The sequence below is a fragment of the Zosterops lateralis genome, assembly GCF_965231275.1.
Source record: "Zosterops lateralis genome assembly, chromosome: Z".
Taxonomy (NCBI): Eukaryota; Metazoa; Chordata; class Aves; order Passeriformes; family Zosteropidae; genus Zosterops; species Zosterops lateralis.
The window spans coordinates 69,388,336-69,676,693 of NC_139800.1; the positions used below are offsets into that span (position 1 = coordinate 69,388,336).

Here is a 288,358-nt window from a genome sequence, read left to right on the forward strand (position 1 = left end):
TTGTTTATTTCTGGAATATACTGAGCTGTTGACCAGTACTTTTCTCATATTCATGTTCTTGCCAAATAAACAATGACTATTTTAAAGATATCTGTGGTAAACACTTAGAGTCAAGTTTATAGGAGTCCTGAATATCCACCCCAGCAGGAATCAACAAGACCTGCAGGCACTTGGCCTCTCCAACAAGCAGTTCTATAAACTTCAGTAATTTTCTAATAATAATACTCTGACAATTTAAATAGGTCATGATTTCTGCCTACATTGTAAGTGACCTTATATTATTGTGTGTTATTTTCTGTTGTGGGATGATATATGTGTTTTCCGATAAGCTGAATTTGCTGCAGTTAATATAAAGAATATAAATGCATAGAGTATGTTTATATATGTATTTTGATATATACACAAAATAATGAAAAAGGACCATAAACATTAGCAACCCTGCTGGAGTATAAATATGCCTCATGAAAAGCTTAATAATCATTTACCCAAAGCTTTGTTTATTATCAGGAAATATAGGAAACTGAAATAAATTAAACGTAGATCCTGACCAAAGCTAAACTAGTAGTATTCAGAATACAGTGCTTAGCCCTGTAGGTATGAGTTCTGAATAGCGACTTGAGATATGCTACTGTTAGTCAGTATAACCTGTTTGACAGATCTCTCACAATTGTGAAATGTTGTTCTGTATAGAAAAACAGCAGTAAAAACAAATGAACAAATATATTCATGACTGAAGGATCAGAGATATTAAAATGCAATGTGAGTTTCTCCTTGCAGTGGAGATCAGTGGGTATCAGCTACTTGTGCAGACAACAAGGAACAGCATTGAAGCCAAGCCTCTGATGGAGGAACGAGATGTTAAATCCATTGCTTAATATTTCTTCTGTATTTTACCAAAAGAGAAAATATTTCCGTTATGAAGACCATAATTACACACTTCCTAGCCCTGACATTTACCTACCACTCAGGTACTATGAAAGTTACATACTGCAGTCTTCATGAAGCCTTCCATTCCTCTCTGCAGAAATTTTATTCCATCCTCCTTTTTCTGTTTATTGTTATGACTGAAGGATACATACAAGACCATATGTTTGCATGAAATCTATCTTATTAATTGCTTGAATAGCTGTAGGCAGAGTCGATTAGCACAAGCTGAACAGATAGGAGTTAAATCCAAGGATGAAGGGATTATGTTCTGAGGAAATCAATATTTCATATGGATATATCCTTGGGCTTTGTAGCTATTATTTTGGGAATCCATATAAAATAGATCCTTCACAACGTATTCACATTTAACTCTCAAATACTTCATGAAAACATTCCACTCAGGAGTCTGGACAGGTTGTAATTGTCTTTCCCAGGCAGGCTACTGTCATGCATTACACCCAGATAGAGAGTGATCTTTGCCAAATCCTTCTCTGCTGCCAGCTCTTCTGAGATCCAAATGATTGAGTCAGAAGCAATAAAAAGCTGTTGCAAATATCTGTGGGCTCCTCACTCTTCAAGTCTCACGTGGATTTATCCCAGTCATGTCAACTGTTTTTGAAGGGTTGTAAGTATGTACCTGTATCAACAGGAAAAGACAAATTATGTAAATCCAAAGGAAACATACGTTTTGACTATTTCTCCTTTTCATTATTTTTTATCAATTTTTAATGTATATAACAGAAAGAACACAGGAAACAGAAATAACTGAGCACAGAAAGGTACATGAACACAGATCGGTTTATTAACAGATCAATGGAGAGAATCTTAGTGTACAGGATTTTTTGCAGCTGACCTGCAGAAAGATTTTTCCACCAAGCTTCTAAATTCCAAAGTTTTTGTATTTAACTTTAAAAGAACTTAAAAAATTCATTGGCATTTCAGTTGTTTTGATTCCAAAGTGAAATTGAAAAGAAGGCCTTAGATTTCTATTTTTCAGTTTGAGAGTCCAGTATTTCATTTATAAAATATATAAATGTTATTAAAAACATGTAAGCAAAATTATCCAAGGTTAATATTTAATGCGAGCAAGACTATTTTTGTCTGGGCTGTGAAATGTAAATAAAGATCAGCCCTCTAACTGGATGCTACAGGAAGTGATTTATATCTAGAGTACACAGTACTCAATGAATATCACACTCAGCTTTCTGTTTAAAACCTGAGAATATGCCCTTAAGATTATATTTCAACTCTTCATCTTATTAGTTGGAGTTTGATTTAAATCAGATGGGAAAACCTCTGTTCTTAGAATCCTAATGGAAGAAGGCAGCCCCTTTCTAAACATTTACAGGCATTAAAGAGTGCCTGTTAAAAACCTTTGTGTTGGTTTAATGCCTTACCCCAAATCATAGTAAATGTTCAAGATTTTTTGATACAAACACATAAAATTATGTGATATGATTTTAAGCAGTTCCTAGCTTTCCACCTAAAGCCAATGCATGTCTGAACTTAGCTATTTAGATGGCATTTATTACTATTTATCTTGCTGTAGTTCTGCCTGCAGCCCATACTCACAGGTCTCACTTGTCCAGCAGTGATGTGAACCAGGGACCTATGTGCTTTGTGCCAATCTCAAACCCGGGTTCACCAAATATCTCCAGAAGGCCTCTGGTTTTCCTTTTCTTTCCTCTCCCTCATTTTAAAACACTTTCTTCTGTTTTGAGAAATCCTCTCCCATTCCCAAATGGTGAATCCCCTGCTAGAGCTCAAAGTTGGGACTCAGCTTGCTCTGTTGTCCTCCACTAAATACTCATTCACATGTCATGACCTCTGTATGATTCCTCCTGTTGGGCATTACCCACTTCTGCCCTCCTCCCCTTCCCAACAGCCCCTTGTGTTGTTCACACGTGTGTTCTACACGTGCTTGAATTATAAACTTGGTTCCATCCCAAAAGCACCATTTTCCCCTACACATCCCTCCTCACTGTTGCCATTGTTTTGGTTCCTGCCTGAGTGAGGACTCCCCGGTCCCAGGAAAACACACTTCCTTCCCTCTGGCAGATTTCCTGCTTCCTCTTTTACACTTCATTTTCCTACCTGGATGAAATCAAAACCCATGGTGGTGCCAGCTTTCCATTACAGTATCAACACTCCCCTGCCCCACAGTGGAACAACTGGAATGGAGCCCGTGGGCTGATCAGGCACAGTGCAACACCCGTTCTGTTTTCTGATTCCTGCTGAAATCTGCAGGCTCATCCAGTCTCCTGCCTGTGGCCCCCTCACAAACAGCCAGAATATGTCAGACTGACTGTGCTCTAGGTCCTCAGCCTTTGACCACAAACCAGAATGTGGCAGCTGATATTTCATGCATCAGCAGATAGAAGCAGGACTAATTCAAAGGTTGTCACTGAATGATAATAAGGTGCTTTCTTTTTATGACAGGGGCCTGATAGCCTTTTTCCTGGTTATCAGAAACAACCACATCCTGATCAAAATCACCCAACTTTCAGTCTTAATGCTAAGGTATTTATTATTCAGGAAAGATGCAATTATTAGTTATTGAGCAAGAAATGCAAGTTATAATTATACAGAGAAGTCTAGCTTTGGAGACATAATTAGCCAGATATAATGGTGATATTTAGATTGGAATAGAGGCTAATTTGAAGCAGCCAAATTAGCAATGGTCTTGTAGATGATTGGTTGTCAAAGAGAGAGTAAGTTGAATATACCATTTTATGCAATGTACCCATAAAGGCACTATAACCCAGTGAATAGATAATTACACAACAGTCAAATAACAATTTATCAGGGAAGCAATCTAAAAACTCAGTGTGATACTGGAGAGTGGCATGTATTATAAGAATAAATAATTTCTTTTGGCAATTTTTATTTTAATTCTTACCATACAAGGATTTTAATTCTTACCATACAAGGATTTTAATTCTGTTTGTGCACATAAATTCTGTTTATCTAAAAAAAGAAATAAAAAGAGACATGCTACAATTGAGATGAGAAGTCATTATTGTTTTTAAAAAAATTATAACATCGCATTTCTCATATACAGGCTAAAATAATTTAGGTACCACTACAGAAACAACTTTTCTTCACATCTTATCAGTCAAAATAAAATTTTTCTACCTGTATGTTTCTCAGATGCTCTTTCTTTCTAGACTGAACAGGTGAAAGAGAAGGTTGTGTATTCACCTCTGATAGTGAAAGGTCACAATAGTTGAGTTCCTACTGCTCAGACAGGCCATGGCATTTGGCTCCCCTTCCATCCCTCCATCGTTTTAAGAAAAGAGAAACATTTCTATCAGGAACTGTTAAGCCTTCACCACACCATATTCAGTTCCCAGGAAAAACATTTCAGGTCATGTCTAACAACTCCTTCACATTTCATTGCTCCAAAGTCATGACTGTATTTTAGATATTCTAAATCAATGTGATTTTAAACTGTCTCATCTTAACTGAAGCAATGTTTAAAGAAGAGAGAGGAATAACTACTTTCTGTCTTGAGATTCCTGCTGGGGTAACACAGGCAGAAACCACTACCATAACAAATAATCAACTTCATCTGCCTTGGACTGGATCTCAAAGCAGCTACAAATGCCAGGGATATGCTCAGCTGTGCACACACACACAGAAAACATGCACCAAAAACAACATCAGCATGGTTTCATGCTGTGCAACACCTCCAGAGGGTGTGTTTAGACTCTGAAAATGAAGATAGAAAGCATGAAACTAGAATGTGTGAACTCATTTCCTGAGAGAGCCTGAAAACTGCTACTCTGTAAAAATATATTTCAGCTTCTGGTCTCAAACATAGTCAAGAAAACCCCCAAGCAATGACAGAAATGCTGATCTTTTACTGTCCTTGTTTATTCCATTCTAAAAAATGCTCCTTGGAACTCTTGCTGTTGAAAATACAGGCCAGCCACAGAAAACACGTAGTTGGTTATTAAAAATTAATACATATCATTAATATATATCACAGAATCACTAGTTGTTTCAGGTTTCTCCTCTTACTAATCAACCCACAGTACTTAGCATATGCTTCATACACAGTGCATATTAAATAATTAATCTACCTTAAAGACTCATTTCCAGTTAGCATCCGTTTAAAATCATGATGACTATTTTGATGAGGCAAATTGCAACCTGCGTCAATTTATTTCATTCTCTTTAGGTGATGAAAGGAAACAATTATACTCATCGCTATTACATTGTTTTTAGCTGGCCTTGTAATCTTGTTTTCCTAAGTCACAAGCTCTTGTACCACTCCACTACATGCTGTTCTTTAATATTTGCCACAACATGGTACCAGGTAGTTATTATACAGTACTCTTTTTTATTACCACTTAGAAGCCATAAAAATGTATCAGGAGTATGCATTTTCAGTCATTCTTAAACTAAGCTAAACATACCTGAGCTCTATAATTTTTCTTCACAAGATAACAGTTCAACACTTCAACAGTTTTTTCCTTTAGGATTCTGCTGGGTTTAACCCAGCAGGCAGCTGAACACCAAAGAGCCCCTCACTCATTCCCAAATCTCCACAGGGATGAGGGAGAGGATTAGGGGGAAAAAAGTAAAATTCATGGATTGAGTAACAGACTGTTTAACAGAACAGAAATAGGACAGAAAATAATAACAATAACAAAACCAGAATTAGAATACACAAAAAAAGAAATGGAAAATGCAATTGCTCGCTGCTCATCAATAGCCAATGTCCAGCTTGTTCCTGACCAGTGGCTTCCCAGGCAGCTTTCCCCCAGTTTGTTTACTGACCATGCCACCACAGGGTGTAGAATATCCCCTGGGTGGGTTGAGAGCAGCTGTCCAGGCCATGTACCTTCCCAGCTTCCTGTGTCCCTCAAGCCTCTCACTGGTGGGGCAGCACAAGAAGCAGAAAAGGCCTTGATGCTATGCCAGACCTGCTCAGCGGTAACAGAAACATCCCTGTGTTATCAACATTACCCTCATATTAAATTCAAACACAACACTGTACCAGCTGCTTGGAAGAAAATTAGCCCTGTCCCCACCAAAACCAGGCCAAATTCTAGTTATTCCTTATTTGTCTATATATGACATTTGGATGCATGTTACATCCAATCAAGAAAACAGTTTTGTCTCAGGATTATACCACACTGTTTTCACAAAACTTGATTCCATTGAGAAATAACAATACTTTTCTGTTAATAGTCATACAGTCAGATATATGATTTGGAGATACAGCTCCTTTTCTTTTGAAGCACAGATCCTGTGAGTCATACAACACACAGAGCTGACATGGGCTGTTAATAAAGCTAAATATTACTACAGGAGACATTTCTGACTGAAGGTTTTGGGTTTTTTTTAACAAATTTCCACTCTTCCATTTTATTCAAGTACAGATGTGGAATGGTATACTTACCGTACTTTACGCATTGCTTTCTTAAAATCCACAATTAAAAATTCCTACTACTAAAAAACCAGCAGGAGTTTACTTAAATAAAATAAATCTCACTTTCTACAGGAAAGGACAGTTCTTATAAACGTCTCTAAATCCTAGCATTAAACCAGTAAAATTTCAAAGTCCTTATCCCCACACCCCTCAACTGGTATAATTTATTTCAAGTTAATTTCACTATTGTACACCTCCTGTCTGTAGTTATTCAGCATTTCATCTTCAATAAATAAAATAAAGTAAAATAAAGTAAAATAAAGTAAAATAAAGTAAAATAAAATAAAATAAAATAAAATAAAATAAAATAATAAAATACCCTATTTTATGGTTCAAGAATTAAGAATAATCTTTCCTTATTAGTACCAATATTTAAAGAAAGAATGCCAGAATGCCATCAAGGTGGAAGGTGAGATGCACCTGGAAAAACCTAGAACCAGTGTGAGTTGAGAATGGATCCTGTGATCCATGACCTAATTGTGCCCCTCCATAACGTGAAGGAAGCCCACAAGAAAGATGGAACGGGACTATTTCTAGGAGCATGTAGTGTCAGAATGAAGGGGAATGGGGAGGGAAACTGAGAGTGTGAGTTACATCAAGAAAAAAAATTCTTTACCGTGAGGGTGGTGAGGTTGCCCAGAGAAGCTGTGGATACCACACCCCTGGCAGTGCTCAAGGCCAGGCTGGATGGAGCTCTGAGCAGTGAAAGGTGTCCCTGCCCATGGCAGTGGGTTGGAACTAGATGATCCTTAAGCTCCCTTCCAACACACACCATTGCATGGCTCTATGTTTCTATGATTCTAAATACTATTACTATCATCTCTAAAGGTCACACTGTCTAAAAGCCTGCAATGAAAGAGATGCTGTAGAAAGATGTCCAAAGAAATAAACTCTTTTAACAAAAACAGAAGTTATAACTTAAGTGAAAAAGAACAAGAAGTAAAAGAGCAGCAAAGACAGGGATTGTGCTGGCAGGTGACAAGAGAAGTGAATTGACTCTGCCCAGTTTTGCACCTGGGCAAATGTGTGTGTGATCCCACTCACACCCAGAGCAATAGCCTTGCAGTATTAAGTGGTTGTCTTAGGAGGACGTGCTATTTCAAGCCCTGAGCTGCAATAGTGCAATTAGGTTGTCCTCACACTTGCTGTAGATACTGTGGCAATCTCTCCACCATGCTTCTATTTCACAACTCTTCTGCAAAGGTTTATGGTTTCTGCAAGGCTATTCAGGTGACAAGGTCATAGGTACAAAAAACTGTAGCCTTGCAGTATGCCTCCTAAAATCATTCCTTGTTATTGCTAGAAATACAAACAGTCCCATTCATGCTCAGATCACATTTTTGGGGAGCTATTAAAGAAAACTTAAGATTACCTCTCTTCCTTGAAAGCTTCCTTTTTGTTGTGCTGGCAATTAATCTAAATTCAATTTTAAAAATTGCTCATCTACTTCTCACTGATTCAGGATACATAAGGAAACATCAGTTAAAAGTAGCAGACCTTTTTGTGTGCCTTACTTAACAAGCCTAACAAAAGCTGTTAAGTATCTTGACACAGAAAAAGGAGTTTTCACAACAAGATGTATTTTAGCCTGTATTATTGCAGGGAGTGATGGTAGCATCTAAAAGAGAGGCAAGTTTCTTACCATCAACAGAGGGAAATTATCCAACAATATTCCAATTAGCAAAAATCATGTCTGCATCACATTACAGTTTTTGTAGTTATCTCCAGGCATTATTTGATCTTAATATCAAATTACAAAATCATTGATGCAACTAGAATTTTCTAGTTTGTGAATTCAAAAACTAGGAAAGGAAATGTCATCATAACTCTATGTCTTCTCATGAACTCTATCATACAAAAAGGCCAAGGTGCCTTTTATACACATTTCAATTCTGTTTGGTGCTATGACGCCAGCTTATTATTATTATTATTATTTACAGGATTACCAGTGCTATATAATTAAATATAGCATTGAGAATCAGATTCAGTCGTGAAGTGTTTGAAATTCAGACTCTGATCCTGTAAGACAACCTGTGCTTGCAAACCCTGCCACGCTTCAGGAACTTGTTACTGAGAATTTATCATTCCATTTTTGTAAGATATCACTTTCAGCAATGCCTTCATGGTGACCAGAGACAGGACCCAAGGGAATGGTCTGAAGTTATATCAGGGGAGGTTTAGGTTGAATATTAGAAAAAGGTTCTTCACCTAGAAGGTGGTTGGGCATTGGAACTGTAGTAGTCACAGCACCAGCCTGACAGAGCTCAAGAAGTGTTTGGACAAGGCTCTCAGGCCCGTGGTGTGACTCTTGGGGGGTCCTGTGCAGGCCCAGGAGCTGGACTCCATGATCCTGGTGGGTGCCTTTCAACTCAGCATATTCTCTGATACATTAAAAACTGTTTAGAAAATTCAGAATGATCTTGTAAATAGCTTTGAGAATGGCTAAAGGAAATTACCACTTTTTTCTAGACTGCTAAAATAATGGTTTTTTTGCGTTCTAACAAGCATCAACTACCATGCCTAAAAGCAATAGAAGTTATACCTCCAGTAGTGGATCTTCTTTTCAGCTGAAGTCAATTACCATTTACAGACATGAATTCCCAAAATCCCTTTATTTGCATCCATGTTTTGTATTCAGACTTGCTGGTTTCCATAAGAGCAGGTAATATGCATATCTACAATAAAAGATTATTCACATTCAGAAGTAATGGCTAAATTCACACACATTTTAAGAGCTGGTACCCAGTTTCAAACAGCTTTGTTTTTCCATAGGATATGGGGAAAATGACTGAAAGGAAAGCAGTTATTTTTCAAATTATTTAAAGAAGTCACAGTGACAATTTTCATATAAGTAATACAAAATGCAATACCTTCTGAAACCAAGTAGCTTTTGTTGCTAAGGCTGCACTGAAAATAGTAGGCTTTTTCAACTTTCCTCCAAAATAATTTTCATCAAAATAACACCGAAAAAGAGATGATTTGGAAATAAAGTAGCATCAAATGTGCTCATTTCTATCCATTTCAAAGTAAAAAATATATAGTTGTTTGGCTTTTTTAAAAAAAGGCTTTAGAAAGCATATTTTTGTGAAAAGGATTGGAAATAGATGTTTCATTTTTAAGTAAAATATACTTGCAAATGTGTTTAAAACTAATAATAAGATGTCAAATGGTAGAAAAAAAATTAAAACAAACTTAGTCAATTGCCTGTAGTCCTCTCTTCTTTTTGCTATGAATAGGCAAAACACTGTATTCCTGCCATACCTGCTAATGTAAAAAAAAAAAAAAAATCCATGAAACATTTATGTTTTTATTGTAGTTTGACACTGGCTAAAAGTCAGGCACAAACAAACAAACGAACATTCATTCATTCTTCTCTGATACTGAGAAGAGTAAGGGAAAAGAAAAATTGAAGGGCTTATGAGTTAAGGATTAGGAGAAAATACTAAAGGCAAGACAAGCTCAAACCTAAAAGGTATAAAGAAAAAATTTATTAACAAAATTAAAAGTGGCTAATGAGAACTAAAATAAACCTTTAGAACACCTTTTTTTCCCCTCCAGCCCCTCCCTCCTGTCTACTGACAGTGCAAGGAGGCAGGGCATGGGAGTTCTGGTCAGTTTTTCACTGGAAATCTTTCTTCAGTTTGCTTAGGGAGAGGAATTTCTTCTGCTATGCTGTGGGGTTCTTCCTATGGGAGACCATCCTCTGTGAACTTCTCCAACAGGAGTAGGAATCCTGCCTGACCTCCTGGAATGTGAGTCCCTCCCGTAGGCAAAACAGTCTTCTCAAACTACATGGTGTGGGTCATTTTAGTTCATGGGCTGTAGTATTTAAAGGATAAGCTCCTTTAGTTTAGAAGCAATGGCTCTCTATCTCTGGGTGTAAGGGTCTACCTCTCTCTCTGAGTTTCCCACTAGGATACAGCTTTTCAGCATCCACGCGCTCCAGCATGAACATCTTTTCTCACGGGCTGAGAGTGGACCTCTGCATCCCACCTGTGCTCTTCATGAATTACAGGGAAACAGTTTGTTGGATGATAGTCCTCACCGTGGCTTGTAGAAGAATCTCAGCTCCAGCACCCAGAGCACTTCTGCCCCTCCCTCCTTCCACCAGCCTTGGTGCTGCCATTGTTCCCTCATGTGTCTTCACCTTTTCCTTTTCTCTGACTCAGGAGAGAACTGGTGTCCGTAGGTTTGTTTGTTCTCAAGTCCATCAACTGAAATGTTCCTGTAGGTTTAGCAGCACTGAAAGGTTGATCCTGTCCAGGCTCTGGACCAGGGAATGGCTCACATGCCCCTCCCTGTTGGCCATGTGGTCCCTGCCAGCTGCCGCAGTGACGGCTCCATTCAGGGTGTTATATGTGTGTATTATAAAATTGGCTTTTCGCAAGATGTGTGCTATATGATTAATAACATAGTAAAGATATAAAGGTATAAGTTTATTTCTGCTATTGGTAAGACTAGATATAAAGGGAGTAGTTGATGTAGCAGCTGCTTAAACTGTCTGTTTGGTTGGGATAACATCCAGTGAACATGTAAAGAAGACTCTGCTACTGATAACACCAACTATCAGCATCTACCACCCGCAGCAAGCACGGACCAAGGCCCAAGCTGGACGCGATAAGAAGGACACAGCCACGAAACACGCATGCTCTAAAAAGGCGGATCCAAGGAGGGATCATGCAGGGCAGTTCCTGGAATATGGAAACTAGTTTATGGAATTTCATATATCGATATAACGAGAAGGGTATTTAACAAGTGTCTCTGAGAAAGCAAGGTGTGGACTTGGCTGAATGCCAAGTCACCCGGCCGGCCGTTTTTGGTTTTTTCTTATCTCCTAATTGTCTTAATTATTTTATTAAACATATTCCTTAAAATTTACTAAAAAGTGAACCTCGTTTTTCACAATTTGGGGGCTCTTGCCGGGATATACCTCGACCCTGAAACCCCATGAAAAGCAGAGCGAGGGAGGCGCCCCGCCTGGTTTTTGGCGGCCCAAAACTTTGTTTTTCCTGGTGAGAATTGGGGATTGCAGGTAAACATCCAAAGAGACAAGCAAGGAGAAAGAAAAAAGCAAGTAAGGAAAAGGGAAAAGGCTCCCTAAAACTGCAGTATTTTTGCTCCATAAAAACCTCGTGCACGAAGAACCTGAGGAAGAAAATGGTTGTGAGTAATTCTCAGGGGAGCGGGTTAAAAGGGGGGTCTGCGTGGTGTGTGAATGGGACACTGGCTGGATACACCAGACTGGTGAAGTGAGTGTGGTGTGGCTTCTCATGCTGTTCGTTATCTCGCAAGGGAAATGGCTAGCACAGAGGTGAAGCAAAAGATAAAAAGTGTGAATGCGACCCCCGAGTGATTGGGACGGGATCCCAGAGGAAAGAGGGGTTGTAAAAAACCCCGGGTGGCTGGGACGGTCCCAGGGAGGGGTTGGACCCTCAGGAAGGGAGCCGATAGTTTTCCTATACAACCCACTGGGAAAACGGGATACTGGGGGGGGGAGAAACGTTTGAACCCCCTGGTCTGGGACGGGGTCCCAGGAAAAGGGTTTGGACCCCTTAAAAGAAGAGAGCAAAGGACACCTAGACTTGCTGCTGAATTAAAAGGGTTACGTAAGACCCAAGAGCATTTAGGGTTTGGCCAAATATAGGTATTTTGGGGTTTTTGCCAGATTGAGGATAGAAACACAAAAAAGCCTTGCAGGTGTAAGGTCCAAGACACCTGGGCTTTGGAAAAGGCTGCCAGGTTGAGGAATACTAAAGGCTTGAAAAGTGTGATAATCTAAGAACATCTGGGGGTTAGTCAAATACCTATGAGTAAAAACTAACAATTTTTTTTAAAAAGGGTACCAATCTTTTTGTGTTGTCTTTGTGTAAGTGGAAGTAAGTGCAGCTGAAGAGGTGTGCTTGTTGTGGAGTTTATTTGTGTTAAGGAAGTGAATTGTTGAAACGGTTAAAATGTCTGAATGGAAAAGGGGGAACTGCAAGGGAATTAATGAAGAATTCAGGTTCAAGAGGGCTGTCTAAAAAGAGGATTGGTGCAGTTTTGCAGATTAATGGGGAAATTCATTTTGAAGAGTTTTTATTGTTGTTGTTATTGTTGTTCTTGAGTGAATGTATGTGTAATATAGACTGCTGAAGTAAAATAGGAGTTTTTGTTTTGAAAGATGGTCTATGCAGCACATGGTGCTGTGCTGCTGAGCTGATGAGTTTTCTGTGCCTCGGGGGAAAAAAGGAGGGGGTGATGTTCGGGCTGTTGGATGGCAGAGAGGAGACCAGGCAGTGACTGGATGGAATCCTGAAGGTGGGACAGAAGCTTGGAGAGTCTTATGTTAGAGGTCTTGAAAGGTTTTTTGAGAATTTTGGAAATTCTTAGAGGTCTTAGAAGTTGTTTTTGTTTGGTTTGGTTTTTGGCTTTTTTTTTGGGAGTGCATTGAAATTGCCTAAAGAGATAGCTATAAGACATCAAATGCTGGGGGGTGACCTCAGAAATAGGAAGGAATAGTTTTAATGGAACAGGAGATTGGAGTCAAAAGAGTTGTGAGAGTTCTGGTGTTTGATAAGAAGGAATTAGAAGAAGAAGGAATTATGGATGAAATTAGATCTTTTGTTATTGGGGATTTTTTTTAAACAAAATTTATGCTCAAATGCCATGAGTAAAATGTATGTTGGGAGTCCAGATGCAACCCAGATTGGAACCTGAAAGTAACACCCTTTGAGATAATGTTTAAATTATGAAATAAAGAGAAATTAATGTTAAGAGGGTATAGCTTTACAATTGCAAAAATGGGAGAGGAAGTTCTTTAACCCCATAGTGGGAAGATGCTTTTTCAGGTATTGCAGGCAACTGAAGCTGCGGTATGGCTGAAAAACTAAAGCTGCAAGTTTTGAATCAACGTCAGCAAAATCAAGAGACCGGTGTGAGAACCCAAGAATGAACTGTAGCATCTAAACCAGGTGATACAAAGTTGAATTTTAAACAGAGCTGAGTGGTCATGAACTGGAAAAGACTCAAGTAAATTTGGAAGTTATGGACAAAGGACTTTCTCTGTTTTACTTCTCTGCATAACACCTAAAAATCAGTCCGGTCTGTCAAATGCTACCTCTGTTTCTTCACAGCTACAAAGGAAATGGACTTTCAAGTAATTCTAATGTGGGGAGTTGAAATTGAAATATGTAATATTGGTTTTTTTTTGAAAGTGTTTGTGTCACTCCACTGTATAATATTGCAGGTACATGAAAATCACAAGAAGAAGACGGGCTCCATATCCCTAACATTTTGGCTAATTTATTTTAGGTTTTATATCTTACAGAACAAACAATATGTTTTTGCTTCTTTTATTTTTTCTATTTTTGTGTGTGTTTAAGGTACTTCTTTCATACTAACTTAAAGGCATTTTATTACTTATTAATCTGTTTTGTTTAAAGAAGGAGGGCAGAGAAGAGCGCCTATGTGAAATACCAAGAGGATATGTTAGTGCTCACAAAATATAGGGTGAACTACTACCCGACAGAGTGGGAACTAAGGAAAGAGTTTTCAACTAAACTGGTACTGTGTCAAAGTTAATACAGGAGCTGTGATTCCTTTGTGTACACACACAACATTTGTAACCAATACAGGACATTCTTCAGTTACGCTGGCAGCGTTGTCCCCACAAAAAGGTACAGATAATTACTGATAGAAATCTAGTTCTGTCAAGTTTATTCTCAAGAGCAAATTTTTCTTCTACTATTTAGAAGTCATGAGAAGGGATATAAAGATTTGTTCTTCAAATGGGTGGATTAAAAATAATTTAAGGTACTAATTATATAACTTTATAAGGTGGAAAAACTTTGTCATTCGCCTCTTAGACAGAGGTTGAGATGTAGATATTGGTTGAGAAGTTTTTTTTGTTGTTGTTGTTTCTTTGTTTTTTTTCTTTTTCTATGGGCAGTTCTTTGTGTGTCTTTGTTAAGAAACTTTTGAAGGTGTTTTGGTTTTCTTTTTTTATATAAGAAGATGTCAGATTTTCTTGTGGAATATAAGGAGAGATAGTATGAATGACAAGATACTTGCTGCTTGGAAATATTATTGTGGTATATGCAAAATTTTTCTAGTAGTTTCATTTATTTCCCTGCTTGATAAGTTACTATGAATTTTGCAGAAACTGTTTTGGAAGGTTTTTTTCTTAGTTTTCCAGCTGGCTGCAGATAAGACCTAGCTCACAAAACTGGTGGTGTTGATTGTCAAAGGGGGTTCTTATCGAAGTTTCTAAGGAGTATCTAATCTTTCAAATCAATGCATGTCAAATTGAGTGAGTGTGTTTGCCTTAGATAGAAATAAATCCTATAGTGTATGTATCTTTCTGAGTTCTCCTAAATAGTGAAGGAAAATCTTCTAGAATAGCAAGAATTCATTGTCTTCCTGCCCTAAGAATAGGCTGAGCAGAGGATTGGCCCAACAGAAACCTTCAATATGATAAAACTCGAACATCAGAAGGGGTAAAAGAAGTTTCTGTTGTTTTTTGTTGGTTTTTTCCTCTTCTTTCTTCTTTTCACTCTGTAGTTTAAGTTATTTTTTGTTGAGTAAATTTTTTTCTCTCTTTCAATTTCTTTTTAACCTGTCCCTCAATCCTAGTTACAGTTAAAAAGGTGGAAGCTTTCAAAAATTAAATGGTATCAGAAGTGACATGGAATAGTTGAACTAAAGATGCAGTTTTACTCGGAGTGCAGCTATGGCCAGCATAATTAATTGTCAGTTCTAAAAAGGCTTTGCAGCTGGCCTTTGGATTAAAAGACTTTACTGCCTTTTAGTGATGCATGTGTACATATATCCCAGTAAATGGGGATTACCAGTGCCTGTTGAGTGGGAAATACCTGAGGAACAGTGGAGAGAATTACGGTTTAAAAAAAAAAAAAAAAAGGTCAAAGGCAATTTGTCTGAAAACTAACAAACAAACAAACAAAAAGAATTAACAAGGAAATAGAGGGCAAGACTGGGTTGGCCGCTGTACTTGCCACCAAGAAGATCATATACTCCTGCTGTGGGTAGCAACCCCATAGGCATGGAGGGTGGAGGTATAAGCCATACCAGACCTCTGTTATTCCTTTTTCTGTCACTTCACTCATTCTTTGTCTTTTGCCTTATAGGATATTGGCAAAATCATGCTACAGATACTATTGAAAGTTCTATATGAAAAGACACTGAGGTTCCTTTCTTATTGCACATACCCGTATCGACAGTCACTGTTATAACCCATCCAAATTAGATAGTTGTATCCATAATTGGGAAAATATTAAATTGTGGAAAACTTAAGGACCAGTGGTGACTGGTTGGAAAGTAAGTGTCTATAAGAGGAAATAATGGAAGCTAGAAAACAAGGAATATGGCTCAAAGCCAAATGAATTATAAAAAAGAAGAGGTGGGGTTTGTTATATGTGTGTATTATAAAATTGGCTTTTCGCAAGATGTGTGCTATATGATTAATAACATAGTAAAGATATAAAGGTATAAGTTTATTTCTGCTATTGGTAAGACTAGATATAAAGGGAGTAGTTGATGTAGCAGCTGCTTAAACTGTCTGTTTGGTTGGGATAACATCCAGTGAACATGTAAAGAAGACTCTGCTACTGATAACACCAACTATCAGCATCTACCACCCGCAGCAAGCACGGACCAAGGCCCAAGCTGGACGCGATAAGAAGGACACAGCCACGAAACACGCATGCTCTAAAAAGGCGGATCCAAGGAGGGATCATGCAGGGCAGTTCCTGGAATATGGAAACTAGTTTATGGAATTTCATATATCGATATAACGAGAAGGGTATTTAACAAGTGTCTCTGAGAAAGCAAGGTGTGGACTTGGCTGAATGCCAAGTCACCCGGCCGGCCGTTTTTGGTTTTTTCTTATCTCCTAATTGTCTTAATTATTTTATTAAACATATTCCTTAAAATTTACTAAAAAGTGAACCTCGTTTTTCACAAGGGCATCTCCTCACATGGGGCACCAAAAAGGAGCTGCTGCTGCTGCCTCTGCCCTCCTGCCCTCAGCAGAGCAGGCTAAAAGCTGCCAGGCAGGCAAAGTCTGGGGTGGCTGCTCGCGGTGCCGATATGGGCCCAGCCACAGCCTCCCCACCACTCACAAGGAGGACTGTGCACAACTTTTTTTCTTTCCTAAATGGGTCATCGCAGAGCCATGACCAACCTCTCTAAGTGGGCCAGCAGCATGTCCATCTTCAGAGCTATCATGGATTGCTTCTGCCAGACATAGTAGAAGCTTTGAGCATCTTCTCACAGAAGCCATCCCTGTGGCTTCCCCTGCCCCCCACAAAAAACTAGGCTACTAGGGTTAGCTGTGTTAAACCAACAGTTCTATTCTCTTTTTGCAAATACTGTTCTATCTTTGCTTTGGATTCCTATGAATTCAAACTGAACTACAATAAGATGCAAAATGACAGTGCTCAATATTTCCCAACTAATTTTATTTTGCTTAAAGCCTTTGTGCTGTCAGCAGCAGCAAAATTTATTGCCAGAGAAAACCTTGGAAAAGTCAAATGTGCTCCTCTAAAATTCAACACATCTTGCAGATATTAATGAGGTCCTTTCTGTGAAAGCCTCTCTCTTTCTATTAGTTAAAGTAGGAGTCAAACACCCATCATGTTTTGCTGTAAAAAATGTGTGGAAATGAAATGCCACTTCCCATCCCTTTTTTAGGCAAGAAGAGAATAAAAAAAAAGGAAAGAAGTAAAAAAGCCCCTTCACAAAGAGAGTTCTGATAATAGGCAGTCACAAATAATGCTTGTTACCCTAGCAACTGCCATATCCCATGGGATTCAGTCTGCCCCTAGGCTCCACAGCATACTGTGGAAATTTACTAGGTTTTGGTCTTGAGAAATAGTTTATGTTCACAGAATACAGACACATGCGTACTCCAGAGGGTTAATACCCAAGCAATGAATGTATTTATGTTTCTGAGTAATGCTTTGTGTACTTTCTAATTTTACTACTTAGTTCTGAAACCCTATTTGAGAATTGATTGCATAATTTTTTAACACTGAGTTTGAGATGAAATTAGCTTTCTGATGCAGAGAAAAACAGCACTAATTGGGACCACTGGAGTAAGGGGACAAAAAGAATTCAAAATAAACTATGTGGATAATATGGGCAGGGTTATTGCAAAGCACAGGTATATGAGCATGCCACTTGTTCCAGAAGAATTTATCTATTTTGTATCATTCCAGCAAGATAAAGCAGCTCATGGATGGTGGTGTGCTGCAACTAGTAACACAAAGTGAGCAGTGGGAACATAATGGAAGGGGGAGTGAATTAAAATCTTAATTAATGAGACATACTAAGACAAAATAAATAGCAAAACTGACAATTTTCATAATTTTAGCAACACAGAACACCACAACTTCTGGGTTCTATCATTTCTTTTTTTTTTTTTTTTTTTTTTTTTTTTTTTTTTTTTTTTTTTTTTTTTTTTTAAGAAGATGTATGTTAACAAAAAAACACCTTTTTGAATCATAATAGTCAACATATCAGATGTTGGCTTTCATCTATAGTTATCCAGTCCAAATTTAGATTAGTACAGAATAGCCTAGGAAACTATTTCACAAAAGAAATGTTCATTAAAATATAGCTGCTTCTCAACAATAGGGAAATGTGAGCCTGGAAGTAATTATTACATGAGAATTGGTCAGAAATTCGTCTTTAATTATGCTGTGACAGTAGTTTTCACATAATAGGGAGTTTTTTGAGCATGAGTGATACAGAAGCCTGCTTCTACTCTTTTAATATTGCAGACTGCACTGCCATGTAGCAAACTCTTGACTATGTCCTGCTTTTCTACATAAACACAAGCACAGCAACTCAAAGAAAAGTTTTTAAGTAAACCAGACCACATGCAGCCCTGTTTAGCCTATGGCTGCAGCCTGGGACTTGAAGATTGGAACCTTTTAATGCAGGCCAATGCTTTGTTCAAGAAGTCTAAACTCTCTGCACTGCTGTCTAGGGAAGCTCTGTGAATTTTAGATTTTTCTATTACAAAAAGCAAACTCCTCTTTTAAATAAAAGAGTTTTCAATTGGAAATTCAAATCATGTCTATTTTAATATGCCCAGTGATAGTGAAGTGATATAAGAAGGCATAAGGGCATAATGGCTAAAGGTGCAGTTCAGTTGAACATGCAACTCCAACCAGAAATTATGGCTCTCTTATAATTCTGTGGACATATTGGATGTTACATTAAGATCAGGCTGAACACGATAATGGCCTTCCCAGTCTAAACTCTTTCAGCCTCAGGAAGGATGGAAGGAAGGAAAGATGGAAGAAAGGAAAAGAATATAGAAATTCGATCTCCAGTAAGAGAGTTTCACCAATCCAAGGTTCAGGATTCCAATACTAAATACTTTTCAACCCACAAACATCTCTTAAAAGGCAATAAAGAACATTGCAAACCATTATGAATTATAGACCAACTTTCAGCAGAGGTGGGTGTTTGAATAAAGATTTCATTCACTGTATGTAATAATAATTATTAACTGCTCTCTCAAGAATATTTCCTGCATCTTCATCCATTACCAGAGTTCAAGGCAATAACTGCAAATAGCACCTTAGGATGCTGGAAATAATTTGAACTGTTAAGTCTGGCACAAGACAAAAGACTCAGTGTAGATACTTTTATTTGCCATGTTCCATCATATTCTCCAAAGAAGATTATACCTGACATTAATAATACAATACCAAATTATGAGAAAAACTAATTTTTAGATTTAAAAAAATTTAAATTTAAAAACCAGACATCCATGAGAGTAACAACTTCAGAATCAGGTTTGCTTTTGATAGTGGGCATTTAATCCTTCAGCCAGTTTATAGCATACTGGTAATCTTAGCTGGGTGAATAAAGACAGATTTAGTCTTCCAAGCAGAGAAAATATTCAGTCTAAAATGGAGCTTTAATCAGAATGATTACTTGTTGTGTAGAAATTTCCCCAGCAAGCATCATTGCTGACCCGCCCTCTGCAAGAAATTTAAACTTCTGCCAGTTCATCGGTCAGGATTACTACCTTTTCACACCACATGAGGATTAAATGGACTTCCCAGATTGAAGATAAAAGAAAATTTTTCACTTGTGTGAGTAGAATACTGCAGATACCTATCATTATGGCTTTGTTTTTCTGCGCTGTCTTTAAAAGATACCTTGGATGATTCCAATTACTGAACAAAGCCACTGTCATGTCTCCTCCAATTAGCACATATACTTTTGCTTTTTTTTTCTGACAGTATTTATATAAATTAGTATTAAGCATTAACTGCTGTCATAAGGTTTCTGCCTTCCTCCTTCAGCTCAAATAATACAAAAAACAGTATCCCTAAAATTATTTCTCCTGACATAAGCATGTCTTACTGATAATATTTTTCAAACAGACAAAACAAGATTCTTTTTCCCCCTGGAAAATTGGCCACCTGAGGCAATCTTTTCATTCCAAAAATGTCTTACCTTCTGGCTGAAGTTCTAAATTAACCAACCAGAACTCCACGGGAGATAGGAATGCAGGCAGCTGACTGGAGGTTTTACAGCAAAATATGTTACAGCTTTATTTTTCTGAAGTCCAGATCCTCTAATATTAGAACCAATGGCAATCTTCCCGTTAACTGAAAGCCTAAATCATGGAAGTAGGGAAAATTCCAACATTTACATGCAGTTAAAAATATACTGCTTTTTGAGGCCAGATAGAAAAGTTACCAATTACTGCAGTAGTAATTTCAATATTGATTAAAACCTTGGATGATTGCAGTTAATCATATAAAGCATGTATTATATGACAAGAGTATGTAAGAATAAGATTTTTTTTCTCCCCACATTTCTTAGAACCTAGATCTAAGACAGAAGAAGTTACTTCAAATGCATCACTGTCTGACTGAAAATGGAAGGCAGATAAAAACATCAGGTGCAGATCACCTGCACCTCAAATTCAGTGTTTAATTTTGGGCCTCTCACAAGAAGAAAGACATTGAGGTGCTGGAGTGAGCCCAGAGAAGTGAATGGAGCTGATGAGGAGCAGCTGAGGGAACTCGGAGGCTCAGTCTGGAGAAAAAGAGGCTCAGGGAGGACTTTGCTGCTCCCTACAGTGACCAGAGAGGAAGGTGTAGCCAGGGAGGGTCAGGCTCTTCTAAAGGACAAGCAACAGGACAATACAAAACAGCCTCAAGTTGCACCAGGGGAGGTTTAGTTTGGATATTAGGGGAAATTTCTTCACATTAAGGGTGCCAAGCACTGGAACAAGCTACCCAGGTCCCTGGTGGTGTAACCATCCCTGGAGTCACTTAAAAACCTGTAGACGTGGCACTCAGGGACATGGTTTAGTGTGGACTTGGCAGTGGGTTAATGGTTGGACACAATGATCTTGAAGGTATTTTCCAACCCAAATGACTCAAGGAGAGGCTAAATAATTCTAGGAGAGACTACTCCAGCCTTCTAAAAGTCTCTCTGAAATGTTAAAACTAGTATCAGTGAAGCATTTCATCATCTCTGAAACATGGCTGTGTCTCACAAAATGTACAGATTGAAGAAATCTTACAAATCATTGTATCCCACCTCTGATGCTGGGAGTGGTGAATGATTCTGGTTTTTTTTCCAAGGTCTGCAGTTCTACTTCAAAGTTATTAAATCAACAGGATGGCCACTATTTACAGGCAAGTTTATCATCCATTTTTTTCCTGTGAAACTGAGACCCCCATCTCAGTTTCAAAAAATTGAAGCTCTTACTTCTATTTTGTTTCCAAATATCTCTTTATCAAGACTAATTATGAAAAAAAAATCAGCTAAATATCGAAAGGCTCATTAAAAAAATAAATTCTCTAGAAAGCATTATTATAGATGGATAGGTAAAAATCTTGCATACAGTCAGTTGCTTGGAGCTGTAACTATTCTGGATACCCTCCAATTTTTCTTCAATAAAAATTGGAAGATGTTCACCACAATTGACATTAAAAGCTTGAAATCACTGAGACAGGGCAGAAAAAAATTAATTTGCATTTAATACATTCTTTCTTCTGGCCTCATCCATTTAGCTTAAAAGGTTGGTGTTCCACCACTTGATATTCCAGTGCACAATGACATTCCCTCTCCCCTTCTGCTTTTATCCATTTGCTGTTCACATCATGAAGCTCTATGCTGCAACACTGCTGGCCTGATATAGATTTCTAAAGGCATACCAGTACCTCATGCTTTTTTTTAACATTTTTGACTTTCTGAAAAATCAGCTGATGTAAAGCACTATAGGGAATCGTGGGTTGTTCAATTTTCCCACAGGGTTCAGGCTGTCAATGCTGTTCTCAATGTTCTTGCATATTTTAGCACTTCTGTCTCATCACATAAAGAACAGCTCATGAGGAGCTTCAGCAGGCGAGAGTCTAGCAAAATGTGAAAATGAAATGCAACAATATTCCTACAAGATATCAGCTGGTATTTGCACCATAATATATAATAAAGCTTGAAAGTTTCTTAATATTTTAAAACTTAAATTAATAATAAAGGAACTTAACAGACAGAAGTTTTCTTTTTCAGACTACAAAACTGCACCACCTACCTATTCATGCTGTGTAGGGTTCCTCAGTAGCATAAAATGCCACAGAACTTGAATTCAGGCCATACTCAAATTGAATAAAGGGTTGGGGTTTTTTTTAATTCCTTCAGCACCCTCATCTGAATTTCATCTAAGCTTATGAGCATGAAAGTGCTACACAGCCTCAAGCTCCTGCCTCCTACCTTCACTGCAGCCCAGACTGATCACAGCATTTTGCTAAAACATCCCATCAGCCTCCTTAGATGGGAGGACAGAAAACACACTCTGGACAGAAGTGTGTTTCCAGACAGAAACACACCCCATTGCTTCCTAGAGATATGGGGCCAGCACACCACCTTCTCCCACATCTTTGCTTTTTCTGACACTGGAACCACACTCCTGCTATTTTTGTAGCACTGCTCTTCTGAGGTTTCCCATTTATTTCTCCAGCCTCTCCCCAATATATTGTGGTGAATTCTTTCTGTCCTTCCACTCTCCACAGAAATTAAAGCACTGTGCAAGGCTCACCTTCTCTTAAAAAGAGACTGCCCCTCTTTTTACTCTTGATAGGTGAGATACCAGGCATATGCAAGGTGAGAGAACTTGTCTGCTAAAAATGGATGGAATGTGGTCAGTTAATTTCCTTACCTTCTCTTCTGTTTTCAACACGAGACAATTGATTCTGGGTTCTTCCCCCAAAAATGACAGTCCTCTTTCCCTGCTTCTTTTCATGTAGACTCCGTAGGTGTGCATCAATGTAATTCTCTACCACCAAACTAGGTAAGAGTGAGTTAAGACTGGGTATTGACATATTACAGTAATGTTCCCTTGCTCCTTTCAAGAAAGAAAGGAAGCTTTCCATATCCTGTAGACCTGATGGTAGTTTGATCTTCCCTGAGTTCTTTTGTGGTGGAATAAAGAGGGGAAAAAAAATTACCCTAGCAAAATCACTGGGGGAAAAAAATAACATAATCTGTCAGAAGGTTTTCAAGGACTTGGAAAGCTGGCATTACTTTCTGACTAAAGCAATGTACTGCGAGACACAAGAAAAAAACCCCAAAACATCAGTAATTCAAACACTATTATGTTCTTCCAAGAATCTGTCTATCTGGCATGTTTGTGCCACTCTTACAGTGTAATCAGCCATCATGGAAACTGATGTTCCAACTAAGAGATTACAGCAAACTAAGAGATTCATGCAAAAAGTCATCCTCAGAATCATCAATAATCCTGCACCTGCCAGCTCTGACAACATTCAAAGGTATGTGCATTTTATTGTTGGTTGCCAAGTTTGACATTGTCTTTAAAGCTATTAGCACTGTAATAAATCTACATTTTTCAGTTTTAATCTAGATTTTTCCTGCAACAGCTTAACAACTTAATACTTCTGTACTGTAACTCCACTATAAAATTAGTCTTATTCAAAGCATTTTTTTCTAGTTCTTGCTGCCTATTCTCACTAAGGATGATCTCTTCCAAACATGTCGTTTCAGAACAGATCCTTTCATACCTAAATGCTTAAGGTGAAACTTAGTAACTGGCTTCAACCAGACCCCAACTTTCAAGTTGTTTTTAAATGTTCCCTGGTCTAAAGCTGTATTTTTTCCTCCTTTTCTTCTACACAGCAAATGAATCCACAACAACGGCAGTTTATAATACCCTTTTTATTTTTCAGCCAGAAATACAATTTAATTTAGTATTTCAATAAACAGTGGTGTTTATTCCTTAAACAAACTCCCTATCTCTTTGGCATCTGACTGTATTCTGTTTTGCAAACTAAAGGCTATATAGGAAGACTTTACTTTCAAGATCGTTGTTCAACACATTAAATTTACACCAGTGCAGTTAACTTTGAAAAATACACTTTTTTTTTTTTTTTGTTATTTTCTAATAAACCTTAAAAAAAATAACCAAAGCACAAAACACTCACTAGTGGGGTGCCTTCATTTTAACTGTGGAGTGACAGAGTAAGAACTCTCCATTTTCCAGAGCACATGCACTAACTTGTGCTTTCTAGTAATTCTAAGTGTAAACGAACAAACAAAAAAATCTTAACTCTGTCACAAACAACTGATCAAGTAATTTATGTTTCAATGCAATATGAAATTATTTTTAACTTCTGCAGAGGTCATCAGGCAAAACCAAGTTATGCACTGCTTCAGTAAAAGACTGCACCTAAAATAGAAGACAGTACAAAAACTATTTTTCATTTTTAAACTAAAGTTACCAAAACATTCTAAATACATCTAGGAATAGAACTGTCAAAACTACATTTGATGTCATGTTTTGATAAAAATTTATTAAGTAACAAAAGTAACCTAGTGCATTATTCTGCTGAAAAATTCAAGATCATCTCTTCAACACTGACAGGAAATATTTCACTTGCACTCTTAGAAAGAAAAAAATCTGCCCTCCAGAGCAGTGCTTCAGTTCAGTGCTTCAAGTCAATGAAATTTCCAAAGCTATGCTGAAACTGACACCTTCTGCTACTACAGATGAAATGAAAATCACAAACTAAAATCAAAAACATTACCAACATACTACTACAGACATTCCAGTTTCTGTCTCAAGACAACGTAAAACCAAAATCTACTGACCAACCAACCAAAAAAAGACCAACAAAAAGAAAACAAAAAACACCCCAAAAAACTGCCTGAAAGATTTGCTTAAAATAACTGAAATATTTATTCTGAACATGTTTTATAGAATAAAAAGGACAAAGCAATTACCTCCATGCAGAAACTAAAAAAAAATAATTTAATCGGATTCAAGTAGCAAAGGTTTCTTTTATGAACAAACTTCACCCAGTACACCAGTACAAGTGCAATCCCAAAATGTATGAATTGGATTGTTTAAATAGCAAGTGATTCATCCAGTCAAGCTCACTTTCCTGTCTATGTGGTAATAAAAACTTGTACATCTTACTACAGTAACAAAAAGTAACCCCAAAAAAATCTCCTTGAGTACTTATCCGAGAGTTTCTAACATAAAGCCAAAACTAGCAACAACCAAGCAAACATCACCAACTCTTCAGTGTTGAGTTACTGTAAATACTAGATGTAGCAGTACAGAAAAAAAAAATCCCCCAAAATCAAAAACTTTTTTTTTTTTTGTTAAAACATGTCCAAAGAAATATCCATCAGCTGCAGTCAAATCTGCATCAGAAGCTGCTTGATCAGGAAAAGATTTCTCTCTCCAAATATTTGTAGAACATTGCAGTGCCAAGACTGTATTCAAATAAATTACTTTCTGGTAACACTGAGATGATAAAACCACCTACAATGTGGACAGTCATGTACACAGTACAACAGTGGACTTTTGCAGCAACAGAGAAAAGATCAGAAACCATTTCTAAATTTGAGATGATAGCTCATGTGCTATTCCTCGCAAACACACGATCCCCTCTAAGAGTAAGGTGTTGGAGCTGGTATTGTAGCACTTCTGTGTCAGCAGGTTCCTTAATGCTCATTTTGTCTAAATTGAGGTAGTCCAGGGATTTTGAATGAGCCCTTTTACCTTTCAAAAGGCAGAGAGGCAGGGGACCATGAAGTGCCTTGTAAGGTTCATATGGTAAAGCTTTATTGTATTTATCCCCTGAGCTGGGCATCCGTCTCCTCCTCCTTCCATTTACTGCTGGGATCTCATACGGCTGGTAGTACCTACTTCTGGTTTTGTACAAACGTGAGGAACGTGGAAGTCCTGAATCAAGATGTTTGGAGCCCGAATTAAGACCAGATTCTCCTTTATTCTCTTCACTCCCCGTACACTTATGGGCTAATTTTAGCAGCTCCTCTCCAGTTGTGAAACCAACCAGGTAGTTAGAATCCATGTGAAGGATCTGATACCCTGCAACTGTCCGCCGCAGTGGGGAGCAGGGGGTGCTGGAACAGCGTGGCTTTTCTGCTTCCATCCTGGCTGCAGAACTCACCTCTGCAAGAGGCACAGGGAGCGTGGACAGGGCAGCTCTGGACTCTCCATTCACATCAACTTCCATTTTAAACACAGAACTCTGATCCTAAAAATAAAACAGAGCTTGATCAGAAAATGTAACGCAAGGTGCTGAGAGATCACAGAAATGGAAATTTTTTTATCATCCAGAAGTCATAACCAGCACTTCCCTATTCAGCCTGACCTTCACCCTCTGCAGTGTCACGTAACAGAAATATCACCAACATCTGTCTTTCAAAATTATCTTGGATGGGTTTTCTAATGAAAGATATGTGGTGGTTTAGCAGAGATGTGAGGTTTTTCTCTAAGGAAGTTATAGCAGATGTTGACAGCTTGGTTGTCCAATTAAAGAGTTAGTTCTGTCTCTGGAAATCCCGGGTTAAAATCAGAGGATTCCAGGTGTCTGGCCCCTCTCCTTATGTCCAGCAACAGGTAACAACCGGCCCCAGCAGCTGCTCTGAGCAGTGGCCAGGCTGGCCTCCCTCTCCTGGTAGGGGGGATGTGGGCTCAGGGCATCCTCCCCTCCCCTGACACGGGGTAGCAGCCCGAGGCCTGGCCGGGCTCCATCGGCTCTCGCCAGGGAAGGGGAGGCTGCAGCCAAACATCAGCTCATTTTAAAGTGGCTGAGCCGAGAGGGAGCCGGTGCCCGGGCCCCTGATAAAAGTTGTGGGCCTGATTATCACGAAGGGGGGTGGGCAGGGTTCTCCTCCTCTGGTGATCCCCGGGCAGAGAAGAAAGGAAAAAGCCTGGGTCTGAGATCCCAGCTGGAGAAGCTGCTGCCTTGCAGAAATCACATAACCACCGCAGGCCTGGGCAGATTTAACTATTTTCTGGCAAAATGAAGCTTCCAAGGCTTAACCTTTCCCTGAGAGAGACAAGAAAAGGACACAGTGAACTTACAGAAGACAGAGAAGCATGAAGTCAGTGGAGAAAAAGGACTGATTGGAAGAAGGGACTGAGGAAGTGGACATTTTTAGCTGGACTTCTCCGGTGTAAATCATGGAGAAATTTATTATTTCTTATAAAATCATAATGCTGTTTGGGGGGAATGCTGGTTCTAGTCAAAACTTGTGGACTGATATAATTGAGATCAAATTGAGAATCTGGAATAGAGAAAGCCCCCACTCCTGGGGTAAAAGGAGGTCTCAGTCTTTGAGACGAAGATGATTTTAGAGAAAAAGTGATTCAACACCCTTGGCTCCTGGGCTAAAGGGAGGTCTCTATTTCTTTTGAGATAGAGACAATTTTAAAGATAAAAGAAGAGAATCATTGTTTTATACTAGAAGCAGCATTCTTAAATGGTACCCCAAATATGTTGAAAGGCCATGGGTAGCCAGGGGAAAGGCTGCTAATGGGTGGGACTGCACAATCTGCAAAATTCTGGGCAGTTGCAGATTTGTGACATTGAGAGCCACCAGACCTTTTTTTTTCTTGTGGCAAAGGTCTCCCTGGGACTCTAGAGAGACTCCTCTCCCAGAGTGAGGAAAGATTATGTTTAAATGGTGAAACTGACTGAAAATCACAGGTTGCCTCTTTAAGTTGTGTGTGAAAAACAAACAGTTTGTGTGGGAGGATAAGTGTTTTGAAAGTTGCATTTTTTCCTCTTCTTCTTTTAGTGTGTATGTTAATAAAATCTATCTGTTTACCTTAAGTTGGGCCTGTTTTGCCTTTTCCTCCCAATAACATCTCCCAGAGGGAAAAGAGAGTAGATACTCAAACCACTGTACTAAATTTGGCAAACGGAAACAGAATTTGGCAAACGTGAAACCACTACAAGGTATTATAAAGATACTGATAATTCTAAACAGATAAAAATGTACTTGAATACTATCATACACAAAAATGGAGCATCTCTCTGGGTAATTTTTGCAGTGTTTTGGTGCATTTATTCCTTGTATCCCCTCGCCTCTTGGAGCATCTACATCCATTAGCAGATCCATAGCACCACCCCCCATCTTTACTGTGTAATCTGTCTAGTGACAATATTCTTATTAAACAAAGCTTTCAAAAACATGCTTAAAAGATAGCACCTCATTCAGATATGACCGTGGACCAGACCTGATCTTCCAGATGTGCACACACCCTGCTTTAAATTCAAAGAATGGTACCCTAGCTGTTCCATACCTGTCTGATTAGGACATCTGCAATCCTCACCCACTCTCCAAGAAAATTCACCTATCATTTTATTCACAATTAATCAAACACACACTCTTTAATCTAATAGGACTCTAAAATATTTCTAACAAAGTATACTGCATTTAATGAATGTAGCATTCTTACAAGCATCTTAAGAATAAGCAATACTTATTTTGTTTTTTCCTATTTCTCTTGAAAAAAGACAGTTTACCCCTCCCTCACAACTATTCCAATATTTGGTGCTTTTACAGACACAAGTGCTCACTGCAAGCTATTGCTACCTCTAACATGGGAAGAAACGGTGACCAGCACATCAAGTATACACCAGTAGATGCCAGAACACCGGAAAGCCTTGTTTTCATTTCTATTTTCAGCATCATCTGAACCATTTCAGTGACACAGTTACTTCACAAAACAGAAAGGGCACATTTGTTTCCAAACCCATGCTTTCTTCATTGTCAGACTCATTTTTGCTCTGAACTGTAGCTAGTGGCTCTGTAGTCAATATACTTCACCAAAAAATTCAGCATAGCTCTGTCACATTTAAAGGCAACAAGACTCGAAGGAAAGTCAGCATCTAAGTGTTAAGCAGAAACAATTCTGAAATTCAATATATGTGACCATAAAGTACATTCAAAATATCAGTAAGATTTTACAAATAGGACAAAATTAAAACATGCTTCGAAGAGTTTGCAAACTTTTGAAGCTACTACTTGCTGCCATTTTGACGCTTAGAACATCACAGGCCAAGTAGCAATGATGCAACTAACAAATAAATACTTTACTCCATCTTCTGTAATTAGATACCCCCCAAAATCCCATTAAGACCAATCCAAATTAATTTGTCTTAAAATAAGAGAGGGAGCTGCGTCCAAGTATGACTTGCAAAAGAAAATACTAGCCTTATGCACAATATAAGACCACTTTGTTTCTGTTAAGGGACTGGGAAGGAGCAGTTCAAATAGTGCTCTGCCAGAGACTGGGAATCTGTTTTGAGATCTCGGGGCCTTGGAAACTATGGTAGAGGGTGGGTCAGGTTCCCCTGGTGAGGTGTGCCCTGCCCCAGCCCCACAGCGTCCACAGTCCTGGCCCAATGGAGGCAGGTGTGGCCTAACCCAGCCCCAGAGTGCCCCAGCAACCAAAAATCCCAGCTGGGAGGCAGGGTCTCTAAGAAGGAAGGCTGACCACAAGGCAAGCATGTTGTTCTTTAACCCTACCTTCACCTTGGAGATTTACAGGCCTGGAACCCAGGACTCAATAGCTGTGTCTGTTTTTCTACACCTTTCCTATCTTTCTCCCTTTCTTCTTCTAACTCTCTTTTCACAGAAAACAACATCAAACGGGTTTAAAGGTTTTCTATGTTCACTAGACTACGTCTGTGCTGTTTCAGGTTGTATTAAATCATTTGACAAAGCTTCTCATCTTCTATAGCTCACTAGCAAACTTTTCTGTGATTTTTTACCTCTTGAAGATATCTGGTTGGTATTTCTCCTTTGTGCCTACCCAGACCAAAAGAATTTTGGTTTAACCCTGGATTTAAGTGACTGAGGTGTGACCTCTTCTTCCCTGCTTAGTCCCCAGTCAACCTGCTGCTCCCTACGCTAATAAACTAGGAGTAAACAAAATGCCCACAGTTCTGCTAAAGAAGATTTTATTTGCCATTAACAGACTTGTATTATGGAGAGACTATTCCTAATATTCCTTTAGTTTTATTTTTAAATGGTCTCCTTTCATTCTCCAAGTCATGGTGTACTTAAGATTCTTCATCACCAGTTTTGTGTACCGTAACTATTTGTACCGCAAATACACTTCATCCAGTGAGATTTTAAACATTCTGGGGTTGGACTACATGGTCGGGGGTTGAACTAAATGATTTCTAGAAATCCATTCCAACCCTAACAATTCTGTGAATCAAACAATACAGGTAAAACAGCTGAAAGAACTGAAATACTGAAGCAAACCGGACACCAAAATTTTTCACTGCAGAAAGTTCACACAACTCAATAATGCTTCCCATTATATTTAATTGAAGTCAGTATGTATTTATAGAGTCAACTGCCACAGTTTTAGAATAGCAGAAGCAATTGTTTCCTACTTTAACACCATATCAAGCAGTGAAACAGTAAATTTGATGAGGCTTCAGCTGCTGAGACAAAGGTATCAATGACAATTTCTTAAGTTGAAATTATACACCACCAGGAACCACGATTACTGGAGGCACAGCACACAGAAATTCTGCATTACAACTTTCAGCTACCCTGTGATTTTAGGCAAGAAACCTAAGCGTCTGTTTTTGCTCTTAATTCCCAAGTTTTACCCTGCAGTTTGGAAATCTCTCCTGGAACCTTCTAGAAAGACTCAATTTGTTCTGTCAAAAGAAACTGAAATGATGCTATAAAATGTATAAATAAAATGGACGTACTTCAAGGTTGGAAATTAATACTATTAATTAATCAATAATATCAATATTAATTAATTATATAAATTAATCATATTCGTCACCTAGTCACATATACAAGGCAAAGCCAACAAAAAACACCCACCAAAAACAAATGAACAAACAAATGCCCAGAACAAACCAATCTTTTGCCACAGCAGTACATCCCCTAAAGAAGGGGGAAGAGGTGTCTTCATGCACTTTTGGAGTTTAAAATCTGAAAGTAACACAAAGGCTCTTCTCAGAACACAACTTTTAAAATTAATTTATTTCTGTTTGCGACATGGGTGTGTGCTCTGGTAACCAAGGGAAATCAACTTGGAAAACTAACCATGCAGAAGGGAAGGAGTCAGCAGCTCACTGCACAGTAACTACCCTCACTGTAAACCAGTACAAAGGAAAATCAGAGCAGAAAGTCTTATGGCCTTCAAGTCAGCCTGGTCCAGCCTAGTCCTTTAGGTTCTGAAACTGCAGAACTCCCATTCTGTGCTGCAGTGTGAAGAACAGTACTAAAACCAAGAAATCTGTCAGACATTTGAAAGTAACAGCAGCATCAGTGGCTGGTGCCACAAATCCCAAAAACTCAAGGGAACAGAACTGCTAGCTGGTGACAGGAATGACTGGCCAGCTTCATAACCAAAGGAACTAAACTCAGCATGTATGTGCTCAGCTCTTCTTTCCCAAGACTTTTAATGCTAGTTATTCAAGCTGCTCAAAATTACTTGTATTCTTATCTGGGAAGAAAAACCCAGAAAAGACAAAGACATTAATATTTTGAAGATGCCTATGAAAGAAAATAGAAAATAATTTGGGAATCACAATGAGTTTAGGTACCATCACCTATAAATAGATATTTTAAACTTTTTGACAGTATTTTTAGGACATTTCTAAATATGATAAAACATTTGATAACTTCTGTTATGTTCACTGCTGTTTACAAGTATAAGCTCACCGGTAGTTCCCAGCATCAGTTGTAACACTGGAAAAAACAGTACTTCAGTTTAAAAAGATTACTTCTTCAGGTCACAGCTGGCTTGCTTCTTGCCTCTCAAACAGAATGACAATAGTGATGCCAATTCAAGGCAATTTATAATTAAAGATTATTACTGAATCTAAGGAAGGAGACTAAGAACAAGACAGCATATCCTTTGCTGCTGGTCCACATATTAAAACTTATGGAAAATAACTGAAAATAGGGAAGGAATTACCAAGGGAATTCATTTGACCAGTACCTACCAGAATGGCCTCCAGAATTCAATGAGATTTTACAGTATTTTATTCATTCTCTTTGTATATTTAAAGTAGGCTCTGTATATAAAGTAACCAGATCAATACTGAGAAAATCGTCTAAAACACAGAGCAGAGAAACAATGAAGATAAATACTAGATTAACTACTAAAAATCACTGTGAGAATGCATTCATATTCTCGAGCTTTTCTTTCAGTGTAAAACCATCAGAATTTCCACATTTTGCAAAGCCTTTATAGGCTTTCTGGTTACTGAATCTTTCAAAGTTGTCAGATACTATTCATATCCTTCCCATAACAGGGGGCAAATGAAAAGCAGACATGCATGACACACTAGGGCCTTATATCACAATATAGGCACTGTAAATAATTTATTCTTGAAGTGTCTTCTTGCCATGTGCTTCACTGCACTTAAAATCTTGCGGGTTTTTTCCCCACAAGTTAATAAAGTGTTATTTCTTCTGTTAGATGTATTACTTACAGTCTTTCTGAGGAAAGAAATGTGACTTACAAAATGCAAACTTTAATTACACACTATTTAATGGCAAAGAAAAATGAAGAGGGGTTTTCCTTGATACTCTTACACTTTGTCTGCATTATTTTGGAACCACTCTAAGTTACTCTTAACAAAATAACTGGTTCTCTGTAATTTGGCATTTCTATTGTTACTTATCTCCTCAGCTAGAATCTGAATTGATTTGACAACATGCCTTTTTTTTCCTTTCAGACAAGCATTAAGTTTCTGTCCATTCAGTAAATGTTTTCTCTGTAAGAATTGATTCTTCCTCCTAGATGCCAAGGCTGTAGGCAGTACTATTAGATAAGAATCACCAAGACATGTCACATTGGTCAAATGATAGTAGTTTCAATAGGAAAAGGCAGAATAGAGATGACAGTGGTGACACCAACTGTAAAAGAGTCAGACATACTGAACAGAGATATCAAGCCAGTTTTGACACTTTGTCTTCTCTGTGCTGTCATTACTTGATATACACAATGCACTTAAAAGACAAAATGTTTGTCTGTTAAACATCAGGCGTAAGTGAAATCGCCTACATGTGTGAAGCCAGGACACTTTTAATTATTTCAACTGTCTCTTTGTGAAGGGTAAAAAATTAGGTGTACATCATTCTCCTTGCAGTCTGAAGGGAAAAAAAAAAGTTTGCTACTCCTTACAAGAAATTCCATACTCCTCCAAACTAAAGAGAATGGGGGCAGTATAAAACTGTTTCACCACATAAGACAACATTCAGATGGAGAAACAACTAAATGTAGCATAGATTTACTTCCTCAAAAATACATGCAAGAAAATGAAATTATGCGTAAGACAGATGCCATAATCCCATAGGCCTTAAGAAAACATGAATTGATATTCCTGAATTAATAAAGTCAGTACAGTAATTTCAGAATGCAATGTAAAGCAACAGCCTACAAAACAACTACCAAAGTGTGTGTGCATATTGGAGGGAGGGTTCTTGTCAACAGGTAAAATATTAAGCCATTCAGCCAATAAATACCACACAGCTTACACAAAACTAGGATTTACAAAATGTTCTTTTTGAAAAGATTATTACATCAATTCCTACCATTATGCACCTACTCTAAGTAGCAGTAACCAATTTTTTTTCAATTCTTGTTATTAACACAGTTTAATACAATAAACTATTATATCCAGAAAACTACCTTTTAAAATTGAAGAGTCATTAGTGCATTACTGAGAAACTACACCTAGCAACTCAAGTGACTAGTGCAGACCAGATCAGCACGACAGAGCACACGATTTACAAAGAAGAGACAGATGGAATGTCAGGAGTCTGACCAGACTGATGAATTTTGTATGAGCAGACTTAGCAGGCAGGAGTGAAAGGAAACGGGGGTAAAGAAAGCCATCTAACACCTCCCTGCCAAGCGATACCAGATGGAAGTGTTTAACAGACAACAACTTCTCTGAAATATTTAGTCTTCCACATGGACAATTGTGACTCCCCTGCTGGACTTGAATCACAGATAGACACGTCCCCTTCACACGGTCAGTAAAATGATGCTCCTGACCAGCAAAAAGGTGGTTGTTAACTGTGCTGATTCATCAAAAAATGAAACTGTGAGATACACGCAAAGAAGCTGATGCAAACTGTAACACAAATAACTTTTACTCTTCATTGGATTAGTAAGTAAAATCACATTTCCCTTATCATTTCATTTTTACTTCTCTGTATTTTTGATCTTCCATCTTTTTATCAACTAAAATCTAAGTTTCATTTTAGAAGTCCTTTGTATTTTCAGGTTAGCCCACTTGGGAAGATACCAAACAACCTGACTTGTCAACAAAAAGCTAAACTGCCTTTTAAAAATATGTGCCAGAAACAAACAAACGAAGGAGTGCTTAAAGTATTCCAGTTTTCACCAAATACTGATTTCTTTTCTTTAAAACCCAAAGTTCTTATGGGACTACGGCTCTCCACTGTTTTTGTGTTAGAGAAGAAATTCAGGTTGGGTAGTATTCTATACTCACAAGTCAGTGCAGTTCTGGTGACATTATTTTGAAATTATCAGCCTAAATCATACAATATTCAGCCTTTGACTAAGAACAGCTATTCAAAGAAAGAAACTTTAAAAACAGACCTACTTACAGATATTATGAAAAATATGTTTAATCAATGTAATTTAGTTTTTTCAGGGTTTTTTTTTAACAGAAGCACTTTAAGCACTTTCTCAAGCTCACTAGAGTAATGCACATAAAGGCTTTAAAGTTTTGTTGTTTGCCTGCTTCTCAAACGCTCCTTTCCTTACTTAAATGCTGCTTAAAAACCAGTATAATTCAAGTATGGAGTAACAACTAATAAAAGCCCAGCGGTTCCTGCAGTGACAGTAAATTTCTATTAAACTTACAACCAGTGTGAACAGAAATCTTCCTCCCGGAACACTGAGTTCTGACTCACCTGACTGTGACATACCTTACCATATTTCCATATGGTTACACACGCCCAGTGGCCAAGCCAGCAGCACAGGGCTGATCAAAGAAGAGACTGCACAGAAAGCCACACTATCATGTCACTACTCTTATGTAAGAGCCTAATTTCAGTGATTGCACTGCCACTGCCTCATTTCCCTCTGCTTCAAAGCCACTGTGAGAACCAGTCTCCTCTATCTTCATCATCCTAACAAATATGCTCTTCCTCAAGGGGGTTAAAAACCAAAACCGAAGCAAGCACGCCCGGTTAGCTGGAAAATGGTTCAAAATACACCAGCAGCAGGAGGGTGGTGGGAGGAGCAGCTTTCTGTCATCTATTCACTCCTGCGTGCAGCTATGCAAGCACACACGTGTGACACCCTGGCCCACTCTGGAGAACTTTGTAATAGATTTCTTTGTAATGGAGAATGTATTTAAGCTAGGCAAAATCCCTATATAAAACAGCATATAAATAATACATACAGAGAATTAGGATCTGACTGAGATTGTTCTCCCGCATTCTACAGACCACTAAAAACAGCACTGCAGCTGCTCAAAGACACTCTCCCAGTAATGTGCAGAGACAGAACTGAAAAAGCACGCCTGCTAATGAACCAAAGCCCCTCACCAAGTTTCATACTCTAAAGTAACACTTAATGCACCTTTGAGTGCACAAGGGCAGCCAGCGAGCTTCACAGGCCACAAACATCAAGACAAAACCTTGAGTCTGTCTACTCTTCAGTAAGGAAAATTTATTACAAAGCAACACGAAGTCAGCCACAGAAGGCCGTGCACTAGTGCACACTGTTAGTGTCAGAATCAACAGTAAGGTCATACTCAAATTTATCACTTGCCGGAGAGTATGGGGCTGCCAGTGGCTTTAAACCGCACCGGAGCAGAGGGTTATGCACACACACTAAACACTATAGACACTAACACTAGCACAGCTGCCAACAGGCGGGCTCTGGCCTCTCCCACCACTGACACCAGGGCTGCTCCCGAGCGGCCCCAGCGCGGCTGCAGGCCCCGCACGGCCCCCGGGCACTGCCGCCGGCCCCTGCTCCCCGCCCGGGCTGCGGGAGGCCCCCGCCTCGCCCCCTCCCCGCGGGCCCGGCCCCGCCGCTCCCGGGGCCTGCAGAGCGCGGGGCCGCCGCTCGCACCGCCACAACCAACCGGGCCCGGCCCCGCCGCCCGCGGGCCCCTCCGGGAGCGGGCAGAGGCTCCGGGAGCGGGCAGGGCCCCGCCGGGAGCGGGCACAGGCTGAGCCGCCGGGAGCGGGCACAGGCCCCGCCGCCCTGGAGAGGCCGCTGCGCCCCGGCCCGGCTCTGCCCCGCCGCGGACACTCCGCGCTCCGCCGCCCGCCCCGCACGGCCCCTCCCCGGGCCCAGGCAGGGCGGGCAGGGCCGGGCCCGGGGCCGGTTCCCCGCTCCTACCTGCGGCCCGGCGCAGCGGGGCCCCGCGGCAGCGGCTGCCGGGCCCGGGGAGGGCGGAGCGCGGCGGCGGCTCCTCCGTGCGGGGTTCCCGGGGCGCTCCCGGCCCCGCCTCCTCCGGGCCCGGCCCCGCTGCCCGCCCTGCCCGAGCCCGGCCGGTGAACGGCCCTGCCCCGTGCGGCCTCCGCCCTGCGCCGCCCTGAGAGCGGGGCAGGGCCCTTCTCCGGGGGCCTTGCTCATGGCGGGAATACCGCCCGTTGCTGTAGCGTTTCCACGCAGCCTGCAGAGTTTGATCGGTGACTGGATAACAAACCTGTAGTAATGGTTAGATCGTTTCCCTGTTGCATTTTTCTTCTCAAGCAAAGATGCCATTACTGCAGCAAACCTTGCGAACAATTGCTTAACTTGGCTTTTGCAAGTAAAAGGGAAGGGGGAGAAAGCGTGTGAGGCCATAATCCTGTTTTTTCCCCTTTTTAATAATAGTTACGAACTCTACCACACGGATCTCAAACCTGTAGGGGTGAATTTAAGTTATGGTTTTGTGAAAAACGAGGTTTACTTTTTGGTAATTTTTAAGGAATATGTTTAATAAAATAATTAAGATAATTAGGAGATTAAAAAAAAAGTTAAGTATGGTTGGTTGGGTGATTTGGCATTTAGTTAAGTCCACACTTTGCTATCTTAGAGACAATTTTTAAATACTTTTTTTATCGCAATAGTTTATAAATTCTATAAACTAGTTTTCATATTTTAGGAATTGTTTTGCATTGGTTTTTTGGGGGTTTGCTTTTTTAGAGTATATGTGGTTTGTGGTTGTGTCTTTATTACCACTTTTAGGTTGGGCTTTGGTTTGTGTTTTTTGTAGGTGGTAGATTTGATAGTTGGTGTATTAGTAGCAGAGTTTTCTTTATATGTTCACTGGATGTTATCTCAACTAAACAGACAGTTTAAGCATACTTACATCAACTATTTCTATTATATCTAATCTTCTTTTACTAATAGCAGAAATAAACTTATATCTTATATCTTTCCTATGTTATTAATTATATAGCACACATTTTGCGAAAAGCCAATTTTATAATACACACTTATAACAGTTTTGTTTCTGAAACTGAGTCTTTAAAGACTCGTTCTTAAACACACAGCTGAAGTTTATTACTCTGACTGGGAAGGCATGGTTCTCCCTTTAGTCCCAATGGTCCTGCCAAAAAAAGCTGCAGGTGCTGTGGTCCTGGATTGCACTGAAGGGTGCCAGCATTCCATATACATCCAGAGTAACCACTGTGCGCCCAAATGCTCTTGGAGTTTGTGTTTCTTGGAAAGTCTCAGCTAGAACGAACAACAGAGAAATAAACCCCAAGGTTTTTTATAAGGAATTTGAATTACAGGCTCTGCAAGTCCTTAAGGGTCATAAGGCTTGCAAGATCACAGAAGTGCTCTTAGAGCTAAATTAGTAAATTCAGCACTGAACATGAGGAATGTATCTGGTCAAGCAGCAGTCTAAGAACAGGAACCTAGAGTGTAATTAATTGTGATGCTCCATGTTGCTTACGATACACAAACTCCTTTGGTTCATGGTGGCACGTGCAACACTGCCCTGAACAGGAAATCCCACCTTCCTTTGTTGTTCCCAGGTACAAATGAGGCTGTAAGATCTTCCGAGTTAGTGTGTCACAACTTTCTCCCAACAAACTTCCTTCCAACAGCTTCCTGCTGTCGCTGTCAACTTGAGTTTTCAGTCAGACTCTGAAATAGAGTTCCAAGAAGGAGAGGGCAGGCAGCAGTAGTGATTGACTTTTGGACAAGAGGTGTTTGGGGGTCATTATAATGTGTTCTGACTACATAACTGTTTAAAAGAAAACATGTTTTCCAGATAAGTTGTCCTGTCCTATCATGTGTTCGCCTCCTCTCTTCAGATATTTTGTATTAGCTGTAAAATTTATTAACATTTATCACACTGATAGAATTAACATGGAGCAAAACTTTTAAATTCCTAGGCACTAAAACAAAAAGCAGATCCCGAAGTTTTCTCCTAAAGCTAGTATTTAAATTCCAAACCAAATATTTGAAAATGAACCTATGGTTTCCTAAATCCCCATAATTTTCAAAATGTTGCATTTTCAATGCAATCATGCTGTTACGATTTTCCCAAAATAAACTACTGCATTTCATTGCTTTTTTGCAATGTTTACCAAGGTGTCCAAGATTTTACATGGAAAATGAAGATGCTTTGTCTTCCCACGTAAGATCAGATTAACACTTTTCAGTCCTACTGCAACAGAGAGAAAGAGACCATTACAAGCCATTTTCTCTGCATCATCCTGGCCAGAACATGAAATACCAACTTAAGAGTTTCTACGCTCATCAGTACCTTCCCACATCAAAGACAGTCAATTAGAATGACAATACAAGACAATTTGTAAGTAAACACAATATTAAAGGTAAAATACATAGAAAATGGCTCAATTTTTTATTATTCTCTTCAAGCTCTTCCTGATTCATTATCTTTAGAGTGCTTTTATCAAAACCTTATTTTTCTTGCTGTTCCTGTTTCCAGGAATGTACCATGTTTATACATTCCATGTTCGTACATTGGAAACTGCTGTGCTGTTTGGGGCACTAGTGAAGTTATTAAATTAAACAACTGAAAACTGAGGAATTTATAGAATAGCGACTCATTGTGTTTCTTTGGCTCTCGGTGCATTCTTTGGATTTAAATCCAAAGCCTAATGGGACAAATATTTTTATTAAATACTCACTTTCCTTTCCCTTTTGAAGGATTGTCACCATTATTTTGAAAAATTGATTTTTGCTGGAAATCCAGAACCACATTCAGGATAAAAAACAAGATACTAATTTGAGAGAGGGCAGGGAAGAGAAAAGCAGTTCTGAGGAGGGTATGGCTGATGTGGCAGAATAATGTTATCTTGGGGAGTGGGGGGAAAAAAGGAGTATTTTTATATTAAAAGATAAAGAAATATTACATATTGCCATATAACTTGCAACTTTTGCCATCCGAATTCAAAAGTTTTCTACTTTCTTAAAGGATTATTTGGCTAAGTTAAAAAATTAGCAGACCAGTGAAAATAGTGAAAATTTACTTAAAACTGAAACAAAATTTCTTAAGCACATCATTTATTAAAATACCATCTTAATTTTTTTAATATAACATTTAAAAAAACCCCAACTTAATAAGTGTGAAAAGTATTCCCTGATTTACTTATTGGGCCAAATTGACTTTTTTTGCCTAATTAAGCTGATTTCAGCTGGTATAACAGCTATTTAGGCAAGGCTGAATTTTGTCCAATGGACACAAACACAGGAAAGAATATGAAAAAGTGGTGGGTTTAGAGCTTCGTGCATTTTGTAGATTTTCAGTACCAGCTCTGATTCAGAGCATCTGAAAGCAATAAACAGAACCATTCAATGTGAAAAGACACACTCTGTCCTACACCTTGAGATCTGAAAGTTACTAGGAAAGGGAAGTGACATTTTGGACCAACCTAACAAAATCTGAATTTAATGTGCACATATATAGGAAGAGGCAACAGAAATACTTTCCAGTGTTGCTGTAAGTCTGTTAATTGAATGTAAGTAAGTTTATCAAAATCAAACTGTTACATTGTTAAGAGGCAAGAGAAGTGATGAAGACAGTGCTATGAGTGGACCTGGTTGCTTACAGGCTTCAGCTGTCAAGCCCAAGCTGGATTAAATGACATGGTTTGGCCCCACAGATGATCTTGATTTGAGCAAGACATTGGACCACAGTCCTCCTGGAGCCATTTCCATCCTGAGTTACTGTGTATTCCTATGATCCTTGTTTAACCTTACTGCTTTTGGATTGAATGCATAGCCTATGCTGAAGTTAAAATGTATGACAATTAATAAGAATAGAGTAGAGTAGACTAGACTAGAACAGTTGGAAGGCACCTACAATGATCATCTAGTTTAACTGCCTGACCACTTGAGGGCTAACCTAAATTAAAGGCCATTATGAAGGACATTATCCAGATGCCTGTTTTTAAGGCACCAATACGCTCAGGGTATCAACCACCTCTTAAAAAAGCCTGTGGCGGGTTTGACCACCCTCTCAGAAAAACAAAGCTTTCTAATGTGCAGTCAAAACTTCCCCTGATGCAGTTTTGAACCATTCCAACACTGCTGCTGAATCGGGGAGAAGAGCTCAGCACCTCCCTCCCCACTTCCCCTCCTGTGGGAGCTCAACACAGCAGCGATATTGCCCCTCAGCTTCTTTCTCTCCAAACCTCACCACTCCTTGCAAGACAGACCTTCCAGCCCTTCTGCCTGCTTGGTTGTCTTCTTCTGGATGTATTCAGGTGTCTTAGCATTGTTCTTAATTTTTCTGGCCCAGAACTGGACACAGTTCTAGTCCATGTTTACTTACTCCTAACTAATATTGAAGCTAGAAAAGGCAGGAACCTTCAGGTTTTTGCTTTTTCCATTCCATTCTGTTTCAAATACAATGAATGTCATTTCAGTCTTTTGAATTCTCTTGGTTGGATTTTCTCCTTTGTTTTCATTTCTACTTTTCAGTATTTGTAACTCTACGTGTTCTGTGTGAGTTCTCTTTAAAATGTCTATAGATTTAGTTTAAATTCATAAATAGTTCAAAATACTTTCCAGGGCAGCCTTTAAAAATAATTTATCAAGTTTTACATATAACATTTTAAGTCTAAATATATTACCAGTCATCAACTGAAAGGAAATTGAAAAAGCTATGAGAAGTCTGAAGACAAGTAAGACAGGAAGTCTGAACAGACTTACACTCAGATTTTAAAAGATTCCCATGGGTTTAGTACTTGTATACAACAAGTAATAATCTTATTAAATAAAGCACCAGTTATTCCTTCTACTGGAGGGATGAAATAGGAGATTTAGTAAGACAGGCGCGCCCAGACCAAACAAGCTTTGTTGGAAGCAAAGGTACTGCCATAATATTAGAAATAATTCTGGATCTGTTGCAAAATGCATGTCACCAAATTACCTCGTTTTCCCTTGTCAGTGACTTACCTCTTTGACTGAACAGGATGGAGATCTGTAAATTCTAATTTTCAGAACTCTGGATTAGAAGTCTGTTTCTATATACTACATTCATACATTGTGTGGCACAGTAACAACTTTTTAATCCAGTCTGGTTTTTTTTTTTTGTTTTGTTTTTTTTTTTTTTTTTTTTTTTTTTTTTCCTTTTCTTTTTTTTTTTTTTTTAGCAAGTCCACTTTAGGACTGGTTTTGTATCAATGCAGAATTTAAGCTTCCTGCATGGTCTTCTCTACCACTAGCTCCTACCTTTTATGATATGGATGTTCTCTGTATTTAGTGCATTCTCCTCCTCCTAGGCCCACATTTGATGCCACTCACACACTCACACATTCTCTTTTTTATAGATAAAATATTAGGCCTATTTTTTAACTTGACACCTGTTTTTCACAGTAATACACTCTGGACTGCTTTGGTGTTAAGTCAGTTTCTGTATTTTGGAGCACAAGATGGTTGTTTTTAAAGCTAAGTGAGGAAATTAAAAAATTTAAAAATACTCATTTTAAAATACTCAATTATTCAAATACTCATTTAAAACTACTCAATAGCATTTAAAATAATCAATGAAATTTGTCCTCATCACAAAAGCAAGCAAAATGAAAACCATTATTTTGAAAGAAAAAGAAAAGAAATATGAACTACTACTAGAAAATACACTTCTTTTCTTACACTGCTTCTTGCAGAATTGACTTTTTGGAAAAGTTTTTGCTATTTTTTTCTTTAGCAGGTTACTTATGAGACTGTCAAAAATACAGTTGTTGTAAACTGATTAAGAAAAAATGCAGGAAAAATAAATATTAGGCTTCTGTCTTAGATGACACAAAGTAGTCTTAAATCCCTACATTCTGCCACTTGTCTATTGCACTGAAATCACTTTTAAAAATCTTTGTTACATCTCTTCTGCCATGATCCTATGAACTGTTTTGGATACTGTTGTTCAATGTATGATCATTTAAAAATATATATTATTATATAATAATAGGTATAATTACTTATTGTATGCATATCTTCCCCAGCCTTGTTTATATGGATTTCTACAAAAGTAAACTTTGGAAGCCCATCTGCTTTCCCTTAACAGCTTCTGTGTGCTTGGATAATTACATAACTGAAATTTATTTACTCTAATAAAAAAAAACATAAAACAGGATTTAATGATTTTAGGAGTTTTCACATACATTTTTATGGTTTGGTCTGTTTTGTAATGACTCTTCATTTTTGAAGAAATTCTAAGCTAACTAATTACTTGAACAACATTGCAAGGTGATAATATTTTGGGAGTCATAGTCATATTTTGACTACTGATTTTCTGTAACCATGTTCTTTGACCTCCGTCAAATCTGGTTGGAATAAGATGTATAATTCAAAAAGTTTAATGTAAGAAAGAGTGTAAGAGTGCTATTACATAAAGAAACTGAATTAAAAATAGGATCAAATCTGCCCACATGGTGTCCTATTGTCAGTCTCGATAGCAAGTAGGTGAGCACTCACAATTGTCCTGTATTTGATGTTACCATTCTGGAACATGACAAAGCATGCAGAATGTGTGACTGCCACTTAACTTTTTGAAGGGTGATTTCAGTAAAAAATGAGACTGTCATTTATTTCTTTTATGCCACATCCTTACCACAAAGAGTAACTTTGGACTATTTGTAAATTAATGGCTGTACATGTAAATTGTTTTCCACTGAAATTATTTTGTCATCTACTCACTACACTTCACAGTGCTTTTGAAAGAAAACACAATAGAGAAAAGTTGCCAGTGACCTTAGTTTTATTTAGGAGCACATAAAAAAAGTTATGCCACAGCTTTGGTTGACTGGAATGATACGTATACTTAAATTTTTAGGGCTCTTTTTTAAATGGTAAACAAGTGTACATTCAGTTGTATGCAAGACCAACATTGTCAGTAACACAATTACACTACAGAAAATGAAATGCTTGAAGTATATAGCTGTGAAACCCTTCATATTTTTGGTATTTAACCAGCATTGTTAGAAATAGTCTGCTGAAGCCATTTCATATATGGTAAACACTGAAAAAAGACCCTGTGACAAACTGAATTTAACTATAGTTGCACTGGCTCTGGAGACAAGTAAGAGCCCTACTTAAACATTTTACTCATAAGCTATGTCTTCTGCAGCTTAAATGTGAAAGGAATTACCTAACTTGTAGTTATGAAGTCAATTCTTACTACTCAGCCACTTGAACTTAATGTGGTCTGTATTTTCATACATTTGGTATACTCATAAACCAGTAATTTTTCATGCCACAGAAAAAAATTACAACAATTGCTTAGACTGGATAATTATTCTAAATAACACCATAACTCCATCTTCCACCAATTCAGAAATGCTTTTTACATCTCTTATAATTTTTTTTCCTTTTTTTGTGTTTGTTTTGTATTTTTTTTTCTGTTTTTTTAATGTTTTGTTGTTTGTTTGGGGGAGGGGTTGTTTTGTTGTTTTTTGGGGTATTTTTTGTTGGTTTGTGTGGGATTTTGGTTGGGTTTTTTTTGGAGGGGAGGTGGGGAGGGGAGGGGGGGCGGCATGTTGAGAGCTGCTGTCAACTACCTGGATTGGAAGGAGGGAGGTATGAAGATCCCCATGCCAGGACGAATCCTGAGTATTTTGGAACAGTATGCACTGAGTTCTGGTAGTCCACAGTCTCTCTCTATGGTGAAAGGATGATAATAAAGCATAAATGGAATATTTACAATTTTTAGGATAAACCTAGTAGCAGACCAGCTGTAACTATTTCTCGTTCTACAAAACCTGCTTTTTAATATCACCTTTTTCTAGAATCATATGGCAAGGAAAAATAAAACTGTCTTTTTTAGTAAGCAAAAGAAGGCTTTGATAAAAACATATAAAAGACAGTTTTATCTGCTGGATGATATACAGGTACCTGTAAACAAACGTGTACTGAACAATAAAAGAGAAGGTAGGTTTAAATGTTACAGGTCTGATGTAAACACAGAAAAAAAAAAAAGAGTAGTCAAAAGTGCTGATACATGAACTCACTCCATCATGCCTAATTATTGCAGCATATATGATATAAAATAATTAAAATGCAGAAAATATCTGCTTATCTCCAAACCAGGGAAAAAGAGATCTCTTTGGAAATGTAGTTAAATTAAAAAAAGTCAAGATGCGTGTTACGTTTCAGCACAAAGAAATTCACAGGGAGATTGTAAACTCCTGAAAATAGAAGTTTGTGATGACAACAGATAACACTTTCATTACAGTGACATCAACAGAGCCACTGTAACACATACCATATTCTTTTTGTACAGGTTTACAGTAGATATTTGAAGACACAGAAAAGGTTCATGTGCAGCTTTTCCATTAAAAGATGTGCGGTTCATCAAACTGGTAAGTATATTTCCTGAAATGTTTTAGAAAATGAGAAAAGACACTTGACCTAAATACTGTGCACACTAGTTAAACACATATAAAGATTCTTAAGTGCACTATGAATTGCAGATGCAGACATGAATGGCTTTTGACAGCTCAGTAATTTGCTTGAATGCACACTAAAGAACTGTTTAAGACGTTGATTCCAGTTTTGTCTCAGACAGAGTTTCACCACTAAGTTCTGCATCTTGTGAGGCCTCTTCAAGAGATGGTTCAATATTAGATACATTGTCAGGACATCCAGGGGTAGCTATATAGATAGAGAGAAAAGAAGCATTAGGTTTTACACTTAATATCCATGCTAAAAAGCATCAAAGGCAAGAAAAATTCTTGTAATCTAGCACAGAAACAAATAAACAAAACTATCTAATGAAATCAGAAATCCAAGTAAAATTTGGTCTCTAAACAGCATAACCATTCAAAAACAGACTGCAGCTGGCCAACAGTTCAGGATGAATATACTAATGATTGAATGCATCATCATGTTATTGGCAGCTTTAGTCAGAAGAGAGTCAAAGAGCTTTACATTAGGAGTTCAGAAAACATCTTAAAAATTCAGCCATTTAAATAAATCAATAAATTTACTTTGTCTTGGAGATAGCTGTGATACTTCAAAGCACAAGCTCATGAACTTCAGGCCGTGGAAAATGAAACAATTCAGAGGATAAGAGAAAGTAACTATTAACACAGTTTTATGGTTAAAGCTATTTGTGCAACAGCTGCCCTATGAAGTCATGTAATATATAAGGAAGAATTATACTGCTAGAAATAATCAATAATTCTGCCTCTGACAGAATTTACTTACATAAGGTTAGTTTCTCTACTGCTAGCCTTTCAGGCAAAGTTTCAAGTGGAGTTGGTTGAATTTTTGCAGGGGTAAATGTATTTAAAGGAATTTTTTTTCCTGAAAGGGGCATCATGTGAGTTGGAGAAGCTGAAATGGTGGGAAAAAAAAAGGAATCATTAATAATAAAATATTTTCACCTAAATCAGGTATCAAAAATTGTAGCCACATGACAGTGTATCCATCCAGCAAAATAAGATACCACATTTATACAACCAGCTGCTCAGCTACCAATTTTTGACTCTAGTGTTAAAACTTCACAACATGAAAGACAAGTCTTAAAATCTCTTTTTTTTTACTACAGAAAGAAACAAAGTAAGTTCATGCTGTTCAGGCAGAGCTTCAGTAACAGGTGCCTTGCCAGAAGACTGGTGAAAGCATTAGTGCTATTTCTCACAGGTATGAAGATGGCACCTGAACAGGCTTTAAGTCCAAAATGTCTATGAAAAATGCACAAAATGACTAGACAACCTCCAAATAGTATAGGAAAGCAGGAGAACTAAACATCCATGACTTTAATTGTATCAGGTCTATTTTCCAACCACTCCTTGGTACAAAGGTGACAACCATACACTAGGAGTAGGACATGTTTTGTTTTTCAGTATTTCTTCATCTTGTATACTCTCCATTCTGAACTGATTTTGAAGACACACAAACTTCCTAACAAGTATAAAAAGACATTCTGAGTAGCTGAGAATTTTTATATACTTGTAAGCCTCTCTGAGCTCTTTTTCAGTAACATCAATTTTCTTAAATTGCTTATATTCCTTCTCAAGTATAGGAGGCCTACCCTGTCAAATAAACTGCTGATCAAAATCTAAACTGTATTAAAAAAAAAGGCGGGGGGGGGACAGGGACGGACAGGGAAGGAAAAATCCTGTAGCAGAAAAAAGGGAGAAGTCCAAACAGGTAGAATACTGTTGTATCAGTACTTGCAAGTACAAGTTTCCTGATCAAAGCATGAGTCTTTAGACATTTCCTTAGGAAGAATTATTTTCAAACACCTGAAATGTTATTTATAAGTATCCTAGTATGTGGTAAATCTGACCTAATTGAAACCATTTCCAAAGACACAGCAGTAGAATCACAATGGGAAATCATTTCCCCAGACACATGTACATGGATAGAATTCAGCTGTATTTCCTTTCAAGATCACCTAAATTTTAAACATGCAGCACAAACTGCTAAAAAGCTAAGTAACTGCAAAGCACTCTGCAGGTGAAATCTCAAGTAATACTGAAAGAAATGGGAAATAATGAATGTATTTTCATGTAAATGCAACACTAGTCTCCTAAGGTTACTGCCAGTACAGCAGTACAGTATAAATCTAAGAGCACTGCATGTTCCCTGAAAAGCATGACCTGTAATTCAGCTGAGTGTAGACAGTACAGAGAAGTCAATGTAGTAATAAAGGAAATAAACTAACAATGATTTCATTAAATCCTTAATTTACTACCTCAGCCAACTTTACTTCAATGAATTTTAAGTGTCCATGTCCACAAAAGGATAGTGCAAAATGTAAAATTATAGTTTATGTAGGTTTTCATTTTCTTCAAAAGCAGTATCCTTAATTTACTTGTTAGCTGCAAAACACTGCAAAGATTAACTAGACAATAGTTAAGAATTTTAAATTAATATAATTACAAACTATAACCAGTACATGTCTCCTGTAGATTTTCCCTTGATGGAGCAGCAACAGAAGCAAGAAATTCATCCACCTGCTTCAGAGACAAGGAATTGTGTAGAGTTTCCAAAGGGCAAATAGAAGGCACCATGGAATACAGTTCAAAACCTAAAAGAAAAAAATAATAAAAAAAGAGATTTCCAAGCATAAGACAGGATTTAAGCTACTGCATTAATGCATGATAAAAAGTGCTTAGTTTACATTAGCATGTGCAGGCATAAGTCTCTTGAAATCATGGAAATTAGATATTGCAGGAGCTGGAGATGAGCCATTTTCCAGCTACGATACTGAGTAGCATACCATGGGATACAACTCCCACGTACACATGAAATACATGTGTACACATGAATTATTCAGACATGAGAACTGTCCTCTACTCTCAAATCGGTTCATGAAAGATAATTTACCTTTAAAACAAATTTAACAGATTAAAAAAAAAAAAAAAAAAAAAAAAAAAATCAAGGTATTATTTCTCCTACTCATTCTGGTATCTGGCACAAGGCTAAATAGGTAACTCCTTCATGCAAGAGAGTAGGATAGCTATTTTGTTAGCAGACATGAGCTAAAAATACTGTATCTTCCAAGAAATAAATTTGCAGAATTCATGTTCTATCATCTTCAGTATTCTGTAAAAACAAACTGTTAACTGCAGTTAATATCAAAGGAAAACCACTGTTAGCATTTTTATACCTTGAGACAGATATACACCTACCTTTATGCATTTAAAAACAGTATTGAAGAACTAGAAGTTTCATATATTAGAACAGGTAAGTAAAGCAATCAAAAAATCTAAATAATTTATTGTACTTTGCTTTTCTATGTTAGTATTAATCATACACTACCCATGCATATCCATATTACTAACAGACTAAAAAGCATTTAAACATCTTGGCTAAAAAAACTTTGCAGTCCTCTAAAGTGATTCAAGTTTGGTAACTCAATAAACAGCTTTTCATCCAGTTGCATTTCAGAAGAGGAAAATATGTCCATTAGTGTTTTCAACATACAGCTGTAACATTACAATTTTGCAATTCAATACTGTAAATTTCTTCTAAGACAATTAAATGAAGAAGCAATAGTGAATGAAATAATGTTTAGAATTTCAGTTCAAGGTACATTTATTAGAGATAGCATTATGACTATGAACTGTTCTTTCCCGTAAAATAATAAGCAACAATGTTCCTGTGATATACAGTGTTGCCCATTCACTCCCCATCAGTACTTTCCATAAAGAAGAAATTCAACATGACTTCAACCCCCAAATGTCTGTACTTATATTTAGATCCACCTTGGCCATAATCAAATTTCAGGGACCATTGTTACAAATATTCAACCAACTAAGGTGTATTTATGTCAGCTTCACTTAAATTATAAACAAAATGTTGCACTTGATAAAAACTTGACTTTTGTGTACAAAAGAATCACCACCATACTATTAATTTCTGTTTTCCTCTAAAGTCAGTAGCTAACCTTCAGTGTAAGCACTAAAATGCTTGCCATACATATTAATATCCTAAATAACTACATGCATGCATGTAAAGCGCAAACCCTTTCGTTGCCTTAAAGTAAAACGTAAGATTTTCTTTACCCTGAGAGAAAAGGCACTATCACTTGAATGATTTTTTCTAATTTTGCAATTAATGAAGTGGGACAATGTCAGGTTAACTTTTTAGTAACTATTATTGTTAAGGTGCATGTTATAGAGAACCAGAAAGGAATTCCAAAATGCACGCCTGCCCTTTAAAAGAAAAAAGAGAAGAAATAAAATTTTCTTGTTTTAGGAATTTCCCTTCCAAATTTTTTTGTTGAATTTTGACAATTCTTCTGTCAGCTAGTCATATCCCAGCAGGTTGTAGTATTGTTGTCTCTAAGGGATATGGCTTAAAGCATGATTTGGAAATTTATGTGTAGTGTTTTATTTGAATGTTTTTTGATAAATATTTTATGATGTTATAAGAAAGAAATCTGAAATTTTATGATGAAGAAGCCCGACAGTATCCCTTTAAGAAGACAATTTCCTATACACTAAGAGCCTTTGATTTTTGGCTGTATTTATTCTTAAAGCATCAAAAGGCGACAATGAAAGGGTTAACGCAGCATCTCAAAAAGCCATCCTGCTGTCTTAAGATTCGAAAGCTGTAGAGACATACCACTGGAGCCTAGAAATTCCACAGAGGAAATGGACCAGCACCTAAAGAGGTGTGGGTGTTCTGCAGAGGCCCAGAAAATAAGGTATAGCACTTTCAGTAGATACTTGTTTCACCATGTTCCTTGAACTAAAGATGGGGGGGTAGTCTGAAATGAGTTAAGAGGGTGTGATAACAACATAAAAGTAAGGAAAAAACAGAGTGAAAGGGACAAGGATAATTAAAATGATAGTCCAGAGGACAGACGAAACAACATCAATATGGCGTTATGTTAGTAGAGAACCCCTGGAAACCTGCAATATACTTGGGGTTCTTAGGAGCTCATACTGCATGCATTAATCTTGTCAAAGATGTGTGGTAAAACTGCTGCATTAAATGAATCAGAAAAATCAATATGATCAATAAAAGTTATTTAGATCCTTTTTTAAAGAATAGAGTCACAAAAAGTGACTAAATGGAACAGAAAGTAATCCTATTATTAGTCACAGATTCTCAAATGCAGTTCTTACTTTCTGACTTTGTATGTATGTTTTGGGACTATCGTTTGGGTTGAGTTGCAACATAAAAAATGGACTCCTGACTTTTCTACTTGAAATATGACATTAGATTTGGCCTTTTAGATCAAACACGGTCTTAATGGTATGAATTTGGCCTTTCTATAGTTTTCCTACAAGACACGCTGCAGTGCAATGAAGTCATTATGGATTTAAAATTAATGTAGCAAAATACTACTCTGCTTCTAAGCAAAGCTAAACAAAAACTCAAGTCTTTTTTTAAAAACTTTCTTTCTAAGCAAAAATATTTTGAATCTAACATGAAAATACTGATGATTGCAATTTCAATATCACTATTACTGAACTCAGCCAGCAATCATGCACATTTTCAAACTGCAGTTAAGAAATCTGGAAAAGTCTAGTGGATCCCGAAGACTGAGTCTACTTTTCATGAACAGGATATATCTGGGGCCTATCCAATCATGTAGAAAAGGAGGCACAAAGTATTTTGCTGAGGAAGAAAAAGACATACCTCTGTCCTGTGTGCTAAATGAGAATTTTTGCAAACTGAAGACAATTAACTCTCACTCTTGAAACTCAAGAGGTCAATGCTGCTCAAGAAGTCACAGCTCTCTTGCTGTGATTTTTAGTGCAATATTTAAGTAATTTGCACATCTGATGAACAGAGAAGTATGATAAGGTAAAATAAATCTTTGTCCCATAAAAAATATAGCAATTTAGTAGGAATAGAACCAAAGCTTTTGCTTTAGTTATTGTAATTTAGCATCACTTCAAGAAGATAGTCATAAACTCCAGCTGTAAATTCAGTGATTTATTTTAGAATGTGCAGGCTCAGAAAATCAGCTCAGCAGGAGAAAGACAAAGAAGAAGCAACAGCTATCAAGAAGTGTGTGTCTAGTAAGATCAGATTTCATTGTCTGTATCCTGTACCATACAGTCTGATCACACAAGAACTTCTGGAGAATAATTTATTAGAGAGATCATGATTAACAGTAGCACTTAATTTTTTTTTCCGTGAATTTTTCAAAGTAATGAATTTTGATGTTGTATTTATACTAATGAATGGTAAAGAAAGTATTTAGGATATCTAATGATTACAAATATATTTGGAATTGTGCTTGAAGTTAGGAACGACAGACGGCTGGATGATACTGTACACCCCGTATTTGAAATAAAAATAAAAGGGATGAAGCAAGGAACCTTTTGTTTTCGATTTTGTTTTTAAAATAAAAGCAAAACGTACCATTGGTTGGGTGTCGAGCAAATGAGATAGAAAACCTTTTAACAGCAGAACCGCGTGTGGTGTCTGAGAAAGAGAAAAACAGGTACCTGAAATTTGTAACAGCTACCAAAAGAGGGAGATTTTAAAATAGAAAAAGAAGAAGAAAGGAAAAAAGAAAAGATGAGAAGGTATTAGAAGTGAGTGGCATGCAGAAGGGACCAAGGAAAAGGGCTAAAATCTAAATAGATGTTAAAAAGAAGAGAAGTTGGATTGTTGGTAACTAGAAGACGTGTAATGAAGTGTATGAAAACAAGCAGAATGAGCTGGTGATTCTGGCATACAAGGTTATTCAGGTTAGACTCAAACACTGGGAAGTGAAGTGGGGGGAAAAACGGCATGAATACTGTTTCACCTCAGAGTTATAAAGGTGTGCTTTGGTATCTTTACATTCTGAAATCTAGTGAGTTTCTTCTCTGTGCCAGATTATCCAAAACTGAGAATCTCCTGCTCCTTTGTAATCCAAACCCCACCAAAAAAAAAGGTCAGGAATCCTAAAATTTTCACCATCAGTATTTAACTTATTACTTTATAATTTCATTCCTTGTATATGCTCCAAATAATTTATTTAAATTCAAGATCAATTAGTAGTGATAAAAACCAGAGTTTAAAATTATTAAAGAATTTAAAACCAAAACTTTCAGTTTACTTAAAAAAGGCACTTGCTGGAATCTCCTGGCGCACATTACAAGTCTGCGATCTGGTGTTCAATTCAAAACAAACAAGAATTAACTATACTATTAAGTTAAACATAAGCAAGCTATGGGCAATAAGGAAGCAATAGAAACTCATAAAATTAATACTAAGGCCAAAGATTCTAGGATTCCATTAAAATCTTTAGAAGTTCAATGTGGCACATGGGTTGTGCGTGCATGTGCGAGAGTGTGCACATACCATCTATGAAGCCAGAAGAAGTCAGCTTTTTACGATGCGTACGAGCATAATCCTGTAGGTTAGGTGCACTTGAAGAACCCCCGAGCACTGAGGTGCTAAACAGGCCCGCACAGTGAGACCCTGATGGGAGTTAGAGAAAATACATACAACAACCAGGTGTTCGTCCATTCACATTGGGGATGCATGCAGCATGCAAGCACATGGCTCTTACCACACAAAAGGCAGCTTTTGGCAGTGCCTTGGACAGGTTCACAATATGCTTGTAATGTCAGAGTGGGACTTGTAGGCTGAAACTATCATAATTTATTGTGCTTCTACTCATGAAACAGCACACTCTGCTATATGTGCAAAGAGAGGACTGGCTTTAACAAAGTGAGTTCTTGTCCTGTTTTCACTTTTGGTAAAAAAAAGTTACCAGTTAGCATCAATGTAAACATAAACAAAACAACAAAACAAAATGAAGATGATGATGATAATGATTGATGATGATGATGTGAAAGTTGTGTCTTTGAAAACCTGAATTCCTGAAACAAATATAAACTGGAAAAATACTGCTCATTGCTTTCATCTAAATCAACCTCTGAGATGACAGGCTACTATGAAGTACTCAGGCAGTTCCACAGACTTAGTATGTGGAAATGCTTCTAACCCCAACAACATCTTAAACAAATTGGAAACCCTCTATTCGGATTTCAGCTACCATTACTGACAACGTTACAAACTGAAAATACCTGAAAGTTTCCTCAAGTTTAACTTGACTTCTTTCCTGAGAAGACTTTTGCACAGCTCCATGAAAATGACAGTACTTTGTTACAACTCATGCATTCCTGCCACTAGAATGGGAGTTTAAATAGATCACTGAAAGCCACAGACAAAAATATAAAAATAACTTTTGTAATCAACCATTAATGAAATTTACATACAACAATGAACAAAATGGGAAAAAAGTTGCGATTTTTTCCTTTACATTTTACTACTAGTTGAAAGGAGAAGTGATTTTTCACTCAGAACTTATCTTTTACATTTTAGATAAGTAGCAGCAGATTTTTTTAAAAACCAGCAATACTTCCTTTCATTACTTTTAACAGTCCAGTAAGGGAAAACATTACTAGCACATGTGACCAATCACAGCCAAAATAAATTGGTGCCTGGTCTGTGGCAAAAGCCTTTCACACCAAATGTAATACCTTAATCTACATTGAAATACATCAACTTCCACAAGCCATATTGTGACACACAAAAGAATATTCATTTAACTTTAGCAAGCACATAATAAAAACCAGGACTTCAGTAAACAAAAGCACCTGATGTATGCATTTTACTATGGGGGAAAATATAATGGGAAGAAAAGTATCACAGAAATATTAGACATACAAAAAACACGTATCTTTGCAAATAAAAGAAAAGCTATTTCTAAGTTATGCATATAGGTGATGCATTTTTTATACTGAATAATTCCCATGAAACAACACACAGAAAAAAAAGCAATATTGATTTACAGTAGTGCACAACTTCATTTTTTTGCAAGTGAGACATATATATGCCTATTTTAGTAAAGCAATAGAAAATCATCACTTGAATTCAGAGAATTTGAAAGAAGCCTTTGAATTATAGCAAGATTCATTCTAATGCTGAAAAGAAGAAATTCATTTTAGGAGAGGAGTATGTGCAAACCCCCTGATACTACCAAGAAACTTTATGTTTGTTCCCCTTCCCCCTCCCCTCAGAAAAACATCTTCACTTTTATCAGTTGCCCACAGTAGGAAACAGAAATTTTCAAGAAAAGTGTTTTAACTGTTTCCAGAGCAGGCCATTTTAATCCAAAATATTACTGCAAAATCCAAAAGCTCAGTCAGAAACTACATTATCTTAAAAATCTGCTTTATGTTAAAAACAATCCTGTGTACCTGTTGTGAGCAGTACAAAGTCAGTAGTACAAAGAGTCTCAAACAATTTGTTCTTTTCAGTTATTTAACTTACTTAAAAATTTTGCTGCAAAAAAATTGTCCAGTCCAAAGGCAGACATTTAGCATATGTTATTGATAACAAGTACTATTGGGTCCTGTTAACAAAAAAAGCTATTCAAAGAATATACAACTATAGAGAACAGCAGGCAGATGAAAAGCTGAAAACATCAAACGAAATTTCAACAGTAGGCACATACCTAGACCACTCTGCTTTTGTTCCAGAATAGTTCTTGGTGTTCGTAAGTTACTATTGCTTTCTGATAGGACCTGGATGTAAGAAACAGAAAAATAAGGGAAAGTAGAACAGCAGCATGAAACATCCATTTAACTTGATAGAGCAGCCTGTTTCAGACAGACAGGTGTTAATAAGCTGTATGATAAGTGTTAGTAAAAATATGTAAAGGAAACATGAGAGATCATGCAATATCCCCTTGTGAAGGGAGTCCATTTCACATATGAGTTCCTTGCAATGAAGTGGTGCAAAGCAAGCATTCAGAATGAGAAAGTACACAGACCAAGACTGATATGAGAACAAACATTTGAGACATTTTATTTCATTTTACCAAATGCACTTTCCTAAACTGCGCCTGTATTGAAAAAAGGAGAGGAGGGAAGGAAAGACAGACAAGCTATTGAGGACACCATACGATCACTGACCATGCACAGGCTCAATCAGTTTAATTTTCAGATGCTCACAGCCTTTGCTGATATAAACTTTTCCAATGTAAATCATTTTAGAATTTTCTACAATAAATTATGAAAATTTTCAAAGAAAAAGGATATGGTTACAGAACACCATCCATTGTCCTACATGTAAACAATATCTTGACGTTCTGCATAGCTTCAGATCTTCACTGGTACTTCCAAAACATTTACTGTTTTTTTTTTCCCCGCTTTCCCCTCAGCCCCCATTACAAGGAACAATCTTCAAAATATTGTACAAGTCAATGGATGATGTACTGTGTTGGGAGTTTCAGATACCTCCGTATATAGATGGCAAGAATTATTAGTGCTAGAGTTTTTTCCCTGCAATAGTTAATACCAGGCCACTGAAAATATGATATATGCAAAACAAGTTTTGAATAGCAACATGAAGTACCAAATAAATTATTTTAAATTGTATTGGTTGCAATTATTTTTTTTTAAATTTACCTACCACCAAATTAAGCAATGCTGGTTTTAAAGTCTTAAAGGACAACTAAACCAAAGCATAATTCTCTTTCATTAGGCAGTACACTAAGTCTTTTTTACTGGTAACATTTGCAATTCCTATAAAGAAACCAAATGTTTATGAAAGCGTGTAACACATTCAGTGGAAAAACATGCACTTGCTCTTTTTCCCCCAAACATTCTTGGCAAGTAATTTTAAGAAGTGGAAGATATTGCTTGAAACATAATCCATTACAAGGGATTAGATGTCCTTAAAGACAGTTGTTGCTTGGAATGCATAAAATGTTTAATGAAGTAAAGTTTAAAAACCTGTTGCCATGAGCCAAAAATACTGGATGTGAAAGCCAGTGATTTAGGGGAGACAGGGGAAGAAGTGATTTGTTCCCCTGATCTGCGTCTTCGACGCCCAGTACCCACACCACTGGTGTAATGCAGCCAGGTACCAATACACTCTGGGCTAGACACACTCAGGGGGCTCTCTTCCTGGAAGTGAGAAAGGGGGCAAAAAACAGCAAAGCATGCAAAGTTAGATTCAACAGAGCCAAATGAACAGAAAAGAAAAAAACCCAATCTGCTTGCACCCTTTTACATACTACTTTAAAACTATTAAACAGTGAAGAGAGAAGAGTAATAATGCAATATTAGAAAGTTATCAGTTTCATTTTTATCTCTTCATCCAGCTATATCTTTTACTACAACACTTCAATCAAATTTCTAGTAGACTAATATTAGATATGAGAGAAAACATTTGTTATCAATAATTGATTCCTAATTTTAAGATTTTTTCACATGTTGGAAACATAACTTTTGTTACCCTTGACATACTGTTTAATAATTTTTCCCCTCCTAAGTACATTTAAACTTTCCTATTTATTATTTAATAGTTTTCATTTCTAGTCTATAAGCTCATCTGAAAGCTTCTTTTTAAAATTTAAAATTGCCTTTGAGACTTTACAGCTGACTCACTGGTGGTAGCACAAAGTGATTGGTAATAGTTTTCTAAACTTAAAAATGTCCTAAAAATTATCTTATGCTGGACACCTTATCAGGACTTCAAGGGAGGATAGTGTCAGGCTAAGCAGCTCCCCACCATGTCTACATCATTATGTATCATTAGCAATTAACAGAGTTTCCTTCCCAGTGTCAATGAGCTTTACATTGTTGTTTTACTACTACAACTCAGCCTTTTTTCTTTTCATGACTCAGTCACAGTTGCATTCCTTCTGTAAATACTGCTGACTAGAACTCAGATTAAAACTTCCACATAATCTCACACCTGACAGTGTCCTTTCAAATTAATGAGTGTAGGTGAAAACAGAATTGCCTTACAGGAGGGGGAAAAAATAAAAAGAAAAAAAAAGAAAAAAAAAAAGAAGGAAAAAAGAAAAAAAAAAGAAAAAAAAAAGAAAAAAAAAAAAAAAAAAAAAGTTCAAGGCAGTTGCAGTTTAAGTTGCAGTGACTTTTTAAAATTGCTCCAAAATAGCATTTAGTTTAAATATTCCAAACACTAGTTTTGCAGATTTCAGTAGGCCAGATGAAACTTTTTATTTTACTTTTAAGAAAAAAATTTTATAGTGTATGCTTTCTCAAAATTGGCTATTTCCTTCCAGCAAATAAGCAAGCTCTGAGTGCTGAAAGTCATTACATTTTAACGTATATTATCTGCACAGTCAAAATTTGTGCTTCTGATATCTTGTGAAAGTTAACTTCCATATAATTTATGAAAATGGTTGAAAGTCTGACGTAACAGACTATTAAACTGTGCATAAGTGAACTCATAGCTAGGAGGGGAGTTTGCATGATCATTGCAAAAACAGCTTTTAAAAATCAAAAATATTGATGTTGTGAGCATTTGTTTATGAAAAAACTTGGAAATAGAAAATGTAAGACATTAACATTTATTATGTCTGTTAATTTATGGAAGTCATGTGAAGTTACACAGATATCCTTACAGAAGGGAATCATGCATCTTTTTCTCTCCATAGTGCCAATAACCAAGTGATTTCCAAATCTGTAATACTTTTACTGCATACAGACAACTCATTCCCAACACAAACATGAAAGAAAAAGCTTTTGGTGTGAATATTCATTTCTGATGGTTTTAAGCAACTGAAAATGAGGCAATAAGAAGCTGTTAGTCTGCTTCTAGCATTAATATCACAGAAGTGCCACTCTGCACCATTTGAATTCCCACTCAGCCATCCCAATGGTATCAGTGACACAAGTGTGCATCTCCCCACCTCTGTGACATTAAGCTGTGTCTGTGAAGCACACCTAGATGTCATGGCTTTCAAGGCAGCAAACTAGATTGTTCAAGCTGTTACCTACAGAATTTGTGAAACATAAACCCCAGCAACTTAAAAAAAAGCTTCCACTTCATCTTTCTTACCTTCAAAAGCTTGACAAGTGGAGTCACTTTCACTCCACGTGAAAGCAAATACAGCAGAAGACATCTCACCTCCAGCACCTCTCCTACCACCCTAATCCCTCTGTTCCCTTTCAGCACAATCACCCTGAAAGTTTGTTCAATTCCCAGCAGTAGCTGTCTTGTAAGGATGAATAGAAAAGCAATGTATGTTAGTCTGTAGATGTAAGTTTAGACTGAAAGTCTTCATTTTCAAATACCAACTTTTCTAAAATGGCTTAAAAAAAAAAGAAGTGAGTCATATCACAGAATAGTCATTATCAAAAAAAAATATATTCCTTCAGAGAAATTATTTGCCATGGAGGATTTCCCACTGAGTAAGGGCAAACCTTCTGTGAGATGTATCATGCTGCTTCTGTGTAATCAAAAGCAGAATTAAAATGGATTTTGTTTTCTTAAAAGCAAGCAAAAGTTAATATCTTTGACAGAAATTATCTGGAACACAAATACTTACTTCAACAGAACCAATCTTCCTGGATCTTGGAAGGGGTGACTTTCTGTGTATGTGAATTGGGTCTGATACCATTGGCTTGAACATCACTACTGATCGATCCGTTTCATCTCTTTTAGGAGCGTGTGCCTCCTCATCACTATCATTTCTATGGGAGGTTTTCTTTGAGCCTTCATTCTGTAGAAAATACATAATTCATTTTCAATTTGTCTGCAGACCTTCAAACATGTAGACAGAAGTGGATCTTAAATAATTATTCTGCATAAAGACAGAACAAGCTGATTTTAAAAACACAAGATGTGAATCACATATCACTGGAAAAACTGCTCTAGACTTTAATAATTTACACAATAAACTGTTTCTTCTTTCTTCTTTTATTTAGAAGAAATCCAGTCAAGCTTTGCTCACTTCTTTCTCAAAAAGCAGTCTAACTCCACAGATCTGGCCATGTATATTGGAAAATATCAATTCTTCCTCAATAATCCGTATTCATAAACATGCCAAACTACTTTCTTAAATATGTCTTCCAGTTCCCAGAATATTATTAATGTGACACCTGTGATGTTGACATCATTTTCCTTAGAGTATTTTGTATTTTTAGTAAAAATTCTGGCAAAGCCTTAGAACATCCAAATTATCTGTGTCTTTCACCTCAGTGCCCATTCAAAGTGGAAAATCTTGGGACTAATCTTTTACTGCATGTTTTTCTACCAAAAAAAAAAACAACAACAAAAAACCACACTTGTATTTCTTACATAACAATTTTACAGTGTTTATTTTAGGTAAATCCATATCCAAAACCCCTAGGCTTTACTTTATAGAAAGGCATAATTATTACCTCTCTGGAGGCAGGTCTGTATCCATAGCCAGAGGGTAAATTTTTATCTTCCTCACAGCCTTTAGCTCCTGGACTGAAATGCAGCTCTACATGAAAACGTTCTTCTGAGGAAAGTTCCTGAAGTAAAATAATTAAATAGGTTTATACTTTAATATATAGCTCAGCACTACTCATTTTCTGAAAATATTTATCCATTTTAAATACCTTGTTTGGATCCTCATAAAGCATGATAACAATCTGTGTCATGTAATTGAGTTCATTGACCACATTTAAGTAATCCATCGCTCGTTTCCATTGTTCATCTTTTGATTCCTTATAGAGAAAAAAAATTAACAAGTAAAACTCAGCTATTTTCTTTAAAAAGACTGATGATTTCATTTTTCCCCCATTGACATGGATTTTCATAGCAGAAGTGCAAAGCTCATCATAGATAAGGAAAATGCAGAGGTACAATGAAAAAGCCAATTATGGACTTACATAAGTGACTTAAAATGGTTCATCAATTTACTGAAAAGTGAAGAGCAGAATTTTTCATATGTTTTCATATTTCAGGGCATCTTTAATGTTTGTTTGCCAATGATGATACATAGGCAGAGCGCTGTTTTTAATTCTCCTGATGAGAACTGCTAATTTTGCAATAAATTCATTTCAGCTAGTATATTGTGAAAAATGTTTTTAGATATCACACTAACAGAGATATCAGTCAAAAAGAGTAAACAAAACTTTCTAATATATAGAGGAGGTACAACCATCACATCCCATACTACTTAAATGAACCTTTTTCATGCTGTAGGAAAAAAAAAAACATTTAGTAATCCACCTCAAAGAAAAATTCAAAGTTTATCAGACTTAAACTTTGAGTGTACCTGTTGTAGCATGTCACAGAGGTTTATAAATTCTTTTGCCATCACTGAGTTCAGCCATCCATTACCAGAAGCAAGTATGTCAATACAACAATTTGAAAAGTTGTATATAAGTCAAGCTGTATCTTACAAGCAGATAGGTTTTGGGTGCTGCATATATCTTCTCCAAGAGCTCAGTTTAAGTTACTTCTGAATCTGGAGACCTCGTCTTTTTCAGTGTCAAAGACTATTAGATGGACAATAATGCACTACCTTTGTAGTATTCTATAACAGTATAGAAAGGTAAGAAAATTCACTACACAGGAGGAACTCTATGAGCAGTCTTGAAATTAGATAGGGACATCTTGACAATATGTCAATGGTTAAAAACAGTAAGCTAGTGCAAAACTAAATTCAAGAGAAGCCTGAATCGTAACTTCAGAATAAAAACTGGAAGAATTATTAGTGACAACAGAACACCAAAAAAAAAAAAAAAAAAAAAAAAAAAAAAAAAAAAAAAAAAAAAAAAAAAAAAAAAAAAAAATCTGGCCTTTCCACATCTATTTGTGATTCTAACATACACAGCCAATAGAACACAGTATTACTTTGATGGAAATCAGCATGCCAGTTAATGTGCAATATGTTTCTGCATAAGTAATAGAAAATCAAACTTTTGAAAAAATGTGATAAATTTCAAAGACTCTTAAAGTTTCAATTGATACAGTCAGAGGAAGATTCAGGTTCCTCTCCAAGTATCAGGGCTTCAACCGAGAAACTTACATCACATAAGGCACCGTAACGAAGGGTGGATAACAGGGAGTGGACGTGACTCTCGCTGGTGAAATACAGCCGGGTACGAACATGGCGTTCCGGGGACATAACACCCCTAGAGTAGCTTAAAAAAGAAGAAAAATGTTATTAGACCATGATAAGATGTATACTTATTTTTAAAATTGCTGTTAATAAATAAATAAATTATACTTTCTAGTTTCTCTGAGCTAAAAAGATACTTCAAATATGAAAGCTATAGAATAGTTCTAATTTTTATGGGAATTAATGTAAACATGTAACAAAGTAACTGGCTTACAGCGGGTGAAGCTTATTTACAGTGTCATCATCTTGAGTTCTCTGCAGGTCAGAACGAATTTTTCTGACCAGAGGAGTGCAGTAACCTTTGGCAATCTCCAATTTCTCTGCTTTTGAAATACCATATTCCTGTGCAAAAACAAATTGACTTTTAAAACTCAGTTAAAGATGACAATGTCTTCTAATTCAAAGCTTCTACATTAAAGCAAATTAGTAATCTTATTAGTTTGCTCTGGCTACAAACCATTTTGTTTAACATTTTTACTACATATGATTACTGATGTAGCTTCAACTAATTTGCAGTTTACCTTTTTGTTGTTTGATTTGATACAGAGAAAAAGTTTTTCCTTCAGTAGTTAAAGCAAAGAGGTGGATTTACCATCTGGTACCATAAAGCTCTTTTTCTTAACCAAAATATCTAGTTATTCCTCTTTTTTGTCACCATCTCCATCTCCTATCCTGCCCCCACAATGTTGTTTGTTTGGGTTTTTTTCCTTTCTTTTAACAGTCACTAAAGAGACATATGTGGTATGTCCGTATCACCTCAGAGAAGATCTTCTATATATGTCAAATAATAACAGAAAAGTTTACGTACAACTAGGAAATTACTAGTGATGTTAAATGTTGCAATATCATGAATATTTAGAAGTATGTTCTTCCAGAAGCTTCATACTCTGTGCTGCACATAGCATGAAAGTGCTCTCACAGTTAGAATGAATCTTCTTGTTACCCTAGAGAGCAACACAAGCATTCTTCCTTTGCATTATGTAGGTTGCAAGTTTTGTTTTTCTTTCTCCAGTATTTTTCCTTCCCTCATTTTTACCCGCTCTTCTCTAACTTTCAAAATTTCAGCTTAAGAGACCCACAAAACACAATGCATTCTAAGCATCACTACTATTGTTGTCCTCCATGTCAAGGAGTTTGAGAGATGAGGTGAGAAAGAACTTCCTTCACATGCTGCACACAATATGGGTAAATACCTCTGTTACAACACTGCTCTGTAACTGCAGGGACGCTTGGGGAATGCATTAGTCTGTTCTGTCCTGTTATCACAAATCAATTTCATGTCCTGCGACCTACAAGATCTTAGAGCTAACCCAGATCTGACAGCCTGCAGAGCATGTAAGTTTAACTTGTCCACTTCTGGCCTGAAATTCTGTGTTAACATACTGAAAAAGCAGAAAGGTCTTTTTAAATTAAAATGGTTTAAAATTAGTTAAATTACATAGATTAGGATTAACAGTGTCATTTACAAAGAGCACAAAAATGAAATTTCTATAAGCAGGAGAAATGAAATTAAAAGCTACTTCTTAAAACAGTGTAATTCACAAAGGCAACAGTTAAATCTATGATGAATGGTGAGATGAACCATTTTATTTTAATACACTGCTGTAAAGGAAGAAGGCAACTTTACACCTTAAATTTCTAGAAGAATTCACCCTGAACACAGCTTAATCAATTATGAATCAAATTTTCCTTAAAATATCCCAGTCAGCTTGCTACTGAAAAATAAGAGATAATGTTAAAAGGATTCTATTATTGCAAAATGCCAGAGCTTCAGAAGAAAATACAAAGTGGACATTTTCACAGAAATTTTAAAAAGCATTTATTCTACACATTCTTCTATTTAGTAACTGAAAATGCTTACCTGAGGAATCACAATGTCAGCTAAAGCCTTTGAAAGCCTATATAATTCCATTGTGTTTTCTAATTTTAAGGATCCATTGTGTTGTACATCATATTTTATACAGTCATAAATATCAGGAATTTTGCTAATATCGTATCTTCCATTTTTTGTTTTGAAGTCTTTTTCCAACTTGGCCCACCTGCGCAACATCAGTTCTAGAGTTTCACTGTGGTACAGCTGAATATCTGGATAGACAAGTATTAAGTAATTAAAGCCATCCAAGTAACAAAAGGACATTTTAATTACATAGTAGTAACACTTGAATTATAGAGGGATCAAAACAAGTTAACTACATTACTATTACAAAGAAGGGACAGCTGGACATAATAATTTTAATGCTGAAAGCATCACAGTTACATAGCTCCACTATGATAGTAAAACACACTGCTGCATAAATGCACCACTGGCCCTTAAATATAAGATGTACCCATATAACTCAGCCCTTATATCATCAACTTTTCCTATTAGTTTTGTGGAATGTTGAGTTCCAAATAACTAAACCAAGAATTTCTGCAATTATTGGAATTTCTGAACACCACAGAGCCCTTACCTGCAACACAAGCACACGTTCCTCATGCTTTTTACTTCAAAACTATGCATATGAAATCAGATTGTAAAAACACTTAGTCCATTATTGATTGACTAATGTTCTGCTAAAAGTGAGTTTAGTGAAGAAAAGTTATGTTACAATTCTCTTTCATATATGTTAACTAGAGAAACTAAATACAACTACAAAAACGTTTCAGTACCTGCAGACTTTGGGTCTTCCATCCTCTGCCTGATCTGAGAAGTCAAACTCTGGATCAAGTAATAGACCTTGTCACATGTCTTTACAGGATTTTTAATAACCTGCATTGATTTTATCAGAGAGATGCTTCCAGATGGAGTGAGCTGCAATTTGAGATTAACACAAAATTAACTGTACAGACTAGATATAAAAGACCTAGTGAGATAAGATGGAACATGTCAAAGATACTAAGTACTGGAGAAAAAGCACTCAAGCAGGTTGCTATGAATATTTTTAATAATTTATCATTATCCATTACCTTTGAGGCATTAAGAAAATACATCAAAACATAGTACCATTTACTAGAGATTCAAAGGTAATACGAAATTCATAGAGCAACTAACTCTATACAGGAAATCTGAGTAACTAGAAGAATTCATAAAACCATTTCTTTTTATTCCAAGACAGGAGAATTGGGAAGATGTTTAAAACTTTGTATATACTTAGCAACCTTCCATACCTTCCATACCTTTCAAGTAACTTCTGTATTCAAAAGCTTACAAAAGTAAATTCTGTTAGAATTTACTGTCATTAGGCTACACGCTGCACAAAATATTTTTTTGCTCTATAGGAACCAGATTTGCAATAGTAACTGGTACCTTAGTTTGCCTGTTCATGTCCTACATCTTTGTTTCTACAGAAGTGCAGGACGCAAACACAAAAAAAAAAGCCTTTAAATGCACATATATCAACAACATATGAGACGTTCTTCAGAACTGAATTAATTATAGAAATGGTAAAAGGTACAAACTATAACCATCAAGGTGAGTGTCACTAAACAATAGAGTAAATGGATGTGTGAGGCTTAGCCTCATTTTTTTCAGTAAAGTCTGAAGAATCCAAAGTGACCAATGATATGATACAGTAACTTATACACAAAACACACACTTATTTGCACCTTCCTCAGTTTCCTGAAATGGATAGACTAATTTATACATGGAAAGCTTCAGTTCTTATCTCCCTATTATGATGTAAATCAAGAAATTGATTATTTATACATAATAGGGAGTGAGGCACAGGAATAAACCCCATGTAATTCTCCCACCTAATCACAACTAAATTAAAAACCCTCTACCAATAAATGAATCCCCCAAAAGTTTTTATTGCTTTATAATCCCGAAGGTTAGTAACTTTCAGTGACCAAAGAGTTCAGTCCATTAGTTCCAGCCACATTTCAAACTTGATTGTATCTATATAACAAACAGCAATAAATGCTTGCATTTTCAAATTACTGTTGAATCCATTGCTAGGGGTGGTTTGCATGATACTTTATACATTTAAATGAATCCACACAGAGTATACATGTGCAGGGTATATTATTCTTAGTTAATTTGCTCTCAACACTTTTTTCAAAAATCATAGTTAAAAACCTCATTTGAGTTCTTGCATTTAGTTGTTATACGAGACAGAGCAGGAGCAATTGAAAGAGAAAGAAGTTTCTTAACTACAACAAACAATACATTTAAAACCAGGAACAATACTGTGTTCTGCACTAAGTCAACATAAGCTATATTACTATGTGCTAATTTAGCATGTTAGCGAGATATTTCATTTCACTGAAAGTATTCTACTGGTTATCAGGATCGTAGTATTCTAAGTCAACAAAAAAAGAGCTTGCAGCTGATTAATGATTGAAACAACTGCAGTAGGTAGGAAAACATTTTGTTACAGCACACATTTTCAAAATAAGAATTACAAAAAATGCAAACAATATAATGTCATTTCTTGCATAATTAAAATATTTTTAATGGAACAGTGAAAAGGTTTACAATCAAGATCCCTGTCTACTCCCACTTCAAAGTTAGTGGCTTTGTGACTACCCAAATCGCAGGACAAAATATCTACAGCCACAATTATTACAGTCACCTTTGCAGTTCATACTATCTGCGAGCACCCAAGTAATTTTGTAAAACAGATACATAAAATCACTGCTCAGTACTTTTGCACAGGAATTTTCATAGTTATTTATTTCATGGGAAATTAATCATATGCTAACCTTATCATAGTCATCAGTAGTAAATTCTCTGTCTCTCTGGAGAATTTCATGGAGCCTTGCTTTAACACGATGTTGGCAGCTGCTTAAAGAATCACTGTCACTGTCCAACAGACCATTCATATTAGCACTTTTTACCATCTGGACAAGAATAGGAGTCAGCTCTCCCTCTAAGGCCAGTAGTCCCTGAAGCAAACAATACAATTATTTAGGCAAATAGATGAAGATTAAAAAATGAACACCTTAAAAAAATGCCCAAACCACTTATTTAAAATTCAAGATGGTATAACTTGGTTATGAGCTAGATAAACAGGGGCACAATGTATGTACTCACAGAAATGGCTCCCTAAGCACTGCTAGTGTGCAGGATTGTTGCAGATGGTGCAACAGTGATGGTGACATGTCACAGAAAATGTTCCCCAACACCAGCTGTTCAGGTCTTGGATCATAGGGAGTGCAGGTGCCCTCTCCCTGAGGCTGGAAGCAACAGCTGCCTGACTTGTAGGTGACATGCTTTGCTCAAGCACTTCTGTTACCAGAGAGGAACTATGGGAAGAGTTTGCAAACCAAATAGCACCTAGCAAGATAAACAGCAGGTAGGGCCTTATGGAGACTCTACAGAGGCAAAAGCCCAAGCCATACAAGTCACAGGACAATGAAAGGCCTTGAACAAGAGGTGAGTGAAGAATGCTAAAATGAAGAAAAGTGGAAACCTTTATGACTTTTATGGCAATGAAAGGGCTCTGGGATAAAGAAGGAAATGATGTGATGTCTCTTCAAGCTGCTGACCAAGGAAAAGCAGGCCAGATGGCTGAAATATTTCTGTAAAAACACATGCAGCATAGAAACAAATAGGACAAACAGGAAGTCTGAAGACTTGTAGAGCTTTAAGTTAATTCGAATTACAGAGATAGGATAGAATAATTCACACGAATGGACTTTTGCTGTCACTAGATACAGGAACTTTTGGAAGACAGGTAGACAGCACAGTATCATGGTAAGCCTCTACTACAGACCACCCAAATTAAAAGGGGAAATGGATGACACCTTCTTAACGTAAGTGGAGACAGCAACCTAACTGCAGACCTTGTTTCCATGGGTGCTTTTGGCCCTGGATACCTCCATGGCAATATTGCAGGGGACAACGAACCAAGATTTCTGGAAAACACCTAGGACAATTCTCTGGCAGAGATTACTGATGAGCTATTGAGCACAGGCATAGCCCTGGACCCATTACCCACAAGTGTCAGAAAAGTAAAAGTAGTTGGCAGCCTTGGTAATTGAAATCTGATGTTATAACAGATCCACGGAGAAGTGAACAAGACAAATACTTGCATTACAGCCCAGGACTTGAAGGGAGCAGACTTTAGCTTGTTCACTGAAGCTCATGGGGAAGAGCCTTGCAGGACAAAAGTGCCTCAGACATGGCTATTGAATTAAAAACTGTCTTCATCTGCTCAAAGAACTTGAAGTATTTGGCACATCATTTGGATACTTTTTTACAGTGAAATACTCTTTGAAAATACCTTTTTCTAATGAACTGTAAATCTCTCCCAGACTTCAAAAGAAAAAACAAACCTGAGAATATCAGAATTTTAGAACTGAAAATACCATTTCATATTGTACCTTTGCAAAAGCTGCTGCAGTCATCTGAACTCGTCCCTCATCAGAGGCGTAGATTTTGAGATCATGTCGGTAAGTGCTATGTAATCTAAGTAAACCACATCCAGGAAATCCAGCATAATCTCCTACCAAACAAACATTTTGCTCAAACTCTCATCTTGCACTTGATTATCTTCAAAAATGATTTATGACATTCAATTGATTTTTTTGGAAATTATTATAGTTTTCTTTTTACCTTGTCCGCCTGGATACATACACCTGAAAGCTCTTCCAAGCTCCTCTGCTTGAACCCTGCCTGCAGGGGTCAACTCTCCTCCCCATTTTAGAACCAGGAGCAGGGACGGCTCATTTCTTCTATTATCTAATTGTACACAGGGAGAGCAGCTTAGTAGTGAGGTATATTGTTATTTTTTTTTCCAAATGAACAAAAAATATTTGGTTTATGAAAAGCTTTGTCAAAGGATCTGTTAAACATTATGAATCTTTAATAGCATTCTAACATTAAGGAAATACATTTATACATTTTTCAAAACGAAACACTCCCTCTTCTTAATATCAAGACATGTTATACCAGTAGTCTATGACTTTTTATATACACATAATATTAAGTGATTAGGTAGAAAAGTAATACAGTACCTTCCTCTTCACTGGAAGTCTTAGGGCAGCCGTGAGGAAGATATGTTAACTGAACTTTGCGATTTATGCCTGAAAAATGCCCATACCTTAAGAGGGAACAGGGAAAAATGAGAGGGAAAGAGAGAGAGAAACATTTTAAATATTTTCCTCCAAAACTGCTAAAATCCAGTAAAAGGATATAATAAATCTGTGTTGGTCAATGATTTGAGCATTTGACTAACATTTATTGAAGCAGTCTTTAGAATAAACATTAACTCAAAAAGCACAGAATTAGCAGAAATAACAACTATGCTATAATGAAATATCTTAAAATACAATCTAATTCTACTTTTTACAACACTGAACATAAAACTGGAACTCACCACCCCCCCTCAACAAAACAAGCAATATTAGGTATAGCACAAATAATTTATCTATTCAGATCCAAAACTACAGTGGCTATCAGTACCCAGAAACTGGTTTCACAGTGTAGATGGCTGGTTTTATAGCTCATTAAGTTCTCAAGCAAAACTCAGCATTTAAAACAATTATTATAAATTTCAATAATAATTGTCTGTTCCCTGATATTTTTTTAAATTAAAAATTCTTATTACCATTTCACAGTCCAAGATCCCAAATCTTTAACAAACCTCGAAGCCTTATTTTCTTTTCTGTTGTTTTCTTTGTTTAGTTGAGTTTTTAAAGTTTTTTTTTTAATTACTAAATATTTCAGGCTTAGTATACAAAGAGTTATTTATCTTCAATCCTCAAAGCTTGCTGTAAGTAGACAAGTAAGCACAGTGAAAGTTCCTACTGGCTCTATCAGACGTCACTATGTCACACTGCAAGAAGCAGACCCTGCTTACAAGTATTTTCATTTTAAAAACATGCAAGGAGACAAAATTTGACATCGATGAAAGTAACCTTCTCTTGTTGAATGTATACTAGACAACACTATACTTCTATATAGAAGGCACTAGATACAGCAATAAGTTAAATTAAAAAGTCAAGAAGAAAAAAAAAACAGTGATGGCCCATTTCACACATGCCGTTCCTTCTCTTCAAAAACTTGAATGAGCTTGAATTGTTATATTATTATGTTATATGATAAATATAAATGTTATATTGATAACACTGTAATCCACACAGTTACTAGTGAAACAAGTCAAAACAGCAGATATAACTTCATTGCTATGAAGCCTGAAAATTAGACACTTACATTTCTAACACAGTCTTTAGCTGTTCAAGTTTTGCTTTACTTTCCTCAATTTCAGAATCATTGTTTTGTCCAAGTTCTACAAGGAGTTGCCTTGCTATATCAAGAACTTCCTAAAGGAGGGAAACATAGGATTTAATTAAATAAATAGATTTCTACTTACAAAATATTATAGTAAAAAAATAAAGAAAAACTTGCCTGCAGCTGTTTTGGTTTTTTCAGTTTCAGTTTTCCAGATTTATATCCATCACATTTTTCAAAGAGATCAAAAAATCTTTAAGATAAAGAAAAGCAATCTTAAAATTCTATTAATAAATTAAATTACTACTTCTTGAACAGGAGGCTTTTAAAGTGATCTAAAATTAGTATCTTAACAATATTTGAAAGTTAGCTTAAAACTGGAAGTACAGAGGTCAAACCAAGTTTTATTTCAATCCCATCTCCCTAGAAAGTCTTCAATGCATTAGGGGAATAAGAGCACTGAAAATGTTCTCTCACTGACTTGCTAAGTATTAAAAATAAGAGAGGATATTCTATATATTTGAATGATATACTATTTGAATATGCAGCTATATAAATTCTTAATCTTCAAGAGTGATCCTGAACAGAAGTAGGGACCAAAAATACCAAGTGAGCAGTCTTGCTTCTTCAAGTATGTTCTGAATGCAAGAATCTAGTCTCAAAATAAATAATTCCCTTTTACTGAAACTGCACCAAGTTCCAGGTCAATTATATAAGTCATCTTATGAATGCCAATATAAAGATGGTATTTATCAGAAATTCAGAGTCATTAAACTTTGACAAAAATAACTCTACCAAAAGTAATATGACATTGTATACAAGAATAATTATGATAAAAGCAGAAGTCATGGTCTAACAGAGAACCAGAAATATTCTCTGCTGCATTATTTTTAGTAAAGACATTTATAGACACAAATGCCTTTTCCATAAAATCGAACAGGACTGTTTACAAGGCACAGCACATGTTGAAGGAAATCTGCACAAGAAAGTTGACAGACCTGTTAGAGAGGGACATACTTGTAATTATTTGCAGTATCTAAAACTGTTAGATTTAGAGGAAAACAAAACAAAAAGCAACTTGTGATTGTGCAATTCCTGGTCAACTCACTGCCTGCTTAGCCCCAAAAATCCTATACTCTAAAATATGGAAAATAATTTTTATCAAGATTCTTTTTACCTCTGATGTTTTACTTCCATTTTCATTTTCTGCTTAGGTGTTCGATCCCCATGGCGTATTACAGCTATAACACATCTAAGCTCCATCCTGAAATGTCAAGAGTTGTATTTCACAAGTCTGTACACAAGGGTCTTTTATTTAATATTAAACCAACCACAATCAAGACAATTGACATAGTTGTAGTCATCTGACGTAACTACAGAAGTGATGGAAGCATATGCAAGAATATAAGGTTAACTGAAAATGATGTAAGGTATAAAATATAAATACTGATTTTAAGACTTAGGTAACTATAGGATATCTATTTTAAGTAGTTTTTAAAACAATGATTTTGAGGATCATTAAATGAGAGAGCATGTTTATTAGAAGTGCATATTAAGTTGGTGCTGGAACAATGATTAGCAGTGGAAGCTATGCATAAAAGACACTACACTAGAAAATCTGCTGTTCTATACTCAGCTTGACTAAGGGTGAGAAACTCTGACTGCTGGTATAGCAATTGTGATTCCTTCCTTGTTTTCAGCACACAAAACAAGCATTCATAGGCCAATGTGGGCACACCTTTTAAAGAGAAAAAAAGATTCACACAAAAGTTACATTGGGAGTTTGCACAATTCAGGTGTAGCTACTATTTTCTTACATTGTTCCAGAGGTGGTTGGCACAATAGGAATGTCTTCAGCTTCCAACGGAATTGACCACGGTATTTGAAACTGAGGAGCAAGTTCTCTCATTATGATATTTCTAAAAAGGGAGTGAAAAATAAAAAACCAAATCAAATAAGTTTAAAGTATAGCTTATACAGCACATGCAAACTCCAAACCAAGCAGATTATATGTATATGTGTTTTTATTAATGTAGTTTTAGAGTACTAGCAGCCATGAATGTATACATATATATTTTTCTTTTAATTGCATAATAAAGACCACTTAATAATTTAGAACTATTATAATTGCTACAAGAACATTGGACTACTGGCCCTGCATTTGTGACAAACCCCAGCTTTTCAACTCCAGTTCCAAAAGAATTCCTTGGATAGGAATTAATCTTGTTCATTTATATATGCAGACAATTGGCTTCACTGCCTAACTAGAAGTGCCTAATAATTACCAAGCTATTCTCATCAAAGAGTTAACTGCTATCTTTAATCAGTAGTTTCTTAGAAGTTTTTGTGATAAAATTGGAAAAATAGGTACAGTCTCCCATTGTAACTATAAAATACCAATGCAGTCTCTACATCCAGAAGGATGGTACATCTAACGTTCTGTTTCACAAATACTTCATCAAAATACACTGAACTTCAGATTAATATTTACGTAAGAAACTGTAACAGACAGGGAAAAAAATTCCATCGGCAGAATAAGCCAAAATATAATTGCTATAGATCTTGAAAGAACTTGCAAAATCCTACACACAATAAGATTCCACACAATTAGACCATGCAAAAAGTCATGCTGTATCTCATTAGTGCAATCTAACTGTAAAGCCAGTCACAATGGACTTTGCCTACTTTGAGGACAACATTTTCTTGGCACAGAGCTCTATACCCAATTCTGTATGATCCCTCATTTTACCTTTTTTTGCCTCCAGTGGCAGAGACAAGATGGTGCGATAGAAGACAACTTCATTCTATTTCAGTTTGGTTTTACAAGTATGAAATCCACAAATTTACAATTATACACCGGCTTCAGATCAAGGACAATGTACCGCAATTTGGACACATTAAACAGCAGCAATCACAACCACCAGTGGTGCTCTGCTACTTGAAAAGATCTCAGCTACCTTTAAGAACTTAACCTTGCTTTCAAAATACTTATTCATGACCTTAAAGCACTTTTAAACACTCAGATGTTTGGGAGGATTTTAGGAATAAGGAATTGAATTTAGTTAGTATTTATTTATTGACTTAAGATTCTCTTTAATGATTTTTAATTGTTTATGTTAATGACTTAATGTGATACTTAATTTTAAATAAATAATTAATAATTAATAGTAATAAGTAAATAATAGTAATAAGAAATTTGACAGTACACAAACTACAGTAATATGGAAGGAAGTTAATAAGGAAATCTGAAATAAATCAGAAAACTCTTACCCCAGTATTTTAGCACAATCATCATAGTATTTCATGGAGTTTTTCACAAAACTGAAGCCATTCACATCACAGACATAGGACTGTCCATTAGCACGTAGCAAATCAAAGCCACAAACCGTTTGCTGTTTTAAAGAATAAAAGTTCAAGTGATTCAGGATTGCTTATTCTAAACAAACTTAATATTTTAACAGGGTATTCATTTAAGACATGACAAAAACATGACACACTTTATTCTTAGTATCTTATGCCAGCTTCATGTTAGGTTCACCTATATCATGCAAACATCTTCCTGTTCCTAACTTTCTATTCCAAACATGATTTTATGCTTCCTGCATATCTCCAGCAGTATTAGTACTGAAGGTCAAGCTCACATGAGCACAAACTTCAAGACTTACAGCAACCATGGGCCTACGAGTCCCCCTTTCTGACAGTGGTCTCCCACTACGTATAGTTTTTAATGATGCAAGAAATTATAAAAAAACCCCTGAAAACAGTTTTTGTCAAAATTTGACAAAGATAGTTTTGACATTAACATACTATTGACATCATTAGTAGAGGATACTAGAAGCTATTTCATAAGATTATTTTTTAGGATCTCAAAGCCCACTTTGTTGATAGAGTGAAAGACAGGCTCCAGAATACTTGTCATCACAGTCATACACAGGTAGAGGAGATAGACTGAAAGCCTTCTTATAAAACAGGTGAAAGGAGGATAAGAAACTGAATGAAGTTTTGAACAAAAGAATCCTTATAACTATACAGCAATCTTAAATTATACAAAATTGGAAACTATCAAATTAATATAAATTATTCAAGTAAGTACTTAATCATGTCAGTACCAAATTAACAATTAATCTGCACCTGATGTGAATACAAGGTAACAGAAGTTAAAAAAACTTTATTGAAACTGTGTTTGGCTGACTTAGAAACTATTATCAAAATGTGTGGAAATATTATACACAAAATAGATACTCTGTGGGCTAGCAAAGCACAGTAGCAACATGTAAATTCAGGGAACTAATGCAACACAAACAACTTATCCAGAACTGTTCAATACATTAAAAGAAGAATCCTTCTTGATTAAAAAATAGGTAGATATGGAAGTTTAACTTTTAACCTTCCTAGGAGTTCTGCTGCAATTACCACTGCTGACTCATGCACTAAAGCCCTACAGAAGTTTCATGTAACAAACAATTAATTAACACTAAATGTTTGATCAGATAGGAAAGCAGTCAGGTTACCTTAAAGGCAAGGCATACTTTCCAAGCAATTAACTTCTCTCTGGCATTCAGGATGACGGGATATCTCACTTCTTTTCCTTCACTGTCTCGTTCTACTTTGCCATCCAGAGCTGGAGACTTCCGGGCCTCAGCATGAGCATAGTCTGGACCTACTGTGTATACCTGCGTTGAAAAAAAGGAGCTCTTGATCCAGTGTATTTAAATTATGTTGGATAAATTTGCAAAATGTATGCATATAGCTCAAACGTGACAACAATAACAAAAGATACTAGCTGCTTTCGTCATTGAAAAGGTCACACTGAAATATCTTCCTCAGTGGCATTCTCTGCCTTCAGAGAACACACATTATTTACTGATAGCCTAGGATAAAACAAGAAAAAGAGTCATTACTAAAACTCAATAAATAAAAATTAGTTTCTCAGTTATGATGGTACAGAGATGTAAATGTTTTCTTCTCCAAAATCTGCAGAACCTGGAGAACAGATCTAGTATGCAATCAACAAAAGAAGGTTAATTTGAGAATTATTTCAGTTTACTTATGGAAATGTGGCTGACTAAGTGATTATCTTAATTTAAAAAGCATGTTTACCTTTTACACAGGACTAAACAAGGCAAGGATCATCCCAGCTTTAAGATGCTGAAGCAGGAGCTTGAGAGAACAATCGTGTTATCTATCTACTGCAGTTTTGATGCTCACTGAAGGGTTTGGGGCATATGCTAGAAGAGATCTGTTAAGCAGCCCTCAAAAATGGCTAGAGTTTAATTAAAAAACAAACTCCAAGCATTGACCAAAAAAGTATTCAGCTGAAGCAGATAAGAATTCATTCAAGAGGATAAGTTTAGGCAAATCACCTAATATAAAGCTGATAGTCTTGTTGAAAAATCCATTATTTATTTTGGGTATTAAAAGCCCACTGCTGCTTGATGACTACACTACAACTAGTTAAAATAGTCTCTACACCTCGAGCTATTTGCATCTCTTCTTGTTGCAAGAAACTTTACAGAAAGTAAAGCTCTTACAGTGAAGCTCTTACACAAACATCTGTAAACGCGAATTAACCTATTGCAAAGTGTTGCACAGAATAAACTTCGGAAGAGTACAACAGGGCATTTTTCTGTAAACATTATAAGAGTATTCCCCTCATGCACCACCGAGTGATACCAAGAAGCTGACTGCAATTATAAAGGCGCTTTTGGGATTAGACCTCACACTCTCTACACCTGCACTTTTTTGTCTACACATGGTGATCTCTTACATATCTTGTAAAACACTGGTTTTACATGTTTTGAAATGGACTTAAAATAGCCAAAATTAACACAAAGGGAAAGGAAGTAATCTTCACCTATGGCTGGCTACTTTGTTATTGCTCTGTTTTAGCATTCTCTTTTGGTACCTAATCTTTAGCTCTCTTAAAAACTTAAATGAAGAAGAGTGAAAATTATTACAGATAAGGTCCACAAAGGTTATTCTCTTTGACTCCATAAAACTTTAGCAAGTAACTTTTGTTTATTAATTAGCATACTAAGATCTACTTCATTTAGATTTCTTTGTAACCTTTAACTTTCAGATAAAATACCTAGGCAGCATCTGTTAGCATGGGAAAGAAGATGCTGTTCTGGCACTAATACAGTACAAAAAAGAAGGACAATATGTTGGGTAGCAATCCCGCAGCACCTGATTCTAACAATCAGCTGCTCTACATTATGAGTACTACGTTTAGCTAGAATCAGAATTGCATTCTTATGAACTGTATTAAAACTCAGTTAAAATTAATCCTTGACCAAGATATATCAACTTTAAAACTGACAAGCTCTTTGAGCACTTGATTGTTCTAAAGATAAGTAAGAATCTGCAGTTGTCATACCTTCACATCAGTTCCATCTGTAGGCATGAATTCCTCATAAATATAGGAGCCTGTTTTCCTCACACTGCTTTCAGGAGAATAAACACTGCTTCTGCTGCCAATCTGAAAGACATATTTTTCCATTAAAAATCTCATAGGCTACTGCTTGAGAAACTTAAAAACTACCTAAAATAACACAGCTGTACTGAAAAAACACTTCCTGTTCCAAATGCAGGCAACTTTTGATCATTGCCAAAAGATTTTTGTAAGATTCTAGAAGTACACTCATGGTGTGTGCTAAGAATCTGCAATAGCTAACCATCTACACCAAGAAACACAGGCCTTCATTTTATCTTCATGTTCTCCCGAAATTTCTCTGATCTGCCACTATTCCTAAGCAAGCAGGACATGACAGAATTACTCAGCAACCATGTTAGACACCTAAAGCTTTTTGATGGCTTTAGCACCACAACCTCACCTTTCGAAAGAGCCTCTGGCTTCCACCCCCAGCAGATGTTGGATAATAAATGTAAACATTGTGGTCCTCGGCACTAACTGGCTTTTCTACAAAGGGCTTCTGGAAAATTTCTCCATTCACTTCCACATGATCTTCTCCTTCAATCAAGTTGCATTCTGAAGAATAGTGCATGCAATTATTAAGACATATGCATTAATTTGCAGGTTGAAATAATAATATTCTATTACATCTTAGTTTCTCTGATTTGTTACTGACTGCACAACAACTGACGATCATATCCATATGTGTATGTCTGCAGTACCACGTCTATATAATGTTATTTGAATACTGTATTCTGGAATTTCTGGTGATTCCCTCAGTGTCAGATAGAAAATTGTCTCCTGCAGGTGTATAAGCTGCATAAGCTGATACATTTTGGAAGTGTTTTGAAGAGAGGTAAGTGCTATTTGTCCTTTTTTTTCAGTGCCTTTCTCTGAAATATCAGGGAGCTGGCAGGTGAACAGTACACACAGTATGGTATCAGATGCCACAGCACCTGCCATAGGGTTAGAACTGTCTCATACTGTGTGATAGATGCACCCTGCATATAAGATTAGGTCCTCTGGCATCAGCAATCAGGGATCTGGTATTCAATACTGGTTAACTTCAAGCAGCAGCTTTTATTTTATTTTTGAAGCATGAAAGTGTCCTTTTTTTCCCAAAATCACATTTGAATGCAAAATTCCCTTGACCTGTCATTGCAATCTCTTACTGTTGCTTAAAGTCTTTGTTTTAGTAGAAAATTTCAGTTTGTTTCCAGGTACACAAAAAACTAATTCAAATTTATATTCATAGTATAGCATCTGCAGATTTATCTAGAACAGATTTCAAATATATGGCTCCTTATACTCAGAAAGGGAAGTATTCAGGAGTGTGACTTATTCCTGTCAATATTACTTTCCTAAGGAAACCTACTAATAATTGTGGTTGATACAATATCTTGAATGGTGCTCTCTTTGGTGACGTATTAGAAGCTCAGATTGAGTAAGGAGGCCCTTGTATTCTAGTTATTCTATGATGTCTGTAAGTTGTATGGTGTCAGAATCATACTTTTCAGTTGCATACTTGTACTGCCTTTGGCTGGAGGAAGCTAATTTTCTTCAAAGAAGCTGGTGAGGAGCTGTGTTTTGAACTTGTAATAAAAAAAGTCTTGATGTTTTTGTTAATGCTGAACAGTGTGTACACAGCTCCAACCTCTTTTCTCTTTCACACACTGCCCCCCACAGCCAGTAGGGGTCAATCCACAACAACACTTTAAATGCTGACAAAGAAATCAAACAGCAAAAATGAATTGTCTAGGCAGCAAAATTTAGCTTTCCACTATGTCCATACTGTTCTCCACTGGAAACAAAGAAATGCTAATTGTTGATAATTTTTCTCTGTTCTTTTTACCTTGGGGATTGTTTGGATCACGGTTCAGAACTGCATAGCGAGGAAGTAAAATGCCTTCAGCTTTAAGAATACCATAGACTTCTCTCCTAGAAGAGAAGAATGAATATTGTACAATGAGCCAGCAAATCCTGCTAATATTTGCATTTCACAATTCATGAGTAAAGGAGGACAAAAATAAATACAATTATTTTTTCAAATCACAAAGGGCAAGGTTACATATATAATACTCTCTTTACCAATATAATGCTTTAAAGGTCACTGACACAGCTGTATCTTTACAGTGATCTCTTCAACATCAATAAAAATGCACTTTGCAATGCCAGTCCTTTCCTCTCTGGCAGTGCAATAAATATTTGCACAAAAGAATTGTCTTGTTAAAGGAAATTTGTAACCAGTTATTTTAAGTTTATACAGAACAGTAATTGAAGGCACCCAAAAGTGCAAGTCTGCTCACTGTTCAGAAGGCATCAGTGTTTATATATTTTGCTCACTATTATTTTATTAATGTTTGCCATGCATGACCTCAGGTCCAGAAGAAAATTCGCTTTCAATAACCACATGACCTTTGAGTACCACTAACTTCTGTTAAGTAACATCTTTACAGAAAAAAAATACTGTAAGTCACATGAATTCTACAATTATCTGAGCTTGTACAGCAGCTATACATACCTATTCTATATGCATTTTAAGAGTTTAAACTTTTTTATTTGCTAAGCTTTAGAAAAATGTATCACCAAATTTCTAACCTGGTAAATCTTTAAATATATCAATGTAAAAACAGCAAAAGAAAAAAGGATCTGAAGACATATCACAGAAAATTATGCATACATTAATAAAGTGCAACATTCACTGTAATTTTATTTAAACTACTGTACAATCATGGAATCACAGGATGGTTTGAATTAAAAGAGATGTTAAAAATCATCTAGTTCCAAACCCTCCACCATGGGCAGGGCCAATAAACAGGAAGTGTTGCTATGCATTAACAACAAATTTTCACAGTCTCTGACAAAAATGGTTTGCTTTAAAAGGTGATTAGTGTTATTTACCTGTCTTGTATGTGATACTGCATATTCAAGTCATTGATTATGAACGGATTCCTGAGTTTTGCATATGCTACTGCTTTGTCCAGTGGAAACCCTAAAATGTTTATTAAGAAAAAAATTTAAAATTACAAAACACGTTACCACTAAATAGTTCGGAACCTTTGCATTAGAACATTGTCTTCAAATGTATTTACCAGTGGGACAGCTATTCTTCTGTTGTGTCAGACAGGACTTTCTCAAGCAAAATAAACAGCATCATTTAAAAAACCTGCACTTTAGAAGTCAGTTGTATTATACTAAAGAAGACAAAAGAATTACTTCCTAGGAAAATCCAATAAAACTGCAAGACAGAAAACCTAAAAGGACTCTCAAAGAGCTTAAATAATTTAGATGTCACAAGTATTTATAGCATTATTACAAGATTTACCTTTAGAGTGAAAAGAAATGAGACAGTCACATAAAGGCCAATTTTCTACTGGCTCGTTCAAAATAACATCCTCTTCAAATATCACCACAGTTATGTACTTAAACATGGAGAGGCGTTCAAGAATTTCTTTCATTGGTTTGGACTTTGATTTCTTCGCCATCGAACAAATCCCAACTGCGATTTGTCTTTCAGGTGGCTGGAAAGGAGGCAAGAGAAAGGGAAAAGTAATTATTATGTGTTCTAAAAACACAACAGGGTTTTATCAGCACAATCCTAGAGCAAGTATTTTCTCTTAAAATTTGCATCCTACCTTTAATTTAGTTTTTAATCAGGTAAATTGCTAGCAGATAAGAAAATGCAGTGTAACAGTGTATCACACTGCATCCTCAAAAAAATGCCTCAAGAGTGAAACTTATAGAGTAATATAGTAATAGAGAGTTACATAGTAATAGTATATATATATATATATATATATAGTAGTATAGAGTTTAACAGCTCTATATTACTTCTTGTGAGTACTGTTGTGACAATCCCTGGACCCAGACAGACCAGGGTGTCACTACAGGATTTAGGGGGCAAAAGTCCCTTTGATGGCGAAATAAACGAGAGACAGGCACAATTTGGTGACCCAAAAAAGAATGGACTTTGATAAGGGGCAAAATAAGAAACAGCAAGGCAATATTAGTAAGGTTTCACTAGAAAGGGCCCAGGCTTTCCCACATATTGTAACCAGGAACAAACAGAGATGATCAAAACCTGTCAGGAGTGTCAAATCTGAACAATATCGTACTTATGGCTTACTCTGAAATTAACTAGCAATTGATTTTTCAATTTTGTCATTTTTTTATGTCTAATTAACAGACACAAGGTCTCTCATCACCTAATATTACAAGTGAATTATGAAAAAGAAAACTAGAAAACAAGAAACTACGTTTCTAGATTTCTGAACTATTCAGTGCATAAACATTTTAACTTCTTTTTGCATGTTCTATATTTACTTTCACGTTAAACTTTCAAGGTTTTTTTTCTGTCAGTGGCATTTCTAAAGGCAACAGCCAACCTGTTCTGCTCTGTAAAGGAAACAAACAAAAAACCCACAGAGCAATCCTTTAATTCAACTTACTGCTCTTCCCTTGCCAAAATAGACTCACTGAACTGAGCTACCTGAGCTGCTAATTTTGCACTGCTACTCTGCATTTCCAAGTTACTTTTAATCACAGGAAGTGCTTTAGCAACGCTGTTTTGCATTTAAACTTTTTAGACATATTTACAATTAGTAAAAATTTACTCTATTCCATAAAGTGCAATGTTGTGAAAAGAACAAACAACGAAGAATTAAAAAAATTACGTGATGACTCATGCATAATAAGATTAAGAGTTTGTCTTAAGCAAGCTAAAAATCAGTGAACACAGTGCTTAAACACAATTCATAACACTTCATAAAGATAATAAACTAAGGTATAATTTAAGATTAACTTTTGTTAATTTAATGAAAGTATGCACTTTGGATTTACCAAGACAAGGAAGGACAAAAAAACCCCAAAACAAAACAACAAAAAGAAGAGTTAACTCTGAAGCAGTTGACAGCACACAAAAGAAAAATTCCCAATAACTTTTTTGCTTCCAACTACCCAAATAAAAAAAACAGAGCCTTATGCCATCATCAAGTTTATTCCCAGAATCCAGATCAAGTCTTCAAATCATGCACATCAACCTCAGTTGCCCTGAAACTCTTTAAAATCAAGCACATCTACTTCACAGTTCAAGGTATACTTAATTTTCTGGCATCCTACTTTTCCAAACATTACTGACAGATCATTATCTGAATATGAACAATTTCTCAATTTAGAACACCATTTCATTACTAGACTTATATTGATCTAAAGCTATTTATAAAAAATAATTAAGAACTGAAAAATATTTTGAAAATTTGGAAATCAAAAATAATGCTCAAGAACAAGGAATAGTAAACAAGTGTCTCTAAAATACTTACAGAGTCATACTCTTCCTCCTCTTCTTCCCCATGGTCATAGAAGTGTTCATAATCTGTAGATCTGGCTGAATCCAATAATCCTTCTCCATCTTCTCCACCCACAAAGAATCTGGGAGGATCATTCTCTGTGGCATTAACAGACATGGCTACAAGACCTATAGAAATCTATGTAAAAATTGCAGGCACGCTGGCAGCTGAGATCCTGGGCATGTTTCCTACTGACTTGGGAACACCAAAGTCCCCTGCTCTTTGATGTTGCTTGTGCAGTGTTGCCACTGTGATTGTGTTGTTTACCAGGCACTGTTTAACTCGTTATCATCTGCTCATTACTGGCTGGAGTTGCTGCTCCAAGAAATCCACAATGTGCTGTGGCTTCCCTGAGATGGTACGACTTTTTAACCTACAAAAATAGACAAAAAATAAAAGACACACTTAATAAGGGGAGATAAAATAAACTCTTCTCATTTAGAAAAAATGTTTGGACAATTATGTATCCCTGAGCAAAGCATCAGAAATAAAACAGTGAGCAACACACACAACCTGCACTTTTAGAGGTATGTTTAGAACATGGGCAATAGTTTCAGAACTGTTATTGAACTACTGATGCATAAATTTTAGAAACAGACAATACAATTCACAGAAGTAAAAGCTGGCAAATGCATTTTTTTCCTAACTTAAATATGTACTCTCCTAAGTGGAGAGTATATATTTTACATGAAAAATACAACAAAAATATTCTCCAATATTTACAATATTTAACTCACTATCCATGCCATTGACTGTTTTTTCCACAGAAGTTTTGTGATCAAATGGCAATGGCAAAGAGACAGTAGTGCTAATGAAAAACATAAAGCCACCATTAGGACTATTAAAAAGTCAGGTGAATCTTTTCTATGAAAACAGAACGTATGCGACAGCTTCCAACGAAGTGTTGCGTTATTTTCACAGAGAAAAATTAAAAATTACAGAGGTGGACACTATCACTGCCTTCTGACAAAAGGACTTCTAACCACCAATGTAGCAAAGAAGTGAACACATATTGTACCCTTTTTACCTGTCATGTGAAAATAAAATATTGGCAAAATAACTTGCACACAGAAAGAGACCCACAGATCAGGCATCTGTTGTATATGGCTTTATAAGAGTAATTATAATGCATCACTACTACTTATAAAATTAACAAGCAGTTACTTGTTTAGAAGCTCATCTGATACGATGGGTTAGGTTGTTTATTTGTAGGTCATTACGCAAGTGCCGCTCAACAGTGATGTCTCAGCAAAACTGAATTTGTTTTTAAGTATCAGTCAAAATGACTTTGTCCTATGGTTGTCCTATGAACTAAGTGAAGCAATAGTAAATTCCCAGCGGTGGTCAACCATTCAGCTTCCTGTGAAGGGGGAGGGTAAGCAAAGCAAAAGTTGCCCAGGAAGAGTCTGTCCTAAATCAGAGGCTAGGTGTGTGTCAACAATACTGTTTTGGTTTTGGAGACAAATTTCAGGAGAAAAAGCCCTAGAATGAGTGCTTCCTCTAAAGAGAAAAAGCCCTTCAAAAACTCCCTTTTCTGCTGCCAATGAGAGAAACTGATACCAGTGGGTGAAACTGAAAAAAACAAACAAAACTAAAAACTTGCTTATTAAAAAGAACAAAAACCAAAACCAAAACAAACAAATAAACAAAAGCAGGGAGGTGCATGTAAGGCACAGAAAAGGACTGAATAAATGCTAGATAGGAACTCCCAGAAATCTACCCTCCACATACCCAGATACCCACTGTTACAGATGGGTAATGTGATGGTTGGCTCTCACAATTAAGGGATGAGTATCATGTGTGTGTTAAGAGGAGTTTCATTGATGTATAGTTAAGTTATTGTGGTATGTTTTCCCCACAGCCCTCTTTCCCTGCGCTGTTATATTGTTGTCACTGGATGGCCTTGGTAGTCCTGCATTTGGGGGAGGGCAGGTTTGCTACTAGGAGGCGTGGCCTGGTAACACCTGACCGCCAATCAGGTTAGAAGAAAGTGATCTCCGCCAATGAACAACAAAGAAGGAGTTGACTGACAGGACCTCAGGAGGGGCCAGGGGTATAAAAGGCAGAGCATCCATTTTGTAGATGAGCGTGTGGCAGAGGGTCACAAACCTCCCAGCCTCCTAATTTTTCCTTATTCAGTCTTTTGTTGCATTTTGTTAAGGTTTAATAAACCTTTAAAATTTAAAAAGTGGCATCATTTCTCACACCCACCAGCAGAACAAAAAAAAAAAAAAATCAGAAAAATGCCAGGGGAAAAAAAATACACCAGCTGACTGCATGGCTTGAAAAACAAAATGGCAGCTGGTCCCTTTTGTCCCTGGGAAGGGGAAGAGGAGATCACACAGCAGCCCAGAGCAGAGCAGATGGGAAAGCTGTTGAATTCCTGGTGTGGGCCTCCTCCTCGTAGCAGCCAAAGTTGGTGGATTTTAATGTCCTTTCTCATCTTGGTTCAGCTCCTCTGAGGTCTCGGGTTCAGGGCAGTCCTGCTGGCTCCCCAGACAGGCCGAAAAGGAAAATAAGCCAAGTTGGAAGCAGCTCAAGGGAACATAAAAACCAAAAAGCCACTGAGAAAATTCCCAGTACAGCCTCTAGGCTAGAGGAGGGGAAGGGAAGTTCCGGGAAGGAGAAGGGAAGAAAAAAAAAACAAACAAAAAAAACAACCCTTCTTGCTTCAAGCTAGCAAAAAACGCAATCCAACAAAAGGAACAATGCAATGTCCTCGGTCCACGCTGTCTGGAGCACCCAGAGAGAGAAAGATTGAACAGAGCCCACACCTGGTGTTCCCAGGCTCTGGCCCCACCACCTGGTTCATCTTACAGATACTGCAGACATTTCTGGGCATAAAGCAGTTGATTAGAAAATAAAGTATCATCATAAGATCACCCCAAGACAAATAGAGAAACTTCAGACCCAGAAGCTGAAACTGAACTCTGAGCATAACGATCCTGGGCTCACAGAAGAGGATTAAAAAGATTTATTTCTTAAAACTATTTGCTATGTATCTATTGTCCTTCAATTCTGCTAACAAAAAATTACTTTCCCTTAGAATGTGAAACTGTAGCTGTTTGCCTTTCAAGCAATAAGAACAAGATGAAATTTCAAACAATTAATTCATCTGACAGTCACAAGAGTTAGAAATTGAGTGTTCAGGTAAATTGATCCTGTTTATGACATGGTAATGAAAAAGAGCTTTTCAAATTCTATTTCTAGCAATCTTCAGAAAGGCAGAGGTTATTGCCAACGTGTACTGGCAACTAACACAGAATTTTATAAAACCAAAAAATATCTATAATAAACCCAAAAAATGAAGGTCCTCTTATATCACCTTCCATCCCACTACCCAAAATCTGTACATTGGTAAGCAGTTTCTTAACAACTTTCTAAAACTTAAGATTTTCTCATAAAGAAGGAAGAACAATGACTTGAAACAAATAAGTTGAAGGTCTTAAAACAAGATTTTTAGGCCTTCTTTCCCCTACCTATTCCTGTAGTACACTGTGAGAGCAGCAGAAGTTATACAGTTTGTGTACAATTGGTGACTGGTTATTTCATGGGGATATCTGGCACTAACCAAGTCTCTCTAGCCCAAAAGGATTATTTATCAAAGCAAGTAAAACCCACGGAAACAGACTGAAGGGAAAGAGCAATATCTTTGTCTACAAATGGCACAAAGATGTAACCTGACACACTTCTCCAACAGACCTCTCTGAAAGCCCATTGTTCTGCTAGCTTCCTCATTCAAGAATCTGAAGACTGTTGGTGCTAAGAGTGGCAGTGCAGCAGGGCTTCATGTGCAGAAAATAGACTTGGAACAGCCACATGGTTTCCTTGGCATTAACAGGTTATTTTTTCCAAGATTAACACTGTTCACCCATTTGAAGGCAAATTAATAACTAGATTGCCACTCCATGCTGCTGTCACTAGGCCCCACAGTTTTCATACCCTTTGTAAAAGTAACACCGAAGGTTATGGATCAGAAAAAGATGTGGACGTTTTTCAGGCTTACAAACTAGTGCATAAACTCACTGAATTGCATATAAACTGGCATTCTGACTGCTGATGGTTGCCAGTTTATCTCCCTGACAGCAGATACTGTATGCTACTGTAATTACCAAAATTTATATCAGCATATATTTAATAAATTATTTATTTTTTAGAATTAATGCTTTCAGAGGTGGGAATTAAAATTCTTTCCTCTCCAAATGCTACAATAAAAATTGAGATATCCCTTCTTTCTTGTGGAAAGTGAAATAAACCAAGAAAACGAACAAGCAAAGAGAAATACTAAGTGACTGTAACTACAGTGAACGACATACACGAGTCTCTCAAACACCATCTACAGTTATCTGACATCAAAAATGCAGTAAGACCACACCTGAATAAACACATGGTTCTCTAGTTGTATGGCAAGGAGAAATACTAAATGGCAGAGCAAGAAGATGGAGATGTCTTCCTGCTTCAGAAATACTGTTAGTGCTGATGGAAGAAGCTTTCAGTTCATGGTGCCCTACGCGGAATTCTCTCTTGCTGCCCCTTGAGTGTGTGAGATTCTACCCAGCACCATTTTTCTGTATTAAGAAGTAAACAGCAGCAGCACCAGCAATATAAGGGGCAGAGATATGTCATGTTAGATCTTCTTGCATTCGGTGTGTGAGCATAAGCCTCATTAGACAGTGAATGTTAGACAATTATGAACTCAGTCATGAACGACTGCACTGTAAACAAGACAAAACCCAAAGCTTTGTGTTGGAACATACACTGACCTATTTCCAAAGAGATAGATAGCATCAATAACATCCAGACAACCATTGCCCTCTCTGCTATGACCTCTCCAGGTAAAACTATGTTCTTTTAAACCTCACCTGTTACACAAGGCTTCTCTTTCACAGTTTACAGGTTAAAGAAACTTCACTTTTTTTAAGAAATGTACTGGTGTTCTAAAAAAGACTTTCAACCAAAAATGTGGCTGTGGGGAACCAGGCCTCTGAGGGTGCTGCAGAGGGGGTAGTGCGTCCGGCACTTCCCTGGAGGACGTCGGCTCCCTGAGGGGGTTGGCCAGTCCCCGTTACCCCAGTTGAATACTTTGAATACTTCCTGGTATGTTAACCGTCTTGTTTATGATTGGATGTTGCTTTGTACCCCAGTTCTGTCCCCTGATTGGCCCGTTTTGAATCCCTTCCCTGATTGGTTGGTTTCAGGTCTTTCTCTGATTGGTCCAAGTTTCAATCCCCTAATTTGTTTATTAATGTACCCTCTGATTGGTTCCTTTTCTCAACCGTTAATCTCATTGGCTGTTTATGAAACCCCGCCCCTTTGGTAACTATAAAACCCTGCTGACTGAGTGCCCCGGGGTCTTCAAGTCACCGGCGGAGATGGAATAAAGAAGCTTCTTGGAGATCATCTTTGGCTCCCGAGTGATTCCTCTGCGTTGCCTGAGATCACCTCCACCAGGGAGAGCCACTTCGGCCTAAAAGCCCGGTTAGAGCTGACGGGCTTTTCCCTCACAATAGCGCAGAAATCACTGCACCGGGGTGCCTGCGCCACCTGGACTGAGGCTGCCTCTTTAGAGCCAACTCGCTAGGGAAGGTCGCTGCCCCCAGAAGAGCTCACCGGTGGCCTCGGCAGGTGGCAACATGTGGCCGGTCTGCAACATGACATATCTTGGCCAAAAGCACAAAAAACCCCCAAAAATAAAATCCCCAAAAGGGTAAAACAATATTCTATATATATAAAATCAGAGATTTTGATAGCCTGTGCTCTGCATTCCAAGTTTTGTGTTTATTCTAGTGGTGCTCTACAGATTATTCTTCTAAGAGAACATCTCTCGGTTTTCACAAGAATATTTTAAAGGAATTCCAAAGCATATTCTGAAAGAAGGAGCCAAAACCTAGTCCTCACTGTGTTAACAGATATGTTCACAGTTTCCCTGTCCCCATTCCAAATGTTTCAGCAGCTCAGGAATCCAGCCCCAGTGTTTCTCATATTTACTTAGACCATATTAAAGATTACTAGTCCAGTAACTGTCGGCAACAAATCAGCTCAACACAGCAGCAGTGGTCGGAGCAGTCATGAAAAGGACCTCAAGGTTTTAGCACTCATATTTTCAATACTAATAAGAACCTACACAACTCCAGTACAAACAGAACCATTTCACCGGATTTTCTTCTGTGTCTCCACAGCCATCAGAAGAACAAATATACACTTTCTATACTGCACACTAATAGAAACGAATGGAACAAAACTATAGTAGAAGTACTTCTTTTCTATTATCTCAAGAAAAAAATGACAACACATCATGTATTAAACAGTTAAAAAACATTTTAAAATTACAATCCACTTAGGAAAACAACTTTTTAAAATGCCATTATATCAAAACAGTGACATTTACATTGTGGAATTTATCAAACAAATAATAAAGAATGACAAATAGAGCTCATCTGTTACATGAGTCTGCATATATACACATAATATATATATATATACACAGACCACTGCCCTGTGCTCTACCTCCATATTGCTCCTTTTCAAATTTCACTTTTTACCACTGTAGGCATATTCCAACTGCATCCCTTATCAGCTTTCATCAATTTAAATTACATCATTCAAACAGAAACAGTGTTAGTAGCAATTTTTCAGATAAGTCTCGAGTTAACAAAAGGTTTTCAATATCTTCCTGCTAGAAACACTAAAATATTTTCATAAACAGTACATTTAACAGTGAAAATTTAACAGTTTGCCTGAGTCCTGTTGAGGCATTTTACTGGTTTTAAAATTCCAATTCTGCAATATGGTTTATGGTCTGAGAAACCACTGAAGACAGACAGTTTGTTGGGTTGCTGGTGATGCAAGAAGGAAATTGTGAGGAGGAAAAAAGGTGAAAGTAGAAAACAGACAGGAAGAAGACAGGACCAGTGGAGTCTAATAGCTGAGAGCACCAAGCGCTGCAATCCCAACTGCTCTCCATGCATGCATAATCTCTCTGGAGATGATTCAAAAAAAGTTGATAATACTTCAAACTTAAATGTGAGACTTTAGAACGACTAACAAGAATCCCTACTCAACAATGGCATTTTTCAGGTCTGACAAATAACCAGGAAGAGGGAAGAGATAGGATAGTCAAAAGGCAGAAGCTGCTGAAAACAATGATGTCAATAAACTGCACATGACTTGTTTATTTCTGTACCTTACACAGCAAGTTACATATTCTCTCCAATTTAAAACTGTACAGAATTTAAACACAAAATTTCTCCTGTGTCATGTAATCAATAGTTTAAAAATTAACATTTACATTTAGATGTTGTTCTGTTCCACCACACATCCTGTGAGGTGCTAAGCAGTAGCTGTCAGTACATTACTGAGATCAACTAAATCTAAAAAAAATGTATTGAGCAGATCTGTCCCACTATCTCTTAATCACAAAGAATGTTATAGTTACTGCCTGATAATACTTTTACGCAATAACAAAACCTCAAACCCAAACAACCTAAACAAACAAACCAACCCAACCCCAACAAAGAAAAACCACAAAGAAACAAATGAAACAATAATCAGAGAAAATTCAAGGGCATATAAGGGTTTCAAATTAGTACTGGTATTTATAAGGTCCAAGTAGAGTACACGAAGATGAGAAAAACCTTTGGCTGTTTTCATCAAGCACAACCTTCAGCAGCCTTACGAAGTTTATCACCACCTTCAGTGATGATAAAGAAAAGATGAAAAGTAGCCTTTATTTGTTGCCTTTAGCCAGACACTGATACTGCCTACTAGCCAAACACAGCTCTCAGACTGCCACATGAAAATACATAATCAGTGCAAATGACAACTGTGAACATGTTGAGTTATTTCTGTCTGTGGGAACACTGCAGATATTTTTTACAATGTTCCAGAAGCATTGCTATGTAGCAGTTTAGGCATTAATCCACCAGAAAAACTACAGCAATCCCATTCCAAAAGAGACTGTCCACATTCCAGTTTCACTGTACTGCAACCTGAAAAAACCTTATTAAGAATAAAAGGAGTCTTCCTTGCTAGATAAGTGGGTTTACCTGGTAAGGTTCTGGCAGTGAGAGGGCTGCTGGGGTGTTTCTGTGAGAGACACCAGAAGCTGTCCCCACGTCAGACAGAGCCAGCTCTGCTCAGCTCCAAGATGGACCTGCTGCTGCCCAAAGCTGAGCCCCTCAGTGATATTGGTGATGCCTCTGCTATAAGGTATTTAGGAAAGGGTAAAGAACACTGGACAGCACCCAAGAGGGGTGAGAACAGCTGAGAGAAACAACTCTGCAGGGCCCAAAGTCATTCAGAAAGGCCATTCAGGAACTGCTCCAGGCACTCAGAGATTCCCGGATAGCCCACTGTAAAGCAGGCTGGGCCCCTGTAGGCCCACAGAGGTCCACAGTGGAGCAGAGATCCCCCTGCAGCCCACAGGGAGCCCATGATGGACGAGGTGGATGTACCCTGGAGGAAGATGTGGCCCACAGAGAGTCTGTGCTGGAGCACCTTGCAGGAGCTGTGGCCCATAGAGCAGACACATGGACAGGAATGCCGTTCCAGGAAGGAGGCCTCTTTTACTTAGGGGATCATATTCAGTGCTCAAGTGTTCTTTATGGAGAAATTAATTAAATATTAGAAAAGTTACATATAAAAAATATGTAATTGTATAGTAAAGCATCATAGAATGGTTTTGGTTCAAAGGGACCCCATCTTTGGTTCAAAGATGACCTGAAGTCAAACCCCTACAATGGGCAGAGAACATTCCACTAGACCAAATTGCTCTGAGCTTGATCCAACCTGGCCTTGAAGATATCCAGGGATGGGGCATCCACCTCTCTGAATAACCTGTGCCAGTGCTTCACCACCCACTGAGTATAGCTTTTCTGCATAATATTTAATTTAAATCTCTCCTTCCTTAACCTAAAAGTCATTCCCCCATCACTACAGGCCTTTGTAAATAGTCCCTCTCCAGCTTTCTTGTAGTCAGTCTCCCTTTAGTTACTGGCAGGTGCTCATCATAGAAGGCCACCAAATTTGTCAGATTTGCCTTACTGAAGGCACACATCCAACATCACCTTATTTTCCAAGTGTCCCAGGAGGATCTGCTCCATGATTCTGCCTAGTAAGCCCTGGTGGCCAATGAATGTGTCTTCTGGGGAAAAAAAAAACCTACTGCATTGTTACTCACACTCCAGCAGTAATGTACACATGCAGGTGCTTTTGCCCACACACTTTTCAGCTGGCTGGTTAGGACACACTTCTGGCTATCAGAAAACAGGGAGCTGAAACCTCTGACACAGGAGACAACACAGATAGTATTTGTGCTGTTCCATTAAACTGTTCTAACCAGTAGACTACCATAACCCAACTTCACTTTCTCCATCCACCACTAAGTGGGTTTTTGTCAGGGTTTTCTGTTTCTTTGTTTTGTTGTTGTTTCTCTGTGGGCTGTTGTGGTTTGGTTTTTTTAAGGTGGCCTCTGTATTGCTTTTTACAGGAGAGGGCTTGCTGATCAGTATTCCAAGCAGAAGACAGGCCCTTAGTCTGCCAAATCTTAGCAATGAGACACTTCCAAGAACGCACCCTCCAAGCATCAGGAATCTAGAAATACCCGCCTTACTGGCATTTCCTACTGGAAACAACTCTGCTAGCATTTCTCAAACTTCCGTAGAGCTAGGCTAGCTAACAAGCTTCAGTTGCCTAAATCTTTTCTGGGGACCTTATTATTTTCCAAGAATAATGGACTTTTGTACCAAAGTAATGTTTGTACCAAAAGTAATATTCAGTCTGATCCTCTGCTTTGCAGCAAGGAAATACATGCCTTCTGCATTGCTGAAGAACAAGATTTCTAGTCTTAAAGCACAACTGTTCCAGTTTTCAAACAGTAATTACTTGGCTGATTTCCTCATGTCTGCCCTCTCTCCCAGCAATTATATAGTTGGTTAGGCAAAGTATTTCCAGCAATTTTGACTTACCAAACGTAAAGTGAAACAACTTTTCAACGGGTCTTTTCCTGACCAAGTTCTTTCCTTGCAGAACTTACTTTTCCCTAACAGTTCACCAGCAGAAGAGTGACTTTTCAGCACATGTAAAACTCTTGAGTTTTATCTCCAAATACTGCAGTGTCACAGGGATATTTTAACTCTCCAGCTGAAACCACAAAATAGACCATTACTATCCTTTGACAGGAGTGTTAAAACAGCCTTAGAAGTCTAGAAAAACCCATCTGGTAAATATCATTCTCTTACCTTCCAGGCAGAAAGGCAGTGTTATTTTAAACTGGCAAGCTACACAAACTGACATCTGGCATGTGTTTTAAGTGTCTCCTGCACAGCCAAAGATTAAATAACCTTCACATTCATTAAACTCCAAGTTCCTTTCTACATCAAACTGTCAAACACATCCCATAAAGTCATTTGCATTTGAGACAAGTTTGAAAGTTTCAGGAAGGCTGGCTTCCAAAATTTTAAATATCACACTCACAGATGTCAAAACAGCTTCTTCAGATTCTCACAAAGAACTTTAATTCAACTTTGTAAAGATGAGAGGTTTTGTAAAAATAATCTGTACCCAAGTTTGTTTGGCTCAGCCTCTGGAGCCCTGATCTGTTCTAATCACAACTGCCAGAAAGGTGACATTTTCTTCCATAGAAAGAATGAGAAAACCAAGACAACCCAATCAGTATAAAAATTCAAACAGATCACATATTGAACCATAAGAAGCATATTACATCACCATATATCACAAAAAGTTTTACAGAGCAATGAATAGTTTTGTTACTGATTGAATTAAACCTTGTTCACCAAAGCAAAGATGATTCAATAAGAATTTTGATACTCCAAGAAAAAAAAAACAAACAAGCTTGTTACTCATAGAGTACAAAGATGATACAGAAGGGATGAAGAAAAGATGGAAAGATACGGGCTATACAGAGAAACAGTGCTTAAAAACACCTATACAATTCACAAACACTGTTACAAACACCTGTGAAGGGTACACCAGGAGTAAAGTAGTTTGTACGAGAAACAAAACTACTTCCTTCCTTGTGGTTGTGCTACTGATATCCCCCAATCTTCCTGCTTATGACTAACTACAGGGAAACAACCGAAGTGCCAAACCCCCAGCATTTTCAAAGCTAACCAATACCCTATAAAGTTCCTACGCTCTGGAAAACACCAGGAAAACAAAGATAAATGTTACACAGGACATGCAGTTTTTACATCTCTCTCATCTCTGCTCCTGATGACATGTAGTTAATTCTCAGCTTTGAGGCTGCTGCTTTCCCCCCATTTTGATTACAGACAACAATCTCCCTTGCTTCAGCTTATTTTATACTAAATTTGTCATCAGTTTTTTGGATGTTAACAGAGGTTAACAATGTTAAATGCAGAACTGCAAGAGATGCTCTGTCACTTCCCTCCGCATCCCCGCCGAGGCACAGGCCACCTTTCACCCCGCGCTCATCCCGAACGCTTCCCTGACACTGACACACTGACACGCTGACACACTGACACTGACAGCCCCGCACACACACCCGGCTGCGGCACCGCCAAGCCCCGTCCAGGAGCAGAACGACCCGGGGACAAAGCGCGGGCGGGCGGGCGGCGCACACGGGCCCGGCGTGCCCAGGAACGGGCTGGGGAGGCGCGGGGCTCTGCCCGCCGCCACACCGCCGCTCACGGCGGCTCCCGGTGCCCACCTGTGCCCCGGCCCCGCCAGGAACGGGAGGGAGGGGATGAGGGGAAGGAGGGAAGGGCAGTGAAGAAAGGAAAGAGCGGCCGCCTCACCTGCCCGCGCGGCCCCTCGGTCCCCCCGGGAGGCGGCGCCGCCGCTGCCCCGCCCCGCCCCCTCCCCTCCCGCCCTCCCGCCACTTCCGGGGGCGCCACAAAAGTCTCAGGGCGCCGCCGGGGCCGTCGCCGCGGTTGGTCTGGCCGGGAAATTGTACCCCCCGCGACGGGCCTTGCCGGTACCTCTGCCGGAGCAGGTGCGTGCCCGGCCGTGCCCGCCGGGCCGAGAGAGCGGCGAGGGGCGAAGGCGAGAAACAAAAAGGTCGCGTTGGTGTCGCTTCCTGCATGCGCGGGGTGTGAGGCCCGGGGGACGGTCGCTCGGGACCGCCGCTCCCGGCACGCCTCGCGCGGGCGCGGTGCACGCTGGGGTGTGTAGTGCCGCGGGCGGGGGCGCCTTCCCGAGGGGAATCGCTGCCGGGGATTGTGGATGGCGCCTGGCGCTGCTGCGGGCGGCAAAACGCGGCTTCGCCTGCCTCCCACTCGGCCCCATAGGCACCTGCCCCAGCCCTCTGTCACTCTTACAAAACCAGAGAGTCTGTCACTCTGACTCAGGCTTTTTTGGAAGCACCTGGGTTGGGAAAGCGGCGTTTTGGAGTTGTGTGCTGGAGACGGCCTGTGAGGGAGCTGGGGGGAGACTTCTTACATTGACACGCAGGACAAGGGGTAATGGATTCAAAGAAAGCGAGCAAGTTTAGATCAGATGTTAAGGAAAAAAAATCTTTACTGAGGCCGTGGTGAGGCACTGGAACACGTTGCCCAGAAAAACTGTCTGTCCCATCCCTGGAAGGGCTCAGGGGGGTCTGGGGCTCTGAGGAACCTGCTCCAGTGGAAGGTGTCCCCAACCGTGGCAGCACTTTGGAAGTGGATAATCTTTAAAGCCTGTCCCAAACCATTCTGTGAATGTGATTCCAGGGCTCCACGGCCAATTCCTGTTTCTTGCAGAGCAGCAGTCAGAGGTGGGGGAATTGGTAGAAAGCTGGACTAAAGGCATAGTTCTGCAGTTAGGATTGTGTTTGCCTGTAGGAGAAAATGGGCATTAAAGGATGAAATAGCTGAGTGGTAGCAGGTGTGGCTGTTCTGGCTGAGCCACTAAAGCCAAAAGACCTCTGGTTATGTGGAAGTTTCATTCTCTTTGCTAAAGGACTTTCTAGTGTATACTGTTCAAGCTTCAAAGGTACTAAAAAAATGGACAGCTGATTTTATGTCTTTGATTTTTAGACTACCAGATGCATTATGAGTATTGAGAGACAAAGCATATTAATTATCTGAATAAATAAGAAAACTAGAACATTTTATAAATTTTTCTTTTCAGGGTTGCATTTTTTAGGAGTAGGCCAAACAAAGTGAATTAGGCAGCGGGGGGAAAGTTTAGTAGGGGCACTAGAAACTAAATATTCAGTAAGGAAGCTCATATAAGGCAGCAATCCAGCAGATTTAAGCACTAAACAGTTTGCTGGATCAGGATCCTATTAAATTAATGTATGTGGTTACTACGTTCTTTCTTCATTGGCTTACCTAAGCTCTTCAAAACACTTATAACAGAAGCTGCCATTGCAGGAGTGTGGATGGCATGTCTGCTTAGCTGAAGTCTATGCTGTGCTCCTGCTTAGAAGTATCTTGTTGCTGTACAACTTCATTTTATTAAAATGGGCAGTTTGGGGCTCCATGGAGAATATTCACTGTTTCAGGCAAATTTCAAAAGTACTGGAAGAATAAAGATTGTTCTGTAAGGTCTTCCCATGTGTGAAAGTCTGTGTCAAGCCAAAAGAGTCCATCATCCCTGTGGCTAAGTGACAGGTCACACAGGGCTAGTTTTGACTTCAGGTAACTTAAATGCAGGATTGGCCTTGAGAAAACCCCTGAGTAAAAACTGAATGTGTGCCCTTGGCAGATGGGATATTTTAATTGCATTTCACCAAAGCAACAAACAATGCTCTTTTACTGTGAGGAATACTAGTTAATTGACTTATTTTAAACAACAGAAACATGAATTTACTTTATGGTAGCCTCACCTTTTTTCTGCTGTTAGTTATCCAATTTACCAGCTTGGTGGGTTGGTTTAGCATGTGCTGTCAGATGTAAATTTACAAGAAACTGCTGTGTCAGAACAGTCCTGTGTTCTGGCTCCTCTCCCTCCCTGTTCTGTAACACCCTCTTTCTTCACAGGTGAGATCGTGGTGTTGGGAAGTACATCTCTGCTAGTTCTCTCAGGTATGAAGATTTTACTTTAAAACACTAATGCTGGATGTCAGGAGACTTGGCTTGTTTCGAAAACCAGCTCTAGGTTTTGTATAAAATGAAATATTCAGTGTGGCAAAATTCTTGTCACATTTTGAATGGGAAGTTCCTGGCATGCATTTGCCATTGCTAACAGCAGTGCTTACTTAGCTCAGGGTGCAGATTCCAAAAATAACGTATAGCATTTTATTTTCTGGGAGGAAAGGATGAAATGAAAGCAGGCATAATCACTCTTAAGAGGTCTTTATCTCCTTCCCACCACCAGCATAGTAAAGGTAGGTGAGAATTTATAAATTGAAAAATAGACATCTTGTCTTTCCCATTTTGTTTTCAAATAGCGTCACCACATAATGAGATGAGGTGCATTCCAGAGTTACTGGATACTGTCCCTTTCCCATAATTATAAGTCACTTGGCACATGTGGCAGACAAACTAATTACTCTTTTTAGCAGGCTATGTATTGTCACAGTGTGGCAGGATAAGGAAGAAATATACTTAATGCTGTGGATTTCACTATGAAATTATGACATGGCAGACCCCAAGCTTGATCCTGCATACATTGATGAGAGCAGAACAAAACTGCTGTTTTTTCTATGCTGCTGGAACAGATTTGGAAAAAAAAACCCCCACTAAAATAATGTAGAGACTGCATCGATAATCCTGCCTGCGAATATTTCAATTTTTCATTATTGCATAATTATTTTGATGCTATTCTTGCTGGACCCAAATGTTCTTTATCAGTGGCCGTTTTACTAATGACATTATTACTTATTGGTGTTATTAGGAAAGTCAGCCTGTGTCAAGAAATAAATTGTTACCTTGCATGCAGAGTCTGGTTTGGAATTTCAAAATCCAATTGTCTGATTAATTAGTGAGGAAAAAAATTCCATTGGTTTCTCTCTGGGAAGTTGTTTTTTTTCCTATTTGCGTATGTAGTTTTTTTCTCAGCTAAGGTAGATCTTTGGATGATCTCCAGCACAACTGAATTTGAGAGATACCCAAGAATGAGAAGAACGATTTCTTTCTGTCTGATCCCATTTCCTTTCCCTGTCCAATGAGTGTAGTAGAAGTCTCCATTGTGTGGGAATTTTAAAATATTATTTGACAAAACCAGCTCTGCTTAGAACAAAATTAGTATTTCAAGCATTATTCCTTGTTGCTAAAGTTGAAGATGGATGTGTATAGTAGACAGTGTTACCTCTTCTTAGAGGCTACATAACCAGAATGAAGAATCCCTCTGAGGCTACAAAGAAGTCAGTAAAAACTTGAAGATGTGCTGCTTTCTCTGACAATCTATCTAATAAAATCTGTGCATTTTGTTCAGATTGGCAATGGTTCGTAGTGGAAAAAGTGGTGGGCTCCACCTGAAGCAGATTGCATACTACAAGCGAACAGGGGAATATCATCCCACAACGTTATCAAGTGAAAGAAGTGGAATCAGGAGAGCTGCCAAAAAATTTGTTTTCAAGGGTAAAATTTTTCTCTCAAATTATGCTAAAAATAGATATTAAGGTGAAGATTTGCTAATACGAAAAAGAAAAATTGAGATCTCACTCTACAGCATTCTGTGATTTTAATAAATATTCTCGATAAGACAAATGCTCTGCAAATCCCTGGTTAATATATAACAGGATGTTTGTAGAAATGCAAGCTCAATGTGCTTTAGTCCATTCCAGGACAAGTTTATTTATCTATATAAACGCCAAACCTTGTTTTATATGCTGTAGAAATATGTAGTCACTGCAATTCGTAATTGAAAGGATTACAGAAAAGGAAATAGATCTGCAGCTAGAGACGAGGAATGCTCCATCCAGTCTGGGGGATGGCTGGGCAGAAGTGCAAGGACAACTTTGCCATCCGTCACCTGGGAGCCTCCAGGCCCTTCCCGATTTTATTGCAGCCCTGGGAGATATATGAGCCTTCACGAGCCTTTGCAGTCTGCTGTGCTGTCACAATCCCATCAAAACAGCCAGTGTTGTGTGGTCCCTGCCCTTCTCAGGCAGGGAGAGGTTAAATCTATGGCTATCAGTGTCAGGTTGCTGGCAGGCGCCCAACAGCTTCACAAATAACAGTTTCAACACTCCTACTGCCCCTTGCCAACCCCAGTGTTAGTTTGTGTTTCAGTCACACTTCCTGTGGGAATGCTGTTTGCATTCTGACTTGTCCTTGTAACTCCTTGTGTCCAGATAATAAACATGGCTGAACTAATGGCTCTTCGAAGGACATAATTGAAATGTTTGTAAACAAAAAGCTGTGTTTACACCAAAGTGAACTTACTGTAATAAATTCTATTCTGAGTCATGCTCAGTAGTTTAGTAAACTAAACAGAAGACAAAGCACTTGCTTATAATTTGCTGGTACTTCTTTCAGAAAACAAGTTGTTCTATGTTGGAAAAGACAGAAAACAAATGCGCCTGGTAATTGTTTCAGATGAAGAGAAGAAAAAGGTCCTCGAGAAATGCCACAAAAATGCTGCTGGCACTCATCATGGTATATCAAGGACACTGACTTTAGTGGAGTCTAATTACTACTGGACCTCTGTAACAAATGATGTCAAGCAGTGGGTATGGCCTCATAGCTACAGGATACTTTGTGTAGTCTGTTACAAACATTAGGTAATCCTATGAACTTTGGTACAGCAAGTACCCGGGCTGTTCATGAGGAGCAAATGTGAGTGTGCAATTATGCTGCAACTGCTCATCTTGGCAATGCATGGTGTTTGTTTTTACTCTTTTACTACTTTTACACCCTTTTACTACTGGCTTGCACACCACTGTGGTGTGGTGGGGAGCAGTAATCTCTTTTGGTAGGCAGGGCACATCTCGTCCCTGGGGAGATTCCTTGTGCAAGCACTTTCACATGTCTTTGTCAGGCTGCATGTGCCATCACAAGGATGTGTGACCAGAGTAGCTGCCAGCAGATAAGGATATGAAAATGCTGTTTCTGCTTTACAATTAGGTGTGTCCAGGAAATAATTACACACATCAAAGCTTGGGAAAGTTCCTTCTTCACCCATAGATACAGGAGCAGGATTTGATTTGATCTTTCAGGAAACTGTGTGTAAATGGCCTTCAAGGCCAAATTACTGCTGCTATCAGCTTGCTGCATCACCTGGCTACTTCGAGTTCATGTGCAACTTCTACATGAACTGAAAATGAGTCTTTTCTTTCAATTTAGATGGGACAAAGGTGCTCTGTCCTGTAAATTGTTATGCATGGAAAATTATGTATACTTCCCAGTGTTTTTCAGCCACAGCATACATAAATGAGCCAAAAGGGGAATAATTAGGACTTCCTTTCACTCCTAGTTGCTTCCTACTCCCTTTAGTATTTACAGATAGTAATGGATTTTAAAATTTGTACTGTGGAATTGAAAGAGCACAGTGCTTTCAGAATGGAGAGATTTCAGCTATGAGTTCTTTTACATGTCTCTCTCCTGGCCTTCAGTATTGTTCAGTTTTATTTTGGTTTTATGCTGTTTCTGAAAAAATAAGGGTAAAAAATTGTAAGAAAGGTGATAAATTTGTCTTGCATTGCCTGGTCTGACCTGATTTACAGAGGAATAGTGAAGATCTATGATTCTGGTGGTTGTCATCACCTCACAGTCACTATTCATTGGTAACATCTTCCCTGCTGTCTTCTCCAGGTGTATGCTTGCCAGCATTGCCAGGCAGCAAAGAGCACAGCCACCAGAGTGCCCCAAACACACCCCATCAAAGCAGAGGACCCATGGACAGCAGTCACTATAGACCTAATGGGACCTTTCAGTGTTACCAGCAGAAGTCACAAATACATCATAATTATGACAGATTTGTTTACAAGATGGACTGTTATCTTACCACTGCAGGACACTTCAGCAGCTGAAATTGCTAAGGCAATCATAAATGTGTTTTTCTTATATGGGCCACCTCAAAAGATGCCTATAGATCAAGGGAAGGAGCTTGTGTATCAGGTAAGTATTTACATGGCTGGTTAATCTCTTTTTTGTTGTTGTTTTTTCCCTCAAAATACGTTTTCCCTTATATTAGATATGAATTTTAGATTACTTTTTGAATTAAAGAAAAAAAATACTGAAGTCTTTCTCAAAACCAAAAAAGTTTGCACATACAAAGAATATCAAGTCAATTATTTGCAATTGTAACGCTATGCAGTGTTTCCCAGGGCTTTATTCTTTGTAAAAAGAACAAAGTAAAATTATTTCCTGGCAGTCATAGTTCATGTTTTGTCGCTCACTTGAACTGGCATAGATTTGCACACTGCAGTCTGCTGTGTATCATTCACCCATATTGCCCAGTATATCAATACCTAAGGGTATTTTTGACACTGGCTTATAGTGATTATGAAGGATTCTCACACTTTGTTCCTCTCAGAGATGATGAAGTCATCAGACTGTGATCTGGAGGTAATGACAGATTGAGTTAAGTCACAAAAATGTGGTTAGGATCCATCAGTGACTGGCTCCTCAGCCCTACTTACTGCTTTAGCTCTCATTCACAGTCCTGGTGTGTTTGTGCCAGTATGTATGCAAGATTTTTCCCAGTCACCATCATATCAACAAAAGGGGTGGAAAACTGAGGTTTTTTACTTGAAATGGGATACAGAACAGAGGAAATGTTCACTAACTGTGTTCTTCTTCTTTTGAAGATAAATGAAGAACTGTTTGCACTGTTTGGAATGAAACAAATTGTATTGTCTTATCCTCAGACAGATGATGTAAATGAAAGAATGTCCAAGACAATCAAAACTTTCCTTAACAAGTATTGCATAGACCATCCAAATGACTGGGATGAACATTTGTCTGCTATAGCCTATGCTTTCAATTTGACAAATTCGGTATGTGAAGGTTCTTCTTCTTTTGATGAAGTCCTCCAAAATGTCTGGAAGGCTTTGTGCTAAGTTTGTTTGCTTTTGGTCCCCGTATAAATAGGAGCCAGATCAAAACACCCCGTATTTCCAAATGTTCAACCGTAACCCACGTGTTGTTGAGCCCATGAATATATGTGTGGAAGGAGAATATAGTAATTTTGCCAAAATATTTGAAGCAACTAAAAAACTCAGTCAAGCACTGGAAGAAGAGAAAACCTCAGATTGTAAGGTAAATGTTATGTGTTTGAAGTTTTCTAGTAAGAAGACTGAAGATAAAGATGAAAAAGTCTGAGGCATAAAGAATAACTAACCTTTTAAAATAATGTAAGGGTTTGAGTGGTGGTTTTTAGTTTGCTTTTCTTCCCCTGTGATCCTTTTATTTCAGTGTAACACATCTCATGTGTATTTGAAGGGAGTAACCTTAAAAGAGCCCTATTGTCAGAAGTTTACTACATCTGACTTATTGGGTGGAATAGAGAAGTTGAAAACTGTTGCCTATGGACTAGTGATTTATGAGGATAAAAGCAATTTCTTCATCGCTTGTCAGTCCCACATAATTACGAACTACACACATCCAAAACCACTCAATGTCATGCTTAGGCACTGTTAACCAATGCTACAAAATTGCATGATTACTTTTGGGGGGAAAAAAAAAAGTAATTTACATGTATCTTTCTGTAGACAGATAAAAGAACTTCAGATGAACAAAAAATCAGTACCAAAATCACAGTCAAAAGGAAGCCAAAACAGTTAAATACCCTTCAACTTAAAGTTGGTCATGAAGTCCTCAGGCAAAGAAAAAACTGGTGGAAAGATGGTCGTTTCCAGTCGGAATGGATTGGTCCTTGTATCATAGATTACATCACAGAAAATGGCTGTGCAATATTAAGAGATTCCACAGGATCCAGGCTTAAACGACCCATCAAGATGTCTCACCTCAAGCCATATATAAGAGGGTCCAGTGAAAAAGGTGTCTATAATTTTTTTTTAAGTTTGTATTTTTATATATGTAAAAAAAAGTTGGTTTTTTTGTTTGTTTGTTTTTTAACATCTCTGTTGTGGTGTTAGGTTACTAGAATGAAAGAGTATCATTCACTCACCCGTGGGAGTTCTGTTAGCACACACAATAATGTAATAGCTGTACCTTTCAGTAAGGAGAATACTGAGTGTGAGTGACGTCAAACTATGCAGAGCAGGGAACAGAGCTCATGAATAATGTTCAAAGTCTTTTTAAAAATAGCCTTTATTGAAGTTGCTCCTAATCACTGGCTTGGCTCTGTTCGTGCTGGCTGATGAAAGTATAAGAACATACTGGAAGTGTAAGCAGTGTTCAAGGAGCATTTTCTGTCTGTGTTTATGATTTGGTGTAGGTGGGATTCACATTAATTTTGCTTGTGCAATGGAAGCTTTTTCTTTTTTACAACATTGGAGGTCTTCTAAAGCCTTAAAGTAGGAAGACTACATCAAAGAAGTGATTTTGGAACAGTTTATTCTAAATTGTCCTATAAAGGAAGTCAGTGTTTCTCTTACCAGAGCAAATAAAATTGTCATGCTCTGTGGTAGGATGGCTAGAAATTTCCAAAGATTCGGATAACCAAGTTCTGCTCTTGGTCTTATATATTCAGCATGCCTTTTCTCAAATCAAACAGTGGCAGCTGTTTCTTTTCTGCTCATGCTATCTTTGAGTCACCAGAGGCACTTTTAAAAAATTAAATACTTGGTGTACAGAAGACTTCTGTCACAAAACAAGCTGCTTTTTACTTTGGAGTTCTTGAAGAGCAGAAAAATTCCCACATTATTGGCACATGTGGTCAAGCTTTGGTTCTTATATAAACTACATTGAGATGGTAATTTCTTCTATCACCTCTTAAAGCTGAAACTAATTCTGGAATTTTATGGAACAAGCTGAAATATTTATGTCAGTCGTCAGTTAGATTTTGTAACTCAGATACTGATTTCACGTCATGTCATGAAGCCTTTTTTGGATGATCACTCTGTGCCTTACTCATTAAATTGCTGCTGTGTGAGGAGGAATCATATTAAGCATGTTGATAAAGAGCAGCTATTACAATAACTTTTGGTAAATTGTGTCACTATAAAAAGCTGAAAGTAGTGGTCCTTATAATATTAGAGCCTAATATGTTTACCAGTGAATACTGCAGAAGCATTGCATAAACATAGAATTCCCTTTTTCAGGAAGTGACCGTCTTGGTCTTGGCTGGGATAGATTTTTGGGGTTTGGTTGGGTTTGTTTGTTTGTTACTTACCTACTTTACTTACTTTTTAAACTTTCTATGATTTAAGAAAGATTGTTGTGTGTCGCATTAAGATTTCCCAGTGAGAGCATGAAGAAGCCACATTTATCTGTGTGCATGCACAATAAGTAAGTTAGCACCTCACTAACATTTTAAGTATGGCTTCAGGGATCTGAACTAATGGCTCCTTTCCTGTTACAGACAATCATTACATTCTACGAAGTGCAGTAGTTTATGACCATGACTATATTGGCTTATCTGAAAGATCTAATAATTCAAGCCAGCCAGACTCTGTTGCTGAAGAGGAAATAAATGCCTACAAAAGAGATGTCATGTCTGCTGTACAGAATCCACCTGCAGGCTGCAAAGACCAAGAATCAGCAGATGGTAAACATGGGTCTGAGCTGAGAGAAGATCATTGCATTGAACCAAACACTGCAAAGCCAGAACAATGGCCTTCACCTTGTTGGACCCTTCAGACAAAGACAGAGGATACCTAAGCATAGTCTTCTATCACATTTCATTGCCAAGCAGTTTGGAACTACTGTGGCAAACTGAAAAAAAAAATGTAATAGCTCCAACTTCCTTAGCCTAATCTACCTTATTCCTTTATTAATCTAAGAGTGCTTCAGGTATCTAATTTGTCTGGGTATTAAGAAAAAGCACTAGTAAAGCACATATTCCGATCATGCATCTAAATTTCAGATTTTGTTGGTAGAATGGCAACATGGCTATGCCTTACTGTTATCCTCTCAGGACACCATAATTACATTTCACTGTAATGATCTTTTCCATTTAACCCTTGGATGACTCATTCCTGATGTGCTCTGTGAGAGGAATTAAACCTAAGCAAGTTGGTGTAAATTTTCCCTCCACTACAGAGGAGCTCACATCTTCCTTTTCCTGTTATATAATAGTTTTCTATTTTTTTCTGGGACGCTGAAACCTCTGAGTTTTACAGCTTCTAATTTCTAGTCTAATCCATTTAAGATCTCACAAAATAATAAAACTGCCAAAATCAAATACATGTGGTGTTCTATGCATGAAACAATGAGGGCTTCAGCTGTTCCCTGCTCATCAAAAGTCTGCTAGTGTAGGCAGTTCTAACGGTTCAGGCATGTGAAAAAATCTTAAGACTATTTAATATTCATTTGTGCTTTTTCCACAAACATCTGGCTGTCCATTTCAGTTACCTCTTCACTGAGCCTGTGCACGTTGGGAGATTTTCCATGGACAGTGGGCTATGAAAGGTGAAGCACTGGTATTAACTTATTGTCTGATTTCCTTGAGTCAGTTGTTACTGGTCTGAACTTCTTGCTGAGAAGACTCTCAAAGTCAGCAGCACAGGAATTTTTTCATGTGGAAAACAGGTGGGGTTTGGGGGTTGTTTTGGTGTTTTTTTGTTTGTTTCGTTGTTGTTCTTGGGAGTTTGGTTTTGGTTTGGTTTTGGGGGGGTTGTTTGTTTGGGGGGTTTTTTGTTTTGTTTTGGTTTTTTTTGGGGGGGGGTGGTTTGTAGGAGATTGATATGAAGATGAAGAAAACTAGCAGAAAACTGAATTGAGCAATTCAGCAACTTCTGGATGATGCTGTGGAAGATTTGCTTATCTTGCTCTCTGAATTTTGTGTTCCCTCTCATTTCTGCTCCTGAAGGTCATGTGACTTATAACACGGGTGGAGGAAATTACTATCCATTAGGAGTTTTCAATTAATTTTAGGCAATTTGATGTGGTGGTCAAGGGTGATTAGGTGCCTACCTCCTCCAGAAATTCTCAAAGACAGTACAGTCTGTCTTTGATATCATGATGTATCTATGTGAGAATGACAGAATCCTATCTTAAACTTCAGATGAAAAATAATTAATACTCAAACTATTTTGTGTCATCTAAAAATGCAGTCCTACAGATACAGGGTTTTTTTTCCATTAAGACTTTAGAAAGAGTCTTTCTGATACATTGTGTGTGTGTGTGTGTACATGTGGAATAAATATTTATTTTTATATATCATGTTTTTGAAGAAAATATTAGTGTCAGGGATAAAACTGGAGAGTAAGGCATTGTTTGTAAGAGTAATTTCTACCTTTGTAGCTGCATAAGAGAACCAGCCTCTCTTATTTTTTTTCTTACTCCAAGTAATTAGTTCCTGAATTGTGCACAATGCAGCAGAGCTGTTTTCTGGGGCAGCTCTGGGGTAACACAAGTGCTGTGGAGTTTTTAGCGCTACACTGAAGAGAAAGAAAATGCTGCAGTGAGAGAGTAATGGGGAAAATACAGAAACATTTAACATACTCTGCACATTTAGCATATTGCTGATCGTCCAGGCTTCTGGCAATTTTGATTTACTGTATTAACAAGCAGGCATTAGTGACTTGTCTGTGTACTGAAACGTGGCCTTCTCTGCAGGGGGGAGGTTCATGGAAATAAAATACAGGGTTTTCAAACTACTGACATGAAGAACGTTACTGGAAACTGGAAAAAAATAACCACTGTTTGGCCAAAACTGACACAAGAAGGCAAGTTTTAGCAGTGTGTTCAAGAGATGGGTACTATACTCTTCTGCATCTATTAGAGGACCTGTTGACCTCCTGTTTATATCTTGGCAACAAAACTATGTAGAAATTTTGAATGAAAAGCAGTACACAAAAAGCTTTAATTTGAAGGGGAAGGCTTTTCCAGATAGAAGTAACCAGACAGTAAACTGAATTTTAAAACATTTGATTCTGGAGCCGGTACTCTGGAGAGATGCATTCCCTGGTCAGTTCTTTCATCTTGTGTGTAGGTGAGGGGAGCTGCAGCAACCTTGCTGCACTGGCAGCAAAGCAAGTGTGCCAATAAAGAATAACTCTTGTAGGAAATACAGCACCTCTGCCAGGCAGTGCTGCCTTACAGATTGCTAGTGCAGTGATGAGCAGATCACTTGAACACAACTTTCTATAATTCTGTATTTCCATGTGCAACTCATTACTCACATGGGTGAGTCCTTTTGTGGGTGCTTGAGAAGCATCTCAAAACTCATCAGCAGAGCTGGAGCATTCAAAGCTGTAGCTGCTGGCAAGAATTGGTGCCCTGAATATGTAAAGTGATATCTGAGTAAGTGGGTTAAAAGGGAATAAATCAGATTTCCCAAATTCAGTACCATAAATTAGTTGATTGTTTTTGCAATTGATGCCTTTAAATTCCTTATGCCTCACTTCCCCCTTCTGTACAGAGTGAGTTACACCATATCAGATTGCAGACAAACTGCAAAAAATACTCATTACTCTTCACAAAGCTGGCAGACACAGTGATAAAAGCCCCAATAGAAAAGCCCTTAGGAAAATGAGTTCTGTTTCGTGCAGCGTTCCAGCGACACGCAGTAAACAATACCTGTGCTTCCCCTCCAGATTGATTCTGAGCCTTTACCTAGTCAGAAACATCATCCATCACTCCCACGGATTAAAGGCCAAGGAGAAGGGAAGCAGAGCACGGAGTTGCGGTGTCCCACGGGCACACAATTCCCGTGTTCGTCTCCAGCGGGAGGCGCTCGGGGTTTGTGCTGAGCGCCGGGGGCAGCCCGGACCGCGGGGCTGGAAAACTGCTGCCGCCCTCTCTTCCGAGCTTTCCTGTCCCAAACTGTGCTGGCAGCAGAATTTCCGGTAATTTTTCACATCAAACCGTCGATAATTACGGCAGGGTGAATAGATTTCCAGAGCAACATGACCCGCATTGTGTGCAGGCTGCCTGGCGGAGCCGTCGTGTGAACCAGAGGACAGAAACACCCCAGTTGTGCATTAGGTGGGTTTGTAACGCAGCCGCCGACTGTGGTAAACCTTCAGTGCAGCTTTGCACCTTCCAAAGAGCTGGGCACCTTTAGCCTCTTGTGGCAGTTGCCTAATCTCCATTCTAAAAAAAGCTTTCAATGCTAATTAAAAAGAGTAGAAGATACAGGTTTCTCAAATGTCTCAGAAGAATAAATGTAGTCTGTAATTAATAACTTCCCTAGTTTGCTTAACGGTTACCACTGACTGTTTTCGAGGGAGAAAAATTACTCCACTGCATCTTTAAACCAGGACTTTGGCACAGTGCCCTAGAAGAATACAGCCCAAACATCATCTGTGTATTTTCTAAAAGCTGTACAGTGATATCAGGCAGAGCTTCACTCACAAGATGTCATGCTTCACATGAAACTCATTAATAAGAAACATGAGAGGAATGGAGATAAAGAAAGAAACAATAAAATAATGTGCCTTCATGACCTGTAGTATTTAGAAAAAACCTAGTGCAGCTTCCAGATGGACTGCCATCCCCTATCTCTCCAAAATATGTCTAACAATGCCAGCTGGATGTTCTTTCAGGTTTTTTAGCCACCATATCCAGAAACAGCAAGAAGTTTGCAGGTTTTGCTTGGATAAGTAGCTATCACTGTAGATTCTAAACCCCCCTCCACACTGTCAGCTCCCCTCTTTTCTTCTGCCAGCAATGCTTAGCTATGCAGACTAATCTAATTTTTTCATCATTATTGGAGAAGAGCCTAAAGAGCACTTACAGTGTAAATATTAGTAATAATTTTTGATAATTCACATAAAAATATTTTCACATTTAAGAATTAAAAATCTCCAAAAGGTAAAAGCAAATCAGGGTGCTAAAGCTGTAGGGTTCACTAGCAGCTGTTTTACATAGAAAATACAGTGGCTTAATTTCAACTCTTAATTTTAATTTACTTGAATATTTGGTTCTGTTTTAGAGGTTTTTTACTAGTACAATACATGAATCCACACAAACTGTGAACTATACAATGACAAGGTCCTTAAAATTTTAAAGTATGTCCTAATATGCAATTAAGTAATTAAATAATAAAGTTGCTTTTGAATTGCTTAGCAGTGTTGTTCCCCATCTTTTCATCTTCCTCCCCAACTTTTACTGCTAGTAAATATGAAGTCTTTCAAACAAATTTCCACATGTGTATTTGAATGGCAACCTAAAGATCACCAAGCCCCTTCTCTGTAGCATGACACATGCTTAATCCTAATACATTGTGGTGTGACAGCCATTACTGACCTAAAGACTCTGATAAAACTTAAATAAATCTAGTTTTGGCAAGGAAGAAGCTTTTGCAATTTACCACAACGATCTATAAATCCTCATTAACTCTACAGTGCACTGCTTGATTAGAAAACTACTTAATCAAGATGCTTCCCAAGGAATCAATTTACACCTAATGATACTTGGTGGCAAGGACAGCTGCTTAATTGGGATTGTAATTTCAGTTAATTGGGACACCTTCAGGTGACGTGGGTGGCAACCTCTATGTTACAGGTCAGTGCATCCTCCTTGTGGCACCTTGCAGTTGCCTCAGTCTGCTTTCACTGCAGGTTCACAAAAAGGGGCCAAAAATTACCCAACACCTCTTGCTAGGGGATCACTGCCACCTTCCCATAACTGTAAGACTTCCCACGGGTCAGACTATAAGGTGCTTATCTGCTTGGTCAGCCTAATTTTCATGAAAATATTCAGCCCCTACAATAGCCAAGATTATTCCTTCTTAAAAAGGCTTAAGAAAAGATTAATCAACAACACATGGAAGGTAGTACCATGTCTTTTAAATCTTAAAATGTGCAATTACATGTTTTTCATTAAAGCATAGTCTCATCTGGAACAACTGCTGAAAACTTAACTTAAACATGTTCTCCAGAGTTTGGACTGAATAACCAGAATTCAACATCTAATACAATAAATAATATTAGCACACAGAACCTGTTAGATGGAAGATGGTCTGCTGCCTTATTAAAATGAGAATGGTGATTCAGAAAACTTGTATTTTCCTTTTTAAATGAATTTTCCTATGGCAGTATGAAGTCTCTGGTACACTATTTTCATAAGATGCTTTAACAGGAGATAAAGAACATTCAGTGCCTTCAAGCAGGTTCAGATGTCCTAATTTTGCCATTGCACCTGCACAAAATTAGAGCATGAAACGTGAGGTGCTGAAATTTGGTTGCTGTTGGAAAGGAGTTGGTTGTCTGTCCATGCAGTTACTAAAAATGACAGAATGGCTTGGGTTGAAACTGACGTAAAGATCACCTAATCCAACTCCTCTGCCATGGGCATGGACACATTCCACTGGACTAGGTTGCTCAGAGCCCCATCCAGCCTGGCCTTGAACACTTCCAGGGATGAGGCATCTACAGCTTCTCTGGGCAACCTGTGCCAGGGGCTCACCCTGCTCAGAATGAAGAATTTCTATCTAATATCCAAAAAACATTGCCCCCTTGTCTTATCACTACAGTCTTTGGTAAAAAGTTTCTGTGTTTATTGTAAACCCACTTTAAGTACCCAAAGGCCAAAAAGAGATCTTTGGGGAGCCTTTTCTTACCCAGACTGAAAATGTCTAACTCCAAGAGAGGCACTTCAGCCCTCTGGTCATCCTTGTGGTCCCGTGGGGACCCACTCCAACAGGTCCACATCCTTATTTTGGGACCTCAGAGCCTGATGTAGCACTGCAGGTGGGGTCTCACCAGAGCAGAGTGGAATCTGCTTCCTCATCCTGCTTCTCTTTAGGCAGCCTAGGATTATTGTAGAGACCAATGTCTGAATTCCAGCGAGCTGAGATGATGATTAAAGCTCAATTAATCTATTTTAGCCTGTACTTGCAATTAAACTGTTTGGCTGATTCCCTCTCAACAAACCATTATCTGGAATTGGAGATACAGCTGAAATAAAGGAAAGGACAAAGAGGGAAGCTGCACATTACTTCCACTGAGCTCTGCTAACGGAAGCAGAGAACACCCAACATCAACTTGGACATAAGGTGAGCTCACCCAATGTTAGAAAAATATACCCTTAATGACTGCTTTTGAGAAAATCCTGAGAAGTTTTAGTACTGATGGCGTATACACCACCTACGACAGCAGTCTCACCACAGCCTTAACTGCTGTCACTGGAAACTTCTGTACACCAGTGACTTAGCATGTTTGCAGACAGCTTCAGAAGATTCTTCCCAACTAACTGATTTCTTTTTACTCATATATACAAGGATCAAGGCCACAGCCAAAAATAATACTGCCTTGATTTTAAAAGTGAGAAAGAAACACACTATTTGCCTTGTAACATTAGGAAAACAAAAATTTGCAGGAGAGGAAGCAACCTAAAAGTATGCACTAAATACATTTCACATGAAACTGTGCCTGTACTCCAACATATCAGATGACTATCCTGGACATTTTGCTATATGTGAGAAAAGAAACCAGCTTGTAATGCATTTTAAGTTTGGGGGTTTGGTTTGGTTTTGGTTTTTTCTCCCCAGAAAAAGGAGATTTATAAAATCATGCTAGGGGAAGAAGCCTTACCGTTTTCTCCACTATCACTACCCTTATTCCCCACAAACCTTGCAAAAGCACCACAAGGAGCTTAAAGCCTATTTTCCAACCTCACTGCCAGCAGCAGCCTATTACAACACCTGCAATGACGATAATGAAAACTGTTTCATAAAACCCTGTGGCAATTACAGCTGTGTACACTCTGCTCATAATAGCAGTTTTAAAAGGACATTAATTATGCTCTGATCCTCAAACTGGACTGATTAGTCATTATGATGTTACACAATGATTCACACTCCAGATGACTCATACAGAGAGGGTAATTATGCAGCAGGACTTCCGTAAGTCTGCTGTTAAATGAGAGAGCTCATTACAGGACCAAGGATTCCTGTTGAATGAATGAATGAAAAAGGAATTGTGGAGAAAAAAAGAAAATCAGTACTTCCAATCAGGTAGTATTAGGATGCCTACCCTGACTAATTTGCATATTTAATTTGAGACACAGGTTTCCTCTTAGCTGTGACCACGATTTTTATTAAGGAAATACCTTGCAGTTTTACTGTACAAGTAAAATCCTTCTTTAGATGTTTAAGGTTGACTTTGTACATGTATGCAGATTATTAGTCTTAAAAAAGAAAAGAAAACCAAACAACCTTGTGACATACCAAAATATTTTTTGTATCAGCTTCCATACAAAATAGCATTTTTTTTCTTTGCTGGTAAAACAAATTAGAATTTTCACTGTATTAAGTGTCTCCTGTAGCTTTTACAAAAGCTGTATACAAGAAAATGCAAGCAAAAATTCCAAAGTACACTCCGACAGCCAATGCTCTGCGAATACTTTATTACACAAATTACATTCAGCTTCTGAAAATAGTGTTCTAACAGTGATACCATCTAAAAATAAGACATTCCAGAAACACATCAAGTTAGGAAGAAGAAAAAAATTAAATAGAGACTTTTTTTCTTTCCTTCAATGCAATATCATGTTAGTGATTTAAAAAAATAGAAGAAGACTTAGCAGCTTCATTTTCTTGTGGCACTGTATATTCTCTGTACTGCAACAGGTTAAGGACATTGAAGAGGAAAGGCACAAAACAGAAATTGGCAACTGAATAATTACAGAAAAAATATTTTGATGAAGCAGATAGTAAGACTTATTTACAAGATCCCCATATTTGATGATAAAATACTACTGCTTTAAATCAGTCCTGCAATTAGAAGACTTTGCTTTATTAAGATGTTCACATAAAAACCAACGGCACTGATATGGAATTTCCATACACTCCTCCATTTAAAAAAACATAACTAAAACCAAACAAAAAACTAAAGGAACCAGTGTACAGCCCCACACAGACTAGAACAGTTTTACAATTAAATACACAAGATCTTAAACGTGCTTAAGGGAAAAGGAATCTGACATTCTGAACCGTATAATGGAGAACTCAAAGATTGGTTTCAGGATGACGAAGGTGCTGGTGGCAGTGGAGATGCTGAACACTCTTCCTCGGAATCGGTGCCATCATCTTCATCTTTTTCTTGGTCACTTCCTTCAGTGCTCAGCCGGTCAAACCCTTTCCGGCTGTAGCCTTTGTGACTTGCAAAGAAGTTCCCAAGGTTAATTCCACCACCACCTTTCCCTATGGGAAATGAAAGAATTTTCACAAGGTTTGCTTTAACTGTAAGGAGGGAATAAAAATCTATCTAGTAATTAAACAGTATAGTGGTGATTATTTTAAGTGTGCTTCCAGAAACTGTTTTTAAAGATTCAGCACATCAGCCACAAAAGCTAGGTGTATATATTAGGAAAGAAGAAGGAAGTTCATCTTTGAAGTAGAAGTTTCAGACTATGCTGTTTTAGCATCCATTATTTCATTAACTCTACACAGGTTACTGATGTTCCTACCCATTTGCCCTTAGTTTCAAAGTGGTTCATTTCATTCACCAGATTCACAATAACTCATTATAGCTGCTGCTCTCCCACTGGTAGTGACTCATCCTCTTTAGTGGGCAGATAATGACAGATGAAAGTTGTTGTAAAAGACATTTTCAAAAACCCCTGATCTTTGCCCCCAATCCTTCCTCTGAGAAAGTTCCATTAAATCTGTTATTCAACATGAATACAGAAAAAAAAAAAAGCCTCCAGTTACTGTGTTTAAAAACATCTTCAGTGACTACTTACCTCTAAGTCTGCCTAAAATTCTGCCTGAACTAGAATCAAGTTTGTGTTCCCCATCAGCTGAAAAATAAAGTAAATTTCAAAAATAAGCTAAACCCCCAATGTTCTGTGATCAAATAAGTACCTGTATTTTCTGATAAAAATCACAGACATTCAACAAACCAATCAGCAGCTCTAAGAAGCCATTTATGGCAGTATTGCAATCGACTAGAATGTTAGCATATTTGATATGCTATCTAGCACATTTGGTATGCTAACACTTTTGAATACAAAGAGTCACAAAGCTGTATGCTGAAATCTTCACATAAAATACATCCAATTCCATTGCACAGCCATATTAGATTGCTGAATGGCCAACTCTGCCACAGTAGGTCTTGACCAGTGGCAGAACTGTGTTGTCTACTTCATGTACAATTTTTTTCTCTGGATGAAAGTATCTTGATAAAACAATTTCGTGATACAAAATAACATGTCTAGTGATCAAACACAACTGCCAGTTTATGAAAAATAATGTTATTATACAATACAAATTGAGAACCATTAACATAACTTTTAAGTACCAATTAAAGCTTTCAGAGCTATGGATTAAGGTGAATTACAGAAGCATGTCTGACTCACAGAATTGACCAGGTAGGAGAGAACAATAATACATCTCTTGAAATGGTATCTGCTTTCATTTTGCTTGTATCTCTGTAATACCCATGAAGTCTTTAGTTCTTAGCAATTTAAAGATCCCATACTAAAAAAATCAAGTCATTTCTGAGATACCAGTTTTTGTTGGACACCAGTTAAAGGTTTTGATACATGTTCTGAAGAGGTGCTGGCTTGCTATGCACTATTAAAGGCTAAGGGGGCTGCAGGTGCTGTGTCCCTGCAGAGCTTAAGCTGGCATGCAGCACCACTGCAACTGCTCAGGAGGGCAAAGACACAGGGAGCTGCTCTCTTCATACCCTCATCCCACAGTGGTCAGTGATATTTGGAACTGGAATAATAAAGGCCTGCTCTCTAGAACAGTTACTCACAGTTATCTTCATAGACAGTTGTCTTCCTCCACCGAATAAATACTAAAATTGCTAGCAGGACAACAACAGGGATAATAAGAAGAGTTGTAATAAGAACAAAGGAAACTCCAGTACTGCTGGCCTGTTGGACCAAGTGTTGTTTATCCATATTCTTCAGAAGGTCTGTCGATTCTGGCTTGTTTTTCAATTTGGCTTCAGCAATTGTTTCTGATTCTTTAAAAAGAAAACAATTTCCATATGTAATCCATACCCATTAAGCAACACAGAACAAGGTGTTACAGGAAACGACAAGCTAGGATACCTTAAGTGCTTTGTAATAAGGAAACGTAGGACAAACACTTATGGAGACATTTTTGGCTTTTGCTGATGTTATCCCAAATAAAAGGAAGAGAAAGTCTGAATGATATAACTCACTAGCAAAGATTCCCTCCCCTTTTCTCAAATGAAGAAAGGAGATGTGTCAAACAGTTTTGTCCTAAAAAGTATCTACTATTTAAAACATAGGAAATACCCCAGTGACCCATTTTTCAGATAACTTTGTGGTGCGATATCAATTAGATATCTCCTTTTGATAAAAATGCTTCCACAAGAAATACAGAAATCCAGTATCTATCATATTATCATGAACAGAAAGGAAAACTTCAAAGGTCTTTCTAATAAAACTGTGACAAAGGGTTGAATTTTCATAACTATCACATTTCATGAAGGAATTTTGGTTCTACAAATCTGGAGAGATTTTGAAAAGTGCATCTAGTTATTCCTGACTAATTTGTTAATTCTATACCTACAAGGAGAAAAACTATTTCAGGGAAAAACTTTTATGATGCATGCTTTGTGATAACTTTTAATAAGAAAAACTATCTAGCCATATATTTTGAAGTCAGACTGAAGAGCGCGTCTTAACAAGTAGCCACATCACAAACACTCTCAGTCAACTCGGTTTTGATTCTGTATCAAAATTAAAATGATGTTCTACTCTGAAGGACTAGCAAATGATTCCGTGTACACTCAACACTAATTCAATGATAACAATATCATTGTTATTACAAGAACAATGATAACAATGACACAATGATAACATGCTGTCTGTTCAAGAAGTAGTTACTGCTAAGGAAAACTTTCCTCCATCATCTTTCCCACCTCTGGGCAAAGCTACAGCTCTCCATAAGTTTACCTCCATGTCACAGCAGTACAAGCTGTGTGACATGTTGTAACAGTCTGTCACCAGGAGGCTGTGAGAGTGCAGCTACTCCTCCATTTATTAAGCATTTATTATGTGTCCATATGTGTCCATTTATTATGGACACAAAGTCCATTGGCTCTTTTCTTCTAGGGGAGTTAAAAGATACTAATTTCAGGTTACCTACTCTAACCAGTTTTAGCCATTGTTACTAAAAACCTTTTTCTTACCCTGGTGTTACTATTGATTTTTTCTCTATGGCATTAGAAGTGTGAGCTAAAGAAAGCCAAAATGCATTTACATATCCCTAGATATACTGCACGCTGTAATGTCAACACTTCCCTTTTCAGTGCTTGAGGCAGGCTGATGAACCAATGGAGGTAAAATAAAAGGAAAACAGTGATGGCAGAAAGCATTTAATTGTTTCATAATGTTAGCCTTCCTTATTCTACTTTATTCTGTAAGCTTTCAATTGGCAATTGGGATTTTTTTGACTTTTCTCTGTATGCATATACATGGCTGAAGCAAACTACATAAGCTCTGAATTTAAGTAAAGAAAACCAGTTAAGAACATCTGAACATTTTAAATGCCTTTATAAATAGTACCATAATCTGGTACTGTTTTTCTGAAAGGGAAATGAGCTACATAATAGAATATAAATATAATAGAATATAATAGAATATAAATAGTTAAAATTACTTTTCATCTACTTTAATTGGTATTTTACCCCTTTCAATCTCCTCTCTGTGTACTATCTCCTTATATTGTTCCTACATGCTTTCATTTCCTTTTTCCTTTTTTTTTTTTTAATGCAGATCAATTAAATAAAAGGCCTAGTAAATCTATGGGAAGAAATGTAAATAGAAAAAAATGGTATTTCTTGCCATATGGTGTGACTGACAAGGCTGTGTACTGAAAGGCCACACAAGAATATAAACCAGTTGCTGTTTCAAATAAACCCTTTTTTCGGTGGTGGAGGGTTGTGGAGTGGGGGAGGATGCCGGGGAGTAACTGTTGTTGTATTTCAGAGCTATTTCTGCATCTAAGGGAGCTGCCACAGATACCAATCTGGACCATACCAGATGGTAGAATGGAATTAATGTACTCGTTAAATTTTTATTCTGTGACAGAAGCACTTGTCATCACTGGAAATGAAATGTTTAGGTTGGCTGTGAAATAGCAGCTACCAGGTAACAATGTTACAGGCTTCTTTCTGGGGCTCCCTATAGGAACTCACAAAAAACAATGCAGTCAAACTAGTCAGCATTTTTCCCTTCAGCTTAGCAGAAGCAGCCCTACTCTATGTGAACACACTGATCCCTTCATTTTCATTATGAATCAGACTAACCTTTTGTCTCCTGTACCTCAATACCAGCCTTTTTAACTGACCGATGTTCCATTTCTGTAAAACAAAATCATTCTTCAGGACAACTGATATTTCAGAAAGGCACTCAGTGACATTTTCCTGCTTGCTTTCTCAAATGTACAGCACAATCCTACAGTAAACATTCCCATCAACACCTGAATTTCACCATGGAGAGTCAATTTAAACTATTCAGTAGCTCACAAGGCCATAGAAAAAAAAGAAAGAGCACAGTTCATGAAAGTTGCTTGCAAAAATCAGCTTTTACGAGACAAAGATTTTATGAGTATGCCTAAAGGTTCATAGATTCCCACAAAAATAAAACCGTTTATTATAATCAAAATCATAGTGAATTAAAAGCTAGTTGGATCAGGGTTTCTTAGCTACTGCTCTTCCATACTTCTGCAAAAACTAGAAAGAAAATTTTATACAAGGACTTCCCTCATCTAACCTGTAAAAATTCTCTTACTTTTTTGTTCTCACGTTTCTTTGAACAAAAGCTGAGAATTGTTCATGTTCAATTTACTAGATGCAGATAAAAATATATCCAATCAGAATTACAATTTATCTACTCCAGTCTCCTGTTATTAAGAGCAGCGGATACCAAATGCCCCAAAGGAAAATCCATAAACAAAACAAATAAGGAATAACTAGTTTAGTAATTTATAGCAGAGGACTCTTACTGAATGACTAACATTCTGAAGCCTGAGATTTTATGTCTGTCATACATTTTTTTATCCCATATAATGGAGCAGTGGATTACATTTTTATTCCTGTAGAGCATGTAACCTCTCTCTGAATCCTATTAAATTGATGTCTGACTAATCAGGTTCCTCTCCCTGAAGTGAGGCTGCTTGCCTTGGGGGTAACTAGATTAAACCTGGCAAGTGTTTCCTCTGTATGGAAATACAACTTCAAATTATACTAGATTAATTTTCTAGTGATAAATGCTCCCAATGAAACGAATATAATTTTTAAGTTGACCTGTGTTTTTATTTCATACCTTGGGAGTTTTATGCATGATAACCTCATAGGAAGCAGTTGAGTTCTCAGCAAATGATACACTGAAATGACCAAAATACTAAAGTAACACTTTTGTTTAAGCAGGTATTGACAACGGATGTGTAAGGCAAATGCATGTTGATTCCTTCTGTGACAAAGTCATGTGCCCAGGACTCTTCTTTGACAGAGCACACAGCAATGCTGAACAGTCTTTTAATGAGAACTGAGCAGCAGCACACACTGCTGCAGGTGAAGCTTGTAGTGCACTTAAATCACTTTTTATGCCACCAGGCTCTTGGCCAGGGGTATCAGATAAGTGATACTGACCTGAAGGTACAAAATATGAAGTTAGGACATTAAGAACAAAAAGAACATACTTTCGGCAGATGCAAACTTCCACACTGCTTTGGCATGAACGTCTCCAACAAATACTGTTCTGTCTTCTGAAGCAACAATATCATGTGGCATCTCAAAGCTCTATGAAGATAAAAGCAGTCATAGATTACCCTTGATTGTCTATGCTTTCATGAGGCCTTCTTAAGCCCTAACTTGAGCCTGGTCATGTTCAATCCTGCTTTAGACTGGAAAACGCAGCAGGTGCTGGTGTGAAACCCCAGTGTGTGAAAGGAGAGAAATTCCATTTCTATTGAATGTTTGCCTTCTCCAGGGATAACAACATAGAGATTATTCAATTTATTAATGCTAAAAAAATTATATTAACATTATTTCTATTAATATTATTACATTCCATTTTATCAGCTGAAATATATATTTTCAAAAGTAAAGTATCTTAGTTTGAAGCCCATACATTCAGTTTTTGTTAAAGTTCATATGCAAAACAGCTATCTGCTATACTCAGAAAAAATAACTCTCAATATAATTTAAAGTTGGACTGCAAATAAAGAGTGTATGTGGTACCAAGAAGTGGGAATATTAAGGTTCATTTTTTAGTCTAACACAATATATAGAAACTGTTAAAAAAACCCCACAATTTTTATGTACAATACTGCATGAACAACACTTTGCCTTAATTTATGCACTAGAATTCTGTAAAGAGGGATATAGCCATACAGTTGCATATTATTTCTGATTAGAAATAAGCTTTTTTTTTTTTACAAATTACTAGCATCTAAATATATGAGTATTTCAATTCCTTCTTTATCCTCTTAAATTAACTTTTAAGAACTGTACTGGCAGTAATAAAGTAGGCTTATCCTGGCTAAAGATATTATCTGTCAGAATCATCTAGAAGTTAGGATAATTTTCAAATGTGTACCACATGTAGAAGCTAAGACCCAAAATTCTAGTGTTTTTATTTAGTTCTATAAAGAATTCCTTTTGAACACCTTGCATTATAAAACATCTTATTTCCTGTAATAGTCTTATGGAAGTTGGAAAAGTAGAACATTACCAATGTTCTCATATATGTAATCATATGCAACAGGCACTCTGCGCAGTACTCTACCTTTCTAAGTGGAATGAAAGTATCAATTATTTCTCCAGTAGAGAAGTTCATCACAAATCCTTGCACTGATTCTGCCTCTCCAGGATAAGGCATTCCATTAACTGCAAAGAGGAGACCACCTGCAACAAAATTAGATTTGCCTTAAGAACCCACACACAGCAAAATGCAGTGAAGATGGAACTGTAGTAGTTTAGATGAAAAAAGGCTGCCTGAGAGACAGAGACAGAAAGATAACAAGAAACTAAACTACAAGTGGACAGTTAAGTGAGGTGTAACTGCTGAACTTTGTGTAACTTTGTCATTTAAGAGATGCACACTTAATTCAAATGAGAAGAACCAGCAAGGCAGTATTTTACATAAAGTTCAATTGTAAAAGGAATGTGAAAGGTATTAAAAAAATAATCTGAAGAATGCTTTGCTACAGATGGTTGACCTGAGAGCAGAAAGTTCTTTCAAGGCATAAAAAGCAGAAAGTCAGCTGGGAAGTAAGTGGGACCACAAAAGGAAAAGATGTGAAAAGGAAACTCAGGGATTAGAGGCCTAGAGGCCTATGGCAAAGAAATGGGTTTTGTCAATTTTTTCTGCTTAATATGTTGGGAAGTTTCTAACACTAGATTTTTTTTCCTAGCAAAGAGATCAGAAGAGACATTTCAGCTGGAAGCACAAGGTGTAAGACAAGTTGGAAGTGAGTAATTTATGAGGTTTAGATGGCATTCACTCAAATTCAGAAGGAAACCAAATGTGAAATCACGAACTTCAGGTCAAATTAAGTAACCCAGCGCTGCAAATGGCCACTTCTCCATAAGACCAGCAGAATGCTGAAGTAGTGCCCACTTAGAAGGGCTCAAAAGGAAGCTTGTGAACACACATTACCAGTTCTGACATCCATCTCCAGTAAGATGGTATTATCCAGAATGAAGAATAAGACATGGGTAAATGTGGCCTGTCAGAACAAGGTGGTATGGCTTCTCTAAGGGTTGTGCCTCAGCTTTGGACAGGGAGAAAAAGCACACAGGTAAGCACATTCTATAGACATACCTGCACTTTCAGAAAATTCTTGACAAGGTAGTGCATAAAAGGTTATTGAACATGAGTTATCAAAGCACTGAATGAAAGATCCACTAATGAACAAGAAGCAAAGAGCAAAGCTTACAGGCAGAGCTCATAATTCTTCAGGACAGAGAAGTCTGAATAGTGTGATCTTGAAGTAGAGTGAGAAATTTTATTCAGTAGTTTTCATCAATGACTGAAAAAGGGGCGAACAATGACATCTAGCAGGCTGAGGAAGATAACTGAGTTCTGTGGAGAAGTCAAAGGCTTGATGATACTAAGGTAGTCCAGAAAGACTTTTTATAAGAATAAGTTGTTAAACAGATGACAGAAGAGAATCTGCAAAGACAAATGTAAAGTGATGTTTCCTCTAAAAAATAATCTAGATCATGCTTATGTGATGTTTGAACTTGGAACTGGCAGCCACAGCCCAGGAGAGACATCTCCAAGCCATCCCTAAAAGATTCCTGAAATCTCCACCTCCATGTACAGTGTCAGACAAAATTTTAGTAAAATGTCTGGCATCATGAGGAGGAGAATTAGGAATGGAGGGGACAGTTCCACACTATGTAAAAACTTAGCATGCACACATATTGACTACTGAGTGCTCTTTTACTCTCTGCATCTCAAAAAGGTTCCAATGAAGCTAAAGATGCTGGAAGAGAAAGGTAAATACAATACTCAAGGGGCTGAAGCTTATGGGGAGAGACTAAGGTGGCTGGGTTCTTTGGTTTGAAGAGGATAAGGCAAGATGAAGGGGCATCAGATTGGGGGAGTGTGGAACTGTTATTCTACTCCCAAAATTTTGAGATTGAGAAGCACTCAATGAAACTAGATCCCTTTTTATATTTAAAAATAAATAAATAAAGTGGATAATGAACTTCTGGAGCCTCCAATGGTGGAAGGCCAGACAATACAAGTCAGTTCAAAATGGGATTAGAATTTATGGGCAATATGTCTGTAGAAAGATACTATGAAGAAGACACCAGAGGTTACCCTCTAAAACTTCTGAATAAAGGGTTTGTGGATGCCTGGTGAATAGGAAAGGAATGACTAAAAAATGCATCTAGGCTTAAACACGCTCTCAGAATGCCTCTTTCCACTGTCAGAGACAGATAGCACATATCTCATCAAGCACAGCATTTTTTTGCATTCTTGGCAGATGCAAAAGAGAGAAATATGATATTAATCTGGTATTAAGGAGTCAGGAGCCCGGCATGCCAAAATTCCTCATCTAGTTCTTAACATTTATCTTCAGTATCAGTATTAAAAATCTAATCCTATAACTTAATACAGTAATTGTTATCCAGACTGTGATATTAAGAACCATAGTGTTTTCTGTTAGTTTTCAGTTCTTTTGCTTCATGAAACCAAAAACCCTTCCTGATAATTTGGTCTTAATTTTGCTCTCTTCAATGGAGTTCAAAATGAATACTTAGAAATTTTATTATTAATAGTAATTCATTATTAACTGATTAACTGTGCAGTCATCAGGAAGTAGCAACTTGTTGACATAACATTTAGGGAGCAGTCATTTCTTAAAGCAGAGATTAGATGCAAGCTTCCCTCATCCGCAAGTAGGAAAACAAGTAGTTCTCAAATTTTCCACTGCATCAGGATGACTCTAGAAGATAATTAATATTTGTCCTAAGATAACACAATAGCCCTTCAGGAAATAACACTGACATCCTGGCACAAGGCAACTGCTTGAAATATGAAGAACAAGAAAAAAGATTACCTGGAACATATGAAACAGCAAACAACTCTCTTCCAAACGCCTTGTGTTTGATTTCTCTTGTGAACTCCCCAGTCTCCAACCTGAAGCACTGAATTCGACCATTTTCTCTGTCTGCAACACACAGCTGACTCAAGTCAGGGATCAGGGCTAAGCTGTGAGGGATACGAAACTGTCCAGGCCTGGGTTTGCCCAGAGAAGTCTCTGCAATAAAAAAACCACAAGTTTGTGTAAAGTACACACTGAAACTATCAGTTTTACTTAGAAACAGCAGTATGCCACATAATGCAATGTAACCATGGGAAATGACTAAGGTCAAGCTTGCTTTCTCCTAGCATTTAGGTAGATAACTCACAGTAGTCTATTGAGTTTTCTTTACTAATCCCAAATTTAGAATTCGCAATTTCCTGAGAATATTCAGCATAGTTTAATGGGATACATAAATCTGAGTCAGGTGGAAATATAATTAGTCACAAAACTTAAAATAGATGAAATCATGGCATAAATCTGGCAAAAAATGATTCCTTTCTTATGTGTTTAAAAAAAATTGGCTTTATGAAAGTCAGAATATTCTCTTGACAAAATAGGACACGCCAATAATTATTCTGAAAGCAAGATAACAAACCCCTATTTTTTATTTTTGGTAAATATATAACCACTACAACTAGCTGTAGAAAAAGCTGAGAGAAAATCTGGATGCAAGGACAAGGCTGAAATTCATGTAGGGCCTGGAAGGTATTTCAGTTATAGAAATTAATTTAAAAAAATTAATAGTAACACCAGCATGATGAGTTCATGGCAACAGCAGTATGGGTAAAGTACCAAGAGTCCTGACTGTACCTTCTCCCCACTGCATCACATACTGTCCATTTGGAGAGAACTGAATAATCCGACTGTTGCAGTAGCCATCAGAGACATAAATGCTGCCAGTGACTGGGTCCACGGCCACATCAGTTGGTTGACAGAAATGATTTTTGTCACTGCCTGGTTGCAAAGCCACTCCTAAGATCAGTAACGGCTCTTTGTCATTGGCTCCTAGTTTGAAAACCTTTTTTTCAGTCAAACGGAAAAGAAAAGAGGTTTCAGTAAAGAAGGGAGAAGCCTAAGACCTAGATGGCCTAGACAAACTCTTGTCACTGTGTATTAAATAAATCTATACACCAAACATAATATATTGACCATAATATCTATTATTAGTTTCACAATAGTGCTGATTCTAGGAAACTTTTGCTTAAAATACAAATTTCCTGTCATTACAAAGCAAACAATTTAGTTTCACTTTTTAGACTTAAGTGTATTGATAAGCAAAAGACATAGCATAAAATTACAGAGGGATCTTGAAAGGTTGGAGAGAGGGGCTCCATGAGAGTGTTGTGAAGTTCAACAAGGCCACATGCAAGGTCTTGCACCTGGGTTGGGGCAATCTTAAAGCACAAATACAGGCTGGGAGGTGAAAGGATTGAGAGCAGCCCTGAGGAGAAGGTGTTAGTTGATGATAAGTCAACGTGAGCTGGTAATATGTGCTCACAGCCAGAGGTTCAGCCATGTCCTGGGCTGCATCCAAAGCCCCGTGGGCAGCAGGGGAGGGAGGGGATTCTGCCCCTCTGCCCCGCTCTGGTGAGACCCCACCTGCAGAGCTGCCTCCAGCCCTGGGCTCCCAGCACTGCAGGGACATGGAGCTGTTGGGGAGAGGCCAGAGGAGGGACACAAAGGTGATGAGAGGGATGGAGCCTCTCTCCTATGGGGGAAGGCTGAGAGAATTGGCTTCTGGGTGACCTGATTGTGGCCTTCCAGTACCTTAAGGGAGCCCACAAGGAGGATGGAAATGGACTTTTTTGTGCATGTAGTGACAGAATAAGTGGGAATGGCATCAAACTGACAGTAGATTTAAATTAGATATTAGGAGGAAATTCTTTACCACAAGGTTGGTGATGCCACTGGTGAAGTTGCCCAGAGAAGTTATGCCTGCCCCACCTTTGAAAGTGTTCCAGGCCACATTGGATGGAGTTCTGAGCAAACTGGCCTAGTGGAAGGTGTCCCTGCTCATGGCAGGGCAGTCGGAACAAAAAAATCTTCAAAGCCCCTTCCAACTCAGACCACAATTTTATGGTCTGAGTCTATGATTCTATCATTTCTCCATGCTGTGCCCTTGTAGCAAATTATTCAAAACAATTATATTCCATGAAGTGCACAGGAGTCAATTTCTGTAGGCATATTCCTAATGTTATTCTTAACGGGCCCAGATAAGCAATATATGTCAAATCTCTAGGAAAATAAAATTATTTTTTTAGCAAAATATTAAGTTCTTGATACTAAAGCTTCAGAAACATACCTGGTGAAGAGCTACATCAGTGACCCAGTAGTTGCCATTTTTATCTATACTCAGACCATGTGGTAAATAGAATCTGCAAGCACAAATGTAGAAGAACAAAATTAAAAACATTTTTCTGGAAGAATGATATAGATGTGAAGATTTCATTTTTTATCTACAGATCAAAACCAAGTGCTGTACATACTAACTTATGTGTAGCATTTAATGAAAAATACAGCTTTACAGCTTAGAATATTCTTGACAAGAGCATTTTAGTTTTGAGAATTCAGTTATCTCTGATATCTCACTCAGGCTACCTTAGCATCTATAAGGACAATGAACCATATTCATGAGCTCTGCACTTCTGTTAATCTGGCTGGTAGATGTAATTGCATGAAATTGAAAGCAGAGGTGATAGAGATGGCAAATTAATTTTATTTTTGTTGATTTTGTATTTATTTATTCTTTTTACTTGAAGATACTTTGAGGCTACAATTACACAATTGTATATAAATGCACAAATGTAATATAAAACACATGAAAATGGGTTTAGGGACTCTTTGGCATAAAATATTTGGATATGTTAGTTCAATTAATAAGAGCAAAAAAACCCCAACTTACAGACTTTTGCCTGTGGAATGAAGCACGTTTGCATTACTTGGATTCAGGACAAGAATTGTGTTCTGTTCAATTGGTCCAAGTCCTCTTTGCTGATAGACAAATTTGCTGTCAAAAGAACTGTACAAAAAGAATTTAACAGAAAGTCAGAATTAGAAGGTTCTACTAATGAACAATATAAACATAACTTAAAGCCAAGTTTTGTATTTAATTCCAGTGTGGGATTACTGGGTTCTTTTTTCTTTATATACAAACCTTGTTATATCACTGCATTATTGTAGGAGTTAATAGTATTGTATGTCTGCATTTTCTACTGAGCTTATGCCTTCCAAACTAAAGGAGCACCAAATCAACCTAGCAAGAATTAAAGACAGTCCTAAAGCAAGTAAGTAAAAACCCCTTTTCAATTTTTTAAAAAATTATTTCATTGCCAACCATTGGCAGCCCAGAAATGAGAAATTCAACAATGCAGCCTAAGAAAAAAATATAGGTAATCACCATGGCATACCTGCCAGTAAGACCAGGTGTACATTTTACCATCTAAGGCAGTCTAAGTACATGTTTGTGTATCGTCTTCTTTTTCTTTTTTCATATGCAGTTCAATATTTTGCTAGAGCTTACTACTATAAGATTCAGTCCTTATGGTTCTTATCCTTTTCACAGTGTGCTTATACCAGACTATATGATATTATGCGTTCCTCCTAATCCCACAAAATAGCACTAAATTTTCAGGGTACGTGGAATATATTCACAAAGAACATTTGAACATGTCACTATTTCATACAGTAAGAATCAGGACAAATTTTCCAGACGACATTTATTAGACATGAAATTATCATATGCTTCCAAAAAATAAAAATATAGTTGTCTGTATCCTTACAGAGAAGTTAGTTATTATTCTAACCTGTTAAAATATATGTTCAGCTTTTAGTGAAGGTAAACAGGGTGTAAAATATTTTGAACAACATTTCAGGCTAAATGTTAGAGCACGGTGTTTGATGTGAATGAAAAATGCATGAATACAAGACCCACTCCCTGCTCCCACTTTGTATTTTCAAATCCATTTGTTAATCCCAAGAGAAATCCAGCCATGATTGATGCTACTTGGTAAACAAGAATATACTTTGTAGTCACAGAGAAGGCTATGAATAAAGCTATTAAAACTATATATTGTACAGTTCTAACAGTCTCACATCTCCATAACATTAAATATTTATATGTCTAGAATTTTTAATGTGGAAAAGCAATATTGGCTTCATATATAACGAGAAAAATCAATACAGAATGTGTTTAAGTTTCTGCACAGACTATGATTTAAAAATAATATTTAGATACTGCCACTGCATATAGTAACTATCTGTAACTATTTAATTTCTGGTACAAATAATGTCTAATGGAAAATAATCCTTTTGACTATGAGTGTTTAAGGTAAGGTGATAGCTACAAAAACTCTCTCCAGAGTTCTGCCATCATGTAGAGAGGGACAATGTATAAATGATAGTGACACATGAAGGCCTACACTGGTGTTGTACCTTCTTGTCTGAACATGATTCAGCATGTTATATTCTTTATAATTTATGACATTAATCTGCAACAACAAGTTCTCTTCATCTTAGTTTTATTTTAAAAGGAGTCTAACACTCGTAAGGGCTTGCTCTAGCTATGGATGACCACGACGGCAGCATCAACAATGGACTAACCGAACTAATCTTATTTTTAATCGACATAGATAATTGCAGAAAATCTTCACAAATAATCACAGAAAATAATCTTAGTGATGGTAGACGTTGTACAAAACAAGCCCCACAGAAAACATGATTGTATCTCTGCAGAACTGACTATCTAGACTACTTAAAATAATTGTTGGCTTTCCTTGTTATGATTTTGGTTCTTAGTAACGGTGCTGTCTAGACGCCCAAGTATTTCCTGCTATTCCCAACTCTTCTGGGAACTAAGTGCTTTCAGTGTAAATAAGAGATTGTATGGTATGCAGAGAAATTCTAGTGAACTTGAGTTTATGGCAGTGATCTTCCATTAATCTTCTCCCTACCAAACTCATTTTCTAGAAGGATGACTAGAATGCTACAAAATCACAATCACTCTTTTTTTCTCAGTGTTTGAGATTAATTTCCAGGCAATGTTCCTTTATTTTAATTGGTAAATAAGAACACAAACACTGCTGACTACTTCTAGCTTAAAAGTAGCAAGACCAAAACCACACAAAGAGAACAACTAAACACGGTAGTCATATTGCTCTAAAACATGGTTTTGTGATAGGTTCTGCACTTTGATACTGAAGGACAAGTAAAATCCACTGCATATCTATGACTTCTAATTTCAACCTCCAATGTAATTTCACAGTTATGTTTCCACTTCTCATCTGGCCACTTCACACTAATGCAAACAATTTCTTGCTAAATCTAATATCCTTCTTGCGGTCTATAAAGTAAATTAAGATAAACCACCTGATCTCATAACCTCTGAATGCAGAACCTTGAGGTCTATTCTTGATCAATATCCATCACCATTGTGGTACTGTGCTCAGCCTGCCTACCTTGATAAGAATGCAGTAACAAGAATGTAACTGACATTCTCTAGTAAGTTCTTTATAAATTGGATAAATTGCATACATTTTTCAACACAAAATGCAAAATAATTTCCAGCTGGTTCACTGCTTAGCTACCTGAATAGTTTTAGTTTTTTTTCATTCTACACAACACATGCTGCTTATAGCAAAGACTGTTCTGAAACTGAAGAGACAATGCTGTAGAAGAGCCTTACTTATTTAAGAGGATTATTTTTTAAAATCATATACTGAAGGAATGCTACAGCCACTGCAAAGCTGCTACTGTATTACAGGGCTTGTCACTCCATAGCTTTTGTGCTCTAAAGTAGACTGAAGTTACCCTTATGTAACAGCATAGATCATTCAACCAGCTATTTTTAGCTGAATGAGGATATAGCTTTTGTTAATAATGCCTATGTTAATAATGCATTGGAAATATTTGTGCATAGCCTCACAGCACAAATTATTTTTGTTTAATTTGCTTCTATACTAAGCTGGTGAAGCATTGAAACAGAATAAATTCTAGGCTTTCAGGCTATTGATTTATCATGTTTACAATTTGGTAAGGAATATTATATCTGATTAACTGTGTATTTGCAGGTAATGATAAAAGTTAACTTAAAAGTTTGATAACTTCTTATGCCTCCCCCATACAACTGTTATGACAAATCCCTTTCAAATACCACTTTTTTTCTTGAAAAATGAGAACACCCATTACTTCTTCCTTTTTCATCTCAATACACAAAAGGGACCTCAGACTTAATGCCCATGTATGTACCCAAAGATAAAAAGAGAAGGCTGACTGGATGAGCACATTTCTGTGTGCCTCTTCTCCATGCCACAAGATGTGGAACAATAGTTTAACAACCGGTACGTTTTTTCAAAATACATTTTAAAATCACCATACTTTACATAAAAGGTCCACAGAGTTCTAGTTCAGCTGACCTAAGGGTCCATACCAATACTAGGTTTCTTTTACAGTGATTAACTCTGCTCCACAAGAAGAATAAAAAAAATAAGATTTCGGAACAAAACCCCTTAGGAACTAGGACTTGATTATTAGTTATTTTTATAGAAGGCCACTTGTAGTGTTACCATGCACTGGTGGTATGTACATGTTTTAGGGAATGTTAATTTCTTTTGTTTTGTTTAAAATCTGGCTTTTCCAATACTGCTGGATCTCAAACTCAAATTTTGTGTTCTGAATTGTTTGTATACTTTAATAGCCAGACACTCAAAAATACCTATTTCAGAAGGACCAGCCTATTTTCAAATATTTTTACAATTCTTTATTCAACAACACAAAGAACAGCACTTATGTTCCTGAGTAGGAGGATAAAAAAACAGCTTTTACAGAATACTTGAAGTCTGAGTAATATAAGTTGTACAATGCATCCTTTCAAATTTTATAGTCTATATTTATATATACTTGAGCTGGAGATATCACTGACGCATGAGAATACTGTATAAGAAATAAATTATTGCCTTATCTGCTGCATTGTTATTTAGCTTAAAACCTAAATAACTTAATTTCTTTCATAAAACACTATTCTGAGCATAATTTCCTATCATAATGTTCAGAATACTGTCCTATTTTTCAGACACTATGTTATTTTAAAATGAATTAGCAGGATTTGAAAACAGCCCTACCCATTAGTCCTATAGCTATATATATGGAGAAGAGATAAAGAGTGTATTTAAAAAGGTACCACACAACAGGTTACAAGCTTGTACTACTTCCTCCCAGTATTCTGTTAGAATTTCAAAAGTATCCATATAAACACATACACAATTTTATAAATCAAGGACATAATAACCCTGTAAAAATAAAGATAGTACTCTTTATTGGAATTTTCTGTTCTTAAAATAATATACCTTTGACTATATCACTTTACAAACACTAGAAGGACTACCATTCTAAAATTCAGATTTTTTGGTTTGAGTGATGCTAAATGTAAAAAATGTTATCAAATGAGTAGAACAAAGGTTGTTTTGAGAGAATACCTTGTAACAATCCCATTTTGTTCAGTGTAAAACACAAAAAAGAATAAAGATACACTGGACATAGCTTTGCATGTCTTAAACCCAAGTACTAATTGTAGTATACCATATTAAAACATTATTCATCCAGGGCTTATTATTCCTGCTAAGAGACACAGAGAGGTAGGGAAAATTAATCTCAGTGAATTGGTCATGGTCATACATGGTCATACAGTTTAAGGACCTATTGTGCTATATTCTTTTCCTCTGGAGATACATTCTTACTATCTAAAGACCTAATAACTCATCATATCTTGAATTGTCAACCACCATTTCTATTCTGAGTCTCTGAAAGGTACTTTCAGCCAAAGAACTGAATTTTTAAACGGAAAAGGAACTCCAATCTGTCCTTCTTTGAGAAGGTATATAAACAGCATACAGGAATTCAACCTTCTAACTCACCATTCAGCAAGGGTTTCTACTTACTTTTCATCCCAAACGTGATCACCTCTGTGGAAGACAACTAGGTTATTTTCAGGGTCCAGAGCCAACCCAGAAACTTGGCCTAGTTTGAGGTCTAACCCAGGCCACTCCACAGCCTCTTCTATGTGAAAATCTGACCAAATAAATAAATAAATAAAATAAAACAGATAATCATGCAGCATGTTTATAGAAAAAAAATCCAGATATGGTTAACTGGCCATTTGGTACAGACTATGGGAATTACACGGACATTTTCTTACATGCAGTATTACCATTCAATGCATTGCAATTTAATTCCAAGCATAGTTTTAACATACTAAAGCATGCACAAGCACTGGCAACCTGCAATGCATAGACAACAGAAATGTCAAAACTGCTTTTGATTCCATTCTTTTCTCCATTTTATAAGGATATGTGTATACAGACTAGAAGTTTTAGAAGCTCTGTAAATACTTTCTAGACTGAAAGATTACAAAAATACATAATTCAAATCAGCAGGAAAATTTAAATATTAACTATCAGAGTTTTATTTAAAAATGCATAATTAATACCATGAATCACTAAATGAAATATGTGGAAGGTGAATTGTGGTGTTTTTTTCCATTAAAGCTTTTAACACTAAGAAGACTTCCTGTACTTGTCTTAAACTGTAAAATTCAACTAAGGGAAAGAAATTTAGTTTTAGAGATTAACATTTAAAAGATAAAAATATAGTTTCTTCAATCTCTCTTATGTAAAAACAGACTGACGAGGATAAAAGGCACAAACTGTTCAATATTCAAAAAGTTGCAGAGAGTTGACTGCAGTGATTAATTTCTCACAGATCACCTGCTTAAATACTATTTAGAAGAGGTTGCTCTTGTGTGGCTCTGGCAGTATATTAAGAGACAAATGAAACAAAAATTATCAAAATCATCAAATTACCAAAAAAAAAAAATTGAAATAGCAAAAGCGATCTCACCAATTCTGATAAAATAAAAACAAAAACTATAAAATTCATTCTACATGTTAGGAAATCCACCACTGCTTCCCTTCACAAATTGATTTGTTGAGCATAATTCAGGTATTTCTAAAATGCATAATTAGCATGTAGGCACACACAGCCATACTGATGGTGAATAAGAAGCCATTTCTTTGAAGTTACGTGAAACTGGAGCCACTCCACTAAGAGTGTGTTTGAAAGCAACTATGCTTTCTTTGCAACTTTCAGTTCACCCAAAGTTTTTGAGTTCTGTGATCCTAAACACCAATCACTGGGGTACCATCCAGGCAGGTGAAACAGATATCCAAATTCACAAAGTGCCAGGGCATCCTGCTTTGAAAGAAGGCAGATCACACAGACCTTAGAACACGGCACCCAAGGAGTCTGAGAGGGTTCACCTTCACCTGGAAGTGATTTCTCAATGAAAGGCAAAACTAATGGGAAGCAATGTATAAAATCTTTACGCCATCTCTGTGACCTTCCCCTCACATTTCACTTGGAAGAGATGTACTCCGAGGAGTAAGAACACAAATGCAGTGGAGGGAAAATCACTCTCTACAACTTATCCAAGAGAAATATGAAACCAGTGCTGAAAACCTGCTGCAGATTAGATGATATTTTCCCTGTTTGGACTGTGATACCACCACTAGAGTACGTGACCTAAAAGAAACCTAAAAGCTATCAGCGACTGCAGTGCAGGATAGTAATCAGAAACTTCTAAAACAAGAAATCCTACTCTGTAGAAATATTTAGGTGAACAAAAGCTGCAAGCTAAAGGAAAAGCTGTTCAAAAAATTATACATATTCATACTTCTGTTGAATTGATCACAGCAGGTGCAGTGCCAGATATAGTCACAGATGTTTGGATTTTGGAAGGAATAAAAGAATGGAAATTGAGTGTCTGCTTCCTCACTTGCTCATCCCATATCACTTTATGTAAAATTCCAGAAAGCTTGTTTATGTTTCATGTTACAGAGGCCTCTGAGCCTTTTTTAAAAAAGCTAGAAAAAATAAAAGGCTAAACATAGGAACATTAAATTTTGGCCTGTATTTAGTCTCTCAGAAGACACATACTATGAAACAGAAAATGTTTCTACTTAAAGGAATAAACGACTTCTGATAAATCAAAACCATAAAATGAATGTACAGTGAAATACAATCTAATCACAAGACCCCCAGCCTCAATACAATCTTTAGATTTAATCCCATTTTTCCAAAATTGGTTAACTAGTATTCTATTTTCTTTTTCCTTTGCAAGTCCATTCTAAAAGTCCTTTATACAAGTTTATCTCAAAGCAAATAGCTTTTTACAAAAACTCATGAAATTTAGACTTCCTTTATCTAAGATTTTTACTATTTCCCTACAAGAATAAGTGGTCCATGGAACAGTTTCATATGAGACTAATGAAAATTACTTTCCCCATTTAAGTAATTTATAATTACTTAGAAAAAACAGTATCACTGGTTTTGTTATAAATGAATGTTATAAATGAATCTCTAAACTAGGTACCAGATCTTCTACCTTTCAACTTGGAGTGGTTCCTTCCATTAAAAAAAAAAGAAAAAAAGAAATTACCTAGATTTAGAACATGCAATTAAGTCTCTAAACAAGTGAAAGATGAAAGCCTTATTTATTGACACAGTTGCAATTTACTGTCCAGAATTTCCTGGAAGGTCATTCTGCCTTTTAACTTTGCTAACTTTTATGTCATGTTGCATTTACTCCCTGCCATCAGAACACTCATTTAAATCCTGACAAATTAAATTAAGCACTGCACAAAAGAGTTTCGAAACTTGGAAAATTATACTCTGACTTATTTAAAGAGTATAATTGTACTAGCTGCAGTGGTATTAAATAATCTGACAGATTAGTGACCAGTCTAGGCTAACAGGCTAACAACAGTGCAGGAAGAGCAGCAGTATAAAGTTTGAACGTTTATAACAACTTCACTTACTGTATTAGCTACTTGATGTTTCAGGCCAATTACATGTTAAAATTTGGAGTATTTGCAAGACTAAAAATATTAAGCCATTTTAATACTGATTCTTTAACAGTTAAATGAATTTAACTAAAAAGCAGAGTCTTGGCTAAAGAAAATTGAGAATTTTTTCAATTCAATACAGTAAAAGTTTTCACAAAGGGGATAACTTTTTTATTAAATCAAGACAACTCTACTTCTTCTCCTGAGGAGGAAAATCCTCTTACGGAAGATTTTGTTTTAAATATGTAAACACTTCCCTAAAAAGAAACAAAATATATACTTAAAGATTATATTTAATGCTACAAAAGTTCTCTAGCTGAGAGATAGTATTGACAGCTTCTGCAGGTCAGGAATTCTGTAGTCAAAGGCATTACAAACATTAAAAAAAACCCCACCAAAATGCTAATTAAGAAAATGTCAGTTTTCTTTTTTCCTATACCTCAATATTGCAGCAATTGAAAGTTCATTTATTAATTAGTCTTCCCCCAACAAATTCTCACCAAATGAATACATGGCTACTGACATATCCAAGCAATACTTTCTGCAGTTAGAATTCATGCTATAAGCTACTTCACACTAAACCATTTATTCAGCTCACTGACATTCCCTCCTCTGGACCAGTGAAAATAGCAATTTTTTTCTTTGCACCACATGTTATTTGTCTAAACTGAACAAACTGCTTTGCAGAAATGCTATCCATGTTACTTTTCTGAACATATAATTCCAGTCAGACTTATGGAATTATTTACGATTTACACATATGTCAGGCACATAGTAACATTCCACCTGTTTTTCTGCCCCTGTTTTTCTGCCCCTATGCCAATAATTTGACAGGCTCTTATTTAACTGGATCACACAATGTAACATTGGAAAGTCCTCATCTTTGGTTTTCTTTTAAATACAAACCCAAGATTTTGGTGAGCTTGAACACCAAAACAGAACCTCGTATAAGCAGAGACAATACATGTTACCATGTATTGTCAACATCATGAACAGAAATAATAACAGGTTGATGGATGATAAATATATGTGTACAAAGTACTTGGAAACATCTATCTGGGTGGTTGCAACATAAAATCTGGCATATGTGGCTACAGCTTATGGATACAGATGGCTTTCATGCATACATATCAGCTTCTTTTATGAGATACTCATCACATGCTGCATTATCTGGCTTTCCACATTAGCAAGTAAGGCTAAGGACAATCAATATCACAGAGACCAAAATGCCAGTAAAACAAACACAGTAATTCCATGGTTTCTGCTGTCATAGAAACCTGAAGGGAATAAATTCTATTTCTAGCACAATAAAACAGCCTGTACAAGAATATTTGGAAAGTCGAGCCCAATCTGAAATCAATACGCAGAAAAATTTCCTTATGAAGATTTTTTTTTTTAGGATTACCTACCACTCTTTCTGAATGAGTGAAAAATATCTGACAAAATTACAGAAATAAATTTTATGAAACTGTGTATCTGACATATCAAGGCAAACTCATAAAATGTATTGATTATTCCAGCGAGCATTTTACAGTAGTTACTTGTATTAAATTCTTCACTTCCTGTGATTACTATACCCTGTGTGTACCTTGTTTTAGCGTAACTGATATAAAATCATAATGTAAAAGTCTTAAGAGTGGAAAATAATACCGTACTATTCAGAAAGTACTGTTTTTGTGCCATCAGCATGCATTCTTTCTCCACACATGGAGGGGGAAAGAACCCCAGTGAAATACCTCTAAATTAGAAGGAGAACATTTCAATAATTAGGAAGAACATCACGTAAAATACTTCCAAGCCTCCCCTGAAATTCCCTTCAGATTTTGCTAATGTGGATCACAGCTCTTACATTGCATTTCATTGTATAAAATTAACCCCAACCCACCTCCTTTATGTTCTTTTTCCCAGCTTCCCTCACCATGCTTAAACTGCTGTAAAGAGAAATGTCTGTTCTCTGGTGGTCTCGAGGTAGACTCTAGTCTGTGAAATTTCTGAATTCTGTCTTTGACAAGAATAGTATTGTCCCTTTCACCGTGATTTGCGATCTCTCTGGCAAGATCCTTCTTTTGTACTACATTAGCAATCTCTGCTACAAGATCTGATTCTGCTTTTTCTGTAGGGTTATGCTTATGCACATGCACATCTTCCCTTTCTCCTAGCAGCTTAGAAAGGAGCGAATAGAAATCACCTGTACAGAAAAGAGAAAAGATAAGAGTAAAGGAGAAAATAAACCAATTATAACAGATCGGGTAGTTTTAAAAGGCTTCAGCAAGGTAAAATGTAACAAAGTTATTCAAACAGTTATTGACAAAAGTAGCGAAGAGGAACTGTTTCAGCCTCAGGAAGGGAAGGAGCCAGGTTTCTAGTATGAAAAGATACAGTTAAATCGTTACTGCCTTTAAATTACATGTAGATACCCACTTTTACCTGACACTCTGGCATCAAGAAATCATCACCTCTGGAGAGATGTTATTGGGAACAAGGAACAAGAGAAAAAGAGAAAGGGAAAATGAAAGCAAAAGGGAAAGGAAAAAATGTGCACATTTCAGTACAAGAATATTTATGATGGAATTATCTGGATTTGCCAGTCTACTGCAGAGTTTATCATATTTTCATAAAACAAAGAGGGAAAAATTCTATAGTTTTATCAAATTTTTCACTTACAAAGACAGTAATGGTCGAATACATAATAATAGTCTAATAATACATGATACTTTTAAAAACATAATTTTTTGAAGTTTGTCACTGTATAAGAAGTTTAAGCTGTAAGAAAACCAAATTTCCCATTTGCAAACAGATTCCGTAGCTCCCACTGTAGAAAAAAGACATGATCCATTAAATTTGCTTTCATTTATTCAGTCTGGGTTCTACTCCTTCTTTTACTCCAAACAGTAACACTCCTCAGTCATGACATCATCTGGCAGTAAAGGAAAAACTATATTCTCAATGTGCTTGCTAGCAATGCAGTTATCACTGTGACTTTCTTAGGTATTCAAGTACATTCATTCAACATTTCAGTACATTCCAGAACAATAGCTCAAAGCTAAAAAAATAAGAAAACAGAATTTATTAACCAAGTATCTTGACTGCCTGAAACTATTGTCAGTTCTATCAAATACCACTACATCATTTGAATGGGAAGAGACATTCAATGTGCTTTAAGAGTTACTGCAACTAGATATCCTTTTATTTCAAACACAAATCACTTGTAATTAAAAAGTTGTATTATTTTATGACAGGCTATATGGGACATTTTTTACAAAAGTGAAACCACCAATAATGAAGCTTCCACACAAACCAAAGAAATAAACAAGGAAACAAGCAGCACTCCACCCCTGCCACAAACAAAAAATCAAAACCTAAAAAAACCCATTCAGAACCTGAAATCACCACTTGCAGCCCGGGACAGAGGAAATTAATTCTTTTGAAAATGATCCTTAGAGGATCTGTCATGTTATTAAACAGTCCCTGTTCAATGATTTTGAGTAGGATTGTCTTCCTTGCCCTTGGAAATGAAATGTCCCAGATGACACACTCTGTCAGAAAATAATTACTGAAGTAACAGGGCCAATTTCACTGAAATTAACAAAGCAAATTAGAGAAGAGACAAAATCATTAAGTTATACAACAAATAGGAATTATTTGCTTCAAATGCAATTCTTAAAGCTAAAGCACTCCATTATTTTAATACTGCAATTTAATGAATCCAAGTACTGATTCAAAACAAATCCAAATATTTTAAAAGTGTATCACAGGAATTTTGGATACAAACTATATCCATACTGAGAAAGGTTTTCAATTATTAAAGCAACCATCAACTGATGCTGAAGCAGAAACACAGAAATTTCCTTTACTAAGGAAATATTTGGTATAAAAATACTTTACACTGGTGTTTTTCTTCCCCAACATTTAAAAAATTATATGAATGTTATACAAAACAAATGTTTCGGTTTTATCTGTCGCTGTAGACATATAGATGACCTACATGCAAGCATTTCCAATGAGAGGTCTAAGTGGTAAAAGCACTGCTCTCCCTAATGTAGCCGTGAGAAGTCTGCCTAAACAAACAAGCCTGATGCTATTTTAAACTGCAGGCCTTTTTAAAGCAAGTTTAATGATCCTTGCACAGTTCACTCTTTCCTAGTTCTATATCAATTGTCTAATCAACTGACGTGTAATTATTGGCTGCAAAAGGACAACAACATAGTACAGTTTTTACAAAGGTTTCAGAACTCTAACAGCTCATATGCCCATTCTGCTTGAGTGAAGAAGTTTGACAGTTTCATGCTCCAGCCAAAAGCACTGCGTTCCATTTCTGGTGTGCAAGTGCTGTCACAGAATAATTAACCCAGCTTCTAAATGAGATATTGCCTATTGATTTAATAAATTATAATAATAATAATAAAGACAAAGAAGTTTTTTTGTTTACCTGTCTGATATTAGCTTCTTCAAAAGAAACTGTTAAAAGATGGGGCTCAATAGAGGACAAGAAGAAAAGAAAGCAGAATTCCACTTAAAACCACAAAATGTCCAGGGAATAATTCTTAGGACAGGATGCCTTCATAGAAAACTCCAGTGATCTTTACAGAAGCTATTAATCTAGGATTCAAGTCTAAGTCAAATCTGTTTCTGTTTCCTCCTAGAGCTGAGCCAATGGCCCCAAGATATATGAGGAACTTTCAAACACTGGTGCAGGGCAGTTTGAGTGGATATATAAGTGGATATAGATGAGGTATTTTCCAAGCTGAGCTTGTCCTGTTAGAGCTTTCATTACAGAGGGGTTTTGTAACCACAGCAGTTAAAAATATTTAGGAACTGTCTGAATGTATGGAAAAGGGTGTACATGAGACAACAGAAGTGGTCAGAAGTGGAGCTGCCCTGAAACTGTGATCCTTTCCTTAAGTGAATGTGTTTGAATATGGAATCTCCATGCACAAAGTTCAAAAAACATCCATGAGTTCTACATATGTGACCAGTATCTCCATACTTCTGGCACAAACACTAGGCTGAAGCCTCCTATCAACGTCCTGGCGTTTTGACAGAACTCAGGGTATTTACAAGGAACAAAAGACATGGAGGTGAAGAATTTAAGTTTCCTGATAACCCAACGTCTGCAACCCTATCCTAAATTCCATACATTGAGTGTGCATCTAGCTTTTTTTTTCAGCTTTGCTTGTGATATCCAGGTGGATTCCAATAATTTGTAAGCAGTGTAATTTAAGAAATAGTTCATAATTTGCTAGAGATAAATAGCAAAGACCAGACTTATGTTGATTCTGAGTAAAAGCTGCTCTGTGCAAAGCAATATCCAGCAATCAACAAAGCATGATCTTGTGTTGCTGCTTTGCAGTGGTTTTGTACCAGCTGGAACAGCTGAATGTGTTCTTTGCCTGAAGATACTCAGTAGGAAAGGAACATTGCTTGGTCTTGTTTGTGATGAGACAGCCTGGCCTTTAGAATGCCTGAGTATGACTAGACAAAGACATGGATGAATCAACAATTTGATCTTAGTGAAGAAACTGAAATGTAGCAGTGCTGTATAGTATCTGGAAAGCTGCCTGATTAGGTCACTTGCAGAGAGATACTTGTATTTCTTATGTGCAAGCTATCAGCACAATTTCCTCTATGGAAAAGATTACTGGCTACAAACACTTGCATTTTATTCTTTCTGGAAGAAGTGATAGCTGTCAAGAACAACATCTCAAAAATGAAACAATGCATAAATATATTCCAGTAATTTTAAACTTCCTGTGGTGGTTCCACACAATCGGAACTCTTTTACAGAACAACGTTTTGGTATACCTTCATACAAACAAAATCAACATTGACAATTTCATTGCAAAACATGACTTGACCTTTATCTGATTTAACAAAAGGTCAGATTAAGGTAGATAAAGCAGTTTAAATATGTAATGTTCTCTGTCATGTGGTTTAGTTGTAAGACCAACTCCCTGCTCCTCACAGGGAGTTGGTCTTAATGATCCTTATGGGTTTCTTCTAACTCTAGATATTCTATGATTCTATTTCTAACACCAGTCTTCTTTTTCCAGCAGCAGTCCCCCAATTTGTAGTGAGCAATCACTGTCTATTATCCTTCAGCAGCACACCATGGTGCTATCAGAAGCACCAATTTTCAGTTTAGATGTAGAAGTATCAGCCATGGTACTGCAGGATCAAGCTAATTTGACTGATCCAAAGCTCAGCCACGGCAAGCCTGTCCAGAATGTGTACCTGTTAAGATACATAGGTGAAATGTCTTTCTACTACATTTTAGAAAGAAAAGATAAGGCATCCTGGTGGTGTCTGAGAATTTTCACATCCAGAATCTATATTTTTGTCATATCTGTCCAGCTTCAGGCTCCTCAGTCTGTCACTGGCATTTTAGACTTCATGTTCTTCCTTCCAAGCTTGTGTCTTGGTCCTATCATAACAGGACTAAGAAACAAGTTTTCACAGTTGACTTTGAGCTCCCCAATTATGTCTGAATAAAATGGGGTGTATTCTGAGACTGCATGTTTCTGTCTTAGCGTGACATACTTCTGTTAAGTAGGTTCAGCTGAAAGAAGTGTTCAGGGGTTCTGCCCCCTTCCTAAGTACTGAAATCATGGACAAATTATATGGGTCCAACTGTGACTTACTTATGACATACGTAAGATAACATTGATGGGAGAATAGAATGGGAGAAAGCTATGGAATGACAATATGTAAGTGAACAAAATCTAATGCCTGTTTCAAGTGATATTTAACAGCATTTGACATAATAGGCAAAAAAATCTTTCAAAATGTCTTCTAGTCAGCTGTTATGTTTCATGCAAGTCACGATTTAATCTTTTGCTTTGATGAAAGCATTGGAATGATTCCTAAGAACCGAAAAGTATTAAGTAAGGCTGTTTTCTTTTTGAAGGGATTTGAAGGGCTGGAAGGCATAGATATGAAGAAATGAAAAGAATTAAGCTGCTCTAGAGCTTCTTGGCCACCCTCACTGCCCTACAGTGATGTGCACTTACAGCATAGGCAAACTGACATATTTGAAGAACACCAGGAATTGCATCTGCTCTCAAGGCATCTCTAAGCAGCTTACAGAGCTAAAAAAAGGATGGAAGAAAAGGTAAAAAATGTAAAAATAATTAAAAAAATTCTCTTTTTAATTCTGTCTGCATGTCCCTAAGAAGGGCTTTTACTACTACCACAATGTAAATGCACTTTGGTTTTCAATCACCCTTTATTTTTCTGTCAAAATATTTTAATGTAGAAATGCTTTGAAAGCCCAAGCATATTTTTTTAAAGATCAGTAGGTTATAGAGTTTGTAAATGGGAAAGTGTGAAAGCTAAGTGAAAGTATCAAGGAAGATGAAGAATGTTCACTGAACATTACATTTTACAGACGTGTGTTCCTTGTCAACAAATCAAAACCAGATACTAAAACCCAAGGCACTTGGAACTACCCAGCTGCCCTGTTCTTTTCTTTCCTTCCTGACCAGTAAAAATCTCCTGACAAGAACCAATCATTTTGTTACAATAAGGTATATTTATTAGCTACTTCTAGATGACTAGCAGTAAAGACAATGGTTTTACTACACAGTACTTCACTGTGCTCATTTGGATATACTACAGACATTTGAATTCCAGCATAGGGTGCACCAGTTCCACCTCAAATTTCTATTTCATGAAGTATATATTTTGAAATACATTTAGTCCCACAAAATTGCATAACTGAGAATATGTTTATTACAGGAGTTCTACTATCTTCAACTTAAGTTTTTAAGCATCATCATGCTTTATTTAAAAAAAAGAGACAGGAAAATTATAAAAAAGTAAAACATTTTGCCAATAATAATAATAATAATAATAATAATAATAATAATAATTTTGGTTTGTTTTAGAATTGTGATATAACTTTATTTCTCCGAACTCCCCCTGTACTAATACAATGTACTACATTTTCAATTTCTTCAGACACACTAATGGTATTACAAGCAGTTTTTGTAGTTGTTCATTGATAAGCAGACTTTTACGAAACTCAGGAAATGTCCCTCTGTAATTTTAAAAGCCAGATAGCATAAATCAAGGGTCAGACAGTGAAGACCAAAACATGCAATTTAAAATTTCTTTCCATACTTGTTATACTTTTTTTCCTGCTTAGATATGCAACTTGTACCAACTGCCTTTTTTTTTTTTTTTTTTGCTTAGATCTGATGGTCTTTTTTTACTGCACTGAAGATGCTTTTGTAAAGATTATGAATAACCTTATCCTAACCAAATCAAAGGCTCATCTTTTATTTACAACTTTGAGCAGGATCATGCAGTGTTGAGAGAGCAAGCGAACCCTCTGCTATTCTGAATCTCCCTAATTATAATTTCCTAGCAGCATATATCACTCTTATTATCTTAGTAGCAATTTCTTCCAAGGTTTAATTCATTCACTTTTATCTTACTTTTCTACTCTCTTTAAGAGATCTCATACAATCTGAGCCCTAAACATGTTGTCAAAGCCTGAAAACATCTGAAGGTTTTCTTATACACGTGGCCTTAATCTAAAAATGTCTCAAACACTTCATTCTATGCATACCACATCAATACTGGAACACAAATTTGTCTTCTGTTTCAAGCCTCTCCTAAGGATTTTTAATCACCTACCAAATCAAACTCCTCTCTTTTCCTACAGTCACATACAAACTAGCAAGGGTAGATTATAAAAAAATTTATTTAAAAAGAAATGTAACCCATGCGGGCATAAAAACACATCATCTTATTGGTTGATCCTGCTCCCGTGGCTTTGCCATATAACATTATCACAAAAACACACTATTGAAAAACTAAAGACCTGCCTGCGTGTTGATTCTCCTTTTCTCTTCCTTTCAACACCTGTCCCACAAGATATTGCAGACCTCCCTTCATATTTTACTCATCTCTTTTTTTTTCCCCTTAAAGAAACAAAAGAGATATGGGCAGAAAGCAGAGGAGCTGTATCATCTCCTTCTTTCACTTAAACCAATTAAGAAATTTCTATCCCAGATGCAAAAAGATGTAATTCAATGTATTTTTATTGGAACAAGCTTTTCTTCAAAATGCAGAACTTTACAGAACAAGGCACACATTTCAGCTTCCTACCTCACAGATTCAGCTACAACCTAACAAAGTATTTCCAGCTAACAAATACCATGTGCAAAATACTTATCTCTGTGTGTGCATGTGTGTGTTTGTGCAGTCATATGCAAGTATACTATACAACTGAAAATAATTACAAGATGGAGTACACATCCAACAGGTAATAAATAGATTTGTGTGTAACCTTTATTCAGACTCCATTTTGTACAGATCATGACATTAAATTTTTTTACAAAGAAACTGTCTCCTACAGTCAATGGGCCATCACAATATATGTATATTTAAACTCATTCAAAGATTCCCTTTCCAAGAATTCCTGAACAAATATTTTAAATGAACAGAAAGACTTCTCCTAACTATTTTATTCCATCATCTCTGTTTATGAAACATATGCTTGCATTAAAGTACTTCAGCCTGTACTGTGAAATTAAGGTCCATAATTACTATTATTTTGCTAGACAAACAGAATGGTCATTTATTTTGCATATCCACCTAGAAACACCCCAGAGTGTGAATTTACAGGGTACTTTGTATCATATTCCACACCTTACATTCAAGCCACATTTCCAGTCAGTTTCAGCAGCATCTGTGTATATGCAGACTTAGCTTCAGTTCTTTGCTTTGTATATTCTCAGAGAATGGGAAAACAGACCTCAACATCAGACTACCTAGAACCACTCTGCAACTCTTGCAGGAGTCTAGGGAAAAACACACTATAATCAGAGAGCATCAAATTGACTTAGACTACAGAGCCATATTATTTTCTTTCTGTTGTGTACTATTTCTCTTACTATACACATTTTAATCTCTAAAACAACAAGGCAGAACTGCAATTAGGTGTTTTCTGTGCAACCACTCTCACCACTAGGTCAGCAATTGTAATGACTACAAATGTGAAGCTCAGCTTTACAGATGCTAACATCTGAATGCTCCTCTGAAACTGCAATATTACTTTAAACATGGGAGGTTTAATGGGATTTCAGTTAACACATTCACAGCTGTGAAAAAGAGACCTCACATGAATCTGTCTGGAACATTGCAAAAGAAAAATCTTATGTTCCTTTATACTGAACTTTCCCATTTGAACTCCAGTAATAATTTCATCTTACAGCGACAAAGACACAATCAGGGATAAGGGAAAAAATCCCACTGTATTCATAGTACTCAACACCAGTGCTGAGAGCAACTGCAACTTTGACTCACTTCAGATTCCATCATTAGAAGCAAAATATATGTTACTTTTATGGTACTAACTCCTAAATTCCCTAAGGCAGACAGAAATAAAAATGTAGTTTTGTAAGTGTCATGGCAAACATAATACTAGAAGTACAATGAAAATCTCAACTCATTTCTCTCCCAAGTATGTGTATGTGACATACATATGTGTGCACATATGCCGTACTAAAACAAAACCCAAAATCCAATTTTTTGTTTATATGCTGCTAGTGAATTTTCAGCTCAAGCCAACATTGAATTCTGCTTTAAACCATTTAAATGTAATTATATTTAATTATGTTTTAATATATGAAATATATATAATAATACAATCAAATAATTGTATTAATTTTAGTAATAAAAATTTTACCCCTTCTGCTTCAGTTTGTGATTATACTTAATATACAGAAAATGAGATATCAAATCATGAGCCAGTCAAAACACTAGATACTGGACATCTGATTAACTATCACCTATCTTACGCTTTCCTTGTTTTTAAGAAACTACTCCTCTTGCTGTTTATATGCACAAGTTTCTAAAGCTTTCAGGTACACCATCCAAAAACTTTCTCAGTGGTAAAGGCTGCTTTACTGCTTGAATGCCAAACAAGCTGCACTATGCTACAGTGTACTACACCACAGGAAACTGACAAACAAGCAGAATGAGACACATTTAAGTATTTTTTCAACAGGTAAAGACATATGGCAGAGATCATGAATGGTAATAAATGAATGGGTTTTGCTCTACTGTATCTATTGATTACAATTTAATTAAACTTCTATTGATGAACAAAAAATAAACACACATATTATTTGTTTTACTAGGGACTTGATGCTTAAGCAGGAACAGGAAACTTTCTAATACGCCAAACATGTAAATCAATTGCAGTTCTTACAATAATTCACTTCCTTTGAACAGTTTATCTTCACTGCTGTTTCAGAAACTATATAACGAAGTCGGTTTCATTAAGATAAGTTCAGTTAAATTTTAACACAGCAGGGACTTGGCTTTGTCTTCATGCAGACTGCTGGTTCAGTTTGCAATTGTTACTGCTTATTTCTACATATTTGCATTGTTCATTAATGTGCCTCCGATGAGTGAAGATGATGAAAATGTAATGTAATTTAATGTAAAAGCAGTAACAACTCCTGGATGTACCAATATAATAAACATATTGAGTGTGACAGGAGGTATCTCTATGCCCAGCCAAACATGATATACACATTATTTGTAGGCAGATACTTTCATATGGCAGAATTTCTTGTTTCCCCCTTTTGAGGCAAATCCTTAGAGTACTGACATAAAAACTGTCTCTATGACCATATCTCTAACCTCCAGATTAGTAAGTACCTCTGATGCCTTTTCTCTGGTACTAGAATTATAAGCCAAACACCATTAAGGGGTAAAAGAGTTATCACTTATCACAGTATCTAATAAGGATCTTTAGGAGCAACAATCTGTCAAGGTGGAATATGCCAAAATGCATGCACACAATATATTGCATGTATAATTTTACAGACTTTGTAGATTAGTATATTTGAAAAAGATTACTAAATGAGAAGTTTAAATGAATGGCATGGCATTTCTTTATTTTAAAGTATTCCTCCCTAGATGAGGCTTGAGTTTAGTTTAAAAAGTTTATTCTAGAGAGGGCTTTGGTTTCTCAAGATAGTGTAAGGCTTTTTGGACCCCAGCTGTGAGGTTTTTAGGATGTTTGGGGGTTTTGCCTAGCAGAATATCAGGACTATGCCAAGATATCAGGCCTAATGAATTATAAGTATGTATGCTAATAATACTGAGAAGACACAAAGGTATAAAAAAAGAAAAGGCAAAAAATCATCATGACATCACCTCCATTGCAGTACAATAATTTAACTATTTCAGTGTTTATTGAAGTAATGGTGAAATAACAGTGTTTATTTTTGTTGCCTAAAACTAAGGAGTGGAAAACAAGCTGCTAAAACATAATAAATCACAGAGAAAGAAACCTATGCAAGACAAAACACACAGATATTGGAAAATTGTTGATGTGCTTTCTTCAGAGCAAATCAAAGGCTGAATTTACTGAGCAACAGCTCAGCAGCAACAGAACTAATCAAAGACTGAGTTCTGGTGTCTCTGTGCTTTATAGATAAGGTTATCATACGACTATGTCATGCCAGACCACAAAGGGAAAGAGTTATGTCTTTTACCTCTGTGAAAGGATATACTTGCATAATGACCTCAACGCCAGTGGATGTATGTATCTGTAGGTCCACTGCCTCCTCCCTCCAAACTGCAGAACTTTCCTGTCATTAAGGTCTTTTTCAAATTTGGTTCCTACTGGATAACTCACTGAAGTTACTTGAGGAGATGGATGAATTGGCAACACCATTGCTCAAAGCTGATTTGTCCCACAAAACTGGACTACAGTTTCTATGTAATTTTGCAGACCGTTTTCAGCTCCTGGTTTCCCCACTGTATCTGGGGAGCACGTGCAGAACCAAAACGTAATTTCTAAGCCAGCCACTCAACTTTCCCTCTTTGGAGACAAAAATAAAACCAAACCTGAACTGGCTTTTCCTGTTGTTTTGCTTACTCAGACATAATTCAACTGAAGTTACAGCTGTATCAATATAAAACTGAAAACAGGCTCCTGTAAATGATGGGAGAATTTATCTTAATCTAACAATTAAGAGCATGAAATTAAATTCACAGCAACTACTGTGTTTTGGTATTTCACATCATGAACCCAAGTAATTTCAAATGAACAAAACAATTCTGTGTGTTTCCATAGAAACAAGTTAGATGAGGATGTATATTAAATAGTGCTCTCAGCAAACCAGACTGCATTGCAGAAACGTCTTCAAAATGCATGTTTCAAAGACAAATGAAAAAGATTTTAACAGCAGGACCTTTTTCAACACTTTTTTCCAACACTAATGATTTCAATAAAACATACATATAACAAGAACCTTGATCAAATGCTAATGCACTTATGGGTAACATAAGGGTAAAGCAGATTGTCATCATGAATTTTGATGTAAATTTGTAAACATACATCTCATTTTGCTCTGAAACAGCATTAAAAATTTGAATTGTTTTTCTTTCTTAAAAAATACATCTTGAATTGACTAAGATAAATATCAGATATGCCAGTGTAAATATTGTTTCCAATAGTTCAAAGTTCTTTCATTCAAGACAGTTTCACACTCTAGAAGCTAGTTTTATGTAATTAAAACTTAATTATTTGAGTAGAAAATCTAACCCCTTTGCGAGATGTTATCAAAAATTCTAAACACTGTGCAATCTTTGCTCTTTTTAATGGCAAAAGGAAATTTGCTTTAATTTAGTCCTTCAATCTCAACATTGTTCAGTGGAAACTATGTGAGTCTGTGGCTGACGAGGTCTTCCTCTTAGTAAAAAGAAAAATCCTGATATTAAGGCAATTTTTATCTAAGAGTATATGACTCACAAGAACTTTGAAACAGAGTCCAAGATATTTCTGAAACATAAATAATACTCTGAGTATTTCTAAAATCTTTATAGCAGCCATAGATTTTTTCCTTCAGCTCAGTACTACACACATTTTTGTGTGAGTTGTAATGCATATATGCACATATACACAAATATAGTGAAAAATAATACAGTATTAAACAGCTGCACTCAACCTCAACTCAATATTTGCAGGTAAAGCAAATATTGAAGCATAAGACCATTACTCCCTAATACACACATAGATACACACAATACATATAAATTGAGAAATCAATGAAGAGTCAATAGAAAATAGTTATATATAGAATATATGCCCATACAGATAAATCACAACCTTTATTAGCAAATTAGACGAAGAACAGGGAAACATTATGAGATTAAAATGCACTAATAAATTTTACCTACAAGGCTAGAGATCAATGGTAAACGAATTATTTTTATTATTTCTTATATTCAACCCTATTAGCTTTACAGAACATTGCAAATTGCATCAATTAAAGATAAACAGATAAAAAACTTCGTAACTCACTAAAAATCAGGATATAATTTATCAGTATTTTACATTCATGAGTCCTTTACTTGACATAGAAGTAAACAAGTACATACCCTGATCCAAAATCTCTGCCTCTTCTTTTTTTGCCTGCTGAAGCAAATAACTAGCATCACTATCCTTGGTTTCTGAAAAATAGATTTAGGATATGATGTCAGTTAGCCTTTGCATGTGGATGGAATTGAGTATCTCCCTACAGTGGAAAAATGCCCTTTGGAAATGAACATTTGGCGTTTTTATATATAAACAGTAGTTGAACAAGGCAGCACTAAAACAACAGGAAAGAAAATAAAGTTTGTATTAGAAGACTGAAGTAGAAATAAACATAGAAATAAAAAGTGTACATAGAAATAAGCAAGTGCATACCCTGATCCAAAATCTCTTCCTCTTCTTTTTTGGCCTGCTGCAGCAAAGAACTTGTATCACTATCCTTGGTTTCTGAAAAATGGGTTTAGGGCACGATGTTAACCACTGCATGTGAAGGGAATTAACTCCCTACTGAGGAAAAAATGCCCTTCTAAAATGAATACTCGGTATTTTTATCATAGTAGTCATACCACACCATGGAACAGTAAAAAACTGAAATAAAAAACTACAGCTTGTATTTGCTACACAAGTCAGATTACCTCTGGATAATGGGTAATCTGCAATTTATATGCCTACAGCCGTTCAATGTAAAAATTTGATTCCTACCATAGCATAGCAGTGGGATCTAGAAAACTAGGGCAATGTTATGATTCAATTTTGTAGGAAATAGAAAAAAAGGTAAACATTAAGAAACTGTTAATATAAAGTTTGGCACAGAAAAAGAAGCCAGTATTTAGGGCACGCAGGTCACACAGCTGTAAAAATATGCTGGAAATTGGAAGACAACATAAGAAAGAAACAGACAAAATACTATAGCAGACATTACCACCAAAACCAACACAGAATCCTATGATGCTTTATTAATCAGAAATTTGAATTTTATGCAGAACTGCATTACCTCTTTATGAAAGTTTTGCATACCAACACAACACAGAGAAATACATCAGTGACCATAAGATGGTACGTATAAAATGGATTACAATTGCTCTTCACCTTCATGATGTCCATGCATCATCTTCAGCACATCAGACTTGACTGGAATAGGAATATTTGCCTCCTGTGGAATATTTCTGAACATTTCAGGGTTTGCGTTCTGTGTGCAGGTCATATATGAGACAGCATGCTTGGCTTCCATATAGTACATAATGTAAAAGTTGCACATTTCATCATTGGCAGTACCCCTACACAGCACAGAAAAGATGTGGCACTTAGGAAATAATGAGCTGAATAGCTGTTATTTAATTCATCCAACTTGTTTAACAGGATACTAAAACATTGCAATCAAATACTTAGATGTCCCACACTAAAACATGCAATATCTGCATTGCAGTGAATATCAGAAATTTATTTTGGTTTATACTGGAGAAAAGCATTGTGCACAAAAAATCCCCACATATCTCAGAAATTCCTAGGAATTTGCTTTAGATTTTACAGAAAACTGAAGCACCTGTTTAAACTGCTCTTCCTTCTCAAATCTTCAGCATACACCACACAGTTCCCACTGTGTTATCACTTGTGCACACGTTCTGATTAAATATGATAGAGCTGTATCATTCATTACATTACTATTCACTCACTTCTCTATAAATCTTGGATGAACGCAATTTGAAATTGTTGCAAACAACATACATGTTTCATTTCAGAGGCCATTTTTTATGACAAATCTTCCCCCTTTCCTCATCAAGTGCATTCATTTATTATCCAATCACACTGGTTCTACTACTACTAAACTTATTTTTTGTTACATATTAAGATACCATAAGTATCGCTTAAAAAGAAGAGAGCACTGTCATATTAAGAATAATTTGTTTGTAAGCTTCTGTAACAAAAACATGAGTGCCAGGGGAATAATACAACATTAGCAAAATTTGATAAATTTTGTGCATGTACTTGAAACAGAAGTGGCTCTTCTCTACTGCTACATAATCCTCTCTTCAACAGAAAAAACAGCTGGCACATATAAGTTTTTTTTTTCTGAAAAATATTAGTTTGTGAAGCAGAGTGTGTATGGCCTCTTTACAGCTGTGGTCTGTTTCTTCCTCTGCCATACAGGTTAGTATCTTTTGTTTAGAGCTACAATCCTGACAAGGTATAAGCCAGGACTTTTTAACAGAAGTTCATAAAATATAGGGGTTTACACCAAGATTTTTTTATTAGCTTTCACAATTAAAGAGTGAGTCCACACTCTTTAAAAAAATACAGATGTGGTGTATTAGCTGTTTGCAAAAGACATCAATGCTGACTTTTCCAGCAGCATTCTGCAGTATTCATTTATTCACCATAGCAACAATAATACCACAAGCCAGAAAGGAGAAAGGGAAACATGGGAGAAGAGACTGTTTCAAAAGAGCAATTGGTTATTTTTCCAGGCACTGGAAGTTTTGCACCCCTTGGAGACTACAAAATGAGACTCTGACTGGGCAAGCTCTGCCTAAGCTTTTAGAAAGTATTAACTTCACTGCTGGACCTCCAATACCCATCACTATAATTGCTTCCTCTTTAAAACTCCAGTAGAAAACGGGATGTGGAAATTACACAAACTGTGGTTCACCTGACATGCTACTGTGTCTAAGCATTCAAGGTGGTTTAATTTCAGGTGGGAGTTAGTACTGTCACTCACTGCCCTCACTCCTGCCCTTCCCAGAGTGGGACAAAGCAAAACTTGTGATAAAATATAATATTACTAAATAGTAATAAAAAATTAATAGTAATACTGAAAATAATAATAATACTAATAAACAATATGGCATGATTCATACAACATTCATACATTATAGTGCAAATAAATAAAAAAACTAGAAAATTTATAATAATAATTATAACAACCATTACTTTAATGGAAAGGACAGAGTGACAGTTTCCTCACTGAAAGAGTACTAGTACATTGAAAGAAAATACCATAATTTTCCTAAGACTGTTTCTTAAACTGTAAGGATAACTCAATGAACAGGAACTACTTTGGGGAAAGTTACAGAAACATGACAGAAACTTTGAACTTGTGAAAAAAAGGTCAGCAATTAAATTAAGGTTTTATGCTTTTAGTGTCATGATATTTGTAAAAACCTCTTCTCAACTCATTTTTTTCTAACTGTTACATAACATTTTCTTAACTGCCCACTGGAGGGTGATAAATCCATTTAACCCTCCACAGAGATGTAATCTTAGGGTGCATAAAAATCTCTTTCCTTGGAATGCTGCAGCACACACTCCCAGAATGGAGAGATTTCCACAGGTTATCTTTGTTTCTTTACATATGCCTTCAATTACAGTTCAAAGAACCACAGCCAGCTAAGAGAGTATTAATATTCTATATATATTTATAGCTGTAGTAGTTCACTTGATTTTACAGGGCTGTGTCTGTCACCTGCAGCTGAGTAGCATCAGTGACAAACAGTTCAGATTTTCCTATTTTTTATTATTAGTAATTTTTGTTTTAATTGTTTTTCATAGAAGCCTGTATATTTTTATACTGAAAAAAGGTTATTGCAGTATTAGTCCAGATTGTTTAAAGCTAGATTTTGTAATAGGTCAAAATATCAGAATTTTATAAGCTTCTATAAATTTTGTTTCTGAAATAGTGTAGAGAATTGTAAAGCTTTATTATTTCACTATAAACAGTTAATTACATCACTTGATTAAAAAATCAGGTACTTTGTAGAATTGATATTCTGAATCCTTCTCTAAGAACAGATCAGCCCAACATCTGAGTAAGTTGTTTGGCAGCATTGCTTCACTTCAGAAGTGTTCTGAACACTCCAGCAAAGTGAATATTCACGTAAGTAATGTAAATGAACATTGTGTGAAGTTATATCTCAAGAAGACCAGACAGCATAACAAAACATTTTGGCAGAAATCGTTACCGTGGAAGAAGACATGAAACAAAAACATTTCTACATATAACCAATACCCTGGAAAAAACACATTCTGCAATGGAGCAAATAGATAAAATTTACCCTATATGTGTCTCTGTAGTTCTGCCTTCCCCACTGAACACACATCTGGCTGTTAGCATATCATCATAGCTAATTTCGACCGGATATTTCACGGGGTAGAATGCCTGAAAGAGAGGATGATTCACCACAATCAGTGAAAGAGCTTCATATCCTCTGTGTCAATAGACACTGATGAGAAGGACTACATATGAGAAGGTGCTACATATCTGAAATGACTTTTGCATCATAATCTAATCATGGTAATACTTGACAATATTCACTTCCAGGAGCACAACAGCACATAACCAGTGGAAACTCCACAATGCAAATCTGTGGACATGTGATTTACAATTCAGCTTCTCAGTTTGAAACAAAGATAAGTAAAATTTACATTCAGAACTAAAAGGAACCCAACCAACCTGTGGTAGCTGTGGACTCTGTCTACCAATCAATGTCCATTGACCATTTCTCACTCTGTAACCACTCACTACTTTACCTATAAGATATCAATATACATAAGAAGTAAGATATACTTTAAGTATGTTGTAGGGTCAACATTTTTCTGTTAAGTATTTGATACTCCTATGTTACTCTTACCTAGTCTGTGTGTGTGAACTCTGTAGGCAAAAAGGTGCATTGGAGACCTTTTGTAATGGCAGGCAATGTCTGCATTAACCACTGTGAAAATATGACAGCAATAAACAATGACAAACAGATCATTTATCAAACAGAGAATAGTTGAATTTCTGTATTTCATTCAGCATGGTTTACAAAAAGCATAACTACACTGGACAACAGATGAATTCAAATGATAATAGACAATATCTGCAGTGTCCATTTCAAAACATCTGCAAAGAAAAACTAATAAAATATAGTGCAAGTTACTTTAAAACTACTTAATCTGCTGACATACATTTAAAATCTTTCTGGCTGAAAGCCAGAAGAACTTCCAGTGTACACTACTGCTATTTAACAAAATGAAGTAATAATTTTACTTACAGACTATGTTGAGGATTGTTTAAAATAAACATAGCTATGGTAAATAATCTACTCAGGAGAAAATGAAAATAAACTGATGTAATTCTAAACTGATACAATTTACATTGAAGTCTTGATTATAAAGGCCCTAATTTAGGGTTAGACAAGAGACTTTATCAGAAAAGTGCTGTACAATGTTTACAGGGTAGTACTTGAGTTAGATGCAGTAATGGTACCTAAGGAAGAGCCTACACATAAATCCTGACACCTTTCTGAGAGATATCACCACATCTCCTTTTAACAAATTTCATGCTGCAGTTAAGAGCTGTAACATGAGAAAGCAGTTATCAACAACTACAGAACTGTTTGTTTGCCCTTTTCCCTCACTCTTCCAGTTGAAAAATTACATTCTACACTGATCAAATATTCTTGGGGGTAGTGGGGGATTAATTTGGTATGTTTTCAGATTGGAGAGAAAAGTATTTTTAATTTCAATTCAAATTTAAAAATGTTTCAATTGCTGAATTCACTAACGAATTGGAGTCAGCTGAGCATTTCACCACCTCATTGTATTTAGGCAATGGGACAAATGGTGCCCTTGGTTATCTCCTTAAAAATTTTGTTACAGCAGAGTACAGTCAGTGTCCAACTTCCTTAAAACAGAACATCCTATGCTAGCCAATGTAAGGATCTGAGGAGTTTCCAAGCTGAGTTTCAGGTAAAATCCAGGATTCTGAATAAATACAGTTTGGAAACTTTCTATTATGATTTTTTTTCAGCATTTTGACCTTTCAACCAACTAGGAACACAGGAATAAAATCCTTAAATAGCAGCTCCTTACTAGTAGAAATTCGTTTTTTAAAACTGAAGTCTCAGTAGAATCACAATGGCAAATGAAGATAAAGAAGAGCCCAAAAGAATTTATGGCTTTTTAGAGGGGAAAGAAGGAATTAGAAAAGAGGTAGGGCATTTTTTGTGAAATATTAGATGAAAATAAAGAAATACTCATTATTATTTGTACACATTGTTTTTAAACAGCGCTGATTGCCTTCACTGACGTAGTCATAGGGAAATAGGATACAATTTTAAACATAACTTTTTTTTCCCTCATTTGTTCAATCAATCAAATAATTAATTTGTCCATCTACATATCAATAAGCCTCTGTAAAATTTTCTTCCACATGAAGCAACGATAATATATCAGATGCTGAGATCATATAATCACCTTGTAAAACGATGACTCACCTTTCTTGCCTGGTGGTATGACTGTGTTCACAGACATCATAAGATACATTCCCGCAATCAAGGGCTGCCTGCAACGGAAAGCCCAAGCTCTTTGTAAAATACAACTGCAACTGACTTGATAGGCAACACATTTGACACTACTACTTTCTAAACACTGGATTACATCTGAAACAGGTCTCCTGAAAAATAAGGTGTTTCACAGCAGTTCCCTGCTCCCTCTCCTTTTTTGCTACCATTTCTAAAGCATTTTCTGCAAAATACGTGAAATAGGACAAAGTTATCATCTGCATAATTGCTGTTCTCATCCCAGATTTCTAAATATGAAGCTCTTAAACTGGATTAACTCAGTACTCATAGCACAGCTGTGTCAAGCTTCTTAGCGGAAATGAATTTTTTTGCCAACAGATGGCACGACTTTGAAATTCTTAATGTTGTGAAGTATGTATTATTTTTATTTCACATGTTTTCAAAGGATCCCACAATTTCTATTGCAATGGAAAAAAAAATAGGTAAGCATTTTCAGAAATACTCACTTTTGATGTGTCAGATGTAAAGTCACACCAGAGCAGTCCTTGTGTTTATCTGTACAAATTGTGAAACAGTTTCATCATCAGCAACTGAACCCCTGCAAATTACTACATATTAAGAAGATTTTTCTGCTGTGTAAAAAATACCAGAAGATAGAAATAGTTTTAATCTTACTGCGTGCAGTCAAACTGTTATACTGTGGAAATACTACTGAAATTTGCACAAACCTGATCATCTCAGTACTGCATTTGTAGAAATCCTAATACAGAGAAAAACTTTGGTGGATGAAAATTACTGTACTAGAAAAATGTAGATCTTTATGAACTACCATCTGGGAAATTAAACAGTATCATGTTTACACTAGCAGAAAAAGTAGGTTTTTTTTCAAACAAATTTATATTTTGATCACAGTTAGAAAAATGACAGATTTATGAAAAGCAATATTTTAGTCATTAACAATGCAGCTCTTCTAGAAATTCTTGTAATAAAAGTCAGCAGGCGAACTTGATACACCAACACAGACAGCAATTCTGCTTAAAATTGGATACCCTAGAAGGTGAGTAAAAACAGCTAATTCATTTGTCAGTATACTGTATCATCATTAGCTGATATGTTTGACATTTTAATTTAAAGACCCAGTTGTCTTGACAGTTACTCAATTACAGTTGGCCATCCGGGAGTTCACCTTTGTTCCTTTTAAAGCAAGTTTCTTTTTCCTATGTTTATACAATAATAGCTGTAGTTAGAAGATGGATCTTACTCTGAAGTAAGTAAAGAGAACATTCTGAAAAAGTATCATCCAACAGTAAACATTTTAGGTAAGAAAGAGATCAGAGTAGCTATGGTAACAAGTGGGAACTTCTGAGAGTTTTTCCTCCCATAAATAGCCAGATTCCAAACAGAAAAAGTTGTGCATTTGAACAGAAAAAGGGATAATGGCAAAACTGGGACAACACATGGAAACTTGACAGATTATCAGTTCAGTTTTTCACGCATTAGATATCTCAGTCACCCCACATGTCACTATGAACAGATAATAATCAGCTTGCTTTTCACAATCATTAATAATAGAATCTACTAGAATTTGTTTTCATTATGTTCACAAAGTAGATCTGTAAATTAATGTATGTGTTATTCAAGTGAAATAGCTCCTAACACAATTTTACTGGGTTCTCATAATCATGGTATCTACAAATTCCTAGTTACTCCAGCTCCGTATATCCCAACACTTTTGGATTTAAAAATCTGAATCACTATACCACAGTCACACTTTTACAAATAGCAACAAAAAAGCAAAGTCTTCATTGTACACAGAAAAGAAAAACAAGAACAGTAGCTCTTTCATCAAGACAACCTACAAGAATCAAGACTACCAAATCAAGAACCTAAAAGTGCCAAAAAGACTAACCTATTAGGACAAAAGAAGGGGACTGGTAAGAAAACATTCAAGAGAAAGAGAAAATTTTTCAATGGTTTTAGAAAGTGACTCTTTTTCAACGGTTTTAGAAAAAGTTCAACATATGCATAAAATGTTCATACTTTTCCCTGCAGGCAGCTTCACTTACAATCTTAATACCTCAGAGTTTGCTACAAAGGTCTTTGTAAAGTCTCTTCTGCCTGACTCTCCTCATTTCAAACTAATTTTTTCTTATATAAATAATACAGATGATGCTCCAGCACTCAGGTTTCTTAAGTTTAATATTGTTAGAACTCTGCACTACATGAATTTCAATGGAAATTGGAAAATGCTTGCTTCCTTTCAGAAGCATTATTACTTAAGGAAATAAAATTTAAAATTTTAAAATGCAATCACTTACTTTGTGTCTCTCAGTTTTGGCATTTTAGTTGAAAACATCACCATTCTATCTTTTGAAAACTGCTGCAAAATTATCCCCAAATCATCAAACTAATTTCATATTTGAAAAATTTAGCCATTACTATGTCATAGTGGCTCTTAAAAGTAGCACCATAGGAGGAGGGGAAAAAACTCGAATATATTTCAGTTCAACAATATTAGAGTATTTTGACACAATTCGAATTTTAAGAGCATGGAAAAAATTTTAATCAGCATTTTTATCTAAATAGAGCAAATTCAAAGTGAACTGAAGATAGTTGGAAAGTTGCTACTAATTATTACAATTGCCACTACATAAGGCAACCATCTAAATCAGTACCAGGAGAAGCACAAACAAACTTCGGGCACAACTATCTGACCTGTGTCACAACAATGGATGGATATATTAGTATAAACCTTACAGGAATTCCTACAGTGCTTTGTATTTGTTTGTAGTTATGTAGTTATATTTAGCCATAACTGACTAAATATTTTTCTAACAACTACAGAGGGATGCTGGAACTGATGTTTCCCTGCTTCTCCTTCCTTCAGTTCATCTCCTTGAAACACTCAAAGCTCTGAACACTTCACCAAAGAACCCTGAGAAGTTGTGCTCTGCCTTTTGTGTTCTGTGCAAATATAACACAATCATATTAAATATTCCCTGCTTGTATTTACTCCTATCAAGCAAAGCCAATGGTGCATGTTAAACTGGCTTCAGATTTTAAGAATACAATTTCTAAAAATTGTGTATGACAACACTGCAACAGTCATTCCAAGTTTAACAGCCAACAAATGTTTAAAGTAGTTAAAAAGAGTTACCCATGCTACTCCTGTTTAAAATGTTTTCTAGGAGAAATATCTCAAATACTAGAAATACTCCACAGCTTTTCAAAGGAAATGCTCACATCTGATGTGAAGGCAAATTATCCTAAAGACAAACACTCTCCTGTAAGCTGATTTTGCTAAGACTTCTGAAACAGGCTTTCTGCTAATCTGTCTATCCAGATCTACAATCCCGAACTCTTCAATTACATGCATGATAATCTGCCACAGACATTGAGACTTTTAGGACTTTCTAGATGCTTAAAATAGTATTGGCTTTTCACTCATTAAAACAAACACTCTTCAAAACCTACTTTCTTTGGACTCTGAGTATGGGGATTATGAATTACTGAGCACTCTGCTGAAACTGTTCAGCTTCTTCATTGCTCTGTTTCCAGTATTTCATGGGAACAGAATAGCACTCATTCATGGTGGCTAAGATACTTATAAACTGTAACAGAGTGGCACTTTTTATGGAGCTCCAAACCCCTTGTTATATCAAATTCAGCCCTTGATTTGTACCAGAATCTCTACATATGGTCTCAGAATTGGCTTTGCTTTGTTAAAGGTAAGAAATGACCTCATAGATGAACACAACCTCCGAGCAAGGCAATTCCAAAGCTAACGCCCAAGGGGAAGTAGCTTTGTACAAATTATATTTAAAGAGCAAAGATATGGAACAAAGAAATGAACTTGAAGTCCTAGTAAAGAATGAGACAAGTAATATTGCTTTCAATATTGGTATCTAATATTTGATACATAAAACTACCTTAATTTTTTTCTGTATTTAGTCAAGGTGCTTGCACTTGTCGCTCTGCTCACTCACCCACAATCAATTCAGTGGAACTCTTTTTTAGAAGTCTAATATGAAATCTGGAATGAAACTGTACCTTTATTCAATTTGTGAAAAACAAAATGCAAACACAGACTCCCCAGTGACATTTTCACAACTTACTCTCCAAACAGAAAGGAGGCAATTGTTAATCCTGGTTCAACATAAAACCTCAACAGATGAAGACCTCATAAAGGTCACAGATGACTGATTTGCTAAAAGGATATAAAAACATATCATAGCCATGAATCTCTGTGAATATGCAAAGCTAACTTTATTCAAGACACTAGCATATTCAAGAGATGTCAAAGAGAAAGACACTGAATCTAATGTTCAGAATAATGTTCAGAGTAATGTTCAAATGACAATACAACTCACATTCTTATGAGGAAACAGATATTTTAGAGACATCTACTAGCTTGGTGGCCAAAACTAAGCAAACCAAAAAAGCAAACCCAAAGGCAACACTAAAAACCCTACACCCCACTAAGAAAAGCAGGTACATTTGTGTTATTATATGCAACGTGGGCAACATAATTCTTTCAGAGAGTGATAGCAGAGAGAAATAAATCTCCTCTCAGTGAAAAAGCGGAGGTAAAATGAAGAAACTGAGAATGCAATATTGTTCATTGTGCAAGAAAAGAGAGAGAAAAAGAAAGGGAATGAGAAAAAAGCCAAAGCTGAACAAAGATGAAAGATTTCCCTGTAAATTTGCTCCAAACATATTGACAAAGAATTATAAATTGCTTCAAACAATTCAACAGTTGTACACATACAAATGGCAGGATGTGAAAACGTTCCATTACAGAATAGCTAAAATACCTTATTATTGACAACTTCTAAACATTTTGATTCTTGGGATAACAGTTATATTCTTACATGTGCTGGAAAGGACAAGGATAATAATATGGCAGATTAGAAACAACATTAGCATTTGTTATACAAAGGGAAGGAAAAAAAAATGCTAGAAAAATTAAAAAAATATCAGACTTTTAAAAATTCAGATTCAAAGGTGCTTCCATAGAAGAATAAAACAAGATCAGGATGACAACTGCACTGCATATCCCTACAGCCCAAGCTCAAAGCTGACTGGGTCCCTTTACACATCTAAAGATGGCTAAATTTACTTTAATTTGAATCTGAACTTGAAACACTTAGAACTATAAAAAAGAGCAAATTTCTGTCAATTTTTTATTTGTTTACTTATATCCACTATCAGGCATAACTCCAAAATATTTTTTGTTTTTATGATACAAAAAGTAAAGAAAATGAAACAGAGAAATCAGTATTTTTCTAATATGGCTCTTTACACATTTTTTTGTAGAATGTATTTTTGGTTCTCCATCCTAAATTTTAATCTGTTTACTTTAGACAAGGTACAGTAAGTTTTATTTTGTTATTTGATAGTGAAGCACATATCTAAATATGAATTCTTAGCTCAGGATTACAGGTAAGAAGAGATGGAAAGCAGAATTAATTTAATAGCTGGTTAATGAAATGAAAAGTACTCTTTTTAGAAAAGTTGAACATGAGAGTTGATGATTTCAACTACAGCATTTTTTCACCCCAAAACTGATAGGAAATAAAGTTAGATGCTAATACATAAATAACTATTACATCAAGTCAAATATTTTATATTTGCAATTACTTGTAAGGCAGAATAGTAAACTCTGAACAATGTTTTGGAATTCTTAATGTACTACTGAAAGCATAACAAGTTAACTGAGCACATTTCATCACTTATCCTCTGTTCTAAATTGCAACAACTACATGTGCTTACATACAAACTTTAGTGACTATTCTTATGCTTTGACTCTATTCTTATTCTCATGTCTGTGGTTATCAACAAACATCTCATTACAAGAAAAATCCCTTTAGATTATTCCTGAAATCTAAAAATACTAGTGAAACTAGTTGAATATTATGTATTGAATATCTTTGAACCCTACTATGAAGGTTCAGGACATTTTATTAGATTAAAATTAAATTTTTCTCTACTGGAATTTTCACATTAGGCAACATTAAAAACATTTCTTCTCACAAACAGCAGAAATAGTAGATTATTTTTTATTTGAAAAATAAGATCACAGACTACCAAGCAAAAAGCACTGAAAACTGGAGGCACTCTGTCATACTCTGTAACAGCTGAAACAGTACATGACACTGGTATCATCTTCCACATCATAATCTTATCAGTCAACAACACTTCTTAAACTTCCATATTTTGTGGGCTTACCTTTGTGGCATTTGTAAGTCCTGCATAAATATCTTAGGCAAAAAATAAGGAAGTCTACTGCAGTGGGTCTATTTGGGGTATAAAATGATGTTTTAATTTCAGGTGACTATTTCTTTCACTGCAGTTACTCTAAGTGTGCAAGTGGGTTTTTTGAGTAGAAGCTTTGACTAACAAGTCATGTTGCTAACAAAAATTTCCAAAGACATTCTCAACTAACATGCAGTGAAGGTTACTGATGTAATTTTTTTTAGTAACTACATACTCATATATTATTCTTAGGAGTGAAAATTAACAGTGGGAACTCTCAATGTCCCCAAGCAATAAAGAAGAGCAGGCTGTCGATGAATATACTCTCTTCAGAGATTTGCAACTTTAATTATTCAGGATTTTAGCAGGCAAAGAATCACATGGGTTCACATGGCTCCATGTGAACTCTCTCATGAAAATCAATTCTTTCAACTTCAGCTGTCCACATTTATATATAGGCTCCACTCAAACAGTGCTAGCACATTCAGTTTATTTCCTCCTCCTCCTCCTCTACCAATATTGCCATTAAGCCATACTATATCTTCATGTCATGGTAGAAACCATACCTTCTGCTTCAGACAGTGCTCCTTATTCTAGCTAAGTATTGCCCAAACCTTGCCAGAGATGCACAGAAGAGAGGCTGCATGGCACTGGGAAGCTGCACCTCCCTGGTAATATCTCCATTCAGAACCAAGTAAAGTCTGTGGATCATTTACCATGATATAACAGAATGATAGAGAGGCCACAGATATAGCTTGAACCACTGTTGTAATGCATATTCCTCTCTTAATTTTTTGTTCTTTTTCAGCTTTCTCTTCTTTCAAGTCCCACATTTGCATTATCACTAGCCCATGAGGTTCTTCACATTCTTGTTTAAATCCTACAGCAGTAATGCATCACATATGAGTTCCATGGGAAATGACAACCCACAGGATTTTTGCTCTTGATGACCGCAGAGGCTGAAACCCAAAAACTACACAGGATTTGATTTACAAAGTAACTGAAAGAATATATGCACCTCAAAGGTGTCTGAACAAGGCATTTCAGGTTTAAAGAACAAAGTGCAACATGAAATATAAATAAATAAATAAATAAATAAATAAATAAAATAATCTCCGAAAATCATTGATCACCTATATGTCAATGTGCATTAATGAAATTCAAATTTCCCAAATCCCAGCTCATAACATATGGTCTGGATGAGCAGCGAGGTGGACTGAACACTGGCTGAATGGTTCTCTAGTCAGAGGATGGCAATTAGTGGTATAGCCCAGGAATCAATACTGGCTCCAGTGCTGTTCAACATCTTCCTTAATGACCTGGATGATGGGCAGGGGCACCCTCAACAATTGTAGAGGATACCAAACTGGGAGGAGTGAGAGATGCACCAGATGGATGGGCTGCCATCCACAGAGACCTGGACAGGCTGGAGAGAGGGGCTGACAGGAACCTCATGAAGAACAAGGGGAAGTGCCAAGTCCTGCACATTGGGAGGTACAGCCCCAGGCACCAAAAGGCTGGGAAGCAGCAAAGGACCTGGGGCTTCTCTGGCTGAGCATGACCCAGCTGTGTGACCTTGCTGCAGAGAAGGCAGATGGTGCTCTCTGCTGCACCTGCCAAAGCAGGGCCAGAAGATCAGTAAAGGAGAGCCTTTCCTTCTGCTCAGCACTGGTGAGGCCACATCTGGAGTTCTGTGTCCAGGGCTGGGCCTCCTTAGTGTGAGAATGGCATGGAGAGTGTCCTGCAAAGGGCCACGAAGGTGATGAAGGGATGGAGCATCTCTCCTGTGAGGAAAGGCTGAGAGAGCTGGCACTGTTTGGCCTGAAGAAGAGGTGGATCTGGGGGGAGGGTGCAAAGGAGAGGGAGCCAGGCCCTTCTCAGGGCTCAGTGACAGGACCAGAGGTGACAGGCACTGCCAGAGTCTGTCCTGACAGGCACACACTGAAATGCAGAAGGCTTCCACTGAACATAGGGAAACTTTTTCACTCTGTGGGTGGTTAAGCACTGGCAGAGATTGCCCTGGGGTGTTTCTACCCCTGAATATACCTAGGCATGGGCCTGGAGGACAGGCGACAGGTGGCCCTGCTTGAGCAGGGAGGGCACGGGCCAGATGCCTTCCAAAGGTTTGGTTCAACCTCAAAAAAACCCAAGCCAAACAAACAAAAAAGGACTCTGTCCATGAGTTACATTTTTTCCAAACACAAATACTGCGACTGATTGGCCAGTGAATATAATCTGTAAGACAACAGGTTAAGAATTGTTTGTTTCAACTTCATTAAAGAAAACACTGAATTATATATGGAAATCCCAAGTTTCTCCCTGAAAGTAAAATTATTAATCTGCTTGATTACTTTAAGTCATTTGCTCCACATTTTTTGAAGAAAAAAATGGTGTTCACCTTTCAAATATTTATAGAGATAAATCAAGTTTATCAATTCAAATTAACACACAAATTGTATTACAAATATGCCCACTGATCTTCGCAAATGGCACTAACAGAAAAATTATTTTCTACAGGTAAATATTTTTGATGCTGTAGCTGATACAACTTACAGAGCAAATTTCCAAAATGCATACCTCTAAATGCACCAATATCTCCATAGTGCACCTGGAGAACAAAGTATCTGCTACCCGTTTCTCCTCCAACTCTGAATCCAACACCTAAGAGAAGGAAAACGTATTTTTTTCAGAAACAATAAAATATAAGATGACTCACCATCGCTGACAATATAAAAAAATACAAATCACTTAACTGGCTAAGAGTGAAGGGGTAAAAAATTTCAGACATCACTGAAGCAAACTTCGTCCTAAAACCCATGAAAACCACCATCTCATGATCCCAAACAGAGTAAGAAGATAGGACCATAACTTAATTATTAAAGAATAGGTATTTGCTTTATGCAGAAAAGTCTCTCAATCAAAGAACATTAATACAGATTCTATAAAAAATCCAAAATAAAAATGAACTTTTGTAATTCATGTAAAATTTGGTGGAACTTTCATTTCTCATACAACCTCTTCATGATACAAAACTAATTAACACTAACTTACTAAGAAAATATTGAAAATGACAAGAAAAAAAGGCCTGCAGTAAAATATTTTTAGATTTAAACTGTTTTCCAGACATACCACTCCAAGTAGCTTAAAATGTTTTTATTTAATTCAGCAGAGTTGTCTATTATACAAGAAAATAGGTATACAAGCACATTGCTCAACTGCATCAAAGCATTAAAAATGAAAAACACATTGAACTGTCAATGTATACCTTAAAAAGGAAAAATTCAATGTTTCAGTTGATCTTGTTCATGCTTTCCCAAACAAACAAAAATATTTTAATGTAGTAATGGTAAGATACATAAATGGTAATCTTCTAGTAACATATAGTAGGAAATGCAAGAATAATGCTACATAAAAATAAACAGTATATTATGATAATTATCTCTCCCTCTGGTTCTCTTACTCCTACAGAAACCCAAAATGGTATACCAACAGAATGACAAAAACCCACAAGTATATTAGGTAGCATAACACATTTCATAATGGGGTTGATATTTATACTGTTTCTATCAATTAGGCATAATAAAAATATTATAGGATGTTCCCAGATATACCAGGTTCTTACTTCCACATCCTCCTTTTTCCCCTGCCCCTGCACACAAGAACTCCATATTAAAGGGCCAATACCTTTGGGCAGTCTGGTGGGTGGAGCATTTCTTGCCCAAGCATACAAAATGTTAGATTTATCTTTGCATGTTCCTTCATCACAGTCCCTAAAAATATGAGGAAAGAAACGGAATGTTATTTTCAAAATTTTGAAATCAGAAAACAGCAAGGTGAGTCACATGCAAACCCATGAATTTTAAGATCTTTGAAGATGATTTTTTGAATGCATGCTGATTAAACACAGTTCTTTTAATGCAGATTGCTTTCATTGATATTGGTGTATGTTCTACCTTCTTTTATTTCCCTCCCTTTGCGTTAAGGCAGTTGCGCTGGTTCTGCAGTGACTGGTATTTAGTGAGGAAGGATGAAGCCACCCACAGAAATTATTTTTATAAGAGAAGCTGCTAACAGCTTCCTCTGTGCCTGACAAAACCAATCAGTGACTAGTTTTGAATACTGGCACCTTGCTAAACCACTAGGAAGCTGAACACACCTCGGTGAACACACATGTTAAAAAACTAACAAACCCTGGGAAAGCCTCTTCTCCTTCCAGCCTGGGAACAGGTGGCCGGGCTGGGTGAGCCCTGCCCGGGGAGCCCCAGGAGCCCCATCCAGGCTGGACCCAGCCCCAGGGGCTGTTAACACCTTGTCACTGGGCTGGTTCCCTCCCCAGCACAGTCAGGCCAGGCCATGTCTGGAGTTAAACACAGTTTAAGAGCCCGGCCATGGGGCCAGAGCGGCTGTGGCTGTTCCGGCCGGGCCCCCGAGATCCGGGCACAGCACAGCCCGAGTCTGTCACCGGGGCTGCTTCACCATCATGACCTCTTGCAGGACCCAGGCAAGATACTGACTCTTTCATTGCACAAATGAAACCTGCAAAACATTGATCCTCTCTCAAGTGAGAGAAAAGGAGAGAGAGAAGACACATAGAGAAAAAATACAGACAAACCGTGGAGAAGAAACAGAATGAAGACACATAGAGAAACAACGTAAAGAGACAGACACCAAGGTCAGGGAAGAAGGAGTCAAGCTCCAGAAGGGAGGAGAATGAGCAGATGCCTTAGTCTTAGGCTGAAATTCTTATGCAAGACCAGGTAATGGACTGTGACACACTAGACTATCCCTTTAATTCATGGAAACAGTATGGGGAGATGGAGTGGTCAAATTGCAGACATGAGCAAAGGCATTTGTGCTGAAGCAATTAAGTGTTGAAGTAGCTGTGATTGCATGAGAAGCTTGAACAGAGAGAGAGAGATGAGAGGTGATGAACACCCTTTGACCCAGGGAAAGAAGACCATTGTTCTCAGAGATGAAGATAATATGAACATCATCTCAGAGATAGATGAAGAGAACCTTTGCTATTGAACAGCTCATCCTTAAAATAGTACCCCGTGAGTTTGACATGGCCCATGAACACAGCTGTGGGAAGGCTGCATGAAAGGGGAGTGACTTCACAAATGAAGATTTCTGGGTGGCTGCTGTTACTGAAATTGAAGCCATAAGAGAACTGTTTTTTGTGGAGAAGTCTCCATGACATAGCAAAAGAGACTCCTCTCTGTAAAAGAACTCATAAAAGACTACCTTAGAGGTAGTAAACTGACCCAAGTTCCAGGTTTTGTCTCTGTATGTTGTCAGTAGGAAAGAAAAGAAGGTTGTGGAGGGAGGAAAAGTGCTCTGAAGGTTTTATTCTGATTCTTTTTTTCTTTCAGTTTCATTTAAATATTTTCTTCTTTGTACCCTTAAATGTTTGAGCCTGCTTTGCTCTTCTCCTAATCCTACCTTGCAGCAGAAAAGGAGTAAATAATTCTAGTGGGTGCATTGGTGTTTAGCCAATATGAAAACCCACCAGATTAATTAGTGCATTGTCCGGGAAACAAAAAATTAGCAAACCAAAACCACTACACTAAATTGGCGTTTCTGCCTGGTTTCGAACCTGAAACTGCCACAGCAGTGTTAGACAGTTCTGTCTACCTGTCAACCTATTAATCAGTGATGGAAAAAATGAAGGAATGTTTCATGGTAATGAACTGTATGAAAATTTCTAGCATTATTAACTCAAGGGATAGAAAATGACAGTGGCTGCTGCATTTACACAGAGGAACAGGACTCACGTACAAAGCAGAAAAAAACCCCACAAAACATAAAATTGGTTATTTAAAATTCATTGTCAAAAAAGCGACAGGAATCTGTATATGAACTCATGCTCTTCCCTGTACTTAATGTGAACTGATTGCTTTAAGTTAATTTTTATTCCACTGCATGATTTCGTGTTTTTCAAAACAGAATAATCACACACAAACACACATGCACTAAAGAAATGATCACCAAAAAATCCGAAACAAATCAAAAAAATGCAAAACAAAAACCCAAGGGGGGAAAAAAAAAGAAAAAAGAAGGCTTTGTCAAGTTAACAGGCCACAAACGGGTCACAAACATTTAAAATAACAGAGAGTTTGAGTTGTCCCTAGCCTCTGCAACTAGCACCTTGCAGGTGATACTGAGGGTGAAGAATGGAAGACTCCCAAAGACTAGTAAATTAGAGATACCTTAAATCTGCAGGAACTGGGAAACCTGAGGCAGAGACACTACCAGATCTGTAAATGCCAGACACAGTCATACAGACAGCACAATGTACCTGGACCACATCCAAGAAAGCACTGACTGCTATATGTGGGTGTAGACTTCATGTATATACATGGATAGAGATGGATAATCAAACAAGGGACCCTAAGGAGCTTTCTGAATACCCACCTAGAATACACTCCTCCCTCTTGACCTGAATTAGGGAAAAGGTTTATTTACAGGACGTTTTTATACCTTCTTCTAATGGCAAAGCATCCATGGCCCTGAGCAGAGTGTAGAAGTCATTCCACAGGTGCAGTATACACAGGTATGACTTTTAGAAAGCCTCACCCTGAAACTATTCAGACTACATCAACAGACTCAAGCCAGATGTGATGAAGGTTGACACCCATGCCAATGTTTCATCCTAAACTAAAATGGTACAGCCCTTCTCTGTTTATCACTGCTTGTAAAACAATACTGGGAAAGCATTTGTATATGTAAGGCATGGTTTCAGTCACCTGAAATTGTGGGGAAAATAGAGTGCCACACGGTATGAAGAAGGGTATAAACACACAAAAGACCAGGACATCTAGCAGACGCAGGCTCAATCATGTTTCTGTTGAGAACGGCTCAGGGATATGTGAAAATAATGATGATGCTTTCCAGGTATCTCTCAGAGGCAACCAGTTCTTCTGGTATGTGTATCAAAACCACCTCAGCAGGACATTATGCATTTCTTTGATCCCAGTGAGCTTTATTGCAGCCTAGGTATTGTATTTAATTCTGACTGAAAGCTCTGCCATAATCATGAGAGTATCAAGAGAAAAAGGAACATGCCACTTCATTTTTAGTAGTTATACTCACAACATGCATTTCTAGACCTTTGTAACTAACAGTTTGGTCACTTTCACCTTCAAACACACCACATCCCAAAGGACAATCAAAACTTATAAGTGAAATGTTTTGTTGGATGCAGCTGCAGCTGAAAATTATGCAGCTTCCCACTGCTACTATACAAAAGACTCAAGAGACTTCAGGGATCTAACCTGGTATTGAGCTGTGCAATTTGGAAATGTGTCCAAGAGATTGTTTAGGAGGAATGCCGGAAGGAACTACAAGCACAGTCACAGCTTTATCATCACACTTTGGTCCCAACAGTCTTTAATTTATACCACATTTCTAAGAACATATTAATTAGGAAAAAACTCTGTGCAGGCTGCTTCAAACATTCTTCCTGAGAGGCTACCAGAATGGAGGGGGAAGACTGCAGGGGACAAAGATGAAACACAGACACTGGTCTTCCATTTTGTTTAAAAAATGGTGAACCTTCTCATTTCACCATCAATGATAATCTTCAAACTTTATTAAGTTTTCAGAAAAAAAAACAAACCTAGAGGAGATTGCAAAGAAGAGGTAATAAGATAAACAGATTGAAAAGCAAGGAGCTGGTAAAACAATATAAATTTAACCAACAAAAAAAAATCACTGAAATTCATTGCTTCTTTACATACAAAAAATGAGATTCAAAAGTGAATGAGCGCTGCATATTATACAGTATTGGTCTAAGAATTGATTTTGAATCAAAATTGGGGATTGAGTAGGGTAGGGAAGAGCTTACTGACTGTTTCCTGGATCTTTGCAGTTTTTTGCAAATTCTCCTGGTCTTCCCAAAGGCATTCTCCCCAGTCTTGGGTAAGCTCAAGAGCTGTTTTTATTAATGGCACTGGGGTTTTGACTGATTACCTAGATTGAAAGTAAAATATTTCACTATGTCAGCAAGACTTGTATTTTGCTATCCGTTCAGCACATTTGTATTGGTTATGGTAACAAATAACTTATTTTATTTCTTTCTCTGTTACAATGCACTCCTCAACACTAACCAAGACTTTAAAAAAAAGGGTAATTGAGGTAACTGAGTAAGACAAATAATTTTTAACTCTTGAATGTAGCATAACATTCTGGGGCAGTGATAATGGTAAGAAACTACACCTAAAAATACAACATTTTCTACTGTCCCCACTCTTCCTCATGCATTGAAATAAAAGTCCTTCCCTGAACTAGTCATGACATTTTTGCTACCTCTACTGAACTATTGGTGTCAAAGGTGTCCAAACCCATTCTTTCCTGGCCAACAGAAACAACTAGTCTGGCAGAGGAATTACCAGGTGGTCATCTATGACCTGCACTTATACATTTGTTTGCATTAGATAACTATTTAAAGTTGCCCTTCCTGATCTCAAAATAAAGGCTATGCCTATGAATTAGCTCATTCATGACAGTTTATTTCAGCCTTAGGTTTGACACAGCAGAAAACCTGTCTTGCCAGGAGACTCACAAGGTTTGAATAATTCAACATTTTCTTTTAAAGCATTCAAGTACATTCCTGATTATCTACAGACAATCTAAACTTTTATCAATCAGTTCAGGCATGTTACTCCAATTTCGACACAGTTTGTCAGCTCAGGCAAAACTTGTCATTGTGGCTGAACTGTTCTCAGATTAATTATATTCAAGGAATAGATGCAGCTACACCATCTTTTTAATGCACTGAGCAACACCTGAGGCAATGAGCCCTGGGAAACTTTTTTTTTCCCTCCTGTGGAAAGGCCTGTGTATTTCAAGCAGGGAAAACAACCTCTCGTATTTGTTCAGATAAAGATTCTACCACTTTACAGTGAATGTTGAAACGAAGGCAGGTTCCACACAACTTGACAGCCTTTCAGAAGGCGAAAGACATTTGCAAGAACAGTGTCAAATCACCACAAAAGGCAGTAGGCCAGATGGGCATCACAGATTTTGGCTTAGTGCTGCTATGGCCAACGGGCAGCTAATCCCAATAGAGTCATCTGGGATGCTTCTCATTCCTCCCCACTCAAAACTGGTCTGAATGAAACTTCATACCACATGAAAACTAATCTTGACCTTGCATTCTGAATGTTCCTAACAGCCCAATTTTTTCCATAATACAAGTAATCCACATCATGATGGTAAAAATCCCTTGACTTGAAAAACCATATGTAACTAATATTGCCAGAACTTTGAAAAAGAAACTGGAAGAAAAATAATCTATGTGGCATGCCTTATATTGAACCAAAGCTGGCTCTGTAAAAATGTTGAGCATGTAAAAAGTAAGGGAAGGATGCCTGCTAAACAAGTCTTACAGCACTCTGCTCAAACAGCTGTTCTTTCTCTACTAGATGGAAGAGCAAGAGAAGCCATCATTTGCTTATAAAGGTGTTGATAACACACCAGTGTTTGGGAAACATCTTAGCACAGGCCACAGCCAGGCCAGCTGACCCAAACTGATCAGAGAAATGTTTGACACCATACTATATATACTCAATAATAAAAGGCAGAGAAAGAGAAGAAGGGGGATGGAGACACATACACTCACATACACATTTGTTATTTATGACATTTGTCTTCCAGAGCAACCATTACTTGTGCTGAAATCCTACTTTCTGGAAAGTGGCTTGGTGATGAAAAGTAGAGGATAGTATATTTTGTTTTCCTCCACTTCTGCACAACATTTGCTTTTGCTTTATTAAACTGCCTTTATTTTGACTCATGAGAATTTTTTTTCCATCCTGAGGAGTGGATGGATAGAGCAGCTTGGTGGGAATCTGGTGTTCAGCCAAGCTCAATCCACCACAACTAAGTATCATGTTGCTTGACAGGTAGGTGTTAAGTACAGCAACCAAGAATAATGCAACATTAGCTGCCACACTGAACTGGCTGTCATTGGTGAGTCTTCTGCTGGGAGAGTGAAGGTACAGCCAGGGAGTTCAAACTACCTGAACTCTAGACTCAAACAGGGATTTCAGTCTGATTCAGGATTGAAGAATTTTGCTTTTTGGCTTTGGATCCATCTCTTCTACAATCTCAGATCATCAGTTATATGTGACTAAGGAATTGTCTCATAACTTCACCTCAACACAAGCTCCTGATCAATCTGTAATGACATAATTCTATCATGCACAAATTATTCCAGGCTCTAATAAAACTACTTCCAGAAATATGCAAACAACACAAGCTCCAAGTACAATCTGCTCAGTTTTAAATAGCACGCTCACCTGTTTTTAAAAGGTCAGAACGGAAAAGTTTTATGTTGGTGTACTGTTCACATTAAAGTATTCAAGTATACCCTATCATATGAGATACAATAAAAAAGAACACAGGAAAGCTGTCTGCTAGGAAAATAAATTCATTGAAATTCTATGCTTTCAGTTTTACTTTGGTCTAAACTTCTTAAGCATCTGCTTTTCTTGCACAACTGTCCAAGATTACAGTATTTTCAATATTGGAACAATTGGTTGTTAGGTAAATGGGAGATAAGACTCTTGAGGAAATTTTGATTGTGTATGTTTAAAATATTAATCAAATCATCTCCCTAAAACAGGCATTCAAAATGTTTTGGGGTATTTTTTTTCTGAAAATATACTATACTATACTATACTGTTAATTCTAAATTCCAGGTCTAGATACCTTTTTGGTAAATACTTAAAGATAAAATATGCTTACGTAACTCTGTCAGAGTTGTCATATATTAAAATGGTCCTACAGTTCAGAATAGTTCATATAACCTTTGCAGAATCAGCAAAAATACCTCATCTGCTCTCTCAGGAAAACCTATAGAAAATTTGCAAAATTACTGGACAGGCAATTAATTTCCACCCATCTTCACATTCTTTTCACTTTGCCTCCACACACCTATTTTACTGTCATTGGGTGTTCCCTCTGCTCTCACCGCTTAGGCATTTTGAAGGGCAAGTCAACTACCAAATCACTCAAACTTTGTCAGCTTATCCTTTGCTCAGTTTCATTCTGAACAGCTGCTATATGACTTCATACAGAGAAAAGCATCCAACTATAGCTTTAAGATTAGATTTCTTGGTATTCGTGACACTCTCTTTACCACAGCTTCCTCTTCCTTGAAGACAGTCAATTAGTTCTGAAGAATACGGAGGAGTTAGTTAAAAAAAAAAGAACAAAGCACTTGAAGTGTGGAAAGAACAGATTTTTATACATTTCTTCTTAATTTTAAATTTTCCTACTTTTCCAAGAGATTTTGACACTGGAAGAGGTTTAAGCAATTAACACTGAAAAAGAGTTGGTTAATAACAAAGCAAAATACGGCTCTTACCAGTAACTTTCAGCAGAGGAAGGTTCATTACATCCAAAGAGTAACATGTGATGGACTGTGTCCATGCTGGCATGAGGCTTAAAGTCAACTGAAAAAAAAAAAAGTCAAAACAAGTAAGCTATCCATAATGTCACTATAAGTTACTTAACCAAGGCCTATCTTGTACCATCTTTCCCTGTAATACTACATCCCCACCTCTTTATTTGCCTTCTGCATTCCACTTACACACTTTCCTTAAATTTCCATTCAACAGCCTTCCCTCTAAGCTAAAACACTCTATCTCGTTGATTTATTAAGAAAAAGAAACTCTAAGTTCCCAATCAAAACCATTGTATTTCCCACAAAAGTTAAATATGATACTTAGTCAATATAGCCCAAACCACGAAGTTTTACTTGTCACCAGTCTAATTGCAAACTACTTTTGAATCTCCATTTGTGATTTGTACTTATTTTGTACTTTATAAAAAATACAGTCAGTAAGTTACAAGTAAGAACAAGTAAATCTTATGCATTAGTAATATCTTCTTCCAGTATTCTACCTGGCTTATATTTTCCCTGCATCTTTCTTGGGACAACAATTCCAAGAAGGGATTATGATTGAGTCTTACTAATATGTCAAATCCGTTGGAATGAAAATCAAGTTTTTTTAATGTCAACATGATCCCATTGCCCAAATATTTTTCATTATTAGAAACTTAGATGTGAACGTTCATCTCACAAATGTCTGTTCTTTAAACTATGCCACAGATAAAACAATGGTTTGGTTTCTCAAGTACTTATCATCCTGTTCAGCAGAGTAAAAATTTCACCAACATCGTGGGAGTAATATTGACCATGAATGTACAATGATGGCATTTCTAAAAGCAAACTACATTCTTTTATTACTACTGAAAAAAATATGCCAGTTGCAGGGAATGCAATGGTTTTTAACTTTGTACTACAGCAGAAATTCTGAAGACAAGATTGCTCCTGCCCTTACATGTACACAGACAGTGAGGAGTCTCCAACTAACTGTCTTTTAGCTATTAACATGGGGAGAGATGGTGAAGCTGCAAACCAGTGAAACACTATTCTGCTCCTGAGGTTTATGGCATTACCTGCACTCAGAAATCAGTATTTTAACACAGAGGTGTAGCAGGGTTCCTGAAATGAATGACGATGTGGGTTATTGTCCCAGTTTCATGGGGGAAAAAAATCAAATAGCTTCTAACCCAATTTCTGGAGCTGAGTTCTGTTGTGGAAAGTAAGGAAAACCAGCCAAAAGTTAATGCATGCAAGGGGTTGGACTGTAAGGAAATGAGCTGAGGGCTTGGTCTGCAAAGTAAGAGATGTACCCATACACCCTGAGAAGGTACTTTAAGTGACATATATGAATTCATATACACAAGTTCTCAGCATGAAAGAAGTTTAGAGACCACCCAACATCTTTATTTTTCTACAACCAAATTCAACTTGTTGTATAGATAAAAAACTAATTTGTGTTATGGAGACAATTTTTGTTTTGATGTTTTTATCAGTAATGATTAGTCATGAAATTATGGTTTATGCTTGCATGGCAGAGGCAACCTGTCACTCTATGCAATTCCTACCTTGGTTTTCAGAAGTTTTGGGTGTTTTAAGATGCTGTTATCAAGTTAGAGATAAAATTTCTGAAGGAGTTTATAAGCAATTCATACATGTGCAGTTTCATTAACCTTATTGTCAAAATTAATACCTGCAAAAAATGTGCTGTAAGTACCACTTATAAAGACAGACATAAAGGTAAAATTAAATGTTAGGCCTGCTAGCTGCTAAAGCCACCACCTGTCCTGCTGCTTAATACTGTCTCTCTGTTTCTTTTTATTTTCTCTACCACTCTCCCATTGCATATTTATTCTCATGAGTGTTTCAGGAAATCTTTTATTTGTTCCACTTAGTGCCTATTACAATGATATCCTAGAGCACAGACAGGACCTTTAAGTACTATTATAAACTTATTACAAGTACCTTACTAAATGCTATCCTTACTAAGAGAAAATAATACACCAGAGCTAACAAGGCAAAATCAGATTTCTGGTATACACTATTTTAGCTGATATACCTCATCATTGTTAAGGAAGCACTGAAAAACCTCACAGTCAGTCTACGTACAAGTGGTTACAGTATGGTTCCTATACAGCTATTTTCGTAGCAGCACACCCAGGTATATAACTTTCCAAAGATAAAGTTAAAAGAAACAAACAAAAAAATCCAACTAAAAACACCTGTGTTGCAAAAGCCATGAAGATGAATGTGGGATTCAAACCAAATGCAGTATCTGTCACAGAATGAGAAAGTGGCCAAGGTTTGAAGGGACCTTATGCATCATCTTGTTTTAACCCCCCTGCCATGGCAAACACTTTCCATTATGTCAGGTTTCTAAGAGCTCCATCGAACACTTCCAGGGATGAGGCAACCACAGCTTCTCTGGGAAACCTGTCCCAGGGCCTCACCACCCTCACAGTCTTCTAACAGCTAATCTGAACCTCCTGTCTTTACTTTCCTCCTCATCTTGTCACTCCACGCCCTTGTAAAAAGTCTTTCCCCATCTTTCTTGTGGGCTGAAGGCCACACTAAGGTCACCTAGAAGTCTTCTCTTCTCTGGAACAACCTCAATTGTCTCAGCCTTTCCCCATGGCAGAGGTGCTCCATCTTTCTGATGATCTTTGTGCCCCTGCTCTGGACTTGCTGCAACACTCCAGCACTCCCTGTGCTGGGAACTGTCACTACCAAAGGCTTAAGAAATATCAAACAGCAGTCGTATTTTCCTAGTTGACAGCCTCCACATTTACAGTAATGAACAGAAGATTACTCAATAGTTAATTTTTTTAATGCATGGAGAAGTGATACAAATGATTAGTAAATACCAACAGCAATTTTTGCATACATACTAAATTGAAGTCTGACCTAATTTCTTCATCAAGTACTACCTAGAACTACAAACTCAAAGAGAAACAGGAATGAACAGAACATGACATCAGTTTAACCTTAACAGTGTATATGTGGGCTATGTATTTAAAAAACTGACTTCTAATAAGTTAATCTTCACAAACAACAATTCAATTAAATAAAGTTGATAGATTTTTGTTTTTTAATATTACTGTCCTCTCTATCAAAGAATTAACTTTAGAGAAATTTATCAAGAATTCAGTGTCTGGAGTTGGGCAAATTAGGGAGACATTAGAGGCCTCCAATACAGTGAAGATGCAATTGCTTGCCATAGGAAAGCTTATATATGCCATAACAGAGTAACAAACCTAGAGCTTCTCAGAGTCCTTTATGGATGAAAAGTAATAAACCATCTAATTACTTCAATCTGTGTTGCTGAATGTAGAAGGCTCAATTTCATGTCTACAGCACAATCTGACAGATAGGGACTTATCATAAGTCAGTAAGAAAAAGACATTTATTTACTGGTCATTATTTATGTTGATTTACATGTAAATCAACGTAAGCAGGTGAAGATGACAGTCAGGTTTTTAGGGGGAATGGCCTGCTGTCAGACTCATTTTTTGTGAGTGCAGAGTACCCTTTAGCTATCTCTACAGCTTAGTAATGAAAAACTGATTTTTACCAATGCCTGCACCATAAAAGACTCACCCAAGTGAGTTCTCATGTGGCTACTCATTCACAAACATTAATCAAACAGTATGAAGAAGAAGAAAACTGCAGCAATATGTTTTAAAAAATAACTGGAGTGATACTTTCTTGAAAAATTACATATTAATCTCACTCACTAATAACATTTTACATATCAATTTCACAATAATTTCACTTCACAGGAGCAAAAGGTATGTCCCTAACATAAACCTAAATGTACACCAACCCACCTCACAAAAAAAAACCCTCTCAAATCAAATTTGTCAGTATTTACAGCCCTTTTGGACAGAGAAACAAGTGGTTCAAACAGAAATCTCAGCCTTGCCAGGCTGACCCTCCACTAGAGAACATAATAGAGAAAACAGCATCAGCAAAAATATACAAATGCATGGCTGGGAAAGATCTGTAGGGCAAAACCCACTCTAATTCTCCCTCTAGCTGGCAAAATTTCATTAAGTTAGTGTGATCAGTTCCTTCCTCTGATAATGCCTGAGAACTGACTTTGAATAAGTTTGTGAATTCTGGTTCAGTATCCCTCCAGTTCTGAAGTACAAAGTTATACTCGCTGTCCCTCTGCAAGCATGAATGTTTACTGGTTTTCTTTAGGGAAACAGCAAAGTTGAAGTCTCAATTCAAAGTCCTTGAATACAAATTTAATAAAAATACTGAAAAAATGTTACAAAAATTTTTCTACCTTTTAACAAATATAGTACTGTCCACATACAACATTAAAATAGAAGCTCTCTCTTCCAAGGCTCTTATATTTCACCAATATGCAGCAAAAATATCTTGCTACAAGTTCCATAATAGAGCCTTTTCCTCCACAACGTCTTGGAGGAAGGAAGAAACAAGGGTAAAAATAGGAAAGCAAAGTTAAAAAAAGGAATGAATTAGCAAGTCTTGGTGAAACTGTAAAAACACTTGGTCATAAAGATGTCCTTTTAAATCATAAAAGGAAACAAAGCACAAGGCATTTACTTAGCAAATAAATTGAATGGAAGGCAGAATATGTAGCTTTAGCATCAAACTGTCTCAGGAATCCAGTTTATTGTTTGAAATGTGTATTCACACATCCTCATGTTGAAGCTCTTCGGAACATACACATATATCTCAGTACATCATTAAACAGCAACCCAGTGACAGTTCATATGCTAGTTTTCAGTTGTTTTTGTCACAAAGCAAAACAGTATGTTTTAAGGAAAGTTAATTACACCATTTATTGGCAATGCAATGAAGGCAGATTCCACTTACACCATAAAAGTATAGACTCTGTCCTTTCAAAAGAATAAACATGCTTCGTGTGCCAATCTTCTGTGCTTGTTTAAGCAACACAAGATACATGTAGGCAAGTTAATAGCTTTGCAACACTTAACAGTAGTCAAAGTAGTTAAGGAAAACTTCACTGAGCAGCCAACTTCTTAGGTGATGAAGCCTATTGTAAAAACCTCTTTCCTGAAAAGATTTAATTTTCTATTGTGATATTTTATAAGGTAGGTCATTCTACATTCTTACTACTCTCTATAGCTGGGTATGATTGAGTCTGCTCTTTCTAATGATTAGTCTACTCTTTCTAATGATCTAATGATCAACTTCCATTGTTTATGAAGACTCCAATCTGAGTCTTTTCCATGAGGAACACTTTCCAGTGATTTTACTGAAGCAAAATGGAATGATCACATGCGTCAGACTGACCATATGCCTATTCATTTTGTGTGGAAGCAACAAAAGAAGAATAATTTTCTTCTACTTTTAAAGCATACAAAAATAGGAGTTTGTAAAGAATGCGATCACAGGAACACTTTATGTTCACACAACAAGCTGGGTGTTTTTACAGATTGTCCATTGAGTTCCTCTTGCTCTTCAAAGCTCTATGTGACAACCAGAATGGTTTCTCTGTCTAGAGACCTTATTCTGCATTGTAATGACAGGTACTCAGAACAGTAATCACTGGAAAGATGACTAAATCATGTAAAAATCACATGAAGAATATATAAATTTTTAGGTCTGCAGAAAAAAATAAAATGGGCTGCATTGCATGACTTGCACTGAGACTTTGCTCAGCTTTTAAGCTAATTCTTTCAGTAGGTCCTTTTAAACATACACACCATCAAAAGAAATATATGTTCTTTAACACAAACAGCAGATCTAGATGTGCAGCAACCTAATAAAGAATTAAACTATGGAATTTTTCAACTCAGTAAAACATTAAATAAAAGCTGCTTAAGGAGGAAGTCAGTAGTATTTCCTTTCTGTGAATCAACAAAAGCAGAAGAGTCTACTGCACACACAGTACAGCAAGCATACTTTCTTTGAGAGTGAACACTCACTCCCTTCCTTATATGTTCATTTTTCCTTCTGGGGTCAGAGTCACAACCAAAACGTGAGGTCAGATTCTCACCTCTTTAAAAAACAGATATATGGAGAAAGCACTGAAAAAAATTAATCATTCTTCATAGTTGCCGTAATATAAAATGAAAATCAAAACACAATATTCTATCTTCTAAGGGATTTCCACAAGAAAGTCCACATAGAAAAACAATCTCATAATACATAACATCAAAAACTACATGGGATTCTCACTATACTTTTATTAAGTGCAGGTATCCTAAAATGCAACAAAACTGTAAAGGAAGAAAAATATTGTTTCCTTTTATAGAGTTTCTAGCATGTTCTGAAAGCAAAACTATTTTCAGCCAAACCAATAAGCCTTCTCTCTTCTTCTATCTGAACAACTGTATGTTCATGTGGCAATGCACAATAAAATTTTAACTACAGCAAAGATTTTCTGAACAGATGGTGTTCTGCTGCTGATCAATACAATGACAGCATTTGTAACGCATTATAGTATTTCCTTCTACTTGTCTGCCATCTTATTCATACCACCCCACTAAAAAAAAAAAAAAAAAAAAAAAAAAAAAAAAAAAAAAAAGAGGGAGAGGGTTCAGTTTCCTCCCCAAGTAAAATCTTTCAGCAGCCAACACTGACTCTAAGTGCAAAGGATTTACAGGCTGTACCAGAAGGTAAATAAACAGTCTGCTCAGCAGTGCAGAATTAAGTATCCGGCCAGAGACAGAAAGCCAATACTTTACAAATGGACTGTTCGGTGCCGACTGCCAGAGGCATCTGCATGCAGCTCCTTAACTGCTATTACTCATGCATCTCCTCAGATACAGTTTTACCTTGACTCTAAGTAGCTCCCTCTAGTTTGTTTCCACATTAGACGTGACAAATGCATTTTGGAAACTCTGACATCCAAAGATTAAGTTAATATGAGTCAAAGAGGAAAAAGAAAATGTTGAGGCTCTTCAAAACAGCTTGCTTAAGTTCTTTCAGTAAACCAGTACTCACCTACATAGGCTTCATCATTCACTGGCAGGGGTACTGACATGCAGAGGTAGGTATCAGACTATCAAAAGAAAAAAGAAAAGGAATTACCTTTAAATTGGGAAAATTGAGAACTTAAAGAATAGAAACAAAGCATCAAAATTCCCTACACTTTCTGAAGATGAATGTGGGAATACTGAACAAATGAATACATACAATAGGACCATATAGATAAAGCATCACATACTTTACTGAGATACTTGTGCAAATACAATGTATGTTATCCAGTTTACTACTATAAGAAATAAATTCAATGCCAACATTTATTTAAATGTAACAGACATCAGGTTGTAAGGTTACCAAAGTGGCTATTAGGTTGGTAGGTACACTACTAACAATATATTTCAGACCTATTTTTTCTTAATTTTTTTTCCCAAACATCTAAGGCTGTTTAAAATAGGAAATGTATCACCTACTGGAATTTCACTACACCCATGAACTCAGAATCTGACAGGCCTTCACTTTCATTAGGACATCTAAACACAAGATAAAATTCCTGCTATGAATAACTTCAAACTTAATTTAAAAAAATACTCTGTGGATAGGCGTAAAAAATTTATGCAACTGAGAAGGAAGGTACAATGATGATAACAATATGTGACTACACAGAGTAGTGATTAGCACAGATAAGAAACCATTTCTGGTGTTTTTGCTTGAAAATGGGAAGGATGAACAGAGGTTAACTGATGCGATTGACGTGAAAGCCTTTGTCTACTGTTATTACATGCATTCACGCAGCTAACATACTAAAGCCTTCTAGAAATAGAAAAGGAAATATTCTGTTTTCTCTTTAACCTGGGTTCAGAAGATTTTTTTTTTTTTAAACAACCTAATTTGGGACCTTATATTCAGACTTTGAAAGCCAACAGCAGCAATGCTTCACACTGCAGTAGAAATTAAACAGTTTCCAATGAATGTTCAATGTGTAGTACCTGTGCCAAAAGACTGCAGAACTCAGATATCAGGCAGTAAGTCATGTAAGGGGTTGGTTGACATTCATGCACTCATGGACCAACTGCAGTTATGAACAAAGACAAATTTGGCCCTCCCACCCCTTCAACATGCCCAGTAACTCAGTTAAAAAATGCAGGGGTTTTGGCAACCTTTTCCCCAGCCTTGACAATACAACATACAAAGAGAAGGGTTTTTTAATAGGAATCTGAACTGACCTCTTTGTATGTGTTTCCTAGCTGTTCAACTGATGACTCCTCAGGTAAAATCAATAACACATAACTGTAAATGTGTGAACTGAGAGTACTTTTCACTCTTTCTGATGGAGAAGTTTAATATTTTGCTGCAAAGAAGTTCTAGGAGAAACTGTATTTCTGTTTTGCACCTCTTGCTTTAAATTACATGTTCCAGAGGGGTTTTCCCCAGTAACTTGAAAACCTCATTTTTCCTTCACTCCTTTAAAAAGTGCTATCTGCAACAATGAGTCATCAACTACTGCAGCACAATATACTGCTCTTTTCAAGCATCTGCAGCCCTTTAAAAGAGATGTAGACTTCTTAATGATACATGTAATTCCCTGCAATGGCTTACTGCAAAAAGAAAAATAATAAAAAAATCATTCTTTATCTTGCTTAATGAAATTAAATGTGAAAATGACAGTGGAATCTCAATACTTTTATCTTAAAAATGCTAATGCTATGTTTACAAATCTTCAGTGTCTTCACTTTAACTGACTTGGGTCAGTAGAATATAACACATTTTGTACCTTAAAGAATATAAAATTATGACTTGTTTATAGTAACTTTTATGGTGTATTTTGAGAGTTAAAAATACCGGGTGAGAAGTACTTCTATTTTTAAAGTGCTTTTTGATTATTTTCTCTCAGCTTGCCAAAGTTGCAGCAACGTACAGTTTAATGTAAGTAGATTCACTGATGCATCACCCAAGATCTGGTGTAAACTGCAACTCCATGTCTTATTAGCACAGCTAGAAATATTTCACATTATAAAACTTCAACAATTCAGTTTATGAAAACAACATTTTACAAATAAAATTAATTCAATGAAAAGACCTTTTTCTCTCATTTGAGGCTACTTTTTTGTTGCCTACTTTTTGTTCATTTTATTTGAGTGATATTGTAGAGAAGGCTTTGTTTTCCCAGCTTATTGAAAGAAGTGGCAAAACCAGCAGTTCTCTCACCTGCTTAGGTGTCACTGCAGGCATGCGAATGTCCAGTGCAAAATCTGACAGACCAAAGGAAATCACCGGCTGGTCGCTTCCAAGGCATTCACTGGAAAGAGATCTGCTAGTATCTTTGTATCTTGAAAAGAAGGAAGAAAGATTTTTTTTTTTTTTAAGTATTGATTTTTGTTACGTCTTTCTTAAAAGAAGGGTCTTTACAGAACTAATAAAGAAGTTAGACAATGCTGAGTAGTTACAGCAGTGATCTGAAAATTTCACTCCATCACGAGCTGAGGAGAACATCTTAAGCTATACAGCACTTACTAAAGTAGTTCCTGATCTGAGCAATCAGATGACTAGTTTGGAAAATGTTAGCTGAAAATGTAACCTATTATCTCATCCTAATAATTCTCTGAGGCACATGGATGTACAGATAGAGAATTAGTTCACTACAATATGTCAAGCACTATTAATTCAGAACAGTTTGGAGTTTTTTTGAGACTATGATTTATAATTCTATACAGACTAAATTTAAATTACATGCAAAGGGGCAACTTTTAATTCAAATGCTATGGTATTTATAGCAACTTCTACACTACTTCAAGTAGCAAAGAAAAACAGTAAACTTGGCAACATAAAATGAATATCAAATTCTGTATTGAATGTAACATATAAACTAATTGTAAGAAAAATACAGATCACTATAAAGAACTGAATGGCAAGATGTGAGAAACATTGATGCAACACTGATACAAGTTTTGACTATGTATATTCATGTATACAGAAGTGACATGGTACCCAACCTCAATAACAGTAAAATCCTTTATTCAGGAGCTAAGAGGCTACTTCTCTTGTCTGCACTACATTGAAGTTTACCTATGCAATTTCGAACTCAAACAGCCCCTAATTTCTAAGGACTGCTCAGCTTAGTTGATGTTTTCTTGTTAAAACATAATCTTATCCTGCAAGCTAACTCCAGTATCTGAAACATATTTACTCCCTGTGTAGCCTCAAATACAGCTGTAGTGTTAACTAAAAGAGTTGCATTAATTGCCATTTTATCCTTCTATCTATGTATCACCTTTAATGAGCAACCCCATGGATAAAACATGAGTTTCTGTCTTCAGTATGACAACAGTTCCATTTCAAAAGTGGAGAAAGAAAATTCAGAGCAATAATCAAAACTGAACAAATACCATAAGACATTTTTATCTAGGCTTTTTCATACATTTGTAATATTGTGACTGCATGCATTAAACACATAATATTTTCCTGCATAACCCACCTCTTGAAGACTGAAAGTGGGCTTCTGAAACCCAAACAGATGTTTTGAAACAGAAGAAGCAGTATTAGCAGGTTGTTAATGAAGCCAGCCATGTCCACCCTGCTATTTTTGGCCTGATTAAGCAAGCAGAAAAAGGGCAGTGCAGTTCTATCAGCTGTGATCCTGACAATCAGGTGGCAGCAGCAGCAGTATCATTTCACTACTTCATTATTATGTGCTCTGCGGGCATCCTCCAGCTTCTGACAGACCATCTGTCTTGGAAGGCAATGCACTGTAAATCAGGAAGGTGGATGATATTGTGTTGTCTTTTTTATTAGCTATAAAAAGCTGTTGAAGAATCTTCCCTTGCAGATAGATGACACTGTACTTCTGTCCACTTAAGGAGCTGAAAAGGACTAGCACACTCCTGATGCTTTCTGCCCAGGTTGTGCAGTTAAATCTGCATGTTACTTATAAATCCACAGCGCTGGAGACTTCGAATGGCATCACAGAAACCAGCATCAGTCATCCTTCAGAACCTGTAAAAATAGAAGGAGCTTAAGGATGACTAACACATTAGAGCATTAGTTCTCAGCAAATCCCTGTTGAGGCATTTTAATACATTACTAAGTTATTTCATGAGCTTTAACCCAACCCAGTAAGGATTGCATTGGTTATGTTGATTCCTCCTTTCCCCTCCCTTCCCTGTATACAGGATCAGAAACAGACACATTTCATTTTGATATACAAAATGTATTCTCAAACATATTTTATATGATGGGAAAAAATATAAAACCCCCCTCAATATATAAAATGCGAAGTATGGAATATTTCACATAATTTCACATATGCAAACACCAGTATAATGTGTTCTACAAGCAAAAAAACCCCCAAAAAACCAAAAAACCAAACCAAACCAAACCAAACAAAAAAAAAAAAAAAAAAAAACCAAAAAAAAAAACCAAAAAAAAAAACAAAAAAAAAACAAAAAAAAAAAAAAAAAAAAAAAAAAAAAAAACCAAACAAAAAAAAAAAAAAACCAACACACCACTTGATATAGTAAGAATTAAGGTTCATAAATTTTATTACCTATCACCAAATGTTTCTGCACATACTGCAGACTTGGAGAATATTTTACTTTTAATTCAACCTGTAATAAACCATTATGTCATTAGTAAGTACCTGCTTCTTACATACTTTAGCTAATTTTTATATCCATTTCAGGAAAGAGATACCTAAAAATTATTTTTGGAAATACAGTAACCAGAACTGTTGACATCAGACTTCTTTATATTAGTTGAGTAGTTTTCTATCCTTTCATACACTGAGGGTATGTCAGCATAAACCATTAGTCTCCTCCCTGTTTAACTTCAACTGTTCTTACTTCCCCATTTTAGTTGACAAGATATTTAATTCCAAAATTTTAGTATTCTTTAATAATTATGGTAGAAATTTATATAATGTCATACTGAATATACATATTAGTATTCTTTTATTTTTTTGAGAATTCTAGTTTTGGCAGAAGGAAAGTTTCCAGTCACAATCAAAATCTTTTAACTGCACTATGTAGTAATTCTTCTAAATTATTATTATTCTTCTAAATTATTATAAATAGAATATACTAAATGGTCTATTCTAGATTAGTATAAATACTAATAAAAAACCCCACAACACCCAAATTAAAATATCTTCCAGCCCCTGGGAGACATAGTCAAAACACTTTTATATGGATGAAATAGAAAATAAGGATTCTGACATGAAACCAATGAAAATCCATGTATTTAAAAAAAAAATCACTCCCATTTCAGGGCACGTACCAAAAAGGCTTCTTATAAATCAAAAATGCTTAAGCATAAACTAAGAAGCCATACTGGCTAAATAGTCACTGCTGTTAAACAGCTACACTAGATTTGCATTGGACTATTTGCAAGATTTAAAAATCTGATTATGTTAATCAACATTAAACTTGCAAACTGTATTCACTGAAGGATGGCAAAAAAGATTTAGTCACAAACAACTCAAAATAAACACATATTAGCTTTCAGCTTCCAAAAAATATGCAAAGGCTGTCCAAAACCATTAATGCAAGCAATGATGCAATCTTAATTCCTTTTTTAATGTAAACTTTCATGTCTCCACTTCTTTCTTAGAAGAAGTAACCTAAATCATTTTCACTGGTGAACTATACAAATCTGCAACACATATAAAGGGCTGTGCTGTGATGAAGACCAAAAATCATTTAAAAACAAATAAACAAAAAAGACAAGGGTCATATAAGTTAACAACAATAACATAAGGCTTCACTACTATCACTATTTAAGGAATAATTACACAAGAGTAACTGTTCAGTGTCTTTGTAAACTACCTGACCAGAAGTTCTACTACCTTTCTTTAGTTGTATTACCCAAGAAATTATTTTTTTTCCCATACCAGAGTGGAAATGCACTTGACAAGCAAGAAGTCTGAAAAACAGGGACAGGAAGAATATAATGAGTTGTAACATACACAGAACTACAATATTCTAATTTTTTTTTTTTTTTTTTTTAATATGAAAAGGTATTTTCCAATACTAGAAATAGGAAAAAATGCTTAGTTTATGCCGGCTTCACTAAGTCTGAGATCTGTTACATCAAACCTGTTACAAACATCTACCTGGTATACAATTTAATAAAGGAGATTTATTTAATATAAAAGAAATAAAGGAACTAAGAAACCAGACTAATAGTCTGATAAATAGTGAGATAAATACACATCTCTATATTCGCCTTAAAAATACTTTTAAATGCTTTTTTTTTATCCCCAAATGCTTTTTAAGGTTTATCAACTAGATGAATATGAAGTGTAAAGTTTAATGTATGTAATACTTCACATTAGATCCCTGCACAATGAAATTTTACATTTGGAAGGAAAGGAGAGGAAGATCTTTAAGAAGGTAGCGCTATCCTGAAGTCACTCCAATGTAATTTTAGGTATGATGCAATACAGAAATTATGAGATGAGGGAAAAAAGTGACGATGAGAGATAGAGTAATAAGATTACATAATTAAGGTTCATTATGTGGACATCTAGATACCACTGTTATGCTTTCAATTTGGAGTAAGAGATCCCAAGGGAACAAAAGTAATAAAGTAAAAAGACATAATTAATGATGAAGACTACAGTGAAAGTAGAGAAAGGGAGCTGAAAATTAGATTGGGCAATGCAAGCATGTTATTTTATCCCACATGCTCCACCCAAACAAAGTAAAAAACAAGGGAAAAAAAAGCCCAACAGCTTAAAGCAACTAGCACAAAGATGGAATGGGGGTTGGAGAGGAGAGGCAAGGGAGGAGATACAAGCAAGAAGCTGGAATTCAAAATAGAATGCTAGAATTCTATAGAATAGAATAGAATAGAATTCTAATAGAATTCTTTCAAAAGAATTGCAAATAATTTCCAAAAATCAGCTACATAAAAATAAAGTTCTGTATTAACCACAAGCTTATAAAGCACATTGTAGTATTTTCTTATTTTCTGTTTAGTCACTATAACATTTTATACACAGTACCAAGAGAACAAGTCAGAAGCAGAAACCACACCCTCAAACACCACTACCTTCAAAGTGAAGAGAAATTAGAAGATAATCAAAATTCATAGAGATTGATATCCAAGTCTATCATACAGAGTAATTTCTCATACATGAATGTCTGGTTTGTTTCTTATGCACTGAAGTAACAGAAATGAGCAAGGATTCCTTGCATTCTGTCTTCAGCTAGAGCCAAGTTCACATTTTGTCTCAGGCAAAATTTTAAGGTTTGACAACAACTGGGTATATAAACAATAGCCAGTTCAACAAATGAACTGCAGCTAGGCATGAAAGTTGGAATACTTTGCTTCTAGTAACACAGGATAATTGATATGTTGCTTAGGGATTAATTAATGCACTTAATACATTCACACGTTCACAGGATTCACAGGAAAACACATTTGGCAAGAAGCCATCAAATTAGTCACCTCTTGATCCTCAACATCAATAAAAATATCTCACAAAACATATCTAGGGGTTGGGAAGAGATGTATAATGCAGATGACACTGGACTGGGACAAGCATTGTGCTGCTACCCAGAAGGACCTTGGCATTCAGGAGAAATGTCCTTATCTTGACCCATGAATCTCTCATTGTGTTTTCTCTCCCCTGTCCAGCAGAGAAAGGGAGTGACAGTGGTTTGGGATGGGCACCTGGTGTTTAGCCAAGGTTAACCCACCAGAAGGACTAATGGTACCTCTGGCTGCATGAGCCAAAGTATGGCCAGGATATCACAGAGGGATTCTTCCCCTCAATGCTGGTGAAGCCACACATGGAGTGCTCTGTCCTGTGCTGGGCTCCCCAGTGTGAGAGAGACATGGACATACTGAAGAGAGTCCAAGCCAAGTACCATGAAGATGCTGAAGACACTGGAGCATCTCTCATATGAGAACAGGCTGAGAGAGCAGAGACTGTTCAACCCCAAGAAGATCTCTGAAGGAGATCTCATCAAGGTATAGAAATACATGAAGGAAGAGTGCAAAGAGGACAAAGCCAGGTGCAAACTTATTCAACATCTTCCTTGGTAATCCAGGCCAGGGGATCAAGTGTCCCCTAAGCCAGTTCACAGATTAGACCAAGCTGGGTGGGAGTGTTGATCTGGAGGGCAGGAACATCTGGACAGGCTGTATCAATGGGCTGAGGCCAGTTGTATGAGGTTCAACAAGGCCAACTGCTGGGTCTTGCCCTTGGGTCACAACAATCTTCTGTAGCACAAGACTGCCCCATGGAAAATAACTTCCAATCACCCATTGTAATTGCTGGCTGCCTTATATTTTCTTCTTCTTGCTCTGCGTTTGTTCAGGAAGATGATGCTCTCCCCCCTGCCCACCTCAGCAGTGTATCAATTTTCTATCAGATCAAGTGGTCAGTGTGCCAAGCAGGCAACTGCGGGCCCTCTATCACAACATAAAAGGCGTGAGCATATAGCTCGGGCTGTAAAGGATCCCCCTGCTTGGTCAGCAACCCACACTGAATTTGTTGTGGTATTAAACATATTTTTTTTTTAGAATAAAAATGGTAACTTTTCAAATATGGCTGGCCTCTTGGTTTAATATGTATTTTTATTGATTAATTTTAATTTATATTATTTAATTTATATTGCAAATTCCTATCTTCCACTACCAACAAAAACCTCAGATATTCAGAAAAGAATAATAAAAAAAAGAAAAATATGATCGCTCCTAATATTGTGTTTATGAATCTTTTCCAAAATTTGTTCTGCTGAGAATAAGTATGATGCCTATTTTTAAAAGAAATATTTTATAAAGAAACCTAGTGCCTAGTCCATTACAGAAAGAACAATACTAATACATTAAATAAAGGACTGTGATTTGAATTTTCTTGTATGCATTACAGCAGTTAAACTGGATTCATTCGAACAGGATTTACTCTTTGAATGCCCCCCCAAATATGCTGAAATTAGAGTACAATGTGTATTTATTTCCCATTTAACTAGAAGAATAAAATGGTAATTAATACTCTCCTTAAAAGGATTGTTTATAAGGGCAACACAACAACAAAAAAGGTCAATACCTGAATCTAACCTTATTTTGAGAGATTCTGATGACCCATTAAGCATTTTAGTGGTTTCCTACTGGAAAGTAAGTTCTACTTACTATCTTAAGATAGACTATCTGTACCAAGAAAAATAATTAAGCAAAATATTTCAAATGCTCTGTCAATTCCGTAAGTACGGTAAATTTTAGCCACTAGACAGGTTTTTTGTTGTTGTTTTCTAAAATTAATTGAACTTTTTTACAGCAAAGAAATGGAGGATGAAGAACTGTCATTTATACTCTTCCCTTTTGGAGACCAGTATGTTCACAACACCACCTGCAGTCTCCTAACTGCTATAATGAGAGAAAATCATAAACCCTATGGCCATAAGCAAACCCTATTCATTAAACAATAAAGAAAGAATTCAATTTTATTTAGTAGGCAACTCATACAGCAATAGTAGTTATGGAAATCACAAACAGAAGGATGCAAGGAAACAGATTATTACACATGTTTATGCAAAGGAAAAACAAGGACATTGTTTCTAGGGGGACTGGGCAAAAATTTATAGAATATATAGAAACTAAAACCAGCCTCAGTTATCTTGTGAGCCACAGGACATGCATGAGAAAGCACAGAAAAACCAAGGGAGGCAAAAAAACCACAAGTCAAGGTGTCAGAATTGCTGTCACGAACCTCTGCACACAGCTGTCACCCTCAACATCTCCCAGATTGGGACAGAAGGGACTAACTTAAAAGTTTAAGCAAATCTGATTTTGTCAGATAAACTTCTAGAATAGTTTATTTTTTAACACTGTGAGAACTCAGTGGAAACAGAAGAAAACGTGTAAGGAAAAAAAGATGCAGAAAAGATTTAACTTCTACTTCACAATGTGATCTTATTGAGTAGCCTTTTCTTAAGACTTGGTTATTTGCCAACAAGTAAAGCTGTCCTAGGACTGCCTTCTCATTTTCCTCTCATTCCTGAAGTAAATACAACAAATGCCGCTCCTCAACACAATGCACACCCAGATGTGAGACAAAGAAATACCTGAAAAAGAAGGAATTTTAATATTGCACAATCTAAAGACACTTGCCAGTGTGTTTCAGACCAAAATAAAGTTCTTGGAAATTCTGGAAACTTACATCAATTTCTGAATTCTAAGCTAAGATGATGATATACAGTTCAAGACAAGATTTTTTGCTCATTTTCTCCATCACCATACTGTAAACTATTTGGTATAAACTTGTTTAAAAACAAGGAATTGTACTTTGTTTGAACAGAAATATGTAAGCAAACCACCAAAAGTAACTCTTTCCTGATCATATCAATACAATTGTGCTTGCATTAGTAAAACAGAAGACTTCAAGGAGAAATTCACTTATACAGCCTGAAACTGCTTGAAACACTCACGATCAGGAGTTGCAGATATGTTTCAGAAATATGAAGACCAAGACAGCATGTGTTGGTTCTCCCACTCTGCATTTTAATAGCATTTGAAAAGCACTTTATTCACAATAAATCACCTTCTAATGCTTCTGCTTTGACCAGGTATCAAAACAGGCAAACTTCTCTTGTCAAGAAAGATCAACACTTTTTATAGAAAGACAACATCTTAGCAAACTGCTAATTTCATATAATGAAAAAATGAACAAGCTGGATGATACTAATTACTTGCTTAAAAAGGGAAAAGACCTAAGATGCCTCTGCTTTCATTTAATATCCAGATCACTATCAGTAGCACAATGTAATAAGAATAAAAGTTCACTGAAATGCCCTTTGTTTTTCCTTTGTTAAGCAAAAATAGAAAATATCAAAGGGAGAATGTTTTATAGAGTTAGGATTAGCCTCCAAGGATGAAGCAGATGAGAGATCATTTCAAATACTTAAGTTCAATTATGCATTACATATGAACTATGAATTAAATTCATGTTCCTTTGCTAAGAAGGACATTGAATTGAGGTGGGCTCAGCTGCAGGGCTCTGTCAGAGACACCAGAAGCTGTCCCCACGTCAGACAGAGCCAGCTCTGCTCAGCTCCAAGATGGACCTGCTGCTGCCCAAAGCTGAGCCCCTCAGTGATATTGGTGATGCCTCTGCTGTAAGGTATTTAGGAAAGGGTAAAGAACACTGGACAGCACCCAAGAGGGGTGAGAACAGCTGAGAGAAACAACTCTGCAGAGCCCAAAGTCATGGAGGAAGGAGGAGAAGGAGGTGCTCCAGGTGCCAGAAATCCACCAGCAGTCCACAGAGCACACAGGCAGATGTACCCTGAGGGAAGCTGCAGTTCCCAAAAAGTCCAGCTGGAGAAGGGTCCTGGCAGGAGCCGCAGCCATGGGAGATCTACACTAGGGCAGCCTGTCCCCAAAGAACCAAACCTATGAAGAGAACCCACGTCGGAACACCTCATGGAGGACTGCCTCTCACAGCAGAGACCCCACTCTGGAGCAGGAAGAAAGCATCATGTACTGACTGCAACTCCCATTCCCCACTTCCCTGCACAGCTCAGGAAATGAGAAGAATTGAGAGTGAAGTTGAGGCTGAGGGAAGCTGGTTGTAAATGTGTTATTTCCCAGTATCCGACTCTGTTTAATTGGTAATAAGTCAAAAAATAGAATATCCTGAGCTGGATAGGGGCCCACAAAGATCACTGAGCCCAACTCCCTGCACAGTACAGCCCCAAGAGTCACACCACAGATCTGAGAGCTTTGTCCAAAGGTTTGTTGAACTTCCCACTGCAGGGGCAGGCTACATTTTTTTGTTGGATTACTGAGTTGGAGCAGTTGTCAAAGGCAGTAGATGAAGTGGAACAAAAAGAAAGAAACACGACGTGTAGGACAGCAGCAGGGGCAGGAACACTGCTAATGCTAGTAAGGCTCTAGCTCTCCATGGACATGCAATTGTAATGAATCTTTATGCCCGTTTTTCTGCAAATGTTGATTCTTGGTTCAGTACAATATTCTTATGAGAATGCTGGAGTGATTATTTCCACAGTTTCTATTTGTTGAGTAGGATCTGGTATGATCTGTCAATCCAAATACTATGCATCACAACACCCCACAATTCCAGATACATCCCCTGCAAAAACCTGCCTCAATAAGCCTTCTATAGACAAGAAACGTATGGCTACTAGAACTAAAAATAAGAAAAACTAAGAACTTCTTTCTAACCCCTTTAATTGTATGCCTCTTTCAAGTAATTCCAGGTAAAAGTCTGGAACATCTTCCTATATATCCAGTCTAGGTCATGTAGTTAAACTGAGATTTATTGCTTTGTAGCTTCACAGAAGTTACAAGCAATTTAAATTAATGAAAATAAGTCAGAGAGCAAACAGAAGTTTGCTAGAGTTCATTACAAAAGTAATGTTGTAGTCTTTCCTTTCTCCACAGAAAGCACAGATGGCACAGATAGCAACACCATCTCTTAATTAAGGAAAAAGATAATGAGGAGAGTGGAAGATGAAAACCAAGTCAATGAATCCAATTCCATCTAGTATTTATTAATCATTGAACAACTTAAGATCCATGCTAAAAGCAGATAAATGAATCCTCAACTATTACAGGCCTTTTTATGACACTTTTTACGAGTTAAATGCATTGTTTTCAAAACCAGTATCCACAGGAGTAAAAGAAAGAATTCTGTAAACATCAAAATAATGCTAAAAATCTAGCACCTCTAGAGATACAGGTTTGCAGTACCACAAAATACAAAAACGCTAATACTAAGGTGACTAAACACAATAAAACAGAACCATATTTCAGCAGAACAAGTCTTAATATCACGTGGAATTTTAATACAACACAATTGCCTGAGATTATACTAGCACTACATTTTTCTATAAAGTGCATAAATACAGACAGAGTACAGTAATAGCATATATTAGGACACAAATGGATAATCAAGAAGCCCAAGTTTCTTGGCTAGAAGGCACCATTACACATGGGAAAACAAGAGTTTACAGGAGAAAATGGAAGAAAAACTAAGGACACCAGAAAGGAAGAATAAGGGAAAGAAACCAGAAATTATAAGCAGTGCAAGAAAGAAGTGCTGAGAACATACAAAATGTATGTTGTACAAAATGTCCAATGCCATGGCAGAAGTCAGGAAAAGGCACTCCACACTGGAGTAGGTGAATATGCCCTAAAGGAAGCTTCAACCTATGGAAACCCCACACCAGAGCCAGCTCTTGGCAGGTGCTGTGGCCTGTAGACAGGCAGTCATTGTGACAAATGCATGTGTTCCCCTAGCCAAACAGTACAGGTTCCAGAGCAGTTAAGGATCTGAGCCACTAATGGGGCCAAGAACTCCAGTTTTATCTGTTTTCTGAAAACCCACAAAGGAGCAGAGCGACCCAGTGAGGATCCATGCTCATGAGCTTGGAACACTGATCATGCGATTAAAAAATGAATAGCAAGTGGCTTTTCCAAGCATCATTTGTCAAGGAACAAAGGAAGTTATGGGCACAAAGAGTCTCATGCACACTTTTCCCATTGTATGCAATTTGAATATGAGTAAACCACATTATTCCATATATATGACAGCCTAAGTGAGCCTTCTTTGAGCCCTCCCTGCCAGGCAGCATGGCAGTGATCTCCCCCAGGTGGCCTCTCAAGGTTTCTCCTTGAAGTAGAGACCATTTTACCAAAGACAGGTTTTTTTAAAGGGATTGATATCACATATAGCCTTGGTAAAATGGTAACTTTGATTTGTGCCTGATAATTTTGAATCATTGTTCAAATGGTTGGGCCACACTGTGAACTTCAGCACCAAACTGTACTTTACAGCTTTACAACATCTCACTAATAATGTTTTTTGCTAAAACTCTTTGACAGTGGTTCATTAAACAATCTAAATCACCAGTTCATGCACCCTTTAGGAGGAGTGGCCCCGCGAGGGGCTCACACCAGAGAAGTCTCATCTGGAAACACTGTAGCTAAGGAAAGGACTCACATTCTATCAAATCTTGAAGGATTACATCCCATATCCCACAGGAGGGATCTCACATGGGGGCAGAGACAAGGGCAGGAGTCCATCGAAATGTTAGATCCTTAGGCCTGGCACAAAGGGATGAAGGTTGGAGACTTAATAGAAATATCTTTACATTGTTGTAATCCAAGATTTGCATTTTATGCTACAGGAATTCCTATAGAAGGACCTACCTCAACCAGTGGCACACAAGGGTCACACAAAGCAGTGCAAGTGCAGCTGTGACCTGACCTGAGCTGGCTTTTGCACCCAGTAACTCCCCACAACACACCACGTCTCCATCCTCCTCAGTGACAACCAGAACAGATGGAGCTCCAAGTCATGGACTGAATTAATTCAGTGAACATTTGTGGGCATTTCACAAGGGTGGTCCATACACGAAGGATCTGTGCATATGTCAAAAGACAGGAAGTGGTGTCTAGGTGGTGAGGATAATAAGGATGTATGGGTAACATGGGACCTGAGCATATGAACACTATGGAATTGGGGATGAGGTGTGGGTTTGTGGGTATAACTTGTACTGATTTTGGCTTGGACAGAGTGTATTTTATATGGACATATGCTCAGGATTTGTTAGCAAATCAGCATTGAAAACAAACAGATGTTTTTGCTGTTGCTGAGCAGTGGTTACACAGAGCCAAGGTCCTCCCTGCTTCTAATACCACCGTACCAGTGAGAAGGCTGGGAGGGGACACAGCCAGGACAGCCGACCCTAACTGGCCAAAGAGATATCCCATACCACATATAGCAGGACTGTAGGGACATTTGGAGTGGTGGCATTTGTCTTCAGTGTAGAAACCACTACATGTGAAGGAGCCCTGTTTTCTGCAGGTGATGAACACCTGCTGATGGCAAAGAGGATATGAATTCCTTATTTTGCTCTGCTTGTGCATGCAGCTTTTGCTGTCTCTGTTTTCATCTCAATCCCATGAGCTTTCTCATTTTCTTGTGACTGTCATGCCCAGCCCACTGCGGGCCAGGGAGAAGATCTGTGTGGTGCTGACATGCCCACCAGCCTTAAATCACAACTAGTTTTGTTTATTTGCTATCTCTATGACACAAAACAAGCCAAAAAAGAACCATGAAAGGCAAAACAAATAACCAACATTAGTGTCTAAACTACTGTGAACATGTTTCCTGCTCTCTACAACCTCCACCTCAGCCTCCTGCTAAGATTTCCTTGCAGAAATATATTTTACTCTGGTTCTTGGAGTATGAAGGAGGATTCTCAAGCTTGTTCATTTCCAGAGTAAAGTGAATCGAGTGTTCTTCCCTGGAAAATGCTGTTCAGCTAGTAGAACTGAAAAGATGACACATGAAAAATAGGATACCCATCCCAACATCTGAATTTTAGACCCCACCCCCAAATATATTGTTTTACTGTGAAAAATATAATACTTGTAGAAGAAAGGTTTATGAAATTGGAACTATGCCAGGTTGGGCAAGACAGCTTATTCCTTCTGGACACCAGAAATTAAAAAACTTTTAAATCATTTTTTATAGAAATACTTATTTTCAATGCATAAGTGATTCAAATTATGTTTAACCCCCTTTTCATAAACTGAAGGGGTAGAAAAAATTTTAAATCTAAGACTTTCCATTAATTCTACTATATGTTCTACAGTAGAATTCTATGCTATTCTACTCATGCAACATCAGGGTTTGACTTATGAGGAAGAACATCTTCACTTCACATTTCTTTTACTTCTTTTAATTGTTCAGTAAAAAGTACTGAGAGACAGGAAAATGTATGAAAATCTACAGTACCTTCTACCCTCTCAGCAGAAGAGAAACTACTAAAATGATAAAACTATTTATGCAATTAGTTTTCACATGTGAGAGCAATGGCAAGCAAATTTTTTAAAGCTTACTGATATACTGGTTAGCTTTATTAATTCTGAATATCTTGTGTGGCAGTAAAAAAAAAAAAAAAAAGTCAACAGCCATGAGTCATACATATTTTCTATCTCCCAGGGCATATTCAGTAATTTCAAAAATTTCAAGTTATCTTATTTTTAGATTGCCTTAGCTAAAGGAAATACATTACTGTCAGCATTACTCACAGCACAGTTTATAAGCAGATCTAGCCTTGAATGAAGTGAAATCAGATACTTTTGAACACAAAAGGAGGAAAGAGAGGCTACTACTGAAGAAAATCTTTCTTGCTTCAAGAGGAGGTCCTCACAAGTGCCAAAACTTAAAGATATATTTTGCCTTTTTAAAGATCTGACACCTATTAGAAAACCTGTGGAAGATTTCTGCAAGAAAGTACTCCAAACTCTAAACTTGGTACTGGTTTCCTTATAGCAAAACTAAAGAAAAAATTTTATTATTAATCTGTTGATAGACACACATTCATTCACTTAAATTATAAACCATAAAAATTTATTAATTATTTCAAATCAATGCATAAATGTTAAGAAATAAGATCCTGTTCGGTGACAGACAACTGCACACCTGAAGAACTGCAGCAAGTGGGAAGAATAAAACCACATCACACACAGAGGACTGCAATTCTCTTTCAACAGTGTTAAACATTAACTAGATTTCACATACTTATAATTCAGTTTTTATATATATACACACACCCAAGTTTAGTCTACCAATAAAAGCAATGAAACAAGAAGAAAGTTTCAAGGAAGTTTTTAGAAGTTCTGATGTAGACAAAAGTTCCTTAAAACTGGGTAAAACCAGATTTCATGTCAGCTTTTTGGTTTTGGTGTTTATAATATAATTTAAAGCTACATAAAAAAAATCATCTGTTCTCATTCTTAGCAGACCAGTACACTTCACCCACACCTTTTCAGACAGGTATCTCCTACATTTTAGTTGGGATATATATACACCCACCCACACACTTATATATACATACACACATATTCACCCACTCACCCACCCATTTATTTGCCATTTTTGCAATTATTAGTGTCCAGTAAGGCTCTTTTTAGGTTTTAAATAGAACAGTGCACAGAATGAGTTAAAATCATAATATAGGAAACAATGTCTTTGCTTGATACTGATTTATTACTGTTTTTCACAAAACTCTGACAGATGTGGGTATAAGATTAACCATCATACTGCCCTTCCTATAGCACTCTACAAAATCCTCAAGCTTTATGTTTTCTGACTCCTGCATAAAGGCCATGATTTCAGGTTGAAGAAGAATCTTTAGCTAAGTACAAGTTAAGTCTTATTTGTTGAAATTAATTCAACTGAAAAGCATTTCTGCAAAACACCATTTGAACAGAACCTAAGAAGTCTGGTTTAATGATTTCTGAGCCTGTTTATTAGAAAGCAAAAAAATTTAAGCTCTGCATTTTATTGCAGAGGTTGCCTTGCTGGGATCTACAGACGCCTGGCAAGAGAAACTGGAACATGCTAGAACCTAATCTGGATGTTTTAGCTTTTAAGTATAACCACTGCTCACTGAAAATTAAAATGAAATTTAAGATGTACCCAAAACCTCCAACAGGAAACAGAAAAAAAAATAAATTACTTTTCCTAACCTTAGTACCTGTGAATCCTACTCATGTCTGGACTCTTGAATTCCACTATAGGGCATGAAATGGAAGATAATTCAAAAGCTATAATGAAACCTCTTCAATATTGTTGTGGTTTAATGGCAGCTAAAAAGGATGTGGTTCTTTGACTCAGTGTTTGTCTCATTGCTTACGCCCACTCTTACAGACTCTATACTGGTGTTAGCGAGTTACTCCCCACCCCCGGCTCATACAACAGGTAAATATGCAGATATTTAAATGCCAAGTTTGATAATTTTTTTTAAATTTGGAAGATAAAAAATTAGGTAATTATTTCAGGTATTTTGCCTCTTGCTTCAGAATGCAATCTCTTTCCTGTGCTATTCCATCTGTCAGGTGACTATTTTGATTAGCTGAAAAGGCACCAAATAAAAAGGCTTAGTGACTTTGGTTTTCCTTGGTGACTTGTCTGTTGTTAAGCATCTTGTGCACGCCAGCATGGCAGTATATTTCCCTAGGAAGTGTTTGTGAAGTAACACTTTCTATGAAAGAACAAAGTGAGCTAGGAAGTTACTTGGAAATTGTATTGGGATCAATCCACTATTGGAGGAGGAGACAGAGCAGTTTCACAGACAACAGCAACAAACTGAATATCACTGAAAGAAACCTTTCACAGATCATTTTAACTACAGGCCAGCTCAAAAACCCTACCACTTTTCCCCTAACATTATTCTGTTTAGAGATTACATGTTACAGAACAAAGCTAAAAGCAATCTAAACAAAGCAGCCTACAGGCTGAAGTGAATTTTTGTGATGCACCTTCATTTGTCTATTCCACCTTCCCCCAGAACAGCCCACTCTTCTAACTGGACATACATGACTCTCCTTTATCACTAAGGGAACACAGAATACAAGTAGCAAAAAGAGAAACCTATACTTACACGACCTTTTACCAATTTTTCTGCCAGTTTGCGTAACAATATTCTACTACTTATTTAACAATAACAATACAAACAGACAAACCACAAACTGGCATCCCCACAGAGAAAGAAAAAGAGGTGTTTTCTTCAAAGATTGGCCTTTGCTGGAACAGGACAAAGGGAAACCCTGAGAACACCTGGCACAATGCCCAACCAGCAGGGTGCAGCAGGCAGTGGGCCAGGGCAAATGCAGGAGCATCTGCAGAGGACTGAAACAGCCCTGAGAAGCAACCACAGGGACCAGGGCAGGCAAACAGGGACCAGGCTTGTTCAGCCTTGAGAAAAGGATGTTTGTGGGAGTTCTCATCACGGGGGGCTACAAAGAAGGAGACACCCCTTTCACAAGGAATCACAAGGAAAAGACAAGGGGTAATGGGTATAAATTACTCCTGGGAAGATTCCATTGAACAGCAAAGGAACATCTGTCATAGGGAGAACAATCAGCTCTTGAAAAAGTCACCCCTGGGATGTGGTGGATTTCCCAGTGTTGGACTCTTTTAAGATCCATCTGGACAAGCTGCTGGTGATCGTGACCATGCTTTTGCCACGAAGGCTGGATCAGATGATCCTTAAGGTCCCCTTCCATCTTGATATTCTCTGATTCTTGGGAGAACAGCAAAAACCAAACAACCAACCAAACAACTCCTCCCCCCCAACCTTGAGTCCCAGATTTTAAAAACTGTATATTGTACCCTATGTCACATTATTTTGCTACTCCAAAAAATCTGCAAATAGTAACAAAAAGGTTGTTGGTACTTGGCCAGTAGATTAATTCCTAGCCAAAACAGGTACAAAACAAGCACTTATTCTACAGAAGAAGCAATGAGATCCACCATGTTTCTAGGCTTGTCAAAAAAGGACATGAACAAATCTTATCAAGATTAAGGTCAACTGCATGCCTTTTAAAACAATCAAAGTAAAACCATTATCACAAACTATGAAAGTTATAGATATCATAGTTACTGCAACCCCATGGACTCATCCCTTTGACATACAAAAAAAAGATACTATGCATGACACAAATATTTCTTACTCATAGATAAAATGAAGTTCTAAAGCAAGATTCTCATTTATCTGAGAAAGGAAGTGTGTAAAATCAAGAGTCAGCTATTCAAACTAAATAGCATGTGGAAGGAAATCCAAGCCCTCTGCAAAATATCAGCAAGACAAGTTTCAGAAAGGGTCACAATTCTTTTATGCCAGATTCTCCAAAGCAATCATCATACTGAATAATGAATACTGTTAAAAATAGAGCCTGTTTGAAGAGATGGGATTTGTTCACATGAGTGCAAGTCTAGTCTCATGAACTCGGTTGCAACATTCATTAAAAGACTCATCCATGCTCATACGAATTGGAAATCTGGATATGAGCCAAACTACATAACCAGCAAATCATAAGCGCACAGGTATGTTTGCAAGAAAATGTGGCAATGACTTTTATTTGTAGTATAACATACACTCTTTTGTTTATTTTTATTTTAACAATCAAGTTCCCATAAAGAAAATCTATTTTGACATTAATTTAATTACAAGCTAAGAAAACTACTTTGCTATCAAAAATTTGTACAAAGTTGTCATTCTTAATTAAGAATATATTTCAACATTTCTCCTTAATGCAGTAGCATGAAACATCTACAAACCAGAGATGAGACTGTCCTTCCAAAATCAGATTTGTGAAGAAACTAATTTACATGTTCATATCTTGTCTAGTTCAACTACAAACCTTTCACATTAGTGAACTTTATAAATCTGTAAAAACCCTGACGTTTTAGACTAGTAAAAAGAAATATTTTAAATTAACACTCTAATGCTTATTAAGGGTATACCAATGATTTGTTTGATAATGTAAGAACAGTTGATTTAAAGATTTCTTATGTATTACAGTGCATATTAGAAGTTTTTCCAAATGTAATACCCACTCACCTACTTGCATGCAATAACTTGTTCAAGTAGCATTTTAACTCCTCCTAGATCACATCATCAGTTTCTTTAGCAAGAAGACCCAAATTCCCAATTCCTCACTCAAAAAGACTGATTTTTCTGACATAAGGTGAAAACTACCAGGAGGTAAGGGGTGTGGGTTGAGGAGAGAAAATACAGAAGTCATACTATATAGAAATAGCAGACAATACATTGAATACGACTTTTGGATGGAATACTTTGGACACAGCTTTTTTATTTGTCTAGTACTGTGCAAATTATAAATACGTTATTTTATTTTCCTAAATGGTCTTCTTTCTGGGTCAAGAACATTAATTTTTCCAGGAAAATAAAAAGGTCAGTATAGAATTTTCCAAAATGCTCAATTTGAAGTGCTATACAAAACATCACATAGTCTTAGCTTACGTTACTTCTTGTTTCAGACACATTTTTACTCCTAAGTGAATTATTCAAGCTGAGGCCCAAACATTGAATCCCAACCAATTTCAGAGATGCAGCAGTTGAAAGTATTCAGGAAGACACCTGAGGCTAAAGTAAAAAAAAAAAAAAAAATAAATCCAAAGAAACATTTTTTTAGGTCAGCATTAAAAATCATTCACAAAAATGTTTCATTGTCACATAATAAGTCCTCCGTAGCCATTTATAAAATACAGAAAGAAAGCAGACTTTTAAGTGTCTTTTGTTGTAAAATATGACAAGAAAATTGTACAACAAAATTTGCCTAGTTTGTGAAAATGAAGAAGCAGCTCAGCTATTAGCAGACTAAACACACTATCGAAAATCAGTACCTACTTCCACTGTTGAGAATAGTTCAAAGTTTTTAAGTCTATTACTTTCTCAAGTGGGGAAACATTTGTTTTTCCAATGGATCACATTGACAGTTTAGTATAAGAAAAGTTATTTAACTAGCTACAATACAAATCAATAACATAAAAATAAGGTAGTAGTACAATAAAGGGGCTCTAAAAAATCCAACCATGATGGAAAGGGGAGAAAGAATTACACATTAATTCCACTCCTGATACCCTTAAGTGTGTGAAAGCATTAGGGTATGATACCTTGGCAAGAAACATAATACATACTCCAAATTCCGCTTGGAGTTTACCTGTCCTAACTGTCAAATTAAGAGTGTAAGTTCCAAAAACACACCGTAAATCCATTGTTTTCACCTAAACTGCCTTCCAGCAATTCAGGCCTGAATCCAGCTACTAAAGAACATGGCATAGGGAGGTGAAGATCAAGGCTAAAGTCAAAGATGGAAGCCAGGTGACCAAAATTACAAAGGACAGTAATTCTTCATTAAACAGTATAATCATCACAGCATTTTTTCAGCTACAATCAAAAATTTTAAGTGTTAGAAACAAGGGTACAACTTACATAGCAAAACCTCCACATCAGCAAGAAGATATTTGTCTATTTCTCAGGTCCAAATCATATCCTATGCTTCCCTTCCCTGTTTTTCTTCAAGAGATACCTTCAAACCCTTCCACAAGATTGGGCTGTAGGTCTTGTCACGTGGAGCTCTTTTCCAAAAATGCCTGTTTGCTCTTATCAAAGGTGACAGCCTCAGTGACTCAAATGTTGGATTTCTATCTTCTTTTATCCTCCAGAAGTAGACCTCCAACCTTTGAATCAGACTTCAGCAGCAGAAAGGGATAATATCAATACATCTGTTATACAGCACACTTCTGCTAGGGTTTGGGTAGCCTCTGTAAAGCTTTTGTTTTATAAATTGCATCATAAACAGAATTTTTTTCTTTTAGTTTTTAAGCGAAACCCATAAAAACTTACTGTCACAAAAATCTAGATGATAAACCTGGCTTTCAGACTCTTTCAAATTATCTGCTCAGCAAAATTTTTGTGGGGATGTTTGTCTCTGTATCAAGACACAATCCAGCATGGCAATTCATAGAAGTGCCAGTGCCTGCTGCCAACATGCCTGATGAAGAGAGTGGCAGGCACAGCAACCTGGGGACTGAGGGTCTGCATTCTTGTCTTCTGAATAAAGGACTCACTAATGCCACAGCAAGCTTAAATCAGGATGTTTTAAGGTAAGAAAAAGAAAGCTGAAAGTGCTCTGTGATGACAAAATACAGTTATGTGCCAGAGATACTCAAGAGGAAGTTACTAGAGAGGAAGTTGGAAACTGGAATATGATGGTGGAAAACTTCACCACTGAAATTCCGTGGTCTAAACTGCATTTTGTACCTGATGATTAGGACATTGCAAAGTGTTAGCCAACAGTTTGTTAAAATACTCTAAAATAAAAGTATGGATTTTAGATATATGTGTTCTTCTGAAATTAAGGCTTGAAAACTCCATGTCAATTTTCTCTCCTCAAATCTGGATTAGTCTAACAGCTACTCATGCCAGCCTAGTAAGCACTTCCAGGTTCCTTTGATAACACATTTTTACGATCACCTTTGCATTGCTATGTAATGATTTACTTTAACTCACAGTGTTTGTCAGTAAAACAAAGAGCAGGAATACAGCGAATAATTGCCATTTCTAGCTAAAGCCTTTAAGGAAGAAAAGTGTGGTGTATCATGGGTAAAGATCCCACATGTACCATGTGATACAGAAATTAACCACACACTTCATTAGATCATTTTCTCTTGTCCAATCCCTTGTTACTTGGAAGAAAAGCCTGACATGCACCTGACTATAACCTGCTTTCAGGCAGTCATAGAGAGCCATCATAGCACACCTCCCAGCTTAGGGCTGTATGCACTGCTTGCCTCCTCTACATAAGCAACCTGAAGCAACAGGAGTGAAAGATTTTTGTGCACCTGCACAGCAGCAAGCACACAAATTCCCCAAGTACTGCAAGGTAAGCTGTGTCAGGATGCCAGGAGCCTGAGCTACCACAGCTGCACTGTAGTTGTATGGGATTTCAATCATAGATAAAGGCTTTATCTATTAGCACTGTAACTATACAAAATACATCAACAAAATCCCACTATGTGTCACATAGCTTTTGTTTCCTACAGGCAACCTGATGAAGGATAGCAAACTACCTGGAACAAGCAGAAAGAAGCAATTTTGAAGCAGCAGCAGACATCAGTGTCACTATTATGAGATGGCTCAGCAACACCACAGACTCCTTTATTCCTTACTCTGGCTCCATGATCTTTTTAAAGGCACTCAAATAAGGAGACAGCCCCATACACAGGTCAACTTTATAGAAGTGACAGAGAACGGCTGTGGGGAGGAAGAGCATGGAGGCAGCATAAAAGTGGTACAGAAAAAAAACAACTCTAATGCTGTTTAGTTGCATGAACTCTTCACACGTTTTTAACGTAACTGATAGATGGAAGGTGAACTTCATTTCTTTGTCACATGCTCACCACACAAAACTTTACCCAAAACCTCGTGGCTAGTCACTGAGCCATCTCGAATTTGTTGTCAAACAGTTTTAACAGATTTTAATACTTTATATGAAATCACCGTTAAGGTTTTTAAAGGAAAAGAAGACGCAGCAAGCATTTTCTAGTAAAACCAGGAATAATTTATTCTCACACAATGTGTTGCTTTCCCCATGTGTTCAAATTTTCCTATCCATCCCTTTCTCAAAACAGGCAATTCTATATAATCTCTCATTACTTATCCTGTACTTTCACGGGTGTTTTATATCAGATGACAAAACAGCTCTATCATTTATCATTCTTGGCACAGTATTTTGGCTAAAGAGAATTAAGGCTGATTTGGCACTAAACTGCAAAGAAAAACACTTTCACTTTCTTTATTTAGAAATCAAAGCAAGCCAATTGAATTTGATGATTATTGTGCTGCATTTGGAGGACAAAAAAGTGACGAACACCACCAAAAAAATACAACTGTGCTAAAACAGGCTATATTTAGCACTACATGAACAAAAGCCAGTACTGCTCTCCTTCATCATGACACTGACAGTACCAAACAGAATGCCTGACAGCTTTCCAGGGGGCTTTAGCAGCTACTGCTGATGCACTGCAGAAAACAGATTGACAATGAAGCCTATTTGCACTATGTGCTTTCCTACCATCCAGTTTAAGACAGTTAAGCAAAAAGACATCAGTTACCACTGCCTTTCCAAAATGCTGCTTGTAAATAGATGCAGTATGTATCTTAAGTTTGCTTTCCTCCTAAGCACTGGTTGGTTCTAAACAACACAGTAATCCTAAAGATCCATTAGCAAATACACTGAGGAACCAGGTATTCGGGGGCAGCCCTATCTCCAGCTTCGTCAGTCATAACATCATACAAAGTAAGAATCAGAACATAAATAATAGTACCCATAAAAGAAATCAACAAATTAAAACCTGACAGCTTGCTTTTGAAAAAAAAAAGTAGTTTTATGATGCAAATCTGCCAGCTAAACACAAAATCTTATCTATTTATACACAAGATGCAAAAACAACTTTTACATATAATCAAGAAAGGTCAAGTTGTTTTCCTGTTCAGGAAAAACTTACTAGAACATTCTCAGAAATGAATTTCACTGATATACTGTAACTATTCATATTAAAAGTGAGAAATCACATGTTTTTCCCATACCCTCTTGTTCATCCCATACAACAAATGAAATGCTTTTCTGTGTATGGTACCTTCAAAACAACACACATATATTCATCTTTCTAGCATCTTGACTAGAAGAGGTTTTTTATTTGGTTGGTGTCTTAGATTACAATGCAAGATATAACCAAAAGTGTGTATGCCATTACCGGCTGTTAAAACCAGGTGGGGCAGTGTTCTTTACCTCATCCATGACCCACCCTCCCTCCAGGGGATATCTTCTGTTAATGGGCCACTGAGTCTCACTGAGTGACTGATAAAATTACATCATCCCACTGTGAGATGCTCCACCCAGGGAGAGGAGCCCAGCATTCCTACCTAGATATTCCCAGAGGAAGCCCAGCTCCATCTACATCACCACTGGACCTTCAGAGGGAAACTGCACCCTTCTACAGGATCATCTCTGCTCCAGCAGAACCACATGTGTCACTCCAGGAGGACTGCAGCCACCATTTAATTGGACTGCTACCAACACCCTGATCAACGGGGTGTCAGGTTGTATTCTGACTCTTTCAGTGGTATTTTTTTTTTACTACTGCATTTTTAGTTCAATTTTCCTAGTAAAGAACTGTTAGTCCTAGTCCCATATCTTTGCCTGATAGCTCATTAATTTCAAAATTATAATTTGGAGGAGGGGATTTATATTTTCCATTTTCAGGGGGGCTCCTGCCTTCCTTAGCAGACACCTGTCTTTCCAAACCAGAACAGCTGGTTGTTAGCTCATGCTCAGCACCGAGTAATACTGACAGCCACTCAGATATACTTCACCTACAAGCTTAATCTGTGTTTTAATTACTATTGCAAAACCATCCACTATACTTTCCAATGGCTCCACAATTATGTAACACTAAAAGATAAAAACTCTTTTAACTAAAGGAGACTATCTTATCCACGGTAGTCATAGTGCACTGCATACAGAGGAAGTGGTAAAAATATTGAAATACTGATAAAGTTTAACAGCTTCCTGAAAAAAATAGTTCTCTGTAAAAGGGGATGATGAAAATGCCTTCTGAAACTCTCATTCACTCATAAAATAAAAATGCAAGCTTACAGTTTACAATCAAATGCAAAAAATAATATTCTACTTGGGTATTTATCTTCCTTTTTGAAGCATTCTTCTCTAAAACCCACCAATAAAGCTTTTAAGGCTGCATTAACAAAGAAGCTCATACTCTCTTGTGACACATAAACCTGATGAAACAGTGAAAGATAAGATGCAACCCACATCCGTTAAACATAACAAAGACCTGCACAATATTCAATCACACTTGAAGAGTAAAGCACACTTATTACCGAGCTCTGACACATAAACAAGGCTAACAAAAACTTGATAATGTAAATCCATTCCTAAAGATCACCAAGGATGAAGAGTACAAACACTTACAAAAACTAACTCTTTATATACTTCTCTATGAATGTGGGTATCACGTGTACCCTGTACGTAATTAAGATATATCGTAAGAGATTAATTCAAGGTGCTTCCATGGAAATCTATTCCTAGTGCTTCCACGATATAAGGCAGTAGCTAATCCACTAGAGTGGGAACCAAAGCACAGGTTCATGCAAGGCCTCTTGTAATCACATCAAAAGTTAAAATCAAGCCCAACCATACCAAAACACTGCTTGCAACAAATTGTCACACCAGTTCTTGTGAAGTCATGCTCACCTCAAAGCTCACCAGAGAAAGTATAGACCATAATTAAATAGGACACTGCAAAAATCTTACCCTGGGGCTGAATGTCAGGTGGAGTATTTCCCAGGTACAATATCTCATTTTAGTTACAAACAGAAATACAATACTTACCGCATGTAGTTTTTACAAGGTAACTTTTATCAATGGGTGAGCTACTGTAACCAACAAGTAAAATAAAACATACACTTTCATACTTACTTTTAATTGAAAGAGAATATGTTTATAAAGCTTCATTAGCTCTCAAGAACAGAATTGCTTTGTGATTTTTCTTTTTTTAAAACCCGATGAATTGAAAAAAAAAATGCATTAAAACAAACTCAAGTTTTTCCTAAACAAAACAAAACAAAAAAAGCGCCAAGTATCCCCTTCTTAGGATGAAAGAAACAGGTTATAATTCTTTTATTGCCCCAAACACGATGGCCTTACATCTCTTTTGTCCCAGGATGCATAATTTGCTATTTGAAACAAACATACATGAAACCACACAGACCTCTTTCCAAGACTCCCTGAAATCACAAGTTAGGGACCAAGTGTCTTTCTCTCTTTTGTGCCTTTAATAGAATGGATGGCATGCTTAGCTGTTTGTTCCTCTGTTTTTCTTTGAGAATGCCAGATGACCCTCACACAAAAGAAGAAACTGAATCAGCCTTTTATCTCCCCTGCAAAGCCATCGGTCCTTAAGAATCTGGTCAGTTTAGAGACGGAAACAGCTACTATTTTTAGCAGTTTTGCAAAACTGCACTGATTCATACTCAGGCAACTGATTAATTGTTCCAGGATTCTTTTGTAAATTCATCTCCAGGATGGGGTAAAAGCCTAAGAAAAAGCATTCCACACTAGTCTGGTCATTCACTGAACCATATCCAAAAACTCTACAGTAGTGTAATGATTACTTGAGCTGGCAGTCAGGCTAAACTCAAAGAGTTGTCAGCCAGGGAACTCCTGAGGCATTACCATTTCCAGGCAGGTTTCTTCAAAAAAGAAAGGGAGGGATGGCATACTATTCAGTGGAGTACTTCTCAGTGGTTCAGATTTAATCTAGATTTTCTAGAAAAACCTAAAGGAAATTTGTGGTGTGACATTCTTTCTGATGGGCTGTATAGACTTCTTTAAACACCAGAATGTGGCAACACTGCAGTTCAACAGTACTTTTCTGAATAACTTGCTCATTTCTTCCCTTTAAATATACATACTACCTCTCTAAAGGGATTTCTCTAATAAAGAAGTATGGAATAAACTGCAACCTTCAAAATACGTTAATTTTTTAGTTAAAGAAGTAACAAGCAAACAAATAAGTAAGAAAAAATACCCTAGAAATAGTACAGTGGTTGTAACAGTTCTGTTTTCTTTTAGCAGTCTGACATTTCTTCACAAGTGATGGATCCAGTTATTCTCATGCACTAAAGCTTCTTTCACGTGTATTGTAAGGACAGAAGTTGGTCAGAGACACCTTACATATCATCAAGTAACAAGATTCACCAGCCTAGTTCTACCACTTGACACTAAAACAAGACAAACACTTCTAGACTGTCTCAGCAAGTAATAAAAGTCAAAGCCTGAAACCATGCAGGAAGGTCCAAGACTTTCACTCCTGTAGAACTCGAGATGGACTGGCTTAGTTCTAGACAAAGTTCCCTTTTGCCTCCCACCCTTTCCCACCATAAAGAGCTTACAGATCTACAACCAGAAAAGCGAAAATAGGATTCACACCCAGTATAAGGTGCCGCTTTCACTGAAGGAGATATAAGTTGTTTTCAGCCAAGATTGCAGCAGCACCTCCGACTGAAATAATTTACTTCAATACTAATTCTAGTGCATATAAAATAATATAAAAATAGCACTGTTAAGAAACCCCAAACCAACAAGACAAACCCTCACCTTCAGCCTGAGGTAACACATGATGTATCTTAGGAACAACACTACTTCATTGAATCATAAATTTTTGCCTCTTTTAGATGCACAACACTGCTTCTATTCTTACGTTAAATACTCAAAAGATTGAAAATAGGGAGACAAAAAAATGACGTAGCTTCAAAATCTTGACTTTTATTCAGGGAAAAACCCCACCATAACATAAAAAAACCCCTAAAACTTGGAGTATGGAATAGGGGGATTGAAAAACACAACAGAACCTATACACGTTTGCATGTACAAATGAGGAAGCTCAAAATTAAATTCCAAGAAAAAAAAGTATCAGTGAAGTCCTATTTCCCCCACATGTAGAACACACTGAATACTGTCAAAGGATTCTCTTGTTTTTTAAAAAATTCTCCAGAATTAGATGTTGCATATAAACATGGCAGAGACAAAACAGCCAATTCAGTTTATACGCAAGCTCTAGAGAATGCCAGAACGTTTTTCTTAGTACACTACTATTTTTGTTGTATATTTACCTTCATAGTTTTTTCCTTTTAAAGATCATCTAAGCCACTTGTCACTACAAAATTATCATATTCACAGGATATGACGATAATCCCAACACCAGAAGGCAGTATTTTTAGAACAGGAGAATATAATTTCGGAAATCAACACACTAGTTACCAGTCAATATGGAATGGAAGTATTTATAAAAGCCTTGAAGTCTGGAAATCCCATTCAGGAGAAGGATGGTTCTTTCTGTCTACCAGTTGTGCCTGTTTTATAATTATTATTACACAGATTTAAACAAGTATGTGCACATGGTTCCAGACAAAAGAAAAACACTCAGAAAAAAAAACCAAAAAACAAAACAGTAACAGAAAAAAATGGAGATTGCTCTTTATTTTCATACAGCTACAGAGGGGAAACACTGTATCTCAGGGGCACAGCTGAAGCATGATTTTTGGAATAATGTGGGGGGGAAAACAGACAAAAAAGGCATAGCTGTTGCATAATTGCGCATGGAGTTTTCTACATTTTTTACACTCCTGATTAAATTATCCAATCTTAAAGAAATACATGAATGCTTATCTACTGGTAATTACATTTTGTCAGAACAAAAATATTAGGTACTTTTCTGTAAGCAAATTCTAGCAAGATTAAGGCACATTTTTTCTCCTATTGACTGAAATATCAGGCAAACCACAGAGCTTTCATCACCCCATTCCATATGCACGTAAACAAACAATGTCAGAACAGATAGGATGCAATTGAGTACATTTTATTGATTCTGAAAGACTATGCATTTCCTCCATTATAATTAACTTCTGTGCAAACAAAGACAAGCTCCTTGCATTAAAGATATAACTACGCAAAACTGCTTAAAACTTTGTGCTGGAAGAAAACCTGGCCAGATCACACAGACAAGGTGATCTCAGGCAAGGTGGTCTCAGCTCCCCACATCCAGCCATGGTGAGGTTAAGCATTTATCCCCACACAAAACATATGTATAATTGTACACATGACCAGCCATAGGGCAAGGGGGGAGGTAGAGGGGGAGGGCATCTTAATTGCAAACCAGCATATTCCTAGCATCAGGTCTTGAACTCAATTTCCTTGCTCAAACAAGGTCAGAAATTTATCTAGGATTTCTATCTGAATACTAACTCCCCTAAATATCAGGGAAAATATGCAGAAACTGACCACAACATCTCATGTGCCAACCAGCTATTTTTTCTCACAGTTGTTTTGAACAGGGAGATTTCAAATTGCATAAAAACCCACCACAATTTAAGGTATTGCTGTACTTATGACTAACTTGATTGAACAGAATATGCTCAGAACTAATGCTCTGCAGGGCAACTAAATCAGTCTTCTCTACTGTGATAGACTTTATGACCCCACAGATTCCAGTGGAATAGGTTCATCTTGCCATTTGGTGGAAAAGCTCTTTGTTTTGTTACAGACTAGGTTTCCGTTGCACTAACCCACTAAACTAACTCACCCCATGACTGCTGTAGGGAGAGAAGAGCACCAGCAAACTATTCTTTTCAGCATTGAATTAACTTAACATCCTCAAAAAATGTTAGCATTACCTTAGATAATGTTCTAATCTCTTCTCTTGTTAGATAATATAAACTGAAAGACTTCCCAATTTATCCTATTCAAGTCTTTTTTTTTTTTTTCTCCTTCAAGAACTTCTCCTTCAGCCAATGTTTAAAGTAACTATCTCTCTCTTCATCTTTTTGAAAGTCACTAATTCTATGGTGTCCTTCTATAGGTCAGTATTATTTTTAAAAAGTATGTTTCTTTCTTTCAAGTAGTCCTTATCCTTTCCCCTCAGTCCTCCTGTAATCCTGCTTGTTTTCTGCTCAGAATGGAGAAAACACAGCAATGATTAATGACACCACTATAATGGAAGATATCAAGAGTGCACCCAAACATGCACCCCTATAAATGACCTAACAGGATTATATAGGAAAAACTAACAGAAACCCTGTTTCTGTTATGAACTGTTTGAATGTGAAATCTGAACACCAAGTCAAAAGACTAGGTGTGAGGAAAAACAAATCAAGCCCATTAATAAACACGAAAAAGAAGCTCCTGACTCCAAACTACTACTACTATGTCATTAGACAGACACTTTTTAAAGAAACACATGTATTATATACTGGCTGATTGTGCCTAAGATGCCGAACTGAAAACCAACAACCAAAAAAATGGAACAGAAAACCAACCAACCAAAAAAGAATCAACAAAACAATCCTAATTTAATCTCCTAAACTAAACCAGAAAAGACACACAATTCCTAAAGCCATAAAGGAAGACACTGTAAACAATTAAAATTGCATTAAATACATAAACATACTTTATTTTTAAAGTGTCAAATATCAAAGTTAATAGGTATCAGAATCAGAAGGAGGATTGATTTCTTCAGTTTATCTAAAATATTATAATTTTCTATATTAATATCCAAACTAATAGCTAGGCAGTTGAGAGAGAAAAAAAGAGCACATATATCTTCATACTAGAAAGGAAAAAAATTCTCAGTCCAAAAGGAATTAAAGATACTCAAAAGGCACATTATTGTCACTGTTCTTCCTATTCTTCTAATGCACCACATCTATTGCAATGAATAGTATTTAAAACTGTCATGAGTCATGTATACTAAGCATTTTGCTTAAGGAATGTCAATAGAGGACCACTTTCCCCAAAACAGACTTAAGTGTTTAAATAAGCCAAGGAATGTTATGATCAAATAATAGAAAACAGGTACAGGTTAAGAAAAGTTATTTGCATACTGTATATGCATGGAGGGGAGAAAGAGAGGTACATTGGTGGACTTGTACAACACATACCACCTTAATGTATAATTTCCTGTGACATCAAAGCCCTTCATTAAATATGGGATGAGCGCTAATTGCTGAGGTTTTGTTTTAATAGTAGTTTTTTTAAAGTGAACGTTTTTCTCTTAGGTAATACTCCCATTACATAATTTGGACAACCTTCTTATGATTAAAAATACAGCTCTGCAAATTTTAATTGTTAAAAACCTTTTAAGTATTTAGTAAGTAATTTTTTTTTTTTTACTTCAGGGATTTTTGCTTCCCCCCTTTTTTTTTTATACTCATGAAAATTACCTAGACTTTGTCATTACACTTAAATTACACTAATCTATGTAATTGGTTCAACTAAAACACACTTTTTGCATTCAGTGAACAATCCAACAGAGCAAACTAAAAAAAAAGCAACACTGTAACTTCAGTGTGAGGATACATAAAAATTATTCAATATGAAGCAAACGTCACTCACCTTCCAGTCTCATGAATTGCTAAAATAACACTGGATAACAGAATGTACGGAGAGATGCTTATGATCTTTAGTGAGGGCTGAATAATCTTCACGTACATGCTGTGAACAGCCCCTGTATGCATACTGACATCATCAGTAAAGACTTGGAGGCAAAGGATACTATGGTAACCATGCAATGTGCTGAGAGAGAAGCCTTTAATTGCTTTAACAACTTCCTGAGGCTTGTGCTACCAGGTTTCCATTTGCTCAGAAAGAAATGAAGGTTGTCACAGAGGCAGCGAATGCGCTACTGCGCAGAAAAAAAAATCCTGCACCGAATCCTGATTCTACTAATTGTGATGCGACTTTTTAAATGACAAGTGTCATAGCTTGAATCCATTATTGAAATCTTCTGACATCTGCAAGATCTGCAAGGAGTCACAGGTCAAGAAGCAATACTGTCAGGTAGTAATTTTATAAGCATTTCCATTTTCTCTATTTGCATGCATTTGCACCATCATATTAGATACTATCTTCTTCAAGTCATAGCAGAGTTTTAAGGGTAGAATGCTCTTCAGCACCAGGGGCTAAAACAGTGTTCACAACAAAACCTGAAGTCCAGCTAATACTAAAGCTCAGGTGTAATATAAACTGACATGCTGAGAAACAAGGTTTTTACCCTGGTATCATGTCTCTTTCAACTTCAATGACTATTAGTCAGTAGATCGCTTCGGAAGGACAAAACTCCAGGAAATATTACCAGCAGTGACGTGATATGGCCCAAAGATAGCTGAGTAAGATGATTTTGGCTGTTTTCCAGAAAACTGGAGTACTGTCTCTTCAGTTTGTACACAAATAGCTCAGAAGATATTTGTTTTCTCAAAACTGAAGAAGAACCATATGACTAACAATCCAGTCAGAATTACAGTTAGTTGGGATTCTCCCAGTTTAGACTATCTAGAAGGGCCACCATATACAGATTTTTAAATCAATGTCATTGTTTCAATTCTAAGATTAATCAAACCCTTGCGAAGAAGTTATGCTTTCCACAGTTAGGTTGGGAGTTCTGATCATCAAATGCATAGGTTAAGAACACTACTTGGCCAGCCACTTTCACAACTAGATGTCACTTGGTCTTGCCAACCAAATTTTGCACTTATTTTTAAAAAGCGCATTTCATGGCCCCCTTTTTAAGCACAAGTGCAAATTCTCTCAGATGCTTCACACATACGCCACTTTTCACAGGAAATTTTCTGCACATACACGGTTTCAAAACCTTTGATCTAAGGAGCATAGTGTATTGCCCTCCACCTCAGTACCTTTATGTATATAACGCTATGGACGCTTCAGGGGAAAGGCAGAGAAAGAACAGAAGAAAAAAACAGCTGGAGACTTGCCTTTATCACAAAGTTACAACTCAGTTAAGTTCCCACTACCTGCAGCAATGCAGAAAGCCATAACAATGTTGATCCTCTGTTGAGACCAGTATTATGCCTCCAATGGACACTAACAGCACTCACCCATGCATAAGTACAGAGAAAAACAGCAGCTGAAAACTGCAGCTCAACAAAAGCAGAAGACTGTACCCTTTCTGGTCCCTCCAGCTCCACCTTTAGAGGACTGATGTTACAAGCAAGGTAGCTCCTGCTAGGAAGCCCAAAAGTTGAAAAGCCACAGCAGTATGAACAGTGAAACTTCTAAATCCAAGGTATATGAGATATAAAGGTGCTTACCACCTCAAATTAATTTCCAAGTTGATAGCTTAAAAAAAAAATAAAAAGGAAGAAAAAAACCCCCACATCAGCCTGAAGCCAAATATAAAAACTTGTTCTAAAATTGAAGCACTAAACTTCTGACTATTGAGTGGAAAACATAGTTACAAAGGCTGAAAATGAAAACACACACAATTTTAAATTGCTAGATGACACACGGAGCCTTTAAACTGACATTTTTCCAAAATACATTTCCCACAGTCTCCGTCCTGTTTTGAAAAGGGGAAGAGGGGAAGATCAGATAGTAGCTGCAGATCTCGTAAATTACATCCAACCTCTCAAGAGGATGTAATAATAAATAAATCCAACACCTCAGTTGTTTTGATTTAGTAGCTAAATGACTATCTTAGTTTTTTCCAATGAGAATCTCCGGTAGAAGTATTTCTCTGGGCCAATTCCACAACTTCCTGTTCATCTCTAGTTAACTCACATTACTGCTTTAAAAACTAGGTAAAAGAAAAGGCTTCTTTGTCCAGTCCTCGAACAGTAACTTAACTTAGTGTGGAATGCTAATACATCAGGGTCTGTGCCTACAACATCCCTCTTGCAATTGCTACAGAAAAACCAACAAATTTAGGCTAGATATCAAGTAGGGATAAGGGTATTGGAGGCTGATCAAACATACAGATAACATTTTTTCCTCCTTCTTAGTATTTCTTTGAGCTGAATAAAGTCTGGTTTCAAGAGGAAAAAAAATCCCACAATAACCAGTCATTTTATTATTGTATGTCTGTAAACAGGCACAAGCTTAGGATGTCAGCACTGAATAGGACTGCAAATAACGATGCAATGGCATGTAGAAGGACCATCTTGACATCGTTTTTGAGGCCACATGTAATGGTTTCCTCTTATGCCTAAACTTCTAGGACTATTATACTAACACTTCACAATCGTTCAAGATTCTCATTTCTGCAGCAATAGAAAGAATCAAGGAGTAGCTCAAGCAATCACAACAGCATATTCTGAAGTCCTGCTTTTATTAAGAGAGATTTCAATCTATTTCCTGGCACTCTTCCACAAATCTCCTCCTCTACTCAAGAAGGTAATTTGAGGGCTGGAACATCTCTCCTCTCAGGCTGATTCAGTCTGGATCAGGGAAGACTACAGGGAGATCTTATAGCATCCTCCTGTACCTAAAAGGGGTTTACAAAAAAGTTGGAAAGATATTTTTTTAGAAGGACATGTACTGTTAATACAAGGAGAAATGGCTTTGAACTGAAACAGAGTATGTTTAGATAACATATAATAATGTTTAGATAAGATATGAAGGTGGTAAGGCACTGGCACAGGTTGTCCAGAGACAGCATGGATGCCCAATCCTGAGAAGTGTTCCAGGACAGGTTGTATAAGGCTCTGAGCAACCTGGCCTAGTAGTACATGTCCCTGTCCATTGCACAGGAGTTCAAACAAGGTGATAAGATCCTTCCAACCCAAACCATTAAACAATCCTATGAGTTTCTATAAAATCTCCCCTCCATATTGAAATCTGGGCATATGCTCTTTAAGGCAGTAATGGTCTACACCATTTAACTCATGGTTAAAATATTGCTGAAAATAATAATAATAAAATAAATAGATTCTTTTTTGTCAAAACAGGAAATACTGAATTACTATTACACATAAACCTCCATACTATTAGAATGATGGAATGTAAGGGATAACAAATACCAAGTTAAATTAGAAAATATTTTTAATTAGGAGATTCATTGTGTTTTATTTCATATATGTAGACATGCAACTAAATGAGAGATTTCTCTAATTTTCTATAGTGACACGTTGCCAAAACAGAGCTATAGTTCTTATCACAATCAACACCAGTGGCAAAAAGGAGTTGATGCTCCAGTTGATGCTCCAGCATCAACTCCTTACTCTAAAGCACTGGTTTCTCAACTTAGTCATAACAAGCAAACACACACATATAAATAATTCAGAATTGTGCAATAATATATAGAAATTGCATAAAGAGAAGTATTTTAATTACTTCATGTGGTTCTACTATCAAGTCTCTGCAGATCTGGCTCTTACTTAACACCAGTTCCACTGCAAACATTTGGACTGGGCAGTCTTAGAAGGCTTTCACAGAAACAGTGTTAATAGCAGAATGCTACCATGACTTCCTTTTTACAGACATTGGTTATTCCTGCACATATCTTCACAATAAACACGTTTGCTGATGTTGCCATGCTGGAGGAGGGGACCACTGTGCACAAACTGCTGGAACAACTATGACTGCCATCAATCTCTTCAGGGAAAGGGAGGGGGTGGGGAACAAAGCAGCAGCACAACTGCTGTTCTCAACAGGCCACCTTGTTTGTCTCAGCCACACAAACCTTTTCCCCTTAAAGGCCTGGAATACATCCTATTTCTCTAAGTCTATGCATTCCCTTAATTAGCCTTCTTAAAGAACATCTCCTGCCTGAGCAAACGTGCTTTATGCAAAACAAATATAAACTACAAAAATGAACACCAGAAAGAGACAGGACTTTACTTCTAAAATAGATACAGCATAAACTACTAACAAATTGTACCTAGGCACTTGTACTGATATGTTCACATTTGGAAAAATCTAATTGCTCTGTAGGTCTTTTCTACACTTCAAATACAGCTCTGGAAATTAAGGTCTACAGGTAACACTGAATCCTGATACCCATATGCAGTATGTCCCTGTAACATGGATCCCAAGCAGGATATTTGAAACACACAAAACGTTTTTTTTGTAGAAAACAAGACTTCTAATAACTCTGATACATTTCTTTAAAAGGACTCTCAGTGCACACAAGAGGCATTTTTAATTGCAAATATAAGATATCTTTGTAGAGGTGGAACAGTACACATCACCATTTGAGAACAAAAAATGAGGCTCTGAGACTGCTGTCTTTGTTGTTCAAACTTCATTTCATTTCACATTTCTGTATTTCAAGCAAAAATTTCAAAGTAAATCTCAACTTTGCATCATCTAAAACTTTTAGTCATGCTCTGCCCAACTGTTCCTCACAGAGACTGAAAAAGAAACAGATACTAACCTTCTTCCACCACCTTAATTTTATGCATGCTCAGTGACCAAATGCCTTCTGCAGCTCTGCCAATGGAATAGTTAACAGAGCTTTCTATAAAAATCTGACAGGAAAATTTCCTGCTTTGCCCTAAAATAGGATTGGCCCTCAGTCATTAAAAGCCACCATCTCTTTACTGCTTCACTGATTTGAGGGCTGACTAAAAGTGCATCAAAGGTCAGCTAAATGCTTCAGAGAACCAAATACCCACACTTCAAAATTCCTCACTCTACTCCACTGCAGTAACTTTAACACTTTCATCCCAAAGAGTATGTTCAGTTTACACTGCTTCCAAATCTCAGAGGTCTCAGGGACACATCCATACCTAACTAATTCTGGAATCAGAAAAGTATCTGAAGGGCTTTTTTATAATCACCTCATTTTGCTATTAAAAAAAAGCTAGGCACTGGAAAATACCTCAACCTGCTTACGGCACAAGAGTATATTACTTCCCATTAATGTTCCCAGCCTCAAACTCTACCACTGCAAGATGAAGTGTGGGACAGTGGCCTTTTGTGAGTTACCTTTCCAGACAAGCAACCCCTAAATGAAAAGAAAATGAGAGAACTTGACATCTGGCTACAGTCTCTCTACTATAACTGCAAAATGTCTGACAGAGGACAGGTAAGAAGGATTAGAATATTGGACCTAGTTTTCATTCTGAAGTGATTTACAGATTCACAACTAGCACATCTCCAAGCTAGGTGTTTTACAGATGAAGTGCGTTATTTCTATCTTCCAGCAGCTCCTCTCTAGCCTCTACAGAGAAATATAAAGGTCATTTTTGATCATGGAATCCTTAATATTTAATTAGAACATGTGAATGCCTTGCAGAACAACTGGTAGGCAAGCTGAGCAAGGCAAGACACATTTACTAATTTAGCTCAGCTGAGACAGACTTCACAGCGAAAGGAGCAACTTACACTCCTGGTTATGTTTTGATTCTGGTCCTATAGGTGAGCAAATACAGTTTATGGTGAAAGCTTTATTTTTATTTGAAGATGACTCAAAATGGCCAAATTACTTATAAGACAAGAGACATGCTTGATTTAGTCAACTGAAACAAAGGATTTGCACCATTGATAGTGAAACGGAAGTTAGAGTAATGGTCTCTGCAATCAAGAGCAACACAAAGTTGTAGTATTTTCTCAAATAAAGTTTCACATATAAACAAGACAGCATGGATATAAAAATAGAACCAATGCCACTGCATTATGTTTTTGTTACTGATTTCTTTGCCTTATACATAATAAACCTATGTAGGTACAAAGACAAACATTGATAAATTTTTGAAGGAGTAAAAAACATGGAAAACTGCAGAAAACTGCTTTTGATGGGGATTTATTATTTAAATGGAGCTTGCTTCATCAGTGTGCAGAAAAAAAAAAAAGTAAACAGAAGCAGAGAAATGTAGGATATGGGGTTATAATTGTTATAGTTAATAAAACTTACATTTACCAGAAAGCCCTGTAGGAGGGCTAACTGTTCCAGCTGCAGCCTGGAATAGTTAAAGGCTGGCTGGGAGATGAGAGACAGCTACACATGGACAGCAGGCTACAGCTGGGCCAGCCAATGGGTGCCCTTCTTCTGTTAAATTTGGTTATGCCTGGTGAAAGCTGAAGGTATAAAAGAGGAGTGCTTTGTAAAATAAAGTGATTTCCTTTGCATGCACAAAGGGGTCTGTGTCTTTGTTCCATCATTGCTACAGAGAAGGTATTTTCTTTATAGTATATTGGAAAGAAAGAGCTAGATGCTAAGAGAAGCAGGACATTAACTGACCCTCACACAAATCACCTTTGTGCTTATCTGCACACAAATCTATTAAAACACCCTTCTAGTATATCCATGTCTTTTAAATACAGCAACACAACCTACATACAGTGATAATCCTTGGCTGAAATATCACAATATTATTAAAATTTCATTAAAAACATATTCCATGCTTATATATAAACACTAAACTGACACAGAAAACAGTGCTTCAAGGCAGACAGCTGACTGCAGATGTTTTCTCTCACATGTTAGACAAAAGCTAGCCCAGAGCAAGACCTCAAACTGTCAACAGCAGCAATGACCACCACTGAAACAAAACAACTCCATTGAATTACTGCATAAAGTACTTTATATGCATGTAGAGGCATATAAGGAACCTTACTTGAATCAATTTCTTGGTCTCCTTATATGCTAGAAAATGTCATACTAAACATCACAACATTATCACATCCAGGGTAAGTCTAGAGCAAGGACCTTTGATAATGTCAGGAAATACCTAACCCAGCTGGACATACATAAGCCCCTGGGTCCTGATGGGACACACTCACAACTGCTGCTCTTCATTATCTTTGATCATTCATGGCACCTAGGAAAGGTGAACGAGGACTGAGGGAATCCTCTGTGAGGCTGAGTAGGAGCCCAGTGACGTTGCTGAGAATCTAACTTGGGAGATTTTCAAAATCCATCTGGACATAGTCCTGGGCTACCTGCTTTAGGTGATTCTGCTCCATCAAGGTGGGTGTACACAGTAAGCTCCAGAGGTCCCTGCCAACCTTGACTGTTCTGTGACTCTGCAAACAAAACTAATAGTTATTTTATCTGTCACTAGATATTTTGAATTGGAAAAGATGTATGTGCAAACAATACAATGAGAAAACACTAACTATTTCTATGTAACTTGTCCCACAGGACTATACACACATGAGCGCCCCTGGAATTAGTTGTATTATCTTAAACATCAAGTTTTGATTTTTTATTGGTAATTTTATTTGGTTTACATGCCCAAGTACTAGCAGTGAGATGCCTGCAGGGTGGCTTCTGTGAGGAGAGAATGTGCCAAGAACATGTGGTATCACATCACCAGAGCAGGGGACTGAGACACTCAGCCAGGAAGATGGTACTTCTGGGAAAGTACACTTATGAAATGTCAAAGTGTTGCACAGCAGAGTGTAAAAGCCACAAGCAAGGGACAACCCTGCAGACACCATCAAGAGTGATGAGAGGAAGAGGTGCTTCAAGAAGCAGGGCCTGCAGTGCCTGAAATGCCCCTTGTTGAAGCAGATACCAACCTTGCAACCCATGAAAGACTCTACGTCAAAGCAGCTGGAAATGCCCTAAAGAAAGCTGCAGCCCTCTGAGAGCCCATTTTCTGTATTTTCAATTTGCAATAAAATTAATTTTTCTCAAGTCAATCTCTTTGCTCATGATGGTATCTGATGAATGATCTCCCAGTCTTTATTTACCTTGAGCTGTTCCACCTCTACTTTCTAAGCTCAGCCTGTTGAGGAGAGAGAGGGAAAGAGCAACTGAGTGGGAATCTGGTAAGGCCAGCCAAGCCCAGCCCATACCATATCCCGTGAAGATTTCAAAATAAACAGGCCATACTCAGTCAGTGATTGACACAACTGTTCAGACTCTGATTTCATCAAAGTAGTAGCGCAATAAGTAATGAAACAAGGCAAGTCACCTTTAGATATGATTATGCCAACCCAGCCGCAACTGAAATTTCAACTTGCAGTGCAGAACACAGTCAGCAAGTGATAATTGCTGCCCTTGACAACCAATATCCATTCATTAAAAAACAAACACAAAAAAAAATAACATCCACAACTTCAAAGAGAAGTAATAACCAGATATAACACTTGACAAAGATCTTACCTCAAAAAGCACCTGGTCTAAAGCATCAGTTCATTATTAATAAATGAATATACATTATTATAATTAAAAATAGGTTATATATTCAAATAATGTATACATACATACAATAACTCAGAAATTCTTCCTAAGCAAACAACTGCAGGTTCTATGTAGGTCAAGTTGTCTTGACAGGGATGAAAAGATGAAATAAAGCACAAATGCTGATCTTCCTGATTTGAACATCAATCAAAGAAAAGATTTATTGCTTAATGATAACCACGATAACTAGAAGACTGAGCCCTGTTGTGAATGTACAGGTTCTTAGCACTGACCAACAGAATGACTATAACATACTATTAGAAAATATGTTCCATTCTTTGGAAATGTTTGCTCCTGAAAAAAATCTAGTAACAAAAATTCAAAAGTTCAGGTGCAGTTTTCAACAGTGGCCTTTTGAATTCAATGGAACAATAACTCCATGTTGATTTCTCCAACTCATTCCTCAAGAAAAGAAATACCACATGACGGAAGTAAATAAAATTTAGAGGAAGCAACAAACTATTGAACCATTAAATACAGAAATACAAAAACCCAAAACCTACAGAAAACCTAATTCATAAAACCAAAAAACAGATAAAAAACTATTTTAATGCATATTTTGAAGGCATAACTAAGGAAGCTGAGAGTTACTTTTAAAATTTTTAAAAAATGAAATGTAGAAATAAAAAAAAAAGGAGGAAAACCAAAACACTCTCAGAAATGTGGGAAACATGTAAGATTACCCTTCAGTATATTATTTTTTAATAAGCAACTATTATAAATGTGACTGACAGAAAAAATAAAAGGAATCAATAAGACTACAAGCACCAAAAATAACAGCTCTAACATTCTAATACTTGTGGGGAGTATTGTCAAAATAGCACTCCTTCTCTGCATGGACATAAAAGGTTTTGACAAGACAAGGTCAAGTGATAGATCCAGTTATCTGAAATAAAAGCCACAAAGAATAAAGTTACCTTTCCTTTAGTTTCCTCCCTCTCCCAGCTTCTTTGCAATTGTAGAGAAGAAATTCACAAATTTCAAGTTGGAGACTACCTGACTAGAGCAAGGGAGAGAGAAATTAATGGGAGTGACTTTGAGAAAAATACAGCCTGCATTGAAAGTCTTTTTGGTTTTAAGAAATAAAAAAAAAAACAAAACAAAACAAAACAAAAAAAAAACCCAACTAGCTCATGCATTTGTCAAGATTACCAACAAACTTTAGTAACTACAGATGGTATCTTATACCCGAAACTGCCAACGTACCAAGAAACATGAACTCTGAAAAACTTTCATATCATATTTCAGTGAACCCAGATTCTTCAAAAAGCACTCACATCTAACAGTCTATTTCATAAATGTATTGTGCACAAATATCCACTAAATGGGTAGACAGAACAGAATTTCAATAGAAGAGATTATAGAGAACAGGGTAACTAAGTATTGAGAACACCATTTGTAGCAGCAAAACCTGCGAATGACCCAAAAAAGACAGGAAACTGTATTTATGCAAACAAATATAGCTGGGTTTGATATTAATTACATCATTAATCCTTTCTGTTTTCAAGTTCAGGACCTAGATGTTTGCATCTTCCAGAAGCAGTCAAATCAAGGGAACATGCTTGGCCAAGGTCAGATACTCCTGATTCACTGTTAGGCCCTAACAGTAGGTTTGGTACAGAACACTGGAAGTTCACAGAGAGGAACCATCCTAACACAATCATTCCTCCCTCTGGGCTGTGATGTGGCAACCGGAAAAGCCCCAGTGCAGCTTTTCAAAGTTATCTAAGCAGCAATACTGGCTTGAGAGCACTTTTGTTACTATCGTTACACTAAGCTCAGGTTTTATTCCACTTTATCTAAGAGCTTTAAGACCAGTGCTGCTCACACTGGTAATATATTTTTTTCCAAGTTTCATTTTATGCAATTTAAGTATCAGAGATGGCAATAAAGGAAGTACTTCAAAGAAAATTGACTTCCCTAAACAGAAGAGATACTATTCCACGCCTGTTAGATCCATTTCCTACATAGTCAGATTTCTGGATCTAGAGCAAGACCATTTGAAAAACAAATCAAACCAACAAGTGAGGGGGACAGGAAAACATGTGACAAAGACAACAGCAAAACTAGCTAGAGAAGCAACTATTCTGAAATATGAAAAGAGTAGCAAAGAAAAACCTAAATCTTTTAGCAGAATATGAAGGTTTAACTACGGTAATAGAAGACATTCTGAACAGAACTTAGAGAATGAGTGACACAGTTCTCATGAGACATGCTTCATTTAAAGCACTGATACTCATTTAAATCCTATGCCAACTTACAGAAAGTTCACACAATCTGGATGACAATCCTGCTCATAACATGCCACCAGATCTCCCAACTACACTGCACTCTAACTCTACAATTATAGGCTCATCTTGAAGTGTTGTGCAGCTCACAAATTCTACAGCAACAGCAGTACAAAGAAAAGGTCCTTTAAAGTATGAGATTATAACCAAAGATTAGTTATAAAGATTAGTTACAATTTATTTATATTGAGACACTTGAAGGGGAAGTAATAAATTAAAAAAAGTTAACGTTTTAGTTGCGTTCCAGAAGCTTAAGGTTGCAAAACAGAATAAAACATTCACATAATGAATCCACTGAGAATACTAGCAAGTTTTCTACCACTTCATTGTGTAAAAAGTGAAAGAACTGCTGCTGGAAACTAATTATTTACTCCTAAGCAGCAAGAACAGGACAGGGACAAACCTTAATAAAAGCCACTTGGGGAAGACCCAAGAAGCAATCATTTCATAGAGCAAAGATCCTCTCCCATGATCAAGCAGTGGTGTAAGAATAAGCACAGACATTGGAGAGAAACTATGCCAGATCAAACCAAGTTTTCCAAAACAAATTGCTTCATGCTTACAACTAATTCCTGATCCAGCAGCTACTGCAAGAAATAGTCACAAGTAATCAACTGAACAGACTACCTCTTGCTACATTAGCTCACTATGAAATACATTTTTCAGCAGGCAAAAAGATGGTAAATAAACACAATATCAAAATGAATAATTACTAGAGTGCACACACAAGACCCACCTGGCTATCACAATAGAAGTATATCCAACAAGTAGGTAAGAATTTTGTAGGTGGCCAAAAAAAAAAAATACCAATTCTCTAACACCTTGCTAGCTTTGATGCCTATCAAAAAATAAAATAAAGAGACTAAGTATTTTGTTTCCAGGCTGATTAGACTCTAAAGCCAGGTAAGGCAAGTGGAAGGACTGAATTGATTACCAATTCAATACACACGCCCACAATTTCCACTGATATGTATCGTGACAGAAACTAAAGTACACAAATCAATCTAGTAATAGAGATAATGTAGGATTGAATTGTCTATCTGCATCATCCTCACACATCCTTAGGAATACAAGGCCAAGTATCAGGCACAGAATACTGTTAGAAGAACAACCTCCAAATCTGAGATTCTTTTGAAGACCACATAAAAACCGTAATGGATGTCTAAAAGTATATATGAATAATTTTTTCTTCTTTCACCACAAGCAAAGCAGAAGACTGGGTAGCTATTTGCTTTGTTCAACTCAATTTCTTTTGAAGGTGAAAGAGATCACACCACACAAAAGCAGTTATAAAGAAGCACTGTGCACTCGGTATCCCATGGGAGGATAAAAGCAGGTATCAAACTCCTCAGTACAGGTCACTCCTGCAAAAGTATCTGCCAATATGCCTCATGCCAATCTGTGCTGCATGCAGATGGCTAGCATGAAAGATACATCCCTACTTTCTTGACAGAGGAAGATATATTGTGAACACTCTTGTAGATGTATCCTCTGTAACAGAAAACAGTTACACAAAAGGAAATGCTTCAAGTTTTGCTCCATTCCAGAATCTCTAAACACAAAATTGACAAGAAACCATCCTTTATTTATGAAAAAAAATAAACATGAAAAAGACAAAAATAGATAAATACACAAAACCAAATCGGGACAGTAGAAACACTGAATATACCTACTGCTTCCCTATTCAGTGGGAAAAGAGCACTCCTGGTGTATCCGAACCATTCCCTACTCTCATCTTGTAGCTCACATACTAGATCTGGGTCTTCCCCACAAAGGTGAAATCTCACAGAAAGTTAACAAACCTTGTACTGTGTTCGCAGTACACTGCAGCATTCATATCTGCCAGTGGGTGATGGTTCTGATGGTTATAAGCCTGAGGTCACTGTACTTCACAGGGTCCCATCCCTATATCTAATAAATAAACTAATTACAATTAATCACTTGGAGAGACAGGAAAGGGGAGAAGGTAGGAATTTGTTATACTTCTTTGCTATTACAGCTGGGTTCCTACTCATCTTTTCTGGAAAAAGGGCAGGTAGCTTAAGTACATGAATACATTACAGGGTGTGACCTGATGGCCAGAAAAGCTTTCAAGATAACATACTGTTCTGGAGTTCTGGCTATCACTGTGAGAAAAGTTGTTACTAATCCTGCAGATTTGGAAACTTCCTCAAAACAGATTGCATTGAAATGATACAGGCTAGTTAGAGGCTACCTAAAGATGATCCAGATCCTTACAGCTGTCAGAGGCTGGAGTCAGATAACCTGTTCTCCACTCCAGCAGCCCCATCTAAATAGTGAGGATGCCTGGCTGCTCCCAGAGAATGACGGCTGGCTACTGACTGCTAAACAAGGCCGCCCTGCACAGAGCTGAAGTGTCCAAGCGCTCTCAGCCAGTGAGCTGTATCCAAAGCTGTGACATGGGATGCAGTGAAGACTTTCTTTGGAATTCCACCTGCTAATGAGCCAGAGCAGCAATCCATGCATTCATGTCAGGATCAGCAACACACCCCCACAGTACTGCCACCAAGGTATCTGCACAGACCCACAACTGGCAGCCCAGTATTTGGAAGATCGCAATACTTCCCCACACTGTAAATCACTCTGTTAGGGGGATGATGTTACCCACATCACTGAATAAGAAGTGGGAAAAGCACTGAGCAATGTCACTGAAGCAATGTAAAATCATGGCTGGGAAATGAACCACAAGAAAATTCAGAGAACTGCTGCAGGAGTAAAATTTGGAAGAATAATTTGGCAGGCACTTTACAGAATGTTGCCCAAATCAGCTGAACAAATCATACTTATACAGCAGAAATGCAAAGTAGAAACACAGAAAATTCTTGGTCTGTGATGGTTTCAGAGGCAACTTACACCATATTTGGCCCAGATATGAAAATCATTATATAATGTAATAAGGGAGGGGGGGAAAAAGGGGTCAAGTGGAAACAGTGCATTTCTAAGCTTACATCTCCCAGCCAAAACAAAGTAGGTGTCTTACAGGAGAAAATAGGACAAATTATCCAAGCTAACAACAGCATGCCTCTACTTTGGGCACAGCAGTTCCCACCAATTAACCCAAGAGGAGAATGGGTGTTTCACTGATCAGACATGAAGAAATATGAAAGAAAAACTGCAGTGGAAAGCAACATCCTCTGAAATGGCTGAGCAAACCCTCCTAACCTATCAAGGAAAAGGAGGAGCAAGCAATATGTTAAATTAATGGCTGTATCTATGGTGCCAAAAGAACAATCAGCTTCAGAAGTCTTTTTTCTAACTCTCAGGAAGTATACAAAGGTTTCACACTGTGGTCTAGGAAATGACAAGCAGGTGACTGGATGATACACAGTAAACCTCACAAGGGTTTGGTGTACAAAAGCATTGCTTACTTAGCTGTGAGAGACATGTAGCCTATACTGCAAATCATGGTGATCTACTGCAGGAACACAATGCTATTGCTGATTAGTTACCTACTATATATATTTGTGCAAAAAACACTAGTAAGGATGTGTTAGTTGAGTGGACTCTCCTAAGAAATCAAGTCATGCAGGGATATTGGCCGTCTACAAATGAGGACAAAATAAGATGCAATCCTTGCACCAGAGAGACCATTCAAAATGTCTTTTAAGAATACCTGCAAATAACAGAAGCAAGAAAAACTGCCACAACAGCCCTAAGGAAAGATAGAGCACTAGGTGGTTCCAGGCCACATCTGACAGACATTACACTGGGCCACTTCCAAAAGGGTTTACAATAAATACTGGTGCTGGCAGATACACCTGACTGTATTGCCTACCTCCCCTGCCAATCAGAAGGTTATTGTGAAAGATCTTGATGTTTATATCAATGGTTAGGTGTTCCCACTTGCACAATCAAATAAGGGTTGCCATTTCCAGGAGAAATGGTCCAGTTGCTGGATGGTGAACACCAGGTAACGTGAGTTTATCACATATCCCTATCAACCTTGTGGAGCAAGTTTAGTAAAGCATACTAAAAAACTTAACAAAAACCAGTTGTGAATTCTTCCACCTACCTGCCCTTTGGTGGATTTAGCCAACAGTGCTCACAAGAACATTAATAATTCTGAATAGGAGGGCATGAGTCCAAGGTTACAGCACTTAGAAACTACAGCAACAGACACCAGGTTCCTGTATGAGACAGAAGATGGTGGTGCACCTTGGTATTGGAAGGACAATCTTGTTTACAGTGATTTCTGCCAAGATACTGGCCTAGGTCCCAGAAATTACATCCTTAATTTCAGAGCACTTCGCCAATATTCCTTAATATGTTCTACAATATATATTTTGCAAAAATCATATTTCTCATTCCTTCAACAGAGAGCAGATGTGGGCATTCTCCCTGGGAATTCCCAGTTAAACTCACAGCAACATCTGCTGGCAACATGGCAGTGATACTGATGCTCAGTCACACCTGCCCAGCATAGTTTTGGGCACAAAGGACACTCCCGTGGGAACCAAAAGGCCAGAGCTGATCAATATCCAAAGATGACCACAAAGGGAGCCTTGAAAGTGCGTATGTGGGGGAAGGTCTCCATGCTGTAATGGCCCTTCAAGAGATTGCTTTACCTTGCCCTTGCTGTGTACTACTGACCTCTCACAGAACAAAATAACCATAATCTCATCAGTGAGAGTTACTAACATTCTGTCATACAAACTAAAATGTTGAAACATCTTTGGTATGCTAAAGTTAGTAATCAATGAAAGAAATTGAAAGAAAGACCACGCAATCAAGACCATAATAACTCACGGCCACTATGTGAAGAACCAATTTAATTTTGATTCTGCCTCAACAGTGTTTGTCTGAGACATGTGGGGCAGGGCTTGCACTGTCACTTGCAGGAGTGGCCCAGGACAAGCTGGAGGAAAGCCTTGTCCCTGGGGAGACTTTGCCTGGCACCAGTTCATGTCTGACCCGGGACAGGCCGGCAGCAGGAGATCTCCAGGGTCACTGCACCCTCCAGAGGGGTTCTCCAGGCAGGTGGAAAAAGGTCTCCAGCCAGGGACTGCAGTGGGACACTGGGCTGGGCCAGTGGTCTCCTGACAGCAGGGAGGAGACAGGGGCATAAAAATAGCTCAGTTACAAGCTCTGGGGCTTTTTGAGTCAGGGCTTTCTATGTTGGGACTTTTGGTTTTATCTTTTTGCCCAGGCTTGAGGTCTGCTTCTTACTCTGGCCCAGCCTGGTTTTTGTCCTTTTTGCCCCGGCCCAGCCCCTCTTGGCTCTTCTGCCCTCGCTGTCCCTCATGTCTCGCCCTCCCTGTCTCTGGGCCTCGGCCGGGCCCCGGTGACCCCCGAGCCGCGTCCTGCCCTCCCCTCGCCTGTCCCGCCTCCCTGTGCTCCTCCTCCCTTCTCCCTGTGCTCCTCCTCCCTTCTCCCTGTGCTCCTCCTCCCTTCTCCCTGTGCCCTGCCCGCCCCATTCCCGCCCCATTCCCGCCTTCCCGCCCGCCCCCGGCCCCGCTCCGCCGATCCCGGCAGCGTTCCGCGCCTCCCGGGCCCGCTCTCCTCCCTCAGGCCGTGTCCCGCCGCCCGAGGGGCCGGCAGCGATCACACCCTGCCCGGCACCGACACCGAGCACACTCCACACCGACACCGAGCACACCCCACACCGAGCACACCCCGCCCTGCTCCACCCCTCTCACCCCATACTTAAGCCTGGACCCTCCACTGTTCAGGGTGTTTTGTCCCTGGACCTCTTCAGCGTGTGGCCTCAATAACCCCACTGGGTCTCCCTAGAGAAGGCCCTTCCCGTCTTTCACTCGTGGACAGCTATCCATGGCTGATGTGTGTGTGCCTGCCTGAGCAGGAGACGCTTTTGGGAAGGCAGCACCAATGTGCCATCCACCCGTGCTGCTACAGCATGGGATCAAAGCATGCCAGACTTTGGTCAGCAGTGTCTGCTGTCTGGAAAACGGTCAACAGGGATAAAGTGAACCAGAAGAAATTCTACACGCTAAAAAGAATACCTGCTCCTTGTAAGAGTGGTCAAGCATGAGAAAAGATTGCGAAGAGGAGCTGTGAGTCTTGAACTACTACTCAAAACTGAGTGAAAACAGTCATATGCAACCTGATATAGCTGGTCCTATTTAACTGAGGGTGAACTTACACCACATCATCTCCAAAGGCTCCCTGCCACCCCAACCACTCTGTGATCCTACAATAATCTCACAGGGAGAAAGTTGGGTGAGATAGTCAAAGAAAAGACAAAATGCCTTTTTTTTTTTTTTTTTTTTTTTTTTTTCCCCCAAAAAAGAAACAAAACTGGAAATCACTGTTTCATTAACATTCCGGTAACTGTCATGTGTGGTAAAAGCTATGTTATATATGAACAGCTGGGTTCTCCCAAACCAGGTACTACAGGAAGTTCTTCAGAAAAGCGTAGAGTAAATTAACATTCTCATGATTAAAATACATTAACATTGTCTCAGTAAAAACAACAGTAAACAAGCAGAAAGTATTTCAAGTCAGGATAAAAAGTATGCTTTAAAATCCAGCATAAATCCTTAATCTCTTCCATAATGAGATTGGGATTCTTAGTACCATAAAATCCATCTCCTTAATTTGAGGTCAGGGTACAACATGCTTGCAAAAGGAATTAAAACCAACTGAATTTAAGCAATCTGAATATAAATAACCCATGGAAAACTAAAGAATATAACATAAAAGTCTGCAACAGAGCCGAGATTTAAAACAAACACTAGGTTTCCCACCCCTCTTTAAGTGGACTGCTGTAAGCAGGCAAGGCTGACTTGATCTGTTTTCAAATTCCTCTTCTTCACTCCTGCTTTAGGGCACATGAACGAGGTTCAGCTATTAAAGCAAGCTGACTTGTAAAACAAAATAATCACTGACATTCTGAAACAGTCACAAAGCAATAAGCACTGTTGTTGTTATTGATAAAACACTGAACTACAACTACCTTCAGTACCTGAACTGTACCTGATGAAACCATAAAGGTGCAGTTTGATAAAGTGTTAACTTAACTGGGAAGGGGTACAGGAAGGAACTACAAATGATAGATGGGTGTGTGCTTCTAAAAAAAAAAAAAAAAGCTGTGGCTTCCTGAAAAGATGAGGATGAAGAAGGTAAGCCTAACTGTATACCAATTATGCTGAATTATGAATGCATGTTAATGAATCTCACAGAACAAAGCATTTGACTATTTTCAATAATTATTAATGCAGTCCTTTAAATACCTGTTAAAGACATGAGAAGTAATACATTTGCTGTGACACAGGTTAGTTGCATAGCCCATTCCACTCAGTCTTTCCTTTTCTCTTCCACCTCACTTCACGTTAGCCTGATTTTCAACCTCACAGTCTTTCACTTCAGTTTTTTTCAGTCACTAGTTCATATAAGCCCATCTCCTGTTAGTCTTCTTCCCTTGATCCAGATGCTTGTCAGCCCATCCCAAGAGTTCGCAGTTTCTCCCTCTGCTACCAGGTCATGGTCCCAATAGTATCTACAGACACCACATTTCTTTGCAGACTGACCCCCATCTGCTCCCACAGACTGACCTTAAACACAACTCTTCCTCTCCTCCCCAGTTCACCTACTTCTCCTAACTACATTCTCTTCTACTCTCTGTTTCCCCTTCTCTTATTCTCTTCACAGCAAAGTAACACCTCAACCTTCAACTGTAAGACTTCATTACCAATATTCAGTAACTTGTCGATGTTACAGTCTGTAGACCACAGAAACTTACTGTGGGAAGTACGAGACAGCCTTCTAAACCTTCAAGGCTGACCATCATCCTGTAGTTTAGAAATGTACCTTGGACCTGCTGCTTCTTACGAGTACATTATTCCGCCTAAGTTTCAATAAACATGCTTTATTAAAACTGATCAAACAGAAAAAGAAATCAAATAGATACTGAAGAAAAAAAATAATCAGAAACAGAGGGAAATTAGAAACAGAGAGAAATTAGAAACAGAGAGAAATTAGAAACAGAGTGGCAGAAAAAAATTGCATATAAACTTATTTACATTATCTTAGCAAATTATACCATTTTTCTTTGATGAAACAAAAGATCATTCCCCAAGACAAAAGAAAATGCAGTGGAACTGGTCAGGAGTGGGGGGATTAACTATTTTTTCATCCATACTATAGCATGAGGGATCATTAAATGTGAGGAAAGTAGATTAGAAGATGTGGAAAAAAAATCCAACTCAAAATGAATGGTTAAAGAAAGACAATTGAAATAGGATTACAAGTGGTAATTTCATTAACTGTTTTCATAAATGTAGCCTTTTATCTGTATATCTGAGCTTCCTCTGACTCAGCTTCATTCCTCTTCCTTGTGTCCTACTACTGTTTCCCAGAGAGAGCAGATCTGCACCATCCGTTCCACTTCCTCCCTTGAGGAAGCTGTAGTCTGCAATGGGGTCACATTCAGCCCTCTCTTTTCCAAGCTGAACCCAATAAGCTCCTATTTTTCTCAGCATGTAATGAAACAAAAACAATCTGGACTTTTCAGCCCAACAATATGAAGTCTAAAAGTAAACACGACTGTTCTCTAAACAGACGTATATACAGAGAACAAGCCAAGAATTAAGCCACTGAATGATACTAAACAAGAACAATGTATACAAAGACTGTGAATAATTTAGATCGAAAATTAGACTGAAATTTTTGAAACAAGCCAGGAAGTGTATGCTGTAGGTCCTAATGTTTAAGATGAATAATTGTTTTATCATATGGATCAAAGGACATTACTTAGTGGTCTGCAACAGAAAGCAAATGTACAGCTAACAACCCTCCCCCCTCCATTTTTATATGTGGGTGGAAGGGTAAGAGCAAAACAAATCTTCTATAGTTTTGTAGTGGCCCTCTAGTGTTAATCTGGTCCTGTGCTGAAAAAAAAATAAAAAAAAAAAAATCACAAACCTTAAATTCAATATAAAATTTCCTCATAATCCCTTTTTGTTCCCAAGTATGAAAGACTAACAATCCCTTTTTTGTTCAAGTCTGAAGACCTGAGGCATACACAATACAGAAGACTGAAAGCAAGTAGGCCACTTGCAACATACGACTGTCAGAAAAAAACTTTTTTTTTCTTATTTAAGTCTTGATTAACCCTACACACTAGGGACTCTCACACAAAGATAGAGGATTTTACAACAGACAAACTTTTGAGATATCATTCTTTTGTAGGGATTTCTGCAGTAAAGTACTTGTAAAGTACTACACTAGGACCATGAATGCACAAGAGCATAGACTAAAACACTAGAACAGGACTGAGACAACCAAGAGGAACCACAACATCCAAAAAAAAAAATTCATAACTGCGGAGTGGAACCGGGAGGTAGTGATGGAGTATGAGACCATACCACATTCATGGATCAACAAATATGATATGACTCAACATCACCTTCAGCATTCTTTGTCCAAATGGAGGATAAACACAGCAAAGATCACACAACATCATTACCAGTCAAGAATAAACCAAAAGACACAGTGAGGACTTGTTAGCCAGCATCCCTTTCTCCCTTGCCACTGCAAGTAATTACACTGATGAGCTAGCCATCTGTCCTGGTCCTCATAAATGCAGGACTGTAAAAGCAACAGTATAAAAAAAAATCTATGAGATTTCAAACACAAGTTTATGAAAATTAACTTGTTCAAAAATAGAAGTCATGTTTCTACCTATCCAGTGATCCATTGTGAGATGCTGCACTTTAAACTCTCATCTCAATATGGTGGCACACTCTGGCTACTGCAGGTCCTTGGCATCTTAAACCAGAGCACTTGCCAAGTGACATCTGTTGCCTAAAATGCAGGAACTTCATTCACCATTGCAGCAGGAACAGACTAAGTTATCATTTATGGCCTTTCAGTTTCAGCAAAACGCACTTTGTTCTTTGTATAAAATGGTGGGTTCTGCTGAATAGTTTCATTGCCAACTGATAAATTGATGGGTGGTGGGAAAGCGAGAAAACCCCTTCCCCTACAATGCACAGCAAGTGCTCACAGGGCTGCAACAAAGCTCTCCCACCTAATGACTGTTAAGTGTCTTCCTTAGAAACACACTGCCTGACCTTCACCTATTAAATAAATTGGAAGAGCTTGCTTTCATCTGGCATCTCTTCATATACAATCTATGTGTATCCTTTCAGAGCCTAGTGTTCAATTTCATTCACTGTCTCACACAGATTTGAAAGAGAATCTCTACTCAACTTATATTTCTCAACACTAGTAATAATAAACCCCAAAATTTTAGATGTATACCTGAAAAACAGTGTTTAAAAAACCAGCACTAACCATAAATTCTGTTTCCCATATATACTACATGATTTTTGTGAGTACTTGTTCTTTGCTCACATGGTCCCAGGATATATCTCAAAATCCTACTTGATGCTTCCAGAATTTTGTCATAACAAAAGCGCTCCACATTTGCAGTCCCACATGCCTTTAATACAAAATCACATTGAAATATTTGTTTCAAATAAGCTATAAAGTAACCCATAAAATTTGAGATCTATTGAATCAAGTTTTTCAAGTAAAACTTTTACATCTTTCTGCAGGAAAGTGCTTTTAGTTAATTCAGCACCCTCTCCTGTTTACCTTGGCCCATTGGAAGAAACTGTATTTGAGTACAGGCAAGATTGTTGACAGGAAATGAAACAGAGTCCTTCACTCAACACAGAGAAATGAAGGGCATTATTCATTAAGAAGTATGTTGAACATTCTCACTGCTGCCCTATGTATTTCAATTTTTTATGTCCTGATTGCCTTAGAAAGGAGATAAAAAACAAAAAGGAAGAGAAAAAGAGGTGGGGGGAAAGTGTGAAAGGGGGAGGAAAAGGTGAAAAGTGGTAAGGAAAAGCAAAACAGAGGGAGAAGGTGACGGAAGTGGGGGAAAGCAACAAAGAAGGGGGAAAATGATGAAAAAGGTATTGAGGAAAGAAAAAGTAAAAAGGGAAAAAAAAAAGAATAAAGGTAAAAAAGAGGGGGAAGAAGAAGACAAAAAAGAGAAAGGGGGAGGAATAAAAAGAATAAAAAGAGGGGAGGGGGACAGGAAAAAGAGAAAAAAGAAGAAAAAAAGGAGAGAAAAAAGGAGAAAAATACTTGGTTGTGCCTTGAAATTCTGAAAAAAGTTGTGCCTACATTCATTTGATTGACTCAAGCTCCGGAGCATGAGGAAAACATTTAGTTTTCCTAACTAGTTAGACAATGTCCAGTGTTTCTTTCTGCCACTTCAACATTAGACTGAACTTGGATGCCTTAAGCAGAGACATTTTTAAAATTACTCAGAATATTTTGACTATACAGATTGTCACACTAGACCAGGCTGGTAAACCAGTCTAGCAACAATTTGCTCAGATCAGCCAGCACTATATCTTGTCCTCAAGACACAAGACAATTCACATGGTACAGCCTATCAGTACCATACAGAATATGGCAGATATGGTATATGCCAATCTTTTAAGTATTTAATCTTAACTGTTAGCAGTTGTTTTAAAGTATACACTAGAAATACTTTTTCTAGCTTGTTTGGCTTAATTTGTGATATGTTTCAGAACTCTGTTTGTAGTACTTGTAACTTTGGATAGTACTACTATAAGCATCCCAAGAGATTTATTCATCTTGAATATCACAAGCAATGGTCAGATCCAATTAAGGATTAAATGGAAATCTGGCAAGTTATGAAATTCCTTTTAAGTATAGTCTTAACTGTATTGTGCATGCCATCATTTTTGAATATGCAACATGAATACTTCTGTCAATCTATAAAATGAGAACTTCAGAAAACATCCCAACCTATTAGCACCTTTTGAGCCATTACTACATGTAAAAGGAAACAATATGATAAGAATTGTTTCCAATATGTATACATTTTACAAAACAGCTGCTTTGGATTCACCTCTAAGGAATCAAGAAAAAAACATCCTCTCACTGACCATTCTGTGGTGTCAGCCACATGCAGGGAAATAACCTCTACAACAAGCAGATTCAATCCCATCTTGTATTATTTGACACTTGGCAGCCCTGAGATTATCTCACTTGACAAGAAAGCAGATAAAGCATCAAAATGGTGGGTTTGTATTTTGGATTGGATCTCTGAGATTCCTTAAAGCCTGCTTGCACATACATTTGTGCAGACCTCTACCTCCATAGATGAAAGGACTTATCTGTTTTTGGCTACTTGCCAACTCTTACCTCCTAGATCTCTCATTTTCCCCTGTCCCAAGAGTGAAATCATCACATCAAAGAAGCTGGGTGAGTACCTGTGGCCTAAATTCAACCCACTTTTCATTTTTTCTGCATGTTCTAGTCAGCGAATTAGTCGGCTTTAGTCTTCCAGCAAAGTTATTTCTGAAAACTAGCTCCTGATTTCAGATTTACAGTACAAGACAGACTCACGATTTCAGATCTACAGCACAAAACAGAAATACAAATAAGAATCCAACACATAAGTACTTAAAAAATTAAGTTCAGTTAAAATTTTGGTATTAAACTGCAATTTCCTGAAAGCTATATATTTATTACTGACGTTTTTAACGCGAAAACCTCTGCAAAGACTGAAAAGGAACGCCCCAAATCAAAGAAGAAACAAACACCTGATTCATATCAAGTGACAGATCATAGAGACGTGTGATATTAAAAATGCCTGTAAGACTTCCATTTCCATGCCAAACACTTTTTTTTTTTTTTAACAAGTAGCTTAAAAATACTAATTAATGCCAGTGACTTATCTTTTCTTTTTTTTACTCCAATCTGTAAGAACACTCATCTGCAAGCACACAGCAGGCAATGCAGAAATAGTGTATGGTAAAACCTCCCAAGCTGCCAATGCAATGCTGGCAGGCTGTGTTTGCAGTCCTGAGCCAGTCCCAGACCTGGCCGTGGCTTTACACAGCCGAGGAGCGGCGGGACCCACCCTCACCCCCTCGCCGAGCATTTCTCAGCCACAGCCACGCTCTGCCAAGTGCACACTTATCTGGCACCCTCAAAAATACCTGCGAATCAGTTTGCGAGGGATTGATACACTGAACATACCCATACTGTGACAGTAATGCCTAAAAGTAATACGTGAGTTTTAAATGAACAGAATGAGAAGCGAAGGCTTTAAAAAAAAATACAAACAAAAAATAAAAGCCACTCCCAGGGACTATTGGGAACCATATCCAACTCGAAACAGCTGGAAGTCGAAAGTAACAAAATGAGAGCAGTTGAGCGCTCCCCGGGGCCGGGCGCAGGGAGGTGCGGCAGTGACAGGGCGGGCGGGGCAGTGCCGGCTCCGGAGGGGCTCTGTCTGCCCCTCAGCCGCGTTCCCCGGCCCCTCACAGCCGGGCCAGGGCAGGCGCCGGCCCGGGACTCTCTGCCCGCCGGGGCTGGGGCCGGCGGCGCCACGGGAAACTTGGGCGGGCGTGCCCCGGCCGTCCCGGGGAGGCTCGTCCCTCCGGGGCCCCGCACGGGACACAAAGTCCCGGCAGGGAGAGCGGGGGAGGCTCTGCCGCATCCCCCCCTCAGGCGGCGGCGGCGGCGGCGGTGCTCGGCCGGGGACGGGAAGGGCGGGATGGGGACTGCCGCAGTCCGCAGGGGAAGAGCTGCTCCCGGCACCCGCACGGCCCCGGCGGTGCTGAGCTGCTCCCGGCGGTGCTGAGGGGCCCCGGCGGTGCTGAGCTGCTCCCGGCACCCGCACGGCCCCGGCGGTGCTGAGCGGCCCCCGGCGGTGCTGAGCGGTGTCCGGGAAGCCGCCCCCAGAGCCCCGCGGTCGGCGGCGCGCCTCGGGCAGCGCGCAGGGAGCGGCGGGGCCGCCGCACGTGTGCCCGGGCAGGGCAGGGCAGCGCCGAGCGCGGCCGGGCCGCCTCTGGCCAAGGCGCGGGACCCGCACCGGCACGGCTGCCGCGCTCCGGAGAGCCCCCGCAACTCAAAGTACCCCCGGCCGCGCTCCTCCCCTCCCCGCGGACCCCGGACGAACGCGGCGCAGGTGGAACTCACGGGAGGAACGTGCGCCAACGCCACCGACTCCCGGCCGGCCTCCCCTCCCACTGCCGGCGGCGACACCGACAGCGGGGTCTACCGCCGCGACCCCCCTTCCTGCCCCGCCCCGGGACCGCCCCCGCGCCCCGCCCGCCCTGCCCGCCCTGCCCGCCCTGCCCGGCGCGGGGGACGCGGCGCCGCTCACGTCGGCCCGGGGGCCGTGCCCGGCTGCGCCGCCGGGGGGCGCTGTCCCGGCCCGCCCTGCCCCGCTCCGCGCCGGAGCCTCGGGGGCCGCCCGCCCGGGGTGCGCGGGGGAAGGTCTGCCGGCCCCGGGGAGGGCTCGGTGTTGGCTCTGAAGAGGCTGGGGTCCACAGGGGAGGGGCTGGAGTCCGCACGTAACGGGCTCGGAGTCCGCGTGGAGGGTGCGAGCCGTGCCCGCCCTCGGCAGGGAACAAAGCGCGCCCGGGTCCCCCTGGGCAGGGACGGGCGGCCCCCGGTGCCATCGGGCCCGGCCGGGAAGCGCCTTCGCGCCGGGAGGAGGGGAGAGGCTGTGGCTGCGGGCTGAGGGGAGGGTTCCGCAGGCCCTCAGCGGGGCGTAGCGGGCCGAACAGCGGCCCGGCACCGCGGGGTGTGGGGTGGGGTGGGCTCCTCCGAGGGACGGGGCTGGGGCGGCACTCGGCGCAGCCCCCGTGCCCGTTTGTGCTGGTAGGCTTGTCGAGAGCGCCAGTGTGCCTTAAGGAGATGATGTTTTCAGTGAAATTCGTAACGTAAAAGGGCGAGCTGAAGGTTGGGCGTGTGTTAGAATGAGCTCTGTCTGAACCCACCGCAGGGGAACCCGCTCAATGTCTTGCTGATCAGGTTTGTGCACAGACCTTCGAGAGGCTTATCTGCATGGGTAAAATGGAAGAACTAAGACCCAAATCTGTGTTGTTTTTCAGGGGCATTGTGGTGAAATATTCCTTTATCAAGCAGGACTGTCCTCATGCTCCTTAAAAATATAAAAAATATATATGGGAAAACATAATTCTGCCATCCTCAGATTAAAATAATAGCTTTTTTTTTTTCTGAATAGATCTACCGACTTCTTTATAACAACAAATCTGGGTAATTGGGTCTGTGATGGATGTTTCAGTATTTCTAAAAAGGCTAGATGTATTATTAAGATGGAGCATTTTCTTCATTCGTATAAAATGGAAAATGCAACACAAATGAATCCTTTGAAAGCTTATTAGCATTTCTCAAATTAAAGTACGTCATTGGAGTTCTGGCTTGGTCTTAATTGCCTGATGCTTGTTCTTCAGAAGGTGAAAATTTGCCTTTGTGGGGCTATAGGACATAGCAAGCAATTAGTGATTAATGTGTCCCAAAGATGCTTTCATTCTTTGATGACAAGAAATATTAAGCTCTTTGAACAGAAATGGTTACTTACTGGCTCCAGCTGATTAGCAGTCACACCATCATTTTTTTTGGAGAGCTCTTTGTCACACCAAGCCGTCATCAAAGTTTGTGCCAGACTTCCCTTACATTATTGATCTGGCTCATGAAAATGTCTGGTCTAAGGATTCCAGGATTTGCCCTGAGCAAGGCACATGGTGCTTTTGTGGAATAACAAATTGATAAACACCTGTTCCTGAGACCCAAAGGCTTGCCTCCACCTTAAGCTCTGAGTGTCATTACTGAAGGGTACAGCTTTGCAGTCTCTCACAGGGGCCTACATCCTGTTCTACAAGTGTTTCCCGTGCTGGCTGCTCTTCTGCAAATTCTTTAATTGGTGTAGATTAATACATTCTCAAAGCAATCTTTGCAAAGGAAAGCATGGACAAGAATTTGGAGGGCCTCAAAGTAGTCTTTAGCATGTGAATGTTCCCTGAATTAGATGGTCTTATTTTATGACACTGCTAGGGGCCTACAATTCAGTCCTTCTTCTAAGTGCTGAACAGCTGGTTTACGGGTAGTAATAAAAGAAATCAAAGTATTTGGGAAAGAAAAAAAAAAAAAAAGAGAAAAGCATAAAAAAGATATGTTATCAACTCTTTGAACAGAAACTGGAAAAGAGACTGACCTTAGGGCCTATTAGGCTTTAAAGTTTTCTTTTTTAAAATTTTAAAAGCTTGAACTTTAAAATTTTAATTTTAAAAGCTTTTTATTCAAAATTAGAGAAAATTAATTAAAATCTCAGCTTTTTATGACTACCTGTGTATCGAAGTCATTAATTTGAGTAAAACCTGTCAAATCTACTAGTTTTCTTTATGGTTCAGGTAAGGCAGTCTACCTTAGACTTCATGTTTAATGACTCTATATCATTCTACTGCATTTTCCTCAATTTGCTCATATTGCTTTCATTATTTCAAGTGCTGTTTTCATATTGCTTCACCAAGGCAATAAAAATGAATACAATAAAATGTGATGTTTAATTTTTGTCTCTTTCTGAAATCTGAGACTTGGCTTACAGTGTCCTGTCTGTTGAATTTGAAAATTTCTAACATAGAAAAACAAAATAACTTTTAAACTTTATTCTGTGACTTATACTGTTACCTCCTAGTATGAACTATTGAAAAACAAACGAGGCAAACCCCAAATCCTGTAAAGTACTAGATTTCCTGTGAGACTGACTGCACTGAGTTGAAAAATTATCTCTCATCTTGCATGACTACATATCTACTTTTAGCTTTTCATGGAAAATAAAAGTGTGGGATTTTCTTTAGCTTGCCAGCCTTTTCATCTGCATTAGGTCCAAATTCAGCAAGGACTTGAATTTTGAGATTAGGTACATGCTAAAGCAATTAATTCTAGAACTTTGACATGAAAATTATATAAAAAGATACATTTGGTCTGTGGTTGTAATCTCATGAAACAGTCCTGGGCTTCCTTGTATAGAGGAATAAATTTAAATTAAATTAATGTCCTAAGCTTTTGCGTTGTGGCAAACTTATCTTGAAATTTTTCATTATCCATGGCTGAACCATGCTAGACCATCACTACCTGCCATTCATAGATCTGTGAGAAAATATTGTTTCAATTTGTGCAAAACCCTTTTGAGTCATACAGTTTTCTTGCTTATACTTCCATAACACAATAATATTGTTGCTGGCAAGCAACAGTAGGAAATATTAAATCATAAAGGTCAGTATCGTATATCTTGATGAAGTATTTTAGATAGGTAAATTGATTCCAGGCTCTGAGCTCTTTGCTTTGAGCACAATTTGCTCTATTTTTGCCACAAATACTTAATTTCTTTTTACCTTGGTTTTTTTGATCTTTTTATGTATGTGTATGTGTGTGTTTGGGGTTTTTTTTGGGGGGTGGGGGTTAGGGTTTTTTTGGGGGGGAGGTTTTTTTTTTAGGAAAAACAAGATACAAACTTTCTCTTTATTCTCTTGCATATGTAAAAGTATGGACTGCATCATATACCAGAGAACTGCATGGAGATTTTACTTTGAAAATGGAGCAGCATCCTGGCAGCAAAAAGGATGAAAGCCTTTGAAGAGCTCTTTTGAGGATAGAAATCAGCCCATGATCTCCTTCAGGCTGCAATTTTATTCATCACTATTTCCCAGGTTTTTTTTCTAGCACTCACCAAGATAAATTTCAATTTTAAAAAAGAGTCCCAGTGAAAGAGATATGTATTATAAAGATATGTAACACAGCTGTTGTTAAAGTACTTTGTGTACCTTGGTATAAAGCAAAAATAAACAAAGCAAATACCTTTATATTGGAGGCTTAATTTTATCCAGGTGAACAGAAATATGCAACAAATCCGCTTACACAAGCTAGCATCCTTAGTAAAACTTCAACTCCTGTGCAGTACATGGTCTCTGCAGACTGCAGACGAGGTAAGCTTTTGGGCAACTGCTGTTTATATGATGCCTTTCTCATGTGTGAAGGATGTTCATCCCCACCTCTGGCAGGAGAGTGCTTAATGAATAAAACAATAATTCATGTTAATGTTTTGAGGACAAATTATTCATAACAACATATTACTTAGAGTGATGCTGTATTTTGCATGCCACTGAAAATTGTTTCTAATTGTTTCAGAACAGAAAATGTTTATTATTTTAGCTCTCTTATCTTTGTGTGCTGCTGTCCTACATATACACTATCTTTTGAATCTTCAAACATGACTTGGCCGAATTATGAATGATCACTGGTGCCTCAATGCAGGTAATCCAGTTGTCAGTGATTCAAATGTGACAACCCAAATAACTGTCCTATTTCTCCTATATCTTTTTGAGTGTCTTTAAGTAATCTTACTCTTGCCCTTTTGCCTCTGGGATACCTGCATAGGTATCTCTGAAGGGTTGGGATTTTTCCTGTAGTCACCTTTTATTTGTTTGCTTATTTGTTCTGAGAAAAAGTCATATGTCTGTGATAATAATGAAAGACTTGGAAAAAAAGTTGAGTTGAATTAGAATTTAGATTCCATCCTTAGATTGTCTCCTAAGAATTTGGTGTAGGAAAACACTGGATTTGCATTCATTGTTCGTACTTAATTGTATTAAGCAGTGACTGAGAGTAGATCCCTACTAAATTAGGGATTTAGTAGCTTACTACCAAATTCTGACACATTGTGCTGTAAGACCTGATGACTAACCTGCAGATATGGTCTCTAGTGAGATACATTGTTCCAAAAGTTAATCTCTCCTAGTGCGAAAATACTTTTTTTACAGAAACAGAGGTGCCACTAAATGAAAATGTTTTAAGAAAGTCTGTCAGTAGTCCTTTTTGCTTTGGAGAGTTGTGCTGATGTTATATTACATGCATTTAAGATGTACTTCCACTACCCTTTCAAGATTAAATTACAAAATATTTACGGTTTTTAGAAAACACAGACACACTGAAAAGAAGGGAAATCAGATCATTTTTTGTTACAAAACCTTGAAAGAAAAATAGCCATAGTAGGAGATGCAAGAAGATAAAGACAGAAGAGTGGTGATGTCAAAATGCCCTTTGCATATATGTTCCTAATTGACTATACATATAACTGATTGTTTGCCTAGAACAAGACAAAATCTGCTATTAAAGTCTACTGAACAAACAACAGTTGTTTAATTTTTATAATCCACTGATTCTATGCTAACATTGGTTTTAAAAGGTAACTGCATTCAAAATCACATGAACAGAGGTAATTCTTCAAGCCAGAGGAAATCATGCTGTGACAGCTATATATAAATAAGCAGATTTTATTTTAAAGTGTGGAAAAATAAGCCCTTGAAAAACTGTCAACATTTAGCTGTGATTTATCTAGGGTAAATTTGCCAATGTTGTGCCAGGCTTAAAGCACTTTTTTATGGGTTGAGTCATGCATCTACACCTTTTGAAAATCCAAGTAGCTCAATTTGTCTCATGGGATAACTCATAGTGGGTTTCTTACAACCTAATTATTGGACACGGTCAGTACAAAATATTACAAAATTTAATATTCTGTACAAGGATGTAGCCTCAAATGAACCTTGAGGGAGATTATTCAGGCATTAATATACAAGATGACCAAGACTGTGCCACATCAAGCAGTGGTGGGATGTGAGATGGAAGCCAGCTCTCATGTTGCTTCACTCAGTAAAATAATTACCCATTCGAAATTAATCAAAAAGTATGAAATTATGACACTGGTAAGAAAGGCAGTGAAAGAAATGAAATGGGTCTATTTAATATTTACTTAATAAATTAGGTTTATTATTAGGCATATTTAAATACTATCTAAGCTTTGCAAAAGCAGTGTAAAGAAGATGAAACAATTTTTTTGCCCCCATTTTCTACTATGTCCCACAGAACCTGTAAAGTCTTCATTTATCTAAGACTAAAAATAAAGATACCCAGTTGTGGATATAGAATGAATTTAACAATCTGCCAAACTCACCATACTATTGCACTTTTATTGAACTATCAGCCAATAAGGCCCTGAATTTTAGGAGAGCAAGGCTTCAGTCGTTCATGGAATTAGTGGAAGAGATCCCCTGCAAAATTGCCCTCAGGGATACAGGAGCAGAACAGAGGTGGCAACTAAAATTTTAGTTTCCTTGAAACTAAAATGCTTTGGGTTCTATGTGTAAGAAATGAGACACAAAGACAGGATAGAAGCATGGGTGAGTGAGTAAGAAGGAAATGCACATGCAGTGGGTGCAGGTATGAGTACCCTGAAAAGAGAAGGTTCATGTACTCTTTTTCCTTATTTTTCACTGGCTGTCATTCTTCCTACATTTCTGAAGTCCTTGAACCTCAAAACAGGACTGGATGAACAATGTCCCATCTTAAGAGAATGTCAAGTTAGGGACCACCCAAGGAACCTGAATATGTACAAGTCTATGAGAAGAAAAATATTGCATCCCTGGGTCCTTAGGAAACTGGAAGATAAAATTACTAAGCCTCTTCCCATTGATTTGAAAAGTCATGGCAGAGAAGTGAAGCATCCAGTGACAGAAGGAAAGGGCATAATACTCCCATTTCTAAAAAGGGTAAAAAGGAGGAATACTGGGGAATACTGACCAGTCATCCTCACTTTCATGCCCAGTAAGGTAAGGAACAGATACTCCTTTAAGTGATGTTGAAGTGAATGGAATACAGGGAGGTGATTAGAGACAGTCTTCATGGCTTCACCGAGAGAAAAATGTGCTGGACTACTCCAGTGGCCTCTAATGATGGAGGAGCTACGTAAGTGGACAAGAGAAGAAACACTGATGTGTCTGTCTGAGTTAGCCTAAGTCCTTTGATAAGACACTTCATAAAATTCTCTAAATCAGAGAGACAAAAAAGGCCTTTTTGCGAAGGCCTGTTGTGGCAGGACAAAGGACAGTTGTTTTAAACTCTAAAAGCATAGATATAGATTGGACATTGTTGTGGTTTGATACAGGCCCAACACCAGGCACCCATGAGAGCTGCTCACTCACCCTCCCCTGCCACAGCTGGGCAAAGGAGGGAAAAGAAACTTCATGAGTGAGATAAGGAATAGAGAAATCACTTCAAGGGCAAAACCAGGCTCAACTGAAGTTGCAAAGTGAATTTATTATGAACAGAATCAGAGGAGGATAATGAGAAGTAAAACAAGCCCTTAAAGCACCTTCCACCCAGCCCCTCCCTCCTTCCCGCTGGCAGCACAGGCAGACGGGCCTGGGGGTTTTGGTCAGTTCCTCACCGAGATTTTCTCCCGCTGCTCCAGGAGAGGAGCCCTTCCCCTGTGAGGCCGTGGGGTCCCTCCCACGGGAGAAGCTCTCCGTGCCCTTCCCTGGCGTGGCTCCGCTCTCCCGAGCAGCGGCCAAACCGCACCTGCTGCAGCGTGAGCTGCCCCCAGGGCAGACAGTGCTCCCAACCTGCCCCCCTGGGCCTCTCTTTCCACGGGGGACAGGCTGCTCCAGGGACAGGCTGCTCCAGCCTGGCAGCGAGGCCTCCTCTCTCCTTAGGGGCTCCCGCTGGATCACGGCCTCCTCCAGGCATCCCCTGCTCCGGCCTGGGCACCTCCCCACGGGCTGTGGGGGATCTCTGCATTCCCCATGGATCCCCATGGATCCCCATGGATCCCCACGGGCTGTGGGGGATCTCTGCATTCCCCATGGATCCCCATGGATCCCCACGGGCTGTGGGGGGATCTCTGCATTCCCCATGGATCCCCATGGATCCCCAGGGGCTGTGGGGGATCTCTGCATTCCCCATGGATCCCCATGGATCCCCAGGGGCTGCAGGGGCACAGCTGCTCCACCCTGGTCTCCCCATGGCCTGCAGAGGAATCCCGGCTCTGGTGCCTGGAGCACCTCCTGCCCTCCTTCTCCCCTGACCTTGGTGTCCCCATGTTGTTTCCCTCACATGTTCTCACCTCCTCTTCTCTGACTAGAAACCAAAACCCCGTGACTTTATGTTGATTTACTTTTAAGTATGTCATCACAGAGGCTCTACCAACCTCTCTTTGGCCCCTCAGGGCTCTGCTGGACACGGGGGAAGCTGCTGTAGACTTCCCACAGGAGCTATCCTGGTGGTCCCCCTGCTACCAGAAACCCGGCCATGCCAAACCAACACAGGGATGGGGAAGAACTTTACTGTAAAGATGATGAGGCACTGGAAGTTGTTGCCCAGAGAAGCTGTGGATGCCCCATCCATGGAATGGTTCAAGGCAAGGCTGGATGTGGCTTTTGAGCAACCTGCTCTAGTGGATGGTATCCCAGCCCATGGTAAAGGAATTGGAACTAGATGGTGTTTAAATGTCCTTTACAACACAAACCACTCTGGGATTCTGTGGTTTCATTATTCTATTATTTGATTTTTTTAAAGACTTGACATATTTTTATATATTAAAATATTAGCATATGTTATTATAGAATATATTTTATTATATATATTATTATTTTATTATATAATATATATTAAAATAGTAACATATTTTCATTATTCCTCATTAGCTCAGGATTTACTTGTTCTTTAGAGACCAAAAGAAACACTAGGAATTATGCCAGAAAGGAGACAAACTGCCCCTCTTCCAGAATGAAGGAGGCAGGATCCCATCAACATGAAATGTTTGAAGATGATGTGCAAATTGCTCTTTCTTGAAAACAGAGCAACCAGTTCAGACATCCACTTCCACTCTGACATTGAAAAAAGGAGTCTAGGCATTGCTTGTGGTCTCTGAATAAAGATATCTGACCATTTTTTTCGGACAGATTTAATTCATCCTCTCTCTGCAAAGCCTTAGAAATGCATTTAAATCTTAAAAGAGCCGCACATCTTCCTCTTTCCTGTCATGTAGTTACTCTTTTTCTAGTTTACTTCCTTTATTTCTTATTGATATTTACATGCTAAAAGATTCTCTCTGGACATACCTCCAACCAGCTTAAGAAAATGGCAGGACAAAGTGCTGGGATCTGGCAGATATCCTTTATGTTTATATTTAGATATTTGTATATCATTTTCTCTTAAGTGAACAATGATCACCTATGGAGAAGGACAGCAAGCCACTGAATGAATTTGGAATATGTCAGGGGTATGAAGTCCAACAGCATGACACCAAAACTAAATTTCTTCTGGCTTACATGAAGAAAACTGAGCAAGAAGTGTGAGCCTATGTGAGATTCCCTCATGCATGATATGCTTATTTGTCTTGTCAGTGGACTCAGGTTTTCCAGAAATGGAAATCCTTACTTTTGATCCCACAACAGAGCAGATGCAAGACAATTTTTTTTCCTTGGTCCATTATTCCGTTATTCGTATTACTCCATTATATTAAATAATTGAACACAGGATTTCTGGAACCAACTAAGTTGTTTTTCATCAGCTTTCTAACACTGTGGCAGATGTAGTCATTCATACTGTGTATCTGGATTTCTCTTATATGTTAAAAAAAGGGTTTAACACCATCTTGCAATCCTTTTTTATCTCTAATGTAAACTTAAACCTGATTATAAACTGCCTATTTTCATGTGGGTAAACACAGGACTAAATAACAGCAAAAATGCAGTTAATTCTTTTGATGCCCATCATGGTCAAAGATTCAGGATAGTTTTTTAAAAATTCAGGGTTTGCATTTTTCTTGTTAGTTGTGTTTGTTTTATTTTAATGAAATTAAATCAAGGTATCTGTCCCTTGTGTGATACCTATCTTTGTCTTGTAGATTTCAATATTTGCCCCCTTGTTTTTTTTTTTCTAGTCCTCCTGAAAATATCAGGGTTTCTGTTTTTGTAAAATTTTCTACCAAACTACCTTCTATAGTAGTTTATAAATCTGATAGTTTATAAATCAAAAATTATATGCAATTCATTCACTGGCTGGTAAAAGATCTGCTGTATTGTATGAGAACAATCACATGGCAATGAAGACTTAGAACATCTTTCCAAATGGAATTAATATTTGAAGTACCACATTATTCCAATTTTTTGAATTACCTTTGGCATTTGTTGCAAATTCCTGAAAGTGAATGAATGACGCAAATATACAGATGTTTCAGCAATGATTTTATATGAATATATTCTATGCATTGATCGCAGGTGTTATTAGAAATTCATGGTACTAAATTCCTCAGTCTGTGTCAGAGTGGCATTTTCTTTCATTCAGATAAAAACGCATCTCCAGTCAATCTCATGCAGGAGAGTTTTAAAGAATTCTGTCATTGCAGCTGCTTATTATGGACATAAAGTTCAATCAGGAATCTGAATTGTGCAAATATAGGTAGACTGCTGATGACAGGCTAAAATTGCCTGAGCCATCAGAACAGTTAACAGCAATTCTTGTAACTTTGTCTTTTTTTCAGAAGTGTCCTGGATTTGTGAGATAAGAATGTATTCTATTTGCCATCTGTTGGAGGTGGGGGGGCAGTTATCTTATCTCTTCCAAGAACAATGTCTCCCTCCGGGGAGATGTCTCCTGCTAATGAGCCATTAAGTGACTCACTGCATGACTGATAAGGTACATCATCCCATTGTGAGATGCTCCACCCAGAAGGAGGAACCAAGCATTCCTACCTGCATAAAATAAGCTTGGTCTAAGCCATCGGTCCAGTTTTTTTTCACTAGATTCCCAGAGGAGCAGCCATCTTTGCTGGATTCCCAGAGAAGCAGCTTCTTCCCTGCTAGATTCCCAGAGGAGGACCAGGCCCATCTACTCTATCACCAAACCTTCACAGAGAACTATACCCTTCTACAAGATCTCTGCTTCAGCAGCATTTCATCTGCCACTGCAGGAGGCACAGCCACCATCCAACTGGACTTTTACCAACACCCTGACTCTTCAGGGTGTCAGGTTTTCTGACTGTATCAGTAGTTTTGTTTGTACTAATTACATTTGTTGTTCTTTTTTTTTTTTCTATTTTAGTTTTTTCTAGTAAATAACTATTATTCCCATTCCCATACCTTTGCCTGAGAGCTGTTTTTTTTTTATTATTATTTTGAAATTGTGGTAATTCAGAGGGAGGGAGGGGGTTTACCTTTCCCACTTCACAGGAGGCTTTTGCCTTCCTTTACAGACTCCTGTCTTTTCAAACGAAGACAGATCTTGGCGCCCAACGTGGGGCTCGAGGGCATTGAAAGGAAAAAGGGAATAATAGTTCTTAAGTAATCTAATTGTGTGTACTGATATAGAAACATCTTTGAGTGTCACCATGTGGTCTAGCTTACCTTGGTTTGGGTGGCACGTGATCGTGGCTGTATTTCTCCCATTTGCAGGCCCTTATCTAGATATGGGTCCTATAACTAAGGCTACTGTGGCTGTTATCCAGTTTGGCTTATGGGTTAATAAGGTGAGGAATTCATGGATCTTTAACTTCCTCTGGAAGGCAGGTACATGGATTCAGAGCTATCATACACTAACTGTGTGTTTTTGGGGTTACCTTAATAATGGTACCTATTGTGAAGAAATGACACCAGAGGAGATTTTCTCCCAACCTTTTAACCATCTTTTTGAGTCTGCTCCACCAGTTTTTGAAGGGTTAAGATCCACTCTGAATGCTAATGATGTCATACAATGAGTGGTGTTGTTGATATGCCTGTTATATTTAGCACTCAGAGATAAGGGAAGATTAACATGGAGAACTACCCTGACACCTGCCCCAGAAACTAGAGATGCTGCTGTTCCAGAGCCTGACCCTGCCCCACAGTCTGTCTCAGAAATGAACCACCCAGATTGGGTGGGGGTTCTGGTTAAGGAGATACGTGAGATGAGTCAGATGCTGAAGGAGTGCATTTCCCCAGCTATTGAGAAACCCTCACTTTGCCTTCAAGAGGGACAGCCAAATAGTACAGCAGTGGAACCCACAGGTGTTACAACTGTCCAGGGTCCAGCCGAACCACAAAGGCAGTCACAGCCAGCAGCAGTTGCCCCGGTAGAAACAAGGAGGTCTAAGATGAAAGCTGAGCACCCAGATAAGGATAGGAATGGAGGAACCTCACAACCCACAGGGGAGCCAGAGGTTGCAATCATCACCGAGTCCCTGAGGTACGAAAGTCTCCGTAACCTGCACAAAGACATTGTGCGACGGGGACGTGAGGCTTATACTACCTGGTTACTCCGAGTCTGGGATCTTATGGGTACAGGCGTGCAGCTGGATGGTGGTGAGGCAAGGAACTTGGGACCCTTGACCCAGGACTCAGGTATGAATCAGATTTTTGTAAGGGAGCCAGGGTCTCTTTCTCTCTGGGAGCGGCTTTTAATGAGTGTCAGAGAGAGGTTTGTCCACAGGGAAAGAATGCAGGAGCACCACCATAGGATGCGCTGGAAGACCCTTGAGGAAGGAATCCAACAGCTGAGGGAAGTAGCAATATTGGAGGTACTCTTCGGGAGGGATGGACAGCATGACAATGACCCCGACAAAGTCAGGTGCACAGGGCAAATGCTGTGGAGCCTAGCAAACCTTGGGCCATCTCAATACACCACTTTTATTGCAACAATTGATGCAGATACTAACCGAGAGACCGTGGGTTCTGTTGCCAACAAGCTGAGGAATTATGAGAGCATGATCAATGGCCCAATGCAGGCTCATATCTCAGCTGTGATTAAGGAGTTCAAAGAGGAGATGAGGGAGATGAGGGAGGAGATGAAGAAAGTTAATGCAGCCCCTGTGCGAGTTACAGGCCCCAAATTCAGTGCCCAACATTCCCCAGCTAGAGACAGAAAGTACACCCCAAGGGCCAATTTGTAGTTCTTCCTGCGTGACCATGGGGAAGACATGGGTAGGTGGGATGGGAAACCCACTTCTGTCCTGGCAGCACGGGTGCGTCAGCTCAAAGAGGGAAACTCTAACCGAGGAACTTCCACCAAGGTGAAGGTAGCCTCGACCTCCCATGACCGAGCTGCCGGGTATGATGTGTCAGATCCCTTTGAAGGAACCTCTAGTATGTATGCCCAGGAAAGGAATAATAACCAGTGTTAGAGGTGCCCTGTCTCTAGCCAGGGAGAGGCACGGGAAAACCAGATCTTCTGGACAGTGTGGATCCGATGGCCTGGCACATCAGAGCCACAAAAATATGATGCTTTAGTTGATACTGGTGCGCAGTGTACTTTAATACCATCGGGACAAGTGGGGGCAGAGGCTATTTCCATTGCTGGTGTGACAGAGGGATCTCAGCAACTGACCCTGGTGGAGGCCGAGGTGAGCCTGACCAGGAAGGAGTGGAAGAAACATTCTATTGTGACCGGCCCAGACGCTCCATGTATTCTAGGCATAGACTTTCTCCGGAACGGCTATTACAAAGACCCAAAGGGACTCAAGTGGGATTTTGGAATAGCTGCTGTAGAGGCAGAGAACATTAAGCAGTTGAACACCTTGCCTGGATTATCAGAGAACCCGTCTGCAGTAAGACTCCTGAGGGTGGAAGAGCAACGTGTGCCAATTGCGACCTCGACAGTGCACCGCCGGCAATATCGGACAGATTGAGATGCTGTAATCCCCATCCACCGAATGATTCGTGAGCTGGAGAGCCAAGGGGTGGTCAGCAAAACTCACTCACCCTTCAACAGCCCCATCTGGCCTGTGCGCAAATTCGACAGAGAATGGAGATTGACTGTGGACTACCGTGGCTTGAATGAAGTGACTCCACCGCTGAGCGCTGCCGTGCCGGACATGCTGGAACTCCAGTACGAGCTGGAGTCCAAAGCAGCAAAGTGGTATGCCACTATTGACATTGCTAACGCGTTTTTCTCCATTCCTCTGGCAGCAAAATGCAGGCCTCAGTTTGCTTTCACGTGGAGAGGTGTGCAGTACACCTGGAACCGACTGCCCCAGGGGTGGAAACACAGCCCCACCATCTGCCATGGACTGATCCAGACTGCACTGGAAAAAGGTGAGGCTCCAGAACACCTGCAATACATCGATGACATCATTGTGTGGGGGAGCACAGTGGCAGAGGTGTTTGAGAAAGAAGAAAAAATCATCCAGATTCTCCTGAAAGCCGGTTTCGCCATTAAGAAGAGCAAAGTCAAAGGACCTGCCCGAGAGATCCAGTTCCTTGGAGTGAAATGGCAAGATGGACGCCGCCAGATTCCCACTGAGGTCATCAACAAGATCACGGCGATGTCTCCACCGACCAGCAAAAAGGAAACACAAGCTTTCCTGGGTGCCATAGGATTTTGGAGAATGCACATTCCCGAGTATAGCCAGATTGTGAGCCCTCTCTACCTGGTTACCCGCAAGAAGAACGATTTCCACTGGGGCCCTGAACAGCAGCAAGCCTTCACCCAGATCAAGCAAGAGATTGCTCATGCGGTAGCCCTTGGCCCAGTCAGGACGGGACCAGAGGTGAAGAACGTGCTCTACTCTGCAGCCGGGAACAATGGCTTGTCCTGGAGCCTTTGGCAGAAGGTGCCTGGTGAAACTCGAGGCCGACCCTTGAGATTCTGGAGCCGAGGTTACAGAAGGTCCGAAGCCAACTACACCCCAACAGAGAAAGAAATCTTGGCTGCCTATGAAGGAGTTCAAGCCGCCTCAGAGGTGATTGGCACGGAAGCACAACTCCTCCTGGCACCCCGACTCCCAGTGCTAGGCTGGATGTTCAAAGGAAAGGTTCCCACTACCCACCATGCCACTGATGCTACATGGAGCAAATGGATCGCCCTTATCACCCAGCGTGCCCGTATTGGAAATCCGAATCGCCCTGGGATTTTGGAAATAATTACGAACTGGCCGGAAGGTGAAAACTTCGGTCTCACTGATGATGAGGAACAGGAACAAGTGACAAGGGCTGAAGAAGCGCCACCATATAACCAACTACCAGCAGAGGAAACATGCTACGCTCTTTTCACTGACGGTTCTTGTCGCATCGTAGGGATAAACCAAAAGTGGAAAGCAGCCGTATGGAGCCCCACACAACAGGTTGCACAAGCTACCGAAGGAGAAGGTGGATCGAGCCAACTCGCTGAGCTCAAGGCTGTTCAGCTGGCCCTGGACATTGCTGAAAGGGAGAAGTGGCCAAGGCTCTACCTTTACACCGATTCGTGGATGGTAGCCAATGCTCTGTGGGGGTGGCTGGGAAGGTGGAGAAAGGCCAACTGGCAGCGCAGAGGAAAACCCATCTGAGCTGCTGATATATGGAAAGACATTGCCTCTCGGGTGGAGAAACTAACAGTGAAAGTCCGTCATGTAGATGCCCATGTCCCCAAAAGTCGGGCTAATGAGGAGCACAGAAACAACGAGCAAGTAGATCAGGCAGCAAGAATAGAGGTGTCAAAGATAGACCTAGATTGGCACCATAAGGGGGAGTTGTTCCTGGCTCGATGGGCCCATGATGCGTCAAGTCATCAAGGCAGAGATGCCACCTACAAGTGGGCATGAGACCGAAGGGTGGACCTAACCATGGACAGCATTTCTCAGGTTATCCATGACTGTGAGACGTGTGCTGCCATCAAACAAGCCAAGCGGGTGAAGCCCCTATGGTATGGTGGACGGTGGTCCAAGTACAAGTATGGGGAGGCCTGGCAGATAGACTACATCACACTGCCCCAGACACGCCAAGGCAAGTGCTACGTGCTGACCATGGTGGAAGCCACCACTGGATGGCTGGAGACCTACCCTGTGCCTCATGCCACCGCCCGGAACACCATCTTAGGCCTGGAAAAGCAAGTCCTGTGGAGACATGGCACCCCTGAGAAAATAGAGTCGGACAACAGAACCCATTTCAAGAACGGCCTTATCAACACCTGGGCCAGAGAACATGGTATCAAATGAATATATCATATTCCCTATCATGCTCCAGCTGCCGGCAAAGTTGAACGGTGCAACGGACTCCTTAAGACCACCCTGAAGGCACTTGGTGGTGGAACTTTTAGAAACTGAGAAATGAACCTGGCAAAAGCAACCTGGATGGTCAACACCCGAGGGTCCATCAATCAAGCTGGTCCTGCCCAGTCTGAACCCGTGCACACAGTAGATGGAAATAAAGTCCCTGTGGTACATATGGAAGGTATTTTAGGAAAAACTGTTTGGATTAATCCCACCTCAGGCAAAGACAAACCCATCCGTGGGATTGTTTTTGCTCAAAGACCTGGTTATACTTGGTAGGTAATGCAGAAAGATGGAGAAACCCGTTGTGTACCACAAGGAAACCTAGTCTTAAGTGAGAAATGGGTGTAAGATTTCATTGTGATGCAGATGGAAATAGAATAAGAGGTAGATAATGTCCTGGATTTGTGAGATAAGAATGTATTCTATTTGCCATCTGTTGGAGGTGGGCGGGCAGTTATCTTATCTCTTCCAAGAACAATGTCTCCCTCCGGGGAGATGTCTCCTGCTAATGGGCCATTAAGTGACTCACTGCATGACTGATAAGGTACATCATCCCATTGTGAGATGCTCCACCCAGAAGGAGGAACCAAGCATTCCTACCTGCATAAAATAAGCTTGGTCTAAGCCATCGGTCCAGTTTTTTTTCACTAGATTCCCAGAGGAGCAGCCATCTTTGCTGGATTCCCAGAGAAGCAGCTTCTTCCCTGCTAGATTCCCAGAGGAGGACCAGGCCCATCTACTCTATCACCAAACCTTCACAGAGAACTATACCCTTCTACAAGATCTCTGCTTCAGCAGCATTTCATCTGCCACTGCAGGAGGCACAGCCACCATCCAACTGGACTTTTACCAACACCCTGACTCTTCAGGGTGTCAGGTTTTCTGACTGTATCAGTAGTTTTGTTTGTACTAATTACATTTGTTGTTCTTTTTTTTTTTCTATTTTAGTTTTTTCTAGTAAATAACTATTATTCCCATTCCCATACCTTTGCCTGAGAGCTGGTTTTTTTTTTTTATTTTGAAATTGTGGTAATTCGGAGGGAGGGAGGGGGTTTACCTTTCCCACTTCACAGGAGGATTTGCCTTCCTTTACAGACTCCTGTCTTTTCAAACGAAGACAAGAAGCTAGTCAGAGATATGTGATGTAGTCTTATTCAATCATTTCCATTCATGAACTGTTTTAGAAGAAACAGTTTAGATGCAGCCAAGTCAATCCTTTTGCAGATTGTATAGTGTTTCTACTGGTGTACTGGAAAGTGTGATGAGGGGTAGGTCTGAGATTGTTCTGGACTGTTCTGGATGTAACAGGTACAGTGATTCTTGTTCAGACGCCCCACAGAAAACAGTGGAGGAGACAGAGCAAACACAATAACACTGAATGCAAAGTTAAAAGAATCATACAAGTTGATCAGTAGAAGAAATATTTGTGCTTAGGCAGGTCTTTTGGATCTCACAGAAGCAAGTACTGGGAAGGAAAAAAAAAGTCTGTGGATGAGTACTGCTACTATGCTATTTTTCTTACATTCAGGAGCTGATAGTGTAGTAGAGGTTCAGTAAAACACTTAGGTAGTGTCTGTCTTCTGACCAAAGTTTGGTATGTCTGAAACTTCTATCTGCTTGAGTGATGCTATAGTGATTATATCCAGGTAGAAGGTCACTTGGAAAGTTATTTTATACTGAAAATAGCAACCTGTAGCATGTGCTTCTGATAGAGACACTTTTGTCATGCTCCCTTAATTAAAGAAAAGAAGGAAAGGAAGGAAAAAGAAAGGAAGAAAAAGAAGTAGAGGAAGAAATGGGGCGGAAGGGAAGGGAAGGGAAGGGAAGGGAAGGGAAGGGAAGGGAAGGGAAGGGAAGGGAAGGGAAGGGAAGGGAAGGGAAGGGAAGGGAAGGGAAGGGAAGGGGAGGCCAACTTTTTCAGAAGATACCACCAGTCGCTTTATCCTTAAGTGTATATATGGGTCTTTCACCTTTATTCTAGGTCATCAGTGTTGGAAAGCTTCAAGATGCCTGTCTTCCTTCCCTCCTTTACTTGAGCTTTAGTGTTTCCTATAGCTCAAATTTAGAAAATTTCAGGTTCAACATGAACATGTTCCAGCTCACTCTTTCATTTAAGGTTTTTTAGGACATCTAGCTCTTTTCCCACAAGGAGTCCAGGGGGCTAACCCTAAACTTCAGCTTCTAATGCCTCTAAATGTAGTGCTGCACTTAACTGATAGGTCTTATTCTAAAGATATGAAATATTGTCTTTGTACAAGTTATAGTCAGCCAATCTTCCTTTATCTGAACCTTCCTTTGCACCTCAGATACAGCCACAGTTTCAGGAAAGAAGACATTACTTCTATTAAATCAAAATTTCTAGTAGTGGGCTTTTTGTTTGGGGTGTTAGAGGGACAGAACACTGACACAGTCTGTCTCTTTGTGAACTTTATACTATGGATCATAAAACAGAGTAACTACATTTCTATTAAAATCTATTAAGAATAGGGGTGGGGTTGCAGAATTCAGACGACCTCCCATTAAACTCTTAATTTAAACCATAGTGGAGAGGTCAGTGGGAAATAACAGTGTATAAGTTTATTCTATTAATAAATGTGAATTAGTGTGACTATTTGCTATAGCTTTCATGTAAGAAATAAAAGGGAGGGAAGCGCTGCAAGAAAATTGTTGCCTTTGGTATATATAATGTTTAGGCTTCACTGAATAAATAGGCAAATACTGATTTTTTGAAGCAGCAGTCCTATTGAAAAAATTGCTGATTGATTTCTAAAAACAAAACCCAAAAGACACGACAAACCCAAAGACACCAAAGCCAGATGAAACTGTGGCAACTGAGGAATGTTTTAACATTTACACTGACATAATCTGAAAATATATTTGAACAGTTATAAATGGTTCCTTATGACTACTTGGTCATTTTTGCTCTGAGTTCTGGAAGAGAAAAATTCCAGAATAACTTTGGTCTAGGCTTTCTGTTTTATTATAACAAATTTTCCTCAAGGTGAAATGAATAGTTCTATTCATACAATACAAGGGTTTGAAGTAAGCCTGGTCTCACTCCCTGAAAATCCAAAAGCATTTTGTGTGTTATGTTGGATATCAGACTTATTTCTACATGCTTTCCTTGTTAAAGATTCTTACAATAGAGAAAGAGATTTGGAAAATATAGCTGCTTACAGCACTATGGATGTGAACGAGTAGTGACAATTTTGCAGATAACTGTCCAGGCTTCCATATATTTGTCTTCCAGACTGTACTAATGCTGACAGTACTAGCTTTTATTTATTCTTGAAAAAAATGTTGTTGTATTTGCTTTTGTGAAATTAAAAGTTTTTTATAGATGCCTCATTTCAATGGTGTTGCTGCTCCATGGAAGTTACTTTTGTAGCATTGTAAGCCTTCTCTTGTTAAACAGAAGTGGAATATCTCATATTTGTTCATATCCCATAGGCAGGTCTATTCATAATGTAATTTGAAAACTCTTTTACTTAACTAATTAAATTGTGATGTTTTGGATGCCCCATCCCTAGAAGTGTTCAAACCCAGGCTGAATGGGGCTTTGAGACACCTAATACAATGAAAGTAGTCCCTATACTTGGCAGGTGGAATTAGATTGGAATTAGATGGTTTTTAATATCCTTCCCAATCCAAACATTCCATGATTCTATTATTCTATTATAAATAGCATGAATAGACTAAAAGCCTGCAGGATAAATGGGCAGGTGTCCCTAAAGCTCAGGAGTGGAAATGTGACTCAGGCCAGCTCTGACTCCCGTGAGTATCCACAAGGTTTGCTACACTCAGCTGAAATAAACTGGCCGGAAAGCACATGTTTCTGAGGCAAGAGGACTCCATATTACAGGCCTTGGATCCAACTTGTAAGATTAAAAACATACCTAAAATACATGAGTCCAACCTCACTGGGATTTTGCTATGTCTCCATAAATATAACCCACAGCAGAGAATTTAATTCTAGATCCTATTTTAAAATTCTGTGTAAACCTATGTGGTTATATTGCTGTTCTACATTGAATTTAAATTATAATTTTTAATTTCTCTGGAAATCAGGTGGGCAGATTTCTTCAAGCATACATCTGACATCACATGATAATTACAGTTAACAGAAAAAAAAAAAATCCATCAGGTTCCAGGTATCTTTTTAAAGTGTTCTTTTCATATTTTTTCCTTTTTAATTGACATATTGAACAGATAATCCTGATGTTATATATATCATACAGACACAAATATTCAGTCCACACAACTGTCAGTACAGCCCAAAATCATTAACAGGAAGAGTAATTTCTCAGTAAAATCTTCATGTCTTGGTTATGAAACCTTTAGTCATATAGAATCATGAAGTGAAACAGAGCCCAGAAAGCCACCTGTTCCATTACACTGCTCTTCCGTTATACTGCCATAGAGTGGGGGTCATGGTATTTAAAATTAATACTCTTTCATTTAAATACTTCTGAAGACTATAAACAATACAGTTTCATAAGTAAATAGTGTTCAAATATTATTCTTTAATGCTCTGAAGTTCACAAACCCCTAAAACCAATAAAGAAAACTGGAGTGATTTAGAATAATCCTCACTAGATAAAAGCTGGCGTAAGTCCACTGATCTTAACAGATATACATCACAATCTATCAGAGGATGCTTTGATCAGCCATAGACAAAGAAACAGAAATAGATAAAGAAACAAATGTGAAATCTGAGTGCTTGCAAGCAGCAGCTAAAAGAGGCCCAGACAAATGAAAAAGTAACTTTCTTTTCATTATATTGGATTCTTCTCACTGAAAGGGAAACAAAGCAATACTCACGAGCTAACAAAGAAACAAAGAAATAGCTCACAAGCTATTCCTTCAATAAATATTCATATCCAGAATTGTGCAGACAGCAGTGTCCAGATGACCTGCTGGGAAGCCTTGTGATCCATCCCAAGACTCCCCTGTGGTCATCTAGCCTGGAGACCTGTCTGCAGTGCCATAGTTCCCAGTGGTGGATAGCCTTAAATCTAAATAAGGATAATATGTGGAAAGTTGTGCACACAACTAAGTTCCTAGATCAAGAATGAGAGAGCAATTTCAGACTCTTTACTGGATTGTTGAAGAAACGTACAGCAAAGAAAAGTTAGGATTATAGAAAATTAAATTATGTGATGAAATTCCTAGAAAAATGTCATAAAATATGATAAATCTCAAAATCATGTGACTTTTCAAGAAAAAAAGGAGTGTTCTTCCAGTGTAGGAATTCACAACCTTGACCACCTGAACAGAGGAAAAACTGAAATAATTTCTTGGTTGCAAATGACAGGGACAGAAATGGATAGTAGCTTTTCTAAGGGGAAAGAAATGAGCTACAGCAGGATCGGCATCTCACTATTATCTTAGTCAGAGCTTGTTCTCAAGGATCTGAAGTTTGTCCCTATTAGCTAAAGTATGAAAGCAACATTAGTGATAAATACCACTGCACAAAGAAAGACCTCAATTTCCTATTTAGTTTGCATGGCTAGAGATTATTAAATTGTTATCTAATTATTACCTTTTTTGGGGGGGTGGGGAAGGGAGGAAGGGCGGTGAGGTTTTGCTGGCAAAGAGGAGTTCAAAAGAAGACCAAATCATTGAAATGAACATGTTCAAAATTTTCTTTGACTGATTAGATTTACTAAACATTTAAGATAAAGACTCTGCCCTAATTAAAGCAATATAATAAATGTGCAAGACTAGAATTCAAACTAGTTAGGAATATGAACTCTATGACTTGAGAACTATGAATGTTTCTGCATTTGAGGCTCTGCCAGTTTCAGAGAAATAAACAGCTCTGTGAGCCAAGTAGTAACTCCTCCTCTGCAGGATTTTATTGGATGAATAACTGTACAAAAGCTTTTGTAGTTTTGTAGTGATTTTAACTTCACAGCAGTTGTGCTGGAGTGTGTATATCTATTAGGAATCTTGGCATTTGTTTTTGAAATCCATGTATTTATCTTCTGTTACCTACATCTAGCAATGATCAGATTATCAGAATATCATCTTCCTTCAAAGTAAGTGAATTTTTTTTTGTAAATTACCATGGCTGTAATACAAATTAACTCATTATAAATTAACTTTTTTTTTACTTGAGAGTATATGAACACACAATATTAAAATGTGTTCCGTTTATTTTGGTTTTATTTTTTTAAACATCTCAGAGGGTAGAAGAATACTGCTCTATTGTATGTTGGAGTAGAACTTCAGTATGGGAGCCTAACATTAAATATACTAATAGATACATGCCTTTCCTCTTGTTTTCAGTCATAGGAGATAGCAAATGAGGCACTTTAGACAACGTTTTTACACATTTTTAACCTCAGCTAGGACACAGTGAAAATCACATTCCATGTTTCTAAAAGCAGGTTATCTGAATTTGTTTAATAATTATCCAGGAAACAGAGATCCTGTGTTTACCTCTGATGTTTGATAGGGTGGGTTCCAGCTCCCAATCCAGGTGGGAGGGTACATTTGGCCTCTACTTCAGCAAATGGAGTTTAGCTGAAATTCGTGCATGCTCTACTACTACAACTGAAATCAGCAGTAGTGAATTTCCCTTAATGAAAAATCTTTGTTGGAAAAACATCTCCACTGGAAATACAGTATGCTGTCATACTCACAGTCATGGAATGGTGTTCTTCCTTCGTAGATTGATGCAGAACAGCGAGACATGTTTGAAACTGCATACAACTTAATGGAAAGTACAGTCTGTCCACAGTACTTGAAATACATCACCTCTCTGTGAACTTCATAAACTGAATCACACGCACTATCTTCAAGAGGCCTTATTTTTGTCTACAGACTAAGAAAACAAAAATTCAACTTAAGAAAATACTTTCTTCGTAACTGACTTTTCATCACATTTCATTCTAAAATACCTCACAAATTTTTGAAAAATATTTAGGCATATCTAGAAAATTCAGAGATTTTAGTATTTCTAAAGAAACCCTATGCTAATAGTGGTACATCACTACAGTGCTTGTACAAATCCTGTTTTTCTTTCTCAGTTAAAACTGAGGGAAGAGGGTTACTGGATTTACATTGTGCCAAGTTTTCCAGCAAAAGCTGATAAGAACGCTATATTCTGTTCCTACCTCTGTGAGTGCTCATAGCTTTTTTCAAGATGTGGTTAGGCATGCTGCCTCAAATCAGAAGAATTTTTCCATAGCTACTTATACCAGTGATGGATTTTATTTCTTAGATATTATAATAATATGCAATTGCCAACTCAGGAGACTTTAGCAGTTCAGGAGCAACAGCGATGTCACTGGTCTGTGTTGCTGATGTGTGGGATATTGATGTGGCTTCCTGTTGATGCAAGGCAGAAGAGAACATGAGCATGAGATTGGCACTGGCATAGTAATGTGATTATTGATGCTTTGGAAATTCATGGTGCAACTCAACTAAAATCTATTAACAGCAATTTAAAGGGCAATGTATTCTCAAATTTAATGGTATAATCACAAAGTTATTTGCCTTGGGGTATAAAAATACCTAGTAGCTCTTCTCATGTGGGATTTTGGTTCATTTAACAGATTAGGCAGCAGTTCAGTAATTAGATTACATAATTTAATTTACTACATGGGACTTCCAGTTATGTAAAAAATTGTTTCAGTTTTGTTTCCTACTTGTGTAAGAGACTTTTAGTGGGAACATGACTTTAATAATCTAGAGATGTTGCAAACGTTCCTTAGGTAATTATGTCTCTGTTATTGATGGCACACTTCTGAAAACCAAAGGCACATCAGATCCTCTTCATCTCTGTGATTGTGAGCTAAATTCAGCCTTGTCATTGAAACGACCCTGTGAAGGTTGATACTGAAGAGCAAATAATTTGTTCAAATAGACTTTCTCTTGGAGAAGCACAAGCCGTGATGGCAACCAAGCCAGAGCTTGTGGCCAAAATGAGAAAGCTTGCCCTCAAGAGCATTGCAAATATCTCCCCACTGAGTAATGAGGCATCTTTCTTCCTTTTTGGAAACTGTCAGAGAGACTCATACTGGTACATTGCTTCCAGGCATCAGGCTTAACCACATGCTGTTAGGAACAAAGCACAGGTCGCTCAAAAGGGAAGAAAAGAGGGGAGGTAAAGGACATGAAACAGAGGAAAAATGGAAGTGAAGGTTTGATAAAAGGAATGGGAAATATGTGGACACAAACCACAAAAGACAAGTGAAGTTTTGATAAAAGGAATTAGAAATAGATAGGAGTGCTAACAGGGCAGAGATGAAACGTAGAATTCATTGTCAGCTGGTAGGCATGTAATGAGTTTATTCTCAAGGTTGTGAAGTTGGTGCTGTTTTGTTTTTCTTCAGCCCATGCACATAAATGTGTATTGCAGTATCTCTGATATGGCTGATGCTGCAGTGCAGAGCTGTGTCACACCAGGAGGAGGCTGAGGAAAAGGTGTCACTGGGAGATTTGGCCAGGGTGGTGTTAGTCATGGGAGACAGGTGAAAGGCAAGGAATTGCAACCCTGGATCGAACCCTGGGGATTTGGGCTTGCAGCACTGCTTCCAGAAGAGGAGAAAAATGTTCTAGGGAGGTCACACATATTATCTCTTTCTTTCCCTCTTCACTTCATCTATTTCCCAATCTATTACCTAAATAAGACTCTATTAACTAAAATAAGAAAGCATTCTAAAACTCTTTTTTTCTGAGTGTCTGAAAGCTAGTTTTTACATAGTTTAGATGATGGACGGGATGATGTTGGCATGTTGAGGATCTCCAGAGTAACTGTTATTTCTTCTGTTGGACATAGAAAATCATCAGATGGACAAGATTTTCCATGGAGAAATTTCTGGTGCTCTGCATGTCACTGTGTATCTGTGTGTGTGCGTGTTTTCTTTAGCTGTATCTAAAGGAAACTAAAATATTAAAGGAAAACTAAAAACTGAAAAAAGTGCTATTTGGTTGTTTCAGTCATGTCAGGGCTGAAGGCTATTCTTACTGATCTGCAATTGGGAATACAGACAGGTGTAGCAAGCAAAATATATATTCAGAGAGTAAATTGTATTCTCACGTGTAGATATAGCATTAACTCTAAAACTAGCTAGAAGGCCAACAAAATATCACAACAGTAGACTTTGCTGTCTAAAAAAAGAAATATCTTGTTATAACACTTCATAAATATCTATCTGCAGGCTTCATAAATTCGTATCAAAAAATTTCCTTTTGGTCAAAAAAATGTATGTAACTGTTCTCCCTAATAATGCCCATTGCCTAGCCAATTGTGCAATCATTTATTGCTTAGGTTTTTTGTTTTACATTACCCATCCAAGCTGTTTGGGGCAGAGGAAGTTTTTGCCATTACAATAGAAAAAAGGAAGTGAATGTTCTTTGAATTTAGGCAGAGTCATAGTAAAAACATTATTTGACATCTTTACTCTTTTGAAGTCCATGGAGTCATCTTTAAGCTTTTCTTTCTTTTAATTGCAGTTCATGATATGTTAGCTATCTAACTGCTTCGTGCTCATAGAGCATCAGAAATCTATTACTTTAAACAGAAGAGGAGGAACAAAATGTCATGCAGAAAGAGACAAAAAACTACAGAAATGAGAGGTCAAAATGTTTTCAAATGGTAATGCAGCTTCTAATACTACTGGTTGCTTCCATATTTCTTGAATCTTTTTATATCTCACAATAGTGTCTTAGTCCTAGGGTATCTTACTTGCTGTTTTGCTATTCTTTGGAGATTTGTTATTTGCCTGTTCAATTCCATGTCAGGCAAATCTAGCATCTTCATTTTCTAGCCTGTCCATCCTGTCCTGTCCAAACTGATTCAGCCATCTCTTAAAATTACAGCTGTGGATGAAAGTGCTAAATTAACCTTACAGTTACCCCCTCATTTTATTAATCATAATAATATCAATAGTAATAATAACAATGACAATAATAATAATAACAATAATGGGAAAATATTGCTTTCTTTGAAAAATTGAAGTAAACTATCCACAGCTAGGAATAAATTTAATCATGAACTACTACTTGTGAAAAAGATTTAAGGAGAATACAGTTGGACATTATGCTGATTATAGATACCGTGTATTTTCATTAAAAATAAAGTGCTGTAACATCAGAAATAAGACTGATATTCCCTTTTTATGACCTAGATTATTTTCAATTGTCCACTTACAGGACAATATTTGGCTCAGGCTCAGGCTACTGTCTCTTTCCCTGAGATGATGCAAGCACTGTATCTATTTCCATATGCATATTTAAAATTAATCATTTTCTGAGAGAGTAAGATGAACTATTAGAGGGGAAGCAAAAGCCCATGCCACCACAGCTGAATAAAAATATTTTAGCAGGAGGCCAGCACTACAAAAGAAAAGTCTCCCCAGAGGTTCTTGCTTTATTCACAGCTAGACTGACCTAAAAATAACATAATGCTGCATAGAATCACAGCTATATTATTCCCCTTGCAGTGTTACCAACACTTCAAGCTAAATTAAAGAAGCCATTCTAAATTTAATATTCTGAAGCTCATCTTTCCTCTTCTCTGATTCTGTTTTATAATCTACTCTTTTTTTTTTTTTCTGTTAAATTAAAGAAATACTACTTTATTCTCCACATGTCTGTCTTGATAATGACATATACTTGAAAAGACACTTTTTGATCCTCACCTTCTCCTGTAGCTCTATTTCATATAGAAATTCACAAAGTTTTTCTAGGATTCAGACAGAAGCAGTAGTTTCCTAATTTCTGAGCAGTAGCTGAAGAGAATAGCATTTGGCTTAATTATAGCATAAACTAGGATTTCCTGACTGGATATATTTTCTCCTATTTTGAGTCATAGGATTCGCTTACTTGAAAGAACACAGCATGGTACACCCATTTGTTAAAGGTCAAAATTATTTTATAGTAAATTCATGTCCCATAGATTTTTGTGTCAGGCAATTATTTTTAGCACCTTATTTTCTGCTACAATGCTAATGGTACCTAAAAAGAAGGATGTGTATGTTAATTAAAGTTTACTGGATTTTTTTTTTTTTTTTTATACAATGTAGCCTCTTGTTTCTGATTTGCATTGTATGATGCTCATCAGTCACTGCCAAGAACCTCATGTGTATTTGCAGCATATTCTGGAACACTAGTGATCATAATTGGTTGTTGTACAGCGTATTTGGAATAGTCATCCTCTGCTAGGAAGGAATAAAACTGTGTCATTTGATTGCAATTGCATCCTCACTCATGCTAAGGTGTTGCCATTAGAGGATTCTTATCAACACATATAATTAATAATTTTTGTTGGGATTCTTTTCGGGAGACAAGAGTTGAGAGGCAATGAGTAAGAGCTCAAGTCTCTGCAGGACACGCAGCTTTGCAATGGTCTTTGTGCATGTGCATTTACTTCCTCTATAAAAACTTTGTAAGAGCTTAGACAAGACCCTGAAGAGGAGGAGTATAAGCTTTTCCTCAAGACAGCAAAACACCCCTCATAATTTTCTGTCAAAATGCAAACCATGCTTCCACAGAAGAAACAGGCAAGACTTACACTTTCGGGCAAGACCAGCGGTGAAAGCATAGAACTTTCTCAGTTTCTGTCAGTAATCTCTGAACAAGTTGCCAAAAATAAGAAAATGCTTGAATTTGGAGGATATGGTGCATCTGTAGCTGTTTGGGTACTATGGACTTTGTCAAAGTACTATGGCCAATATCAATTCAGTATTCCTTCAAATTACTTCCATTCCTATTTCTAGCATTCCAAAGTGCTTCTATTTGGATAGACATTACATTGCCCTCCAAAATCAGCTCTGCTTCTTGCATCAGAGTGAGGCATCTATTGCCAGAAGAAAACTCCCACACTGAAATAACTAATAGTGTCAATTTTTAAATAGTCATCTCTAAGTACATTAATTCCTCATGGACATAAATGAAGTATATAACTCTATTTTCTGCTAATGCTTCACATTTGTTCTTTATCTGGTCTTATTTCCAATCCAAACTGCTGCAATTTGGGGGGAAAGAGGGGGAGAAGAGAATGAAGGTGGAAATAGAACACTAATTTCTTATAAAAAGTATTTCTAGCATGTATACCTATATCAAAACGCAGGCCATTACAAGGCTGAAACATGAGCTGAGCCTCTGTATGGCTGAGACGCCATTAAGCTTGACATTTCTAGGACTGCTTGGAGTTCAGGTTAATCTCTGACTTGACACTCCTGTAGGTTAAAGGAGAGGAAGAGTTAAAAAGAAAAGACATAGGTGCTTTGTCCTCAGTTGCAGCAAATGAAACTGATCAGCTTTTTCTTCAAGTGTTAGACTTGCAGAAATTTCCCGGAACCAACTCATTGCACTAGTGTATGTGGAAATGAGAGCAGTATTGATTGGGCTTTCAGAGGCAGACTTGAAGTCTTGTGAAATTATTTTTAATAATTCCACTCTAGTTTAAATTAATCTGTTACTCTGTGTAAAAAAACCAGACAGAGCTGTAGCTTTTCTTTCTTGAAATGAGAACCCACTATCACCTTCATCATATCCCTGCTATTTATTTAACTTACTTCACTTCAAGGGTTTCCATTACTTTTTGGGCAATTAAAGGGATTTTAGGGCCTTGGGGTGATTGGCTGGAGGATCAAGGTCACAGGTAGTGTTTTCTTCATCCCTTTCAACAGCAGCAAAGAATATTGAAAGGAAAGGGCAGACTCAATAGATTAACATGCTACTCCAAGGCTGGCGTCACTGGCAGAATTTGGGTTTTTTTGAGCATAGGAATATCTATCCAATGCCAGGCTGGCTGACACCTGATGGGATGCACATGAGGGGAAAAAGGCATTTTGCACAGGAGTTAGAAGGCTTGTCAACAGAACTTTAAACTAGACTGGAACAGAGAAAGGAAGAAGACCAGACTTGCCTCTAATAAGTAATGAGGAGGACATGAAAGTTTGAGGGACAATGTGTTAGTGAGATCCTTCAGTCTTCTCCATGGGGTGTTGGCTGCAATGGAGATACACTTGAAATGTTTCTACACCAACACGTGTAGCAGGAGTCCCTGAGATACCTCAGTGTCACCCCTGGTGGAATGAGTCCTCTGACAGAAGTGCCTGTTGGAAGGTTATAGGCTGTTCAGGAGGGATAGGCAGGGCAGAAGAGGCAGAGGAGGTCATGATGGTGGGGTGGCATTGTGTATAATGCAGGGCCTGGAATGTGTGGAGCTCTCATTTGGCAACGGGCCAGTTGAGAACCTCTGGATAAGTATTAAGGGACTAGCAAATAGTGCAAATTTCCTCAGGGGAGTCTGCTATGGATCACTGAGACAGGCTGACAGCACGGATAAATTACTTTTTAAGGAACTAAGAGACACCTAACTCAGCCACCCATGACCTTATGGGACAATCCATCTTGCCAGATATTAACTGGGAGTAACACACAGGTGGTACAAGCAGGTCCAAAACACCCCTAAAAAACTTGTGTTATAACTTAATTGGAAGGACATAGGCTTGTTAGAATGAATCCAGAGGAGGGTCATGAAGATGATTACAGGGATAGTGCACCTTGCGTATGAGAAAATGGTTAGAGAATTGGCACTGTTTAGCCTGGAGAGGACTCCAGGGAGTCCTTGTAGCAGCCTTCTAGTACCTAATGGGCGCCTACAAGAAAGCAGGTAGAGGGACTTTTTCTATGGATATGTAGTGATAGAATGGCTTTAAACTGAAATATAATTGGTTTAGATTAGACATTAGGATGAAAGTCTTTACTTTGAGCTGCCACAGGTTGGCCAAAGAAGCTGTGGATGTATCATCCATGGAAGAGTTCAAGGCCAGGCTGGATGGGTCTTTGAGACACCTGGTGAAGGGGAAGGTGTCCCTGGCCATGGCAGGGGTATTGGAAAAAATGATCTTTAAGGTTTCTTCCAATCCGAAGCATTGCATGACTCTATGATTCCTGGTATAGGTACTAAAGAAGGCAACTATGAAAGGTACCCTTCTTGGTTTGTTGCTCTTTAACAAAGAGGTTATAATGAGTGAAGAAAGCCACAGTAACAATCTTGGCCACACGAAGGAATCAAGTTTAAAATCTCTGATGACAGGAGGAAAAGTGCCAGCAAACTATCTGTTCTCACTCCAACTCAACATGAAAAGCAGGCGCCCTCATGAACAAGCAGGTGCATGCAAAATGTCAGCCCTGGACAGAGGAAGAATTGATTGCCCTTCTCCTGTACATTGATTTTACTGCTGTACAAGTCTCAGACATCCATTTTGCAATATTCTGAGAGCATCTGAGAGCTACAACAGGCAACATCCCTTTCTAAAACCTTTTGCTTACTAAAAACTATTCCTTTTGTTGTATGTATTAATCAAGGAATTTTTTTAAAAGAGATATCAGATTGAAAGTTAAAATTTAAACAAGCTATGGCAACACATTTCATACTTGTCATAGAGAATTGTTTTACAGAAATGGCAGAGGCTGCACAGCTACTCTGCAGACACATAATCAGGTACCCATATTGCATGAGGAGGCCGGGCAGAAAAAAGAAGGCATTATTAGTACCTTGGGAAAATATATTCCTTCTTGTCCTTAAATCCCTCTTGATTATAAACAGGATAGGAAGAAGAGATTTAGACTGATGCCTGTGTTTTTCATAGGCCTTTGTGTCCTTTGTTTTTGACTTGCAGATGTCTTGGTTGTCCTGCAAAGAAATTCACAGTGATTGTCGACAGTGCTTTAGGAGAACAAAGCAAGGATCTACCAGATCTAATAATTCTAGATAAGAATTGATGCATCTTAGGAGGTAATAAAAAATTTTGGAGTATTTCACTTTCTAATGCTTTTGTTAGAAAAATAACACAAATTTTCTCTCAGTTTAAATACCAAACCAAACACCAAGATTTGAAAAAGTTAACATGTAATGAACAGGAGAAGACACAGTAAGTAAACAAGAGGAACAAGTTGCTTTAGACACTGCATTTTCACTGATTTACATACTTGTGATAGAGGCTTATTTTCTTCACTCACTACCTTTAAAATGAGTCAAATGAGTCACTACCTTTAAAATGGATCAAATTTTTCTCTTCTCTGTTTAGAAGTTTCTTTTGAACCTAAGGGAACATGTATGAGCTTTCAATAAAAAAAAAATCCGCCTCAAAGTCTCTGAATCCCTAAGTCCTCTCCCTGAACACAGCTATGATTCAATTTCAAAAATTGCTTGTGTTTAATTCCAGTTGGTATATATTTTGTGATTGTTCTTAAAAAGGATAGGTTTCCATTTCTTCTCCATCATTTACTTTGTGCCTATTGGGACCCCAGTGTCTCAGAGGTTTCTGGGATTGTCTGTCATTGAGAAGTAAATACTGGAGTATTTCTGTTAGAATATTTTTTCCTAAGGCAGAATGACATTGTCAAACACATCCTACCAAATTTCTTGTTGCTCACCAGCTTTATGTTTTGAAAGTGGCATTGTGTTGAGTGTTTTTAGAAATAACATTTTCTTTTCCTTTTGCAAATGACTATTTTAATGTGTAACTTCTGTATTTCTGCTCTGCTTTCTGTATTTTGTTATATGATTCCTAGTATATGCCAGATTTGCTTTTCACATATGGTAAAGCTGAATTCTGTATTTTGTTTCTGTGTCATATAGCATGTTCTTCTATAAATCATGTGTCAAAATACAGGAAATATTTAATTGTATTGCAGTTTAGTAGAGTGGGCAGTATTTAATACAGCCTTACAGCCCTCTGTGACTTTATTGAAACAACTTATACTAGCATCTACAATAAGAGTCCTATGATTCACAGCTTGCGTCACATTTCTGCAACATCCTCCAGGTTCTGTTCAGGTTTATAACACACTGAAATACAGCAACAGTGAGAGCAGTGTAAGAAAATCAGCTTTTAAGGATTCAGATTCTATTTCTAGTAATCAAGTCATCATTTTCTTTTCAATCCTGGTAAAGTAGTCAAAAATTACATATTTAGGATGCACGTTTGAATATTTGAGAGTACAAAAAAAATTTTTTTTGAGAAGACAAAAATTCTTTATATCTGCCCATATCCTACATAACACTCAGTTTGAGAGAATTCTGAACCTGTGTGCAGGGTCCTGGAAGTGAATTGTAAATCACAGAATGTCCTGAGCTGGAATTTGGAAATTTGCCAGTTTCCACTTGACCAGAACATTTCCTGATGCCCAAGATCATCCAAAAATTAATAAGAAAGGCCTCATGATGACATCACCCACGTCCTTGGGCTGATATTTCTGCCTATTGCTATTTCACTATTAACACATTTAAAAGCATGTGTTACTGTACTGCAGAGTCCTGGTCCAGTTCAGCTCCAATAGATGTTCAGACAGACAAATTTTCTCCCTGCAGTGGTGACCAGTATCTCTGTATGCTCCCCCATGTCACATGATCTTTCCTCCATTGGTCATACATTTTCTTGTTTTCACCTTAGCTCCAGAAGAAGGTACCTGCTAGCCAAGCTGGCCTTTTGCCTTACCTACTTTACTTCTAACATTTTAGCGTTTCCAGTTCCTATGCTCTTGGGAAGTGGTACTTTAAAAGTGATCAGCACTGATGGACCCCAGCACCTTCTAAAGCATTTTCTCAGAGGCCTCACTGATTAGTTCCCTGAGCAGACAGACTGCTCTCCCCTGTCCAAGGCTGACATTTTGCAGGCACCTGCTTGTTCATGAGGGTGCCTGCTTTTCACATTGGGTTGGAGTGAGAACAGTGAGTGCCCAGGCCATGTACCTGTATATTAATGACATGACATTTGCTGCCTTTTGAAATGTTATCCTGGAAACACTTAATCAAAGGATTAATGAAACCACTGGGCCACTTCAAATTGATACCGGACAGTTTATAAGGAGGAGATACTCTAACACCAGCAGCATTGTTAAATACTTACTCTGCATCTCTTCTTACAGAGAAACACAGAGAAAATCAGTTCAAGCCTGAGATCAGTTTACAAGTAATGACAGAGAGTGAAATAGATATGTACAGATTAGAGAATTGCTTCTTAAGAGCTTAAATCCATTTAATGCAGGCAAGCAATATAGCCTTGAAAAAATGAATCTGTTAGTCTTAGAGGTTGCAAGTGAGGAAATAAGCAAAGGGATAGTTTTGAGGGGTAGTTTGTTTCTCCTGCTTTGAGATTTGGTTCAGGGGATTTGTAACTAGAGAAACAAATATCACTATTTTAATTGTTTGAAATAAAAGTAAAACAGAGCATGATTTCACTTAAGAGTGATTTGTTTAATTTTGGAGGAATCCAGGGCACTTTAAGAAAAAACAGAGGTAAGAAGGGGAGAAATCAAAAAAATAATGGAGAAAAATGTAACTTCAAAACCTTCTACACTACTTTGAATGTGGTAAAATACCTGTCAGGTATCTGAACGTCCGTGAGTATGATTATGAGCAGATCAAAAAAAGAAAATCTGAATTTTCAGAGTTCCTAGTCGCTCTGCATAAGTAGCTGTCCACCATCTGTATAGCATCAGCATGGGCCCATTACATGAGGTGCCAGCCCCTGGCCCTTTTGTGAGTGGTCCTTGTACTCATCATATAAGATAAAGTGTTTATAAGATTAGGCTGGTAGTAGTGGAGAGATTTTGGGGGGCAGGATGAAAAATTAAGAATCTTAACAGATGCTGCCTTTGCATCAGAAATGAGCAGATGTTTGGAATCATGAGTGAAGAGGGATGCTGCAGTCATAGGCCCCATGTCCCTGCATTCACAATAGATTTGCAGTTGGTCTGACAGTCCTCCTGGAGGCATGGTACAGAGCAGAGAGCTAACCCACCCATCCATTTTAAAGACATTTGGAGGCATAGGTGAATTAGTCATGAACGAAAGCACATTTCCCACTAAATGGCCGGATTTTCCATGTGTGCATTCATTCTTGCTATTATTATGTTCTCATTTTAATGTTATTCTCACAATTGCATTATCAATGTTTTGTTGTTGATGCTCTACAGAAAGGGAAGGTGAAATGTCTGTTTCTATCGAGTACTTGATTCACTTCCAAGTCGTTCTGTTCATATTCAGAACAGCAGAGGGAAAAGCAATGCTGCAATTATTAATTTTTCAAGACTGGCAACTTACACAACATAGATAATTTTCTTCTGAAGCTGTAACATTACCAGGAGAAATTATAAGAGAGATGGTAAACTTTTGCATATAAACAAAATGCAAATAGATTTAAAAGCAAATAGATTTCATTGAGATGACAAAAGTAGGCAGGAATATGAAGAATTCAGTAATGGTGTTAAACACTTAAAACTCTAGTAAATGTGAGTTTCACTCACCTCCAGAATTTCTTTGGTTTAGACTATCAAGGTAAGTATCAAAGGCTGTATCTTTGGGTTAACCAATGATGACATATTTGACTGGATCTTTTGGTCATCCACTTGCCTCAGTCACAAAGACCAATACCAAAAATCAGTCAAGGAAGGTGGATGCTGAAGGAGAAACATATTTTATACTTCTATCACAGTCCTAGATTGGTTCTGTGTGGAGGCATCTCACACAGACACATAAGAATAAACCAACAGCCTGGGGCAAATTAGCAAGACTGTTATTTATGTTAGCTTTTAGCCTTGCTCATGTCCCTCATACCCCTTCTCTCTCCTCGTCTTTCCTACAGTCACATCTACTCTGTTTTCTCTGTCCTGTGCCAGTCATGAGCAGTTCACACTGTCTGCATGGCTCTTTCTGGTGTGTGCCCGTGTGGCTGTCTGGAATGGTATTAACTGGTAGGTCTCTGTTAGACATCCAGCTCTGCCCTACCTCTTTGATTATAGCAGCAGAACAGTCAGGTTACTGAAACTGTTACATAATTGTGTATTAATTACATGATTCAGGATGCTGAGTATGCTTCCCAAGACGACAGTGCAATAATTTGTCAATATAGTCTACCTGTTTCTATATGACCTGTTTCTTTTGTTACTTCCTTTTCTTGCATTTCTTTGCCACCTCTTCCTTCTGCAGTCTCATCACAGAGACGTGACTACAGGAGGATGAATTAAAATAGGCATGTATGCTCATAGCCCTTTAAGCTTTTATCTGCAACTGCAGTTCTTCAGATGTTATGTAAATGCAAAAAAATTAACCCCTGTTGAACCAGTTTCCATCATCATATAATGCTCATTAAATACAGGAAAATTACTTGGATAATATTCCAATATCGTATCCAGTATCTTCTTCCCTGACCTTGCAAAAAATGCTGTCTCAGAGCCATGTCTTATTAAAGACAAGTTATGCCCCAGTACAAAGGATAAACCTCTTTATTTGGCAGGGGGGCTACCTGTTTGTTTTGCACTTATGATGTTATTACGAACATGGGAAGCATTCTCTTCCATTGTTTCTTCGTTTTTGTAGGTCCTTATCAAATATATAGGAATTTGTTGCACATCATGGGAGGCAGGTTTATTTTTCCCCTTTTCTGTAAGAGCAGGAGGCTGACAGCTGATGGCTCATATTAAAGCATACTTTGGCTTTGGATACTAACTGAGTATCACCAGGTCTTACAAACTAGAGATTAATAAAAATTCTGTTGGTAACCTTTTTATAATGTATGAATTTTAAATATGGAATCTAGTTCTTATGCCACAAGTAGGAAACACTAAAGTATAGTAGTAATATATGGAAATATATTTTCTAGTACACAGGAAAAAGCTTTGAAAACATTATGTTGATACCTACAGCCCATAATTTATATAGTAATCAGAAAAAAAATAAAAAAAGTCAGATGTACTTACACAATTCACAATTCACAATTCACTCAGCTGCACTTTTCATCTGAGCACGTAATATGACAGCTGGCTAGAGCAGTCTGTGCCTCGGTAGAATAAATGGAAGGCTAAAATTGCATTCACAGGGGAAAAGGCATGGGGGCAGGCACACTTGTGCATGTGTACATGGACAGATATGCACACACTTGTACTATCAGATGTGTTACATTATCATCTGAGGGAATGAGACAAAATTGAAGAGCAGCCTCTAACTGGGTTATTTGATCTGGCTTTTCTGTCTTTATCATGAGGTAACATAGATAAAGACCTGTTAAGCCACTGATTCCTGGCTTAATGAGATCTGTGCTCTAGGAGAAAGCCCAAAACACCATCTGGCTGGCTCTCAGCAGTATAGAAAAAGTCAAACACCCTACCAAAGAAAACAGAGGATTGAATTTGAAGAGTTGAGACATAGGAAAAAGGAGGAAAAGACAATGAGCATAGCAAATAAAATTGCTGTCAGTGTTCTGCTGATATATTAAAGTATTCTATCAAGTGCTTCAAAGAAATAATGAAATATTAAATAATAATACTGCATCAGACAGACACCATAGTCAAATTTCTGTTAGAATGAAATGAATATTTTAAAAGAAATCATTGAAAACAACCCTCAGCAGCTCAGCCAGTCTGAAAACAATTGTTTTTTTTTTTTCCTGTTCCTGGCAGCCTCTGGTAGGTCAGTGCAGACAATGCTGAGTTCTGCCTGCCCTCCACGGAACCTTGTTTTCCAGTGCACATTCCACTGATAAATGCTTCTGTGATGAAATGAAAGCCATTAAATAGAAACTAAGATCTCACTGGTGGCTTATGTCATAGCTTTTCTTCTTCCTAAGAAAAGTGATTATAGAGGGTCCATATTCATGTAATGAAAAACAGAACTTCTGTTAGTAAAACTAGATAAAATAGAATAAAAAAATATTGCTATACACTGAGGTGGGAAAAGGGAGAAAAAGAGGGGTTCTGTAGAACAACTGCATGGGGGTTTGATTTTGTGGAGTTTGGAATAAATATTCCTGAGAAGTTATGCTAGTCCTCAGTGGTCCCCAAACCACCACAGCAGCCCAGATCTTCTAGAAGATGAGAGAGCCTCAGGCTCATAGGGAGTCTCATCCCTACACCAGAATGTCTTAACAAACAAACAGCCCATGTTTGCTCAGATAATGGTATGAGTGGATTTGTTTCTTTTCAGGTGAGAAGCCATAAGATTGAGCCACCCTGGAAGGCAGAATTAATGAAAGTGTGGGGAATCTGATGGTGTTTTCACTTCTGTAGAAATTAAACTTCCACAATCCCTAAATGCTTTTTTCTTGGTGACCAATACAGCAATTTGTAATGTGGCGCATTTAGCCAGTATGTTTAAGGAAGGAAATGTATTGTGGTAAAGACACTCAACTATCCATTTCTAGCTCTATTAAAAAATGTCTGTGTGACCCCAAGAAAGAATTTTACTCCTCCAGCAAGACTTGTCCTGCATCTTCCAAATATATATATAATTTGGAATGCTGGAAACAGAACTTTGTGAATGATACTGTCACTACACAGGTCAGCAATTTTCATTTATTAATAAAATTGGATGATTTTATGAAAAATAACCCCCAAAAACCCCTGTCTAGCCAAGCAAACCTACTCCCTAAAAAATAAAAGCAATCAAAGGAAAACAAAGAACTCCCCTCTCCCACCGAACCCTCACAAACACCATCCTAAATCCAAACCAACCAACAAAAATACATATAAAACAAAATGGGCATGAAGGTGGAAAAAAAAAAGAGTATTTTTCTTGTTTGAAATTAGGAAACTTTTGAAAAGATCTTCTTTTCAACGTCACAGAATTTTTCCTTTGTCTTCCATTTGCCCTTTTTTTCCTTTTTCTTTTCTTTTCTTTTTTTTTTTTTTTCTTTTTCTTTTTTTTTTTTTTTTTTCTCCTCTTGTTCCTTAAGAGAAGAGAAGCTGCTTTCTCCCATGGTCTACACTACACACACCTGTTTAATTTAGTTCCTACAATCACCTTAGTAGCAAGAGGTAGAGAAAAAGAGCTGTTTTTTCTTTCAGCTCAATGTGGAAATATCAAACTGCTGTTACCCAAGCTACTGCTTCACATTTGAACTCATTGAGCCACATGAAGCAAATTTTTAAAATGTCAAATCTGTACTAGAGGACTGTCTCTGGAGACAGAGGGGGTGACATTTGTGCTGTTGTGCTAATGTTATCTGCCTAGGAAGAGGAATATAACCAACATCACGTTTTAACTGATAAATATGACGATAACAGGATAAAACATTCCTTAAGCACTGATAGCATGTACTTACTACTCCAATCCCATCATGGCTGTCACATCAAATAAAGGAAGCCAAGACAGAATAGTTACAGGGAATAGACTATATAAGAAGATTAGACAAATGAAAGACTGGCATCCAACTATGTCCTTCAGGAATACAAATTTTCTCCTTAGACACAGGATTCTTCTCCCTCCTCTAAATACATTCTGTAACACCTACAGCTGCTGTAAAAGCCCCCTGTATAGGAGGATAAATCACGGCAGTCCCAGCAGCAGCAGAGCTGCTGTCTGCAGCACAAATCACAGTGGATTTCTTCAGGTAAATCTGCAAATAATAGAAAGCTGTGCTCCTATTTCCTCTTCCCAGCATTTACAAAACCCAATAGCACAAATATAGGCATTGAATATTTGAAACAGAAAATATTCACTCAGCTGGTAGTAGCATCAGGAGCTAATGAAGCAGGAAAACTACTAAGTGCAAATGAGTAAAGCTTCACTGGCATTTGATTGATAATTTCACCCAACAGAGGTTATTACAAAGATACCTTGTAAGAGAACTCTGCTTAGGGTGGTATGCAGTTTCAGGAAGAGATTTGGTTTTGGTATTTTCAGTTTAAGGCAGCAGTTTTGCTACTTAGAAGTTAAATAATACATAGGATCAGCATCTTTGCCAACATCTGGCTCAAAAAATCAAGCAATCAAACTTGGTTCAAATCCTGTGCAGGTCTTGAAAACATTAAGCACTTTGTCAGTAATTTCTTTTTCTCCAAATTATGGATGGATTTCACAAAGATTAAAAGCAACATTTCCCAAAGCTTATCTGAAGGTAAATAATCAGGGAGCCAGCCAGATGGGAACACAGAGATTTCAAAGAAGGTGAATCGGTACACTTTCATTGCACAATTTCTTGTGCTTGAGTATTCAATCTCTAATAAGAATGAGATTGCATATGAAGCATAGAGGAAGATTAATTTTTGGGTTTTTTTTGTATCTGTTCACCTAATGGTGAGCCAAGCTGTGATGCACAAGCTTGGTTAAAAAATTCTTTTTTGTTTGATTGGGGGGTGTAGGGCGTGGTTTTTTGTGGGTTTTGTTTGTTTGGCTTATTTTGGTTTTGGTTTTGGTTTGGTTTGTTTGTGAGATTTTTTTCATTCTGTTTTTTTTTCTTAATGACAGAGCATTCTAGGTAAAGGAAAGCTGAGGTTTTTGGGTTCTTTTCCCCCTCATAACTGATAATTCATCTGTATGGTGATTTGTAGAGACAAGTTTATAGCTTTCTCAGTCATATCTACTGAACACTTTGTAGTCCTGAAGCTGTGGCTGGGCAGTTTACTTCCCTTGTCTTGAGCCGAAATGTGTGTCCAGCAACAGACAGCTCTCTTTGCCACCCTAGAAGAAATACAATGCTTATCTCACCTATTGTCTGTTCTCCATTTTTCTACCTGCCAAAAGGAAAAAAAAAATGGCTGGATCTAGGAAGATTTAGTGGACAGTGCTTTATATACTGAATCACAGACATTGATGTAAGTATTTTAGCTGTTTGGAGGCTGCATACTCAGGCAGTAACAATGTAGGTCAATCTGAATGAAATGTTTGGGGTTTTTTTTAACCAGAAGATGAAACCTTAAAAAGGAAGAGTTTATGATGTAATTTAAACTGTTTTCCTCCCATAATTAGGATTTCTTTTCAGGAATTATACAAGTTTGGATGGTAGTCATCCAAGGTAAAAAAATACAGACTAGGCAGCTGTGAGGAAAACCTTGTGATGGCAGCATAAATGCATATATCCCCCAAAACACTCACACTTCAATGGACCCTATGTGCTCCAGATTATAAAGCTATCAAAATATTAGAAGACCTTTTGTGTTTTGAGAAACTCAAGTTTATACACTATGATTAAGGAGATACCTCAATCATAGTGGTTATAAATTATTACACTTTGCAGCAGTTTTCTAGTGGTGGAAAAAAAAATACATTATATCCATACCTGACCAAAAAAAAAAAAAAAAAAAAAAAGGCTGGCTACATTTCTAAGGAGAACTGTGCTGAGAAGTTTGCCCTCTGACACAGCGGCAACTGCAACCACAATTGAATTCTTCCCCAGGCCAGCAAGTGAAATAAGTGAGCATTTAAATGTAATGGCTAATGGATTTTTTTCAGGAGATGAAAACCACTATGTAGGCTAGCACGACTGCTAATCCTTTCCAAGCCCAGGGAAGCAGTGAACATAAATCATCCATAAGATGCTTTGGCATACGTTTGCAAGACAACTGAAAGATCATGTGTAATATCATCTTCATCTAACCTCATTGCTTTCTCCCCTTCATGCACTACAAAATAAAAATTATAAGATAACATTTAGAATCTAATCACTTCTTAAAATTTAAATTAGAAATGGGAAAAAACATTGATTTCACAATTTGTTTTACAAATTAAAGTAATATTCTTCCTATGTTTATAACTCAATGCAGATCTTTTTAGACCCTTATGCAACAAATTGGTTGTTACATGGAATTTCAAGGCACATTCAATGCCTACGTGGTTTTGCAGGGTTAAACACTAGGGATTTATTAATTTAATTAAATTAGTAATCTCATTATTCCACACACACTTGAATTTGAGAGCTATGCATATATAGTACACTTGTTAAATTTTTGACATCCCTATCTTTTTTTAGCACACCAGATCTCCTTTATAAACCGTGTATGTTGCATTAGATATCTAATCTGATAAGAGTTTAATTACTTAGATAAGGACAATTCTGTTCTTGCTTACAAATGTGTAACTTTAAAGTGGTTTTGTGTATTTTCATAGTCTTTAAATGATAATTTCAAAATCTTTTTCCTCAGCACAGCTTTGACTTGGGAAATACAGTAGCATATGTAGTCTATGTATAAAACCTCTCCTAGTGATAGAGCTTTTGCTCTATTAAAAATGTTAATGAGGGCTGAGCAAGATTTTCAAACATCAGTTCTGGACCCAATTTGATGAATTTTGTGAAATAGGCCCAGAAATCTAGCATATTAATGGGAAACATTCCCTATGATGTTAGGCAAAACCCATAAATGAGACTCTTCCACACTCTCCTACTTCCATCAGAAATACATGACAGGAGCATGCCAAGCTTTTGTAACAGGGTGAATTCATGTAAGTGCTCATCCAGCTCTGGCTGCTCTGAGTCTTGCCCTGGGTAGCATTTTCTTTTGATAGAATAAATTAAACTTTAAATAATGCAGGCCTATATGTAAACCCAATATTTGAAATGTCTTTGTCACTATGCCTTGCTCAAGACACCCAAGTCAGCCTGCAGAAGTTACTTACTTTCTTAATGTAACATATGCCTGAACCTTGATAAAAAGGTAACTAAAGGTAGGATAGATAAAACCATGTGCTACTTTACATGGAATTTACATAAAAATTAATTCTTTAAACTTCTTTCTATCTAATATTTTTATGCATTAACACAACAGAGTTGTAAGGAAAAAGACCACATCCACACTAAATAAGAGAAGGCAAATGTATAGCATTCTTCCACACTGAGTGTCGAAGTGCCAGCTGACATAACATTCCATTTGCACAGCTACCTGTATCACAGACAGCAAGTAAGAAACATATTCATTTTCATGAATACCCTGGCTGAAACTTCATCTATAAGGGCAAGCCGTTAAGTAAATAGACAAAGACAAATTAAACAGAAGAAAAAAATTTCTTTGGCACAAAATCAAATGCATGCAAAAGCCAGGAACAGCTTGAGAGCCAATTTCATACTAATAAGAAAACATTATTGAAGTATGATGTTTTATAAAAGACTTTCAGATAGGTACTTTCACATAGCTAAATGGATTTAGAAGACAAGTGTTATTTATCCCTATTTCATAGATAATGCAAATGAATGTCATGAAACTGCTTGTCCTAGGACATGTTGGATTAAAATACTGTTGCTTAATCCTTTCTCTTCATATACTGCCATATACTACAGCTCTGTATGCTCCAGCTTGCAAAGTTCTGGTCAGAACAAAGACATTTTTCCTCCCAGGCATTTTTGAAAATTTGATAAGTTTCTGTGCTGAACTCTCCCTGTCTTTTATTAAGGGCAATTCATGTCAGGAATCTATCACTGTGCCAGCCAGCTACTCCAGGTAGCTGTAAACCATCCATGTGGTATTTGAGAATTATGACCCTGATACACATTCAATGCATTTTATTGAGTACTTGGAAATCAGATGCACTTCAGGAGTAAACTAGCAGGCAAGAACAATCTGGGAACAAATCTATTTGGGGTAGTAACCTGCCTTAAGTCTTCTCAGAAGCACTAGAGCTTGAAGGAGATGATGAGAGAGTCACTGATAAATTCAGCATGTCCTTTCCCTCCTTTGCCCAGGTCTAGTTTTGAGAAACAACGCAACTTGGCTTCTGCTTTACCCAAGATAGTGTATATTTACCCAAGATAGGTATATTTGAAAGTTTGGTTATTTCATGAAGGAACAGTTGAAAATTTTCTGGCAGTTGCATCACTTAAACTCCTTCTTCCTTCCTTTTCCCCATCAATTTTAGTAAAAAAGAGGAAGTATTTTCTAATGTGCTCTTTCATGTTTTCCCCTGGCCTGAACATTGCACTCCTGTTGAGACATAACTGCCACATTCCTCTTTTGCAATGCTAACAGAACAGTTACCCAACTAGAAGTTCCCTGGAAAAATGCTGAAGGTATTGTGAGGCAAGGTCTCACACTCTGAAGCCACAGAATGGATTGCACAAGAAAAAAATGAAAAATAATTAATTTCTTTTCATACAGCTCTTGATTAATAGCAGTCTAGCCTGCTGTTGCACTAGTGACGTCCTCAAAGGCTCTTGACTTAGAAATACAACAGATGGCAAGAAGATGCCTGCCTGCTCTGTACAATCAGTTAGAAACATAACATGTTTCTTCTATAAGGACCCCTTTTCAAATATAGATAAATAATTTATAGCAATTTGTCAATATTTTCTGAGCTCCTACTCCATGTCTTTTCAGCAGCTGCAAATTGCTGCTACTCAATTTCCTTCCCTTTTTATACTAAGATTGCAACAGGCAAAGTGATCAAACAAAAGGAATACTCCTGGGCCAATGTCATAGCTTCAGAGTGGGCATTTGATTCATAAACCTTGTTTTATGTTATGCAGAGACATCCATCTTAATTGTTATAGTTTTTTGCTGGGAAAGCATTTTGAAGTTCAGAATAAACTTTACACAGAATCAAAATTGGTCCTAGGAGCTGGTTAATAAGTTTTTTTTTTACTCAAATATTCTAATATTTATTGCGCTTTAATCCCAGCTAACAACTAAGCCCCAGGTAGCCACTTGCTCACACCCCCATAAGTGAGATTGGGGAAAGAATGAGAAAAATAAAAGTAAAAAACTCGTGGGTTGAGATACAGACAGATTAAGAGGTAAAGCAAAAGCTACACAAACAAATAAAAGAAAGTAATGAATTCATTCCCTCCTTCCCAGGAGCAGGCAGGTGTTCAGCTCTCCCAAAGAAAGCAGGGGACCGTCATGGGAAACAGTGACTTGGGAAGAAAAATTCCATCACTCCAAATGGTTCCCTTTTACTTCTTCCTCCAGTTTCACATACTAAGCATGGCTCTGTATTGTCTGCGATATCCTTGTGGTCAGTGTCAGTTGTCCTGGCTGTTTTTCTCCCAATTCCTTGTGCACCCCCAGCCTGCTCACTGATGGAGTGGGGTGAGAAGCTGAAATGGTCTTCACACTGTGCAAGTGTTGCTCAACAATAACTAAAACATCTCTATATTATCAGCACTGTTTTCAGCACAAATCCAAAACAGAGCCTTACACTGGGCACTGTGAAGAAAATTAACTCGCCTCCACAAATATCTAAACCAGCTCACTATTTAAAATGCTAAGACCTGCTGCACTAAATAGCTCTATGCTACACCCAGTATAGAAAAAGATGATTCATTTAGCAGGAACGACCTTTCATTAGAATCACTGGAATTGTAGGAAATACTACAATTAGAGTGTTTTTGTATATTCACTGTGATATTGTCTTTATCGGAATAACCAGTTCTACTTATGCACATGGAAAAATGTTGGAAAGGAGCAAAATTGTTTATTTAGAGAGGTGAGAACAAAGGCACTTATGTGGATCTTTCCTTACTTTGAAGAATGGGAGAGCTCTTAGAATCATAAACATCATAACCTGAGTTGCAAGGGACTTGTGAGGACCATGGAACTCCTGACTTCACACAAACTAGAATTTAAACTCTTGTCCAAAGATATCTTGAACACTAGGCTTGGAGCCATGACTGTTTTCCTGGGAATCTCGCTCAATTGTTTGACCAATCCCTTAGTAAAGAGCCTTTTCCTAATCCTCAATCTGAATTATAAACCATTTCCATAGGTTCTTTCACTGGACACCAGAGAAGAGATCAGCATCTCCCTTCCATTCATGCAGAAGGTTGTACTGGTTTGGCACAGCCTGGTTTGTGCCAGCAGAGGGGCCAGAAAGACGCTCCGTGAGAAGCCGCCAGCAGCTCCCACCATGTCTGGCAGTGCCAGTCCCTGATGGCCCTGAGGATGGACAGGCTGCTGCCAAGGCTGGGACAGTGGGAGAGGCTGGTAGTGCCTCTGGGATGACGTATTTAAGAAGAAAATCCAAACAAAGTCACGCGGGTTTTGCTTCTAGTCGGAGCAGAGAAGGTGAGAATGTCTGAGGGAAACACCATGGAGACACCAAGGTCAGGGGAGAAGGAGGGCAGGAGGTGCTCCAGACACCAGAGCCGGGATTCCTCTGCAGGCCATGGGGAGACCAGGGTGGAGCAGCTGTGCCCCTGCAGCCCCTGGGGATCCATGGGGATCCATGGGGAATGCAGAGATCCCACCACAGCCACTGGGGATCCATGGGGATCCATGAGGAATGCAGAGATCCCCCCACAGCCCGTGGGGATCCATGGGGATCCATGGGGAATGCAGAGATCCCCCACAGCCCGTGGGGATCCATGGGGATCCATGGGGAATGCAGAGATCCCCCACAGCCCCTGGGGATCCATGGGGATCCATGGGGAATGCAGAGATCCCCCACAGCCCGTGGGGATCCATGGGGATCCATGGGGAATGCAGAGATCCCCCACAGCCCCTGGGGATCCATGGGGATCCATGGGGAATGCAGAGATCCCCCCACAGCCCGTGGGGAGGTGCCCAGGCCGGAGCAGGGGATGCCTGGAGGAGGCCGTGATCCAGCGGGAGCCCCTAAGGAGAGAGGAGGCCTCGCTGCCAGGCTGGAGCAGCCTGTCCCTGGAGCAGCCTGTCCCCCGTGGAAAGAGAGGCCCAGGGGGGCAGGTTGGGAGCACTGTCTGCCCTGGGGGCAGCTCACGCTGCAGCAGGTGCGGTTTGGCCGCTGCTCGGGAGAGCGGAGCCACGCCAGGGAAGGGCACGGAGAGCTTCTCCCGTGGGAGGGACCCCACGGCCTCACAGGGGAAGGGCTCCTCTCCTGGAGCAGCGGGAGAAAATCTCGGTGAGGAACTGACCAAAACCCCCAGGCCCGTCTGCCTGTGCTGCCAGCGGGAAGGAGGGAGGGGCTGGGGGAGAAGGTGCTTTGAGGGCTTGTTTTACTTCTCATTATCCTCCTCTGATTCTGTTCATAATAAATTCACTTTGCAACTTCAGTTGAGCCTGGTTTTACCCTTGAAGTGATTTCTCTATTCCTTATCTCATTCATGAAGCGTTTGTTAATTTTTTTCCCTCTCTGCCGCCCAGCTGTAGCAGAACAAATGGTGGTTTAGGTTGGGCCAGTGTCAAATCATGACAAAGGTATAAATAGAAATAGGCCACCCCTCAGACTCCTCTAAGCTGGAGAAATCTAATATCCTCAGCTGGTCCACATAAGCCATGTCCTGTAGTCTTTTCATCACTTTTGTTGCCCTTCTTTGGACACATTCTGATATTTTTATCTCTTTCTTCTTATCCCTTTATCTCTTTTCTTGTGTAGACGAAAACTCTACACAGTGTTTGAAGTGAGGACACATCAACAGCGGATGTAGAGGGAAAATGGGTTTTGACTGGTCAGCTATATCGTGCTTAATGTACCTCAGGGTATAGCTGGCCTTTTTGTGGATATACTGTTTTCATCTCTTGTCCCCATTCACCTCAGAAATTACTGCTTCTCTTTGGGGAATAAAACAAAAATATTATAAGATACCACGGCAGAAAATACCAATGGTTGTACTCCACTTCTATTCCTGCAGGCATCGTCCTTCACATATATTCATAAGTTAGTCTGAAAATATCTTACCATTTATTTACAAATCAGATCTACAGCACTTCAGGCCAAATGTTCTGTAATGTCCACTGACAAAGTGTAAAACGACCAGGAAACTGTTTCAGTGATTCTCTGATCAGTGTCATCCTTTATAATAAATCCAACCTTTGCAAGAGCCCAGAGATTGCTGTAAATATATGAGAAATATGTTGCTACCCAGGGACTATTTGTTACCTGAGAGGCAGCAAAATACTGAATTTGAAGAAGTTACATCCCACCTACGTCGTAGCCCATGTGACTTAGCTGAACATATTAAATTTAGCTAGCCCCAAGACTATCAGGTAAGCCAAGGAACTTCCTGCTGCTTCCCCTCTCTCTTTCACAAGGAATTAGGATGAGGGATTTTTGGAGCTAGAAATCTGACTTTGTTGTTTGGGGATTCCTAATACAATTTTCCTGGTTGTTCATGAAGGTTGTTTCCCCTTTACCTCCACATATTATCAGCACCTCCAAACTGTTGATTTCAGACTGCAAGGCAGGAAAATGGATGCTTATTAGCAAGTCCTTTTCTATTACTGGTGAAGGGGAGACAGGGCTTGAGAAGGTCAAACACAGAATTTTTTTTCTCCGACATTACTAAGAGCAGGACTGACTGAGACCTACTTCAGGCAGTGGAAATTTTCTCAGATGCTGTTTAAGTTAGAACAATGTAAGGAAGACCATAATTTCATGTCTAGTGGTCTAGAAAAAGATAGCTGAAATCTCTGAGATATGACTTGTAATTAAAAAAATTATCCTCACATTAAGATGACAAATTTCTATCTGACCAATCTGATGGCCAACGCTGCTTGGGGTGTATTGTGCTATTCAGTGACAGAAAGGGAGAACAAAAACCTTTCAGTAATATAGGATTGTATTCCGTATACATAGGAATACAAAAACATTTTCTTCTACTGTCTCAGGAACATAATAAATTCTGTGGTACTGTTTGGGCTGATATGTAAACTGCTGCCATCACAACAGTTTTTTAATGTAAATTTTTGTTTCTGATACCCAGCATAATCATTAGTATAGTACTCCTACTAATTAGTTTAAATTTATGATTAATAATAAGTAATTTCTCGCTTTATATGTTGAGAATTCATTGTGGTTTTTACATATGCTTCTATATTATTTCTGTTATTAAAATAATGAAATCTGCATGTAAGAATTTTTGGGCTACTTGGGTTTAGTAGGAAAGGTCACTCACTGACAAAATATAATCTATTATTTTAGATCTCCCTTTAAGTGCTCCAAAACAGTAACTTTTTTTTTTTTTTAATACAGTCCAAAACTTCTGACTCTCTGTGTGCCCATCACCTAAAACCTCATCACTTTTCCCTAGTGATCTGTATTGCCCAAACATTTCTGAAGCCTTTCCAAAGCCTTCTATTTGTCTCTGTGGTTCTGTCCAATAAACATGACCTGCTCCTATTGGTTTTCTTCATTCACATCTTAAAATTAGCCCTTCTAGCTTAGTGGAGTTTATTCTTACTGAGATGAGCTGATCATCCTGTTTTTCTTTAAGAGTTAATTTATTCATTAGAAATCCAATGCATCCACTGAAGAAAGTCAGAGTTGTTGAAAAAGTAATGTTGGATTATGGCTTGGATATCTTATTAAAATTAAATTATTTACTGGAAATAAAATATTGGAAAACTATTGTTTCAAACTTGAAATAGCCCTACTGATCTTGTTGACTAAAATAATATGTTTATGTATTACATGCAGAATAAAGCTTATTCCTACAGATGATGCCATGAAAAAATCCTGCTAAAATTAAACAATCAAAGAAGGTGAGGTGTGAATTTATACAATAAACTGTGATTGAGGAAAGAAGAGACAACAGCAGGACTCTGCATGAAGCAAATTAATTCACGCTAGAATTTCATTCTTGTGGAGAAATTAAATTGCCCACTTGCTAACCAGTATAGCTCCCTGCCATGTAAATTCTCTACTTGTATTTAATCTTGCATTTTTAGTATAATTTGTTCTATATGGAAGTCCAAATTTAAACTTCTATGTATTTTACATTTTCTTTTTTTTTTTCAATTATCCCACAAGAGTGTTTTTCTTTGTATTACTTTGAGGAAAGCACCATGCAGCTACCTTAATTCCTTTTTCTTACTGTTGAGGAAGAAATTTACAATTTACTCTTGTCCCCTGCTTTTTTTTTTTTTTTTTTTTTTTTATGTTCAAGTTCCATAGAAGTAATGCTTGAGACTATGCAACTTGTGCATCTTTGAAACTTCATCCCTTTTGTGGGATAGACATGAAAATACGGTATGCCACTTGAAGAGTAGATCAAAACCACCAGCTTTGAAACAATATATAGAACTAAAATTCAATCGAGGACAAATATTCAAGACTAAAGTTGCAAACAGATAATGAGCTAACTTAAAAATTAATTCAAACAATTTTTTTTTAATTAAGTCTGGAACTGAAAAATGTGTTCCTGATTTTAAACTAGCATTTCCACATATCATCAATACAGTGAGATTGTGTCTGGAGCGATGGACTTTTATTTTCCCTCATCCAATCGAGTCTTTAAATATGACAACAAGAGTTCCATCCATTCTTGTGAAATGGTAGCCACAACTGCAGACAAAATATAAGTACCCATTATATGCGCTATAGGAAGTCTGGGATAAAGCACTTTGGAAATAGTGTCCTTGTTACACTACAAGTTAAATACAAGTTTCCAACTGTATATATTTTTTTAAGTTTCTTTGTTATAACATGTTCTTAAACATATTATACATGCAGTCTATGTCATAACATAAATTGTTATAATATTTATTTGTAATTCATAATCTAAAACCTCTGTAAAACAAGATATTATTTCAGCCAACTGAGCGATAGAAAGCCAATGAAGTGATTTTGTCAGAACCTCATTTCCAGAATCAGGTCATGGTTAAGAAGTATGTTCTTGGTGTGTTCTGCTGAGTTGGAGCCAAAGTTCTGTCCTTGATCTTTATTCTTGGTGCTGTTCTGAGTGCAGGAATACAATGCAGCAGGAATACAATGCAGCAGAATTGGCAGCAGATATTGTGAGGTTTCCATTATTTCAAATGGATGTCATTTTAAATCTTAAGCTGCGTCAAGGGAAATATAGGTTGGATATTAGGAAGAGGTTTTTCACAGAAAGAGTGATTAAATATTGGAATAGTCTGCCTGGGGAGGTGGTGGAGTCACCATCCCTGGATGTGTTTAAAAGGAAACTGAATGTGGCACTTGATACCATGACCTAGTTGTGGTGTTAGGGCTGGGTTGGACTCGATGATCTTGAAGATCTCTTCCAACCTACACACTCTGTGATTCTGTGATTCTGTGATTCTTTCTGAGAAGCTCCCATCAGATTTATATCTCTGAATACTAACCCTAACACAATCTGGCCTTGAGCCAGCACATTAAGCTTCATCTTAAAACTTTATTCACACCTAACTCTGAACACCTCAGCCACTTGTTGATATTACAGTATGGAAAGTGAATTATCTTGCAGCCTGGAGAAGTAGCTCATCAATATAAGGATGATGCACATTGTGGGTTATCACTAGAATGTCTAATTTGGAAAAAAGTCTTTGAGACTTCTATGCTTGTACCTATCTTTGCTACCACATTTCTTCTAGCATTTTGTATTTCCATTTTAAGACTCAGCATTGTCATTCTGTATCTGAAAAAATCTAAACCTACCAGTGGAATTTTGATTCTAATGTTTAGTTGTAGCTGAAGCTTCTAGACATCTGTCCAAACTAGTATTAATACATACAACTTGCTAAAGGCTTACACAGTGGTTGCAGTTTGTTTTCAACTTTTCACCTGAAGCCTTCTTCTGAGTAAGCTATTTAAAAAAAAATTCCCTTAGCTGAGAGAACAGCCTTCACCATTTTTCCTCCTCTCTGTGGAAGAAAAATGAAAAATTGGCATTCTAGAACTGGTTTTCTACTTAATTCTTCTTTTGACAAGTTAGCATGTGGACAGCTCCAATTACTCATTGCCATTACTCATGACATGCTGAGGGTAACTTCAGCCAGTGTCTCCTTCCATTCTGACAAGTAAAAATTGAAAAAAACCCATCCAGATGATAAAGTTGGTATCACCAATAAATTGACAGTGATTTTGGAAGACTTCTACTCTCAGTTCTGTTTAATTCACTCACTCTTGCACATGGAAAACTTGCATATAGTATTTTCTATCTCATGAGCCGAATTCTTCACTAAAACACAGACCGTGCCCACTCTATAGGGACCTTAAGCCTATTATGGTACTATCTCATATTAACTCAAATGGTAGAAGCCTTAATGCCTTTCAAATAAGCTTGTGATGTCCCCCCTATCAAACACACACTTTGGGCTCTATTAAGTGTACTTCACTAGTGTATCAGCCCCAACTCCTTCCTCTGGAACTCCTTACCTCCATATAAACTAATTAAATTGACAAACTTGTTGTGCCAGTCGCATTTATAGTGCTAAGTCACTGTAGCAGAGAACTTCAAGATCTGTACCTGAAATGCTGCCACTCTCTGATAAAGTAATAGATGTAGTTTAGCTTACTTTGCTTGACACTGTTTTTCTGCCTGCTCTGTTGTACATACATGCATGCCTAAGTAGAGGAACACACTGGATGAACATGCATTGTCAGGTGCATATTGGACAAGTCAGGAATTCTATGAGATTTGGCTAGCACTGCTTACTCATTTAAGTTAATGTCTAGTGATCTGTTCATGCCATTTATTTCAGGCTTAGCATCCTATCAAAATTTATAGTAAAAGAGAAATACACTTCAGAAAATCAGAAGAGGCCCTAAATTTTCACAAAGAGGCAAGCTTCCAAAATGACAAGGATATATTACTAAGTTCTTGTAATACGTTCTTGTCGTTTTGGAAACTTAGATCAACAGTAGGAGTATTAAGTTCTGCGTGGTTCTCTGTACTAAATGCTTATTCACTATTTCACTAATGACTTGCATGCTTCATGTTAGTGATCCAAAAATTCAGTTGAATATTATGATGCCATCAGTCTCTGCACTTAGACATCAGCATCTTGACATCCAACAAAAACTCCTCAGAAGTCCCTTGAATTATCCTGTGACAACGGTCTATGCCACTAGCTGGCTTTAAAAATATCCTAGACAAATAAATGTGCCAGCTGCAAGCACTGGGAGTGCATCAGATGCAGTGGATAAAGACTTAGGAAAAGCAGGAGAGGGAGTTTCATTGCTGTGATTAGGAAATGCTATTATCTTAGGCATTTGCTCTTAGTCACGGGTAAAAGTGCAGTGCTGTATAGAGTGTAAGACATGACTACAAAGGTAGTCTCTGATGATTAGGTATTTTAGTATGAGGATCACAAAATTTGAAAGTGAATTTTTGATGCCGTCTTCCATATTTTAATAGAAGAATTTCAGAATTCTTTCTCAGATTCTTCTATAGATGTCTGCAGTATTTCCAGGATAGCATCAAGCAAAACTATAAAATAAATGTCATCTTTGATTGTCTATAAAAAGTGAGTTGTTTCTCAAAAATCTTCCTTACTGTAGTTTACATTTGATTTTGAGAAAATACATCACTTTACTTTCAGAAAAACATGCCATCTATTAAAAAAAAAAAAAAAAGATTATCAAAATATCTTTAGGTAGTCTAAAGCTATTGCAATCTTTTTCACTATTTGCTTTTCATTCCACTGAAGATGCTTTTGCTTCTCAAAATGCTGCAAAAGACATTTCAATTATAGGTATGTCCCTGAAGTGGCTGCATTTCTGTAGAGAAGAAGCAATTCATAAATAATGCACATTACTTTCAGTCATAGGAAAGGGAAAAATATAGGCAGTGCTATTATTATTCGATGCAGGCCTGCCTAGAGTGGTATACTTCTGTTGCTATAAAGTAGATTTCCAAATCTGTACTGAGTAAATACTTCTTTTTATTATGTTTGTACATGCTCATTCTTGAGCTAGGATGAATCACCGAAGCTGTTTCATCTCCTAGTCATCCCAAGGATTGGTTTCTTTGTTATACAGCAGAAAATATGAAACTCTTAGGATGTCAGAAGAAAAAAATGCATTCCACTTAAAAGCAATTGACCTAATTTTATAATGACTTGACTTTGTGTGCTTGGGCTATTTTGTGCTGAAGAATCTTAAATATATAACACCACCACCGCCCCATCCCCCACTTCCCAATTGTATCAATATAAACTTTGTGATTTACTCAGCAGTTCCAGAAGAATTGCAACGGGAAGTAGTTCAAAAAATTTGGTAATTAAAACAACCAGAAGGACCCCAAAATCTCTTCAAGTCTTAGAAGTTAATGAATTTATCGTAAGAGAAGATTTATTTGTTTTTCTGTTCCCAAATAAGCCTTAAAAACATACAGCAAGGATGCTTGATGGATGTTTGGATGTTTCATTTCTGAGATGCAATTTTTATTACCACATTACTCAACTCATCCCTTTATCTTAATTAAAACCTGTCCCTGCTGTTCTTGGTGTGCCATTTAATGTTATTATGAGACATTTCATGTCATAAGTTACTCTCATAGCAAAAGGCAGTCTTATTCATAATCTGAAAGTAAAAGAAGAATTTCTATGTTAATTTATTGACTTAGGAAATTTTTTAAAGACATAGAAAAGTGTGAACTTTCTAGAGAAAATTGAATCCATTACACTGTTAAGAGAGTTATATAGCAATGCTTGTAGTGTAATTGAAAAATAGAAAGTATTGGCAGACTAGATTTTTGGTGCAGTAAACCCTGAAAGAAATTCCAGTCATGACCTATATGAAAACAAAACTTCATATTTGCCAGCAGCAGAATATTTTTGCTGAGGACATTATAACTTGAAAGATACAAATTTTCTTCAAGAATATCTAGAAGGGTAATGAAAAAAGCATTATATTTTAATATAAGCAAAAATTGATGTAAAATTCATTGAACAGCCTTGTTTTTCCTCACAAGAAGGCAACAGCAATGTTTAGTGGCTGCACATTTTCCTCTGGAATGGCAGCTTGTGTGAGTCATTGATGCCTTGGGGTGGCTATCTAGGCAAGAGATTAGACAGAGTTAAAAGAATAAAGTAGATATTTATTAAAGGCCTTCAATAGGTACACCTGGGGCAGTGCAAAAGCCTTGCAGAGACTACACCCAAGAAGGACAAGATGGTCATGAGTTTCACAGACATATATATTGGTCTCTTTGCATATCAGAGGTTAATTTTCCAATTACAGCTTCAGGTAATGAAGTCATATTCCCCTAGTTTGCTTTCCACCCAATTCACTTTTGTGTATTCTTAATGGGGCCTGAGGCAGAAAGTGTCCTTCGTTCTCAGGCCTGGAAGGATTGTTTTGTCTGACAAAAATGTGAAGGGAGCTTACTAACACTCTATATAGAGTTCAGAGTTATACACTAATGCAGTAGAGGATCTGAAAAATATAAAAGCTAAAAACCTAAGGCATCACCATGGGCACGGAAAGCCCTGACTATCCCTGCCTGTCCCCCCTGAGGCTCTTGTCACCTGTCCTCAGCCTGGAATCCCATCTCAGTCTCAGGGCTGAGAGCCTCTGCCCAGCAGGGCCACAGCAAGGGCCTTGTCCGGCTCCCACAGCCCTGCCCTGGGGTCCATGGGCCCCACTGAGCTGAGCCTCACCACAGGTGTCCCCATTCCTGGGGGGTGCCCAGGGCTGGGGCTGCCCATGACACCCTTTGCTCCCAACCAGGGCTGTGGGACAGCTCGGGTTACTCAATCCAACAGAGCCACTCATCTGTGCCCTGGGCAAAACAGATACACCGATGGCTTGTGCAATTTAATCTTTCATTTTTGTGAGAAGCAGGACTGTTGTTTGGTGAGATTAAACTGGAATGTTCTGTGCTGTTAATTCCCTCTCTGCAGCGTGTTAGAGATGATGAAGACATGTCCTTGTCTTCTGGAGGCTTCTCAGTGGTGCCAAAGACAGGATTTCATTTCTGGAGATCCGTGAGAATGGACAGAGCTCATGGAAAGAAGACAGTTGTCAAGGAAAGAAGACAGAACACAAATGAGAAGGAACTGGTGGATAGAATGGTGGAAAATGTAGGTTATTTTCACTGCTGTTCCTGGTCTATTTCCTAGAACACAATTAGACCATCTGTTTCTGTGAAGGGATGCTCTGCTTTCCCTCTCATATCCCCATGGGTACTCTACTAGTCTTGACCTCCCCTTCAGCAGGAGCACTGAAGGATGCCAGATGTTTTCCTACTCCAGGCAATTTTCTGCTTTACTTTTGGCTTCTGCCCGGAGCTGCCCTGTTTTCTTGGCAAAATGTTCCCATTTTCTCATATTTTCAATGCATTCACAAAAGGTCACCACAAACACATAATGCTTCTCCATGTGAGCAGCTCTGTTTTTAAGCACTGTCCACTGAAAGCTCTGAAAAGAGGTAATCAGTTACTCACTCATCCTGGATGCATAAGTAGGGGGTAATTATTGAAAATTTCCCATCATATTGTATCAACAGTAGCATGGTAAGGTAACAGAAAAGGACTTGCCTCAAAAATGTTCTCCACATTGTGCAGGGAAGAAGACAAACAAAAATTTGACTGATCAGTGAAAGAAGTTGGGAGCTCCAAATCTCCATTACAGCTGGGAAAGCAGATTGTTCTGGGTTTGTCATTGTGGAGGTGTGGTGTAGCGGGGCACTGCACCTGGAGTCCTTCATGGGCATTAGGAAGGCACCTGGGCTAAGCATGTCCTGGCATGTACACGATGCAGCTGGATAAACTGGAGCTAGTAACTGTGCTTTGGTTTTGTTCATGTTTTATTTCTTCCTTATGCTGCTACAAAATCCTATGTAAACAAACAATAGTGTTTTCTGCTTTAAACAAGGTGAGAAAATTTCATAGTAAAAGCTCAAATCAGCAGCTCAGCAAGCGAGATACAAGAAAGTACCAGGAGGGTGCTGCTGGCTGGGGGTGGCAGTGGAGCAGGCAGGAAGGCAGGATGCAGCCCCACAGCGCTGGGGGACAGGGGACAGCAGAGAGCAGTGACAGCAGCCAGGGCCACCCAGCAGGACCACTACACAAGGATAATAAGGCAGGTCCAGGGTGGGTCACACAGCTGGGTGCAGGGACAAGAATGCAGTGTTACCTGCAGGATAGCTCAAGCCAGAGAGACTTTATCCAGAACATGATACAGCTCCTGGGAAAAGCAGGGACAGTGTCCCATGGGGCTCCTCACAGCTCCTGCTCTGCAGCTCTGCTCCTGGCAACTTGGGAACACAACTGTGCTGTATCAGAGCTGTCATGAGCACAAATGGACAAACCCTGAGGAGAGGGGACGGATGGGTGGAAGGAGGTAGCAGAGTCTGGTAGTGCACTGGAGGTCAACAG

At 37.9% G+C, this 288,358-nt stretch overlaps 4 protein-coding genes and 1 long non-coding RNA gene across 28 annotated transcripts; 1 reads left to right on the plus strand and 4 right to left on the minus strand.

Annotated features, from left to right (window-relative positions):
* Nucleotides 1-426: 426 nt before the first annotated feature.
* LOC310923089 lies at nucleotides 427-21,335 on the minus strand. 2 transcript variants are annotated; one of them, XR_014592546.1, is made up of 3 exons: nucleotides 21,246-21,335; nucleotides 19,841-20,003; nucleotides 427-1,564 (listed from the first exon to the last, which is right to left on the minus strand). It is a non-coding gene; the product is annotated as an uncharacterized lncRNA (long non-coding RNA). The 2 variants fall into 2 exon arrangements; XR_014592547.1 differs by lacking the exon at nucleotides 427-1,564 and adding an exon at nucleotides 3,847-3,894.
* Nucleotides 21,336-23,576: 2,241 nt separating this feature from the next.
* MACIR (macrophage immunometabolism regulator) lies at nucleotides 23,577-36,119 on the minus strand. The gene is made up of 2 exons (XM_083884177.1): nucleotides 36,060-36,119; nucleotides 23,577-25,923 (listed from the first exon to the last, which is right to left on the minus strand). Exon 2 carries the CDS (start codon nucleotides 25,900-25,902, stop codon nucleotides 25,279-25,281), a length of 624 nt encoding a protein of 207 aa, XP_083740303.1. The 5' UTR covers nucleotides 25,903-25,923; nucleotides 36,060-36,119; the 3' UTR covers nucleotides 23,577-25,278.
* A 6,730-nt stretch (nucleotides 36,120-42,849) lies between these two features.
* On the minus strand, nucleotides 42,850-92,211 carry PPIP5K2 (diphosphoinositol pentakisphosphate kinase 2). 14 transcript variants are annotated; one of them, XM_083884241.1, is made up of 32 exons: nucleotides 92,146-92,183; nucleotides 90,334-90,508; nucleotides 80,342-80,741; nucleotides 78,349-78,544; nucleotides 77,925-78,015; nucleotides 76,876-76,961; nucleotides 75,445-75,599; nucleotides 74,988-75,089; nucleotides 73,123-73,284; nucleotides 71,882-72,003; nucleotides 70,429-70,530; nucleotides 69,789-69,875; nucleotides 68,785-68,864; nucleotides 68,594-68,699; nucleotides 67,396-67,481; nucleotides 66,995-67,120; nucleotides 66,763-66,884; nucleotides 65,140-65,322; nucleotides 63,106-63,247; nucleotides 62,318-62,541; nucleotides 60,671-60,798; nucleotides 60,364-60,478; nucleotides 58,946-59,053; nucleotides 58,742-58,858; nucleotides 57,907-58,080; nucleotides 55,337-55,510; nucleotides 54,055-54,124; nucleotides 51,891-52,010; nucleotides 50,961-51,023; nucleotides 47,032-47,163; nucleotides 45,333-45,461; nucleotides 42,850-44,777 (listed from the first exon to the last, which is right to left on the minus strand). In XM_083884241.1, the coding sequence occupies exons 3-32, from the start codon at nucleotides 80,483-80,485 to the stop codon at nucleotides 44,659-44,661; spliced, it is 3,765 nt and encodes a 1,254-aa protein (XP_083740367.1). In that variant the 5' UTR covers nucleotides 80,486-80,741; nucleotides 90,334-90,508; nucleotides 92,146-92,183; the 3' UTR covers nucleotides 42,850-44,658. The 14 variants fall into 14 exon arrangements, with proteins under 14 accessions (XP_083740367.1, XP_083740361.1, XP_083740369.1 ...); XM_083884235.1 differs by lacking the exon at nucleotides 90,334-90,508 and having other exon boundaries at nucleotides 92,146-92,211; XM_083884243.1 differs by lacking the exons at nucleotides 90,334-90,508; nucleotides 92,146-92,183 and adding an exon at nucleotides 81,533-81,593.
* A 25-nt stretch (nucleotides 92,212-92,236) lies between these two features.
* On the plus strand, nucleotides 92,237-102,401 carry GIN1 (gypsy retrotransposon integrase 1). 5 transcript variants are annotated; one of them, XM_083884291.1, is made up of 9 exons: nucleotides 92,237-92,342; nucleotides 94,312-94,356; nucleotides 95,708-95,853; nucleotides 96,754-96,947; nucleotides 98,029-98,334; nucleotides 99,027-99,215; nucleotides 99,310-99,477; nucleotides 99,930-100,218; nucleotides 101,705-102,401. In XM_083884291.1, the coding sequence occupies exons 3-9, from the start codon at nucleotides 95,715-95,717 to the stop codon at nucleotides 102,001-102,003; spliced, it is 1,584 nt and encodes a 527-aa protein (XP_083740417.1). In that variant the 5' UTR covers nucleotides 92,237-92,342; nucleotides 94,312-94,356; nucleotides 95,708-95,714; the 3' UTR covers nucleotides 102,004-102,401. The 5 variants fall into 5 exon arrangements, with proteins under 5 accessions (XP_083740417.1, XP_083740419.1, XP_083740418.1 ...); XM_083884293.1 differs by having other exon boundaries at nucleotides 96,814-96,947; XM_083884292.1 differs by having other exon boundaries at nucleotides 92,248-92,407.
* A 6,970-nt stretch (nucleotides 102,402-109,371) lies between these two features.
* On the minus strand, nucleotides 109,372-233,115 carry PAM (peptidylglycine alpha-amidating monooxygenase). 6 transcript variants are annotated; one of them, XM_083883404.1, is made up of 27 exons: nucleotides 233,003-233,115; nucleotides 179,379-179,896; nucleotides 178,112-178,232; nucleotides 175,925-175,982; nucleotides 168,959-169,046; nucleotides 161,272-161,357; nucleotides 160,165-160,248; nucleotides 151,839-151,887; nucleotides 151,306-151,373; nucleotides 149,680-149,760; nucleotides 149,502-149,578; nucleotides 149,104-149,207; nucleotides 146,144-146,331; nucleotides 145,430-145,501; nucleotides 145,120-145,191; nucleotides 132,599-132,901; nucleotides 127,753-127,882; nucleotides 122,724-122,840; nucleotides 122,124-122,196; nucleotides 120,632-120,839; nucleotides 119,795-119,995; nucleotides 117,007-117,125; nucleotides 115,919-116,018; nucleotides 114,525-114,578; nucleotides 111,996-112,208; nucleotides 110,977-111,033; nucleotides 109,372-110,434 (listed from the first exon to the last, which is right to left on the minus strand). In XM_083883404.1, the coding sequence occupies exons 2-27, from the start codon at nucleotides 179,468-179,470 to the stop codon at nucleotides 110,253-110,255; spliced, it is 2,997 nt and encodes a 998-aa protein (XP_083739530.1). In that variant the 5' UTR covers nucleotides 179,471-179,896; nucleotides 233,003-233,115; the 3' UTR covers nucleotides 109,372-110,252. The 6 variants fall into 6 exon arrangements, with proteins under 6 accessions (XP_083739530.1, XP_083739528.1, XP_083739526.1 ...); XM_083883400.1 differs by lacking the exons at nucleotides 132,599-132,901; nucleotides 145,430-145,501 and adding an exon at nucleotides 217,673-217,751 and having other exon boundaries at nucleotides 109,376-110,434; nucleotides 233,003-233,095; XM_083883401.1 differs by lacking the exons at nucleotides 132,599-132,901; nucleotides 145,430-145,501 and adding an exon at nucleotides 217,673-217,755 and having other exon boundaries at nucleotides 109,376-110,434; nucleotides 233,003-233,068.
* Between the last annotated feature and the right edge of the window lie 55,243 nt (nucleotides 233,116-288,358).

What these genes read in the sequence shown, in the direction of transcription:
- MACIR (XM_083884177.1), bottom strand. Translation starts at nt 25,902, where the DNA reads ATGGAAGTTGATGTGAATGGAGAGTCCAGAGCTGCCCTGTCCACGCTC.
- PPIP5K2 (XM_083884235.1), bottom strand. Translation starts at nt 80,485, where the DNA reads ATGTCTGTTAATGCCACAGAGAATGATCCTCCCAGATTCTTTGTGGGT. An exon ending in GATTGTGCTAAAATACTGGG is followed by an intron (nt 70,531 to 71,881) that starts GTAAGAGTTTTC and finishes CTCCCTTTTTAG; the next exon opens with AAATATCATAATGAGAGAAC. An exon ending in GACTTCCAGTGAAGAGGAAG is followed by an intron (nt 67,121 to 67,395) that starts GTACTGTATTAC and finishes GTGTACAATTAG; the next exon opens with ATAATAGAAGAAATGAGCCG.
- GIN1 (XM_083884291.1), top strand. Translation starts at nt 95,715, where the DNA reads ATGGTTCGTAGTGGAAAAAGTGGTGGGCTCCACCTGAAGCAGATTGCA. An exon ending in GGAAGGAGCTTGTGTATCAG is followed by an intron (nt 98,335 to 99,026) that starts GTAAGTATTTAC and finishes CTTCTTTTGAAG; the next exon opens with ATAAATGAAGAACTGTTTGC. An exon ending in CTTTCAATTTGACAAATTCG is followed by an intron (nt 99,216 to 99,309) that starts GTATGTGAAGGT and finishes CCGTATAAATAG; the next exon opens with GAGCCAGATCAAAACACCCC.
- PAM (XM_083883404.1), bottom strand. Translation starts at nt 179,470, where the DNA reads ATGGCTGGCTTCATTAACAACCTGCTAATACTGCTTCTTCTGTTTCAA. An exon ending in TTACATCTGACACATCAAAA is followed by an intron (nt 151,374 to 151,838) that starts GTGAGTATTTCT and finishes TTTCCGTTGCAG; the next exon opens with GCAGCCCTTGATTGCGGGAA. An exon ending in CATACCACCAGGCAAGAAAG is followed by an intron (nt 149,761 to 151,305) that starts GTGAGTCATCGT and finishes ATATTTTCACAG; the next exon opens with TGGTTAATGCAGACATTGCC.